The sequence below is a fragment of the Centrocercus urophasianus genome, unplaced genomic scaffold, assembly GCF_019232065.1.
Source record: "Centrocercus urophasianus isolate 14NV4802_14NV808 unplaced genomic scaffold, USGS_Curo_1.0 seq_73, whole genome shotgun sequence".
NCBI classification, from domain to species: Eukaryota; Metazoa; Chordata; class Aves; order Galliformes; family Phasianidae; genus Centrocercus; species Centrocercus urophasianus.
In genome coordinates, this window is record NW_024885344.1 from 14,415,957 (window position 1) to 14,673,869 (window position 257,913).

The 257,913-nt window shown below is 38.6% G+C and overlaps 2 protein-coding genes across 13 annotated transcripts in view; both read left to right on the forward strand.

The window, feature by feature from the left end:
- The first annotated feature begins 46,172 nt into the window (after nt 1-46,172).
- PLEKHA5 (pleckstrin homology domain containing A5) lies at nt 46,173-215,511 on the forward strand. Of its 9 annotated transcripts, XM_042837637.1 has the most exons (30): nt 46,173-46,270; nt 46,391-46,467; nt 49,127-49,184; nt 143,148-143,231; nt 144,380-144,500; nt 151,008-151,112; nt 154,420-154,492; nt 158,738-158,838; nt 159,786-159,901; nt 168,248-168,715; nt 172,673-173,141; nt 174,660-174,743; nt 177,006-177,125; nt 177,803-177,856; nt 184,202-184,282; nt 189,816-189,878; nt 190,977-191,057; nt 191,192-191,341; nt 193,688-193,789; nt 195,734-195,845; nt 196,071-196,117; nt 197,017-197,205; nt 197,706-197,823; nt 201,579-201,694; nt 202,936-203,145; nt 205,885-206,043; nt 207,375-207,502; nt 208,338-208,483; nt 209,621-209,725; nt 212,586-215,511. In XM_042837637.1, exons 1-29 carry the CDS (start codon nt 46,173-46,175, stop codon nt 209,713-209,715), a joined length of 3,825 nt encoding a protein of 1,274 aa, XP_042693571.1. In that variant the 3' UTR covers nt 209,716-209,725; nt 212,586-215,511. The 9 variants fall into 9 exon arrangements, with proteins under 9 accessions (XP_042693571.1, XP_042693568.1, XP_042693572.1 ...); XM_042837634.1 differs by lacking the exons at nt 177,803-177,856; nt 184,202-184,282; nt 197,017-197,205 and having other exon boundaries at nt 46,179-46,270; nt 209,621-209,705; XM_042837638.1 differs by lacking the exons at nt 177,006-177,125; nt 177,803-177,856; nt 184,202-184,282; nt 197,017-197,205 and having other exon boundaries at nt 46,179-46,270.
- Nucleotides 215,512-230,847: 15,336 nt separating this feature from the next.
- The window catches only part of AEBP2 (AE binding protein 2), a 54,245-nt gene continuing 27,179 nt past the window's right edge, over nt 230,848-257,913 (forward strand). For 2 of the 4 annotated variants that reach the window (XM_042837697.1, XM_042837696.1), the window contains exons 1-3: nt 230,848-231,473; nt 250,406-250,613; nt 253,418-253,525. In XM_042837697.1, coding sequence (XP_042693631.1) covers nt 230,848-231,473; nt 250,406-250,613; nt 253,418-253,525 — 942 coding nt within the window. The remainder of the gene's footprint in view (nt 231,474-250,405; nt 250,614-253,417; nt 253,526-257,913) is intronic. The other 2 variants (XM_042837699.1, XM_042837698.1) reach the window with 1 other exon arrangement.

Sequence of the window (257,913 nt, forward strand, 5' to 3'; positions counted from 1 at the left end):
ATAGAATCATAGAATCATAGAATCATAGAATCATAGAATCATAGAATGGCTTGGGTTGGAAGGGGCCTCAAGGATCATCAAGCTCCAACCCCTGTGCTGCAGGCAGGGCTGCCAACCTCCACATTTAATTCCACCTCCAGAGACAGGGCTGCCTGTTCCAGCACCTCACCACTCTCTCTGTGAAGAACTTCCCTCTGATATCCAAACTAAATCTTCCCTCCTTCAACTTAAAACCATTACCCCTCATCTTGCTATTATCTACCCATGTACAGAGTTGACTCCTCTCCTATTTGTAGGTCCCTTTAGGTACTGGAAAACTGCAATGAGGTCATCCTGCAGCCTTCTCTTCTCCAGGCTGAACAAGCCCAGCTCCTGCAGCCTGTCTTCATAGGGGAGGTTCTCCAGCCCTCTGATCATCTTTGTGGCCTTCCTCTGGACCCTCTCCAACAGCTCCCTGTCTTTGTTAAAATATATCTTCTTATTCTAAGAATTCTGTGAAAACAGAACTTTATTTTCTGTTTTGCTTGTGCTCTGACAATTTGGTAAAGAGCCTATATTTTCACTCCAGTTTTTTAGGCGTTTCCGATTTATTGTGTGCTCAGACCCTTTGAAAATCTATCCTATCACCTGCATTGCTGTGTGTAATGCCACAGGAGTGCCGTCAAACCTAAGATGGTGCCTGGACACTGCAGATGAGATCTAGAGTACTCCCTGGGCCAGGTCTGGAGAGGATCCCCTGCCACTCTTATGGGAAACCTTGACATATAGAGTACTCCAGATATCCACAGCATAGAAAACATGCATGCAGCGTGAAAGGACTATGGGCTTCAGCTGTCCCATCTACACTATGAAGTCCAGTTTTCTTTGGGAAAGTGCCCTAATGTCACCTGCCAAAGTGATATGTAGATAAAAGTAGATAAAATTCCTGAATCCTGAGAAGGGCAAGTTTCAGGATAAATATCACAATAAACTTTGGCATAACTGGTGTAGGTACAAGCACAGTGTCACAACTTTGAACAGTCCCAAAATTAACCTGTAAGTGCCACAAATTTTCTACATACACTTCATACAATACTGCATGCCTCAACTGAATGTTATTAGAGTTAATGATTGCAAAGCTTTTTGGAGCTATAGGAATTTAAAAAGCTTTTAGGAAAAAAAAAGAAAAAGAAAAAAAGAAGATACCTTTGTGCAGAATGGCAAACTTAAAATCTTCACTCCCCTTTTGAAGGGAGTGTGAATGGAGGGAGGCATCTCATGAAGGTGATGTACTGGAACTAACATTGACTGACTGACTGACATTCAACCTCTGACTCTTCAATGTTAGTTAGCTAAGATTGTGAAACCTTTCTCTGCACCTAACTCTAGGCAAAACTGCACAGATTCTATAAGCTTTTGTCATGCTTTTAACAGCTGTTGACTCTTGCAGTGTGTCCATATGTATGAGTGTTCACATTTGCAAGTTCACTCAGTATTTGCAAGTTTTCTCATCTTCTTGAAAAATTATTTTCTCCCTGCTTCCTCTACAGAAGGATTAGCCAGAACCCTATCTATCTTGACGTCTAAAACAAGGCAGACACTCTCCACCAGTTGCTGCTATCTTTTTGTACAAGAAGAAGAGAAAGGAAGTTTAGTATGGTCACGGCCCAAACTAATACAGATGCAGAACAGGCATCTGTTTGTAGATAGTAACTACAGTTATTTAGCTGCACGCTTGTTCATTTTTGTTACTGGTAATTCCACATGGTGTATTAAAGTCTCTTTCACAAAGTGAAAAATCAGGTTTAGAAATTGTGAAGACAAAAGCCATGGTTCTACTTTTGGACTAAAGTGAGTTTGGTGAGAGCTGCACTTGAATTCCAAAACTTAAGCACAGTCTTAATTTCATATCCATTTTCTGTCATTAATTTTATTCAGTGTCACAATTTAAAAGATTTTCTCACAAAATAGGCAGTAGAAATAAACTAAAAAAAAAAAAAAAAAAAAAACAGCTGCCATAGTATTTCCCTAAGAAATTACTTCTACCTAGAAACAGCTTTATTAGTTTGCATTAATTTGCGAAAATTATTTACTCTTAAACCCACACATTAGAATATAATTATCTGCTGAGAACCTTTGTGTACAATCAACATTAGTTACCAGGAGTTACTTTTTTTTTGCAATCAGTGTGCAACAAAAACTGATATTTAAGTGAAGGCTAAACTTACTAAAAAGACAAATTCTTTCATCCCCTACAAGAGGATGCCAGAGAAGGGCAATGAAGCTGGTGAGAGGTCTGGAGCACAGGTCTTGTAAGGAGCATCTGAGGCAACTGGGATTGTTCAGTCCATAGAAGAGGAGGCTCAAGGGAGATCTTGACCAACCTGGTAGCCTTCTATGATGTTGTCTCTGGCTGGGTGGATAGGGGGAAAGCAGTGGATGTAGTCTACCTTGATTTCAGCAAGGCATTTGATACCGTCCCCCACGACATCCTTATAACAAAGCTGAGGAAGTGTGGGATAGATGAGTGGACAGTGAGGTGGGTTGAGAACTGGCTGACTGGCAGAGCACAGAGGGTCGTTGTTGGTGGTGCAGAGTCCGGTTGGAGACCTGTAAGCAGTGGTGTTCCTCAGGGGTCTGTACTGGGTCCGGTCTTGTTCAACATCTTCATCAATGACCTTGATGAGGGGATAGTGGCCACCCTCAGCAAGTTTGCTGATGATACGAAGTTTGGGAGGATTGGCTGACACGCCTGAAGGCTGTGTTGCCATTCAGCAAGACCTGGATAGGCTGGAGAGCTGGGCAGAAAAAAACCGGATGAGGTTTAACAAAAGCAAGTGTAGAGTCTTGCATCTGGGGAGGAATAATTCCATGCACCAGTACAGGTTGGGGGATGACCTGCTGGAGGGGAGCTCTGCGGAGAGGGACCTGGGTGTCCTGGTGGATGACAGGTTGGCCATGAGCCAGCAGTGTGCCCTTGTGGCCAAAAAGGCCAATGGCTTACTGGGGTGCATTAAAAAGAGCGTGTCCAGCAGGTCGAAGGAGGTGATCCTCCCCCTCTACTCTGCCCTGGTAAGACCTCATCTGGAGTACTGTGTCCAGTTCTGGGCTCCCCAGTACAAAAAAGACAAGGATCTCTTGGAAAGAGTCCAGCGGAGGGCCACGAAGATGGTGAAGGGCCTGGAGCATCTCTCCTACGAGGAAAGGCTGAGTGAACTGGGTCTGTTCAGCCTTGAGAAAAGGAGACTGAGAGGGGACCTGATCCAGGTCTATAAATATCTAAGGTGTGGGGGGCAGAATGGCGAGGCCAGACTGTTTTCAGTGGTGAGTGGAGACAGGACAAGGGGAAACGGCTAGAAACTGCAGCATAGGAAGTTCCGCACAAATGTGCGCAAGAGCTTCTTTACGGTGAGGTGACGGAGCACTGGAACAGGCTGCCCAGGGAGGTGGTGGAGTCTCCTTCTCTGGAGATGTTCAAGACCTGCCTGGATGCCTACCTGTGCGACCTGCTGTAGGGAACCTGCTTTGGCAGGGGGGTTGGACTCGATGATCTCTGGAGGTCCCTTCCAACCCCTACAATTCTGTGATTCTGTGATCTTATCTCCCTCTACAACTCTCTGAAAGAAGGTTGTAGCAAGGTGAGGGCCAGTCTCATCTCCCAGGTAACAGCAATAGGATGGGAGGGAATGGCCATAGGTTGTGCCAGGGAAATTTCAGGATGGATATTAGGAAAAAATTTCTTCTCAGAAAGAGTGTTGAGGTATTGAAATATGCGTTCAAATGAAGTGTAGATGTCTCACTGAATGATGTGGTCTAGAGCAGTCATAGGCACAGGTTGATGATTGGACTAAATGATCTTAATGGTTCTTTCAACTTTAACGATTTTATGATTCTATGATCCTGTGAAGTATTTGTGAAAAGGGAACTGTTTAGTTCCTTTTGTTATCTTTTGGCAAGTTGACAATCTCATAGCATCCAGAGAAGAATAGTTAGATCTATGCAGTACTCTGTCAGTGCTACAACCAAGATAGGGCTAAAGAGATAAACTGGCAATGTGGTGTCAAACCACTGTTGTGCTGCGTGCTTATCCACTACTTACCAGCCTATGGAATATCATGGCTTTTGCTATGGCCGCTAAGCCACCGTTTCATAGCCATAGTTCCTCAGATAGGAACCTGTAACTACTGCACAGGTCATAATTTCCTTTAAAAAAAAAAAAAAGATTTTCTGTGCTCTATGTTAAAAATATAAGATATTCAGTGCTTTGTGTGGACCCCTCTACCTTTATACTCTTGGACTGTGTGTTTTCTACTCTGCACAACACTTCCGTTAAAGACCTGATCTAACAAGTATCCTTCTGATAAAGAAATAAATGCCTTTTTTTGTAACTGGAAGGAAATAAAATCATAGCAAAGAAAGAAAGCAATAAGAAGAGATAACAGAAAAATTAGGAATTTTCAGGGGACTGTAACAGTCACATACGCAAAGTAAATCATTCAGCAAGTATATCAGCAGACACCATCTGTGGCTACTGTCTTCCTAATCATTTGTAAACAAAAAGAGTTAATTATGAACAAAGAAGAGTGAAATGGACTAAGAAGTAAAAATAAAAATAAAAAAAAAGTCTGTCTTTCACCCATTCCAAAACACATTTGACTCATGACAATAGAGACCATTAAAGATATTTCTATTGAGTTGCCATGGAAGTCTCAAGAAGCAGAGAACCTGCTGTATAAAATAAGGGGATTTTTCAAGGGTGCCTCTTTTAAAAAACAAAACAAAAGAGTAACTGAAGTTACTAGTTATTAGAGAAACAAGCTACGTGTATATGTAAAAACAGGTTTCCACAAAACTTCAACACTGCTTTGTACCACACTCTGAAAAACGGAGATTCTGAATGCCTTGAAACTTGAAGTCAAAGCAAGACTGCCATTATAAAATGAGATGACAACCCTGTTTTGTGTGAGCTACAAAATTTGATTTCAAGATGTCAGTGAATTTAAATGAACATAGCCTTGATTTCGTCATTTGTAGAGAAAATTTGTATCTTTTTCTTTTGAAAAGAAGACAGCAGCAAAACAGAACACACCATGAAAACACACCAGAAATATTCTCCAGTTTTAGTAACTCAATGTCATACCATGAAATAAAGATATAACTGCTAAAATTGTTGTACAACACATCTTCAAACAAAAGTAGTGTTTCAGAGTAGTTAAAAAAAGCTATACGCTTTTTAGCTTAATCAAAACAAAAAATAAGGAAGAATAATTTTAAGTTTGCTGCCTGAAGTTACAGGAGGTACTTCCCAGTCTGTTTGGAAACAAAAGCAGATGTGAGCAAATAAATCAGCACCGCTCTCTGCATTTCCACACTTTCTTAAAAACAAAGGTGCATCACACAGAAAATAAAAGCAAAAATGTACGATAACTACAAGCAGTTCAAGTTCAAAAGTCATTGTGCCATTGGAAATGGGTTGATTGTACAATGGACTTATTTTCTTTGGTATTTTAATCGTAAAAGTAGGATCTCAAATTTTGTTAGCAACTTGCATCAGAATGCTTGAATCGTATTTACAAGATACAGTGCAAACAGTATTTAAAAACTGGAAGATAGTTGGCTTGATAAACCATAGTATGATATAATGCATTTATTTTCTTGGTATCATTACCAGTAGGATACTCCAAACAACCACCTTTTGTCCTATCATACAGGAGATTGCTATGTGGAAAGGACACCGTAGAATGTAAAACACAAGTAATCAGTTTTGTGAATATCAATAACACTTCATCTTAAGGTTCTGGTACATAATATGCTGCAATTCAGGTCAGGGAATAACTGTTTACAGGATGGTTATGTAATTAAAGCTAAATCAAGGCCAGGTGAATGGTACTTTTTCTTTTTGCTGAGCTGTGTAGGTCATAAATATTCAGACATGATAAAATACTTGAATGGAAGAGGTGATTAAGAATGTGCTACCTCTTAGATAACAAAGAGTCTCGCTGTGACATGCCTGAACATTTTGTTTCTCTGACAACCTATTGCGAAATCCAGAGAGAAAAAGAATGAATTGTATTAATACTTAAATTAAGTGAATTCTCTGTCTTAGAAAACTATTTATTGCTGATGCCAAGATGAGCAGGACAGAGCATTTATAGACTCGCTGTGTTTAAGCAGCAAAATGCGTTCTTCTTTCACACAAGAGTCTTGATTATTTTTAAGTATTTCTGTATTTTTCAGAAGGCAAGGATGTGAACCACAGTCCAGCAGTGCTCTGAGACTGCAACACCGCAGTGTTTCACAAACAAGTTTGACCTTCGTGGACTAGAAATAAAGTTCCATCAATCAGCTCAGGTTGCCAGGGCTGGTCGGGCTCCTTACATTGGCACCAGCTTTGCTTTCTGCAACAGAATACCTGCTGATGCCTAAGAGGGCTGAAACAATGCTTTAACACTTCAGGGCATCGGTCTGAAATAACACTTGTTTTCTGGTTAGAAAAACTGACAGCATCTTTAACTTGAAAGAAGAAGGAGTTTTGAACTGTTTTGTGATATAAAGGAATTTTAGCACACTTGGACAGGTGTTTAAAAAGACCTGAGAACCACCATTCCCTTTGATCAGTTCAACAGCTAACATTATTACCTCCATCTACATTTGAGGATTGGAAGGAAGATTAAAAGTCTGGCTTATGTGACTTATGTGCAGGAATATTTACTGTGATTAAATTTATTGTTTTAATACTGAATTGTCAGAATTCTGCCTACTTTTAGTATTAATGTTATACTGGATGAAGTGCCTTGATAGTCCCATAATTTAACTGCTGTATACAACTCAATTAGAGAACTGAAAAGGCCCTGCCTTGAAAGATCTACAGCCTTGTGTTCTGTGAAATGATTTGCAACAGCAGAATTAGAGTGCAGTTAGATTTCATTATGACTAGTGAACTGGATTGCTATATTGATTCTAGACGTTAACTTCAGCAGATGGTAGTAAAAGTTCTGCTAAACTCAACCAAACAAGCTCACTGGATTATTCTTTTTTTGCTCTCTTTAAGGCCTAAGACAACTGTAATACAACGAGCTTTCATAGTTGTAGCATTATAAAAGTGCACACATATCCACACATACATACACACAGACACAAAGATGAACAAAAAGATGTGGGTAACTGGTTGATTCCGGGAAAAAAGAAAAGCATGAAAGAAAAGAAAAAGAGGAAACGTTTGTTTAGACTTTATTAAAAACCATTTACACTTCTAAGTCAAGAATTTGAAAATCAATTCCCTTGTCATTCATCTTCAAATTTTGCAGATTTGTTCTTCTGCACAAGTAGATTGTACTTTTGTCCCAGAATAGTATTGGATGAAAAACAGAGACATTACAGAGTAACTTGACAGAAATGACCCCACAGTTATGCAATTACATCTGTCTGCAGATGGCAAGGTGATAAGTAAAAAAGCCTGGAGAAGCAAAACAAAATTTTTTAAAATACCTGAAAATGTCAAGGACTTTATATAATACAGGGCTTTATACCCCTAAAGCTAATACTAAGTCTGTCATAGCTATTCTTAAGGTAGCATATGTTTTCTTTGTAAACAAACTCACAGCACAGCAGCAGCCTGAACCTTTGCAGGCACTCTGTGCAAACAGCGTCTGTTTACCATGTATGTATAAATAAAGCAGACACAATGCCCCACCTAGGACTATGTTGGAAGCAGTCATAGTTTCAGCCAACTAAAAACAACTTATCCACTTTCACACTCACAGATTCATTAACAACAATTTGCACGACCTTATTCTGTCCAAATGAGGGAAAATCACCACCCAGAACTCCAGAGGGTTCATGAGCCCTCTTTAGAGAACTGTCAGGAATAGTCACATTTGCACCCAGCATTCAAACTCCAAAGATATTTCAGGGGCAAGGAGAAAGCCTTTCAGAGCTGCACAGTCTCTAGACAGTCTTAGCAGATATTCTAAATCTCCAGTTTTAAAGGCTTAAGAGCCATTTAGGCATTCCAGTTAATAGGTACCGGGCTGACACAAAGGTATTCAATTATCAAAGCTAACCTATAACTGCATTTATATTTGCTCTGTGTATTTACCTCCTTCAGTAGACTAGGTGATACCCTGGCATGAAATCTTGTCCAATAAATGCAAATGTGTATTTGGGGAAGGGTATGAAGTTATTTTAACTGCTCCCCTTGCCTAACAATTTGAGTGCAGAGTGCAGTGATGTGGAACAGACAAACCCAGGTTACTCTGCCTCCACAAAGGTACCAAATCCAAATAAAGGTGAATGTGTGGAAACTTTTGAAGTTTCCATGTTTGTAAGAGATAAGCTGGTAGTACGTCTGCCAAGATGCTTAGGGCCAACGTGAGGGCTGAGTGTTAGAGATATTTCCTCTCTGGCACACATAAACTGGAGCAAGAACCAGAAGAATTATTTATTGCTCCTGCTTTGAGCAAGTCCAAACAGAACTCCCAGTCTGTTGAACAAAGTGTGGAAAGTGAAACTGAAATGTAGGCCTATGCTTACTCTAATGAAATACTTATTGTTTTCCCTGTATTTCCTTATACAAACATCAGTTCTAGAAATTGAGCCAATGTAGAACAGAGCAGCACTTGTGTCTTAGCCTGCAGTTCTCTGGCCAACATAAAGCAGAAAGTTTTGGTAGCCTTCCAGAATATAATACACAATACAGTACTTAATATTTGTAGGCTAATACACAAAAACTGCTTAGAAACTCGCATAACCACAAGCAGCTATAACGGTTTTCCAGAGCTGTGCACTCAGGGTTGGTATGCTAGGTGTAAGCACTGAACATGAACACCTGGGTGCCACGTCCAATCTTCCTGGCGAGCAGGAACACACTAACCGCAGGGTTAGCATAGCACATTTGCAGTAACCCTCATTAAAAGGCACATAAGTGCTACATGCCACTGACAAAGCTGATGACAGCCATACGTACCTTTGTATGATCAGACTGCTGTGCTTTATTTTGTACAAAGCAAGCAACAAGATGGAAAAAAACAAGGAAGCTGTTCTCTGCTGCAGATTAAGGGGCACAGTTTGTTTTATTTCTTCACTTAGTGGCATTTTACATTTCAGCATGAGGCACATGCAGCTGAGATGCTGAGCAATGCAATTTTCGACTCACCTTCAGGTCCAACAGCAGCAATGGTAGCTGGTACTTTTCCAGTAAATATTAGTGGTAAATAAATAGATAAATAAATAAAGATGGAACCAATGAAAGTTTTCAACATACTTGTGTATGGAAAAGGGATCATGACAGTTTTAGGTGACAGTTAAAAGTGAAAAGGCAAAAATCCCCCTATGTGTACACTAGGGCCTTCAGATTCATTGCGAATATTGTCCGGTTACAAACTACAGGAGTTGGGTCCTCTGCTGTATTTATTAGTGTGTTTTCTGTATGTGCATGTGTTTTCCTTTTCAGTGTGGAGTAAGAGCCTTAAATTATGACATTAAACCACAACCTCTGAAATGGCCTTGAAAGCAAAGGGATTCAACAGTACACACAGTGCATAATGTGTCTGCCAAACTTTCTATTTTTAACTCTTTTAAGCTATTTTAACACCACTCCACTTGAGAAAGAAATCAGACTCCCTTTTATTGTTAAGAATACATTACTGTGCTTTTTTGAAACTCATGCTTTGCTTCCTAATCACCTAAATGCCATGCATGGATAAAGGGCATTGATTATACCTTTGTTTTTTGTAGTCAAACCATAGAGTCAATTAATTTGCATTGTATATTTAGGAAGATAATCAGTTATTAAAATGAAAAGGAGGCAGGCAAAATTAAACTGAAGAGTATTTCAGCCAATAAGTCCATATGTAGCATATATATGCTATTATTCACAATATTTGCTAATATTCACAAGATTTTCATATGGTTGTGTTTCAAAAAAGTAAAAACTCGAAACTATTACAGACCTTCAGGTGATGCTGATTTCATGTTTCACCTGCCTTGCAAATCAGGCAAATAATTGATTTATCAAGCTTTCTGGGTCACTGACATTTATTAAAAAAAAAAAAAAAAAAGACTACACTTGAGACTGTTGATACTAATGTATACACAATTTCCTCAAATACAATCTGAGATAGAGAGAGGGAAACATACAGGTGGTAATTCTGTTTTAGCACTGTATTTGCTGTCTAAATACCACATGACTGTGGCGATGCGTAAATGGACAGGGCAAGCCTAGCTGAGGAGCCAGTGACTGCTATTGTTACCACTTGCCCTGCTATGGTTGAGTGGCCAAGACCGAGCCTGGAGCATTGCAGCCCAAGGGGAGCACAGTGCAGGGAGGTCCCTCCTTGACCTTGGGGGACATGAGGTCTTGAAACCCTTCTGCTTGTGGGATCATGCAGAGGCTTTCCCCCACCACAGCACACTTCAGCTGGGATCCCTTCTTACAACCCCAGTCCCATGCAGGGCTGGGACACAGGCATGCGGGAGGGAATTGGCCTCCGGTGCTCCCTGAAGGGTGGAGGGCCCCAAGTGAGTTGAGTATGTGAATGCTGCCTTCGGGGAAGCTACTGCATGCCTATCAGAGAGAAGGATAGTGATGATGAACATGTTAAAGACATTCACTAACTGTAGTGCTGCTGGCTATGTAAGCCAAAGATGGCTGTATAGATGACGAACCAAAAAGCCCTTCAGCAACGATTAGTTTGTGACTGTGCTGACTGTTGCTTCTGCTGTGATCATAATCATCTCACTACTGACGGGTACCACCTGCTCATTGGTTATTTCCCAGATTATACTTAGCTACTGCCATAAAAGAGTTTCACATGAGCTATTCATTACATTATTGCATGTGCACAACAGAGCCCAGTCCCAACTGCAATCTCTGGGCACCAGCACAGCCCAAATGGAAGTACCGCTTGTGTGCTCACCTAGCACTCAATCCTCTCACTAAAGAATCTTGGCAGGCAAAGAATGTCAAGGACTTGGATTTGTCTTTGGTCTTTCTTCTCTATTTTTCTGCCACAGCAGCATTTGCTTCTTTCCCAAGGAACGTGATAATTAGTGTATCACTGCAGTTTTGTTTTGCTTTTCATTCGCATGTGTTCTGATCCCCTAAAATAATCTGAAGCAAAATAGAAGCAACCTGAAGCACAGTAGGACTGAAAAGAAAAATGTTTATATTTTCAGGCCTAATTTAAAAGTGTCGGTTGTCCGAGGCCCTTTCTTAATTCTTCCATTCTTAACTTTCAGCCTGACAGCTGGCAGAACAGATGACAAAATATTTGGCATTGTTCTCATATTTAAGACATGTAACAGTTCTGAGGCAAACCTTCTTTCTGATCCAAAGGATTTCTTAAATATTATGGGGTTCCAGAACAGGAACAGTCCTCCAAACAGTTTTAAAAACTGTAACGTTTTCTTCAGTTGAGGGACTCATATAGAATCTTTTTAAATATTAGCAAATACCACTTGCTGGAAATAGAGCAATTTCTAATTGAAAGCAAATATAAAACAGCAGTAAAGGTCATTTTTTTTTCTTACGGTTTTAGTTGAGCAAATAGGTAAGAGGGCAAGACGATCAGGAAACTGAGGTTTTTTTCAAACTTACTTTTCAGTTTCCTGACTCAAGCATAAACATACAGCCAAATTCTACTCTTATTAATATGAAATACTGTGTTGGGAATTTTATTTCCTTTAGGAGGAACTGAATCCGAATTCAGGGCACACAAAGCAGCACCAATTCCTCAGAGTAAAATCAATGAACAATTTCTGTTGGAGGGGATCTCTGGGGGTCCTCTGCTCCCACCTTTCTCTCTCAAAGTGGGCCCGACTTTGAAAATAAGTCAGGTTGCTGGAGGCCTCGTGCCGTTGAATTTTGAAGGTCTCCAAAGACAGAGTCTCCACAGGCTTTCTATGTGCCTATTTCACTCCCCCACCATTCTCGTGGTACATGCTCTGTAGACCAGACAAGTTAAAACTCTGATTATTTGGTTAGACAGCATACATTTTCTCAACTAGTTAGTACACAGGAATGTGAAATTGCTGCAAGCAACAAGGTAAGCAGATGAAGAAGAGTTTGCAGAAAATAACTACCCTCTTTTGTCATATCATTTGCGATTTTTTTTTTCTGTAAGATTCTATTTTACATTTGGACTATCTTAGACATCATTAAATTAATACAAGAAAAAAAATCATGCATACTCTTTATCATTTATTTCTGCTCTTAGTCCTTCCCAACTCACTAAAACTACTTGGTTTTAATCACCGTTGCCGTCTCATTTCCTTTGTAAATATGAATGGGAATGCTGAGAGGGCGAGAGTCATTAAGGGCTGAACGGCAGTGCCTTGGGCTAAGGCATCACAACAGCTGCATCCTATAACCTCTTCTCCTGCCTACTCTGTGAAATACCCCTAAGCTGTTTCATCTCCTTATGCTTCTCACCATGTCTTTTTTCAAGGCCTCAATTCTGAAAAAAAAAATACGTTGAAAACAGTCTTAAGGAGGTATTCACTCTCTCAATGGCTCTCTATTAACGCATCTGAATAGCACTGAATTTCTCAAGACCCTCCCCTAAAACTAATAATTAAAGATAAGATTGAAGGGTTCAGAGTAAGTACTTCAAAAGATCAGCTCCATTTCATTCGTGTTCCCTGCACCCCTCTTACTTCAATAAGGATTTGTGTCACATATTAAAGTTCATTAATTATCATACTTTAGGATCTTGGCAGGCATTTTGAAAATAATCACAGAGTATTTGGAGTTATGTTTTCAGAGAATGAGTTCATTATATTCACAGATTGTTGTATAACTGTTGCCTGTGTTGTCTAACAACAATAAAAAAAAGACAAGGGAAGCATTTAAAACAGCTTTATTCCTTCTTCTTTTTCTTTTGTTTAAACACGTTTTCATTGTCACTTTGCTGTGAAGTCAAGCAGTCAAACAACAACACTGCCAACTGTAAAATCCAGATGTCTTAGAAGCATAACTAGCCATATTAGTTGCTTCACTATATAGAAATGCAATTAAAATCAAGCTACTGATATTACTATGTTGTTCACCAAACTGATGATTATAGACACTTAGAAGAAAAAGAAATCATGCTTCCGAAATCATGCTTCCTCTATGTATAGAAATGCTGTTAAAAGTTAGAGGAAAAGAAAACAGCAAATACAACCTCAAACGCATTTTCTTCTACAGGTGAATGAACAATTAGAGAAAATTCCAGGCTGCTCTTGAAAAAAAAAAAAAAAACAAAACAAACGACTCATGAGCTGGTGCTGTGTTGAGAATTACTTCTCCCTTGACCAGTCTGACTGGGTTTCCACACTACTAATGACTATCTCTAGACTGCAGGTTGCACGTAATAAAAAAGAAACTTTAACAAAGGAAATCATGATAGTTGGGGCTATGAAAAGAAGGAAAATCTAGTGGGTGAAAGAAAAAGTGAGCTTCAAAAGTCTTTGTTGTTGTTGCTTGTTTGTTTGCGGTTTTTGCCTTGTTTTGTTTTGTTTTGTTTAAAAATGGAATATAGACACTTTGTCCAAGATCCATATGCAGAAATCCCCTGAGAACAGTTCTTGTTCTTCTACCATACCAGATAACCCTGTGATCTATGATTCATCCTTCAGGGGAGAACCAGTGAGAAGGATATACCAGTGTTTTGTATACCAGGGCAGACTACACAAGAAAAAAAGCATGATGTCAACAACTTACCCAGGAAGAAAGAGCCTTAAACTAACTCACATAGCTCTGAAGGAAGTGCATTGCGAGGAAGTGGAAAAGTACAGCAGATACTCTGCCTTCTGGCAGAGAAGGAGGGCATGGCTTTTCAGAGCTGGTGCTCAGTTTTGGCCTCAGGTTCTCCAAATAAGAACTTAAAGGCATCCTTCAGAATGGGTTTTTTTCCCCATGATTTTTATTTAAAAAAAAAAAAAAAAAAAAAGACGAAATCATTAAACCACACATTTCCTCCTGCAGGGCTGTTCTGGCATCTAAGCTGCCTTTATCTCTTTATAACCAAACAACAGTGTGATGAATGGAGATATTGTGGCATGGGAATAGAGACATTGGTGTCTCTAAGATGGAGGATGGATGAGGAATTTAGTCTTCTTTTGGAAGTACCAATACTTGTCTATCTCCCAGTGTTGACAGAATCATCTGTGGGAGACAGGGCTGCCCTATTTTGTTAAGTGAGGCTTTGCATTGCAAAACTCTGTGAAAAATAAACCAGCATGAACTCAACTATTATACTTCAGAAAAGTCAGTTTGGAAGAGCACTATGTCATAGGAACATATTTAATGCTCCCAAATCCTCATCTGGAACAAGTCTCAAGTCACCAGTAGTATGCTGAATGTCTGGCTCATTATATTACATTATATTACTTTTTTTCATTTCAAACAGTTCCAAATTACTTTACAAATTATATACACAGCTTGCCTAACCACTTAAAAGCAATTACTGGCGGGGACAAGCTCAAGCAGAGTCAAGAGCTGGCAAGGACATGTGGTTGGTGGAAAACTGAGGCAATGGCTTTCTTGAGTGACCAAGGCTCAGTTCACTGCTCTACGTAATGCTGAGAGGTTGCCTATTAATTCCCCATCTAAAAAGTGGTTATCACTGTATGCTGTGATCCAATAAACAATGTGGAGGTGGATGGAGGAAATTATGATTGCAGTTTTTTTGGAGTTTCTTTACTCAGAAACTACCACAAGGTGCATTATTTGATTTTGAAGATGTCGCAGAGAAAAGGAAACATACCAAACAAATGGCATGAAATTCAGAATCTCTATCTCAGAATAACAAGTGGCTCAGGGGTTCTTGTGAGACTGAAATCGTCTGGGTATTTTAAACACGATGCTTAGACCACTAAACTATCCCCTCCGGTAACTGAGTTAATGTTTCAATTTCAATTCAGTTAAAAAATATCTTATTGACATGTCAAGCTAGAGGAGTGATGCCAACATGTAAGTTAGGGTATTCCAAGTGTTTGTCGGGGCAGGTGATGCACTCCGGTGCTGTTATTTCATGTTTCAGCATTACAAGGAAGCGCTCACTTCTCAGCCTATTCTGACAGCCACCAGAGAACAGAGAAGTGGCTCAGATGGCTGCCTGGCTCTTGGCGCGTGACCAGGATGGCTGCTGTAAGATGGCTGTGAGATGACCCTGTGGTGAGATATACAGGGCCCCTAGAACTGAGAAAACTGAAGGGAAAGCAGCTAACAAAGACAGGAATTCAGTGAGCCCCAAACAGATTCTAGATATATAAAAGACAGCGAAAGAGAAACTGCCCTGGATAAAATCAGCTGCTCGTTTTCTGTAGGGGAGGAAACAATTGAGGGACTGAAATATTGTTGTAATAGTGGAAACTATTTCTATCCATCTGCTGTCGCTCAGGGGAGAAATCAAAATGCTGCACTCTCAGAGAGAAAATCAAGTTATTTTCTGAGCGAGGGAGGAGGGGGCTGTTTCAAAGATTCCTCCTGCATAATCCAACATGCAGTGGTCTCTGCATCTCGCCTAATCCCACTGGCTGAACGGGCTTGTTCCTGCAGGGAACTGATGCAGAACTGGGTCCTGGTGTTTCCTCTGGCAAAGCCTGCAGCTTCTACCACGTTTTATGAAAATACTAATTACAAGCCCCCAGTTAAAATTAGAGATATGCTACTCCATTCTTTAAAAAATTAGCAGCTTCATGCAAATTAAAAACAGACTTCTGCACCTTCAACCCGTGCTAGTTAGTTTACACGCTTATTCTTCACATTACCTGATTCACTGTCTTGGCACAGCAACAACCTAAAATGCAGCTCTATCACTGACCCCAGGGCTTGCAGCACGCTCTCCTCATCACCGGCTCCATAACATACTTCTCTGTACTTGGGAGCTTGGCAGAGACCATTTCTGGGTGATTTGTCATCCTTTGGAGGTGCACTTCTGTCATTTTATTATTGTTTTCTTTAGTGGGGTGACAACCTCTGATGATTTGAAGTGCTGGGCCTGGAGCCAATCTTCTAGGCTCTTGGAAATTTGCTTGTCACCACTGAAAACCTCAGGCCACTGATGTGGACAGGTGACAAATTCTCCCTACTTAAGGCTGTAACCAGCTCTCAGTGTATGTGTTGTTGGCACACAGCATGCATGTAAATCAAACTGCTAGTGCTCAGGATAAACTGTGACAGCATTTGAAAATGTTTGATGTTGTAGGGTCAGCATAGACAGAATAAACCTTGATTGAGTCACATTTTCACTGGAAATCTGCCACTCACATTTTGGTTTTAATTCTTTGTTAAAGGGCCACAGTGGTTGAGATAATGAATTTTCAATGTCTTCACAAAGATTCTTACTCATATCTTAATAGTATCTGCAGTGCTGCTTCATTATTGTCTGAAATAGTCCAGTGAATCACAGCACAAATGACAACAGAAAAATGACAACAATTCCACCTTTGTAGAATACATATTATGGCACAGGCAGAGGAATAAGCCTTGTGGAAATATAAATAATACATTCTAATAGTCAGAGGTTCATAAATAAGAAGATATACACACACCAGTAACTTCTATTGAAACCGGCACATTTCTAGAACTGACGCACTGGATGATTTTGTAGGAATCATTTTGTCACTTTCCAGCTCAGTTTCCAAATATGAAATGTGAACTGATATCATTCTTACCACACTATGTAAATAAAATGCCTTGAGAATATGAATAAAAATCAGTGCAGAAATGCTAATATATTATTTTTTAGCTACAGCTGCATTCTACACATACAAACAGGGAGCAAAGATGGATTTTTGCTTTTTTGTGTATCAGTGCCACCAGTGGAAGTTTTGCAAACCAGATTAGGTCCTTGGAGACATAAGTGCATTCCTACTGCTCCCAGTGTTTGTACAGTTGCAAAATGACTTAAACTACTAAGCAATTCTGTTTGTGAGTGTACAATAAACACCAGCCTTCATCTTACCTTGTTAGCTACACTGGCTCTTCAGTGCTAAGCGTAGGAAAAATGGGAGCTGTAATATGAGGAATTGGGAGCTATGTGACTCAGAAAATACAAGAATCTGCAGCTTTATCACGATGGGAAGAGACCAGTTCTGCCTGAACAAGCTGGCTTCTAGCAGTAAAATATTTCTCTAATTTCTCTTGTTAAAATGCTGCTCTGGAAATAGCAAGAGACTTCAGTTAATTAAATGTTAGCTGGTTCCTGCATAATTTATATTTCATTTTGGTCAAAAGTCATCTGAGGACCCCACAGTACTGTGGCAGAGCTATGTGCTAAATTCTGCCTTTGTATATATGGCTGCCCTTCTTCTGAAGTCTAAAGACTTCTGTGTGATGTCAGGTCTTGCTAAATTCATTTTGTGTAGAAGGTGAAATACTGGAAAGGTGGATAACTCGTCCAAGGTCAGTGACACAACAGGGAACCAAACTGCCAGGAAACGACAACTTCTATTTGCCTGCTGAACTCGCTCAGACGCATTGAAAATTTAATTTCTGCTCTGCTGACTCATAGGCAGCCACAGAGGTGTGGCTTCAGCGTAGGGCAGAGAAGTCTTTCTAGGGACACTGCTGAGTCACTTCTTTTTGTTTGGGCCTATTCTGGGTGCATTCAAAAGGGACTGCCAAGTCTGGTCCTAACGATAGCAGCTGTTCAAACTGTAATACCATGCTATTGCTGCTGCCAGTGGGCACTGCTGCTTCTCTATTAATCAGTGAATAGCATTCTCCTTTAAAGTACATTCTCCTTTAAAGTAAGCCACAAGAATGCCTTAACTTAAGGAGCAATACCTTTCAATACAGATAGAAAAACAAAGGTACAGGTGTATATTTGCATATATACATTCTCTTAAAGTAAATGATTTGAAGGTTTTAATACACTCTTTCATTTTGAAGCATACAGCTTTAAAAATATTTTTAGAGCCTGTGTGACTCAGGAGAATAGCAACAGCATCTATATACTTGTTTTTTTTCCTAGTGTTTCAGTCCAGCCTGGGGTTATTCTCCTGCCAAGAGTTAAACAGTGAAGGACTTGGCATTAGCTCTCTTGACAACTTTTACACGTCCTTGCCCAATGAATAGTCCTACCAAAGTTAATAGAAATACTTATATTGTAAGCATATGTTAAATCTCTTAACAGGTCACAGACTACAACAGCATTGATTAGGGCTGACTAAATATAGAATATTAGAAGTCAGAGGATGATTTAAGAATAACTTTGCAAATAAAATCAGACTATATTTTCTAGGTACTCTGACCCTAGTAAACAACTGTTCTACAAATATATAAATGAGTGAAATCTTCACAAACACAAGTTATTCGTAGCCATCCTAATAAGAGAGTGTAAGTAATTACATGGTTTTCAATCCACACATTTACAATTTTCTAGCTTTGATTTTTGGTGTTTTTTTTTTTTTTTTAATCACAACACTGAAGTTAAATGTTCAAATCAGGAAGAACAGTTTTAAGATCTTATGTTACAGTACAGTTTTGAACACATTGGGATGAATCTGTACCCTCTGGGGAGCTTCTGTCATTTTTATGTTTGGATTTATACCCCAGAGGCATAGAGCAGTCAAAATGGCTAAGACCTATGAGGAGGTTAAGTATAAAATGAGGAAGGTAATATTACAGCCCACGTAAGTAACTAGATAAGAGCCTTTTATTTGATTCCAATACTGTGCACATACTATGCATGTACTATGCATATATTATGCAATTTGTCCATTAAAAGGGACTAATTGGAGGAAACCAATAATAGTCTTTATTAAGAGTGGGTGTCCACACTTTCATCTGGGCAGGCCTGCAGAAAGCGACCACTTATCAAGCCTAGGAGGAAAGAAGAGTGCAGCTGTTTTTAGGGCTGTGGAGCAGCAGACTTTCCTGCATGAATCTCACGTCACTTGAGAGCAAAATGACATTTTCTACAAATCTGAGAACAGTGCTGGTAAAGGTCATTCTTTACAAAATAGTATAAAGATGACTGATATATGAAAAAGAAGAAAGACTGAGGGAGAGTAAATGAAATGGCGAGCATCACAAAAAAAATAAAACCCGAAAAACAAATCAAAACAAAACAAAAAGAACATATTTAAACATGTTTGATACTTTCATTTTTAAAAATTTCTGTGGTTACTCACTATTTGAAAGATTATCTTGAGAACAGAATAACCCTTTGTAAAATGTCAATTCAGAATAAACATTGCTTGTAGTTCCCACAGAGAACGGTTCATAATAGTAAAAACACTTTCAAAAATATATTTTTTTCTATAAGAACTTTTTATTTTCATATTTCATTAATCATTTCATGAATCGGTCATAAAACTAATTAAAACAAACAAACAAACAAACCTTGCAGGTATGAAGAGTAAAATGCTGGACATGAGCTATAGTAAACATCATAACTTATTAGAAGATACGGCACATCACTTGTCACAAGGATCTATTCTTAACATAACAAAGCAAGCCTGGGAGAGGTTTACTATCTGATGATACCCTCTCTTACTTGACCATTAGATGTTCACTCCTCCATTTCTTATTAGATCATTTTAAAAGCACTTTCTTGTCACTTCCATGCTAGTCTCCTGCCCTTCCCTGCTGAGCTGATCCATTTACTGAACTCGAAGAAGCAGAACTGCCTCCTCTAAGTTACTGAGTACATGTACCAGTGCCAGCAGGAGACAGGCAGGGAAGAACTGTAGGGTTTTAAAGAGGGCAAGGAGGAGATTTGAAGGTACTAAAAGATGGAGAGGAGAATGATTGACAGGCTTTTGACATCTAGTAAATTTAAGAGAAAGTTAAGAAATAGAGAATAAAAGGGGGGGAAAAAAAAGCATTTGTGGATGGAGAAGCCATTGTCAGACATTTGAACATTTTGGGGCCATGAAAAAAAAGGAACTGAAGACAATGGGTGTGAGTGGAAACCCGAGGAGAAGTACAAAGAGTAGAGTTGAAGTATTATGAGCTGTGCACTCAAGGTTAAATCCTACAGAGTGTATTAAGAGTTTGGTTCCTCTTTCTTTATAATTGCTTAACATTGAAGTAGCTCTACTGATTTATCCATGGAAGGCTTCATGATCTGATCCTGATTAAATTTATTTATTTTTTTAATAAAGCCAGTGATTCTATTTTAGACCTACTGATATTTTGAGTTGGACTTTAGCCATAAGGATACGGGACATCTGTTAATTTTGGTTGCTCTGACTAAAGAAGAACTGAGAACTTTATCTCTTCATCTACTCCTATCTTATGTTAGTCTTCTGCTGGCTTCTGAACACTAGCGTGACAGGGACAGCTGAGCATAACCATTCCTATTCCTATGTGGAATAAGCCTGTAAAGAAACACAGATTTCCTCCATAAAGATAATGTCAAAATCACGCCTTCAGAGAAACCAGAGTAAAATTTCAATACTTCTGACAGATCAAGGAGGTGATCTGATTCCAGTTATTATAAAGGCAGCAGATTGCAGCTTATCAAATAAAAAAAAAAAACAAAAAAACAACAGAACATTAACAACCTAATAAGTAACCAAGCAACAGAGGCAAGACATCATTGCTGTAAAAACTTTAGATTTAATATTCTCTGTTTTTTACCCTAAGTTTACAGAACTAAGTTGATATTATCACAGGCTTTTACTATGATAGATCCTGTGTCATTATCTTCTTCTGTGACTTTCCTGCCAGTCAGCAACTTTCTCACCACAGTTCCAGTACCAGGGCAACTTACTCCTTCTTAGCTGCCCAACAAAGTTGAACTTATTCAACATCTGTCACAGACACCACTTACACCACTTAGTGCATGGTAAGGATAACCAAGTTAGCTTCTTTACCGTGCAAATTACATTGTGCAGAACACATGTACAGAGCACACTGTGAGATGCTGTTTCTGCACCCTACCTAATCTGTTAGAAGTAACTTGACTATCTCAACTTGCTACCACATTGTGTGGTGGAGACCTAATTGATGAGAATGTCTTAGCTTCTACTTCCACACCATCTTAAAATGGGGTTATTTTGCTTCCTTACAGGAGTGCTATAGGAATAAAGCCATGAATGCTGCTGAAGTACTCAGGTAGCATGGCAAAAGCCATGGAAACCTCCCCTTGAGTCCTTTTGGGGTGGTGCAAGCTGAGCCAGTCCCTGCATGAGTACATGCCTCCTGAGTACATGGCCTCCTGTGAATTTCTTCCTTCCGTCCTACTGCAGGTCAAACAGTGGATCAAACATGCAGAAATACGAGAAAGAAGGATTTTTCACTATCCTGTTAGATTAGTAGCCATTCAAGCAAATAGTTTTAAAGGAACATGAGAAGTAAGAAACAAGGGAAATTACAAGGTTATGAAAGGGCAATAATGGAGAATAGCTTAATTAAATTAAATGAGGGAATATTTACACTTACCATTTCTGAGATTTACAATTCTGTAAAATAATCTCCCAGAGGAAGTCATGAAAACCTCATCACTGAGCCATTCTAAATGAGTTGGAATAGCTCTACAGTGAACATTATTGTGTGGGCTGTGGACTGGCTTATGGTTTCTCTCTTTCTAATCAAGCACAGTACCTTGTACCTCCGTGGCATAAACTGTGGCATAATCCATACCTACAATTTGTATTTGGATTTTAAAACCTGTCTAGATACTTATCCCAAATAAATTAATAAGATTACCAAAAGGATTAATGTGCTGTTGTTTGCCATTCTGTTTTCTGTGATCATATAATATAAATGTTAATTTAAAAATTTTGGATCACTCTCGAAAGCATTTCATTACATGGATTTCCCACACATAAACATATCTACTGAAAGTTTTCCCTGTTATTTGCATAGCATTAAATACTTCTTCTCTTGTCTAATGCTTGGTAACTTTAGGTAAAACAGTATTTTTATGAGTCAAGATCCTTTGTATTCTCTTATTGTGCATGAAGGAATATTTCAGAGGCTTTGAGTTGGCACTGCAGAGCCCTTGGGACAGATCCCATCCCCAAAAGGATTCTCTGCAGAGGATATGACAACAACAGTAACAAAGGTCACTGTTGCCAGTGCCTCATTTGACATTTCTTTGTCTTTATCAAATGTAGACTCCTACATCTCATTATTACCTGAATTGTGTATTGTCACTTTGCCTGTAATTCCCGGGGCTGCAACTGCGAAGAAGCTTTCTCACATATTGTTTCTCCCATCTATGTACCAGCTGAGATAAGTAACAAAGTCTAAATGAGCAGGCTTTGCATGCTACACAACCTTGTTCACTTCAGCATAGCTAATTCTGCTGCTAGTCTACAGAATTAATTCCATTTTAGCTTACTCTGATGATTTATTTACTTTATTCAAAACTATCTTGAGTCTTAAACTGACAAATGATTAAAACTGAAATGAGATACTTGGCTGTAAATGGTGTTACTAAGAAGAAAACAGTAGTTACTAGACCCACTGAAGCTTTTCCTACTATTTCAATTACAGCAAATATTGTGCTTCACTTTCTTTTGGAAAATTATGTTTAAAGTTTCCATGAAAAACATCTGCTGCATTCCATCCCAGCACTGGCAGCCACTCAGAGACAGATTAAATCATTCATTCCATATATACTAGTAAATTTAGGCTCCCTTCTGCTAAAGCTGTTATTGACCATGGATTATCGAAGCACTCATTTTATAAAAGCTGATTTCTAACTTTTTCCAATTTGACTACTTCAAATAAATAACTTACTTTTTCTATATTCATTGCACCTTAAATGCAACAGTTGGTTCTGGGTAACATAGCTTTTTGGAAAATCAGCCTATCAGGCTTTTCCAAAAACAACTCTTGAATCTTTTAATCTTGGCTACTGATGATGATGCAGACATTATTGTCCAGGATTCTCTATTTTAAAGAAGGTCTTATTATAACATAGACAAAGGTAATCAGAATCTCAGCTAATCATTTTCTATACTTTCTATCTTGAAGTATGAGAATAGCTCATTAGAACACGACTGATATTCAACATGTACCATTGATTCCCTGAACAATGGTGCACATGTGCTACTAACACAGCTGTAGTGTTTTAAACATTCCAACATTTTGGATTAAAGTGATGTAACAATCTTAAAACTAACTTAAAGTGGTTGTCATTATTATATTTTTACAGTAAGATAAACTGAGAACTAGAGATCTCTAGCAAAAAAATAAAATAAAAAAAAATCTAAATGCCACCAGAACAAAATGAAAAAAAAAAAAATGCTCTGAGATTTATGATTGCCTTCTTATGATCACTAACAAAAGATTTTCAAGGGGAATTAAAGCAGTTAGGCATCTAAGTCTTAACAACATTGACTAGATTGTAGGGTAGATACGCTCCATGATGTTTTACCCTCTTGGCCTGCTAATTAGCTTGAACTTCTTCAGAACACTGCAGCGCTCTCCTAGCCCATGCATCCAGTTTGTAAAGGTGCACACCCAGGTCTAATCCTGAAGACAAATCCAAACATGACTGGATGTGCACTTGAACCTGAGATATGGGGAACACTCACAGAGACTCAAAATTTATATAGCTTGTTTAATTAAACAGTAGTTAGGGTAGTTTCTTAAGCATAACTTTTTCATGACTGTATTCTCCATCCATATTTCTGTATTGTGAATTATTTCTTAGCCAGGCATAGAAAGGAGAGATTCCAAAATACTGCAGTAATTTTATTGCATTCTTGTATTCGTCTTAAATGCTCAGCTTTAAGCTGGGTCTAAATAGAGTCCAATGCTCTGAAACTCATTAAATTCTTTAACCAAAGATGAATTGATCCTATTATGTGTTTGACTGGGTTGGAATTCTGCATTAGAGATGTTAGAGCGTTGATTTTTGTGCCAATACATCTTGAGTATCTGAGAGATACAGAGGTAGCTGTTTGAAAATGGTTACATGCGTACTTAAGCCCTGTACAATATCTACCTTTGTTGCACAAAGACCTCTGTTCACTTTAGTGTAGAAAGAATTGGTTACAGAACACTGTGTGTGGATTGTAAGTGGTATTTTATCTGTATCTCTAGGCAAATTTTGCATCTGCCAATTTTTATACTGCAGAAATTACCCCTTACATGTAGCTTACAATCCTCCTTGTGGTATTTAAAGATTGTTAAGTTTGAGAAACAGAATGATTATTTCGTTCTTATGATAATTTTACAGATTTTTATGGAAAACGTATATACTAATATCGAGGGTTGTAGTTCTTCCACTGTATCCAGTGGAAGCCAAGCACTCTGAAATAAAATGGCTACTTTCTATTACAATCTCTATTGTAATAAAATCCTGTCTAAACTCGAAGAAATAGGCTGTTTATACATATCATAAAAACCAGCCTGTAAGTGAGTCCAAGCAGTATCTTCCTAATACTACGAGGATATTTCATATGTCATCCACAAATGTGTCATGTGAGTGATGTCCTGTATTAAGTGAAACTAATAAGACCTGGATTAGCAACACATATAAATGTAGCCTGACTAGAAAATACAATTCTTATGCCTACTTTTTGCCTCTAATGCAAACAATAGCTGAGTAAAGTTAAAAAACTGATTAAAATTAAACCTCAGTTCAAGGCTTACAGTCACCAAAAATGAAAGTAATGAAAACCAGGACATGAATGCTGGCTGTGTCAGATTTTGGGGAAATAATAGCTGTCTTTTAAATTAGAAGGTTTTGCAAAGCCTGTTAGAGAGTACAAAGCAGCAACCCACGTAACTCCTCTCTCATGTTAGGGAATCCAAAACACAATTCCACCCGCAGTGCTGCGTGCAAGATTCACAAATATTTGATTCTACCTCCTCTAAGAGCCTAAAAAAATCTAAATGAATATTTGGAAAATGACTAGTAGCTTAGCATAAAAATTCCAAACAACTCTTCCTACTTATTTGCATAGAGGCACTCAACCTGTTCTTTTTGTGTGTCTGTACGTCTGAATCAGTACATTTCCCTTTCTTTATTTGTTTCATAGCATGTATAGAGATCTATATGCTGGACAAACATGACTTAATGAACTTATGTACTACATAGCAATTAATTTACAGCATATGCCAATAACACACAGTGAAGTATTACACTTCAAACCATTTGTTCACCTTCAGATTTTTTTATTTTCTAGTCCCTTTACCAAAGCTAACCTGTCACCCACTTTCCTCTATCATTTCCTCAGATTTAAGCTGATGTTTCTAGTTAAGCAGATGGTAGGCAATTTCAGGCCTTAGAATGCACCAGTCTTGGGTATATCACTCTCTTCAACCCACAACAGTCGAGAGCTGAAAGATCACAAAAACAGCTTCAGTGGAAAGGGCTATGACATTTTATTAACCAGGGCCCTGAACCTGGAATCATTACTATAACAGTGCAAAGTGGAGGTAAAATATCACATCAATATGACAGTTTTACACTCATTTCATACTTATGCAAACGACTGCATATGTGAAAAGCAATAATGAATTAATGGACCAAACTACATAGTAGCATTAAGGGTATATAGACAAATTTATTTAGGATTCACTAGAGCTATAGAGCAAAATTTTAAACTGCAGACATTTCTCCTTCCTCACATTCATGTCACACTTAGTGCTCTCTCTAATACACCTGCAGATGGATGTGAATAAGTTATAATATACAAAATCTGTAATTGCTACAGGATGCATTAAGTTACTGGTTGGATAGAGCGGCATGATTCAAATGTGTTGATTATCTTTGAAATAAATGGTTAAATTTCAGCTCATTAGCCAGTAGGAAAGGTAAGGTTTTGATGAGAATCTTTCCTGAATGACTGCTAATCTTTTTGTTCTGCATGCAGACACACTGTTGCCTATTGTCATGGTAACAGTCATTTCTGCCTCTGTCTTTCCTTAGGGTATGGGCACCCATACACTTCTCTCCAGGTACAATCATAAGATTTTTCCTCTGTTATCCTGAAGGCTTATTATGCACCCCTGATAGTGTTCCCCATCCCCCAGGAAGGGACCTTGCTTTGCTCTGAGTGAGGACACGTAATGCAAAGTGATTTTTTATTTTCTGGCCACAGAAGCCACTGCCTTGTGACCACATTCCATTCAGTCTGTACAGGTGCAATTAGATCACACCACTTAGCCCCTCGAGTTCATGCTGAAATTTGAGCACGTATAACATGAAGTAGGCATACAGGTGCTGATCAACACATAAAGGACATAAAACTGTTAGAGAGCGTCCAAAGAAGGGCTATGAGGATGGGAGCAAGAGGGCAAGGTGCGTGAGGAGCAGCTGAGGGCCCTGGGTTTGCTCAGCACAGAGCAGAGGAGCTGAGGGGAGGCCTGATGGCGTCTGTAGCTCCTCACAGGGAGCGGAGGGGCAGCGCTGAGCTCTGCTGTGTGACAGCGACAGGGCCGAGGGAACGGCGTGGAGCTGTCAGGGGAGGGCAGCTGGGGGTCAGGGACAGGGGCTGCAGCACAGGGCGGTGGGCATGGAACGGGCTGCCATGGCCCCAGGCTGATGGGGTGCATCTGGAGAGCTCTCTCAGACATAGGGTTTGGATTTTGGGTGGAATCAGGAGTTGGTTTATAATAACTAATTTTTATTTGGTAGTTGGAGTAATGCTCTAGAGGAAGAAAGGTTCAAAATCAGTAGCCACATTTCAAGCCCATCCAGTCCGTCATTTGCCTGCAAACTCTGCCCATGAGGCTTTCTGTGCAGAGCACAGGGATGAACCCAAGCACGTCCCACCATAAGCCTGCTTGTGCCTGCCTGCCTGCAACTCCAGTTCCTGCATTCCTTCTGCTATTTGGTCTTAAAGACCCTCCTTGCATTTAGATAAAAGACAATTTGCTTCTGCCAAGATACATAGCTTCTGCTAAGCAGACAGACTTCTCAGAGTGAAATATTTATTGTGCTCATAATGCAAACACGCCACAGGAGTGACAGCCCTTTCCAAACTCTTACAAACCATCCAGGGTCACCCCCACACTTGTCACACATACCTAGTTGCCAAACAAAGCCTAGCATTTGCACATCTCTCGGTGAAGGGCAAGTGACTGACAAGAAGCCTGGGGGCTGCTCTAACTTACACTGACTGGCACTGCTCCCAGGGTAGTGGGCACCGGCTGCAGCAGGAAGCCCCAGCCTCCTTTCTCTGGGAGCTGAAAGGGGAGGACACAGCTTAGGAGGGTGCTGGGGCTGCTGGCACCACATACATAGATGGGGGACTGCTGCTTTGACAGAGCCACGTAGATTTTTAGCTCCTTTTGATAGCTTGAACAGCATTAAGGTCTGGAAATGACAAGGGTATCTGGCAAGAAGATTTCAGAATTTTACTAAGGACCTTTGCCCTCAGCTTTATTATCATAATTAACTTGTCATCTTTTTCATTAATCCAACAGTGTAGAAAGGAGCTGAATTTCTGGGATTAAAAACAGCAGAAAAAGAAACAGTAAAAAAAAAAATAATTTTTTTTCAGATCTTCCTTACTTTCAGTAAGGAACAAAACAGTGTGGAAGGGTGCTATTTATTTTCCTTTTGCTATGATCATACCATTACAGACAAGAAGCTTCTCTTGACTCATTCAGGTCACCGTTTTTGCTTACCCTGTGTTTCACTTAGGGCTAACCTGAATAAAACTTCACTTAAACCTGGGTGGAGACCTCAGGCTTTTGCCCAGTGTGTTTTCTGGGTGCGAAGGGAATGACTGAATGTAGGAATGTAGACTCAGTGCTACAGGCAACATTTGTTGTATTAAATATTTAATAATAACACTGTGTCCCTACCCAGCACTGTTCATTTCAGGCTCTCAGAGCAGTTAATATTTACAATAGTCATATAGTAAAGCATTGTTATTAATTATTAATATGTTTACAGATACAAGTTGGGATAAAATATAACTAAACACCTTGTCAAAGCTGTACAACAAAATCTCAATCTGTGGGTTCTCAAAAAAAGAATGGAGCTTGGCAGTGACCTGTTTTTCACCTCATCATGTTCTAGATAGTTGGCTGCTCACTTATTATGACCCATACAATTTGTCTGTAATTATTAACAGCAGTGGGAATTCAAACAAGTTAGAGAGGCTCAAAGGACTTGTTGCTCATGTACAAAAAAAAAAAAAGCAATAGAGAAGGCCACTGATACAGTCTAATGTCAAAAGAAAATAGTCTTTTTCAACCATGATAATCTTACAGAGCAATTGTAAGTGACATTGGGCTTGAGATACTGAATAGTATCTCAAAAAACATATGCATATTATGTGCAGATTTTGCTTTGCTTCTATTCTATACTGTAATTTCTCATTTCCCTCTATTTTTGCTAGCCTGTCTACCCATTTCCCTGGTGTGCATATACTCAGGGCCCTTCTTAACACACAAGGAATTTATTAAATTTTCTTTGGAGTAATTAAACATGCATAGGAAAGGGTGCTGGTATTATTTTGTGCTATCATCCATTTCTCTGCATGTAAGTACAAAATTTGAGCAGCATCGACTAGGTGTGTGTGGGGTGCACTCCAAAGCATTTGTATTCCCAGTAAAGCACAGTTTCTATGTTAGTGCAGCAATTGGTTCACACAGTATGTTATGCATACTGTAGAGGCAGCGACAACTAATGACATCAGAAGAAGATGGACGGGCAGCATAGTTGTAAGATAAATCACTAATGGGAAAAGAACTTAGGGTGGCAAGAGTGAGGACCCCATACTGCTGATGGTGTGCAGAAGGAAAAGGAAGGGACGGGTATAGGAACAGAAAACAGAAATATCAGGCTGGGAAAGAGGCAAAGCACAGTGTAGAAAAAGTTCAGCAAGCTGAATAGATAAAGGGGAATTTTCCCCCTCTTAAGTGCAGCTGAAGAGGAGAGAGCAGTGTGCCATATACCCCCTTCATTTTAACTTGTGCCTCAGAGAGCCACAAATAGGCTGCTTGTTATTTATGGGCTTTAATAATCTCACTCAAGTAAACATGGGCTCTAAAGCAGAGGATTGATTGCAACTCATTCCCAGGTATAACATGAAGTATTTGGACCAACATTCTGCAGTCATTTTCAAGACTGCAAAGGTGAAGAGAGACCAGAATATTGTTTCTCATTCCTAAATTATTACTGGCTCAAATGTCCTGAATACAGATTAGAATTACCCGATTACACTAACCTAGGGAAAGAATTGGATAAAAATCCATAATCGTATTTCAGGAAAATAGTCTTCATTAGAGAGTAAAATCCGTTTTCCTCTTCATCTTCTCTGCTCCCGAGTGCTTATATCAAGCACACAGTGCTTTTTATAACCATTTTCTGGGGTGCTTGAATTCAATTGAATATTGTCTACTCTACTGGAAAGATTATGAAGTCACCTAGGACTCATCTCCTAGGACAGCAATAAGCCAACCTTCCCGCCAGTCATAAACACATAACACGACTGCATTTAATGTTTGCTCTGTTCCCTTTGAAATGTTAATCATCTCTATGTAAATTCCAGCACACTGAAACTCAGTTCATATTAACTTCAAGTTACCTGATTTAGATACAGTAAAGGACAACAATTTATTGGGCTTTTTTTAAAGATCAAAGAAGCTTGTTCCTAAAATATATCCCCTAACATGCAAATGATTGTTAATGTCTCTAATTAGCTTATAACTTGAGGGTGCTTTCTGCTGTTGAAATGAAGTATTACCGTATCACAGGCTTAATAAACTCCATGCATCTGATTCTTTCAGGTCACAACCACAATTCCTATCCTGGTCTATGACTTCTGGTCTATGATTTCCCCAACCCTTACTGATTCTGTTAGAAAAAATCAAAATCATGGTTTCAACAGCTCTTCTCCAGCTCTATGACAGATAGCACTGCAGAAATAATTGAGACTCCATCATGACAGGTACAGAAGTGGCATACATGTATGAGTGCTGCTGTGCAATGTCCTACAGCCCTGTGCTACAAGGTCTAGAGGTTCTACCGGTCTGCCAGTAAAAAATTCCTCATAATTCACACTTTAAGCTTATTCTCCACTGCTGTAGCTTACACAGGGAGATAAATAAGCCACAGTGGCTATCTTAGTTTAAAAACCAAGTGGCAAGAAGTTTCCACTGTTAGGTAGCAAAGCGAGACCAGCCCTACACCATAGGCCTGCAAAAGACTCCACCTGATATGTTTCACAGTAAAACAAGAATTTAATGTCCCTAGTAAACTAGAAACAAGAAGACAGAGTATCACGTAGCAAAACATTTTGTTTAACTTGGAAAGCAAATATTCAGCACACATACACATATTTAAAAATAAAAAGGTGCGATTGGAGATCGGACTAGTGCAGTTCCACAGGGAATGCTGTAAATGCCCCTTGAAGTTAGTTGGTGAACTGGAGGTGAGAACATAAAATGTTCAGAGATGGCTGAACATTTGTTACAAATGCGCCCCTTCTTCATGCTCATTAATCATTTCTTAACTGATTCTGATTTCTTCAAGTACACTTGTTGATATGCTGCAGGATATATCTTTGAAGCAACATTGCTAAGAAGAAAATTACAAGTTATGTGCACAGGAAATAGGAAATCAGATTGATCTTTCTCTGCTGCCTTTTTATATCACAATATTACAGGGTAAGGCTGCTGTATTTTTTCTTCTTTTTAAAAAATTTTCTTGTCTCTCTAACTATTCCTCAGTAATTTTTTTTATGGTTTTATTTGAGCATCACTAGGTTAGTACTAGTGTCTATCTAAACGTTTTTCCATTCATTCATAGGAACATGATCACTGACTGCATTTTCTGGAAACTAACACTGAATATGCATAAGATCACTTTTTTTTTCATTCTTCTTTTTTTCTCATAGAAATGTGGATAGCAATTAATGGAGCTGCAAAAATGGCATAATAAATTGGTGTTTCTTATTTTCGAGGATTTATAAAACTCATCTGTCCATGAAAAGAAAACAAGCAGTAAAACCAGGATCAGGCTTTACACTCACATGGATTGTTTCACTGTGTATCTTTCCAAGTATACTTAGCCTGCAAGTTCAGTCAGATTTCTAAGAAGAACGTTCAGAACAGATATGAGAACTTTCACTGGCAGCTTGCAAGTTGCATGCTGAAATCTCTGTTGTGCAAATGCTAATATGCTTGAGTGCTCAGATAAGCACCTGAGCATTAACAAAACGCAGGCATTTGGTGTCAGATTTGATCATAGATTTTCTTTTTTGTTTTGATTTGCTAATTTTTTGTTTGTTTGTAATTTACAATATTACCATTCACACTGCAACTGCTAACACAAGTAGAAGAATGAAGTTTGAATCTGCTGATATGTTCAAAACCTATCAGCTGGAATGTTTTTGCTCTCTGCCTGTAACAGGATAGCCACATCTTTCAGCAAGCACAACTCTACTCTCTTTGACCTCTGCTTAATAGCAAGGTATTTTTAAGGGAACACATCCAAATCCCTGTTGGACAAGATGAGAATGTTTATTAGATGATTCATTTGAACGTGACAAACCCAAGGCAAAGAGAGGGGTCTTCAATGGTGCTCTGATACATGCTGTGACTTGGGCTCGGACAACAACTTGGGCATTACAGAGGTTTAAGAACTCTAGCTGCACTCTGAAGAAGCTAATGAAAGAGAGTGACTGCAGAATCCCTTAACAAAATAAAGGTTGTGAGTCTAGGAATTAAAGAGAGAGGTAGAGGGCTGTGGCTGAGACTTCCTAGAGAAGCTATGATGCTAGTTTCCTTCAAGAGAGGTAGTTGGTAGAAAATTAGAGAGCTGAAGTCTTTGAAAAAGGTGTTCTAACATTTGAGCTGGAATGGTCAGAGCAAACTGGCTTGTACAAGACCTAACAAAGTGGAGTTTTTTACCATGTGACTCATGTTTTTGCAAGAGCTGGGAACCTTATATTGTCACAAATGTGCATAGTATATGAGGGCAGACCAGTGAGGCTATGCCTGAACTCTTCATACAGATATGCACATTTAAAGAGAACAACCCCCAAAACTGTATGGCAAAACATTGTGGTAAACAAAGAAATAGATTTACATGCAGAAATTCTAGGTCATTCTTTGACAAAGTAAATCTCTCGCTGACGGGGCCTTACGTGCTCCCTCACCACTAATTTAAACCAAAAATATAGTTGAGTCTACAGATCTAACCCTTTTTCCTGTAATATGAGTTGAATAGCATTTACCCTGTATGGTGCAAGTCAGTTAGTGTAGGTCCATTCGACATGGAGAATTTTAACTTTTTGTCTTCCTAAGATCAGTCACATTTGTGCCAATATAAATATAAATATATATATTAGGAGAGCTAAGCTTTATACATAGATAACAAATTCAGGGTACAGTGAGCAGAATGTTTTACTCTTCTAACCAAAGCATGACTCACTATATATTTTTCCTATGAATAGCCTTCCATGACAGTGTTTGACTATCACATGGTATTCTGTAAAATGCTACATACACACTTCTAACACTACTTTAAAGCAGTGTTGGACTGGATGTGGTTGAAAAATGTAACTATTTTTAATTTTTTTTCTAGTAGATCAGAAACACTGGGTTTCTTACTCTCCAGTTAAAATGCCTTTTGCTTCCAGTGTGATAAACATTACTAAGATCGTTTTTATTCTGTTTGCATAGCTTCTAATGAGCTGGTCCTCACTGTTTCTCCAATCTGGGCCCATTTGTGTCACTTCTGATATGTGATGAAATCTTTGGGTTCTGTTGTCTAGACTTTCACTCGGTCATTTCAGTTGGACTACTATGAATATTCATAAAATCACAGAATGGCCTGGGTTGAAAAGGACCTTAAAAATCATTCAGTTTCAACCCCCCTGCTATGTGCAGGGTCTCCAACCACCAGACCAGGCCGCCCAGAGCCACATCCAGCCTGGCCTTGAATGCTTCCGGGGATGGGGCATCCACAACCTCCTTGGGCAACCTGTTCCACCGCATCACCACCCTCTACGTGAAAACCTTCCACTAATATCTAACCTAAACCCGCCCTGTATTAGTTTAAAACCATTCCCCCCTTGTCCTGTCACCATCTACCCTTGTAAATAGCCATTTCTCATCCTGTTTATACGCTCCCTTCAAGTACTGGAAGGCCACAATGAGATCTCCCTGGAGCCTTCTCTTCTCCAAGCTAAACAATCCCAGTTCCTTCAACCTTTCCTCACAGGACAGGTGCTCCAGCCCTCTGATCATCTTAGTGGCCCTCCTCTGGACTCACTCCAAGAGCTCCACATCCTTCCTGTACTGGAGACCCCAGGCCTGGATGCAGTACTGCAGATGGGGCCTCACAAGAGCTGAGTAGAGGGGGACAATCACCTCCCTCTCCCTGCTGGCCACCCCTTTTTTAATGCAGCCCAGTACACAGTTGGCCTCCATCACACACTGCTGGCTCATGTCCAGCTTCTCATCCAACAGAACCCCCAAGTCCTTCTCAGCAGGGCTGCTCTCAAGGGGTTCTTCACCCAGAATATTATTAGAATTATTCTGTAACAAGCAGGCCTGGCTATGCTAGCCACTATTTTTTCCATTTACTTCTTAGTGAAACATGAAACATCTTTAGTCCACAGGAACTTCAAGCTTTATTTGCAAATAAATTATTTGTAACATCTTGATTTACTGGGGTGTTTGGGGGCCACTTTCATTTACCTGAGTGATACCAAATATCAGCAGCATCTGCTCAATGCTGTCTGTGCTCCTAGCCATCTGGAGCTGTAGGAAGTAAAATGGAGATTTGGCAGTATTCAGCACTTTCTGAAGAAGACTCTTCATTGCATGCTTGCATCAAGCAGGACACATTGAAGGTAATGCATGGATGTAAAATTATGCTGTCTTCCAGAGGAGGTTGATCTAAATGAGTTTAAGATCTCATAAATCATTCTGTGTTAGATAACTGGAGATAGTGATTTAAAATTCATTACATTATCATGGATTAGAAGGTATTCAGAGGTATAAATGATGTGGTGCAGCACTGGAAATGTGTCCTAACAGGTCAGGTGAATTGGTTTCCAGTTCTTTCTATTTGGTCACCATCTTACAATTCTGCAGTTAGTGGTTTTGTTCGTGGGTTGCTAACTGGAGAACTGGAACTGAAAAGTGAAAAGAAACAAAATATATTCTACTTGACACTATAGACTTCATTTATTCCCATGTAATTTAGTGGACTGTGGCTGATTTGCCTTTGCTTTGATCTGCTATGTAATTGTTCCTTCTCTATCATACATGTTCTCCCAGAAGCTTTTGGTTCTTGGCAAGCTTGAAAATCAGGCAATTTATTTGGTAACTAAGTATGGACATAGGAGCCTTACTTCAGTTATCTATTTTCTTTGCCAATAAATCATTGCTGGGCAGATTTCTGACAGCAGCAAAAATGCCATGAAGGGCTAGGCTGGAAATTAAGAGCTTTTAGCCAAATCAAGTCTTCATGAGTATCATATATTGCAGTATTGATTTCTACTTCTTTATGGATGACATTCTCTGAGCATTTTTGCCTGCTCTGTATATTTAGAGAAGGAAAAAACTACATTTCCATACCAGCAAAACAACCTTGTGGCCTACTCACTGCTGAAATCCATTAAATGACTCTGCAAGGTGGGAAACGAGCCTGGTTTTCCTCTTCAGGTTATATATTTTACAGCTGTCTCATAGAGTACACATCTGTCTGTGTGGTCAAGGCCATCCACCTGACTGCTGTATTTTTGTCCTGCATTTGTTTATATCAGCATCCCGTGTGAATGTCAGAAAGCACTTACTTTCAAAGCACTGCTGTTGTACAAATACGCTCTCGGTGCAGAAGCGCTCTGTCAGTGACAAGCAGCTCCTTGCCAAGATGAGAGCAAACCTGGCAGAGGCTTCTTCCTCCTGCTCCACCCGGTTTTGCGCAAGTTTCTGACGGGCTTTTAGCACTGAGTCTCTAACTAGAGTCAGCTGGCTGATGCTGAAATTGCTGTTGTTTAAGGTCAGAAAAGGCCTCGGTTTTAATTCAGGTTTTTTCTTTTTTTTTCCTTCTTGATTCTAAGCCTTTTTCTGTTGGGTTACTGCATAACTGAGGGCCCTGACAAAGCACACATCCCTAAGACTGCTTTCTCTGGGCTGAGCTCAGTTTGAAAAGAAAGTTGCCAAGTTGCAGCAACAGCATCTGTATTCTGTGTTAAAAAAATGATTTTGGGTTCAACTGTGTCACTGAAGGCTTAAAGAAGCATTTCTACAACAAAAAACAGACGATACCAAACTCAGTAAGTTGTTCAAATGTCTGTGTTATTAATAAGACTTTCATTTCCACTGGGACATAAAGCTGGGTTGAACTTGTACGTACATTTGAAACGTTTGAAATACATGACAAGCTTCTTGTTTTCCACTGCATTTATTCTTTCTTTTGAAACACAGTTAAATGTTACTGCTTTCTACAGCTGCTGAAGCATGTGGACCTTTTCAGTGAACAAGTTAGATTGCATAGATTGCATACCTTACCTTAATTTCAGATTTACCACAAATTTTATTTGATAGACAATCTGTTAAAAATAACTTAAAAGAAGAAAGGGGGAAAGGGGAAGGGGAGGGGAGGGGAAGGGAAGGAGAAGGGAAAGGGGAAGAGATCTTGGAATTTTCATGATCCTGTTTAAAAGCTGTATATGTTAGGGTTTGAAACACTTCCCATTACCTCCACAGATATTCTAATGCTTCATGTTTCTTTGTATCCAAGAAAAGGTTGTCTTGTTTGACCTACACAGGGCTTTGCAATTTGCTCAGCTTTGTGCTCTCTGTCAAGTTTACCGGTCAGATACTTTGTTGGTAATCTCATCTCCATAGAGCACGTTCTTTCTGAGGACTAACAGAAGCCTGGAGAAATGTTTAAAGGGTGAGACTGTAATTACAGGGGCTGTAGTTAGCAGAAATCCTTCTGCGTGAAAATTTGCCAAAAGCTTAATGTGTCACTTATTTCTAATAGCATTTTGGCTTCAGACAACTTAGGCATCTTACATGCTGACACATGAGTATCACTCCAAAAACATATGTGTATTAAGTGTTGTGATACCTATAGATGTAATTGTGCTTCTACTAAAAAAGTACATATCTGATCCTTCCTGTTTTGGAAATAACGACAGTGCATTGATAATGAAAAGCAATGAAGAACAATGACAACAAAAGAAGTGGCAAATTATCTCAATCTTATTTTGTTCTTTTCTATTTTATTCTCTGAAAGCCTGGAAAATGCTTTTATTTATAGATTACTCTCTATCACCAGTGCATCTCCTTCTGTAGTTAACTCTTTCATTCTTAGCAATCAAAATAAAAGTAGCTGATAATTTCTCATATTAGTATTGCGACACCTTTCTTTTCTCTAGTTTCCTTAGGAATTGGCTATAAACACCTAATATACATATGTATATATATATATATATATATACAGGTGTACACTCTTTAGTAATACTGTACATGTGCAGAATTGAATCAAGTCTTTTTCAGGTCTTCAGCTGAATGGTTATATATTTTTTCCACAGCAACAACTGCTCCAAAACCAATTTTATCTTTCTTCCACTTACATTAATTCTTGTGTGTTGTGGCTCTAGTGACTCCCTAGCCAACATTTAATACAGCTTTGCTGGATGAGTGTAGAATCTATAATCTTTTCAGATACATTCCTGTAACATTTTCACACTTCTGATACAATCGTCCTTTGTGCAACAGTTCCAGAATTCATTTGAATTCTCATACTTTGTGTAAAAATACAGTGTTGTCCGTCCCATTGTGCCATCTCCTGAGGGAATGTGAAAGCACCTTCTTGCGTCAGCCACCTTGGGATGTTATCCAGTATTTTTAGCTGTTTGCATGCTGCTGCAATGTGGTCACATACTGCTGCCTTATTTCTTGTCTGGCTGTCTTTTCTTGTGCTGGCTGCAGCCTACAGCATGGCCTCTTCTACTGCTTGTTGTATTCTCCTCCATATAGGTGTTCTTGTGTGATCATTTCTATAGCTTTGAGATTATACTGGAAATGTGGCTTTCTCATTTCTCTAATTTTTCTTTTATTTGACTCACTGTGGTACTGAAAACACTATGTCTTCTGCCAGCATCATAAATAGGGCTGCTGTTTTACATGATCTTTTTCACTAATGGTCAAAAAAGTTGAAGAAAGGGTTCCCTTGGATAGCTGAACTGGTAGAAGATTTGTTTTTCACAATCATGTATACACAGCTGAGCAATTCCTGATGAAAAAGCACATTTTTTCTCTGCTTCTGTTCTGTTGCAATAGGCAATCTTTATATGTGGTACTTAAAACAAAATCTGGCTATCAAGCAGGAACAAAGTGTCTCCTTTCCTCAGTAAACTTTCTCCTTTCCCTTCAAAGTTACTAAAAGGACATATGCATATGATAACAAATGTGCTGTCCCATCTATTACCACAAATATTGGGACATTCATTTGATACTCTTGTGACTTCTTTGAACACCATGTAATGCTCCCACTAGGGCTTACATCGCTCCTCTAGCATGGTGGTCATGTTACAGGGAGCTCCACTGCTGCAGCTTGCTGTGAAACACCATCAGTCTTCAGGGCCTTTGGCATACTGCTGCTCACTCCTGTTTCCTATTGAGCAGGGTTGCTTCATTCTTCTGTGCTTTTGCAATCCCCTCTGCAGTTGTCTTTGTTACAGGATCTGTTTAAATGCCCTCCCTTAGTAATTTTTTATTTTCTTTTTCTATCATTTCCTGAGATTCTGGATTACTTAATTTATTTCAGATTCTCAAGAGTTCTCTTTGTCTTCCAAGCTTTTTGCAACAGCCTGATGTGAGTTTTCTTGTGTTCTTTCTAGTTTGAGACTAGTATAAGGCTTTTGCACATGATGCTTCAAGTACAATAAAGCATGGACAGAGCTTTAAGAAGAGCAAATCTTCAATTTGCAAGTCTGCCATATGCTTTCCTGTTCTTTCTAAAATCTGATATATTAAAAAGTTACAGTAAGGCTTAGTGTTCTCACTAGCTTCACTGACGGAAAGAGCATGGTGAAACAATACAAGGAAAGTAAAACAGAGTACTACTCATTTGGAGAAACAGAGCAGCTGAACTGGACTTGCAAGAAGCACAGGTCACATTGTAGGAAATGAAGTCATCAGCTACCAAAAGAGCAAAATGGAAAGCCAGATATCATTTGTAAAGGAGGGCTCAGTACAGGAGTGGGAGAAGGATGGTGTCACATTAAAAATGGAAAACAAGTGGGCAGGTAGAATAAAGAAGTGATGGTCATATCAGACAGGAGGACGTGGACATTATTCACATCACCATCCAGACTCCTCTGGGGATCATCTGGAAATGCAGAGTTTTGCAGAAATTACCACAAGTGAGGGCAGGTGCACAGTGAACACGGCAGAGAAAATGCAGCCTTTGGGGAAAATGAATAGCAGAGAGGTCATCCTGTCACAGTTTTCACCTGCTTCTGTGCAATGCTGGTCCTTGTCAGAAGCTGAAATGCAATGGAGGGAGAGTGCTAGGGGAGGCAAAGATAAGGAAGTAGGGTTCAAGGCAGAAACAGCATCAGCTATCCTTAGTGCTAGAAATAGGAGGCTGAGAAAGGAAGGAAAAATGAGAAAGTAAAACTAGTGCAATCAATGGAGCAGCAAGACAGAAAGGAAATCGAAAGAAAATGGATGTGCTAGTGAGAAGCAGTATTTAAAATACTGAACCTTAGAAGACTGTTACTTTCCCTGAGATTGTTATGGTAGTAATGGACTGACTGGCAAGGTAACTGAATTACAAAATTTAGGGAACTTGGTGCAGGAAACAAAAGCAATTCTTCTTAAGAAAAAAAAGAAAGCGTATCTTTTAGGTATTTAATATGGAATAACAAAAGGAAGGAGGAGGTACCACAGGGGTGCTAAGTTAAAATTTCAAACATTTTAAATATTTAGAAATCTGGAAAAAAAAAAGCGATTAATATAGCTGAATAAAGAAAATTTAATTTTGGAAAACATAAAGTGTGATGATAAAAGCAAACTTCTAAAAATCAAGCTAGATTAACCTTTGCTACAAGTAGGGAGAGATGGAAACAACTGGTGAAAAAAAAAAAAAAAAAAGCAGAGATGCATTAACAGCAACACTTAACCAGGGAGCTACAGACTGTGTGATCTGTGAACTGCTTCCAGGTGTTTAATGAAAGCTAACCATGCTGTTAGCGAACACAAGCCTGCCACACAGGGCTTGTGCCTCCCCTGGAAAAGAGAGGCCTACAGATCAAAAGATTTTGAAAACCATCTGAATGACAAAACCACACAAGAATAAACCAAATATGACAGAACTAGACAAGCATAAGGCTGCTCCAGAGTACCAACTACCAATTAAGATTATGCAAGCACTAAAAAGACAAATGATGGTGGATCACTGGGTGTAACCAAGTGACAGGTGGCCTTAAAGGATGGAGTGCTCTGCACTAGACTGTACTGATTGCATTGACCAGCTCACTGCTGCTGTAAAAGTGGCCTGGAAACTATTTCATTTTTTCTGAAGAACCCTATCTCAGTAACTGAAATATCAAAAAATATCATTTGGACGAAATTATGCAAGTAAGGTTTCAGAAATACTTTTTCTGTTATATTTCCATCCAGCACAAGTGGGTAAAACTCATGTCATGCAGTGGACAAACCATTCTTACTGTGGCTGGAACAGTACAGGAGTAAAAGTACCAAACCTGAAAGGATGAAACTCTGTCCTACCCACCACTGAAAAAGCTTATACTATTGAAGAACAGGGGACCCTAAAGACAAAATTTTAAAAAGTGAGTACATAGGAATGCTGAAGTAAATGAAAATATATGAAACTGGCATAGGATTTCTGGCAAATGGACCAGTTCAGAAAGCGCTAGGATGACAAGAGGTGAATGCTGTTAATAACAAGTGTTGGAACAGATACCAGCTTGTATCTAAAAATATGCAAGCAAACTTTCAAACAAGTTAAGAGCTGTCCTGGATTTGTCTGTAATGTTGGAAAAATTACAGACTAAAAATATGTTACTTTTCTCATTATTCTGCTGTAGCATTATTAAAGAATATAACCACTACACTGGTAATCATACGTCTAGTCTGTAAAGACTGGCATACATATTTTTCCAGCTGTGGTAATTACAGAAAATGGACTGTGATTTGATTATGAGGTAAAATATCTTGTAAAAATAGTATCACTTAAAGCTCTTCAAGGTATACACAGCACAACATTTTGTGGAAAATGGCATCAAGATTGTAACAAGAACGTCTACAAAAATCTCAAGGATCAAACCCACGCTTTTATTTTGCATTACTCTGAAAGCACGCTACCAGCTGCTGAAATGTTAGAGATAGCTTAAAATTCTATTCCTTTGCTATGTGGTTGCTAACAGGATGAAAAATGGAAAGATACTGCAAATTCTTACTGGCTCCGTTAAACAAATACAGGAAAGAACGCACAAGAGAACAGATCACACAGTGAAGGACTTACAGGACTTTGCACCCTTGAGGATGTATATGTACAGTGGCAAACTTCTGGATGTTTCTCATGAAGTTTCTCCTTATTTGCTTGAAACAGAACATGTTTTTGAGAAGTAGGGCAACAGTAATGAAAAGGACTTAATATAAAAAAGCAGACGCTGAAGTCTACCAGAACTGAAGAGACCTGCGAGACCTGTGGTCCAGCTTAGAGGCAGAGAATTTATGTGTTGTACAGTGTATGATTTTATTCTAGATTTTCAAATCACAGTATTATTTAGAAGGTGAAATTTCTTGGCTTAAAACAATTGTGGCTAACCACTATCAGTGAGAGGACCAGGCAGGATGCTGAGTTCATTATTTCTCTCACAAATTATTTCCTTCTTTATATTAATTTAACCTAATTTGATCAATAAAATACAATAAAAAATGTGCTTCAACTGCAATGCAATAGTTCCAGGCGACTACATGCCTTGTGGTTGTTTGAAGGCTCCCTAAACTAGTGGTCTGTGAAGCAGCGAAAAAAAATAGAAGAAGGTTTTAGCAAAGCAGCTCTTGATCTTCAGGCCTCATTTTTTTCTGAGACGGTTGAATATATTATGCTCAGTAAACAAAACATGAAGACCTGACTGTGGCATCTATCATCTCAAGCTGGAGGACTTGGCCAGAAACTCATTGTGGTATATGTGACATGGACATAAAGGTAAACAAGTCTCTAAAGTTAGAAGACAAACAATAGGAAGGAACTGTTCTCTGTTCAAAATTGCTCTGAATGGTCAATATTTTTCTGACAAGATGATGCTGGTCAGAAGAATAATGAACCCATTTGCTTTTCTGATGTTTCCTTGCCAAGGAAAAGTAAATCTCACTCTCTTGCTTTGGAGTTTGCTTTGTATTAGTTTGACAGGATCTTTAAGGAAATTAAATGGAAAATAATTGAATCCTCATGTAAGGATGTACTGTCTCAAGGGAAAGAAAAGTTTTGCATAACACAACCTTACCTGAAAATCATTAATTGCAGCTTAGAAAATTTTTGAAATGAACAAAACTTTTTTTTTTTTTTTTTTTTAGCACAGACTATTAAACCAATTAAACTGTAAAATAAATTTCTATTGCCTGAGTAAGCGTGGGCTTTAACTTTTATCTTACAAACTGTGAAATCAGTCTGTGAGGTTAATGATCCACAGCTTGTTGAGTCAGATCAATGTTCCACACTAACCCCGAAGAAGACTACTGTGCCACTTGGACTAATGACCCCTAGGAAAACTTGCAGCCTTCAAAGCTACTGGACAAGAGCCCTGCAGTGTTATCAGGCTCTTTATAGCAAAAAGAGGCTCCATTCTACCAATAAAGCAGTCTGCAGAGGCTGTCTCAGACAACTTTTCTTTCTTGTTTGCTCTGACCTTGTCAAATTGCCTCTTGTATCTACACAAAGATATTCTAACTTCTGAGAATGTTGATTTTTTCCCCTTCTGTCATGAGTGGATCTTCTCTCCCCACTCTATGTGTTGGATCAGGACAAGCTGGATCAATTCATTGATCTAATGGGAAAGGAATCATTTGAGAGGATTGATGTCATATTTTATACCAGATTAGCAAACCAATCTGATTCACCATGCACTGCAAGATCACTATGGAGGCAAAAAAAAAAACAACCCCACAACAAACTAGTTTACAGATGGGGGAAAAAGAGAGCGTCCAAAGGAAGGACTCAGTGTTCCTTGTGAGGTCTCTTCCAATTCAGGATATTCTAAGATTCTATGATTAAAAAGGGACCCACCATTCAGAAGTCGCTTCCTTATTAGAATGTGAAATAGTGCACCCCCAGCAATGGTCTTTTCTTGTCATGTTAAATTTTATATTGTCTTGCTGGCTAAACAGCATAAAAATGTACAGTCACAGACAAGTCTGTATTACTGCCTCATCCAATTTCATTCGTATTGACAGAATACATAGAATCAGCCTTGACGAACACAAGACTGTGAATAAGTTCTAGGTGGAGTGTCAAAACTGCCATTCTCTGCCTGCTTCAGAGGTTGCTGGCTTAGAAACCTAACCCTCTTTTTCTTGGCTCACCATTTGTTGTCACCTCATACCTGTTGGGAGAGGTGTGGGTGGATTTCTCTGAGTCTTAGTCAATGAATGCTCTCCCAGTGCTGGTTTTTAATTAATCCCATTTAAAGGGATTATTGTTTTTGTGGACAGGGTTCTATTGCCTTAGGAATTTTAAATGTTTTGATTATGACTACTTTACTGAGCTGAAATGATTAAAAAAAATAATAAATCAGTAAACTTAGTGCTCTGATGTCTTCCCTGACCCTAAGGGAGCTGCTAGTAAAGCTACTGTCTTGGAGAGGTGAACGAGGAAGGAAAAAAGTGAGCTCAAATTGGAGAACCATGGAAAAAAGTTCAGGGAAGCCAGATTTTCAGTTTATCCCAAGCTCTCAGGAATGAAAGGCCATTATACTGCTGGGAGGGCTCTGTTCCTCATCCTGCCTCACACATACAGCAACAACTTGCTCCACATCCTCCATCTGCTTCCCATCAGTGACAGGAGCAACAGGCATATCAGTCCATGGAGGCAGAAGGCAGAGAGCAGTTGTTCACTAGTAGTCACTACTTCAGCAGTTCCTCTTCATCTATTCAGGGAAGAGGATCTGTTGGCCAGATGAGAGCATCCTGATGGATTTATGAGAGTCTTGTAAATCAGACTGACCATTTCACATTTGGAATTATTGGCTCGTTTTTATAGTAAAAAAAAAAAAAAAAAAAGAATTATGAGAAAGGTAAAATATGCATGGAGTTGTTATGGTGATATAAACTGCTTTTAAAAGACAATTTTAATCCTTTTAGGTGGCATGGCTTTTTAAAAAATATATTATTCTAAAGTCTTTTTAAAAAGCACTTAAGAACTTGTCTGACTGTAAAAGGGACACACTCCTAATGAGCTTTATCAAATCTCAGTGTACGATTTGCTTTTAGCAAACCTTCACACTAAGTTTGAAGCAAAAACTTTGACTAAACAGCAATTTTCAGAATGAAAGACTGTTAACCCAAGTGGTACCAGCCTGTACAAATGGTGCAAGTGTGGCTTCACTCACACTGTTCAAGGGCTCCATTCCACAAAATGATAAAGCACTGACCTCTGAGAAACCATAAAACCACAGAATGACTTAGATTGGAAGGCATCTTGAAAATCATCCGGTTCAAACACCCTTGCCATTGGAGGGTTGCCACTTGCTAAATCAGGTTGACCAGGGCCCCATGCAACCTGGCCTTGAACAACTCCAAGGAAAGGTCATCCACAACTTCTCTGGGCAGCCTGCTCCAATGCCTCACCACATCCTCCATGAAAAATGTCCACCTAGTATCCAATCTAATTCTCCCCTCTTTTAGTTCAAAACCATTTCCCCTTGTCCTGTCACCATCAGGCTGTATAAAAAGTTCCCTCCTGATTATAAGCTCCCTTTAAGTCAAAGCAACATGAATTCATGGTGCATGCCATCTTGCAGGATTAATTCCTGAAAGTAGAGTCCAAATGTGCCTTCCATATGTTTCAGAACTACAAATACCGGATTTTACTTGATGACTGTTTAACATAAAATGACTAAGAGTCCCTGAACAATGGTGTTGAACCAGGATTTTCCATCACGCCCTGGATGAGCTCCCTATTCATGAGACCAGCAAGTCACGCTACCACCATATAGCCCAATAATTTGCAAAATAATGTGACTTCAAAGGGGGAGGTGGAGCACCTTCAGTGTACTCACAAAACAGTCTCAGCTTCCGAATAGCCGAGAGGATGGAGCAAAAGCATTTTCCTGGGAAGAGAATGACATGGCTCTAAAAACCCTTCTTCCTCCTGCAGGATGAAGCGATTTTCTTGGTGGTGACGCTGTCACCAACCTGTTTGCTGTGAATTATAAAGAAACTAATCCTGTAAGTCCTCCCTACACATGGTCTGACTGCAGCCAATTTATCAGGCCTTCATGGCAAACTTTTATCCAAGAATTCAGGCAGGCTCTGAAATACTTTATGCACTGCTGTCCTTAGTTTCACCAAGAAGGCAGCTAGTCCAAACACAAGCAAAACATAAAGAAGGCTGCAACTTGCAAAACTTCTTTTCCTAGCGAAGGTGTGTTCAACAAAGCACATGCTGAGTTTTGGAAGGATTTATGTACCTGAATTCTATCATCATCTAGCTTATTTCATGGATCTGGGCCAGTACACATCCTGCTGTATGGTACCTTCTGCTAGTGAAGAAAGCTGATTCGGCATGATGGAAGGTTTGCAGTGCTCTCAAGACTGAGAGCACTTGCTCTTTGCGTTGGTTAGGCTGCATGAGGGAAGTCAGTTGTGATCACTGCCTCACAAGCCCAAAATGTATGTGATTTCCCCCATGCTGTTGCCAGGCAGCCTTCCACAGCTCCTCAGTGGAAGGGTCATTATTCACTTTTACTCGTCACCCGAGGGCTCTTGCTCTGAGGAGAGAAGGAACTGTTTAGAGAATAACTTGTGTTCTCCCCAGCGAATCTTTGTCTGGTAGTCCATAAATCTCAGGTGCTGTCAGCGGTGAGTGGAAACGAAGGGTAATGTTGGGCAGAGAGGGATTCTTATCTCACATTCAGTTACTTAAAGATAACAGTGTCTGCTGACACGTTCACTGTGCTTTGGGTCTGGAGTACCTTGTACAGGACAACTGGGTTTTAAGGTTTTAGCCACAAGGTGTGGTGGGGAACGAGCCACGTGGCAAGTTGCTTTGTCAGATTTCATCAGAATGGGAACACAAGGAGGGCAAAGCTGTTCCTCACAACGCAGCAAGCCCAGAGTTTCAATGCTTCTGTGGATGCAGGAACACCCCAGGCTTCCCAGTTCTGGTCTAGAACATGGTTTTGTAAGGCAAGATTCTCTCAGAAAGATCACAGCCACCACACAGCTTTAGTAATCTGTGATTTTTATTTGTAACTTCAATCAAAGCTGAGCATACCCACTCAGATTGCTCATCACAAGAACATGCACAGATCCACCTCCGCGCGTGGATTTCACCTCGGTCACCACCACCTCCTGGAGCACAGAACGCTCCTGGCCGTGCCCCTGGTCTGCGGCTGGGCACAGCCGTTGGGTCCCCAGAGAAAAGCGTGGTGTTGCTCACTGCTGAAGGCCACACGTGAGAAATAAAAGGAAAGTCAGAAGTTGAGAGCAGAGGAGCACACGCGCTCCTGGAAGAAATTCGATAAAAGTTTAATTTCCTGTAGGAAAGCGTGCCGTAAAGACCCGAGGAGCAGAGCTGCTGCTGGCAGCCGGGGGCTGTGACACACATCAGGATCCCGCCGCGGGACAGGCGCTGGCTCTGAGCTTAGCCCCAGGCCTGCGTTTCGCTTTCTCCAGGCGGGCCACGGCAGCGAAAGGACCTTTCTTTCCCTTCGGCATCACTGTTGCCGACCAGCAACTCGTCGCCCACCGGGCGACCCCCGGCTCCTTTCAGAGACCGCGCCGCCCGCATTGTCCGCTCCCGCCCTTCCCCCCCGCCGGAACTCGCCCCGCAGCCCCGCCTCAACGGCCGCGGCGGGGGAGAAGGCGCGCCCCCGCGGGCGGGCGTGCCGCCAAGCGGGGAGCCGCGCGCGCCCCCGCAGTGGGCGGGGCGTGGCAGGGCGGGCGGGGCGGGGCGTGCCGCCGTGCTCCTCCCCAGCGCGCGGCGCCCGCCCTCTCCCCAAGGTGTCGGCGGCGCCGGCGGGGACGCGCTCGCTCGTACCCGCGCCGCTCTCCCCCCTCACCCCCCCGCTCCGCTCCCCTCGGCTCTCCCCGGCTGCGCTGGTAGCTGCGCTCGGCCATGGCGGCCCCGGCGGAGCTGAGCGCGGAGCGGCTGCGGGCGCTGCCCGGCAGCTGGAGTTACGGGATCAGCCAGGGCGGCCGCGTCTTCTTCATCAAGTGAGCGGGGCATTGCTGGGGGGAGGGAAGGGGTCGCGGGGCGGGGGCTGGGCGCGTTGGTGGGGGGGGGAGACCGCTGCCCGACTGCTCGCTGACCGGTCCTTGTGTGCGTCCCCGCAGCGAGGAGGCGAAGAGCACGACCTGGCTGCACCCGCTGACCGGAGAGGCCGTGATCACCGGGCACCGTCGCAGCGCAGGTAGGAACCTTCCCTGCGGTAGGGCAGCGACCCCCGGCCCTGCCCCGCCATGGCCGCCCGGCCCCGCGTTGCCGCCCCGCCCGCCGCCGGCCGAGCCCGGGCCGTCCCGGCCCCTCCCGCTGCCCCCGGCCCCGCTGCGCTCTCCGCACGCCGCCTTTACACCCGCCTTTAACCTCCGAGCCGTTCCCTCGCGTTCTTCCTGCCGCCTTGTGTCGCCGCTGTGATACCGTGAGAGCTCTCGGCCGTCTGCAGGTTGTTCACCTGCCCCGCATCCTCTCGTTGCCACCCGTGCCCCCCGTGTCACCTCGCTGGGCTCTGCCGGCGGCAACCGGTCACCTGGAAACCCTGCTGTTCTTCACGCTTTCCCATCCGGGCTGAACGCGTGGGTGGTTTCCAAGTGACTGCGAGAGGGGCAGAGGGGGGAGAGGAAGGGGACCCGAGCGCTGGGATAACTCGCTGGGAGGAAGGCGGTGTCAGCTCCGGAGCGGGAGCAGCGGGAGGCGCTGGGGGTGCAGCCCCGACGCCCATCTCCGCATCGCGGGGTGCGTTTGCCGCCGGGAGGTGCTGGAGCGCGGCTCCCAGCGCTTCTCCTTTTGCGTGTAACCGCAGGAGAGCTGCCCGCAGATCGGACCACACCGATCTGGTTGATGTTTGTGTTTGTTTCGTGCTTGTTACGTGTTCCCGTTCTTTAAGAATCGGAAATGGGCTTTTAGAAAGCTGTGGACGGTCTTCTGCGAGTTGGGAGGAGTTCACAGAGCGTGGGTTCTGGCTATCAGAACTCTGTGGCTTAATCTGCAGTGAAGGGCTGATGCTGAAGGAGTCATTTAATGCCGGGAAACAGAATTGCTGATTGATATCAGGCTCCTCTTTTCCCCACTCTCAGTACTCGGATTAATTGAGAAAGCAGCTTTCATCCACAGCAGCGTGCATGAGGGCAGATGTATGTGAAGTGCTCTGCTACTTGGACATTAATATTAGCTGAGCATTAATTCCTTTTTTTTTTTTTTTTTTTTTTTTTTTGAGCTGTCAGCGGCAACTGTTGACTGATGGTGATTCACCAGCAATTCTCTCAGTGTCTCATTTATTTCTGCCATTAAGCCCCTTCTAAGGGAAGCGCAGCTTGCTTTAGAGCATCTGTAGTGCTGGATACAGTGTTAGGGGAGTTATTATCAGGTAAATAACTTTTGGCAAACCTGCCCACAGCAGGAGGTTGGAGCTTGATGATCTTTACAGTCCCTTCTAACCTAAGCAATTCTATGATTCTGTGAAATGAAATTTATTTCCAAACGCTCAGTGAGGTATGACCTTGACTACCATAGCCATGATCTGTAGATCAGAAGTAGAGTAGAAGTACCTGCAGAGAAAATCATCTTCTGTATGTACATGTGTTTGTTAATTCATCTCTGAACATACTCAAAAGAAGTTTAAAATATGTCAGAAGAGACCATTTCTGAGTGAATGAATTTCTCTTGGAATTTTGTATTGTGAAGCTTGTTAGTAAATAATACTGTGAAACATTTACTAGTCGACGAAGAGAAACTTATCCTGTGCTGTAAACTGAAGAGCTTTTTATTCCTGGAGAAATACCCCGGAAGGGTATTCTTTTTGCCAAGTTCTTATAGCATGCATAAATACTTCTGCTGGAGAGTCTTCCTGTTTGATGGACTTTGCCCTCTGACAGTATCAGAATGCTTTGATTCTGTTTTGGTGTTTTGTTTTTTTTTTTTTTTTTCCCCCAGATATTTCACAGCAGTGAAATAAAAGCCATCCAGAGCAAATAAGCAAATAGGAAAAATCACATCCTCCAGACTGAGTGTTTTCTGCTTTTAACGGAAAATATGTTGTTGCTTCTCTAATTCAGTCAGCAAATCCTGCCTATCAATTAGTGCTTTTATCAACTGGAGTAAACGTAATGGCAGTGATGAATTAGAGTTGCGTAGTGGTGCCCAATGCCTTCAGATCTTCCATTACATCAGGAAACCGTTACTTGAAAGTAGCTGACCATTAGTAGTGGTTTGGATTTTTTTTCCAGAGAGATTTTTTTTCTTTTTTATGTGGGCTCCTGATTCCCAAGAGTGATAACAGAGAGGGAAAAGATGTACCCAATTCCTCCACCAGATTTGCATTGAAAATTATTTTTATCTGAAACTGGGTAGAGTTGTAAACACTGCAGGAGTGCTTGTTAGTCACATCAGTGGTGGAATTATGCTAATGTGAAATAGCTGTGTGGTGTAGTTGATACCATGCCTGTTACGATGCCAGTGACTTGTGCAAGCTCCTTGCATTGATTTTTTTTTGCTTAGATCTCTCCCTGTCAGGTGATTTGATGCTACTGAAGTTGAAGGCAGAAAGGACTGGAGATGATTGTGAGTTCCAGTGACTTGACAAAGAAGAAAACATTGCTAAACAAGACAGGCTTGAACTGTTACTATTTGGGAATGACAAATCCAAATCAGATCCCTGTGTGAGCTGTTTGTCTTAGATTACAGAACTAATGAGACAGTGTTTTGAGTCAATTTAAAAATCTCATTTGTAGGACTAGAGCTTTCAGCATCCAGAGTGAGGAACGAATGTTAAGTGCGTTAGTGTTAGGGAGTAGACTAGTGCAACTAGCAGTGCTTCAAAAGTTAATTACTGTGCTTTGCTACTTGTTTTCCAGACTTACCCACAGGTTGGGAGGAAGCTTACACTTTCGAAGGTGCAAGATACTATGTAAAGTAAGTTGAGAGTTTATCTGTCACAGTGCTGTAATTCTAATTACTTTGTCTGATTGCCGCTGTAGTCTTGAACTCTTTCCAAACTAAGAATGGATGTTGTTGGAAAGAATTGTTCAAGCTGGTCCTATGAAATCCTACGTTAAAGACATCCTCTGTAGATGAAACCATTTCTTGAGTTTTTGTACTAATGCTTTTTAAGTTGCTTAAGGATTTGAATTCAAATGAAATTTCTGCTATGAGTTGACCAACTGGCAGCAAATATCTGTGCAAGTCAAGAAGATGTTGAGTTTCTGTGGTTCTGACACTTGTATGTATGCACTGTCATGCCATATTCTCAGAAAGGCAAGATCTTACTTGGTTGTTGGGAGCAGAGTCTTGATCCAAGCCCTGTTCTGTAATCTGAAAGTTTCATGTGACTGCCTTGCAGATTACTTGTTTTTGTTTCCAGTACTGTTTTTTTTTGTTTTTTTTTTTTTAATTTTAATTTCAGTAATTTTTCTTCAGATTTCAGTATGCTTGAAGGGGTATGTCCATCATGGTATAATTGCTATATGCTCTTTTTGAAAGAGGAGCATGGAATTAGAGCTCCAGTGTAGAATTCCAGAGGTTGTGTTGATTGGATCATCTTAGAAAGTTTGCCTCTCTAGATAGTCAGCCTGTCCTCAACTGAAAAATTCTCAAATGGCAGCCATGGGTATTGGTCCAGCTAAAATGATGTTTTTCTAATATTTGACAAGTTGCAGGCTTTACTCAGTACATTCAAAAATTTTTGTTCACTGTGCTGTGTGTTTTCCATTATTAAACCATCATTGGGGTGAGTTCTGCAAGAGAAGATTACCAGTGAGGGTACCCAGAGAGCTGTAGGCTGTAGGTAGGTTTTGCTCTTGTCTTAGTGTTGAGCAGAAGGTAGCTGCTCTGTGTAAGATGTGTTGTAAACATTGTGAGATGGGTTTTAGGCAAGTGTTGCATGGTTTATTCTACATACTTGTAGGAAAAACATTAAGTTAACACTGAAAAAAATTCCAAAGAATATACTGAGAAGTAAGTCTTCAAAAATGTGACCAGAACTTGTGCCAGGCTCTCTAAAAGGGGTTTTTGTTACTAGACAACGTGTTTGTTTCACTGTTCTGTTCTGCTTTCTTGTAGCTTACGTTACACTGGTGTTGTATAACAAATGACAAGAACTGCACAGGTCTGAGGACAAGAATGTGCTAAGGATTTCACCCTCTGCTGTTCTGTTTGCATAGTTAAAAATAGAAGAGTGAAAATTAAACCTGTGTATAGAATATAGAACAGTATTTTTCTATACCTTTGCATTCAGCAATTTATCATAGAATAAGCCTACAAAGAGTGTATTAGCTATAGTAAGTGGAAAATATCAGCTTGTTTTCTTTGGATTAAAAAAAAATGTGTAAGGACAGCTATTGTAGAGCGGTTCCTGTGCTTATGCATGAATAAACCAAGTGGTAGCTTGTTTGTGTACTCCTCCTGAGATCTTGTGTTCACGGTTTTATCGTAACAGTTAAGAGAGACATTAAGTTGATTGTTTTGCTGATAGCCAACACTAAATAGCTCTGCTTATATTTAAATTTGTGCCACATCTTTGAAAACATGTTGCACAAACAACACTTCTCTGTGATTTGATCGATGTAGGAGGATAGCAGGGGTAGTGCTGTCAAGTCTGCTGAAAGGTTCAGATGGTAGGACCAGTTTGTCATCCTTAGTTAAATATGTTTGTTGTTTCACAGGTGTAGCTACTCAGGCTGGGTTGAGGCTTGTGCTTGATGATAGCTTCTCCTTTTAAAGTTCTCTAGCACCAGTGGAGCTGAATGCTAGGCGAGATGCGAGAGCTAACGCAGACAGGGTGACAACATTGTAATCACTATCCTGTGCGGCGTAACTCTGGATGATGTGTTGATTATAATCATTCTAGTTGTCTGAGTCTTAGCTACCTCCCTGTGCCCGCATGACTGGAAAGCAGCACAGGCTGTTACGACCTTGTCTATGCAGGCATCCCCACATATGCATTTTCAACCTGCTTGCTTGAATGTATGTATTTGCTAAATGTCAATACTTATTATGTAGATCAAAGCAAAATAAAATTTTGCTAAAACTAAAAATGCTAAAAAAAAAAAAAAAAAAAAAAGCTAAAAAAAATGCTCAGGGTATGGCCTGAAAGAAATGTATTGTTTTGAGTTCTGATATGAGTGGTGGAGTTCCAGGGGAATGAATGTTAATGGCACTTTATTGATGTGTTCAACCATGTGAAACTTGGCTGCTGAATTTCTGTAATGTGTCCAGCAGGAGAGTTATATAAGAAGGATAGTCGAGTTTCCTGATCACATAAATAATTTCACCTAGCTTCTGAGCCACAGCTTCAAATATGTGGGTTGAATGAAAATATTTAACAGCCTTGCTTTATGGTAAGATCTTATGCTAGACTGTGTTTGAAAATAAAAACCTTTTGAAAATGATTCTTATGGTTCTTTAATAATAGGTCTTCAGTGTTCCAAGTGGGTGTGTCACTGAATCTATTACTGTGCTTTTTCTGGCTTTGATGTAGTAAACACTGTGTAATCAAATTGGGATAATGTCGAGGAGATAATCGTCATCCAAATCAGCATTCCTGGGACTGGCATTTCAAACAAATGACTCAGGAAGCAGACTGCATTGAAATGGGATTATTTTTAAAGGACACCTTATTTTTCCTCATGATGCATGCATTCATTTTCGGAATAAGTAGATACCGAATGGTGACACTTTTTTTTTTTTTTTTTTTCCATAACATTGAGTTTTTGTCTTTAAAAAGGAAATGTATTCTGAAACAAGGATAGGTACAGAGTTATTTCCGTTGCTCAAGGAGGTTTTAGTTTTGGTATAGAGTTATGCTGATGAGTTGATGTTAGCTAGGCCTTTGACTTCCCGTGTTTTGGATTAGTAGAAGAATTGTAATACTTGATGTCAGTGTCTTTCTACAACATCTGTCCTCATCCCCACTAAATGCAGATGATAAAAGGTATTTTTTATTAGGTGGAATAAAAAAAAAGTCATAATGTTGCACATTTTCGTATTAGATCTGGTTATGTTAATATTTTTTGTCTCCTCCAGTGTGAGGAAATCTTGTTTCCTTAATATTAGAAGTGTGCACGAATAGCCCTTTACTTAATGCAAACTGTCGTTAAACTTTTCTGGAGTAATATTTGGTTCATAAAATAGCTGAAGTTTCTACCTGCAATGGAGAGCTGTATGATTGTAGTATGGAAAAATTCAAGTACTGTCTTTACTTATTACTTTATTGTTAGTTCAATATGAAATCCTGTGTATTATCAGGTGAAGAATAATAATATGGAATAAAACTCCTTAGTTTGAAAGTGATGGCATACCGTGTTGAAAAACTTGGAGCTCTCTTTTGTTCATAGAATATTTTGGTGGACTGTTGAATTATATGTAGTGTATTGAGCTCCTTGTGAGCTTTAGAAAACTGAGGGCTTGTCTTCAAAACAGATAAACAGTACTGTGGGATGCTTAAGTTACTTAGATTATTTATGAGTGTATGAGGAAATAGCCCCATGTGACAATCCGAGTATGGTATACTTGATAGAAAAGACATACTTGGTCACTGGCTTCAGCTTCTTCTTCTCTTAAGATTAATGAGAATTTTAGACATGATGTTTTTAATTACTGCATCGTAGTTAGGTACCAATATACTTGATTAGAGTGCTAAAAAATTGCATAAGTATGTCTTTCTCTGCATTTATATCTGTTTGTTTATATGTTTCGGAAACTCTTTTCCCTGGTTTAAAAACACCCACCTCTTTAAGTTAGGGCATTTCCTTCCTTGCTTTTCCTGCTATTTTTTAATTAATTTCTCATTCTGGTAGTACTAAACATGTGGTAGTACTTTTGGAATGACTTTTACACCAGATTTATGTTGTTTAGATTATTAACTTACAAAATAAAGTTATTCAAAAATCAATCCAGTAATATTTGAGGAGTTTTGCATCAGTCTAACTCATGGGACTTCTATGGAAGTATTCTTAGGTAAGCTGTTAAGGTGTTTAGAATTTGATATTTCTTAGCCCTGCGTAGCGCTGATAATTTTGGGGGAATCTGAAAGCTGACTGAAGTCAATAGGTGAATACCCTTAAAAACACAAAGAATTAGGAAGGCTAAATCTGGATTTTAGAGCTTTGTGTTGAAGGCTGTGTACTTACCAGAAGAGTTTCTGCCTGTTTCTTGCTGAAGCAAAGTATTTGTAAGCCCAGGTTGAAGCTGAGGTGAGTTCACTGTTGAATCAAGTAGGTGTTTCAAATGCTTTTGTGGAGACTTTCATCAATAGAATTGGCTTTCAAACATGTAGTTTGAGAATTGGGTAGGTAAGAAAAATCTATTAGACGATTAAATGAGATGAGATCTTTTCAGCCTTCAGTTTCTGTTGTTTACTAAAATAAACTCCTGCTCATTACGAATTCAGCTTTTGTTTGAACCTTTGTCTTTTATGTGCATTCTAAAGATCCTCTCCCACTCAGCTGAGAAATTCTCTGGAAAAATCGAACATCAACTGGTTGTGTTTGCAGAAAAGCCCTTTTGAGAGGGAAAAATGGGAATTGATGGGGAAAAAAAAGTGAGAACAGATTATTTTTCTTCAGTAAGAATCGTAGTATTCCTCCAAGAAATTTAGTCCTGCTCTGGTCACCTCTGTCACTTATTTTGCTAAGAATTAGGAAAGACTAAAGTTTATTCCTGCCCTACTTTATTTTTCTTTTTTTTTTTCATGAGACCTCTGGATCAAGTAATGGTCTAGGTAAATGGGAGACCTGCCACATAAAATTACAGCAAACTGATCTGTGCCTTCTTCCTTTGGGCAGTTCAGGAAATGAGAACTTGTTAGGATTGCATGCAAACTTGCTATGTATTTTAAGATTTACATCTTTATTTCACTGCAGTATTTTCAAGAACCAAAATTAATGCAGGGAGCATCCTGCTTGGGAAGTGCTCAGGCACTTCACAGTGCTGCTGCTCAGTAAAACACCTCACTACATTAAAGCTTCTGCTGCAGTTCTCCCTGTGGAAAGGATGAAGCTGTCTTTCTTGGGAACCCTGGGGAAAGCACACACTCTTGCTCTGTAGGGAAAAGTGGGAAGAAAAAAAAAAATCTGTGGAGGCAGATAGGAACAGAAAGGGAATCTTGTTGTGGGGGAGCTGAGGGATGGGCTAGCTGCCAGGGGGCTACAGCAGCATGAGCGAAAGGCAGCAGTGGAGTGGGTGCAGTGCTGAAACAGAGTGGGGGTGGAGGCACTGGAAAAAAAGAGTGTGGGTCAGAGGAGGGGAGGGAGGGCTGTGCCCTAAAATCAGCTTAGAGAGGAATGCACAAGAAGAGGATGGAAAAGGAAATATGGCCTGCTGCAGGAAAAGGCTGGGAGGGTGGGACTAGGTGCAGGAAAAGGAGTGGAGACTGAACCAGGTAGAAAGGGCAGTTGGCACTGAAAAGTAAAAGGAACAGGGGTGGGAGTTAATTTCCTTGCAGCAAACATTGGGATTTCTCCCATGTGGTAAGGTGACGGAGATGCATCCTACAAAAATGAGCTCTGTGCCCAACAGGGACTGCTACTCTTTGCTTATGAACCTGTTTCAAAGTTAGTTTGGCGAGTAGAACATCAAACATGAAAGCTAAGGATTCTTGTGCCAAACGTGCACACATTTTGGTGTGTGACGTTTTGTGGTTGATGTTTTGAGCTGTCTTGTTCTTAAAGTGTATTTCTGTATTCAGTAATACCTTGTATGCTTTAGTTTTACTAAAATAGACATGAAGCCATGGGAGAAGTTAATGTTGCACTTTTGTTGTTGTTGCTTTTAAATATTTGTAAGAGTTAATGGGTAATTACTTAAAAAAAAAATACAAAAAAAAAAAAAAAGGACATAGAATTTGTAACATGAAACATGGAAATCCATTAAAAAGAAAAGAAAAACACTGAGGAAAGAAAAATCCAATAAAAAGAAAAGAAAGACACTGGAATCACTCAAGGTTTTTGATAACTCATACATTACTAAGCCAACTTCAGCAATTTTAGGGTTTGGAAGTTGTAATACTACTTTTCTCATTTTGGTGTTCACTGGTTATGGAGTTAATAATAGCAGATAAAGATAATGCAAACTTTGTTATTATTGTGAAGAGAACTGTTCTGTGGGCTTTTGTTTTTGGTATCCACGCTGTGTGAAGTCTCACCTTCCCTTTACCTCCTTCCCTCCCTCCCCACCCCCCAAGACCCCAAGTATTTTGAGACCTTCCTTACTCTATCAGTTCCATACAGATGCTTTTTCTCTTCTCATCTCAGTCCCTGCTCCCTTCAGTGCCTTGAGCTGAGAGCCACTGCCAGTGTTAGCTGAGCTGGCAGGCAGGTACTTCCTGAGCTTTGCCAACAGAGGTGTGCAATTGGTGCAGTCACTATTCAGAAGAACTTCTACAGGTCCAAATTTGACCCAGAGCACATTGTTTTGCTTTTACTTAATGGAATTGTTCTTGCTGCTTTTTTTCTTGTGGTCTGTGAGTGTTTTGTTTTACCAGATCAAAACTAGCATCTGTTGTGGTGCTGCGCTAAGCCTGTTTTTCCTGAGTATGTTTATGTTATGCTGGCTCTTATTCTAATTCTAATGAATTGCACTTTCATTAAACCTGAGATACACTTTGGCTTGGCAGTTCAGACTGATCTTCAGTATGCTTCTTTGTGCGTGCGAGAGAGGGAGAAAGCTCTTGTGAAGCTTGAGGTAGACACTGGAAGTAAAGCTCCTCAGCTCTGGCTGCTGAGGCTTCTCTCAACGTGGAGCCTGTGTGTTTTTTCTGTGTTTCAGTAAGTAACTAAATTTAAACGTCTCTCCTCTCTCCTTCCTTTACCTTCTTTCTTTGAATGTGGGAGGTGGCTGCTTTCCTCCGTTCTTGCCTTTGACTGAAAGGAATGTGTTCTCTGACAGTGATGTTGGGAAGAAGTTACAACAGCAGATGCCTTCAGAAGAAGTTTCAGAGCAGGGACTTGTTCATAGGCACCTCAGTAAACTATTTGGGAAAGGCTGCAACTTCTCAGCATTGAATAGGTCAGGCACTGTTCAAATGGTTGTTTGTGGTGTTGCATCTGTCTGCTTTGGACATAAAAAACTTAAATTGAACACTTGTTTGTGAAGTGGAAAAAAGGCTTTTAGACAGTGTTTTGAATGCTTGTGTGGCCTGCAATGCTAGTAGAGCTTTATATAAACAATTAAAAAAAAAAAAGTTTGCATGTTCAGGACGCTTCGGCATCTTGGTTCTTTGTGGCTTTCTCCACGGTGACTTAGTAAAAGCAGTAACTTGTAAGAAGAAGTAGAGTAACAAGCAACCTGTTCTTTAAAATCTGTGTTTTCTCTTCCAAAGTCGTCTACAACTTGTATTTTGTGGAAATTGTAGTTAAAGAACTAATTTGTGTTTTATTGCCTGAAAGCATTTCAGTGTGTCAGACAGGTAAGAGGAATCCTTGTACACAAAGCTGTTTCAGAAGGAAATATTCAGTTAACCCTTTGGTTTTAGGTGTCTCCTTTGCTAGCTTTCAATTCCAGCATTTCAGAGAAAGTCAGGTTCTTTACTGCTCACTTAGTAAGTAGGACTAATGAAATTGTATAAGTTTTCAAAAAAATGCAAATTCTGTTACTTTCATCCAAATTGTAGTATTAGGAAAAAAAATCTGCTATTTTGGTGGTTTTTTTTTTTTTTTTACTTGTGTTGAAATCCTACAGACTAAGCAGCTGCTGACCAATGTTAAGACATTTACCATTGTTGTAAATGATTTTGGGGACCTTTAAAAACAGATGATATAACATCTTATGTCCTTCACTGCACCTGGTCTTTAAGAAGGGAAGAAAGCTGTGTTTGAAATAAAATGCTGTGTGCAATAAGAACAAACAAGTGGTGCTCTTAAATCCCAGTGGAGGGGAAAAATACCTTTAATCTGGTTGAATGTCAAAATGGTATCTTGATGGAGAGAGGAAAGCTGGCTAACACTTGTGTTTCTGTGCGTGGGAAGGAGGTGTGTGTGTGTGTATACATGAGTGTATTGGCTGCACCATTTTGTAAGGTTACTTTATCGTTTTCCATATACGCAATAATCTACTTATTTTATCAAAGGCTTCAATTTAGAAGTTCTGAAGTTTGATACAAAAGATTGAAAATGGAAATTATAACCAGGAGCGTGTTTTTAAGCAGTGTCATAACATCAAATGTTTATTGTAACCATTCATTTTCATCTGAATCAAGATGTAAGTTAAACGCCATTAGAAATTCATATGATCTTCTCTGATCTTAGAATCTCTTTTATGGTAGTTTCTGTCTTTAGTGCTTGGTGTGGGTCTCCCTTGCTTATCTCTGATCTGAGACAGTGAAATACTTTCTGTTGATAAAGCACACAAATGTTACTTTTTTGTGTGTGCAATTAATAGATCAACTAGTAAAAGCTGAAGTTTTCTTTTTATTGTATCTAAGTGCTTAAAGCATTTGACATTTGAGCCAATATTTTAAGGTGGTTAAATTGAGCCCATAGTGCTCTCGGATACAGTGAATTTTATGAGTTTGTCACTAAAACAGTCCTTGTTCCGGTAGGTAGTCATTATTAAAATTGTTTTAGAATGAATTGGAGGAACTTCAGAGCTTGAGAAGTTATACTCAGCACAGAGGGTCTTGGAGCAGCTGTCTGTAGTGTTTTGATTTTTTTAAGCTGACAAATGGATTTAGGGTTTCTTATGTATTTATGGAAGCACACCTAGCGACTACAGCTGACTGGTGAACTCTGAGATACTAATATTTTCTGATCTTTGCCATCTTTTCTGTCTTACGCTTCTGTCCCTCCTTTTGCTCAACTTCGGATAAACATAAGCTGACAGGATTTTCATGGCAGCTTTTAGTTTGCCTTGAAGTAGTGTGAGATTGAGATGCCAAGACTAGGAAGAAGCAGAGAAATATGATTGCAGCGCTGGAAAAGGCGGTTTAACATTTTGTTTTGAGCCATGTATTTCTTTTTCTGCAGCTCTCATCTGGTGCTTCAGTTATTAAATGAAAAGTACTCTGGGTAGCAGAACTAAAAACTTCCCTAGATTAAAACTTTCCCTGCTGTGATTTCCACAAATAGTGTTTAAGAAATGTTTTGCTTTTAAAGAAAATCTGCTTAGCTATCCAGATTAATACAATGCATGGTGTGTTTTAAGCAGCATAAAAGGTGAAGTCTTAGAATTATTTATGAGTGATACCTAGTATTATGGGTAAAGTGACTTCTGTTTAATTATAAATGGAATGAAACAGTCTGCTTCAGGCCCTGTCATTACGGCTAATGGCTACAGACTTAACAACAAACAGGACATGTTGCTTTTTATGCCTCCTTGCAAGTCCCCCACCTGAAGTTTCTTACATGGAACACTTTAGTTTTCAGTTTTACTCTATAAAGAGATTTATAGACATCAAGACACATCTGAATCTTTTTCCCAAAGCACTCTTTATTCCTGTATCCTGAGCAAAAACACAAAATAGATTTTGTAATAGGCTCCGTAATAGAACTGGCTCTGTTGTGGATTTTGTTAAACTTCTGGTGAGAGTGCCAAACCTGTCTGACAAGAAAGTCAGGATCTCTGCTGCCTCAGATTGCTTACTTTGTGGTTTCAAACAACAGAAAGTGCTATCAAATTCAGCAGTCGATTGAAATTCCACTGCTTTATCCTCTTCATTATTTTCTTCTGTGTGGATGCATTCTGCTTCAGAACATTTTGCAGCTCAAATATGTAAGTTATGTGAAATCTTGCAGTTTTACATGCGGGGGAAAAAAGAAATGTAAGTAGTGAGACAAGTAGTAAAACTGATTTAATCAGTGATGTCCTATTATTGTAGGTGGGGTTTGTTGTTTCACAGTGCTGCATGATTTAAGCTTGGGCTGAAAGACTGCAGCAGCTGAGGAGTTGGAATTACAAGTGTCTAGCTTTCATTTAAGTTTCTGTAGTCTTTGTTCAATATTTGAGTTGTTTTTTTTTCTTCTCGCCTTTCAGTATGATGATATTTGTAAGTCATTAGAGGAATCACGGGAGCACTCAAATCTTCCCAAATTTTTGATGAATGTTGAAGGTACTGTTCATTTTTAGACAGGCAGCTTAACCAATGTCAACTTTTACTGCAACCCCTGTTTGTTATTTTATTACTTTGTGCAACATTTGCCTTGTGCAATTGGAAATAGGGCTTTCAAAGAAATTACAGAAGTTCAAAAGTTTTTATTGAATTTTTCAAGAAAATCAAGAAAATAATCTGGAGTTGCTTCAGAAACCTGCATTGCTCGTGTAATTTTACAATACCTTCTATATAGCTAATATAGATGGCAGAGTGAATATATAAAGAACACGTACAGCTTTTCACTTGTTTCAAGGTGGAGTAAGTACTTCTAAGAAAAACATGAGTATAATTTGCTGACAGTCTCTTATATTTGTATCTTGATTTCTTTTGCAGCAATAGGGACCTAAAACAAGACTTGTAATGACTGGGGAGTTGATGCACGTGGGTTTGACTCAGTTGCTGGGTGCAACAGGTGTCTCTTTCACAGCTGTAATGGAAATGTCCGAAGGAGAGTACACAGAGAAATTTGTGTGCATGTGTTTTTTTGTTTTTTTTTTTTTTTCTTTTTTCCCTGTCCAAATTTGACATGGATATGGCATCCACAATAGGCAACCGAATGCAGTGCATGCAAAGCTGTAGCTGGCAGATGTTAGTTGGTTTTGGACAAACAAATATTTCATGTGTTCCGATTTGTTTGCTGACTTTGACCTGAAATACTTTTCTTTTCACTAGTTGAGAGTCTGCACTGCTAGTTTGACAAAAAAATTTCTGAATTTCCAAGGACGTTTCCAAATCAGAAAAGCAAATGTCCCCAGCTCATCTTTTCAGCTCTGCTGCTGTTTGACTTTGTCTTGTAACTTTGTCTTATGTATGTGTCCTTATCATTCACCCTACTGCTTTTCAGTGCTTCCCTGCTTGCTTCTAGCACTAGCAGCTCAAGTAGTGTTAGACGTGATCTTCCCCAGTTGGGCTGCATCTCAGACTTTCCTAAGGGGAATGTAAATACTGTGAGGTCAGTTCAGTATCAAGTGCCTGCAGCCTGAAACAAACCCTGCACGATCTTCTGCTATTCAGGCAAAATTAGGATCTGCTTTGGATACAGAGTTAAATATTAAGAAGTCAAGACCTTAATTGTTTATGTTATGATTTTCATAATTTTTGTTACTTCAATTAACCTTACTGTTTTTCTTCTAAACTGAAAGCAAAAGAGTGAGTAGTGGGCACAATTCACTGTGGTGTTGACAGGTTTTAAAACCATATGTCTTTGTGAGGTCGTAATGCAGAGAGATGGTGTACCTGTGTGCACACTCACCTGCAGTATTCCTAAGCCAGTGTTGAGTGTTGTACTAATGTATTTCTGCTAGGGCTGAAGATTTTTTTCACATTTGTTTCATTCCTTTTTTCCTCTCACCTCCTTCCCTCCCTCCCAGAACAGAATGGTGGGGAGAGAGGATTGTGCTAAGCCCACTTAGTGATGCAAAGCCAAATAGCCCTTGATGCCTTTCTCTTGTACTTGATTCAGACCTTGTTTCAATCCCCTAGTCATGCTTTCTCTGGAGAAGTGCTCTCTCTGTTTCATTTTAAATTGGTGATGGTTTTTAATTGGCTATACGGTAGTTAGAATTGCTTGCTCATACATGCTAAGGACTGGATACTGCCCTTCTGGTTTCACAAGCAGTGAAGGTATAGATTAACAACTGAGTGGGAATGTCTCTGCTTTGTAGTGCTGTCAGTAGCTTGGTTCAGGCGTTCTTGTCTTCTCAGCTGTTGTCTCTGAAGGACTGGCTCCTATTAGCATTAGCAAAGGAATCCATCTAATAGATGAAACTAGAACAAAATAAGTTCCGTCTGTTCCATGGATGCCAACAAACAAGTTAGGGATTGAATTGCTCTTTGATATGTTCTTTTGGCCAGACTGGGACAAGACAGACTCATTCTCCATTTCATCTCCAGGTCTCTAAGTTATCATGATAATGTTGCTGTGAAACAACAACAGAAAGTTATGAGTTACAGTTGGGGAATTTTTGCTTTCTTTATACTGAAGCTGTTTTGCTTTTGTGAGAAGCTAAATACTTTTGTGGTCATTAGATAAGTCCAAACTGCTTTACGGTGCTTTTTTAATGTTCCTGGTGAAGTTTTACCAACACATCTGTGGTTTTGTGTGGGAGGCTTTCATGATACTCAGATGAAGGAATATTTGATTATTGAATGATGCACTTTGATTTTCTTGGTGGATTAAAGTGTGTATTGAAACTGATTGTTAGAGGTATTGGTGGAAAAGTGCAGCACTGAACCAAGAATAAAACACTTCAAAATGGAAAGCATTTCCATCTGAATTGGAAGTAAAATAATGCTGAGTTCAAGCTAGTATTACTAAATGACCCATTCATGAGCAAGGATAAATACATTTTTACGCTATGGAATGTAAAGCCCTCTAAACAATGGAACTCAAATACATAATGGTTTCATTAATACTTAGTTTTGTGCCACTGAACAGCAATTTTTAATTTGCTGGAAATTATTTGTTTGGAGATCTACTATAAGAGCTCTCTCTCTTTAAAAAATAATAATAATAAAAAAAACCCAACAACAAAAAACCCAGCATAAATACCCATGTGCTGTTACAACAACCATTCAAAATGTTCAAGTGAAAATCCAGGCTGAGAAGTAGTAGGAGCAGCTAATCTGCCAGTTCTGTGCTTTTTCTCTTTTTTAAGGTATCAAACTACTTTTGATAGGCAAATAAAAATAATGTTTTTGTTGTTGTTTATGAAATGATCTAATAGCATTTCTCATTTCCATTTGATGGGAATTTAATTGCAGCATTAGAAGAAGTCCACTATGCGTGGGATTTGTGAAGTTGGTTTGGTTTTGTGTTTGTAGTGTTTTGCAACAGCAGTTGAATGTCTGGAGCCTTAAAGCTGGGGAATAAGGATGATGTAAATTCTGATACATGTTAACTTAGCGTTAGCTGCTAGAACTGTCTGAGTGAATGACACTTTGGTCGTTTGTCCATCCAACTCAGTGTGTTTTTTTTTTTTTTTTGGTCTAATTTTGTAACCCCAAGATTTATTTTGGTAAAGATCCAATGCCGTTGGCTACGAAGTCTACAAGGGAATGCAGGGTTTTTGTTTTTGTTTTCTATTTAATACAGTGTTGGCTTTTTTTTTTTTTTTTTAAGCTTTTGAAGTGTTTAATGAATCTTTCTCATGAGGTGTGATGATTAAGCAGATAAAGTTTTAATGATGCACAGGAAATTTTTTTTTTTTATATGTGCTGGTACTGATTAATTTTTCATTTCAATGAGAAATGAGGCAGTAGTACTCTCTCAAATTGGTTTGAGTTTCTTCTTATCTGCCATCCAGCTGCACTTCTGGTTTTTAAACACTTTTCTTCAGAAACAGTAAGAAACAGAACAGTTCCGGGGGTCTAAGGACAATGTGGTTCCCTCCCCCATTTGAGCTCTGGGGCCCTTAAACATACCCTGGGACTATCACAAGATGCTGGAGCATAGCCTCTGTATTGATGCCTCTCTGTAACTACTGTCAGTTCTGCTCTCTGCATTTCAGCAATTCAGCTATGCCCCTTAGTATTTGTAGTGCTACCCTTCTGAGTAGGGGATGAATTCTTGGAGCTCTGAAGATGTGCTACTTCAGAACCAAGAGAGGAATGGCTGCAAGTCACTGTGTGCACTTCAGGTGCTGTTACAAGTTGAGTCTGTCTGGCTTTCCCGTTTTGATAACTGAACTGCTTCCTATGACTTTGGATTAGGATCCTCAGAGATAAAGGGGATCCTGTTGAAGATTTTATTTTTTCCCTTCATGTACTTTTTTGTTTTAAGGCCAGTGGAGAAAATTTAAAAATTTTTAATTGGGGGGGGGGGGGAGGGAAGGAGAGGGGAACACTGAACTGAAAGCAACTCATAGTTTCAAATCCTGATCACAGTGTAGATAGTAAAACGTTGTATCTGAGCAACTAGTGAAATATTGTGTAAAAATTAAAGGCACAGGAAATTATATTGCTGTGGAAAAATTAGTTTGCTTTATTCCCACAGGCACTAATTATCATTGTTCTAAACTGAAACATGTACTTTTCTGTGAGGGATCCTTGTAAGGCAAACATAATCAGGAGGCAGTAAACTCTCTGGTCTTATTTTTAGAGATAAATGGTTCTATTTCTCTGGTTGCATTCCAAGTTATGTGTTGAAATGGTAAAAACAACAAAAAAAGATTGCTTGACTTAATTTCATATAATGGTACTTAGCACTCATATAAGAAATGAAAGAGGAGAGGAATCCAGCTTTATAATACATTTCCGTAACATAGCAACTTGGCTTTCAGCTATGTGTTTAAATGCTTTAGTTTTTTTAATTTGCATCCAAAACCACTGTTCTTGTTTCTTCACTTTTCAAAGAAGCTTAGCTCTGACCGTGTTTGTGCTGCACAGAATATCATGTCAGTTTTTGTTCTAGATTTTTTTTTGGTACTGCTTTGAGCTATTTCTCTGTGTTCAGATTTCTCTTCTTAGTATCCTTTTGTGCCCCTGGCAATTGCACTAGGCCATTATTAGTCTATAAGCTAAGCTTAGGTAATTTATAAATTAAGTATATATTTATTTGATCAAGCTGTAACAAATACTGTGTGGAACTGTGGGACGACCTTTGAAGCTGTGATTTTATTTTCAGCAATTAGCTGTACTCATCTTCCAGTGTTACTACTTCAAGCTATTATGACTCACCTAGCAACGTAGTAATGGTGAATAGTGGGCAGACAGAAAGACATGGACTTTCCAAAAAGGAAGAGTTTGAGTATTTCCTGGTGTCCGTCAGTAACAGTAAACAGCCTATTGAGCAATACAAATGTTTTGTGAATTATGCCAGCAAATAACCAGGGAGCTGCAAGGGGAGAGGCAGCGTGCTGCTGAGTGGGCACTTCTCTTCAAAGTAAATGCTGTTCATTAAAAAATAATAATAAATAAATAAACACAAGAAAGATTGCTTTGTGCTTCTGCAGTCAGATATTGGATTAGCTTATAGTTCCAGGAGCAGTGAGGGGAATGATTAATATACTATATAAAGTTACATGGGAATTTACATACAATTACTGTTTTATTGAGCTTAAAGGAAACAGATGTTTTCAAGATATGACCTGTCTGAGCAGTAAATGGAACCGAGTAGTATGAATTCTTCAAAAGCTTTTGCATCTTTATTACCAGTTTTGAGGCAGCTGATGTGGTTCACGTTAAATATTTCACATTCTTCCTTTTGAATAATTTTCTTATCTAACCAAATTTAAGCTTCTGCATGTAGGAAATCATCTTGCTACAAACATAGATTAAAGGGTTTCATTTTGGTACAAAATTGATAGAATACGAAGTTAGTGAGCACAAAAATATGTTAAGTAATCTCTATGAAGAAGTAAGTCACTAAGATGATCAGAGGGCTGTAGCACCTCTCCCATGAAGAAAGGTTGAAACTGGGCTTGGTTGGCTTGGAGAAGGCTCGAGGGAGACATCATTGTGGTCTTCCAGTACTTGAAGGGAGTGTATCAACAGGAGAGGGAATGACTGTTTACGTGGACTGATAGTGATAGGACAAAAGGGAATGGTTTTAAACTAACACAGGGTGGGTTTAGGTTAGATATTAGTAGGAAGGTTTTCACGGAGAGGGTGGTGATGCGGTGGAACAGGTTGCCCAAGGAGGTTGTGGATGCCCCATCCCTGGAGGCATTCAAGGCCAGGCTGGATGTGGCTCTGGGCAGCCTGGTCTGCTGGTTGATGACCCTGCACATAGCAGGGGGGTTGAAACTCGATGATCTTTAGAATCCTTTTCAACCCAGGCCATTCTGTGATTCTATGAAGTACTTCAGCATTTAAAAAATAAACTAAAATATTCTGTAGAAAACTCATTTTAATGAGTGTTTTTTTCCACTTCGTATGATTGTTATTAATTACGATTATTTCACTGACTTTGTATTTGCCTGGAGAAGGGGACTTTCTGAAAGTAAAATAAGAAAGAAACAAAAAAGCCTGGTTTCAGTGTTTCAGCTGACTTGTAGCATTCATTCTTTAGGAAGTGATTTGAAAATCGAAATAAGTCCCCTTTAAAAAGTATAAAAGAAACCAGAGGTAAAACCTTCAAAGTGCAATCTGCTTCTTATTAAAGGTAACTGTGATGAAAATGGCCCTCTCACTTTCAACGCACTGTGCTGAATATTGAATTGAGCAGGAGCATTCAGGCTGGAGGAGAAAATATTCTTTCGGATTGGCTTTCAAAGATCCCAGTTTGTGTGAATAGCAGAACAGGTTTTGTGAAGTGGGCACTGAAGTTGGGCTGAGCCTTTTTTCCCCAGGAGAAGCTCAGTAATAGGAAGGCTTTGTTCCCTGGTGTGATTTGGATGCCTGCACTGGCAATCTACAGATGATAGATGTTTTACCACTTCAATCCATGGTATTGGTGTTGCTCTACCAGTGGACAGCTGCTGGAACTTAACAGGAGGCTCTCAACATTCACAATGCAGTGGCAGGGCCATGGAACAGAACATCTGTGCCTACCAGTCAGCCTTCTGCGACCAGTGCTGCCTGGTCCTTTGCAGCTAGAGTTCAAGAAGCCAGGCTACTCCTGCTTACTGCTACTCGCCACGATTTTCTGGCAGCCTAGAATTTTAGGAAAGCACTGGTTGAAATAATTTTATCTGGAACGTAAGAAAGGAATGTTCTTCTTGCTGCTTAGGCATGTGGCTTGCTTGTTTGTTAATGTGGTGGTGGTTGTGTGTTTGTTTTTGTTATCGTGCCACTGCTTCTGACTGGCTTTTGTCATCCAAGAGTTTTGAGCTCCACTTTAACAGGATTTATTATTTGAAAAGCAGTAGTACTATCCAAAATTTGACATCTATATGATGTTAGGCTTATGAATTGCCAGAATATATTGCCCTCAGGATGTAAGAAAATCTTTTATTGATGCTTAGCGTAAGTCTTATCACTTTCATTTAGGAAAAAAATGGAAGCTGTGGCCTTGACCCACAGTGTAGGGAAAACACTTTAAAATCAGACACCACTTGAAAATGACTGCAAAGACCTACTGTCTAAAATAACATTGTTCCTGTTAAATGCAACTTGAAGCATGAGCACGGCTTTATGCTGTAGTAGTATTCCTGTTAGAATTAACAGGAAAATGCTAAAATAGAAGGTACAGAGAAGATTCACAAGAGTGATCAAAGATGGAGGAATGTCTGTAATAACTCAGCGAGGAGTATCGGATGAAGTCTATCAAAGCGTAGATAGCAGAAAGAAGGGGAATAGAGAATGTTTGTTCACTGCATGTAGCAATGAAAGAGCTAGCAGTAGGAATTCAGAATCCAGAAGAGTTGGCACTTGTGGCTCATTTTGTATTCATAGGGTCTGAAAAACGCATGCGCTTAACAAAGGAAGGTGACTGAAAACATCTCATAGCAGCTCAGGATTTCATGGACTGTGATCTGCCTTCCGTGACTGGAAGAAAGTAGGTGATCACATCTTTCATTTCATATCCCACCTCTGGGTGTTACAGTTGCCAAAGCAGGAGATACCACCATACATCTCTTCTGTCCCTGTGGTCTTTGCGAGCTGTTTGTTTCTCATCTCTGCTGGAATAGGGCACTGTGTTACCTGTGCTTGTGATCCTTGTGCAGCTACTCTGAAGTAATTCACAACAGCAGTAATCTCTAGGTCATAAATATTCATTTACTGGTAATAAATCACAAGAATGTTGTGTTAGTTATGGTTATGTAAATTATTAGGGATAGTCTTGCAGAGTATCTGTGGCTGTTATCACCAAAGCTTTGATACTGTGTGCGCACAAAATGTTGTATGGAAAGGCTTAATAGTCTACGTACTGTCTTGATTTGAAAATAAGCTGTTTAAACATGAAAGCTTACTGATATTCATCCTTATGCTTTACTACATGCAGAAGTTTACCAAGTTGAACGTAAAATTCATGGGACTGTTAGATGCTGTCTGCCAGTTGGGTATTGATTTAGTTTGATGTAATGAATGTTTTGCAAGAAGAGGTTTGAGCAAGCGAGATGTTCTTAGCAAGGAGATTTTAAAGCAAAAAATTGTTTTTCAGATGGTAAATGGAGTTGAAGTGTTAAAATTGTACCTGTTTTTGGGAATCTTATGAAATAGGTGTAGAGAGCTGGAGATCAGCCTGGATGGTACAAGCATGGGGAGGGGAGAGTGAGGCATATTCAACAGTCTAATTGATGAATGATTACTTACTGGCAAAAATAAAGCATTGTATTCTCGTATTTTATTCCTTTCTTTGCAAAAGAGTGGTGGTTCCACTAAAGTACATTAACATTTGAAGGTTGAATTTCTTCAGCTTTAAATCAGTGCCCAATTTGCAAAGAAAATCCTATCCTTTCTATTTGTAAAGACAATCTATCTTTACTATTCTGCTTTCTGAAGGAGTAAATTCTTTGGAAAATTTAACAAGTGGGATATGGATATAGTAGAGCTTTAATCATTGTGCTTGTCTAAAGTTAAATTTGATTACAAAATCAAATGTTTTTATAGTGAAATTATAGAAATTAATTTGAGCAATGAAGCTGAAAGTTTTGTTATAGAAAGAACTCAGTGTTGGTCAACTCAAACTAAAATTCTATTTCCCTACTTGTAGCCCTTAACTGGTATCAGGATGTAGTATTACAAAGTGATGGGTGTTCATAAGATCTGAAAGACAGTGACTCATCTCACTACTTCTAATACTAAATCATTGTAAACTGTATACACCCAACTCCAAAGAGAGTACAAGAACTCTCTAATGGAAGATTCCCATGAAGGATTTGGCTTTTGGGAATTGGTGTTACCTTCTGGCGTTCTTAAAGGAAAGAAAAAAAACAATAGTCATTCCTTTTTAAATACTTTGAAGAGTGAAAATGCAGACTTCCTAGCTGGTACAAGTTAAGGTTTTTGCTGTAAAGCTAGTATTTGTGGGAATAGACATGTAAACTATCTCAATAAACAGTAATGAATTCCAAAACTAGCTAGACATACCTTTGGAATATCTTTTAAGTGTAAAGAGAAAGCTGTCTAGTGTGACACTGCCTGGCTTCCTAATCTAAGATTTATTTGCATCTAATTATTTCCTGTTCTGGATGGGAAGGAAGAATACAAGGGCTACTCTGAAAGTAATGTCTCCTTTTATGTAATGTTGTCTCACGACTTTGGAGGTAGACGTTGGTGGTAGGGCAGTAGAGGTTGAACCTTCCCCCTAATATTCCTTTACATTTTGTTGCTGTGTGACAGATGGCAGAAGAAGGGCAGTCTGACAAAATGGCATCTGACATGAAAGCCTGTATGAAGCAAAGGTGTGTCACTGAATTCCTCCATGTGGAAAAAAAAATGGCACCCGTTGACATTCATCAACACTTGCTGAATGTTTATGGAGACCAGAGAGTGGATGTGAGCACAGTGAGGCTGTGGGTGTTTCAACAGTGGCAACAGAGACAGCAGTTCACATGTTACATTACAATTATAGAAACCCAACTTCTTATTTTATCTAGGAAACTAACATATAAAAAAGTACCAAGTCATAAAAATATTGCAAATTGATAATTTATAAATCAGAATTTTTTTTGTTCAAGCAGGACCAAGATATTAGAACATTCTACCAATGCTGCCTAAATTTAACAGTGACAGGAAAGCAACCAAGCATTAAAAGGCATTTAGTGATTTTTCTTTTTCTTTTTTTTTTTTTTTTTTCCTACATTGTTTATCCACTTCTGAGCAGAGAATAAGAAAACAAGCTGAAGAATAACCAAGTGAATCTTCAGATGTTGGTAAAGATCTTTCCATGCCTTTCCAATTTTCATGCTCTTCAATTTGGACTGCTTAGTGACTGCTGCTTTGCCCCCAGAAACGTCTGTTTAAATCCTGAAAAACAATAGAAGAATTGTTTGGCAGAGAAGTCAGCAAGTAGTGTCTTGGCACTGGCTTCAGCTGTTTAAGCCAGCTTGTTGACAGCAAAAGCATGAGCAGAACATAGGGGGGAAAAAAAAGAAAAAAAATCCAGTCTTCCAAAACTAAGTCTAATAGAAAATGCATTCCACTTTGGAGAGTGCAAAATAACAACACTTGAAAATATTTTTACATGAAAATAGGTTCTGTTTTCTTTATAGGTTAATTATCTCTTGTAGTTATTTACGCCTACGCCTTAATCCGTGTGATGGCACTTCTGTATCAAAAATGGTAAATTACTGGCTTGGAGCTACATTTGCTTTGAACTTCTGTTCCCTGCTAAAAAAATAAAATAAAAAATTAGGACCTGATCTTTGCAAAAAGTTTCAAAAAGATACAAGATTTAGAATACAGGAAATAACATGAGAAGTGCTTAGAAATTATGTGAGAGGCTTCCAAGTCGCGCTTTCTCTGCTGGTTTAGTCCATACTTTCTGAAGCAATGATGAATTGGGACTTTTTCAAGTGCTGAAAATATAGGGTTTTATACAAAAAATCCCAGACAAGTGAATCATGTAACACAAAAACTGATTACGTCTGTACCTGATGTACCCATAAAATCAGTTACTTTTTCATAACTGTGGTCAAACAATGTATAGCATGGGTGTAGGATTACCAAAACCGAAGGTAATGACACACTCCAAGGAGAAAGTGCTTAGTGGCCCTTTGGAACACTTTTATAGTATAGGTATGTATTAAAGAGTTTAACTTGATTTGAAGCTAGCTAGAAATGATCATTTCCTCAGTTCCATCCCAGACAGGTCCTCATCCATTAGTCGTATATGTAACCCTTTTCTCTCTAACATCTTTAACAATCTTGCGGTCATATGGCAAGTCAAATCAAACTGAAATTTCATCTATTGTAGGAGTATTTTTCAATTAGATATGTGAGCTGGTAGGACATGTATCATTTTCAAGAAGAGCTTCTACAAGTAGCAGTTTATCAGGCAGTGCAAGCTGTTGAGAGAGAAGCCTTTAATTTTGGCATAGTTCCATCTTAGGAGGGTTTGTTAGTTCTGAAATATTGCTTGGTGAACAGCATGCTGCATGGTTTTCCTGTACAGGAAAAAAATTTCTTACCTAGATTGGCTTGTAGTTTTTATACAATGTTTTTATGTGTGTACTCAAGTAATGTAAGTTTGGTATTTCCCTGTAACTCATTCCTACTTCTGTTTATATCTACTGTTTCCTTTGATTAGCTAAAACACTAAGTAGGTGCTGCTTCCAGGAATAAAGATATAAAATAACAAAATAAAATATTCTTTGGAGTCTGCTTTTATGGCTGACTCTAAAATTGGCGGAAGTTTTAGGTTGCAGTAGAATTAATAATAGTGACTTAAACAGCTTCCTAAATGTTCACAGGAATCTGAAGAAGATTGCTGTATAAAGCAGCTGAACGTATAGATGAGAAGCTGAAATGTAGTTTTACTAACAGAAGTTGATTCAAACAGGAGAATTGACTGTTCTGACCTATCAGGGTGTTGATCTTTAGTAACTAAGTATAATCAAAGTTTTTAAACTCATCTGTGCAAGTCTAAGTTTTTTAAGAATTTATTTTAAAAGTGATTTTTGGGGATGTTTATTCATGACTATCATGTATCAGTAGATGTGTGTCCATGTGTTTAAAAACATGAAACAATCTGTGATTTCTTTGGTTTTGTACTTTTTTATGTTAAAAAAAAAAAGTAAGATCCTCTCTTAAACTTCTAGATAGCAGCTTAGATTACTGACAATTTCATAAGCAAATGAGTGCCAAACTCTTTGAGCTGGTAAAGATTTTTCTATCTCCAGGTTAATTATTTTGTACACCAGTTCCTAATGAATAACTATAAGAAAAGATGAGAGGTCTATTTGAATAAAATGATTCGTGTTTGAGGTCTCAAACATTCCAGCAAAACCGGGAGAGAATTGACTTAGCACTGAAACGACAGCAAACATTAAAACAAGCAATAAAGGTACAATTGGGTGGTGGGAGTGAAGCCCTACTTATAAAGTAAGTGCAGAAGGAATGTTTACCTTGGCTACAAAGGAATTTATACCCCAGGTGATTGTTGCACTCATTACTAAAATTAATTTAAAACAGCAAAAAACTGTTCACGTGAGGAGTGCAACTAATTTGTCGCATTGATGAATGAATGACCATTTCCTTTATTTTGTCTGACTTGCTTGTAAACAGATTTTTTTCTTTGTATGTGTTTTGATGTCTTCATTGGTTTTAAAGGAAGAGAATGTATGCCGTATTTACCCCCACCTCTTACAGTAGTGCAGCATCAACACCACAGAAACGTGTGTCTGGCAAGGGTGTCTCACTGAATACTAGACATCTTGTCAATTTTGGTAAAATAGCTTCAGGAAATGGTTCTGCTGAGAAAAATATTGTCAGAAATAAACGTTCTGTGCGAAACTCTATTATATGAAATAGATTGTTGTTGCCTTTTTCAGTGATATTTGACAGAGTGCTATCATTTTGTCGGAAATGGTATGGGCTTTTGCCGGCTTTTGTTGATAAGAAAATGTAAATATACTTGAGAAGCACATCGTCTGCGAGTCACCTCATCTCAGTTCCCACCCAAAGCTGCCGTGGGGTCTGTCTGGGGAGATTTTCAAACCTTGACTGCACAGCTAGATTGCCATGGATCCCAGTGCCAAGGAGAGGTCAGTTCTCAGTTTCCTTTCTCCTGAACTAAAAACCAAAAACTTTGAAGGTAGAAGTTAGTTTTCTCTTGGTGCACCTGGGAGGGAACTGAAGTTTAAATGATTGGTTCATGCTTGCTTCAAAGCATACTGAGGTGATGAGTCTGGAGCAGGGGAAGACTGAGAGCAAGTCCCATCTACAGGCTAAAAAGCTGCAGTTTGATACGGAGTACTGGATTTTGGTGTGGCGGTAAGAGAGCACTTGAAATTTGTTGTAAAGGAGAAAACTCTTTCATATCTGAGTGGATATGATAAAAAGTAAATGCATAATAATTGAAATGTTGATTAAAAGTTAATGAGGTGACTTAAAGCATCAACTTGCCTTGAATGTGGCTTTTTTGTTTGTGTGGGGTGTTTAGTGCTTATAGTATGTTCATGTTAGTGGTATGGTTGTGTCAGTGATCTTTTCCAACCTTAATGATAAGATGAATCAAGATCACTTCATTTTATTTTTTTTTTTTTTCATGACCCAGGCCTGTCTAGGACAAAGTGTTTTTTTTCTGGTATTGTACTGTAATACTGATAGAACAACTAGAGCACATTGATACTGTCAGCAGCTCTAAATGCATCTTAAAAAATACCAAACAACAAAACAAACAAACAAACAAAAACCAACAAGCAAAAACAAGCAAAAAGACTCCAATACTTTACTCTTCTTCCTGAGATAGCTTTGTGATATGCTTCAAAATAGACCCCTACAGTGAAGATGCAGAGCACTATATGGAATTGTCTCATTTCAGGCTAGGTGCTGTAAACAGGGGTACATGGGAAGGAAAATGTTTCTTCTTAAAATTGTTTTACAGTACAGTGGATGTTAATAATCTAATATGTCTTAGTTTGGTTAATATGGTAGAGGTGTTCTTCATATGAATGAATAGGAAACTTGAGATTTTATACAAAACAGTTTTAATTTTTATCTGTTTTCATGTTTTTTATGTGTATTCATGAAGCATTTTGCTATCAAACCATTTTAAAAGGAACTGGAGGAGGGTTTAGGATGACAGCTTTTCAGATGTTATGAAAAAACATTGGTGTTACCATGAACACATGGGCATTTAATATTTTTTCATTTAATGATGATGATTTGCTTGCAATTACAAGTATGAACCTTCTTTGGCATGCTGCATGCTGTGTGTTTTCAAAAATATTGTTTCCCTATTATATAAACACAGAAGGCAGAGTTGAGGAATGGTAAATTGTGATTTTTTTTTCAGCTGGGTAGCTAATAATACAGCTGGGTTAATGGGATTGCTTCTCATGTAGAGTCTCAACAGTACAATATACACAAAGAAAGTTGTGTTAAACAATGTTGAACAAGGGCGGTGTTCCAAGGATTCGGTAATGATGCAAATATATGCTACCATTATGCATTTATCATTTATGTTGATTATTTGTTGATACAATCCATTCGGACCAACTGTAGGTTGTGAAGTCTCAGACATATGTAGGCTTTTAGCTACTAAACATCTTTCTGTAACATTACTATGTTGTATATGTTTATTAATGTGATACAGAAGTGCTTTCTTGTTTGTTTTGTTTTGTTTGTTTGTTTGCTTTTCTGAAGCCTTTTTTCCCCCAAAATGTTTGTAGAGGCTTGTGTTAGAAAACAGTGCAATCTTGTTTTCTGTTTCCTCCAGCTATAGTGTAGCTTGCAACTATTATCTGTTGACATGGTAGAGTCAGAACTTGCATAGATTTGGAGATCCTATTGTTATGACCTATATTCTGTGAATTCCTTTGTGATCCGAGTCTGTTGTGGTGTTCATTACCAGTAAATGTAGTTTATTTTATATTTTTGTATCGTATTTTTTTTGTATCATTTTAAACATAAACAATTCCTTTTGTTACAGCAGTGGGGTCTAAATTGGAAAGAGAAACGTGGATTCCTATTACAAAAAAAAGAAGTACTGATGGATTTTATTTTTTTTTCCCCCCCAGAGGATCTTTTATAGAAGTTACCTCACTTACATACTAACTAAATTGAGGCAGAAAGTCTGGGATCACAACTGTGGTCCCAATGATATGCATGCAGGCTGTCCTTTGGCTTCTTCAGTAACTTTTCTCTCACAGACTTCCTGCCTGCACATCTCTCCCTTCCCTGTATTTTGTCTTACAACTGTTGTCACCCAGATAAGGCCACTTGTGTTACTGGAGTGCTCCTTGAGACTTAACAGAGGACTATTGACTTAGTTTTATTGCATTCTCTCTTCATTATCAACCAAAGGAAAGCAAAGAGGAAAAAAATATGTATATTAATATGGGGCAAATGTGACTATGGAGAGATGCATTGATATGCATCTCTAGTTCTCGCTTAATGAGACTTGAATAAGAAATTAATTTCAGGCAGGCAGACCTGTTGTTGAGCACACAGGTGATTAGTTCCTACAGAGTTCTGTGAAAATAGGTACCTAAGTAGAGGAATCCATTCTGTATGGGGAAAATATCATGGAAAGCTCAAAATCAATTCCTGAGTGAGATGTTAGAGAATTCACTACTTAATCAAAAAGTCTTTCCTGAGTGTGCCTGTGGGGAATATGTTTATCTGCTTGGTGTTTTAGTTTTTTTTTTTCTGTAATCTCTGATGTGCTACTGTACCAGTTCCAGATCAAAACTGGAATACTGCACCAGCTCTGTGCTGCACGCTAGTATTTTCAGTTTGATTGCTATTAAAGATTTCCACTGTGCTTTTGCATCTTTAACATGACCTAAAGGGCCTACCATGCACTAGTAGAGCAGAGTGAGAGCTGTCTTCTAAAGTGTGGTGTTCACCAGCAACCAGAATAAAAAGCAAGGGATAAACTTTTGAGCACCTTCTCGTTTACTAAGATCATCACTGCAATTGGGTTTAGTTCAGGCTTCTGAAGGAACTTTTGAAACAAAAGTAGAAAAAGTGTTGCAAAGTTGAGTAGGCAGGAAGCCTTAATTCATTTCTAGGGATATGTAAGCTGAAGTTGGGCATTTTGGGGCAAGCAGCCCTGGCTGCCTATATGGTGATAGCAGCAGTTGCTCTGAATTCCACAATGGCAAATAAGCGGGCTTCTTTCCTCTCCTTTGCCCCCCCAGCCTCCAAAGAAGAAGAAATTGGGATGATTCCTTTTGAATGTCACTGTTTCATACGGAGATTGTATTATTTGTAAGAATATCAAAAACAGTAGAGGCAGCTCATTTATGGAACTGAATATTGAGAACCCTTTCTTTACCTTTTGAGCCTGGAGCTTTTTCACTTGATCAAAACTCTTTCAGAAGCTGAATGAAGTGTGAATTTACCTGCAGTACTGTCACTTTCTGTGAAAGGCTTTCATCTTTTATCTAATTTGTAATAATTTGACTGTGTTGTTGTTTTTTTTTTTTTTTTTTTTAAAGTAAATTCAATGTGCATGTATTTTGATGTTTGTTTTGTTTTACCATTAAAATAACGCTCTTCTATTAGAAATGTTCTTGTTTAGGTAAAACTGCAGCTTAGCAGAGGGCTAGGAAGTTCAAGTACTGTGTGTTGAGGCTTACATGACATGCAGCTGCTGAGGAGGCTTGGCCCTTTCTCTGAGCACAAAGCTTCTGAGATGGAGTTGTGTGACCTGTGCTGGTAGGAGTCCTGGTCCTTTTGAATCTGTGGTTTGGTTTCATTTCCTTAACATTTAAACTGAACATTGTAACTTGATTGCTTAAGAGGATAGTGATTATCAAGGCAGTGGTTCAAAACTGAGGGAAACTAATTTGAAAATTTAAGGTATCTATCATCCTTTTTGGGAGGCTGGATTTTGACTGGTGGAAGCAGAAAAGAATGCAAGCTTCCTCTTGAAATAATCTAAAAATGAAACCATAGTCCTCTCCTTCTTTCACGTAATGTAAGTTAGGGAAAAGAAATGACGTTATGAAATAGCAAGTGATTGTGAAACTTTTTCCATAGGTGCTCAGTTTCCCTTTTGATGCCTATTCAGTCAAATACAAAAAGCTTGTCTTTAGGAGCAAGAGAAATGGTTGGTTCCTTTTTTGTGACTCGCTTTACTTTAAATTCAGTCTGTCCACGGGAAGTGTTCTTCAGCAGTTAAATTTATTGCTTCAAGATCAACAATACTGTAGCTATTGTGAATTGTGCAATGACACTGTGCTTAACATAAAGTTCAGTGAGATCTGTTTTAAGATTAGTGGTGTGTTGCACAACTCCTTATTCATGTGTTCTGAACGTGGGTGGTGGTGCAGGTGATGAACTTCGGAGTTTACAGCAGTTTACAACAACCAGTTTAGGACCTTGTCTTTCAAGTGTATCATAACCACGTGTAGTTACATAGGTGGTAGTAACAGTAAAATGCCAGCGTTGCTTTTTGCCTTGCTTTGATTTAAATAGTGCATCTCTTAAGTATCCTGTTGTTTTGTTCCACTTCTCACTTACAGCACATGAGTAACGCTGGGGTGGAGGGCTCCTGGCAATGTATTATCTTACCTCAATCTATAAATGGGCAAGGTCTAGTGCAGAAGGTAAAAGTAAACATCCTTTTTGTACACCACTACTTAATTGGAGTGCGTTCTTCCTTGCTAAACTATGAACTTCATGGTTGGTGTGGTCAACAGGAAAAACTTGTTTCAGGCCTCTGGGCAAGTACCTAATGGCCTCTGTGAAGCTCTTGCGTAGTTTTTTTTCTCCATAAAAATAATTTGGGATTATGCAAATGTCAGTGGTAAAACTTTCTGCTTTCTTAAGAAATAATGCTAGTATGAAAGAAGGAATACATGAAAACTGTTTTGTAAGCACAGCTTTACAGAACTTGGATTTATAACTTTTCAAATTAAGATATTTTAGTCAATTCTTGTTTGGTGAGATTGAAGTTCAATCTTTTTTAGAAGAAGATACAACCGGGAAAGATCTGTCAAGGCAGGAAGTAGTTTCATAAACCTAAGTGTCTCATGGTAAGTCGGTGGTGTCCACCAGAAATACAGGGATATGAGTAACGTGAGAATTTCTATATTTAAATAAAACCACACACGTAGACACACACAAAAATAAAAGTGCAGAAGGAAGATTTGACTCAATGTAGTGCTTATAAAAGTTGTTCAGCTTTAAAGATTTTGGGATTTGGGATTCTCTGTGTGGAGAAAGATGAAAGGTCAAGCATCTTTCACACCGGGAAACACCTCTTGGAAGACACGTGTTTTGCATTTGACAGAAAAGTGTGTGTCTTGCACTTTGTACCTGGATACTTAGGTTAGTAATGACCTTAGTGATGCAACACTTTCTCTTCCAGCACAAACCACAAAGGACAGTTTGAATGTGTCAGTCTGCTTTAGCTCTCTGGAAGTCTAGGTTTATACATATTAATGAGACACTTGCTAAAATAATAATAATAAAAAAAAGTAATTAAGAATCCTAGTCTGTGTTTTATTTTAATAGTTATTTATTAGGGGTTTGGGTGGGGAGAGATGAAGGTAAAGATTTGGGAATGAGGAGTCTTTGAAATTCTACTGTTCCTTAACAACCCAGAATACTACAAAACTGATGTACAATAAGACTCTGTACAGTGTGATATGGTATTTGTGAAGCTAGTACAACTTTTCAGCATTTTTTAATATTTGGGCTGGTGTCAGAGAGGCTTTTCTGCACGTAGTTACTGTCCTCATTTAAGTATGCTCATAAAGTGGTTTCAGGTTTTACTTGAAGTGGTTAGAAATCAGCAGAGTCAATGAAATAACTTTGGAAGCTCAAATGTTAAGCTAAATTCTATCTCTGGAGAGTGTAGAGCCCAGCACTGCCCCATGTCAGACTACAGCCAGCTCCAGTTGCTCCAGCAGAGACCTGCTGCTACCACAGCTGAGCAATGAGCCACGCGGGGTGTGCTCTGGGAGAGCAGAGTTAAGGAAGGGAATAACTGCAACAGCAGCAGGGAGAGAGGAGTGAGAAACAGAGAAGCAGCCCTTCAGGCACCAAGGAGGGCAGGAGGTGCACAAGGCGCTGAGCAGTAGCTCCTTGCAGCCCAGGAGAGGCCCCCAGAGGAGCAGGGTGTCTCTGCAGCCAGTGGAAACCACACGGAGCAGATCTCCTCGTGCAGCCAAGGAGGAGACTGCGGTGCAGCAGAGGATGGGGCCTGAAGGAGCTGCAGCTCATGGGTACCCCAGCAGGAACAGCCCTGGGCAGGAGCTGGTGCCTGTGGGGATTAGCCTGTGGGAAGCCCACACAGGATCTGTTGGGAAAGGGTGGCATCCCGTAGGAGGGGACCCCAATGGGGCAGGAGCAGAGAGCGGCCATGAAGGAGCAGCAGAGGTGGAGTGTGGACTGGCTGTAGCCCCTGTTTGCCTGTGCTGCTGGGGGGCAGGGAGGAAGTGGGAAGAGGGTGGATGGTGGGGGAGATGGCTTCAGTTTGCTTTAACTTCTCAGTGCTCTAGTCTGTTATTAGCAAGCAATAAATTATATTGATCTCCTTTAGGCTGAGTCTGTTTTGCTTGTGTAGTAATTGGTGAGTGATCTTCCTGTCCTTATCTCAACCCAAAAGCTTTTTTCATCTTATTCCCTCCCCCTTGTTCTGATGAGTTTGGGGGAGTGAGAGAGCAGCCAGGTGGTGTTCAGCTGCCCAGCAGTTGTTAAATCACTATACCATCAAAAGTGTTAGATAGTTCTGAACTGCTTTTAAGTCTGTCTTCTGGGTGAGAAGGCACTTAAAGGGGCAGATACAAACTGCAATGCGAAGTTTTCTGAAGGAATTATCTATTCTGGATGTGTCTGAAAAAGAGATACATTAATATGCTACAGAAATCTAAAGGGATGAAGATTAAAAACTTGCGAGATAAAGGAAATTGAGTTGATCACTTAATGAGTACCTTCAGCACAACATGAAACAACTCCATGGCTTACAGTTTACAAATCACCTGTTTATTGGTTGCTGAGTTGATGGTAAATGTAGCTGTCTCGGAGATGCAGACTGGGACATATTTCCCTGCCAGACTGTTGAATCTCCATCCAGGACTTGACAGGACAAGACCCTGAGCAGATCGATCCAAGCTGACCCTATGCAGTGTCAAAGTGGTCTAAATGATTTCCAGAGGTCTATTCCAGTTAAAATTATTCTTTGACCTAGGATTCTGCCTCCTGTGCAGCAGGAATGGAAACTCTCTATGACAGAGGTGGGGCAGGCAGCTATGTTTTAACCTGATTTAGGTCTTGAATTGGCAGAACACATCTCTGTGCCGTCAGCTTGTAAATTTCTAGATAGTCTTTAGGGGAATGAGCGTGTGTATAGAAGTGTAGGAATGTTGGAAGTCTTCCCATAACCTCAAATAACCTAAAGGAACTAATATTTTCATTTTTTCCAAAGTACTACATTAAAAAAAAAAAAAAAAGACAGCCTTTGGTTGAATATATAATATGCAAACTGATTTTGCTCATTTGTATTTTGTCTTTAATAGATATCAGCTGGCATCTTAACTAATTAGTTATAGATACTTATCAGCTCCTAATGGTAGCACATATGAAAATACTGAAGTATCAAACACTTTCCTCTGGGGAATATTAAGAATGTGATTTTGCTTATGTAGTAATTTCAAGTACTTAAAATGTATTTAAAATTCTACTAGTTCTAAGACAGGTAGCTGCCGTATGCACACTGTATGTTATGGATATCACTGCCAACATCTTCCCATTTGTATTAAAGAGAATGTCTTAGTCTTCTGTTGGTCACAGTAAGTTTATAAATGAGGCCGAGACACTGAAGCTGGCATCTGAGTTGTGCCACGCATTGGGAAAGAAGAGGACGAGCCCTTTAAATTGAGAAGTCTGAGTGGTCGATCACTGCTTGACATTCTTGGTCATGCCAGTGAATAATTATTATCAATTTTTTAAATGGAGAATACGGAAAAATATAAAGTAGTCATCCTTATTCTGATCTTTTGTGGTTTTTATAGCAATGATGAAATTTTTTTTTTGAATTTTTTTGTGTGTCAGGCAATCTTGATCTCTCCTTATGAATTGTTTTTAGTAAAAACTAGATTATTGGGAACATGCTTTTAATTTGTAGCATGCTTTCCTTGTCCACTGGATGGTAAAACTCTTCCCTGTCAGATGGTTCTTTTTGGCCTGTGAGCAGACCTGCTGATTACAGAACTATAGCTTAGTTGTAGCTGCTTTAAACTTTCCACCTGCTGAGGTACCATTTGTTTGCTGGAACAAATCCTTTGCTGGAACATCCTTTGGTTTGCAGGCAGAAACAGGACAAGAGGAGATGTAGGCAAAGCGGAACTCCTTTCAAGTGTAATCATCACATTCAACTAAAATATCGAAAAAGAAATATCCTGCCACTGGCTTATCTTCAAATCTTCAAAATTACTTTTTATAAAGTAACATGATGTTTTCCTATGTATAAAAATAGTCTGCTGACTTGTTTAGATTCAGCTTCCTACAAAAGTGTGAATAGATTCTTCTGTATGGTTGGTTTAACTAATTTTGTTCTGAGTGAAGCTACCGCACAAATTTGGCCAGCTCCCTCTGTTGGAAGCTTAAAAGATTGCTGTGAAGTGGCAGGCTGAGTCTCTGTAACTGAAGCACTCTTCTGCAAAGTGTTTCCTTCGCAGACTGTTACACCTAGGAAATGCACACTTTCAGCTCTTCAGCTGTATGATTTGCCCGCCAGTATGGACAATTGAGAGAAGTAGTCAGTAGTGTAAATTTTCCTTTTCTTGCTGTTCTGTATCAGGTGTTCAATCTATGGAACTAATCTGTACATAGTCTAAAGCGTAACCAAACTGAAATGTGTCATGTTTACATCAGCTTGTTGGAACTGAAGGTTTGGCTTTAGAGCTCTGCTCCTATTCGTCTCCTCTACTTGCTAATGTGGTTAGTCAGTGTTAAACATGCATGTTATGCTTTGTATATTTTCCACAAAATTTTACAATATCCCTGTTTCTTGTATATCAGCAGGAAATATTCAGTGGCCAAAATAAAATGAGTTCCTGATGTTTTTCCCTGCTTAATTTCCTTTGCTATTAGAAAGTTTCCTCGGTTTGAGTCTGCTCAGGATCCATGTTTTATAAAGGTATGTGCTTTTCTGACTAGTGACTCAAATTCAGCATACCTTTCAGCTAATTTGGACTTCTATCCTTTTACAGAAATCAGATAGTCTTACTTCCTGTAAGACTTTGATACCCATCATTTATGCCCTTTTCTGATCCCTTGCTGCTGCTTTCTGATCAGAAATTTCCTATTTCTGAAATATCACTTTAGTAAGGCAGCAAAATAATATTTATAACTTTGTTAAACATTTTAGTTTGTTGACTGGTAAAAAAAATTTCATTGAGGCCTACGTGTTTCTCTTCCCTTCTTCTGGTTGGTGAGTAGAGTCAGTGAATGTGATTACAAAGGAAATAGTAGAGTTACCCAAAAGTTAGACACACACCTGCTATCTGGAGTCAGTAAATTCTACACAGCTTGTAACTGGGATACATTTGTTTGAGTACTTGCAGTAGCAGTGAAGAATAATCCATTATCTTAATCAAATGCATGAAGATTGCCAACAGTAGTTATAGCTTTTTTTTTTAATTAAAAGTAATTGTTGTAGCACACTCAGCTCTAAAAAACACAGAACAAAAATATGAAATATGCAGTATTTTTCTTTGTGCTATTATAAATAGCTGAAATATGTTTTAAATATGAACTGTTCTCACAAAACAAATTAACTTTTAAAGCAAAGATGCAAACACAAACTCTGGCAGCTGAGTTCCTTAGAAGATTATAATCTGAGCTCCAAAGTGCAATGTACTAGCAGGAGGGGATAGCTGAAAAAGCAGTGTATTCAAGTATGAAATGGATTCTTGGCTAAGTTACAGCTATCACACAGGTGGTAGTTGATATAAGTTTCAGTATTTTGGTTAGAGTTCTTTTAGGCCTAGAGGAAGTAGATTCACTGAAGTGGAATACATTTTGGACCCTTGACACAGACTTCTTGGCTGGTTATATATTGCTGAGAGCCCATTGTACGCAAGAGCAATACCCAATTGCACCCTGCAGCAAATATACAGAATGTCAGTTTTGGAGTTGATCAGTACACATACTTATTTACTTGAACCTTTCACTTTAGTAAACGAGCAAGGAGTCCTGTTTTTAACTTTCTCAACACGCAAGTTGGACTGAAATAAATTGAAACAATGAGCTTCTACGTTATTGCACAAACAAACAGTGCCTTTCTGCCTAACTTACTCTTCTGCTGTGTGCTTTCCAATTATTTTGTGTTTGTTCCCCCTCGAAAATTCAGTAACTGTTCAGATACAAGGATAGTGAAGTATTTCATGTTCATCAGGACTCTAAAATGTAAATGAAAGCAGAAAAATAAGCAGAAGTATTTTTAAAAAGTGTTTTGCTAAGTATTTATTTAGAGACTTAATCACCACAAATGAATTTAAGCTCCACTGTTAACTGGAGTATTTGTCTGAAGCTTGTTTTTTGTTTGTTTTTCCCTGTAATTAGAACAAGTATTAAAAAAACTGAAATATAAAGAATTTGATAGAATAAGTACTTTGATTCATGCAGATGTCTTAAATAACTTTTTGTTACCACACAGCATGCAAATTACTCTGAAAATCCATCACTATGGATTCGATAAATTCTCTGAATTTGAATTTTTCCTGAAAAATATTGCTTAAAGAAATTCTGCTTGTCCTCTTGCTGTAATTTTAGCACGTGTTATACTTGTACAGTTTTTAACATTTTGTACTTGTATCGTTATTTGTAAATGGAGTTGTAAAGAGCTTTGGCAACCACTTGTACAATACTTTTTTTTTTCCTGCATATTCCTACTAGGCGTTTCTCTCTACTGGGTATGATCACTTAGCACACCTCAGTGTCCTATTCATGTTCTAAGCCTTTCTGACATTTCCTTCATTACTTTGAGTGCACAAGCTGCTCCGTGACCCCCTATTTTTACACATGGGAGAGCTGGTAAGAATGTTAATAGGTGTTATGGCAATAAGCAATTCACGTGGGACTTCTCATGAGAATTTCAATATTTATTCTTGTCAGGAAAACACAAATGTCAACGTTGTTAACTTCTTTCTTGTTTTGACTCTTGGCTGAAAGGAATCCATTTGCAAATGTCATTTAAGGGCTGGGCTACTGATGTGTTAGGTGTTACAGAAGCAACTGTGGTTTGTTATAAATGGAAATTCATATAAATGGAAATTCAGACGAAAGGATGAACTTAAAACTGCATAGCAACTTCTAGTTGCCATGGTACTTCAACTTGAAGTAATTTTCTTCAATGCTAAAAAGCTTCTTGGGTGTCGCCTTTGCTTTTAAGTAGTCTCTGTTAAGAAGTAAATGGCTCTGGGGAGAAGTAATGAGGAACTATTTTAGAACATCTGATGTGACAACTGATGAAGGAGTATCAAGAAAAAAGAAAATCTTAGCATTCAAAAATCTGCTTGGGGATTGCTTATTTTAGAAATATAGAAACCTGCTTTTACGATACAGCTTTAAAATGCTAAGGAATGGCAAGTCTGTGCAGCCTCCCCAGCCCTGTGTAAAAGGTCAGCTTTTCAAGAAGCAAATACTAAGCTGAGTTTGTCAAGACTTGGAGTTTGTAGGCTGAATTGATCTCCCATTTATTCTTTTCCTACGTGCCAGCTACTTTTTAGTTTGTGTGCTTCTCCTCCCTGTTTCTGAATAGAGCATCCTCTAATCAGTTCAGTTAGTGTACCTGTAATTCTTACTCATGTGATAATCAAAAAGATGCTTTGTCTGACTGGATAAAGCCCTTTGGAAAGACGTTGAACTTCTTCCAGAACTCTATCTATCCTCAATAATTTTTCTGTGCCAGAGCTGTTAAGCATTGTGCTTGGATCCCCCATGTGGAATTGAGCTGCACTACGGCTTTCTACTTTACAACTGAACTACTGTTGCTGGGGTTTGGTACTGTTTTATTTATTCTTTTTGTTTCAAATCAGTTGCTTTAATATGTTCTCCTTGAATAAAACATTTGATATTTTTAAAAATAATGAAGATTGTCAGCTACCATTACATCTTATTCTTGAAAATAGCAAGGGCTTGGAAAAGCCTCTTGAGTGTTGCAATGCTTTGATACATAAGGAGTAATAATCGAGAAATGGCCAGTTTATATTGAATGTCATTTAGAGTTTTTAATATTGAGCATTTCAGTGTGACACATGAATGGCATATTAAAATTGTCAGAAAAGAGTCTCAGTAAACTTCTTGAAGCTGTTTTTTCTCAGAAGATACTTTCAATCTAAAAATATTTAATTTTGAAAACCATGAGTCAAAGTGTGCTACTTTATTGTAGTCACACATGGATTGCAGCTAGTGAAGTCAGTCTGTGCAGTGCAATGGCTAATTAACACATGTTGCATAATATAAGCCTCAAATTGCAACATGTCTTCTTTAACGAGCTTGCATCATGCTTATTGGAATGATCAATACTCAGTGAACTGAAGGTGGCAATTGACTTAAAATGACCAAGTTTGTGATTGGTTTGTACCTCCATGTTTTGGCTGCTCCCAAGTAGCTGCTGGGATTCAGAATTATCTTTGCAGAAAAAATGCAACAACTTGCAGGACTGAAGTACTGTGTGTACTGTGTTATTCCTTTTTTTAATTCAGGATTAGTTAATTCACTCAGCTCTGCTTGTTAGTGAAGCATCATTAAAGAAGGGAAATTTCTAATATTTTTAGAAGGAAAAAACATTGCCTCAGGCATTTTTTAGTTTGGGAAGCAATGATCATCTTTCATTTCTGCTTAGTCACTGAAAACATAACAATCTTCAGCTACTAAATATAGCATCTAGATGTTTTGAATGCCACTATTTCAAGCTAAGGCATGACAGGAGGATGGTATTCCTACTTAAAACATGTTCCCACCACAACAGTGTCCTATAACTGTTCAAGATTACCTAATAGGCAGCACTGAGATAAAGCTGCAGCTTTATCCCTGCTTCCAAATACAGTAGAGGAATGGGTGGTTATTTAATCGTCATAGAAATGTCAGTGCATTCCAGCAAGGTTTCCACCCAGCTTCCTCTCAAACTCTGGAATACCGCTTGAATAGCTTGAGTGCTCTGGGCTGTGTACCACTGTATTTTATTAGGTGAGAACATGGCAATAAACGTTTGCATGTTTCATCTCCATCTACAGCTATCTAGCTGGAAGATGATTCAGGAAACAGCAATAACTACACTTCTCAAGAATGCTATTTTGACCTTGTTGTGTTGCTGCTATCCATTATGAACAGAAGCAGAACGTTTACATTCTGGTTCTCAACCTATTACTCCATCTGCTCCACAGCTCTGTCCTGATTTCAGAGCCAAGAATAAATAACATCACTTCAGACAGCAAGTGAGTTTTTGAAAAGCGCCTACAGATTAGTCTTTGTGTCTGTCAGCAGTCAGTACAGCTTAAGTTGTTTTATACTCAATTAAAGTGACCAAAGTGAGCAGTGTGGTAGATGAGCTAAACTGTAAGTTGAGCTTTAGGTTAGCCTGCCAAAAAAAATCTTCTTGAACCTCCATGTCAACAACACTCATGTTATTATTGCAGATAGGCTGGGATTTTGAGTTAGAATTCCTAAGGAAATTAATTTTTTAGGTACCTGAAGCTATGAGGTTATTTCAAAAGTGATACCTGTGCTGACACACTGTACAGTAGAAACCTGGACTGGCTTTTAAAGTTAGCTTACATGCAGAAACCAGCTTAACCATAGCACAAGATGGAACTTGACGTGTTTGAAGCTTTCTTCGTGATGCCTCAGCTCTGCTTGCACCTTAAAAATCTTTCTGAAAATCCTCGCTAGGGATTCCTGTGTTATTTCAAGTGCCTTCTATTGTGACAGCTTTCAGAAAGGACATGCTTGGTTTTTCTCTGCAGCTGCTTTTAAAGTGAAGCTCATCATTTCAAGCACGTTTGACAGCTTCTTCACTCTTTTGTTAACAATCTGTAATTGCGTATTGCTTCCTACTGTTTTTTTTTTTTTTTAATGCTTTTGTATTTTTTAACAAGATTGCCTGTGTTTTGCAAAATAGAAATGCAAATGAAATCATTCATATAGCTTCTGTAACTTACTACGAAATATTTCCAAAAGGAGCTTCTTGTCATGAGAATGTCTCTATTTGTCTGTTGTTCCTGCTCACCAGCCAGGTACTAATAATGAGACACATAATCTAAATCTGTAGGACTTTCAGCTGCTGCCAGTGGCACCACCTTAGGCAGTAGAGCTACTTAAAGAAATGTCATGTAGCATGCTAAGTCCCTTGAGTTCACCATAGCAGCTGTCCAGATATGGTTGATCCTAATGCTGAAAATGTAATAACCTCATTAGATTGCCTCTTCTTTACTAAACATATTTTCAGGGTTAAATGCACTGTGAGATTGTGATGCTGCTTAAAAATACACTGAATCCTTCAGTTCAGGAGGTGAAGAATCTCTTCTCATCTGCATCAGAATCACCATCATCTTCAGGCTGCTGTTTCGATCTGCTTTTTGGATCCCTGGGGTCCTCTCACAGAACCAAACAAACAAAAATCTGTTCCCACATTGCTAACTGTGTTCAAACTTGCTTTTGAAAGAAAAATGATGCCTTGAGGAAGTTGCTACCAGTGCCTTAGGCTGTCACCCTGGATTCATTGCATGTGAAGAAGGATCTTCTAACTGGCTTAAGATTTCATGTTAGATTTTGCTGCTTTGTTATTGTTGTAGTTTTGTTTGCTTATTAGTTTTTGAGGTCCCACTAAAAAAAAAATAGAATACAGATAATGATTACTATTCGCTATGGAATAAATACTAAACTAATGCGTGAGGAATAATAATCTGTGTTGAATGTGAGGCAATTTAGGATGTGCTCTTAGGGAAGTTATTTGAAAATGCAGTATTTCATTCTAATCTTTGTTTTTCCTATCAGGAAACTTGTAGAAATCGTTAGATTTGTTGTTTTTTTAATATTTGGGCAGTACCAGGGGGGCTGAATCTGCTATAAAAAGAAGTAAAATAAGAAGAGACAAATTGATGGAAGAAGTGAGTTTAACACGGGAGATTTCCTGACTTGAAGAAGTTAAGATGGTTGAAGATGCATGAAATGGAAAGCAATGTAGAGGAAGAAAGATTGGAACAAAACTGAAGGGAAATAGCAATACACCTTCTGTTGTGATGGCTCCTAGAAGATATAATATCTTAAACATAATATTGGCAGAGAAAACCTGGGAAGAGCAGTCTGTAGGTTTGGGAAAGGTCTTTGAAGAATAAAATAATTGTTTAGTTGTGCTAGAGTAGCCCTAAAGTGTTTCAACAATCCTCTGTAGGCTGAACTAATTGTTAGTTTATGAGCTTGATTTCTGCTCTAGACTTTGTCTAGCTTTTTAACCTTAAGCTAGATGATGAAGTACAGTGATTTGAGAGGAAGGACAAGGACTGGCCATGTTTTCTTTTGCACCCAGATGGTTTGTTGGGGTTTCGCTAGGTTATGTCCAAATTATTGCTTTATAAATACTGGATCATTTCTTATATGACTTCATACTTGATGATTTCCTTTTTTGATCAATGTGTAATCTTTTTAATGACAGTTGATCATTAATCTCTGAAATTAATAGCAAGGCCAACTATGTCACTGGTGCAATCTTGCATTCAGTCCTTTCTTCCCGATTCATCTTATTGTGTATTTTCTCACTGTACCACATCTCATGCAAGAAAGGGACAACAAATATGCCATGTCTTGCTTAGATTTTAGTAAGGCCATGTTGCTATCCTTTGGGGAGATTTTTGAATCTGCTTCCTTGCTGTAGCCTCTCACTCCTCTCTCAGGAACATCCTGAGATTAGAGAGGGAAGATTTAGGTTGGATGTCATGGGGAAGTTCTTTCAGAGAGAGTGGTGAGGGGCTGGAACAGGCTGCCCAGAGAGGTTGTGGATGCCCCATCCCTAGAGGTGTTCAAGGCCAGGTTGGATGGGGCCCTGGGCAGCCTGGTCTGGTGTTAAATGGGGGAGGTTGGCAGCCCTGCATGTGGCAGGGGGTTGGAGATTCATGATCCTTGAGGTCCCTTCCAACCCTGGCGATTCTGTGATCCTGGAGACTGAGCTCTTTGGTCAACCTCAGTTACTGTAGACATTGATATGTAGTCAAGTGATGTTCAAGTTCTATTAAAACTAATCTACTCTTGGAGATTTGTTGGCCCTTTTGGGAGAAGAAGTACTTAGAATGCTTGAGGAGTTAATGTTGTCTTTGGGATTTTCATGTCTACATTTGCACTGTTTTCTAGAATGAGGGAATGCTTGCATAAAAATGCAACTATATGCAAGTAACTTCTAAAATATTGTATTGGATAATAGAGAATTATCTTCCTTTAAGGAAGTGGCAGTGTTTTCTTAATAATCATTTGTATATTGTTGTGTAAATCTATCCTAGGTCAGTTCTCTGTTCTGTTTCATAGGTTATTTTTTTGTTGGTGTTGTTTTGTTGGTTTGTTTCCTTATGACTAGTGATATATTGGTAAAATTAACAGGTTGCATTGATGCCACGATTGCTCATTTAAACAACTGTTGTACCTAAAATTTAAATCTTTAACTTAATGTAGTACTCATTACAATTGCTAAGCAAGTTCTTATTAAAAAAATAATAATAATATAATAAATATATATATATGCACACACACAGGATGAGTAAAGAGATTTACATTGTTAGATAATGGATCCAGTGATATTTTGTGATGCTTACAGTTATGAAACAATACTTCTAGAAGTCAAAAGTGTATTTGTCAGTGTTTGGATTATTCCCAAACCACCATGCCCATTGGCTTCACAAGGTTGTTTTTTTTGTTTTGTTTTGGGATTTGGTTTTGTCTGTGGGCTGTGTGTGTGTATGTGTGTGTTTGGGGTTTTTTTTGAGTCCTGTTGCTGCTGTTTTTTTCGTTCTCAGAAGGCAACAAACAAGGAAACTCAAAAACTACCTTTTTCAAGGAAAAAATGGAGTGTTTAGGATGTTCACACATTTATTGATACATTCCTGTATTTTAGTGACGTATTTGCTTCATTTGAAACAAAGTGTGGGTATTATTCTACACCAGTAAGTGATTACCCTGCTGCGTACTCTCCACTAAGCTTCTGACATTATAAGAGCTTATCTGTAATTCATTGGCTTTCAAAAGCATCTTGATTTCCTTGTCAGCAGCATAGTGATTTTATTAAATGACTCAATAATAATTTGCTAATTCTTATGTCCTTGCTCGAGGACAATCCTGTTAGTTTTCTTTCTTGCCACGAATTGATCATGCTGGAAAGGACTGGAAACTGAATCTCAGCAGTTGCTGTGCAATTGATTTGTCTCATTGTGAAAGTAGCACACAGATGCGTCCTCAGCTGTAGGACCTTTTGTTAGAGGTGCTCTAAAAATAGAGCAGAATTCCTTTACATTTAGTAATGTGTGGTGGAAGTTTCCACTGTAAAGTTGTTGGCAGAAGTATAGAGCAGGCCCTGTGGTATGTAGCTGAGCCCGAGGTCTAGTCAACATCTTTTCCCATAAATTATATTAGATATCTGTGTGTTTATAAGTGTATCCGTGGTTGGGTATGGGATCTTTACTGTCTGAAGAATGTGACTGTTTCAATCTTGTCTAGGTTATAAAATTCTTTAAGATTTGTTTTCCAAGTATGGAAAATGACTACATCTAGAAACCTGGAGTCTGCCTGTTGAAAATGAAATGTTCGTGATTTTTGCGGTGCTGGGAATTTTAGATTGTGAAAATTAGTTGTCTCCAATCCACTTTAGCAGAACAGGAGTCTGAACAATGCGGAGTAAATTCAACCCTTGTTAAAGGCAATAAGAGGATTTTGGAATATACAAGTTACTGCTTTTTCACAAATCACTTCAAATACATTGTATAAAATACTCAAAAGGTTTTAAGTTCATGTGTGTACTCCATTTTTAGAATAATCAAGTGCATGTATGAAATTATATCCGGTGAGTGCAAACCACCTGAAATATCAAAATATACTACAAGCCACGTGGAGGAGAGGATAGGAAAGCAGCCTTTGAGGAGAGATCATATTGCTTACAGAGGAGATAGCTGAAAGGGAATGTAACTCCAGAAATATACTAACAACTGCAGCAGAGTGGAGAGGAGTTGTTTTTCTGTGTCTCTGGTAGTTAAGGCAAGAAATAGTGATCTTAAGTTGGAGCAAGGGAAAAACAGATTAAAAGAAATAATGTCTCTGATAGTTCAGTAAGCCTCGATATGTGCTGATCTGTATTTGTATATAGTCACGATACTAAGGTAGCTGCAAAGCATTGATTTTTATTTTTTAATGGGATGAAACCTCTAAAAATATTTAGCTCTAGTTTGATTTTATTGGCTAATACACTGCACATGAAGGTCATTGCTGCCACTGTCAAATTAACATGTCACTTTACACGTGTTAAACTTCCTAAATCATTGCTTGTGAACTATTTTCTTTAACACTGCCCTTTCCCTTTCAATTGATTGCATAAACACATGTAACTTTCAGGTTGTTTTTTTTTCTCGATTTATTTTCTCATTTTTAATCCTTTTTTTCTTTTCTTGGAGTGAACTCATCAGCTTGCTGATGCTTTGATCTTACTATTGCATATGATCTGCTTCTTTGGTCTGTCTGTCCCTCATTCTGAATCTAAATGTAATCTATTTGAAGTAGTTTTTTTTTTTTTTATTCTGTGCTCCTTTGTCTTCCCATATCATGTTATGAGCAAATCAAAATGCCACTTGGTTTTTGGAATGAGAGAGAAGTCCTAAGTAGAAGCTATGATAGAGTTGGTTGCTTGCATACAGTTATACTGCTGTCAGTGCATCAAAGCAGCTAGGCTATGCAGTGTTTATGCAGGGCTTCATTAAAGGCTGGAAGTAGTGCACTGTAACTCACTGTCTACCATACTTAGGAATCAGCATCACAATGCATGCTGAAGCAAGTGTTTTCAGCACTCTTTGGGGAGCTGAATGTCTGATTTTCCTTTGTTCATCTGGTTACGCAGTTTTTATATGTAAATGTTCTTCCTGCAGGGAAATTAATTTTTGTGTTTTGGGAATTAAAGCTTTTTCCCCTTATATACACAAGAAGCAAGGGCTGAGTAGACTGCCTGTGAAACAAAGTCTTTTAGTTCTCTTCCCAAATGTTGCTTTCAGTGTTGTTGGAAAGCTTCTTGTTGGAAAGACCAGTGAATTCACTTGACTTACAATATTAACCTTGCTGTGATGTAATGTAGGATGTAAGTCCATGTAGTTTTAAAGTGTATTTCAGAGGATGTACAATAACTTGGCTTTTATTGGGAGTTTGGTTTGGTCTGAAGTGCCGTTAGTAATTAAAATTTACTCTGGGGTATGGAAATACTCCTGTTGGGAATAATAAATGGCTTTTTTGTTTGTTGCTGAACTAGTGAATGAGAAGTGTAGGTTCTGTGCTATGACATGAATGTTGATTTAACATATTTTTTAATAGGTGGAGGGGCAAAAAGCTTCAAAAAATATCACTTTGTTTTCATTTAAAAAATATATTCTTTTCAAAACAATTATCATATGTTCTCAGATTCAAGGATAAGATTTTTACTGTAATGTTAAATGTCCTATTACTGCACTTACATTCACACTCCTGTGATGGAAATAACAGTAAGGCTGCTCTGAGGATATCTGGTCCAAGTCATGGTGTTAATTTATAACTCAACCTTAATTGCACAGTAAATGGAGATTTTAAAATTATTTTTATTTTTAATCTTAGAATCATTGAAGATAATCCTCATTGAAACCCTTTAAGATCATCCAGTCCAACAGTCAGCCTTTCTCCTCATGCCCACTAAACCATGTCCTTCACCGCCACATCTCCATGTTTCTCAAATGCCTTCAGGGATGGTGACTCCACCACCTCCCTGGGCAGCCTGTGCCAACACATCACCACTCATTTTGAGAAGAAATTTGTCCTAGGACACAACCTGAACCTCCCCTGGTGCAACTTAAGGCCATTACATCTTGCCCTATCCCTAGTTATGTGGGAGAAGAGATCGACTCCCACCTTACAATCAGTGATCTTCTAGAGTATACCTTCAATACAGCTGTCTTAGGCAGACCAAAGAGATGTGAAGACCTTCAGGAAAAGCATAATCAAATGGATTAACTATGAAGAGTAGGATGTTCTGTCCCTTTTCCTCTTCCTTTTCTGGAGTTCTGAGCTAAAAAATAAATCTCAACCGGTCATGGTATATATTAGCACTTTGTTCTTCAGATATGAATGTTTGGGGTTTTTTTGCTGTCCTTTGTGGTAAGGAGATTCAGATTTTTTTTTAAAGCTGCATTTCTTTCTTTTGTTGAACAAAATTTGCATTTCAGTAAAGTTGCTATTAATTTCTTACATCTTGAGAAGTGATGACTACAGAAATACTATTCAGCATCATTTTCAGTATTGCTTGTTAACTCAGCTTTCTCGTTTATCTGCACCAGTTTTCATGCAGTGTCGTCCCCCCACTCTTTAAACTCAAGTCTTACTCATTCTAGCTTCTGGTTTTACAGATGGTTCCATGTTTTGGTTGTCCTTTGCAGACAGGCCTTAGCTTTTTAGGGCTCATTTTGAGCTGGGAGAGGAAAACTGGCTTTCCAGACCATGCAGAGTTCAACAGTGATGCCTTTTTGGGTGCCACTGAGCCGACACCTCTTGAAATCAATGGAGAGATCTCCAGCCTCTTCTTGAGAGGCAGCACTTCATTAAAGCCTGATCCTTGTCTCTAGCTATCTTTCCTGCAAGAATCACATTGCGATTAATGTGCTGGATTTCAATTGCTGTCTTGTATCTCAGACAGGCTATTAGGGGCTTTCTAAGCAATCTACTTTAATCTAATTTTGCCCGTCCTGAATAATTTTGTATCAATTGCAAATTATCCCAGTGTTATTCACTTTCTTTTTCAGATAGCTGATGTATATGTGATTATGAATATATAATCTGTTCTTATACTCTACATCTTCCTACCCATTAACAGAACATCGAGAGGACTCTGTTTTGCCTCAAGACAATTGGGCTTCTTTAAAAGGACTTTAAGTATGGGATTTCTTTTTCAAGACTATGAATCTTGTTGGTATTACTTGATTGCAGTAAATTTGCGAGATTTTCCTTTCTTTACAGAGGTGATGCTAACACTTTCGCCATATATCTTATATATTCCTATACATGCTAATTTTGTTCTTCATTATCACACCTGATGACTCCCAATACAGAAGCTAAACTTCATGCTCTGTTCTTACAACAAATGCAGAGCACTCTTAACAGCTAGGGTCACCACTTATCAGATATCGTTCCTGTAGTACAAAAGACAGTTTATGAGATGTATGCAGTCGTGTCTTACTACTGATTTTTTACTTATTTCCTCAGAGTTATTGAATAAATTCTAATATGACTGGTGATTTTATTGCAGTTTACTCCTACCAGCCCAGCCAAATAAATCCCTTGTACTGCTGTTGCTTTGAGACAGTTTATACAACTCTCTTGGCTATAAAGAACAACTCTGGCACTTTTATGGGGAGCTTAGTTTCTCCTGTGTGAAAAATGTAACTAATTCTTTTACTTCAGTTTTGTCTGCCTTAAGTGTACCTTTCTTGTCTTATCACTTCTTCACATTCTGGAAGATTCTTCTCTGATTATTTGAAGGAAGTTTCTTGTTTGTGCCTCATGCCAGAGGCAGTTTTCTTGGCCTTCCGAATCACGCCTTCTTTGTTTTCTGTACTTGGCTGTAGGTTTCACTTTTTTTTCCCTTGCGGGTTTTATTTAGTAGTTTTTGTTTTTGAAATTACAGCTGGGTGACAGGATGCTGTGTTTCTACAGAATCCTCTCCACCTTCTCCCCACCTTCCCATTCGTTCCCTGCTTTGAAATGGAAAATTCTTGACTTTCTGATAGATGGCAGCATATACTGAGTATTTTCCTGTTCCAGAGCTGTGCTGGAAGAAGCAATGACTAGTTATTACGTGGTTTATATAGAAATAGCACGTTAAAACAAGAGTGGGAAAATTTTTGTCATCTTCTCCTGAGCTTAGAGTGAGCACAGCCAAGGCAGTGATCTGAGTACTAGGATGCGCTGTTCTCTTTTCTGCAGAATTGGCTTGGCTTGCTGTAAGCCCCTCAAGTGAGGAGTGATTTTCCTTTTTCATATTCAACTTTTTATGATAGCTCTCAGAGGAGCCTGCCTAACTCTGCTCCTAAGTAGGAGGGAATGTTAGTCTGTTGCACAACGCTAAATGCTGTGTAGAGCCTACCTATGCTAAATACAGTGTGTACAGACAATGTATGTTTAAGACTAGTTTAATTTGGGTGAGGTTCTGTATCTTAATAATCAAAAAGCCTAGGATTCTTTTTTCTAGTAAAAAAATTTGCCTTTCTTTAATAGGAGAGGTTATCCAGCCTGTTGAGAGCAGTTCAGTCTTCATTTCAATCTCTCAGTATTGTTTTTCCATTTTGTAAACCTGCTGGAACAACTGTGTCCAGTCTAATATTTTTATTTTGGAATTTGCTTAAAAGTAGGTTATGAGAACAAAGATTAATGTGAGAGTACGATGTGGAGAAAAATTAATGAGACACAAATGAGGATGTATGGGAAAAATCAATATGTCAGAACTGAGGAGAATTGCTAAATCTAGCACTTCAGTCTTTCCTGTAAAAACTGATGTACTTCACTACGTTGAGCAACTATGCTTTTAAACAGGTTAGCGTATAAGGGGGGAGATATGGTAAAAATGAGAATTATTGTTGCTTTGCATATGAAATGATTGAGTGCTAGGAGGGAAGGGGGAACACCAGGCAAAATTAGCTCATTATGGCACAGAAGTGCTGATTTCTGTCTCCATATCAATTCTTGGAACATAATGAAAAATTAAACTAGTTCATAGATTTATCTATGAATCTATGGCTTTGGTTAGAAGGGACCTTAAAAGTCACCAAGTTCCAACACCATCCCAAAGGTAGGGCTGCCAGCCCCCAGCTCAGGTTGCCCAGGGCCCCAACATTCTGGCCTTGAATACCTCCAGGGATGGGGCACCCACAGCTTCTCTGGATAACCTGTTCCAGTGCCTCATCAGCTTTGTTCAAGTATGTTCTTCCTGTTACCGAAAATGTTGAATGTCTCCTGCCAACCATATAAAAAATATTTTAAAACTATCAGAAAGTGTGTAAGAAATTGGATGTGAAGTTGGCTCCTTTAAATTACTGTTGTAATTAGTAGTGATCTTCAGATGATGTAAACTCGTTTTGATGGCTATCATTCAGTCTGATGATTGCTTATTGCCAGCAAGTCATCTCTTTGTGTGGTATTATCTCTGTAATATTATCTCTAGATAAATCATTAAGAGTTGATTTTTTCGCTCTGGCAAAGTGCATGATGATTGTGTTACTCCTCCTTAATGTCTTTGAAATTGATCTCAACAGAATGGTCTGTAAATAGAGTATTTCCCCTTATTGCACATCTGAAAATTGCTAAAGAGAAGGAACAGAATACAGCAGAGGGAAGAAGAAAAGTGGTGTGTTGTCTTATTTGAGCTGTCACCTGACAGACCTGGATAGATTACTGTGGTTCTAGACATCACTCCCTAGACACAGAGGAAAACATTCAGAGGTAATTCTTAATAGTTTCTCTTTAAGAAGGTAGGATAGGAAGATCAGCAGGAAGCACACAGGCAAATTGCTTAAATCTCATGTTAGTCTGGACAAATTGTGATACACTCCTTGGATGTGAAGTATCATAATCTCATTCCTGTTGTGAAGTAGAATTTGTGAATAAGAAACCCGGAGTCTATTTTACAATTAGTGGCTAATGATGGAACTTATTTCATATTGGTAGTAACTGCAACTGTATTTCTTATATAACTTATAAATGACATATGGAAAGCATTTCCAGCTTTTAACTCATTTTCTAAAGCAATTGAGCTCAATTAACTAAAATGAGTATTTTTTTTCATAAACGTGACGTGATTAGACAGCACTGCTAAATATTTGAATTAAATACGATTTTGGCAAAAGTGTTTTATTTCCTGACATTCACATTCTCCTGATTTGTTGCGCTTTTTAGAAAGCTGCTTTTATTTGTTACAACACTGTTTGACTATTCATAGCAGCGGATCCGTATGTTGTGATTTGAAGAACTCAGAAATGAGAAATCACTTAATGCACAGTGACTGGCTTTTGGGTTTTGTTTTCTTTTGGTGGCAATACTTAATTTCCTAATTTGCAAAATTATTCTCACTGGCATCATATTAACCATTTTCTATTGCATGTGAAATTTCATTAACATGTGTGGGTATATTTGTGAATTTTGTAATTAACTAGAAATGTGTACTGCAGTCTTACTATTTAACACAATTTTTCATGTTCTTATTTTCCTTACCTAAAAGATTGGGTCTAACGACTGCTTGAACAGAGACAGAAGTAATGAGGGGCAAGGTAATGAGGGGCAAGGTACGGGAGGTAGCAACAGGGGTAGCTTAAGCCTTCTAGCTTCTCCCTGAAATCTGAAGAATTTGTAATTCTCTTACTGGTAGAAAGCTTCGTAATAACTGTGCCACAAATGTTAAGTCATGTGTCACTTTCCAAACAAATCTTACACATAGCATGTTCTTTGGGCCATAAACTACTGAAACTGAACAAATCCTTCTGTGTCTTCAAGGCAAAGGTAGCTGATGGCTTAAGAGTATCATAGAGTGAATAAATTAGAAAATTCAGTAGGATGAGAAAAGAGACTTGTAGTGATGAATACTGGATATGTAGAGCAATTGTTATTGCTAAGAATAGAATTTTGCAATACAGTTTAATTAATTCTTGCCCTGGTCTTCCTTCTCCTTTGCCTTTTCATCTGTCCCACCCTTGAATATATAGCTAAGAAAAGAAAAAAATCTTTTTTTTCCACACTCCAAAAGTAAATTCTGTTATTTGTATAAAAATGTGTGTAGGTTCTTTTTCAGTGTCTTTGAAACCTTAGGTGAAGCCACAAAAAAACAAACATGAGGAGGATTGGGGTGATGGGGGGTGGTATTCATTTATGGGTTGATTTTGTTGTTGCTGTTATTATTTTAAATAAATTTACCCTGTTTGTTTTACTACTTGAGGTGCATGTGTTTGCACTAAGCTGTCTCTGTAAAAGCATTGCTGCTCTTACTATTCAAACCAAGAACAGAACTACATATGAAGCTTACCTTAAAAATGTAGACTTTGTATTACAAGTTTTTTTTATTATTATTATTATTATTATTATTATTTTATTTTCAGTAGAAGCTGAGTATTCAGATAGGATTTTTTTTTATTATTTTTTTTTTTTTCTTGTATTTTTAAGTTTCATTTGTATATTGACCTTTGAGGTCAAGTTAGTTCTTTTCAGATACTTCAGTGAATAAGTTATGTATGTTCCACATTAAAGCATTAATGAAGAAGATCCTTGACACCTTGGCACAGGAATGGGTTTTTCCAGGTGAAGTGACTTCAGGTTGCAAAAACCATGCCAACTACTGTGATGCCAAAGAAAAGGAGTAGCATATGTGTAATTGCTTCCAGATGTACCCCCTACAATTAATTATTGCATCGCGGTTGCCATCATGAATAAGCTTGTTAATTGTCTGTTTTTCCAGCTCTTTAGGTTATCTTATATTAATTAAATATGAACTATCTTAGGATACTAATAAGGATTCTGGAAAAGGCAGTACAATTTCTTGATGTTTTCAAAGAGATTGGAAGAGATGATTTTAAAAGGTTATGGAGACCTGTTGCCAAGCGTCTTGTGCATTTGTACAGGAAGATGCACAAATCGTGCAGATTTTTCAAAAGCAGAAGGTTGGCTGGAAAAGTCAGTTGGAGTGTAGTAGTCAATTTGGCTATGTTTGCTTCTGAAAGCTTGAAAACTTCAGTAGAATATTAGAGGATTAATGTTACTTCTTGTGTTTAATGCAATTGAGAGCTTTGGATTAATGAACATTGCAGACAAACATTAAATGCTGACATTTTACTTCTGAGTAGCTCTTAAAGTAGCAGAAATGCTAAGTCTTTAAAATAAACTTATGTTTTAATATTCTTATCCGAAAGGAATGAATTAGATAATCACAAAAGATAACAGGAAATTCAAATGACTGTCAGTCAACTTAAGTCAGTCAAACAAATGTCTTGAATCTATTATCAAAGCAAACAAAAGTAAAATACGGTATGTCACAGGGCAATGGTGAAGAATCAAAATGCCCATACGTATAAGAAAGTCATGTTTTGCTTGATGTACTTGAAATATGAAGTGGTGATATTAATTTAGAATGGCAATGCAATAATGGCACGAAAATACTGTATGCAGGTAACTTAGATATTTGTAGTTGAAATAAATTTTTGGATAACAGCATTGAATGATTTCTTCGATACAAGGGAAGGATGATTCTGAATTTTATTTTGACACCACCTTTCAATCCTGTGTATCCTGGCACTTCCTTCCTCTTGGATTATGTTGTAACTGTAAGAGAAACTGAAACTCAGACTATTAATACTTGATTAATAACCCCCAGTGAATATTTCATTTTATTTTGCACCGCTGTCTTGTTAGTCCCAGTCTACCTGTAATACACACTTCTGTAGCAATGTACCTAAGTCCTATTTTTCTCTGGTGACATAATTCTTAGGACCTATTCCAGTGCAACTCGTGTTCCTGTGTAACTTAAGAATGCAGTACTGCATTTTGTGATGCTGTTGTATCTGTGAAGTATAGTTGCAGCAGCTAAGGATTTACTAATAAAGAATATTAATCCATAATTAATATTGTTTCGTAGTTACTGAAACAACAGTCCACTTGTTTGCTAGAGCTCACCCTCAGTAAATGGCTGATAGCACAAAACTGGGGGTAGTGGCTGACCCGCCAGAGAGCCACGCAGCCATTCAGAGGGACCTTGGAAGAATCTCATGTTCAACAAGGAGAAGCGCAGAGATGTTCACCTGGGAAGAAACAACCTCAGTCATACTGGGGGCAATCCATCTGCAAAGCAGCTCTGCAGAAAAGAACCTGGAAGTCCTGGTAGACACCAAGTTGTTCATTATCAATATGCCCTTACTATTAAAAGACTAATAATGTCCTGGGCAACATTAAGCAAAATTTAACCAGGAGTTCAAGAGATGTTATCTTTCTTCTCCACTCAGCATTGGTGTGACTTGCAGTCTTGTATCCATTTCTGGGCTCTCCAGTACAAGAGAGAAGTGGAAGGAATCTAGTGGAAGGCCAACAGGTTGTCAAGCACCTCTCCTATGAAGAGAAGCTGAGAGAGTTGGGTCTGTTCAGCCTAGAGGAGGCTTAGTGAGGAGCTCATCAGCGTATATAAATACCTGAAGGGAGGGCACAAAGAGGATAGAACCAAGCTCTTAGTGATGCCTCTAGTGCCAAAGTGAGAGGATGTTCTGCTTGAACACCAGGCTGCACTTCTGTGCTGTGTGGGTGATGGAGAGCTGGCACGGGTTGTACAGAGAGGCGGTAGGGCATCCTCCTTGGAGATCTCAGGAGCTGCCTGGAAAGGGGCCTGAGCAATCTGCTTTGGATGTCCCTGACTGAACAAGGGTTGGAGCAGATGGACTTAGAGGTCCTTCCCCACCTCAACCAATCTTTGCATCCATGAACTTCTTGTTTGTGTTGAAACCAGATATTGGCTGTCTTGCTCATTAATTTGTCTTCTCTTTCCTTTTTGGGTGTATGGAGTTTGGTTTCAGATTGTAATACCACACACTTATTTTTCATGAGGAACTTAATTCCTTGTGATGAATGGCTTTGGATGAGAAGAAATCTTTATGTATTTACAGGATGTCAGATCTACATTCTTTACCTTTTTATTCTTCAAGATATCATAATGTATACATTAATTCAATGTCAGTGTGAGCATGCATCTTTAAAATGAAGGTGAATATTTCAATATCTTGCAAAATATCCTTGGAGCTTGCTCACCTAACTAAAAATGACTGTAGGATTCAAAATTAGGGATGTGTACTGGTTATGTAAGACATAGTTAATGTGGATTTTGTTCTTGTATTGGGTTGTTGTCGTGGGTTGTTTCTTTTTAAGCTTATCTCCTGATTTGAATGGTACCAACAGTATAAATCATATATCTTTTGAAGGATGTGAAGCACTGGAGTAATAATAAGATTTTATCCCTGGGTGGCTGGCCTGAAAACAAAAGTCAATTACAAAATGCACTTAATGTGTTGTTCCCTCTAGTTTTTATTGAAGCATATAGGCTTTTTCATATTGAGGAATATAAAATTCATTCAATCAGTAAAATTGACTTCAACAAAAAGGAAAGCTATAATATGAAGATTTTCATCTGTGCTGGCTTTATTCTGTCATTCTGATGAGATTTACTTTCAGCAGATTGAGGTAGCTGGCAGTGGAAGTTCTTGTTAAAGATGGCTCAGCTGAATTGGCGGCAGCTTGCACTGAAGGAAACCCGTGGTATTAGCAGCTAATCCAGCACTACACTGGATCTAGACATTTGACATTTGAGAATCAAATTGAACAGTGATGCTAGCTTGTGAATTTTTTGTTCAAGTATATTATGCAGTTATGCTATTTTAGGCATCTTTCACTGGGAACCCAATAACAAGGATTGTTCTATCAAACATATGATTGAAAATTATCCTTACGTACTGATTAGTTGATTAGTAAAGTTGAACTGTGAGTTAGCTGCAGGTCATTGTGAGGTTTGATTACCCTATTAATATTAACTGGGTTGGTAACCTTTCAGTATCTGTAGCTTGCGAATTACTGGCCTTTCCTTTCCACGACTGAAATGCTACCTTTATATCAATTTTCATGAAAACAGGAAGCAGTCTGTAAGTTCTGACCTGCTGGAGGAAGATACTCTTATTTGGCAAGCTAGCGGAATTGGAAGTGAAAATCAACTCCTTACCACTGGCTTGGTGCATCATTACCTTTCTTATTGGAAAGGATCTAGGGGAAACAGGGGGAATATTAAAAACTGTTTATAGATGTTTGTAAGTTTGAAAGAACTCTGCTTTTGTAATAAACTGGTATAAATACCAGTGCTACTGAGCTCTACAAGAGGTGAGGAAAGAGGCATGACTTCTAGTAGCTGGATTTGTCCCGTCTTTGAGGTTTCTATCAAAATATATTTGCAGTTTTCACAGCAATTGCCAGAAACTGAGATAGCAGAAAATCATTATTTATGATTTGTTTTTCAAATTCCAAGCAATGGTGTGTGGTTCAGTGTGTGGTTCACCTCAGGAGGTGGTGGTGCCACCTTGCATTTAGCTGCATACAATGGATTTCAACATCTATTCCTGAGCGTACAAAAAATTTCCACAAGTTGTTTTGAAGTCTTAACACAGTTGCATGTGGCAGCTGCATGTATAAAGCACAACTGCCTTTTTTTGTTTTAAATCATTATCATCTCATGTCCTACTTATAGTATGCAAGATTGAGAGTGCGTTGCTTAAAGCCCAGAGTGACAGATCTTTGTCATATCTCCCATTAGGAATTGCACTCATGTTGTAAGCTTCAGGCAGTGAGGTGCTGCAGGAGTGGCCTCTATGAGCATATTTTTGTGTGCTGACATCTGTGAACTATGAGATGATTAATTTATGAATAATTATTTGTTATAATATTAAGGTTTTATTCCCCAGTAGAAATAATTCTCTGAGAGCCCGTTAATAAAAATGTAAAACATGGGAGATATTTTCATTTACATCATTTTACATTACTGTTAGTAAATACCACTTTGTTTTACTGCTTACATCCTCTAGGTGGACCTATCTAGTAGCTCTGTAAAACTTAAGGCACTTAGCATTTCCGTGGAACTGAGGAAATTTGAATACCTTGGGCAGCAGTTAAGCTCCTTATAACAGTGAACGCTGGCTGCTTAACCCTTTTCAGCTTGAATGCAGTAGAACATCTGTTTTGAGTCAACTAGCTGCAAGAGAGTCCCTTTTAAAGATTTTTCCAGCTGTGAAAACAAATGCAGAAACTCAGCTGAGCTTCTCCAGTGACTGTATTTTCTGTGCATCTTCTGTCATCCCTCTTAATTTTAGTATTTATTTTTTTAATTTCTGTTTTGGTTGAAGGCTTCCAAATGTCTCTAGTTGAAAGAGAAGCTATCTTAGGCTTGAGATAGAGGGTCTGCCTCTCCTTTTACCCTCTGCACGTTTACACAAATGGCTCTTCAGAGCCTGCAGCCTATTTATTTTTTCACTTGCCTGTTTGACTTTTCGTTTTCTTTTTCCCATTTGAACACTTTCAGAATTTTTCTTTCTTCTGGTAAACTTCTCCATTTGGTGATTCTGTGGGTTTTTGTTTTGTTTTTAATACTCTTTGCAATGTTATACTTACTGTAACGCAGAACAGTTTGCCTTCCTCTCTTTCACTGCAGTTATTTTGTCAGTTTACATCAGTAGTTCTGTATCAGGTACGCAGTGAATTGTCAGCACGTTTTTGGAGTTTTAAATATAAATACTAAGTTATAAATCTATAAATGAACGTTTCTACATTAGAATTACATCCATTAATATAAAGAATAAGCTTAATGGTCGCTTGTATAACTGATAGTCTGGGTAAGTTTAAGAGCTTTGCAGAGAAGCTTTAGCTAGAGCTATTAACTTAAAGGAGAATTTGGTTACTTTCCTAATGGGATCTCAGCCATTTTGACTGGAGCGTTTTTAGTTAATAAAAGGGATTTTTGCCATGTGGTGGTTATTAGAAAAAGAACGGGGAAATAACTTGCAGCAGGAAAGTGCTTTTGATTTTTAGTGTTTCTTGCATTTGATTGTTTTTGCTTGTGTTGTGTTGCATCCAAAACTGAAAATGTTTTTTTTGGTTTTTTTTGTTGTTGTTGTTTTTGCTTTTCTTCATGGTGAGTAGAATTGGAACAGACTAGATCTGTACTAAAGTTGCCCTCAAAAAACACTGATATTGTATCTTTTTTTTTTTCAGTGTAGGAAACAAGGAGAAAAATTAATTGCTTTGGAAATCAAGAATAGCTATTCAAATTGGATTCCTGAGATTCTGTTTAAAATAAAGATATTCACATGTGAAATCACTTGCTTCGTTTTCAAGGGCATAAAATGAAAAGGAATGGCTCAAATGAGTTGAATTTTAGAAGCAGTTAAGAACTTATCTTACCAAGAAGAGATCCTTTGTCAGGTTGTTCTTTCGCCCCTCTGGAGTGTTTTTCCAAAGCTAATGGCTAATATAAAAGAAAAACAAATCTATTAAGAGGATAATGAGTGAGGGGGGATCCTATCAAAACTGAGGATTGGTAGAGGGTTGTCTGTGGCTAGAAAGTCTGAGAAGCATAGGCAGGTATGTAGGTATGTCCTTTGGAAATGTGGTTGGTTCAGGGCTGATCTCAGAGAACTGGAATATAAATACTTAAAACATTTGGAAAACAGCACTGTCAGAGCAGCAGTGCTAATTTTATATGTTCAGAGACTGGTATAATGTTCAGATTAATCATGTGTGGTAACATATTGGAGACCAACACAGAGTGCTTTTCTAAGCTGTGAACAGCACAGATAAACCTTGGTTTTTTGCACTGTACTGAGGCAAGAGCAGAAACTATTTTATGTGTAACATTTAGTATACCCATATTTAGAAAGGGAATGACAATGTAAGCGATAATGTGTGAATTTGCAGCTGGCATACAAAGAGTGAAAAACCATAAAAAGATGTCAAAGATGCTTGCAATAACATAACAAAGAATAGGATGCATGCCAAATTGGGTAATTATTAAGTTAGGAGGCATTCAAATGAAAAGATGAGGTGAGAAGACCATCCTCTGGAGAAGGTTTTTGGGTCAGAAATTGTAATGTTGGCTTGGCAAGTCGTGCAAGCTCTGTAAGACAGCTGAAGACTGTCAGTTAATTTTAAGTTTGTTGTAGCTGCTAAACTTCTGAATGTCTGATAATGAATATCTGGAGTTAACCACACTGGTAAGCTGTGAAAATGTTGATAATGACAGAGGAAAAACAAACAACGCAGAGATAAATGCTGCCTTTCTATTATGTTTGTATGTCTTCGACCAGATTTTCATGTTTACCAGCTCCTGGTGTAGTTAGCCATGTGATTTGTGCATCAATAAAAGTGGAGCAGATGTGCGTTCCTTTTTCTGAACTGTTCTTGTTCTTGACTGTTTGAAGTTACTCTCCTAAACTCACATTCCATATTCCAGCTATTTAATTTGCTTTCAGTACTGAGGAAGGACATTTGGAGTTTTGCTAAAAGTGTGGGGGGAAGAAATAGTTGAGAGATGAGGCAGTATTTTCAACTGAGCTGTGAAATAATCACAAAAGAAAGACCAAGAGAATTGTACTTGTCAGTGTAGGAAGACTGAAGTGTTACAGGATCGGCGCACTTGGAAATACGTAGCACAAGCCAAAACCATGAATAGGTATAAAAATGTAAATAATACATAAATAAAATGACTCATCTTTGAACTTTGCATGATAAATGTCCTCTGTATTTCTCCAGACCCAGTTACTGCTCTTTGTTTGAAAAATCTTTCCTCTTGAGTAGGTGACCCATCATAGAAGTCAGCTGATAGTTACAATGTCAAAACGTAGTAGAAAGCAAGATTTTAAATGGGTGCACATTACTGGAGAATGCAGCTTTTAACAGGAAAAGGAAGACACTTGAAATTTGTGAGGTTGTATTTGAGGAGGCTTTTTGAGATATTGGTTATAGCAGACCAAAGTCAAGAAAGCTGCCTGTATGATCCTGCCAAAACCAAGAAGAGAGCTGAAAGAGCTTGTATGTAAGAGACGTGTATAAAAGATATGATTGTAGAATTCTTTTTTGGATGCCAAAGTACATTTAAAACTCTTGGTGAAACTCAGCTGTATATAGTTTAGCGAATAACTTATTTTTAGTTAAAAATATCAGTTGCGTAAGTCGAAGATTTAATAAAATCCATGTAAAGCCTGGTTATAAGCTCAAAAGTGAATCGTATTTCATTCTGCAATAGTGGTGAGTTTGATATTGAGTCTTAAAACAGACCCACACATAATGCAGAACACCAATCTTATTAAAATGAGCTGCTCTGCCATCACACCAGATGATCAAAGGTGTTTGAGTGTGATGCTAAGAAGCTTTTAGAAAAGAGCAAAGGTGTTTTAAGTATTCATCACCTGATTTCTTGGTAAATATATTAAAAGGGGGGAGGAAAAACTTCAGTCATTAAATGTTTTTTATCACATCTTTTAATTGTATGCTGACTTCAGTGAAATGAAACTTACAGTACTCTTCAGGGAGTGATTGAATTCAATCTCATAGTGGCACAGAGAGATCTGGCATTATATCTCTGCGATAACAAGGCTTTCTTTTGGACATAAATACAGAAACTTTAGAAAATTATTTCAGCTTCCAGTTCTGATTTTAATCTAATACCAGCTTTGTCAGGGGAAAGCCAAAATACGTACCAGAATAATATTTTTATTCTGAAAATGCTATTTGTAGGATATATTTCTCCATTTATGTAGTGTCCTCTTTTTCTTCCAAGAAGTGTTTATTAAATTGGTGAATTTCTACTTATTTACTGTAAAACTTTCTTATCAAATGTTCAAATGTCAAAACTCTAATGTTTGTTAAAGGGAAGAAACACTTCCAAATTTAATCAGACATTCTCATCTACAGGTAGCATTTTGCATTAATTATGGAACCAAAAGTGTTGTGCTCTTATGTGCTATTTGTAGCTATTAGAATTTCATCACTGTAGCTACGTTTGGTAGGTCATAAAGAGAATAAAATACAGATGCATGGAGGAAAAAAATAGAGAACAGCAGAAGTGTTCTGAAGGTTTCTTGAACTCCTCTAAGAAGCTGACAAGCTGTCTGTTGGATTGTTTTGGTTGTTTGTTTTTTTTCATTAAAAAATAAAAAAAGTCATTTATGGGAGTTTACATCCACATAAATTTATAGTTTCAGAGCAGACCTTTTAAATTAGAATCACAGAATGGCCTGGGTTGAAATGGGACCCTGGGTTGAAAGGACCACAATGATCATTTAGTTTCAACCCCCCTGCTGTGTTCAGGGTCTCCAACCAGCAGACCAGGCTGCCCAGAGCCGCATCCAGCCTGGCCTTGAATGCCTCCAGGGATGGGGCATCCACAGCCTCCTTGGGCAGCCTGTTCCAGTGCTTCACCACCCTCTGTGTGAAAAACTTCCTCCTAATATCTAACCTAAACCTCCTTCGTCTCATTTTAAGACCATTCCCTTTTGTCCTATCAGTATCCACCGTTCCCCCTTCTGTTTATATGGTCCCTTCAACTACTGGAAGGCCACAATGAGAAAATTTTTGTAATTATTGCTCAGTGTAATGGAATTTTGGGAGGCAAAGGGGAATATACCTGGAAGAAGAGTTTTCTTCAATTCCAGTGAATTTTATTAGCTGCTCTTTTTCTTCCTTCATCAGCCAAATGTGGCAGTTACAAATCTCTATCTATTCATTAGTTTGTAGAATTAATCTTTCTTCAGTGGCAATCTTTTTCTTTCTTTCTTTTTTTTTTTTTTTTTTTGAGGAAGGGGAGAAATTAAATCTATGTGGATGAAAACATTTCTCATTAAAGGCAGCTTTTACAATGGTGACATCTCGTTTTGTGTTCTATTGCATTAATCTGAATCTCTGAGAAAGTTCAGAGAGCAGCAACAGAACAAATGATTGAAAGTCAGGAAAAAAGGGAAGATAAGCTTAGATAAAAATGTGAAGTATAATTTAGCACTCCTTTTTCTTTAAAGAGTTAGCTAGCAAGGATATACGGAAATTCTTATCATGGCGCATACTCTCTAGCAGTAGACTGTAGAATGCATCTGAATTTTGCAGTTTGGACAGCCCTTGGACCAAAGGTTGAGGTTTGTATGTATTGGTATAAGAAAATGAAGGTATTAGGAGATAAAAATCAAATTATTGCAGTTAGAGTAACATGTTTGTGATTGTTTTGGTTATTTTAATAGCAATGTAATGGTATCTCTGGAATGCAAAATTGGATATTTGTGTGTTCATGCAAACCAGGCTTAACGATGGCTTAGCTCCGTTGTGCATCCTGAGATCTGGGTTGATGCTTGGAAGGAATTGTGGAAGTGAAAGTACTTTTGTTCATTTTGTGCAAATTCATAGTCAAAGGGCAAGGGTGAATTTTAAGTTAATTTCTATAATAAATGTTTGGTTTTCATACCAAGAGGGTTCTCAAAGTGTGAGAGTGCGGTGTGTGAGCCTTACACCTCAGAACACCATGTATGAAGTACAGATTCTTGTGACCACTAAATGCAGCCACTCTTTTGCACTGATGTGAAAGCCTCATTTTTACGTTAGTTCTGGATATTAGTGAAGATTAAGAATAATGTCTAGCTTTTCAGCCTGCCATTCTATTAACCTCTGTCTGTTCCACTCAAAGAGCCTCCCCTTGATACCTGCCCTGCAAGAGTAGCCTTTATTCTAAATTTGGCTAAATGTTTCTATGCCCAACTGTGATAGAGACCAGGAAGTGGACTGTGTTGTGCCTATAAAGCAGCTTTTACAATACAGCATTTACAGAGTAGCTTGCTTGGCTTTGCTCTGAGCTTGAATGGTAAACAGGAAAGCATTTGAGGAGGAAAAAATAAAGAGTACCTAGTGCCTGGGGCACAGCTTTCTCTTTGCACAAAAGAGGGAAAGATGTAATGCATTCATTTGAAAGAATGAATATACAATGAACAGCGAGAGAGGCCTGTGAGATAGCGGAAGAAAAAGCAAAGCACAGAAGATCTCTGTACTGCTTGTATCTGAGTTTAAGTGAAATAAAAGATGTTACTCATTGAAGGGAAGGTTTTAAGTATCTGTTTTCCTTGGCATGGAATTTTTACTTGTGAATAAGCTTGGCCTTTGATATCAACATGAACAGTTACATTAGGAAACTAGATAGTTTCTGTATTCATAAAGAGATTTAAAGTGGAGATAACCTGCTTCTAAACATAAACCTCTTGTTAGGCTCTTGTCTAGTCTCTCCCTTCTTGCCTTTTCCACTCCCTGAAAATGCTGCCCAGAAATCATTGGGTAGGATAACCCTCAAATCAACTGGGATATATTTAGGAGATCTGTTGTTTCTGTCTGATTTATGAGTTCTGCTGCTTAGTGTTCAGATCATACGCTATCCAGAAAAGGGTTTCAATTTATTACAGTGGCATCATGTAATTACACTGAAGTACATGATGATAGTATTTAAGCCTTAAGATGTTTTGCAAATAATGCAAACAATTATCTGTGCATCAGTTCAGATTTGAAAAAGAAAAAGAAGGCGGGTCCAGAATAGGTCAGGATTCATACTACTTGTTGGCTGAGTTTTATGTATTCCAATTAATGAGTAGAGGTTGGACTCGAAGTTCTACAATTATTTGGAAGTAGGCCATCTCATGCTGAGCTGAAGCATCAGGCCATTTTAAATGAGATACGGAGCATGCTCATATCAAGTACCCACTCTTTCAGATATTGCAGCGTGTGTCCCTGTTCCCTGTTAGTAGAGCTGTCATTCAGTTGAAGTAGAGGACAGCACAGCATGCCCTTTTGTCATCCTTCTGTCGGTACGCATATGATTTCTCTGGGAGCTGGAAATTTGAGATGTGAGCCCAGGCTTGCTGTTAGAACGTCAGTGGTGTCGGTGAGTTGATATTAATCTCTTCCTTTCTAATGCCTTTAGGTGCATCGAATAAAGCTCAGCTTCGTACTTGTCTCTATTCTCTGATAATGGCATCTATCTGAAATGTCTCTGCTACTGGCTTCAGTAAAATAATTCTGGCGTGTATGTATTAATTTCTTTAGTGAAAAAGAATTGCTTTTTTTTTAACAGGAATGCTAGGCTGCTTAGCTCAGAAGTTCAACAAATGGGCATGTGTCTTTTCTTCTGACTTCAAATTAGCCAACTGTTCCAAATGTAACAGCAGTTCTTGTTAAAGAACTGTCACATTTTTCATGCTCTTTATGTCCTTAGTAAATTGGTTTAAATCTAGGTTATTTTGTCTATCTGACATTTAGAGGGAGTTTGAATACTCTTGTAAAAGAACTGCATTAATGTAAGACAGTGTTGAAAGATAGTTATGGTGTTTCATTTCAACACAAATTGCTAACCAGCTCAAGTTAGCTACTGTCGTCTGTTAATTTTGCTAATAGATGTGCGTGCATTTCTTCTTTTTAATCAGTTAAGAAATAAAAAATTGCTCAGCTCTGTGTTATGACTGAGATTTTGCACTTTGGTGGGCTATCACAGGAATTTCTCAACTCATTTTTAATCTTGATCATAGCTAATGTATATGTTTGATACAGCTCAACGTTTAATTTGTTTTCAGTGAACTGTAAGGTAGAATTTATAATTTGAAGCAGTGTCAAAGCTTAATTCTTGCAACTGAGTTGAAGACTTTGCTCCAAGAGTGCCTACAATTTGACTTTTAAATTTCTCAATGCAAGGCTTTTAACCTGTAGCAAAAAGCCAGTTGATAATGTATTTTTAAAATGTAAACTTGGCTGTAACAGTGATGGCATTAATAGCCTGCCCCTCTACCAGTCAGTCCCTAATTGCATTTCCCCCCCAGTGAATAAAAATGATTTAAGATCAGCCTTTTAATTAAACTTCATGTGCATTGTGAGGTTTCAGTTCTGACATACTGGAATAATTGCTTAAAACATACCTTATTACTGCATTGAGATTAGAGGTCTTAATTATTTTTTTTTAAATGACATTTTTGGGTTGGGGGATTTACGCCTTATAGTGATGCGTATATCCTTAAAATATTGCACTGGATAGAAAAGTTGAAGGATAGTGGCCAAAACTGCCCACGCTTGAATTCCCTGAGGTTGCAGAAGAGCTCACTGCTATACGTTTCCCCCACTGTGGTTGGAGCTACCTGGGCTCACCACAGGGTGATCACAGCCCACAGGCTGCATTTTGGCCTTGGGCTCCCAGCTGGGAGGGGGACAAACATGTTGGTGTGCGTGGCTTTGGAGTTTTGGAGGCCAGTTTGCATGACCCTCTGGTTTCTTAGGGAAACAGTTGAAACAGGTAGGTGAGTCTGGATTTCTGTTGAAGCCTGAGGACAACACATTTAATTGAGGCCTTGCTCTGGCAGAGGGTTGTCAGAACCCATCAGCAAACCTGCTCATCGGCTGCCGAAACAGGGTGCCAGAGAACAGCTGTCTGACAGATGAGAGACAGGCACTAAGGGCTACCTGTGAGCCTGTGTTGTGCAAGATTGTATTCTTGTGCTGACTTACTTTCAAAGCACATCATTTATTCCCAACGCTGCATTTTTACCCTTGTAACTAGAATACATAATTTGCTAATGCTGGTGCCTTCAGGTGCTGTTAGCTGTGAGTCTTAAAGATCTGGAAAATGTGAAGAAGTCAGATTTGCCATTAGGAGAGTTGAGTTTCCAGATGGAAAGCCAACCCAGAAAATTTGAGACCTTGGTTTCTTAAGGAGATTAAGAGATGAGAAAGCTGGAGATCTGTACTAGATTCTGAAGAACAGGCGCAAGAGGTAAGTGCATGCAGAGGAAAGTGTTTTTGACTGTTCAAGCAGTGTTCACTTGTCACCAATTACATGGAGAACTGCTTTGGGTCACTCCTTTGGATCACTGAAGGAGTTTGGTCTTAGTATGTTTCTCCTGAGCTGTCCCTTTGAAATAACAGCTAATATTAAAGGATACAAGGTGGTATTTCATGGTTTGTAAGGAAATAGTGTTAGTCTCAAGGAAAGCAGAAACTTGCAAGTGGTAAACATCTCAGGTTATCCTTATAAACTTTATCTTGTCTATTTTATTCCTCAGAATATTGTTTCTCCTTTTGAAGAGAAGGCTGACTCTGGCTAGTTAAAAAAAAAAAAAAAAAGCATGAAATTCTTGTATTACAGTTGTAGCAGTTAACTGAAATTTTGACAGGTGAGGTATTGTGTACCCTGCATTGCTGCTCTTGTCTATACCCATTTTATTTAGTATGCCAGTTCACTCTTGGTTATAGGTAGCATGCAGGAAAACAACCGTATTTGTGATCTTAACTGATGGCAATTGTGCAAAAATAGGTGAATTTGAGATCAGAAGACCTGATGTCTGAATGCTGCCTTTTGCTTTACTGTAATTTTACTGTGTTAGTTTTGTTCATTTCTGTGTGTCTGTGTATATGAGTGTGTAAATATATGGGGAATGTGTATGTATATAAAAACATGCTGAGTGAATCCGTGCAAGAGCTGCTGGCTGTATGTTTATTACAACGCAACCAAATTCTGAATTGTAAGCTGAAGTGAGAGTTGTCAGTTTTTGTTGTCATTTTACCAGTCATCAGTGGGATTTTTATTTCACTGTGGTTTGTTATATTGTAACTTCCAGTAAAGTTCCAGAGTAAAAGTTTAAGTTCTCATGACTCCACTGTGTAGAAGTGCCCTTCAGATTTTCAGAATCCATAGTTTTTCTGGAAGCATTTTCAAGGTGCCCATTCATGTGACTGGCAGTGTAAGACATGTCAATCACCTTGTTCTGTTTTTGGATTTTTTTGTTGGGTGGTGGGTTTTGGTTTTGGTTTTTTTTTTTTTTTGGATGAGAATTTAAAAAAATGATTTAGTTGTCCAAAAGGTGCTGATTTATTTGGCACTTTTTGTTAAGATAGCTGAATAGCCTTATAGCTTTGAGAATGTAGCAGAGACTTCAGCCACCTTGCAGAATTTTAGAGGCATTACCACTGCTGAAATAATATTTAAATAAACTTTGTATGACTTCAGGTCTTTTTAGCATAAATGTTGGCCTGCAACTAAGAAAAAAACATTAGCAAAGGATATGGAAGGTAGGGACATGAGGTAAGTGGGGGGAACCTCTTGTTAGTATCACAGTCAGTCTGCCTGCCAGCTATTTTTTGAATGATTAAAATCTGGATAGTGAAGGCTATCAGATTGTCTTATAAATGAAAGATTTTACTACTGCTGACATTTGTTCATGTGCCAGATGGAGAGCTGGGACAATTTTAGACTGAAGGTTGTGTCTAAAATCCTTGTCAGCATTCTGTGCCAAGTCTTGACCCATTTTAGACAGTATTCTACAGGCTGATAATGTGAAGAGGAAAATGACTTTTTTTTTTGGATACTTTTTTTTTTTTTTAAATAGAGTGTAGGAAGGAATGGAGCTATGTTTCACAATCATGATCTAAATTTACATTTCAAAATGAGAAAAGAAACTGCACACCAGTATTCATTTACATTAATTGGCTATAATATCTGCATTGAGCCTGAGATTTTTATAGAAAAATAACAAAGGCATGATTACATCTTTCTGTATGTATGTAGTTCAGAAACCAAATGCTAATCTAAAAAGTTTCAGATCCCCTGCAAGTTGCTTATTCATTTTGGGTTTTTGTTGGTTGGTTTTTTTTTTTCATTTTTTAAATCTTCAGCTGGCTTGTGTCAAGAGAAAACAAGAAAGAAGTTGGCTGAATCTTGGCTGAATGAGCTGAGAATTGTCCCTACCTTTTCCAAGCATTGCAATTTAAAGTGGGTGTTAGGTACAGTCCTGTGAATTTTGGCAGCTTTTAGCCGTGTAAATGTTAGATCACCGCAGTTCTGTAATGAAGGAGTATTTGATGGGAATTTCCATCACTAAAAGTTTAGAAAATTATTACATACAAGAGCTTTATATTACCTGAAAGAGAACCAAGAGTAAAAAAATCCTTTTTGTAGGTCGAAAGCTCCTCATACATTAGTTAATAACTAACAAAATGGTAGAGAAAAGGAGGGGGAGAAAGGGGGGAAAAAAAAAGAAAAGCATGGTGCTGTTTCTCAAAATAGCATATGAATTTTAATTTTTTCCATGTATTTTCAGAGGAGTGCCATAAAAGTAGTTGAGACATCTTTCACCATATTTATATACATGTATCTATATTTTTAAGAGGATTTGGAATGGTAGTTTATGCTCCAGAGAACATCAGCAATTGAAATATTTTTAGTGTTTTCAATGGAAGGCACATTTCTTTACTGTGGTAGTGAGAGAATGACTTAGTATTTAAACATCTGAGTGCCTTTAAGAAAACTAGGATTGCATTTTGTTCATGAAACTGATCAGAATTTCATGAAAACGTGCCATGTTTCTAAGCCTGTCACAAATTTGTGTTTTTTCAAAGCACTGGGATCTAGGAGGAGTGGAGAGCTGATTTTGGCATGTGATTTGGACAAGGGTTGAAGATAAATTATGTTTTGTGTGTATATTCATACCTTAATCCAGAGAGGCTTCCATGTTCTCCTATTTATATGGAAATTATTAATGTAGCTATTATTTCGGTATTTAAATATTATTCACCAGGCTCCCTTTGCTCGTGTGCCATTATTTATAATAGCGTGCAGATTTTTTTTTCCAGGGAATTAACAGGCACTGTAACATAACCATGGTGGTTCAGAATCCCTTATTTGCATGGAAGTTAACATATGGGCACTTTGTTAGAGAATCAGAATCAGAGAAAACCCAGTGTTTTCGCTGTAACTAGTGGAACGACCCTCAAGCTTAACTTTTAATAGAACAGTGTTTGCTTTGTAGTCTTTAGAGGTCTCTTTTCTTGGCCAAATTAAATGTGACCCATGATTAAATTAACGAAGAAACAAAATAGTTGTATTGAACTCCTTAAAATCCTGCCTTGGCTTTCTGACAAGCTGAGGTACGTGAAGATGTATTCAGTGTATGATGAAGGATTTTGAGAAGAAAAGAGTGCTTCTAGAACAAAAGAATATGACAAGGTTTTCAGTGTTGTCATTAAAATTGGGTTAGATATTAGGAGGAAGTTTTTCACACAGAGGGTGGTGACGCACTGGAACAGGTTGCCCAAGGAGGCTGTGGATGCCCCATCCCTGGAGGCATTCAAGGCCAGGCTGGATGTGGCTCTGGGCAGCCTGGTCTGGTGGTTGGCGACCCTGCACATAGCAGGGGGGTTGAAACTGAATGATCATTGTGGTCCTTTTCAACCCAGGCCATTCTATGATTCTGTGATTAAAATAAGGCTTTGTTTCTTAACTGGGAATTTAGAATAGATTATTTCATTTTGTTTTTCAGTTTTTTGAGATATACTGTGAACCTTTTTTTTTTTTTTTTTTTTTTTCCTGCTGGAGAATCTAGCCTAAATCAGCGTGTTTCTCTCACTACTTAAACACTGGCATTATCTGTTGTAATGCTGTTTTATCCCACACTGCCCAGTGCATTTGTTTTCTGTACAAGGAAAGAAAAGGCAAGTATGTTTTAGAAGCTTTCAGGTGAAGACTCTCAAAATAAGTATCTGAGGGCTGCTTTTGGAAGTACCTCAAAGAGCTGTTGTTATCTTTCTGGTGAAGTCTGGCTGCCGCTCAGCAGATGACAGCAATGCCAGTGTTCTAGAGGGATTTGCCCAGAGGGAAAGAAGAGGCGGTGTGAATTGCAGAAAATAGTCGTGAGTGATGGAATTTTGCTGGATCCTTAAAATTATATCCTAAAATGCATCTCATGGAAACATCTGTAAGCTGTTCATTGATCAAAATGAAAAGGAAAGTCAGCTACCGGATGGCTTACCTGAGCCATTTGGAGTTTTCCATACTAAGCAGTTGAGACTTTTATTGACTTCATTGATTTTGGCTGAGTTGGATTTTTAACTCCTTTAACGATCAGAATACTTCAGTGTTGTTCCATTACAGAATTATTATCCTGCAGCTTCTGTTGCGTTTAGTTGCTTTAATGTTGGGCAGTATTCTGTGTCATAGTATTACAGGTTGGAAATGGAAACAAGGATTTACTTAGCCAAGGTCATGTAGAAGGTCTAGTGAAGCAGAAAGCAAAGCTGGAGGGCACATAACCCTGATGTAATAAGCCTGATGTTGTGATCCCTGAGCTCCTGTCTGTGGAATATCTCAGGTACTGAAAGGCACGTCAGTGCAAAGCTGCACCTGGCCCAATGGGAAAAAAAGCCATATAGCTCTAGGGAAACTGCAGGCTGCACTGTTTGTGAGACTTTAGCTACTGGCTTTGAGTTATACCATCTGGAAATACCAGATCACTTGCAGCTGGTTCTGATATCTTAACACTCATGGTAACGTGGTATTATGTTTAAGGTTCTTGCTTTGTCAGTTTGGGATTCTGATCTCTAAGGAATTCTTCTCCTTATTTTGTTCTGTAGCAATTCTCTTTTTGCAGCATATATTCAGATTGATAACTTGGTCCATTGGGTGCTATCTTTAGTTTCATTAACATTTTTTAGTGTTTAAATCAAGTAAATATTGTTAAGGTTTTTGTTGTTGGCTCTATTTATTTATTCATATTCAACTGAGATATTACATATATTAATTGGTTAACAGTAAGAGCTATTCAGTTTCTTGGTTTTTGTCTTACAGTGACACAGCTATTAGAGTAGCAGTGTGTCATCTTCTGACAGCTGTGTTGATGTTGAGATATTCTGTCTGCGCTCCCCTTCATTTTCAAATAAAAATAAAAATTACTGAAAAGTTTCGCACCTATGTAAAGCTGGGAAAAGTTTAGAGAACATTATTAACTCTTTTATAGAGTAGTAACACAGAAATTAAGCAATAGAGACTAATAAATGGGGGAGTGACTGCAGTGAGCGTATAGGGGTGTGCATCTCTGTTTATACATGTAGCCAGTCCTTAACATTATTCACCATCTTGATGTAGCTTTTGTAACATTTAGATTCTCTACTTTCTGGTCTAGAAAGCACTTTGGCTTTTCAAGCTAATTTTTTTCATTAGTTTTCAAACTAATATTTTTCATATTTAAAAGGCTGAACAAAAGTGGAAGAGCCTTTTCCTTGAAAGATATTGGGAAAATAATATTTTTCGTAGGTTTAAAATGCTTCCAGTTAGTACGCTGCAAAGCTTTGATATCTCTGTGTCATTAAGAGAAAAACTTACAGTTTAGAAGATTGAGCCCTTTTTCAGAGAAAAATATTTCAGTCTATCTGCAAATATAAGAATGAAATTCAGACACCTATCAGATCTTGCAAATCATTAACTTAGTGGTTTCACACTACTTAATTTTCCTGCCCACTTCAGCTCATCCTCTCATTTTCTCACCTGTTTATGGGAGAGGGGAACAGGATAATGGGTAAATCTAACCCTGGATGTTACCCTCCTTTTCTTCTCAGATGGTCTGATAAACATACTTAGTTTCATTTCTGGATGGTGGTTTTCAGCTTGCATGAATTGGTGAGCACTGCTGCTTTTATTTCTAGTTTAAACAATGGCTTTTGCTTTGTAAACTTGCAGCTCCTTTCCAGCTCTATCACTGGTGTGATAAAAGATGCTGACCCTTGTGTAAACCTTGCCTCTGCCTCCAGTCCTACTCCTGGCAGCGCTCACATCAATACTGATGTGATTGCCCCGTTCGGATTTCATTCATTTCACTGACAGAACATACTGTACATAGTTTCTTTTTAGCAGTTCAGTGTTTTGTTTTGCCAAAGGGTTGCCAAAGCAGAGTATCCACAGTGTTGCTTACTATTAACTGCCAACTTACAAGAACTGCTCAGCTAGTAAATAGAACTTGACACTTTTCACCAAGCTTTTTGATAATGCTAAAATATGCCTGCCAGAAGCTTTGGAATGGTAGTATTAATGTTACTGGGGGCTGATGTGTTCCTCTGTTTTGTTACTGAATTTTGTGGTGACATTGGCATTACTACACACTGGAACAGGTTGCCCAAGGAGGCTGTGGATGCCCCATCCCTGGAGGCATTCAAGGCCAGGCTGGATGTGGCTCTGGGCAGCCTGGTCTGGTGGTTGGCAACCCTGCACACAGCAGGGGGTTGAAACTGGATGATCATTGTGGTCCTTTTCAACCAGGCCATTCATGATTCTACGATTCCATGGTACTACACACTTCACAACAATCATGCTTTTCAGTGATTCTTATCTTCATCATATTGAATTCAGATTTCAAAGGCTCTGTGATCAGAATTCATTTCTCATAAGTGTTGTAAAAATTTGGGTAGTTGTCAGACAAGTCTAAACTATGTATTAGATGCCACTGTTTGAAATGATGTAATTTTGCAGTCAAACTGGGCTAAAGGAAAGCTGCTACTGACGTAAATGTTTCCTGTATATAAAGTATTCCCACAAAATTGGACTAAATTTTGGAGTGCTTTTTTTAAATTTTCATTTGTGGTGTCTGTGTGGCAGCTGCTTTCTGTGCGTAGTTGTTTACGAGATTTTTCTGAAGCAGAAGATTGCTTCTAAGGATTGTATCATAAGTGTGGTTCTCCAAAAGGTGGCCTTTTTTCCTTATCGTACCCTGAGGAAATTTGTCAAGTTTGTATCAGTTTAAAATCTGTTCTCATTATCAATTATGGCTATAAATTGTATTTATAAGTTTCTAAAACTTTTTTTTTTTTTGTGGCATTAATTCAAGTTTGAGGTGTTTATTTAGATTTCTCTGTTTTAATTTTTGTAGACCAAAATCTTTTTTTTTCTTGTAAATACCAGAACTATGAAGTTTAAAGAACCTTTAAGAACTCTTGGTTTTGTTTTGTTTGCCAGTGCAGAGAGCAGAAAATTCTCACAAGTGAAGTGGAATAAGATTGAGGTCTTAGTGCTGATCTGTGGGCCATTCATGTTGTACACATTCTTGAAAATCTATTTTACAGTAAATAAAAGTTCTAGATAATAAGAATTCTAGACTGCTTCTCCCCGCCCAGATAATTGCATTCCAAATTTGAAGCAGGGCTTAGAAAAGGAAGGGAAAAAATGAGCCTGGATGTTACTGATCTGAAGAGTAGATTGTGGCTGGTACAAGCTTCAGCAGAATCCTAAACTTCCCTGAAACGTTGTGTTTTAGCTGTGCCTAACGTGACTATACTGCTTGATTATTCTTTTTTAATTATTATGTACATCACTGCGTCAGTTGCTTTAACAATTTGCTCTCGTCCTGGTCCTCCAGGAGTGAACCTCAAAATACTTCGCCCTTACCCTAAAAGCATTGGAAAGGAGGATACAATTTCATCTGCATTGGTTTTGGGTTTTTTTTTTTAATTGCTTAGAGTTGAAAGCTGTGTACTTGTAGGTTACTGTAACCATCTCCCTCTAGATAGACTAGTAACTCTAAATGCTGGTTCTCTTAATTCCCAAACACTTATTTAAGGTTCTCTGTCACTGTTTGTATGTCAATATAATTGAGAAAACGCATCCCACAGGATTTGGGGATCTTGCCTTCTCTCTCCGGTACGTTTGCTGAACTATTAATGTTCGTGCTGCATGGAGATCCTCCTGCATATCTTCAGCCTATTGGATGTTTAGGGCAGAACTAGACCTGCCACTTGCAAGCCCAGACTGGGCTTTGCTGTTGGAAATACTTGTTCTGTCTGTTCCGCCAACAGTCAAAATTCCTACTTCAAAATTCATTTATTTTGTTGTTCCTGGCATATAGAACTTGAATAAGCCAAGCAGGACAAGGTTTAAATGCTAGAGCAACAACACATCAGTGCTTTCAGTCATAGATATACAGCAGGTTAGTAAAAATAGCAAAAGCAGCAGAAGCCAGCCAGTAGGTCTTAGAGTCATTCTTGCTAGCTGGGCTTGATTGCAACTCTGACCAGTGATATTTTTTGCATGCACTGTTTGTTGTTCTACCTCTTCTTTTTAGTTTTGATGAGTGTAAGCTGCCTCAAAGGCCCTCTCCCTAGCTGGTTTTTTGTTATTGTTTTTGTTTCTGTTTTTAATTTAGCGTTCTGTTACAAATTATTTTCTGAATTGTGAGTGAAACAGCTATGAATTCTTATTTTAGGGATGTAAGCATTAAAAACCAACCAAACAAACAATATCAATTCAGCAGCATTTTATTCTGAGAGTGCTGTAATCTAAGCAATATTTTTCTGCTTATTTGACACACATGTAATGACAAAACAAATACTGCACTTTATTAAAGCCCAGCATTTAAATAGAGACTGTGTTGCTATGATCAACCAGACATTTGGAGCCTCTTATTCAGCAGAGCTTAACTGTCATCTAAAAATAATTAATAGTTCTCATGCATGTTGTCTACACTTGATTAGCATCCTCACAATGTAATCTATGTTGTCTGTTACTCAGAAATTATAAAAGTTGTCTTCCAGTCTTCCAGTCAATAGGAGAGACTTCTGTTTTATTTTAAAGGGGCATCATGACAATCTCTCCTTTTTGAAAGAATTTTGTGGTCTGATGAACAGGAACAGCCTGTGGTTTACAGGGAAATGGATACCTCACTGCTCCTCTGGTGAGTTACGCATGCAAGTGCCTGGAACCAGACAGCATGCATTCGAGGTGCTCGGTGAGCTGGCAGTTGTTCTTGTGAGACTGGGTTTTATCCGCTATTAAAGGTCTTGGGATTTGGTGGATAAATCTGATGACTGGAAAAAGGCAATCATTATAGTTCTTTTCAAAGGAGAAGCATGAATAGGATGTAGGGAACTAAAGGCTGATCAGCTTCAACTCCGATCCTGGAAATACTACGCAACTTCTCATAGAAGCTATTTCTACTTTTCTGAATAATTGAAAAGGAAACAGAAACAGCTAGCATGGATTTGTCAAGGGACAACTCATGCTTGGCCAACCTGCTTTATCAGATGACTCTTCAAGTGAAGGAAACCAGTGTATTTCATTCACCTTTGGGTGTAGGCTCATATGATGCTATACTTACAGCCAAATGAGGGATTATGGATTAGACAAATGGACATAATTAGTTGAAAAACTAATTATATCTCTGGGCTTACGGAGTAGCACTGGAGTTTTAAACAGGTGACTGTTACAGGAATTGTTCCTTGGGGTTGATATTGGGACTTAAATTGTGCCTCTTCAGTGAGTTCCTGGATAACACCAGCCTTAGGAGGAGTGTGTAGTGTGCCAGAGGGCAGTGTGGCCACAGAGGGACCTCCGCAACTGGAGGGAATGAGCAATTGGGAACGTACTGGAGTTCAGCCTAGGCAAATGTGCAGAAGAAGGGCAGCATACCAGAAAATGGCCTGGCGTCCTCATGGTGAGTAGAGGCTGTGAGTCAGTATTACGCTGTTGTGATGAAGGATAATCACATGTTGATAACAATCACCATTCTGGCTAAAGCAGCTCAAGTCATCATTTTTGAGGATGTCTCTGAAAAAGTGTCCGGTTTTGGTTCCATCATGAGTGCAGCAGAAGCAAAGCTGGTTTTGGGGCCAGAACATGATGTGCTAGAAGAAGCAAGCTATATGTTTATTTAGCCTGAAGAAGAGAAGGCAGGGACATAATTCCAGTCCTTCTCCACCTAAAGGAGCAGAAGCAAAGAACGGATGAGTGGCAGTGATCATGAATTGCAATGATGTACATTCTGAACAGTTAAAACACAGTTGTTAAGCACAGAGAGGCTATGGAGTCATCAGTCATACTTTTGAAACTCAGCTGGACACGGGCTTCTGCAGCCTGGTTTGATTTGAATTTAGTTCTAAGTATGAAATTGAAGTTGGGATTTTGCAGGACGAGGGGAAATGGTTTTTAATTGAGGGAGGGGAGATTTAGGTTGGACGTCAGGGGAAATTCTTTACAGAGAGAGTGGTGAGATGCTGGAACAGGCTGCCCAGAGAGGTTGTGGATGCCCCATCCCTGGAGGTGTTCAAGGCCAGGTTGGATGGGGCCCTGGGCAGCCTGGTCTGGTGTTAAATGGGGAGGTTGGTGGCCCTGCATGTGGCAGGGGGTTGGAGATTCATGATCCTTGAGGTCCCTTCCAACCCTGGCCGTTCTGTGATTCTGTGATTGTCCAAGTTGGGTTTTTTTGAGTTTTTTGTTTGTTTTTCTTTTGTTTTTAAAATCTTATTCATATGAAATATATTTTTCACTTAAGGGTTTTATATAATATAGCCCTTGTCTTATGGACAGTCTCAGGATAGCTCATTACATTCATCCGAAGTACATTCCCTAAATCCTGTGGAAAAAACAGGTAAAGTTGCCATGATGTCATTTGTATGTATGTGTCCAGAGCAGCTTTACTTTTCTTCTTCTCTTTGAACCTGTTTTTGTTATTTTGTCTTTGTACTGGTCTGACAGGAGAATAAAATATTTTTTCTCTTTACTTGAATATGTCAAGACGGTTTACTGCAACTGTTCAGAACTGCAGAAGACTGGAAAATAGTAGAAAGCTGTTATAATTCAATACTAAGTTTTTATCAAATTGAAAACCAGCACTTGGTGGTAAGGTACCATTTATCAGTAGGACTAACCTAGTAGTTCTCTCTTTCAGCTGCTGTGGACCTGCTTGTCTTCATCTCCAAACATCATGTGCTGTTACTTAATCAAATCTTGCTCTGAAATCAAGGCTGGGGGCTATTAATGAAACTTAGATTCTTCTGGAAATAGCACAGTTATTACAAAGGAAAGCATTAATGTCTTGAAACTAACAAGGGATTAATTGTTTCTATGAAGCTTATCATATTCTAGCAAAAAGGAGGAAGAGTTGCCAAGTTAATTTCAAGCAGAGGATCAGGTTTTTTTAAAGGAAACATACAAGTGAAAGAGGGAAACATAATCTGCAGTACTGACCATTTAATATGTGACTGATGGTCAGTAGATTTCTGGAATTTAGTTTTGTCTTCAAATCTCATATTCTGCACGTTTCTGGAAATACTTAGGGTTTTGAACTAGTGAATTTTGTGTGATGGGAAATTTTTTCAAAATAGATCACTTGCTTTAAAGGTAAGCACTTGCAGATTTTGAAGCTAATCTTTCTGTCATAGAAAAGTTATACGATATCATTATTGAGAACAACTGAGTTGTAAAAGTTTTTATTTACAACTTATATGTCTTGGACAAGTTGTATCTATTTGCTCTGGCTTCAAGCATTATTTAATTTTCCCAGTGTTTGTTTGTTCAGCTTTGAATGCTCTTTATATAGGGTAGTCTTGGCTTACCTTATGATGCTAGGTCAGATGAGGCATATCCCTGTAATCCTCTCTCTAGAGTGTATACTCATACTGTGTATGAGTTTTTTGGCTTTTTTTTTTTTTTTTTTTTTTTTTTGTTCCAGTTTAAAGTAACAGATATAATTAATTATCACAGATGCATTCCTTTATCATACTTCGATTCTTTTGTCTTTCAGCCATTTTTATGTGGATCCATTAGAAAAGGGGAAAAAGAAAAGTTAGTGGAAGTGCAGACTTTCACATGTTATATCACAGAAGTAAACACAAGTCACAAGAATACAGAGATGTTGGGTTAGAAACAGCTACAAGCACACTGGATGCTGTTCTCAGTAATTGTCTCCTCTTGTCTGTTTTGCAGTGTACTTTGTCAGTTCAGGATATCACCTTACCTTTCTGCCCCTGAATTTTGGTCACTGTAATTGCTCCTTGGTTTTGGTTATTCATTTTTCCTTGCACATCCACTTCTCATATTTGATCAGATGTCACTCAGTGTGTCTGATGATGCTCCTGGCTTTGTCACCAGCAGACTTCATGTGCCTTTTTGAAGTTACTAATGAAAATGCTAATTTTAAGTTAGTTCCCTGAGCATGACTGCGTTCAGACAGTAATCTTCTGTGCATCAGTCGGTTCCTGGTTTTGCACATGGCTTCCACTCTTCACCAACTTCATCCCTGCCTCGGTGGCAGTCTGCTTACATGCATTATTTCCTTTAGTTTGTCTTCCTCCCTGCTCCCATGTTTGACAGTGTTCACAGTGAAAAAATAGGGCAGAATATCAGTCAGTTTTTTGATTCCATCTTGGCTAACTCTTCTTTGAACCCCTAATTGCATACCAGTTCCATTTATTTTTTTATTTTTTATTCTTTCCTCTGTACAAGGAGGGGTTTTATTGTCTGATTCAAGTTCTTCATTTTCATTTTGTCTGATTCAAACTTCTCCATTTTAGAGGCCTGCATTTTCTTTTCGGTCTGTTTTTCCATGCTTTCCTTAGAACTCCTCATCTTACTCATATCGCGTTATTTTCTTTTGTTTTGTTTTGAATTGGTTATTTGTCTTACTGAATTTGGAATCTTTTGTAATAGAGGGTTCACATCTTCATAGGTCACAGATAATTATACTTATTACAATGTCAAATAATTTCAGGCCTCTTTTGTACTTTTTTGTTTGCCTGTGCTGCCCTCAGTCTGGCTGGCTAAAGGCAGTACTTAGCTGCACAACACCCCTGCTGATTCCTAGCCAAGCATAAATTAGATATTGCTACTTCAGGGCTGCTTAAAATCTAAGGGCTGCCATATTTAAAAATGTGACATTAATTTGAAGCTATTCAGGAAGATAGTCTTTGTTAATTTTTATTTTTGTATGAGGGATTTCTGTCCGTATCCTTATCTACCTTTGTGTCAGTTGGTCTTTTCCTTTCCATGATGTTCCTCACAGCGTATATGGCATCACAGTCTCAATAGTTTGGAAGCATCCATTCTGGTATCCAAGTTCCTAACCCTAGCATACAAGATTGCTTTCTGTTGATCTTTCAGCTGGTTTCATAGCCTTCGTTTCCCAGTGGAATTGGGCAAGTGCTTTCTGAGGATCATGGGACTACCTTGTGCTCCCAGGTGCTCCATTTGACTGGGGTGAAGCCCCAGTGGAAGTGGAAAAAGTGCAAGTGGAAAAGATGGAGGAGCAGGAGCTGGGGCAGGAGGAGGTCAGGAGAGTGGGACAAGTGGCCTTGCTGAGGGCTGCAAAGCGGAGTTGGGGTGTTCTTAGCTATCTTAGCTGGAGCCCTGCAGAGGGTTGTGCCACGTTGTGGTGCCTTGTGCTAGTCTTCCCTCCAGATCATTCCTCTGGTTTATGAATATGACTGCAACAAATCAAGGCTTTGCGAGTTGAAGGTAAATTAGAAGAATGTGTTTATATAATGCTGCCAACATCTGTTCTTTTTCACTTCCTCTCTCTGTAACATTTTGTATAACTCGTGACATGCTCTTAAAAATCTTTACTGTTAGCTCCTGTTGAAATTTAATCCTCTTGTTAAATATGTTTTGTCTTCCATCATTTCGAAGCAGAGATTTTATTGGCAAAAGGGAGTTGATAACTTGGAGCTGCAGCAACACATCAGAAGTATGTGACATCACCGCAGTATCAGCTTTCTCTGGAGGCTAGCAGTCCTGACAGCTGAGTTGCTTTTTCTCTAGGTCGGGGTTGTGCAGTGCTCATTGGGGAGCAGCTTTAGAGAGGAAAGGGCTGTACCTCACGTCTTGGTGTGTATTTTGTTGTTTGTGTGTCAGGCTTTTGGTAAGGAATGAATTTCCCCGGAGACTGGTGAGTAATTCTTATTTTTCGACATACGTTTTAACTGTTTTTCAGACATAAAGCGTTTCCTTCTTATTTGGAAAAAAAAAAAGTTCAAATCCAGCATTTAATAATTCACATCATAGTCAAAGTGATAAGCAGCATTTTTAGCATTCAAAGTTAAGATTTTAAATGCAAGCCTAATATTAAGTAGTAATTGACTGCTCGTTGATTTATTACTTTCTGTGTGTAACTTCTGAGATTTGTATTCAACTCTGCTTATCTATTGGATCATGTTTAAGAGGTTGAATGTAGCAGGAATTTAAGCTTTCTTAATCAGCAAGCAACACTAAGTGGAAGTACAATCAAAACAGGCGCTTTTAAGTTACCTTATTTTAGCCTATAGCTTATAAGGCAATGATAGTAGTTGACCATCTTACAGATGTTATTTTGGGGATTGTGTATGTGTGTGTGGAGGACAACAAGTGGAAAAACAGATGCGCTTCCAGTGAATGTATGTGTCTGTATGCATATCGTCTGCCAGGGTGAATGTTTATTTCTGTATGAATATCATATACTGAGCTGCAAAACCTGTCAGTCTATAAATTCAGGGGGGAAAAAAAAACAAACCACCAAAAGAAAAAGCCCTCAGAACTGTGTCCATTTGCAGCTTAAGTTTTAAATAACTGAAATACACTCTGGTTCCCACTTCTTGGTAAATGTTTTAGCACTGCCCAAGAAATATAAAATCTTTTCTTCTCCCTGGCTCTTAAAAGTCTCATTATAAAAGTGCAGCAGTGTTTAATTTAGAATTCTTGGCAGATTCCAGTTTTTGAAAGGGTTTCTCCTTTAACGTGTTAAAGCTAGAAAATGACAGCACCTCTGTCTACACAAAATGAGAGCTAAGGTTTTGCTGTGTCACTTTGGTTTCAGTGGATGAATAAATGCAAAAAAATGTTTTATTCATTTGTTTGGAGATTTTGGAAGTAGTGGAACTCATCTTGGTAAAAGTTAGGTATTGATTTCTAGCAGGAAATCATTTCCAGATTGGATTTAGATCATCTGAATCAGAGCCTTAGGTAGCTCCACGGATGTATATGCTAGCTATCAGAAGCTCAGGATAATTTCTTTAATGCATCAACTGACATAATTTATGTGATATTATAGGGTGATAGTATAATATTTCAGATACAGAATTAATATATTTATGATTTACGTTAATGATGATCAGCCAAATCACATAGAAGTTTCCTTGTAGCTTCTTGTACAGATGGTTTTCAAGGCAGAACTTAAAGCAATGAGTAGTGGAAAATGGTTTCTGAAGTATATTGACACAAATACACCTTTGTTACAATCTTCAAAATAATTTCAGTGCTTATTTTAATGATGTGTTTATGGTACCTACTTAGGTTTTTTAAAGCTGAGTGAATTTTTATTACCAACTTTATAGCTGTTTGTTTAGTGTAATTTGGGGTTAGTTGAAATAGGTCTTTATAGACAGTTATGTTGGAGCTTCTGACTTCAAAACGTTTTAAGTATGCTGTGCTTTTTGATACTTGTAAACTCTATTGAATGTTCTATAATAAAAAGGAAAAGGGTACAGATGTTGTACCTAAAAATTAGTTTGTAGATTTCTAGATTAGCAGCCATGTGAGTGAATGACATGCATGACTATTTTCCCATTCTATTGGCTAGAATTTCAGATTGAATATAAACTTCTAATTTTCCACTTTTCTTTACCGAAGGTATGCAGCTGTACTCTTAAATGATTAAGGATAACTTGAATTCTTTCCAGGGGGAAGGAAAAAGGGAGTGGAAGAAAGAGGCATTTCTTAAATATAGGTCTAAAGATGCTTATTATATCAGTTAGAGTTATCACAGTATACTTTATATAAAACTCCATGGTTTTGTTGGTTAACTGAACAGTGCCACAGTTAGAGTGAGTTGCTGTGGTGATCTCTGGAATTTTCCAGTTACTTCTTCCTACCTATACGAGTAACAATTTTGCTCACAACTTTTTCATTTTCTTGAAGAATTCGTTTTGTTGTTATTTGTTAAAGGAGAGAATAAAGTTTAAATATGAGCAAGTTTATCTTGCTAAAATGTGTGGCTACCTAAAGCTAAAAGAGGAATGTATTTGTGTGTTTTATGGCACGCATCACTTACTGTAGTGATGGAAAGACGCTTTTGGCTTTGCTTCTGAATTGAGCTGGTTCTATCTGTCTTTGTAGGCTTCTGCTGTTGGTTTGTTTTTTAGTTTTGGTGTTTTGTGGGTGTGTGGTTTTGTTTCTTTGTGTGCGTGGAGGTAATTAAATATGTTTCTTCTACCATTGAAACAGCTGTTTTATCTAAATGTTAGGATCTCTAAAAGAGCATGAGCTGTGAACGTTGTGTAATCTGTTTTTTCCTTACCTGGATTAAGAAACAAATTTCATTCAGGAAAAAAGTGAAAGCTATCATACTGCCGAAAATTTACAAGAACTTTTGAGTTTAATGCTCATGAGCAGTAAAATAGTTTGGAGCAGTGATCAGTGAACACGTTCATTACCTCAAAATACCTCCTGCCTAATGAGAAGAAGTAGGAACATTTATGGCAAACATTACTACTTGTTTGCACTTGTTCTTGGCAAAGCTGATGATTTTATATCATAGTCTTAATGTCTTTCTTGATTTTCCTCATATGTTGATCTTCAGGCATTCTTTTTCTGTACTGTAATGTTCTTCTTTTTTTTTCCCAAGTACTGAGAACACTCATTTTATGATGACTATATGTGCTTATGTAAAATACATATTAAGGCATCTGACATCTAACTGAGCATTAAATAATTAAAAACTTAGTTATGTGACAGTACCAATCATTGACATGGTTGGAAGTGTCCAACTGAAGGAGAAAATAAGTTTTATCTAAAGTAGATCTGCCAATGTACATTTTGGCTTGTGCGTTTCCTGCTCTTTTAAAATGCATAAAGTACATTGGATTTTCTAATTGGGATATTTTTACTTCAGTTGTCCCCACTGTCATGGCTAATATTCTGCTTTTAGCAGAAAGCTTGGCGGTGGCCTAGGAAATACAAGGTTTAAACTCATTTTGAAAGTTTGACAGCGTCGACTCCATTAACCTTTTGTAAAGTAGCATGTTTGTATTATAAGATAATAAAAATAAAGCCATATTGAATGGTCTGAAAGTTCCTTTCTTAAGATTTTTGTTTCTGTTATTTTGGAGTTACTAATGTTTTACGAGTCCTGCCGCCATCCTGGTGCCTACAAAGGTCTGTTTATAAGAAAGTTAGGAACACAACTGTCTTAAATACTCAGACAGCTCTATAAGCTGCCCATATGGTTTTAAAGAAATAAAATGAAAGCACTCCATTTCACGTGCTACAGTTCTAGCACAAAATTACACTTCAATGCGTAGTACTAAAAGGGAGGAATTTTTCGTTTCCATTGCTTATGCAGGGCTGTTTGGGTAGTAGAGGCCACAGGGCACATGTAGCCCTCAGGTCCTACTGAGGGGAAAGGAATATGAAGAGAGATGACCACAACAAGCTTTTTTGCTGACTCTTGGTAGCCTGACATCATTTTCAAACTCCTTTCACTGGGTTGGCAGGGAACATAAGCAAATTGGGTGCTATCACACACTGCAGACAGCAGATATCTGGAAACTTTCCAGCTGTAGTCAATAGTACAGCCAAGCTCTCCACATTCATCCTCTCTTGGAAGAGTTAGTCAAGTCCTGTTTTGTTTTCATTATGATGACTTACTCTTATGCCCATTTTTTCACACAAAACAAGAAATGCTGTTAAATCCCACACTCTTCACCTCTTCCACTGTTAACGATCTTCACCTTTGCTTTATGAGATTCAAATGAAATAGAATTAATAGTATTCATAAATAGTAGATGCTGTCTTTTAATACTGGTGTCATTTTGTGATCTCTCAATTCTTACTGAACGCTCAGTTCTAAACATTATACAGAAGGATTGTTGAAGGCCATGACTTCATAGGATTTTTTTAATTATTATTTTTCAGTCCACCATTAAGTTGTAACTGTAATGCACATACAGCTCCAGACAGAAGCCTTTTTCAGTCATTCATCAGGTTGAGCAGAACAGACACACACAACAAAATGATGAGGAGTTAGAGCTGTTCTGCAGTTCCTTTCTGAGATCTGCTCTGTGCCTGAGTCTTTGTTGGACTCAGCAGGAATCTGAATTGGAAACAAACAAACAAGTGAACAATGCTCTTCTCTGCATCCAAGAGGTCTTTTCAGTTCAACGTTTAGGCTTTCTTCTCTAAGTGATAACATTGTGTGACTGTAAACTCAAAGGCTATAAATACATTTTAAGCAGAAACAGAAAACATTTGATATCAAGGACAGAAGGCAATGCCCTCCAGAGCTGGATTTCCATAAAGAATGCTAAGACTTTTTATACTAGATGAAAAGCATTCTGAAACAATTTTATGTCAGAAGGCACATAACATGTAGAAATGTGTTGAGTAGCTGGAGAACTGTAAAAACTCCACATAGCATAAATTATAGATCTGAAATATCTCTGAAGTCGCTGATTCTGGAAACATTGTATAAGGTGAGAGATACTGTAAAAACATTATTCTTTACAAATACTCTGTTTTACAGTCTTGAAGTGTAGCCTAAAATCTGCTTTTTCTGACGTGTAATCTGGAAAGAAAAAATTGTGGCAAAGAGTTTTCACTTCTGGTTTTCTCATGAAAAATCACTGCCTCGCAAATCTCTTCCTTATGTTCATGTTTTCTAGTGGTAAAAGGAGAAATGAGTAATACTCCATATGGTAAATTGCAGTTAATTTATTTTCTTGAGTATGGTATACACAGTCTTTTAAAATTCATTCTAAAGCCAGCTTCAGCATAGAAAAAACTAGAACAAGTTCTGAAGTTAATAGAAGAAAAGTGTTCTCATCAGTATGGAGGATGATAATGGACTTTGTCATTTTAAAATTCCCTTATTTTGCCACTGAGTGTAATCTATGCCAGCCATTGTCCATTTGTCCCCGACATCAGTCGTGCCACGTTGAAATGAACTGATTTGCCTTGTTAGGTAGAGTTTCTTCTTGAAAGGAGAGTCTTTGCTAGAATGTTTTTCATTGTGATTGTTACAAGGTCAGAACCGCAACAGATGAATTGCTCTAATGTTAAAACATCACTGTTGCCAGCTTGATGCTTGGTATATAGCTAAGCTAATGCATGTGTCAGCTGTTGTCAGAAGCACAATTCCATCTTCCTTGCTGCACCCCATGCTGGGTGCCCTCTGGAAAGTTAGCACAGTGAAAAATGATTCATTTTCAGTGGTGTGACTTTTTGAGCACTGATGATAGCAGAAGAGCTGCAGGTGTAGCTTTTAGTCCAGCTTTTGTTAGCCCAACCAGATGGAAGTCAAAAGGCACTATAGAATAGTCCATGGAATGGACTATATGGTGGGTGTGGTAGAACAATCCCACTAAAATTGGCAATGTGCTCCACGTTCTTCAAGCTGGCATGGAGTCTGATTTAGTAATGTTACAAGAGAAAGTTGTCTTATTTTCTGACCTGACTCTGGAAGTTTGAGCCTTCTGCTTAATCAGTGCCTTGACATTGCAGTCAGAGTTTATGGTTTGTCCAGGCTTCAGGAAATCCAGAGGGATTGCCCTTTTCCTGTAATAAAAGCAGTCCTTTTGCCTGGCAGACACTTTACCTGCTGACGGCCACATCTTGAACTTTTTATTCAATGAGGAATGCACGTCACCACTCCATGAATTTTTGACCCTGGCTTGTACTGATGACACCACATCTTGTCACCAGTAGTGACACGCTCTAGGAAACTGTCACCTTCAGCCTTGTATTGGTTCAATACGTCCTGACAAACTTGCATACAGTGTTCTTTATGTCCCTGTGTGAGCATTCATGGATCTCACCAGGTGCAAACTCTGTGATCTTCCAACATTGCCTCGGTCGTTTTCAGTGCACTGAAGCTGATATTCATCTCTACAGACAGTTTCCTGGTTGTATTCTGCCAATTCATGCAGTTGAGCTAATGGAGACGCTCTTCATTTTGTGCTGTAACAATTGTGCATAACCATCTAGAACGTGGCTTGCCTTAAGCATTCCTGCCATCACTACCGAAACACACCATCCACTGCCACACTGCGCTCACACGTGCAGTTTGGTCTCCAGAAACATTCAGCAAGCATCAGTGAATGTCAGTGGGCGCCATTTTCTGCACAGAGGAATTCAGCGACACACCTTTGCTTCATATACATTTCCATGTCAATGTTAGTTTGTCACAGTGCCTCTCTGCTGACATCTGTAACACAACAACAAAATGTAATGGAATATTGGTGGAAAGGTTCATCCTCTACCACAGTTCAACTACATCCCCTTCTGGTGTTCTGGGCCAACGTAACAAAATAGGAAGCATTACTTTTGTAGGAGTCCTCATTAATTTCCATGGTCTGTGGCAGCTGTGTGCACTTCACATCAGAAAGTTTTAGCTCATGGGATTATGACTTGAGAAGTCATCACTGATGCTATTCAGCGTTTTACTACTCAGTATGTGGGAGTGCAGCCTACTGGAGCTGGCTGAAGATGACTTGTGTATAGACTTTGAACAGCATGCCACAATTCCAGAAGCTTAGAGTCCCTCAACAGTTTAAATTGAACCATCTGTGAAAAAAAATGACTTCCAGCTTCTAGTTCCTGACGAAGTATGAACTTACTGTAAGAAAGTGATGGCAGAGTCATCAGTGGCATCGTATCTGTTCAAAAGGTAACATTTATCCTACAGTTTTTTTCTATTGCTGCAGTTAACCAACAATTAGAATAGAGATATCTCAGTATGTCATTCTTTGAAGGACTGTGTTTCTGGGTCACTAATAGTTATTAATAAAAAATGTGTTATTTCAATTGTGTGGTGAGATAAAAACATAATTGTGAAGGTTGGAAATTAAGACACCGAATCGTAATATCTTTTTACTATGTGTGTTTTCTGCATGGCAATCAAAGCAAATGAGATGTAGTAATTCCCTTGCATTTATGAAGGAAATGAATAGTGCAGAACAGTCTGTGTCAGTACTGAAACTGAAGATGTGAAAATACAAGGGGAGACAGCCAAGAAAAACTTTCCTCAAGTGGAATTTTCTAAGTTTTTAGAGCCAGTAGTTTGATTATATAAGGCATACAGGTATCAAAGTGATTAACAGCCTGTGTTTAAGCACTGGGAAGTGGATGCAGACTCTTTTCGTAGTACATGACCAGATGTGTTGAAACACATAAGAAATTCTAAGCAGTAAATCATTTGTTCCATGTAATGAAGCCATTTCCTGAAAGAACATAATAATTCATTTCCTTTTTGTCCTTACTGAGCATTTTTCCTTTTTTTTTTAATGCTATTTTTTTCATCTACAGCAGTATGTATATAGTCACCCTTTTTCTATCCCATTTCCTTATCTAGCAATAAATAATAGTGCTGCTGAAGTTGTCACAAATTGTTGCTGCTTCAGAAATTGTGTAAGTGATGATGTTTATTTATCTTACAAGAATCTCAGCAGCAAGGTGGAGAAAAGCATCTAAAACACTACATAAAAACAACAGTACTTAATCTTGTGTTCAGGTTGGCTTGCTTTTTTTTTTTTCTTTGTAGTAATCTGGTTCTAAAATAACTGGATTGTACCATAGTAATTTTTAATATGAAAAATCTTATTTGGGAGTATCTTTGTTTTTTCTTTCTTAGTGTCTTTTTTTTTTAAAACCAGTTTTGCATTTCTGAGATTGAGTATGGGAAGATGCGTGAATGACATTAAAAACTGTAGACTTCTTAAATACTGCAGGAAGAACTTTTCCTGTATTCTGGACTAGTAGGAAAATATTCACTTATCTGGATTTCTTCTTGTGCTGATACATAGAGTAACTCATCAAGAAAAAGCAAACTAGAAGTAGTTTTGATGGAAGACTTGGTGCATTTTGAAAATGAAGGTAATTAATTTCCTCCTTCTTGGCTTTGTACAATTTCTGTTAGACCACCATTTCTACACACTCCCACTTCTCCGTTTCTTCCTGGTTGTTGAGGGAGGTGCTGATCTCCAGCTCCCAGCCATATTTTGGCTTTGCCCGTTTCCGTGGAATGTTTCTCAAGTCATTTTTCTTGTTACTTAAATCTATGGACTTTATTGCTTTTTGATCACAGGCAAGGAATTAATGCTGTAGAATAGTATCATTAAACAGCATGGAGACATTCAGTGCTGCAAAGGATTCTTTTCACTAATTGCAAATGGGTTGAGCAAAGAGGCTAGATGATCTACAGAGGTCCCTCTCAACCTGAACCATTCTGTTATTCTGTATTCTTAACACCAACAATTAGACCTATCTGTCTGATCATCAAAGTTAAATGTGTTATAGAAGCACAGACACTGTCCCCATAGGACATTCTGCCCCTGATAATGAGCTGTGCTGATCTGTGGGAGGAATTAAAACTTTTAGGAACCCTTCAGTATTATTGTGGTTAATATTATAATGGCTTTTTTTTTCTGTGAAGTAATATTTGCTAAACTGCTGAGGCTTGCCTAATTTTTAGAAGTATTTTAAAGTAGTAAGATGAAGAATAATAGGGAATGATAGACTTGAAAGCAGAGAAATAGAGGAATTGTGACCTCTCAGCAGCTTGGTCCATTCTTTACAGATCACCTCTGATTTAAATCATGGTTTTCCACCAGCGTGATCAGTGTTGTTCGTATCTTGGAAACAGAAAATGCTGCACCTTTTTCAGGATCTTTCATCTGAAAGATGAGCAGGCAGACTTATGAACATTACGTGTGACAGTTTCAAGAAGGCAGTGTAGTCTTTTGAAGTATGTGCATGTACAGAGAAAATCTAAATTTCTGTTTATGCTGTGATTTCAAGCAAATGCATCTTGTCTTATTTCTGTCCTTTGAAGCTTTCTGAAACAACTTGCTACTATTTGTCTAAGGAAATAATATAGATTTTTTGGTGTTCCTTGTCTTTCTGTTTTGTTTTTTTTTTTAATGATCAGCTCCTGAAACCAAATCTTTATAGAATGAAAGCAGTACCAGAGCTGTGTGAGCCTGATCTGTGCCCTCAGACCTCGCAGATGAAAACCACTGCAGTCAGGGTTCCACTTTGGTTCCACATATGGTCTGTCTATGGACTTAAACTCTGCATCATAGGCAATGAATGTTTTTAGTAGGCTTTATACTCTCTTGTCTGAGATGATTGCAGGCCCACTCATACTGCAAGCTTTAATTATCTTCTGGGGTCTGGTGCACGCGTTTGCATATACTGTGTCAGTGGACCACCAAGATTAAATACTCCTAAAAACTTGCAGTGGCTTTAAGGAGACCTGTTGTAGAAGTGTTAAATGATGGCTGTTTGTTTCTAAAAGAACTATTTTTATAAAGTTTCAGCATCTGTCTTCTTGCAAAATAGAATCTGTTGTGAGGGAAAGTCCAAAATATGGGATGCCTTGAGTGCAGTACCACAATTAAAATGGGTGTCTACACCAACACTTCAGCTGCTTTCCTTTATCAGACTCTTAAATATTTCTAAGTGCTTCCCAGCTGATAATGCATTTACTTTATGGAAGCTTGCCAAGCCCTTTTTCTCTCATTAGGTCACAACTAGGTATTTTCCCAATATATTCTGATATAAGGGCTTGATAAGCATGGTTTCCTTTTAAGTTTTACTGAGTAATTAACAGAAGTGTGTGATATTTAATAAAAATTGGTGTTTACTAGAGATCTGACTGTGGAAGTGTGTCGATTCGTAAGGCATTGGGAAGATGATCAAGATATCATGGAATTGGTGTAGCTGAAAACAGTGCTATGCTGTTACATGCCTACATAGCCATGCCGGCTAAAATAAAAATGGAATTTGCTTCATCGAAAATTGACACTGGGATTCAGATAATCTTTAAAATAAATAAATCATTAATAATAGTAGATGGGGTAAGGGGAAGATATCCCTATAAACTTGACTGAAAGGGATAACTTTGAAGAGAAATAAGATGTTTAAGTACTACTGCTAGCACATATCAGATTTTCATCACTGATGTACTTACTCAGATTTGCAAGGAAAAGCAAAGCAATTTCACCAAGCCTCTTTGGAAAGTCTGCCATTGATCCTAAAGTACTAATTTACTAAAATAAAAGTGTACGTATGTATGTGTTGCATTTACAACTCAATAAAATTAAGCAGCTTTGATTCTTTGTAGTTGTACAGCAGGAGTTTAATGGAACGATTGAATAGTGCTGTAACTTCAAATAGTGCTTTTTAAAGGATATCTTTCTGTAAGTAGTTTGAGACTAAGCAGGATTTGGGGTTATATGATACAGGCATAAAAAATACTAAGCGAGTAGTGTCTTTTGAGAAGCAGTATTGAATGAAGATAATCAACAGCTGAGGAGACCAGTAGTGGAAGCAAAGTGATATCTGAGTTGTGAGAGAATGCGAATCCAATAAAATCCAATAAATAGGGTTATTTCAGTAATCAGCAACTTCTTATTCAAGAGTAGTAACTGCAAAGAGGAAGTAGACGTGACAGTGAAAGCATGGAATAGTTGCACAGAAAGTGGAAAGCTGGGGAAGGAGTTACATGCATAGTTAAGAGATCATCTGGAAGAAAACTAAGGAGAGGAAGGAGAAAGAGAGCAAGAAGGTTGGGCTTAGATGCTAAATATTGAAAATAGCAGTCAAGCAGAAGATCATAAACTGTAAATTCACAGTGTACTCTTTTGTTCCTTACTATAAGAAAACAACCCCACAATAAGGTGAAAACTAAGATGAGCAGAATTCTGACGCGTAGTATATCGAGGGGGGAGTATCATTATAGAACTATATCAAGAATATCAAGAGAACTTAAATAGAAGGAGATTACAAGAATTTACTAAATAACTAGGTTTTGCAAGAAGGGATTGTCACCTGTCCAGAGAGTGCTCCAAACGCATTGAAAACTTAGAAGTGGGTAAATGAATGTGGGATTTATCAGTTTTGTTAGTAGATTTATTGCTTCTGTTATTAAATGCACAGCTATCTCTCAGTGAAACACAGAGTTTTCTATATTTTTTCTGCATCTTTGAACTTCAATGAACTCCCATTTAAACTAAAAGTGGGAAGGAGGCTGGACAGGATAGTCAAGGTTGTCAGTGCTTGAGAGGTGAAGACATTCTGGGGCAACTTTGACCTTTTTTCAATGTACATCCATTGGAGACATCTTGAATTCTTGAAAGCATGAGAGCCAAGTAAGATTTCAGTTGGAAATACTTTTGACAGCAAGATTGTTTTTTGCATAAACAAGATAGTGTTTGCTTATATAAAAACTGCTTAATTTATTTGCATGCGGTTTTTTTGTGTAATATTTAAGGAGATTTTTTTTTCAGTGTTTAATTATTATAAAACATGAACTATTATTAAAAGAGGCTTCTCCTGCAAAGTATCTCTGGAATTCATAATAAAATAAAAAGGAACCATAAATCAAAGCTAATTTTTGAGTTCATACTTCTCTGTCTAACAACCTTTCTGAAGTAGTGCATTTCACTTGTATTTCTTACAACATAATAAGTCATGAAAGCCAAGGCTTGCAGAACTGAGCTCAGTGATAGGCATTAGAGATCATTCCCTTGCCTAGTGATCTTTGATGAAAACATTTGATGTCTTGATAACTGTATAAAATCATTTGCGAAGAATTGTTACTTAAAATTGTGCGTAGATTTGTGGATGGTGGCTGAGAATCCTGGCTTTTCTCCAGTCTCCAAATGACAGTACTTGGGGTGCTGAATTGCTCCAAGTGTTGTGATATAGTTGTGATCATGCAGTTACACAACCTGTATGTCTCTTGTAAGTTCAGGTCATTTCCAGTTCCATAAACCTTTAACATTTATGTGTCTGTAAGTAAATACCTATTAATAGTTCCTAATCTACTCTTCTTAATGAGAATAGGTAACTTCACACAGTCTAATATGACCAGTCTATCTTTAGCAGCAAAGAGAACTAGCTCGTTGTATTAGGACAGCTGTTATCTGTGACTTCTTGTTGCTCTCTCCAAAAGTTAGCTTTTATTTCTTTTACCTTCACAGCCTCTTCAGGAGAGGTTGTAGCATCCTTGGTGCAGGGGACAAGTGGGCTTTTGGGGGCAGCATTAGTTGCTGGGATGTCTGTGGTCAGTCCTCAACAGGATGGGAATATCCAGTACTACTTCTTGTCTGCAAGCCACCTATTGACCCATGCTATTCCAAATTTTATTTGAATTTAGAAAACAGCATGTAGGCTTTCACTCCAAGGGTCTTATGTTACACTAGTTCTTGGAAGCTTCCCAACTAGTTATCCTTTAAGGAGCACTAAGATTTCAAATATCAAATCTGAGACTTACAGATAGTTGTGCCTTCTAACTGCCTCCTTTTTTTCTCAAGCTGTCTCAAACAGCAAATAATGTTTTGGTCATTATATTTTATACTAATACACAGTTGAGGATTTTCTTTGACTGCAGTGCTGTTACCAAGATAGTATATTTTACACTGTGCTCAGGGCTTAAAATGTAAAAATCTTAAGTGCATTAATGACACACAGCAAGTTGCTTCACAGTTTCCTCCACTTTTTGTGGCCTTTATTGAATTTCAGTATCTTGCAAATTCTCAAATATGTTACATGTGAGAGAAATCCTCCTACAAAGTTTTGGAAAAACAATTTTATCAGCTTGGGCAAGAAAAGGCTTTATTTTCACTGAAATATAAATCTAGTTTTACAATGGTCCAATTGAAAGAAAGGGTTACGCTTTCAGGGCAGTAATGCTTAATATTTAGACATAAATATCTATAATGATTGAAAAGCTGAGTACAGTCAGTTGTATAGAGATGTTCAGGTGCTTTTTCATTACAGCACTAGCAGGGAGACCAAAACTCCTGTGATTGCTTCATGCTAAGGAGGGCTTAAAGGGAAAATCCAGAGAGAAAAGAGCTTTTGCCTGAAAAAATGAAACTCATGGCAGATCAAGAAATTGGTGGCAGCAGCAACTGCAGACTAGGTGTTGTGTTGTTTGCCAAGAAGATCAGTGGAGTTTTGCGTGCACCTTCCCAAATGTGTGTGCACCAAAGTATTCTACATACTTCACTTTCACAGTCACAGTGTATGTGATGCAGGTCAGCACTCTGTGCACTTGGAAACTTCCTGTCTCTTTACACTCCCTTTTATACAGTGGCCCTGATGTTAAATTACTGTACTCGTATGTCTGCTAGTGAAGCCTACGGTTCAGTTTATACAGTTGCCAGAGTTGTTTAAAAAACTTAATTAAAAAAAAAGCTTTATAATTACAGGGTATGACAGTATTGACAAAAAAAAAAAAAAAAAGAAAAAGCTTGTGCTTTTGGTACAATGTGGCATTACAGATTTAGTAAAATAAGAGTTTGTACAACCACAGACCACGTTCTTGCTAACATTTGTGTAGGGACTGCATTTACTTAAATTTTTTTCAAAATCCAGACAATTTCTTGTTAGATAATTGTAAGTTACTGCATTTATTTCAGTTTTGAGGCACTCTTATCTTAGAAAGCAAGCACACAACATAAAAATTGCTGATGTGATTTTTTTGTCACTGTTTTTCCGTAATTTAATAATGAAATGCTTCACATAAGTTGAATAAAGCTGGACTGGACTCATCCTCCATATGTTTCCAGTTTAATCTTGCCTTCAAACGTCAGTGAAAATAATTAATTTAGAGAGGAGCACTTAATGGCTTTTGTGATTTTTTGCTTTATTCATAGCTTTAAAGTATTTTGTTATGAAACATGAAAAATGTATACATTTGCCTCTCTTATGAAATATCTCTATGTACTCTGAGTAAATTTGTGATATAAAGAGATTGCATTAGATCATCAGACTGAAAATCTTACTTAAGGCTTAGAAAACATATTAGGAGGCAGATATGCGGTATGCCAATCTTCTGAAATGTGTTCTTCAGTTTTACCAAAAGGAACAGTCTTTCTGAATTAAAGATGAAGAGGTTTGTTGGAAGTTATGTCCCGGTTTATGGTTTTGTTTGTATCCTTTCAGTGAAGTAAAAGTCAGCCTTTGCTTTGATGGTCACATTGAGAATGACTAAATGAGAAGGCCTTAGACTTTAGGACCACATAAATAAAGTATACAGAGAAAGGGCATGAGCGAAGCTTTGAAGTGGTATCTAGCTTTAATTTCAGTGGGAGAAAACCAGATGTGTTTTTAAGAGTTCTGGCCCCTGCTCCATTTTCATGAGAGGATAGGGAGCTCAACCAAATCATACAATGGAGAGACCCCAATCTGAGTGTCCTCACCTCTGTACTTGGCTCTTCCTTGCCACTTCAGAGTGAATTGCTCTGTTCCAATCTAATTCTGTCTAACTCTTCAATTTAATTGCATAGACCTTTCTGTACCAGCTGGATTATATATATTTTTTTCTATTTCTACTGCTATCAACTGAGTTGATTGCCTATCCAAAAAAAAAAAAAAATCGGACAAAAAGCCCCAATACATTTAAAGATTACAACAACTTCAAAATGACAAAACTGGATCAAATTTTCTGTTTGCTGATTTCGCAGTGCCATTGGTACACAGCATTTCTGTGTCAGCAATTCTGTAAAACAAGGCAAAACTAAAACAAACAGTTGGAAAGTGCTGTCCCTGGAGTTGTACATTATTTTTCTATCTACGGATAGGATAATGTATTTAAATAATCTACTTGAGGACATTTTCAGTCATCCTTGTATCACTTTTGGCCATCAAAAAGATTGCTGTTAACTGTACATGAGTAGATTAAGCAAGATTTCTTAAACACGTTTAGCACTGGTGAAAATAAGTAAAATAGTCTTGTGTCTGTCTTCTATCTTCTTGAAGAGAGTGTCTTGAGTAATGGAAAGGAGAAAGAAGGAGTAGAGTAAGAAAGCAAATAGTATGAGTCAAATTCAAGGTTGTGGTCATCTTCTAACCTGGACAAGATAAATTCTTTTTCTTTGAGGGTTTGTCCATGTGTCAAAGCTGAGATACCTGCTAAAGCCTGCAGTTGTTCAGAGAAATGGTTTTGGAAGAAGAATATAATAAATTCCAGAGAAAAGGAGGTCAGATTTTCCTGTTTGGTTGTCTTGCACTGAGATAGCTTGTTCAGAGACATGTTCCATTTTCAGCTATTTCATTACAGTTGGGATTTTTTTTTCTTTTTTCTTTTTTCTTTTTTTTTTTTGGTTGGTTGGTTGCTTTATTTCAAATGCTTTTACAACTGGCCGCTGTCAGGGCCACCACTGGAATCAAGAACAGAGCATTATTTTGATGCGTGCCAGACCTGTGATGTACCTTGCTTCTCTGTCACATCACCTTCATTCAATGAAGAAATATATCTGCTCCGGGGAGTGCTGCAGTGTTTCAGCATGGGGCACACTTCCTCAAAGTCCCAGCATAACCCAGACACCAAACCACTGTTTCTTTTCTGAGGAAGTAAACATTTTTTTGTTCAGAGAGTGGTGAGGCACTGGCACAGCTGCCCATAGAAGCTGTGGATGCCCCATCCCTGGAGACGTTCAAGGCCAGGTTGGATGGGTCCCTGGGCAGCCTGAGTTGCTGGGTGGCAGCCCTGCCTGTAGCATGGGGTTGGAACTAGATAAGCTTTCAGGTCCCTTCCAAGCCAAACCATTCTGTGATCTTAGTCAGCAGTGTTCATTTCTGGAGTTTAATGCTTCTCAGTGGCAAACTTTAATGGTTAATATTGAATCTATGCTCATGAATACTAATAAAATATACAGGGAATTTATAGTGTGTAGCAGGCCATTAATACAAACTGACTGCGGTTGCTGAAATAGTAAAGGTCAGTCAAATCCTTTGGTATAGGCACAGCTGTTTGTGTATATAGTTACCCCGCTTTCTCAACACATGTTGTTACCAGAAATTGATTGGAGATCTGTGGAATTACCCTCCTTGGAGATCTTCAGAAGCCTCCTGGAGTTCATCCTGAGCAGCCTGCTTCGTGTGCCTTTTCTTGAGCAGGTCGACCAAAAGGTCTCTTCCACCCTTACCTGTTCTGAGAAAGAAAGAAGAAAAGAATGTTATATCCATATACAACTTGAAGGTTGTATCCCTGCATCAGCAGAAAATTAACATGCAGTCTTCTGGCTGCCGTTATCCAAGTAAATCACTCTTGGTCACATCATAAAGGCATAGACACAGAAATATACGGAGTTAAAATTCTGAATTGCAGAGTGGAGTTTGCATAAAATGGAAAATAGAATTTGCAGTAAAAGAAAATATTTTTGCTTTATTTCCCCTGTGACCCATTGACAAGATAATGCAGCTTGGGTGTAGGCCCAGCATGAAATTTCTTGGACAATTGTCCAAGCTGAATGTGGTAAAGATTGTGAATACTGAATGGTGGCTTTTAATGAAATTTTCTGTAGTCTGCAAGATTTAGTTTAAAACAAACGCCTAAAACTACTGTTAGGTAGGAGGGTTATGACAACAATTACCAAGATACTCTATGTTTTACACCAGTAACTTGAGAAGTCTTGTCAAAATATCTGCAAAGTGAATGCCAAAAATGCAACATTTCTGATGAGTAATGAACAAGTTTTAAATTGAAGTGTTTAAAGTCTGTTCATCCAGTGAGACATATTAAAGTAATCACACTTCTTTTCAAGCTTACGAAATTTCACTTCCATCTCAGCAGAAGACAAAGAAAAGATTGTTCTGTCTTTGTCTCACCTGCAGAGAAGTGACTATAGGGATCTTTAAAATGCTTTAAGGAATGTTATACCTCACTGGATATTGTTTTGTGTTTTATGATTTTTCTTGCCTTTTGTTCGTATGCAATGTCAGCTTCATTTCTGTATGTCCAAAGTCAGTTTGAGCAGTACAGAAAACCATATTTTGTCCAAAAACAAACTACTGTGTTACTACTGAAGTACTGACTCATTATATGATTCGAGAGTAGAAAAAAAAAACCATTGCTAAATAGATTTCTGTTTTTGCATCCTCTCTTCTGTTTATCCTTCTCCTTCTCTTATCTGTTTTCCCTCCTGGCTTTGTATGACCTGCCCATGGGGTTGTTGAATCCTGCCTGTTCCTGTGCAGGCATGTGCCAGGTGCACTCCCACAGCACCTGGGATATGACACCTCTGAGTCACCTGAGTGAATGAAAATTAAGTTTTTGGAAGTCAAAAGAAAAGAATTTAAGAAAATCCGGTTCATTTCTTGGGAATATTTTTGAGTTCTCTTCAATATGGGCCATTTTCATTTTAAAGTTGTGGGATCATGGCAATAAGGAATGGTACAAACATACTCCTGTTGTCTCCTTCTGTTCCTCTTACTGTAATACATGAGCTTCTGTTATAGCAGCTTCTTTGGAAGCTGAACTGAGAATTCTGCTGAATTTACTGAAAAAATAAAGATTACTTACCAGAATTTGTTAGTTCATTAGCTGTGCTCCATAGCGTGTCTACCCAGCTAGGTGTTTGTAGGTTTATAAAATTCCACTTAATTTCAGCAGAGAGTTTAAAGAATGGGGTTATGTTTCTAATCTTGCACCTTAGGTTTATGCACATTTATCCAAATGTCTGCTGTTCATGGAACAAGTGTGAATATTTTATGGGTTTATTGAATGGAGATAACTTGTAATTAAGTTATGCACCAAAGCTGTAAAATGATTATGAACAAAAGGCATGTTCAAGAGCTTGGGGAACGTTAAGATAGCCTTGTGAAGTCTCCGTTGTTTTAAGAAGCAGGAAGAGCAGAGTGCATAACATTTGCAAGATGAGTTGTGCTTCATAGTTGTGAAAGCTGAAAAGGTTAGGCAAACAGGCAGTAAAAGAGGGAGCTGCTGGGGAAAATGTGGCATTTAGAGCTCCTGTCCTTTTGTGCCTCTTCAGCTATCTTGCAACTAAAGCACACTTTTTTTGTGCAGGTTTGTTCCCTGTCCACAAATATTTTTAAGGCTGAGCTTGGGGTAAAAAAGGCGTAGTAATATATAAGGTCCTACAGACTGTATCCTGTGTTCTTTGCAAAAGTAAATATTTTAAAAGGAATTATTGTTTTTTCATTATTTACAGTGCTGCTTTCAGTTACTGTTGTAGTACTGTTGTACTGAAGTACTGTTGTACTTCACTCTTTGTAGTAAGTACTTTTTTGATCATATAAAGTGTTAAAAATACAAGTGAGCTGAGTTTGTTTTCAAATAACTTGAATATACCTGATTAATACACCTTCATTCTGTGCTCATTGTCCTTTCCTAGTCTGATTTCAGCTTCTTTGCTTTTTGATCACTGAAGATTTCATGAGCACACCTGCCCTGCTCCACCCCTACATCTGAGGAATGCTGTTCCCAGGGGTTGTTGCAGTTCAGGCCTCGACTTCTCACAGTGTCCTAAGCTGTTACTCTGCCAGCTGGCAGCTCTGCACTTTCATTCATGCTTGCTCGTGACGTGGCTGGGACTTGTGAGGCCTTGAAACTTGCAGGAAAGCCCCGTTCTGCAGCAGGACCAGCATATAAGAGTCACCCGACAGGCATGTCTTGCAGGCAGTTACAACAGGACTGCTTCTCCCCTTTGCTCCTGTCCCCACTTGGGCTGGATGGCTCAAGTCAAAACATTTCCTTTGTGAGTGGCAGCAGCTGAGAGCCATTGAATTTCGGCAATTTCTTTCATGTTCTTGGAGCTGCTCCAAGATCTAGTGATCCAGTGATCTAGCAAAAGCTGCAGCTTAGGAGAACCAGATACCGTGCCAGTTTTGGTGTGTACTGGTGAGAGCAAAGGCCTATGCTGACAGGCTCCCTGGTGCTGGGAGGTGCAGTGGAGCAGTGTGCTGGGTTAGTCATCGACTAAAGCAGACCTTGAGCGTGACATAGCGCTGTTCCAATCACTGAATATTAATCTGCATCATCTGAAGATTTTAAATGACTGACTTCATTTTTACTGGTTTGATATACTTGATGTAGTGGCTATATATGGCTGAGTTGGAAAACTAAAAAATTTATGCCTAAGAGTTGTTCCTTATCTCCCCTCTACAGTCATAATGAACGAAAAGTAACCTGCAAACATCCGGTAACGGGACAGCCATCGCAGGACAACTGTATTTTTGTTGTGAATGAACAGTAAGTGGCTACAAAATACGTGTTTTAAAAGTGTCTAACATTTAAATAAGTTTCCATGATTGCTAATTGTGATGTTTATTTTTTTTCCAAGTCGAATTACCATGTATATAATTTCATTTGTTTAAATTTGTTGAAAATAATATTAAATACTTGATACTGTTTTTTTTAATAGAAAAATAGCAATAAGAATAATGCAACGTGGTTATGTAGTAGAAATGTACTCTGTCTAACTGTGTGGATTTCCATTTGTCGCTTCAGATATTCTACAGTATTAGCAAACAATATATTTATTATGTTGTAATCCAGTAAACTTCCAACAAAGAATCCATTTTTGATTCCTATAGGCACAATCAAGCATGTTTAATTTACTTTGTTTTATCTGATAGTTTTTCTTCTGTTGGTTATTTTGTCGGCCTGTTGAGTCCTTTCCCCAGTAATTGCTATCTTTGCATTAATTTTGTGATATGCATGGTAGTCATACCTGACTTTAAGATGCTATATGTAGCTGGGTGTTAGGTGTCCTATTTACCACCACTGCTGCAACACCTGTTACACTGTGACAACTGTCACAGTGTCAACTGTCAGAACTACAGTATGTGGAATTGCATAAATGTGTGTATTCTGAAAGAGAAGAGATTTAGTCTGGGTCATTAACTCAGAGGGTGGTGAGGCACTGCAACGGCTGCCCAAAAAGCTTGTGGGTACCCCATCTGTGGAGGTGTTCAAGGCCAAGTTAGATGGGGCCCTGGGCAACTTGATCTGGTGAATCGCAGCCCTGCCCATGGCAGAGGTTTTGGAACTGGATGGGTTTTAAGGTCTCTTCCAACCCAAACCATTCTATGATTCTCTGAAGTGAGGCAAAGCCATATGTGGCTTTGGAGAGCATTTCGTCCTATTTCTATATCAAAGAGTTTTTCCTTCCCACTAACAGCATAAGCTAATAAAGAAATCCTATTTTAAACATCTTAAATTCATCTGTGACAGATTTAAGATTAAAACACAGTGCAGGTAACTTTACAATGAAGTGTGAACTGCTTTTAAATTGAAAAAGTAGGACGCAGCTTGTATTAGGCTACGTCTGGGGGTGCTTTTTAATAGCAGTGTGCATACACAGCATGTTCTAGTGCTATTACATATTCTATTTTCAGGACTGCTGCAGCAATGACGTCTGAAGAAAAGAAGGAGAGACCTGTAAGCGTGATATGTGAAGCAACTAACTATAATCTGACATCAGATTATGCTGCTCATCCTATGAGCCCTGTGGGCAGAGTAAGTCTCTATGTCCAAATTAAGTTAAAATTAAAATGATTCAGTTATATCACAAAGTACTAGGCAGTGTTATGTTAGTATTCCATTTAAAAAGAGAAATGAAGCATATTACCTTTTTTAGGGCACTCAGTTCCTATTACGTTTAATTTGGTAACTGAGGTGTTTGAAACAGATTATCACAGAAGTTGCAAATTTCATCAGATATCTCAGATCATATGACTTGCACACACATTGTTTACAGAATTCAACCTTTCTAATCAAGTAAGTGCAAATGAGCAATCTGGAGTAACTGCTCAGATATCTGGTTGTAAGCATTGTTCTGGAAATTGCTGGATACACAAACAATTGACTAGATTTCTTTTGGTAAAATGCAAAGATTCTAATTGTAAATGATGCGGTTACTAACAAGATGGAAGGTGATACTGTGGTAAAATAAAAGGGCAGATGTCATGATTTGCTGACATTGAACCAGAAATCCTGGTATCCTGAGAAAATTTCAAGGAGAAATCCTGGAGATTCCTAAACTACTTAAATTTGCTTCCCACCTTCCCTATTTAACCAGCTACTCAAAAGGTTAAGGTCAATGTCCAAATGTTTATCCAGAGTATGGGTTCAATTAAATTTATTTTAACCTCAATTATATTTATTTTAAAGCTGGTTTTATCCAACAAAGTTATTGTGTGCATTTTTTCCACTTTTTTTTTTTTTCCTGAGCTTTCATGTAAGGAAAATGCACTTGCTACAGAATTAATCATTTCATTATGTTTTGTCACCAAGATCACAGCTGTGATCAGTGATGACAGGCACAAGCGCCATAACATCTTCTACTAAGCAATCATTTAAAACAAGGGGAAAAATAACATATATTATGGAAAACCCTAATGATGAGAAATGCTTTTTGGCAGATTTATCCATCCTATAAGAGAAAATAATGGAATGTGTTTTTAACTGAACAGATTTCTTAATTTGAAAGAATTGAAATAAGTTGTTTTCCATTTGGTGGAAAAGGAACATTCAAGATTTCTTGAAGTGCATTTTTGAAACACCTTTTTTGCTGTTGTTGTTTTAAATGTAAGTCAAGGATTCTGCATGTCTATAAGACATTAGAAAACTGTTATTTAATGAGAAGAAGCCTCTAGCTTTCAAACTATGCTTTAATCTGTTGTTGCTGGGGGAAAAAAGGAGCTGCAGATAAGTTATAACCAGAAACCAAACTCATAATCTCAGATTCTGTACAGTCATATTTCTGTCCATGCAGGAAAGCCATCTTAAAAAGCTGTTAGAATAGTAATAGTGTTATAGATTGTAGTAATAGTTACTCAAAGAATGAATTACAACAGAGCCAGCTAGGAAACGCGTTTAGTGTATTTTACAAATGTATTTTCATAGTCCCCTTTCAAAAGGATAGTTTAAAATGCTCTCTGGCCTGGTTTGTTTCACTGTGTTCAAGAAATTGAGATTGCTATAGGCCAATTATTGTAGCTTCTTTACATTCTTTCATTAATGACACTTCAACTTCCTTTGAAAACTCCTATTTTTGAAGACTTCTGTGCTACTCTTCATTCCTCTTGTCTATCTGTTCTACTTTTTAAATGCATTTAAAATATTAATGATTCATGTGCCTCTATGTGCAATTACTGTACATCAGTTTTCACATGTAATGTTATCTGAATTACTGTAGCACCATTTTAAAAGCTTTGCTTTCAGAATATAAATAATTTGTAACTGTTCCAGAGCTAACATTTAGTCAACCTTTTCTGGTTCTTTAAGGCTAATGGTTTAAATTGCGTTTAAAGACGACTAAATAGAAATTTCCTACTGTTGGAATCTAGACACAACAACTGATTTTCTTCTATGTTTTTATTTTTCATGTCTCTCTCAATACGGAGTAAAATCCTTAGCTGTCTTATCAACATTTGAATATAATGGAGGAGGAGTAAAATATTAGTGAGGAATTAAGTCACAGAACAGCCCATGCCTCCTTTTTTTAGCTGTTCTTATTTTCAAAGATAACTCACGATTGTACTGAATATTGGAAGATAATGAGGAATGGAGGTCAAGTTTATACTACAACTAAAAGTTCAGGTAGTTGAGTGGTACAGAAGTAAGTACTGCCTTTCATGAATGTTTATTGATCCAGAATAGGCATGACGCTTGGATAAGTTTCTTTATTATAGCAGAAAGACTTCTGAAGTCTTTTGCTTATCAGAGGTTTGAATGGGGTGAGACAAAAATCAGTCTCAGATAAAAGTCTTACTGCTCTTTCTTTCCCACTAGATAAAGCATGGTAGTCAAAGATTACACTACAATCCTGGGCAGAGTAGTCTTTTAAGTGCTACTTCTTCCTTGCTGACTTGAACTGTATCTCTAAATTTGAAACCAGCAGACCCGTGACTGTGGAAAAGATCTACACAGGCCTGTGGCTGCTAGAGACATACATATTTCTATCTTTCCTTTTAAAGTGAAGTCTTCCTTTTTTAAGTGCTAAAATTGCTACCTAGACCAATATGGTTACATGCTCTGAAATGAATTTTGGGGCTCAGTTTTTTCATATGTAAATAAAGTAAGGCTTGTTACTGGCCCCTCTCCACATTTCATCTCCCTTGCCATGATTATCTGCAGAACCATGCTAACAATTTTCTCACCATAAGTGGAATGAAGTCTCTATTACAGCGAGGATGTGTCAAATTGTTTATATGTGTATCAGTTTATATGTATTTCATAGAGTCCTCAAGGCACTCCAGCTTTAAATAAGTAGTTTCAGTACATCAGTGCATGTCTGATCGGGATTCAGTTTAATCAGAAATAGTCATGAGATGCATCCACATTAGCAAATAGCACAGTAAACAGGAGCGACGTGCAGGGCAGTACTGGAGCTTAGGACCAAACATCTGTACTGTGCTTTTGTGGTTTATCTTCAGGCTAGTCCTTATGCATTTACATTTTAGTCTTATCCAAAATAAACAGAGTTTGCTCCAGTAAGCAAACTAAAACACAGTAAGGGGGAATGGTTGGGAGATTATTTTCAAGAGCAACCTCCTAATCCAAGCTAAAGTGCTGAGGCAGAAAACCACTCAGTTCATGGAAGACTGCAATATTGAAAGGCACTGAAATTGCCTGCAAAATACAGAAGGCAGAGCTATGTTGGCTTGTGGTCTGGAGGATAATTTAAGCCTTAAACATAGAAATATATTTTTAGGCAGAAGGAAGAAGAAGATTTAGTATCTCTTTCCTTTGAATTTACATTCAGAAGTTTCTTGAACCTTGTTTTTAAATAAGTTTAGCATTGATCATTTTTTATGTTAGTTGAAGAGCATTTTTTAGGTATAGTTAGCACTTCTGAAACTGGGGAAGAAGACTCACGTAAATTTGGTGTCCATCAGCAGCTGTGTTCAGAGAAGAGCAGCTGAAACAGTCATTAGGTATGCAGCCCCAGCTACTGAATGAGCTATTGCCCAAAGTTCAAGACTTTTGTTTTCTTCACAGTGGGGAAAGAGTAAATATCACTGATTGGATTTCTCAGCTTCTTTCTCAGTACTGGCACTGTGCAGAGCCCTGTAGGTTCTGATTTTAGAGACATCACGGTTTCTGGGATCGTTCCTCAGAATTGATCTAATTCTACAAAATGTGACTAAGTTTGTTATTTCTGTTGCCTTCCACATCTTCCACCAAGTGGTCAGTAGCTAGACATGTCATTCATTATTCTTCTTTCTTTTTGCTTTCTTCAGAACTGGAGCTATGCAATATGTCCTCTACTTACAGTGTTGTGGGGTGAAAAGTATTTTAATCCTTCTAATTCTTGATTATTTCTTTTGTTCCTGTTTTTCTTTTTATGTCAGGTTTGTGTGTGAAGGGAATGTGGGATGGACAGGGATGCCAGATGTAAAAGGAGGAGGAGATGGCCTAAGAAGCTTGAAAACTGATAATTAGTTTATATGAACACCTACAATATTTAAATACCCTAAAATAATAATTGTCTTTGAGGCCTAGAAATTATGAGCAGATATTCTCATTATGAAATTAATGGTAAAATAATCACAAATCACCAAAAGTGTTCTCCGTATTTGCTAAAATTAGAAATCAATTGTGATGCTCTATTTAATTAATGGACATTTGTATTCACAGTTGGTAAGATGTGTAATCAACCTACTAAATCTTTGCTCAGAGCTTAGTGAAATTGAAGTCAATTTGTTTTTTGTGGTTTTTTTTAATCAGACTTACCTAAGAGAAATCTATTTAAATTATCTGAATTTGCTAGTAGACTTGAAAGACTTATGTTGTTTTCAGAAGCATCTTTAATGTGTTGGCCATGTAACAAAGCATAGGAAGTTTCAAACTCTTAAGAGCTTCTGAACGTTCGAGATGCATGAGCATTACAAATTGCTTCTGATCAAAATCTTGGCACTGCTTTTGTGTAATATGGCAATATAGTATCCATACAAGTTAACTTAGATGTCTGTATGGATGTATGAATGGACTGAGAGATGAGAGGCAGGAAAGCACCCTGCAGAAAGGGATCTGGGGGTTCTTTCTGATGACAAATTGGACATGAGTCAGCAGAGTGCCCTGTCAGCCAAAAGGGCCAGCTGGTACCCTGGGGTGCATCATATCCAGCATCAGCACCAGGCAGGGGAGGCTGTTGTCCCGCTCCGCTCTGCACTGTGCGGCCTCGTCTCAAGCACCGAGTGCAGGTTTGGGCACCACAACATAAGGAGGATGTAAAAGGGACAGGTTCTGCATCAGTGGGCATGGAACAGGCTGCCCAGGACAGCAGGCACAGCTCCAAACCTGGGAGCCAGGAGTTGGACTCACTGATCCTTGTGCATCCCCTCTGATTCAGGATATGCTGTGATTCTATGATGTAGACTTACTTTATATGATGTGCTCTGAAATGTTAGGGCTTCCCTGTGTTTTCCTTTTTTATACCTGCATGTTGTACTTCTCTTGTGTTCTTAAAAACTTTTCTCCATTTTGCATTGGTAGAATTTTCCAGATGAAAATATGAAAGATTTTACTTTCATTTTGAATTAGGACTACAATTACTTACTCTGTCTTGCTTTCCAAACAGAGCTGAGTCAAATTTCTCTGTCTCTAAGGGAAATTAAAAGTACTTTGATTGTTCTTATATTCCCTCCTGATTCTTCAAAAAAAGAAAAGAAAAACACAAAATGACCTTGTTTCATTGTGTTGTAGACTTCAGACAAATACGCATAGTTTTTGTAATGTCATTCTTTTTAGACTAAGCTATATTGTATCCTTCAGTAAGTGGCATTGTTGACAAAAGCTGCACATTGTACTTAATTGCAGCTTTCAGTTTGATTTTTAACTCTGGAATTCTCTCCAACATATGTATAATAACAACCATGCAAATCGTTGAGGCATGTTGAATTTTCATAGAGAAACCTCATGCTCTAATTTTCAACAAAAAATGAGTCTGTGTTTAGTTTTTCCATTTGAGCATCTCATTTAGGAACTTTGCATAACCTAGATCAGTCTCAGCAGTAGAGATGGGGAAGCTGAAGCACAGGATTATACTGTCTTAATTAAAATAGTGGGATTCGAGCAGAGCCAAGCACACAACATAGAAAACTTAGCTGGGCTTTCCTTCTGCAAAATGGTGTGCTTTGCTGTATCTCATTGCAGGGTCTGTAAGACACCAATCTTATGGAAATTGAAAAATAAACATTCAGTTTATTTAGTTGCAGAGCAAAATTTCTAAATGTAGACTGAAAGGAATTAAATCTGAATTGGCCAAGCATTGCATATTTCTTTTTGCCTTTTTGAATTTTTGTTTTGTCAAGTAAAAGAAGGAAGAAATCATCTATGATCACTGCATAGCTGTAAGGATATAGAAGGTGTGAGCAGCTATAGAAATGAGCACTGGAGATTCGGGACAAAAGACTCAAAGTAGGCCTTAGTGCAAGCAGGTGAAATACGGCATATTCAAACCGTCCAAAAGATTTATAGGGAGAAGGATCTTCAAGGAGAAAAGGGATTTTTAGAAAGTTGATACATGCAAAAGTGGGAGTCTCAAGAAAAGCCTTTGAAAATTATGTCCTGTTGAAATCTGATTATGTTTCATTCATTAAGTCCCTGTTAGAAGCAGGAAAGATTAGAGTTTTCTTGTCCAGGTGACGTAATTTTTTGTAATTGCAGTAGTTCTGTTAGAAAGAACTAAAACTACACCGTGGTAGATTTGCTATCTGCCTGATCAGATAGGTAGATCAGATAGGTATTTGTTTTTTTTCTTCTTTAAATAAATAAAATCTGTAAGTATTTGTCTTGGATTTTGTCTTTGAATTTTCTGCAAAGGAAAAAAAACAAATTGCTGAAGCAAGCAGAACCATTGTGATTATGTATCTATAAAAGGAATACAGTTTATGTTCTGCAGTCCTCCAGAGAGATGTGTAAGGAAAAGATTTAGGAAAAAAAAAACATGAAAATGCGTTATGATTTTTCAACAGATATTGATATGACGTTTCCTTTAACCTGTTCAATTTAATTTAGACATCACGATCATCAAAGAAGGTTCATAATTTTGGAAAGAGATCAAACTCAATAAAGAGAAATCCTAATGCACCAGTTGTCAGACGTGGCTGGCTCTACAAACAGGTATTCTTCCTCTTCTTATCTTTGGAGTGGGTTTTTTTGTTGATTGTTTTTTGGTTTTGTTTTTTTTTTTTTTTTTAATGAGATGTATGATGTACAAAAGCCAATCATTTGGAAGTAAACTAATCTGATGCATTTGATCTTTTCTATTTAGTGGCAGCATACTCAACCTACTGTAGATTCTCCAGTCAGCAGTATCAGACTATTTTGCATTCTTCTTGCCCTGCAAGAGACAACAAAACCAACTCAGTCATATTTGGTATATGTTTTTAAAATCCACTAAGGATCCGTTTAGAATTTGGCATTTAAACTCTGCCGAGGCACTCTGTATACATATTTTTGAATGTGTTTTTATAATTTACTGACACTTATAGAATAGAATGACCCAGCTAGCTTCCTGGATGCTGTTGATGAGTTTTAATAATCTACTAGTAAACAGATAGAAACTTCTTTAGTAGCAGAATTTTTTAGTAGTAAGTATACATTAGGTGTAGATTTTTCCCTTGTTTAGATACTCTTGTGGCCTCTGTGCTCTGTGTTACTATTATAGAGTCAATTTCAGTGTAGTATTTTCCTAATGAAGAAAGAGTAGCTTTCACAGAGTTCTTAAGGTTGAAGTGACCTCTTGACCATCTGCTGCAACTTCCCCTGCTCAAGAAGAGTCAGTTATTGCCAGTTTCCAAGAGCTGTGTCCAGTTAGGTTTTTAATCTCCATAGATGGAGACTAAGCAGAACCTATCTGGGCAGTCTGTACCAGCATTTGGTCATTCTCACAGTAAGTTAAATAATTAAATAAGCTTTGCTCAGATGTAATTTCACTGCTTTAAATTTGTGCCCATTGTCTCTTGTCCTGTCACTGGGCACCACTGAGAAGAGTTTGGCTCCATCTTCTCTTACCCATCAGGTACTGATAAAATTCCCTCTGAACTGCCTTTTCTCTAGACTTAACAGGCTCTGGTTTCTCAGCCTCACTTCACACAGAGAATGGAGAATGCTTAAATCCCATAATGATCTTTGAGGCCCTTTGCTGTATGCCACTATGTCCACGTCTCTAGACCCAGTGCTGCAGATAAACCTTAGGACTGCTGAGTAGAGAGAGTATCCTCCCTGTACGTCCTGGCACCACTTCTAATGCTGTCCAGGATGCTGTTGTCCTCGTTTGCCACGAGGTTGCCTTGCTGGCTCATGATCATCTTATTGTCCACCAGGACCCCACCAGCTATCTCTTCAGGGCTCATTTGCAGCTGATCAGTCCCAGTGTGTGATGTTGCCTAGTGTTATTCCTCAGCAGATGCAGGGCTTTGCATTTTCCAGTGTTGAACTTCATGAGATTCTTCTCTGCCCAATTTTCCTGCCTGCTGAGGTCCCACTGAATGGCAGTAAAACCATCTGGTATATCAGCCACTCCGCACAGTTTTACCATCTGCAAACTTGCTGCATGTGCAATTTGTGCCAGTGTCTGGGTCGTTAATGAAGAAGTTAAAAAGTGTTGGCTGTGGTGTAAATTCCTGGTATGCTTCAATAGTAACTGGCCTCATCACCTGCTGATGACTGCCAACTGGGCCCAGCGTTTCAGCCAACATTCTGTCCACTTCATTGTCTAGCTGCATGTCATTGGACAGGATTTGTATGTAGGATGGTTTAAATGCTGAAATGTTTGACTGTGTTTTGTAAGAAATGGTTGCTATATGTTTCTGTGTTGTTAATTGAAAAATAATTTACTCGTGAGTTTCAGTAATAGATATTGTCTTCAAAAAATCTACAGACAAAAATCTACAGTAAAAATCTCTGCTGACTTCTGTTGGTAATATAATAACTTTCTTAGCATATCCGTATACTCACAGAGAACAGTAAGTTTTGTTTGATTCAGGGTGTGTGCTATCTCATTGAATATAATGCCAATTTTGTGTAATTCTTCCAGTAATTATGACATAATCATAATAATGAGGGGAAAAATAATTTGTAAATTACTGATACAGAAGGGATTTGGTCTTAAGTAGGAAAAAAAAATCAAAATATGGGAGCCACATACTCATTTTGTATATTCTTCTGCTATGAGTAAGGAAGGTAGAAAGATCATTCCTGGAATGGGTCATTTTTGGGAGAATTATGCATGTGTCCATGTAGAGACCTGTTGGTGTTTTTGACTGATGGAAGTAGTCTGATTTTTAGCAAGTCCATCTGAGGTCTTGAGGTAATCCTTTACACTGAAGAAGTTTGGGAATTTTCAAATCATAGGCTTGATTTTTATGGCTGGTGTCCTTAGGGCCAGAGTTCCTGTGTTCTAATCCACTGCCGAGTTAGTGACCTTGTCAGTGAGGGGAGGAAGCCAGTCTGCCCCCTTTGTGTCTGCCTTTCCAGCTGTGAAATAGGAGCTGACTGCTATGGACAGTGCTTCCAGAGTTCATTAGTGTTTGTTAAATCACTGTGAACTCCTTAGAAGAAATAGGCTATAAAACGTTTAGTTATTCTATCTATGAAAATGTTTGTAGCAAAGGATTATTTTTTAACTTTTTCTGTATAATGTTGCATAGCTAATGCTTGCTTTAACCTTTCTTTTCCATCCTTCATCTTCTTCTCCCACCCCAAAAACAGGGCAGAGTTTGAAATAAGAGGCTAAAAATAATGCTAACAATTTCTTGAGTATAGGCAAAGTTCTGGATTTCATTATTGAATCCGTCTTGGTTGTCATAAAACCTATTCACTAAAAGAATATTGATAATTCACATGTACCTTTCTTCTTTGGTGAAAATTAGCATATTTATTAAATCTAATTCTGCTAGGATATGTGTGCATGCTGCAGAGCTTTAGCTTATTTACACTGCACTAGTGACAATCTTTCATTCTGAGTTGTGTGGTTTAAATGGATTATAAACATAAATGAAAATGAAATTGCTTTAAGAAGAAACTTGGTTGGAAAGAAATTTGCTCTAGATAGTGAATGAATAGTAGTCGAAGATGAAGCTTAGTAGATGGTTTCAGAAAACAAATGGTGTCTTTTTAAGTACTATAATTACTCATGCACTTAAAAATAAAATAAAAAAAAAGTTTAGATCTACTCCTTAGTGTAGATTTTGGGCTCTAGCATTATGAGATAATGGGCTCTCGTTTCATCCGTTCTCTTATGTTAAGATCAGGCTCCCTGGCGTTATCGTCATGATTTGCAGTGTCAGTTCTGCAGTGAAAAATCAAAGATACTTAAAATAAGACAGCTAAGAAAATGAACAACGCACCACTCCAGTTTTGTGGTACCCAGTTTACTTTGTGAACCGTTTACCATTTACTTATGTGATTGCTTTTATTAATACAGGACAGCACTGGAATGAAGTTGTGGAAGAAGCGGTGGTTTGTGCTCTCAGATCTGTGCCTCTTCTATTACAGGGGTAAGTTCCATTCAGGAAAGGCTTGCCTGCCAGTTCTACTGCAAGCAGATAGATTTTGACATATTACTCAAATATAGGAAAAAAGAAGCTGCTACTTGACTTAATGGATCAAATACTTGTATAGCTGCCAATATCCAGGCCTGTTACTTTTATCTTTTCCTTTCTTAATTAGCAATTTCACGTAATTGCTTCCTGCCTGTCAGGAATGCTCAAAGGGCAAACCCATTCGCAGCCACCTTTTTAATATGTTCACATGATGAGTTTTAGTTGTCTCACTACTTCTGTTGTTAAGAAGTAAATATGCCAAGTTAAATCTGATTTATCATGCAAATTAATTAACTGAAATGGGGATATGAAAGGAATAGTGGAGAGCGGCCAAAACTTTGCCTTTGGAATAATATAGAGGATATATTTGCCTTTTGGGAATCTAATCAGTGCTCATGAATACTTACAAAGTGAAATTTTGTCAAGTTCCACATGAGTAGAAGTTTCTGCTGTATTTGGAACAAAGTAGAAATAATTAGTACCTTTAAGTAGCTACATCAGTGTATTTTACAGGGAAAAGTTAGCTGGTTACAATTTGAGTCTTAGCATATGTGTATGTTAGAAAATTGGTTTCTTCATCATTACAGATTATTAACTGTAGTGCTCCTGAGAGGATAAATAAATAGGACTTGTGCTTATGGAAATGCATTCAGTTCTGAAATAAGGTGTACATTGATAATAGTTTAAAGGAGACTGAGAGCAAAGAGGAGTGTAAAGCTTGGCAAAATGGAGGAAAATGAACAATGAAGGCCATCTGCAGTCTTGTGGAGGATGAGAGAGATTTTCAGCTTATGAGGAGACTTTTGAATTAGTAGTAAGTAGTGTTGATGCTAATAACCCTGAAAGCAGTGACTGGTGAAATTAAGATGCTGTTCCATTCAGAGCAGCATATGCCTGTGCTAAACAAGACTAATAGGTCATGAAATATAAAAGCTTGTTCTTTGTGACCATTTTAGTTAACAAATTCTGAATTACTGAAATATAATCATTAGGCTTTGTTTCTTTATCCAAAACATATATGTTGGTAGATAAACAGTTGTGGAGTGAAAATTAAGCTGTAATTTCAATCATAGAGGCATCAATTGTGCTTCAATTATGCTGCATTTAAGCAAGTGGTCATTAAGTACTCTGTGCTTTCTTATGGAGCTTTCTGATTTTAAACAAGTCCCCAAGCTTTCTCTTCCAAAGGTTCTAAAGAAAGAGCTGCTTTGCCATTTGGTGTTGAACAGATTAAATTGGCTTAAAGTATTGCAAATCAAAGATTGAAAAAATCTCAACAATAAATAAAGTAAATCCAAGCAGCTCTATAATCTGTTTCCTTTTCTACATTGTAATGTACCACATAAGCTGAAATACAAGCAGTCTAAATTGTTTACAAGATAAACTTAATTATCACACTTACTAGAAAGCAGTTAAAGCTTACAAACTCGCTGAACTGATGCACAGTGAGTCTTAAAAGTATTCAAAATAGCTAGAATATTAAAGCAAAAGAATAGACACTTAGACCCGGTGCTTGTAAGTTCTTAAAAGTATTAATTGCCTCTCAGGTATTGACAAAATAGAAAGGGGGTGAGTGCTCCTAGACTCCAAACAGGATTTCTGGTTGCCTGATTGTAGTTACTGGTTTGTTGTTGTTTTGGTTTGTTTGTTTTTGTTTTTTATGTTAGTAAATCTTACTGAAGATTTATGGTTGTGTTACAGTGTTAGCAGCTAATGATTAGATTTAATTTGTAGATGAAAAATGATTTCACTGTTCCAGAGCTTAGAGAATGTTGTTTTTTTGTTTCACTGGTGGATAAAAGACTGCTTGCTCTCAGATCAGAAGGTTATTGTTGCAACAAATAAAAGACCTTTGAACTGAACAGAAGATCTGCTGTTTTTGCCTTGAATTATTCACGCACAGCAGACAAGTAAAGATGGGTTTGGGGCAGTATAACGTGTAGATAAAAGCTGTTCTGATGGGAAACAGATTTTAAAAATCCAGAAATGGAATGTAGCACTATGTTTTAGCAAAGACCAGAGTCCTGCAGATACATAGCTGTTAAGTGCAACAAAAATGCTTAATGCTTTTATGTGACACTATTGTGTGTGACATGGTAATAAACAAGTTCAAGTGTAGTCTAGCAGCAGAAGAAAATATTTCTCCCCCAAAAGTGGTCCAAATAAAGTAGAAAGCCCCAACTTTGCCACACATTCTGGAATAGGGAAAAAAAACAGCAAAATTCCTTTGTGTGCGTCTAGAAAATGTTTGGAGGGAGGAGCCTGGTTTCAGGCATGAATATGAGTAGACAGTTGAGTACACCTGAAAGTAAGTCTTCTTGCATTTCATCCTTATCTCTTAATCAAAATGTTTTTATACTAAGTTCTTCAGTTAAAAAGCTATCTAAGACAGCATAATTTTTACATCTGACATCTCATGTAATGCTAGAATATCTGGATAGAACTTCTCCTTTATCAATAACTTCAGTGAAAGATGCAGCTTTTCAGAATTTAGTGAGTAGATGAGGACCAAGAGAAGATTCTCAAATCCACATTTGAATCCACAGTTCTTCTGTGCTGTTATATTTTTCTATAAATCTTCTAATTGTAACGGCATTAATTTTCTTTGCTTGAAACAACTTGAAGTATCAGTTTTTCATCTTAATTTCATAGATACGTAACATTTGTATTGGACAGTGTCTTCAACTGAGAGAAGTTTTATCAGAAGATCTTCTAAGATACAGGATGTGAATTGCAGTTCTTTGTCTGAAATACAATTAAGATTGACTTTGTGAATTGCATCCAATTATTCCTTTATCAAGGCATAATTAGATTTGAGAGCTGGTTGTGGCTTCCAATTAAAATGTCAATTTATTATTTACAAGTCATTTTCTTTAAATTGTATATAGAACAAGGTTCAGTGAAAAGGGTGTTTCTGTTTGTTTTGCAAATGATCTGACATGTATTTATTCATACAAGTAGAATGTAATTGAGTGTAAAGTGTTCAGGGAAATTATAACAGTTTCCTAGCTTCATACGCCCAGTATCAGTGAATGGTTAGAAGAATGTGCAGATCTACTGAGTAGACAGTAGATTTCAGGTATTGCTCCTGCCACCAAATTAGAGGCTAAATTTCCTTCTCCTTTTCAGTTTTGAAGTCTTACACAGTTAAGCACTGATCCACAGGAAAAACCTCCAGGTGAAGCTATTCATGGTGTTTTCTATGAGACAGATCATGTCTTTAAACTTCTACAGAATTGGCACTTTCAAGAGTTTTCTTACACTTGTCCATCTTGGAGGAAGATGTCAAAAGTGGCCATATTCAGATGGCTTAGATTGATTTCATTGTGCGGAGCAGTTTTTTTTGGGCCACACACAAGATCATACAAACCTGTATAGGTAGCTGCGTAACAAATGGATCTGGTTTTGGGATTCTCCAATGTGTTTTCTTCCAAAATCAGAGAATCACCCAGGTTGGAAAAGACCTCCAAGATCATCTAGTCCAACCATTCACTTACCACCAATATTTCCCCACAAAATCATGTTCCTTAGTACCACATCCAAATGTTTCTTGAACACCTGCAGGGATGGTGACTCAACATCCTCCCTGGGCAGTACGGTGCCTGACCACTCTTTTGGAAAATATATTTTTCCTTGTATCCAACCTGAATCTCCCCTGGCTCAAGTTGAGGCCATTCCATCTAGTCCTACTGCTAGTTGCATGGGAGAAGAGGCCAATTCCCACCTCACAACAGTGTCCTTTTAGGTAGTTACAGAGAGCAATAACGTCTCCCCTGAGCCTCCTCTTCTCCAGACTGAACAATCCCAGTTCCCCCAGCCATTCCCACTAAGACCTGTGCTCCAGACCATTCACCAACTTCGTTGCCCTTCTCTGGACACACTCCAGGGCCTCAATATCATTCTTGTAGTGAGAGGCTCAAAACTGAACGTAGTACTTGAGGTATGGCCTCAGCAAGACTGAGTACAGAGGTACAGTTATCCCCCTGCTCCTGCTGGCTGGCTACATCCTGCCTTCTGATACAAGCCAGGATGCTGTTGTCCTTGTTCGTGGGCACACTGCTGGCTCATGTTCAGCTGAGCTAGTAAGTTTCTTGTTACTGGCCATGTGTTGTTAAATAGAGATTTTCATTTAAGTGTTTGAGTTGGAGTATTATGCATCAAAATACTTTGTTTCTCTAATCAAAGAGTATTTATTCACAGATGAGAAAGAAGAAGGAATACTAGGTAGTATACTTCTACCCAGTTTTCAGATATCTGTGCTTTCTCCTGAGGACCATATTAACCGGAAATATGCCTTTAAAGTAAGAAAATCAATTTTTTGTTTTATTTTATGTCTGAAAACACAATAACCTAGTGATCAGAACTCATTTTACTGAGTTGCTGTGCAAAAAAAAAAAAAAAAAAAAAAAAGAGTATTTACAAACAGCTTCTGAGATTGTATTTTACATAATATGGTAGCAGAGGATTCACATTTTTAGTCTGATTTAAATACAGACATGGTTACTAGAGTATGAAAATGGATAAATATCACGTGTTACTAGTCATTTATTTTTAGTTCATTGCTCTTAAATGCTGTGGGGTGTTTTAGAAATGTAAACTGCATCCACAGCTAACCTTACCCACAAATGAAAAGTTTTGTAGTTATTTAGATACAATGTATCTTTATATATAAATAAAAATAATGTTTTATTATTAATTAAATCACAAATATGAATCACTTTTAGGAGCGTTTCACAGCTAATCTTTAATTATTATATAAATCACTTACTAAGTATTCTCTCTTGGCTTTTTTTGTGTTTTATGAGCTCCTTTTGGTTCTTCATTTGGCCTGCTAAGCAACACATCTTTTATTTAATGTGGTGAGTATAAACTAAAATTTACTGTATCATCAAGATGGCAAAAAAATCTATGCCAAAGTCTTATTTACATTAATTGACTATATTAATTTACATTAATGAATAATTGAGATTGTTTTTAATAGAACAAATAATTGTAAGGGTCTTTTATCAGATGTGTTAATGAAGAAACAGCTATGACTGAATATTGTAGACCATTATTTGGAAAATACAAATACAATGAAGCAGAAACATAACACTGAAATATTTCTTCAGATATTTTTCCTGACAATATAATTTTCAGAAATTTTATTATAAAAGAAATTACAGTATTTATATAGTAAAATAATTTGCCTCTTTTCTTTTACAGAATCTTATATTTTTATTGCAATGACCATGTCATTTCCAATCAGGCAGCTCATCCAAACATGAGGACATATTATTTCTGCACAGATACAGGAAAGGAAATGGAGTTGTGGATGAAAGCCATGACAGATGCAGCACTTGTGCAGACAGAGCCGGTGAAAAGGTAATGTAGGTTCATAAAACAGAGGAATTGTATACCTTTTTCTCCTGTTTAATTTGACTTATTTAAATGAAGAGACCGCCTTAAAATAGAACTTAAAATATAACATAAATCATCTGAGGTGATTACTCTTTCTGTCAAAGAATTCCTACTAATTTAACAATATTGGATAAAATTTTGCAGATTTGTTATGAATACAGATGCCTTGAGTGTAAGAGGCCAGAGGAGGAAAAAACTGACAAGTTCTTTTAGCCTATGGCATCAGAGAAAGCACCATTAATGGCAAGTGCTGTGTGCAGGCATCTTTGATTTACTGTGCCCTTCTCACTGAAGAACAATAGAGTCATCATAGAATGCTTGGCTTGAGAAGGCCTTCAAAGATCATCTAGTTTCACCCCCCCTGCTGTGTGCAGGGTCGCCAACCACCAGACCGGGCTGCCCAGAGCCACATCCAGCCTGGCCTTGAATGCCTCCAGGGATGGGGCATCCACAGCCTCCTTGGGCAACCTGTTCCAGTATGTCACCACCTTCTGTGTGAAAAACTTCCTGCTAATATCTAACCTAAACCTCCCTGTCTCATTTTAAAACCATTCCCCCTTGTCTTATCACAATCCACCCATGTAAACAGTCATACCCCCTCTTGTTTATTTATACACTCCCTTCAAGTACTGGAAGGCCACAATGAGGTTTCCCCAGAGTCTTCCCCTATATTCAGCACTGGTGAGGCCGCACCTCGAGTACTGTGTCCAGTTTTGGGCCCCTCACTGCAAGAAAGACATTGAGGCCCTGGAACGTGTTCAAAGGAGGGCAACAAAGCTGGTGAGGGGTCTGGAACACAGGCCCTGTGAGGAGAGGCTGAAGGAGCTGGGAATGTTCAGCCTGGAGAAGAGGAGGCTCAGGGGAGACCTCATTGCTCTCTATAACTTCCTGAAGGGAGGTTGTAGTGAGCTGGGGGTCGGCCTCTTCTCTCGTGTCATTAGTGATAGGACCAGGGGGAATGGCTTCAAGCTACGGCAGGGGAGATTCAGGCTGGACATGAGGAAGTATTACTTTTCAGAAAGGGTGGTCAGGCACTGGAATGGACTGCCCAGGGAGGTGGTGGAGTCACTGAGCCTGGGGGTGTTCAAGGAAAGGCTGGATGTTGTGTTGAGGAACATGGTTTAGTGGGAGCTATTGGGAATAGGTGAACGGTTGGAGTGGATGATCTTTTAGGTCTTTTCCAACCTTGGTGATTCTATGATTCTATGATTCTCTTCTATAATATCTTAACTGGTGGTAGTCTTTGTCTTATATGTGTCTTAAGTACGAAATTCACAGTTGTAGCTTCTGTCAAATGAAACAGTTCCACTGATGGGTCTGCATGTTCCAGTTCATCATGCTTTTATTAAAATTATACTTACCTGTTCAGGAGACTTATCTTTTATATGTCCATGTGTTGATAACAAAAAGTGAGTCATCTCTGGAAGCCAGGCATTCTCAGAAACTGAATATTGCCTGCTGCTATCTGCCCAGTAAAAATTGTTTTCTTTCTCATTGTGATCCCTTGGGCCAGCTTCGTGACATCTGTAATGGAAACCTCATCAGTAGAAAATTTAAAAGCTCCTTGTTATTGATGGCACAGAAATTGTTGCTGATGGCTGCTCTCACATGATTTACTTCTGCACTCCCTTAGGTCCCTCTATGCTGGAGCTAAATGAGTGACAGCAGTCCTGAGAAATCTTAAGTATAAAAATAAATAAAAACCCATAGACATAGGTACCAAATAAAGAGAAGGTTACAATTTCTATCTGAGCACATTACATCTGTCAAAATAGATGCAGTCTTTCTAAATTTTGCCTCAATTTTGTAAGTTGTTGCCGTTAACTTGTCGTGCCATTTCTGCATTCTGTATTCTGATATGGTACTGGTAGAAGCATGAAATGGAAAACAGAATGATTAGACACTTGTAATCTTAGATGTTATAGTGTTTTGTGAGCTTCTCAGTCAAATGTACTGGAACTTTTACTCAAATCAATCTGTGGGACATTCAGGCAGTAAAAATAAACAGGGAACACTTCCAAAGTGGCACCTATGAAGTGTTTTAGTGACAAATCTTAATCATCAGTCTGAAATCTTAGCTGTCTAATATCTTTTAAGTAAATAAATAGTACATGAAGTATTTCATTCTTAGCATTGGACAGCATAGTGTAATAGATTAACAGAAAAAACATTGTTCTCCACACTTTGGAAAAAGTAGCACACCAGTCTGTCAGCTATAATGTCTATTTTCCATAAAATACAGAAGATAAAACATTTCAGCTTGTAGAAATGAGGAGTGGTAAGGTTCAATTACAATAATGACATCTATCTTATTATGTAAGATTTCATACTGTACATAAACATGTTTTGTGCCCTGTAACCCACCATTTGTTTGGATGATGTGGCAGAAAAGATAAGCAGAGAGGCATAAGAGTATAAACAGGTTGATGCTTTTTTTGATGGTAACATTTTTACCTTTTAAGTTCCTGATTGAGAATTTTTTGAAAGCCATTGCACTTAAAATAATGAACATATCGTATGACAAAATATCTCATTTAACTTAGTCAATAATAAATTAAATTTAAAACTCAATGTTGCCTTGCATATTATAAGTGTATTGCAGATAGCTGGTGATAGCTTACAGAAAAATGGTTAAACCAAATTAGACCCACTTCACTTCAAACAAAAATCTTATCCTGAATATGTAAACACTGTAGGAAGAGTAATATTGATATATGCCATTCTGAAACTTTCTGAACTAATGAAAGGACCTTCATTTGGTTGGTGCAGTACTACAAGACTGAATATTTGAATGCATATCTTTACAGTAAAAGAAAAAAAAGAATTGGAAAAAATATTCTGACAGAACCTCCTTAATAAGTGTCTTCATAGTCTCTCATGCGATAGCCAATGCTGTACAAAGCATATTTAGCAAATTAAAACGTACTAACAAGGGCTATACAGTATGATTTGTGATATTTGTTTTAACATGAGGAACAAATGAAATTAAAATGTTGCTGTAAACATTCACTCTTTTATCCGATTTATTGCTGTAGCTGTACCGTCACGCTTGCTGCCTCAAAGCCTATCAAGACACTCAGTAAGCTTGCCCTCAACAGTTGGTCCAGCTTCACGAGATAGTCATTCTTTCTAGGTTGTGGTTCCGTGATTGCTTTAGTATGACTGATGTGCAGCCCATGGCGGTTAAGGACATTTCAGCTTCCCTAAATGTTTGGTCATGCTCCTATCCCCTTCTTACAGCTGCAGTGCCTATTCCAACACTGATGTCTACTCGTTTCAAATGTCTGCCCGTTTCAAATGCTTGACAGTGTACAGGCAAACAGTGGGGATTCCCAGTATAGCTAAGCTTATCTATTGCTTTTCATCCGGCTACATGCTCCTGCTATCTGCCTTGTGTTGCTTCAGTTGCTTATCTTAGTCCTTGGTGAATCACAGTGGCACACGCTGAAATAGTAGAAAAACACTTGACAGCAAAATCAGTAGTTTCCTGCCTGGTTATCTAGATGAATGGGCTTACAGACAGACGAAACAAGTGTTAGAAACAGGAAAAGCAAGTCTGTAACACTACCCTGTTGTTTTAACTCAGGCAAAACAAAACAAAAGAAAACAAAACAAAAACCAAGAAATTTGATCTCTTTGAAAGGTTTGTTATACTTCAAGACCATTGAAGTCCCTAAAATTTTCATGTCTATTAACTATAAAAAGGACAAAAATCTCCCAGACATCTGTTTTCTAAAGAGTCCACCTTTTAGCTATCAGGCCAGTTCTTAAAATGGACCATCTAGCAGGATGTGATCTTATACCCAGAAGAAATACTTCCCTGTAAGAATCTGTTAAGAATTAGTGTGGTATTACCTCATTCTTAAGTAACCTAGAGTTTGGCATGCACATGGATTTAAGAATGAATTATTTGAGTTGAATCAAAAATTCAGCCAATGCCTTTGGCTCTCCATTCTGTCTTTTCTAGAAGTTCTAGTGTGAGACTGAGCACAGTTTTCCAACAGACTAAGTTGCTTATGATACCATGTCTGGAGAAACTTACTCTGTAACCCAACTGAGCCACTTTTCTGTTCTTGTTAATATAGATTGCCCAGTAATAAATCAAAGTTTTAACAGTATAGTTCTTTTAATCTAGAAATTAAGGGACTTCCTTATTTACAGTACTCTTGTAGTACCATCCCAATAGTCAGGTTTAAATAACTAGAGAGCTGGAGTATGCCTTGATTTTTTTATTTATTCATTTATTTATATTGAGCATGAGTGTTCCTTAGAGAGAAAAAAAGATAAAACAGATCTTTGAAACATTTGTTTGGGTTATTTTTGTCAGATTTTCCATCAGATACTCTCTTACTTTCCAAATATAATGAACCATATGATACAGAAATGGGAGGTGAGAAAAATAGAATCATTTCTTTTAGAACTGATCAGCAGCTTGAAGTAGAAGAGCTCCCTTCTGATGTATAATTGCAGGAAAGGACAAATAGTAATTACTCCTATTGACTTAATTATAATTACTCCTTTCTGAATGTTTTTGTTTTTATTTTACCTACATAGTAAATTCAGATTTTATAACATACTGAGGAACTCATCAAAATCATAACAAGAAATACTGTAATGAGCAAGGAACTGCCTAAGCTTATCACTCCAAATATGATCTCAAATAACCTGTCTGGATTAGCAAAACATTGTACTCATTCTTTGTCATATCACTGCAGACCGCAGTCAAGTTGTGTCTGTAGTACTGATTGCTTGCTTGTGTTTGTGGATGTTAATATCCATGCATATATCCACTAGCCCACTCTATCCCAAATGCTTATTTCTCTATGCTCCATCATTTGAGCATGATTTTCCTCCACTCTCACTGTTAAGTGTGTGCTAGAGCCATTGTATCTTCCTCTTGAGCTCTGCGCCGTGTACTGAGAGAAGATTTTTCTCTTCTCCTGTAGTTACTCTCCCTGAACAGCATAAGCTAAGCTGCCAAAAAACCACTTGTTAGCATAACAACATCCACAGCAGGGGCTTACTGACAGTGCTGGGTTTGAAAAACATGACTCTCTTTTCAAATGCCTCTAGCTGGCTTTGGGCCATCCTCATGTTTGTCTGATAATTGACTACATAACCCCGTCATCTGTTTTAGAATTTTGCATTTGTTTATAGTATTTGCTTATAAAAGCTGAAAATAGTATTTTTCTTCATAGAACCGTTCCCTACATATTATTTGTTTTATAGTAGAAATCGATAAATTGTATACAGTACGAAACTGTATTTGATATGTATTTGATGCTCATTCTCTTTTGCCTTCTTCCTCTTCCATCCTCAAAACATATCCCATAAGCCTTGCTGAAAACCTTTGAGAGCTGCATACAAACATGGAGACAAATAAATATGGATTTCTATTTCTGACATTTGCATAAATATGAATTTCTATTTCTTTGCATACTAGTTTCTGATGTTTCTTTTTTGGTTGCAACAACTGCTATTGAAAGAGATCTCTTGCTCACACTATGTTGTCTGATCTGATGCACAGAGTTAAAGGCAAGCCCCAAAGTCTATTTTTATCAATTTGAATGTCACACCATGAGAAGGATCATCAGAAGGAATGTCAAAATTGAAATACTTACCTCTGCTGCATATAACCATAGCAACAAGTGATAGGAAAAAAATGTTGTGATTTTTTTCTTTTTTTCCCATTAGCATCTCCAGCATTATAATGTGAATAGAACACCACGCTAAGGCTTGGTTTTTCTGTCCACCTGATGAATATCCTTAGAGATGCCACTCTGTTTGCAGCACAGTTTTTCCATCTGTAAAAGGGCAACTACCTCCTTACTGCAAAGCACCCTGAAGGAGACTGATGTAACATGTTGCATAAGAGGATACCTGGTGGCATTATAACAAACAGTACTAAGGCATGCTAGCCTGTGTTTAGGACTAGTTCCAAAGGAGTACTTCACTTGCAAACTCTTGAGCTGGCTGAAAGATGAAATGTTAATGCCTTTTTTGACTTGATAATAGTGAGAAATGACATTTTTAATTCTTGGGAAATTCCTTTAGCTTGTGGTAAAACATTAGGTCATAGAGTTTTGAGGTGAAGGGAGGAGGTGATGCACTTCTTCGTGTAACCTAAAGGAGAAACCCAGACAGAAATGTTGGGTCTTGGAATACTCTAAAGTCTTGGGGGGGAAAAAAAACAACACCAAAACCTAACCCTCACTTTTAAAGTGAGATAAGCATACTATTTCTTTGCTGATAGTTGGAAATTATAAAAAATGTGATGTAGATGTAGCAGTTCTAACACGTGTCATCCCCTTCTACGTAGAAACTGGTTGTACATTAAGATTTCTTTTCTCTACAGTCTATCACTGGCAGAAATTTTAGCATTTACTTTCTGCTATCAGAAAGCATCAGGTGAATCTAACATTTATATTTAATAGTGATGTGCAAGAAAAAATTATGTTTAAAAATAATGATGATGTAAATAGCTGGAGATGCACATTTTGGATTTATTGATACAAATATTTTCATTTGCAGTAAATTTGATGTTTCTGCACTTTAATGTCAGCAGCTCAGGTGTAATTGTGGGAAGAAAGAAAAAGGACTATTTAGAGCTCCTTTCAAAATTTTTTTTACTTTAATAGTGAAAGACCCTGGGATCATCACCTCAGAAAAAGGGGTGGTGAAATATCATGCCTCTTATGCACTCATGAAGTATCACGGTATGAAACACACAGAATACATGTGTATTTCACACAAACTCGAATACAAGGTGCAGCAGACATTGATGTCCTGCTGTTGTTTGAAGTGGTGTACTTATAAATTAAATTCTTGATCCAGTTGCCCAGAACAGGGGGGTTGAAACTAGGTGATCTTTAAAAGCCTCTCCAACCCAAGCCATTCTGCGATGATTATATCATAGTCTGATAATGGAAGGTGCTTATAAAGTTAAACAGTCAGCTTTATTAATTGTGGATAATGTTTTATAAGGACATTACAGTCTTCCATCCTTTATATATTTACTGCAGTTGGGAATTGGGAATTCATGGCTTAAACAACATGCAAAGGAAGTGTAGACTTGTTATACATTTTGGCCTCATGTTCAAGTCTGGTTAAGCAAAAATGCTTACTGTTGTGAGTGTAGTTACTTAGAAGCAGATCACTTTTCATAGTGGTCTTGTGCTCTTGGGCATTTGTATACATGATGGTCTTTCTACACACAGATCAGGTGCTTGAACAGGACCCAACTGAAAAGATGAATAATATTTTCTGCCCAAAAGGATGCAAAAAGTTTGGAAAAATTAACATCATAAAATGAAATGTTATTCTTTGAATGTTTGGTTTTATAAAGAGATGTAATCTTAAAACAAATACTTCCTTCCATTCCCAAAAATGTTGACCAAAAAGTTTCAGCTTTTTTTGTTCTTTTTTTTTTCTAGTACATCACACTAAAAAATGTCACTGTCTGAGCTGGATGTTCAGATAATGTCCAGGGATGAAGAAGATACAGCTTATTGACATTCTGAAATTTTAAAAGGAAAATGGTTAATTGAACCATACACATTCTTTACTTGTATAAGTACTCCAAAGCAGTAAAAATATCATTATTTTTGTGGTATGGTTTCCTTAGTCAGCAGCTATCTTCCCTTCTAAACTTAGGGAAGCCACAGTTATTTCATAAAATGTATGATGTCTGAAGAGATGGCATACCAGAGAAACCTAATTCATGCCAGGGACCATGAACAATTGTTTTCTTAAATGGATCTTGTTATATGTTAAATCCAGCAGTATCATGAATTATAAGCTATTCAGCAGTGTAGTCTGCTACCATTTTTAAAGATAGCTTTAAAAATAGTGTGAATTTCAGGCTGTTGATTTCTGGAAGCCTGGGCTTTTGGAAAACTACTGATTACTTTCACTGTTTAAATGTCCAGCCCTCTGGGAACCAAACATCTGCGTTTTCAGAGTCTGGCTTTTTGCTCTTGTTCAGTGCACATTTTATCAGGGGGATTAATTTGAAGCTGTCTTTTAAAAAAAATTGCCCTAACTTACAAATATTTGTTTTCAAAATAGTAAAGAAAGAGAAGCATCGAGGGTGAGAGGGGAAAAAAGAGAGAGAGAAAAAGAAAGAAGCTGTCATTGATAATTGAGAAAATACATCCTGGATTTTTTTCTCAAATGCAGTAGTTTAAAATATCTGGACAGTGATCACTGAAATTACCCTGATAAACAGGAAGGAGATTCACTTTTTTTTCTTATTATTATTAAAAATGAATGTTTTCTTGATGTTACAGCTTGTTGTATATTCCTTTCTAGAGTTGAGAGGTTCACCACTGAAAATACACCACCTCGAGAGGCCAATAATATTTCAAACCATCGGGTGCTAATTAAGCCAGAGGCACAAAATAACCAGAAAAACAGAGAAGTGAACAAAAATGAAGAGAAGAAGGCTTTGGAAGCTGAAAAATACGGATTCCAGAAAGTCGGGCAAGATAAACCATTAACAAAAATTAACAGTGTGAAGCTAAATCCTTTGGGATCAGAATACAGGACACTACCCATAACCGCAGTTCAGGCTGGACACTTCAGACCAGTTCATTTAAATGGAGCTGAGAATAAAGCTGTTGGTGTTGTCCTGGCAGATACTGGAGATGGAGGTCAGCACAATGCAATTCAGTCACATATGGAGTCTGAACGAGTTATGCAGAGAACTAATTCAATGCTGCAGTTGGAACAGTGGATTAAAATACAGAGAGGAAAAGGGCAAGAGGAGGAAGCAAGAGGGTAAGTGCTATGTAGTTTTTTTTTTTTTTTTTAACTAGACTTGCTACCAAATAGTCCTGTATCCAGGCTACTTGCTTTATTCTTCCATCCATATTATTTAAATATTCTTATAGAGAACAATATTACATATTATGTATTGTTCACTACAAAAAAATGCCTGGGTTCCTGCTCAGAACAGATTTAAAGTTCACCTTTTATTAACACTGAATGATTATTAATAAGCTATCAATAAATGGTCAGAAAACCCTTTGGGGTGTGAGAAATAGCTCTGTCCTAGCAGAATGATATCAATCATAAGAATTATTTTTCCTTCTTAGAATCTATTGATGTAAGTGCCCTGTTCCTTTGTGTTTTTTATGTTCAAATTCTTCTAGTGATATTTATCTAAAATGCTTCCAAAATATTCCAGTCAGTTTTCAAACTTAAACAAACTATAATAAAGAGAGAGATAGAAGTTTTACCTAAGAGTAAGTCAGAGTAATCTAACTAACTTGATGCTCATAGCTTCTTTTTCTTGTGAAAATAAACATCTCCCAGTTCTAATATTGAGCTCCTGTGCATATTCTCAAAGCTTTGAAATTGCATGTAAATGATTGACAATATTAAATCTTGTGCTGATAGCTATTTCTCTTTCTGGCACTGCTTCCAGGCTGCCCTACAGACAAGCTGTTCTAGCAGTAAAATATTTGAAAAATAGTAATGAATATTACATAAGATTAGAAATAATGGGGTGATATTTGGGGAGATGTTTTGAAGAGCTGAAAGTTAGGAACTTCACCTGTAGATACATAGCAGAGCTTATGATAAAACCAAATTCAGAAGATCTGTTCTCCCAAAATGTGAAATTATAGTTGGAGACTTCTTAAGTTTTTGCAAAACAGCAAAAATTTGCACTAGTTTGTCTTACACATGCCAAAACTGGTTAAAAACTTCCTCACTGCCTTTACTTTTTCATTAAATATAATTAGGAATAGTTAATGTGTTTTTTCATGAAGTACTCATTGTAAGTAGTTTGCTCAAGTTTGAATCTGCACTACAGAGAGTGAGTTGCACAACCTGACATTTATTTTATTGTGTATGCTTGCATAATGAGAACTGAGAAAATTCCTTGTTGCAATTAAATTTTTTAAATTGCACGGTAAAACTTGCATCCAAATGGTAGAAATTTGAAGAACTGTGCCCTTTTTTTGATTGTGAGCAAGCACGGAACCCTAAAACTGATTTATTGTAGTGGGAAGAACCACTAAGAATATTCTCTAATTAACAGTATTTTGTTCTTGATAATAGAGACACTTGTTGCTTTAAGAGGGGCACTGATGACACAAGCGGGCTTTGAATTGCAACTCGGCAGAAAGCTGACAAGCTTTAACAAGTCAGCTCCTTGAAAGGGTGGATAATAGCAGGACAAGGGGAAATGGTTTTAAGTTGAAGGAGGGAAGATTTAGGTTGGATGTCAGGAGGAAGTTCTTTACAGAGAGAGTGGTGAGGTGCTGGAACAGGCTGCCCAGAGAGGCTGTGGATGCCCCATCCCTGGAGGTGTTCAAGGCCAGGTTGGATGGAGCCCTGGGCAGCCTGGTCTACCATTAAATGTAGAGGTTGGCAGGCCTGCCTGCAGCATGGAGGCTAGAGCTAATGATCCTTGAGGTCCCTTCCTACCCAAGCCATTCTGTTTTCTGTGAAGCAGAAAAAGAATATTTTGCTGTCCCTTTTGCTTCTGCGTGGAAGCAGTCTTAAGTAACCACCAGAATTTCTAATGTGTAGTGATGTCTCTAAAATGTGTGGGGTTTTTTGGTTTGTTTGTTCAGATTGCCAGAGAGCCTAAGTAGAACTGAAGTTCATGGCTGAGAGTAGAGAGAAGCTCCAGTTTATGTTAAAGTTCAGGATGAGGGTCTGGTTAGCTGCGGTAAGACCTTTCTCAAATGTTTAAAACACAGAGGAACGGTCGCCTGGTACCAAGTGCATTGCTGAGATGCTGCTTGCCCAGGGTGGGTCCTCTGTCTCCCCACTGTGCCCTAAGCAGTAAGTGCCTGCTGCTCAGCGCCAGCTGTTCATTGTTGCTTTGTCATCCTTTGCTTGGTTCCCACATAAAGGTTGAATATTCTAGGCCAGTTGGTATTTTCATTCCTTAGGATAAAGGAATGTTTTGAGGTTTTGATCAGAAGGTATTGATAAGTGTGAATACTGAGCCTCCAAAACTGCAGCAGCAGTCTCTTTCCCACATGGCCCAGCTCGCACACCAGAGCAAGTAGTGCTGCCCAGCATCTCTGAGGGTTCTTACTGAATCTGTGAACCCATATGGAAAACTTTTCTTCTAATGGGAACACTAGTAGGAAGCTGTTTATGACAGCAGGAATTTGCAACCTTGCAGGCTGTATGACTGCTTAATTGCCTGTGGCAGTCCTTTTGCATGCAAAGCATTACCAGGCTGAAGCACTGTCCAGAGTTGTTTTTTGGGTTTGACTGGAAGGGCATTTATATGTAAGTATCAACAGGACATCGGTGGATCAATTCTATAAATGATGGATGCATTATCTTCCTAAATGTTCTAAAACATAAGTAGTATGCAGACTTCAGATTTCTGTCTTTTCATATTAAGATCTTCACGCAGCTCTTGTTCACACTGAGATATTTAAAAGAGCCAGCAGGATTATAGCATCCATTCAATTAATAAAATAGAGGGGGAGCTTTAGTGAAAGAGGTTTATGTAGCTACTGGCTGCCTTCGTGACAATATCAGACTTTACCATACATATTTGTGAATAACTAAAACAATATTGTGAAAGTTAGAAGAGGGACCCAAAAATGTCTCAGTTGTTGTTTTTCTAATATGGAGATGGAGAAAAGCCCTTGCCATTGATTATATATTGTATAAAGAAATGTAGAGTCACGTAGGCAGATTTTGCAGCAAGAGAACAAGATTAACAGTCATTTTCTGTGAGAATAAAAAGCTATCCAATCTATGAAATGGGGATAGTAGTTTCTTAACTCTTAGAAAGATTCAGAATCTGCCATAGACTTTGTACTGTAAACCTGTTTACCACAGTTTTCATCTCCAAAATGATACAAGCGATTATAAATATTCAGCTATATTCAGTGAAAAGTGGGTTTTTTTTTACCATCGTCAATTTCCTTAATCATTATTTCATAAGCATCTAATACCCACAGTGCTTCACCATTTATTATACATCATTTCTTTAATGTGTTTGTGGCACCAAAGCTGCTCTGAGCTGACTTCAGGCTCTGGTGCTTTCAGGTTCCAAGGTTTCTATTTGAGTTGGGCTTGCTGAGGCGTAGCTGGAAACTGCTGCCCTCCGATGGCTGCATCGTGTTCAGCTTGAGACAGATTTTGTCTTTGGGTCAGCATCACTCACAGATGTGTTCAGAAGCAAATGACTTTAAGTGGTGCACATCAGAATTTTAGATAAAGGCTGAATGAACTGATATTTACGACCTCAGTTTTGACCTCTGTCAATAATTGCTATTTTTCCTTAACCTGCTATTACAAATTCACGCTGTTTTTTCATAACTGCTTAATTCTTTCTCAGAGATGTAACAGGAGACTTCTTCACTTTTCAAAAAGAGAGCATTTAAGAAGAACTCATGTTTGGAACAGTACAGAAATTCTAAGCTTAAAAAACTTGGTCGTGTCTAGCATGTAGACCAGATTTGATCTACAGTCAACATTACTAGATGGTTAAACTGGTGAAAAGATGAAATTGGGATTAAATTGTCAGGCAGTTAATCTGAGATAAGATTTCAGCTGCTACGGTTCTGAAAAATGTTGATATCATCTGCAATATCATCTTGATATTTTGCATTTTTTTCAAATGACAGTTCTCAAAAATGATAAGAGCTGGCAGGATAAACCTAATCAGTATTGAGTAACTTTTTATTGCCATGATTTTAACATAAACTAATATAATGTACTAATATACTAACTAATATATTTGTGTTTCAGTATAATCTCATATCAGACACTACCGAGAAACATGCCAAGCCATCGACCTCAAGCTTTACCCCGGTACCCAGAAGGCTACAGAACTCTGCCCCGAAACAGCAAAGCAAGGCCAGAGAGCCTCTGCAGCATGACGCCATCAGCTTACGACAGAGCCATAGGACCCGTGACAGCTGAAGAAAAACGAAGGTCAATGCGTGATGACACCATGTGGCAGCTCTACGAGTGGCAGCAACGTCAGTTTTACAATAAGCAAACAACTCTTACTAGGCACAGTACTTTAAGTAGCCCAAAAACGATGATCAATATTTCTGATCAGACGATGCATTCAATTCCCACCTCGCCTTCTCATGGTTCAATAGCAGGTTTCCAAGGGTATTCCCCACAGCGGACCTACAGATCAGAAGTGTCTTCACCAGTGCAAAGAGGAGATGTAACTATTGATCGGAGACACAGAGCACATCATACTAAGGTACAGTACATGCTCTTACAGTTAAAGAACTTATTTGCAGGGGTTTTTTTATAAAGTATGCCATTACTGTTGTCTCTCTCTTTTTTCTCGACTGTCCTAACTTTTATTGAAATGGGGATTAAATGGCACTGCTGCCTTCATGGAGAAAGTCTTGATTTCAAAAAGCATTTAAAATCTATAGGTTGTAAAAGATATTGTAATATGTTGCAGAAAAACATGTGGTCCTAATATTGCTGTTCATGAGATTACATTTCTCTAAAATAGAATAGTTTGCTCTGTGAGTAGAAAACATTCTCCCTTCTAGCTTTTCTAGCTGAACTCCAAGAGAACTGAAAGTCCTGCATTTCTTTCCACGTATTACTGTCTGTTTTTCAACCACAATTTTGGCTGCCTTGGGTTCCGGCAGAAAACTGAGGGTAGACATTTCTTTGGATGCTTGGAGTTATTAGGGTGATCAATAAAGAAAACTGGAGTCTGCACAAAACCTTTGTATGTGACTAGCATAAAGTCAAACATCATCATCAGTGAAAGAGAGGCTAAAAATTGTAAACCCGAGTGCCAAGGAAGTATGTAAAATTAGTATATAGTTTCCTAGAGTTGACTGTGTAAAATACTCCTGAAGCCTTTTGCTAAATCATTAGCTCAGATGTCCTTATGATTTAGGTCCCTATCAACAAAGAAGTATTTTTGTTTTGGCAAAAATTTTCAATTGCACTGAAAATCTAATAATTCTTCACCCAAATCTCAGAAGTATTACTAAGATCGGTGCTGCAGAGCGTGTGCTTCTATAATATTTCAGCCATGTTTTGCTTTCAGGTATTTTTCCATCTGTAATACTTTGTGCTACTAATTAGTTTCATGTTCAGTGTCTTCTATACAAGACTCCCATTTCCCTTCAGTTTTTCATGCCATTCAGTTTGTACTTAGAATCATAGAATCACAGAATGGCCTGGGTTGAAAAGGTCCATAATGATGATCTAATTTCAACCCCCCTGCTATGTGCTGGTTCTCCAACCACTATACCAGGCTGCCCAGAGCCACATCCAGCCTACTTTAGTTACATAGCTAACCATTCCTATGAACTTAAAAACACAAACGTGTGTTTTAAGTGATAGATGGTTAGGAGACTGGCTGTTTAAAATCAATAGAGTAAACCTGAGCCTTAAATCATCTGATCTACATAAAGATCTTAGAAATTTTGAACAACTTTCAAAATAGTTGATAGTTGATAGATAGGTGAGAACTAAAATTGTTCTTTACTTAATATCAGTATGGCAACAACTATAAGAAAGAACTATTAATGATAAGAACAATGAAATCTGGGATATTTCTGAAATTTAGAGGTAGCCTACTCAAGTGTCAGAAATGGTAGTCAGGAGAGAACATGACTGGCCAAAGCTTCCCAAAAATGCAGCAGATTTGTTGTGACAATTAAGTTGGCTGGACTTTTTTTAGCACATAATAGCTGTTGAGATTTTAGGTAACTATGGATCACGCTGCAATTTTGTTTTTGTACAGCATGTCTATATGCCTGACAGAAGGTCAATGCCAGCAGTTCTAAGTTTACAGCCTGTTTCTCCTCAGAGTCTCCAAGGCAAAACAGTGAGTTGTATTTTTTATTTGGTACATCTTATTTATTTATTTATAAGAATAATACTTTAAGTATAAAGAGGCAACGCTGAAGTCTTTGTGTGTTCAAAGCTTGCATTAAATATAACCTTTATTTTAATTAGTAGTTTTTTAAAGCTATTAAAAAGGTGGTTAAATTGAATTCTGAGAATATTCTACTCAGTGAGCCCAGATTTTCTTTCTGAAAGAAGGATTTTTTTTTAATTGTCTGTGATACATTCCATCTCTTCCCAGAGATTTCTGTTTCATAGAATATTTCTTCCTCCAATACCTACTAAGAAAATCCTAGAAATAAAGCTTTCCTTTTTTGAACATCTTAAGGATGCCGAGACTGCTGTTTCTTGCACTTCCCAGCATGAATCCCTGGCATCTTCAACAGCATAGGGCAGCTGGTGCCTTACCTCCATGCCTTATTTCTCACAGACACTTCTTTGGGTTCCTGGCCCCATCAGCTCTCCTGGGCTTGCTGGAGCTTGGCTGATGAGCAGGGTAGGGGGCAAGGAGGTCCAAGCTTCTGCCTGTACAAACCAGAAGTGCTGCCCACAGCACATGCATAGCAGGGGCCAGAATTAGGAAACCTGCAGGTAGCTCTTTAAACAAATGCTTGAGTTTTGTTTGTTTCAAGAGTGCCAAGCATTATACCAAAGGCACAGCTCTGGCATCAATGACAAAATTGTTTGCAATGCTATACAAGTCTAGCACTCCTCTACAGAAAATGTTTGCAAACGTAGTTAAATACTGTCAGTAAGTTTATTGTTAATGCACTAAAACTGAGCTTTTGCAAGCCGTATCAAGAAAAGGTTTGATCTGAAAATAAATTGGTTTGTTATTCCTTTTCTTCAAAGATGCTACTTCCCATTCTGTTGTTTCTAAAAATAAAATTTCTTGTGCTTCTCAAAGATGACAGTTTTCAAAGAGCTGAAAGCATTGTTGCATATTCTTGGAGAGAATGTGAAAGCATCTTGTGTAGCAGTCTAGATTCTTACGCTTAGTTTCTGAAATCAAACATCTTAAATCCAGATATTAAAAAAGTGGTAGAAGGATAAGATTGACCATTGGACACCTTGACTTTGGTTCTGGTTTTCCTTCAAAACAAGTGGTTTTGACAGCGGAAGCGGTGTGGAAATACCTTGCTCCCCCTTGTGGGTACTGCGGTACAGGCTCGTAACAGTGCCGTGCTTATCCTCAGATATTTTTCTTCTACATTCTAAGAACCCGGTATTTGGTTTTCAGTAACTTAACACTTTGATCTTTGGAGCCTAGTTCTGTACTTCCTTGCTTTGGGAAAATTCTGAGACTGGGGAAGAGAGCAAGCAGGTTTCTAGGGTTGTGGTTTGGATTTTTTTTTAAGCTCCCGGAACATGTAAGTAAATCGAAATGTCGGATGGATGTCTAACTTCTTCTAAGACTTAGTTCTGGAGAAGTGTAAGAAACAGAAGCAAACTGGAACATAACATCTACTTGTGATGTCAAGAGTTTTATTTTCTTTGAAGTGTTGCTAATAGAAGTGGCTCTCAGGAATGGCTCAGGTAGCTTTTTCCAAATTGACCTTCACCATTCTGTGTAGAATTACCTGAAAAGTACCCATTTGAGTGTAACTTTCTATTCATGCAACCTTTTAAATACTGTCCTTTATCCCTTTCTGAGGCTATATTGTACATCTTAGTTACAAAAGTCAGTGCCTCGGACCTGTGGAAGGAAAGAAAACTATTTTTGTCCTGCTTGTGCAGTTTTATTTAGCTATCTCATGGGAATAGTTTTGTTTGTTTTTACTTTTAATCTTAACATAGAAATTTGAAGAATTAAAGTTTGTCGGGGGCACTTTTTGTTCTTCTACCAAGCTCGAATGGTTGTCCATACAGATAATGATATCCTAAGGGTTGGAATTATATCCCCCTTCACTGAAGTCAATATCATCAGTTTGATATGCATGCCAAAAAGTTGGAGGGCCACACAGACTTTCTTCTGTAAAATCCCCACTTTTTTGTCCTGCACTCAGAAAGTTGAAATTTTTATGGGATATGCAGTATCAGTTGCTACTCAAGTAGTTAGAACTTTACCCTTTGATATATATTTGAAAAGGGTCAATTTGGGAAAAATGGTATGTCTTTTGTGGTATCTCTATAAAAAGTTATTTTGAGAAAGATATAAGAAGCTTTATTTTATTTAAGTGTTGTTTAGGATACCAATTAACCTTTTTTCTACTCTTTGGCTTCTCACACTGCACTCCCTCAGCCAGAGGAGCTCACGCTGCTGCTAATAAAGCTGAGACGGCAGCAAGCTGAACTGAGTAGTATCCGGGAACACACACTAGCACAGCTCATGCAACTAAAACTTGAGGCCAACAGCCCAAAGGTCAGCTATAAAGCAATGTGTGTCATGTACCATTCTCACTAACTTTTAGTTATTCATTAATCAGTTTGCATTTTACCCATAGTACAAGATTCTCTGTCTGCTGTGGGTGTAGAATAGAATGTGACTGTGTATATGATGTTCTGTTATTAACCCTTTGAGGTCTTAGCAGATAGCTGTCTGATATTAGCTGAATTTAAACGATGTAGGAATATTTTAAAATATATTCTTGTTTACTTTAAAGTTGCAGGCTTTTAACCAATTGTTATAAGCAAAAATAGCAGTAAAAGATCATGAGATTAATCTATTGTTTATATTGCATCATATCAAATATGATCTTACTGCATTCTGTCGAAAGTATTAGGGCATTTAAAACATATTTACCAAAGGATTTATAGTTGCTTGTTTAATCAAATATAGTAGACGTTTCATGTGAGCATTCTGTATTTTATGTGTAGAGCCAAAATGTAATGTAGTATTTCGTAGGCCAATTCATGACAAAATTTCATCACTTCTGTTAAGAGATCAAAACTTGTTAATATGTCACAAAAAGGCAGGCAAAGTAACATTATATTTCTGTCTTAAACAGTTCACTGTCTAGTTTACATATTTAAAAACTCTTTTCATGCATTCTGCACCCTTCTGTCCCTTTCCTTTTTCCCTCTAACTGCTGCCTCTAGAATGAGATTCTTTCGCATCATCTTCAAAGGAATGCCATATATTTGGACCATCAGGTGGGATTTGCAGTTTTCTTGTGTGCTTACTTTTCTTAATGCCTTTTGCCTGCTCCTATCAAGCTGGAAATACTTGGGAAGTAGGATTTTCAGTGATTTTCATAAAGTTGCATATTTAATACATGACCATTTTAGGTTGCACAAATTAGTTTAGTTTATTACAAGCTTGACAGAGAATGAAAAAAGTAAACTGAAATTCTACTGAATACAACAGCCATTTTCCAGTTATTTTTTCTATTCTTCATATCCTTCCTTTAATAACACTAACTGTAGCATTTTACCAGCATTAACCAAGGTGAAACTGTATTTCCAAGGTCATATGATACACGAGCAGTTTATAAAATCAGAATTCTGATTATTTTACTTTCCAAATTAAGAAGAATTTGATGTTTCTGCAAGACGTAAAATGAAAGGGAGATCAAACATAGAATCATAGAATCATAAAATGGCCTAGGATGAAAAGGACCACAAAGATCATCCAGTTTCAACCCGTGCTATGTGCAGGGTCTCCAGCCAGCAGCCCAGGCTGCCCAGAGCCACATCCAGCCTGGCCTTGAATGCCTCCAGGGATGGGGCATCCACAACCTCCTTGGGCAACCTGTTCCAGTGTGTCACCACCCTCTGTGTGAAAACCTTCCTACTAATATCTAACCTAAACCTCCCCTGTCTCAGTTTAAAACCATTCCCCCATGTCACATGTAAGAAGGTTTTAAATCATAGCTTAGCAAATAACTTTTTTTTTCGATTACTCGGTTGCTTCTTAAAGATTTACATGAGAATAAGATTTGTATAACTTCTGTTAATGTTTGGAAAAGGAATATAATTCAGTCTTCAACAGTGTACTTTATTGTCAAGGGAATAATTGTGATACCAAATTTCTCTTATTATGGCTTTGTTGCATGGTTAAATGGGATTCGTTTGCAAGTTGTATTTGAGAAGTTTTTAAATGTTAAATTTTGAACAGAACATAGAAAGTCACAAGAACTTAAAAGAAATATAAGCAACTAGATGTCTGCTAGTTAAAAGCATGGAAATCTCTAGAGCTTTTTCCAGTATTCTTTCTCCTAATTAAGTTTTTTGCCGTTACACTTCAAGTGACTTCATCTTCCTCTGATCTCTTGGAATCAATGTCTAGATAGTGACCAATCCCATTAGATCTGCATTTCTAAACATTTTAACCCTGTTTAAGGAGCTGCAGGAGGTCTAAAAGTAGGGGAAAACTGTTCTTTCTAATTGCTAAATTTGGCAAATCCAACTCAAATATTCAACTCATTCCAATTCATCCAACTCAAATATTTCCAGCTCATGGTATTTTGGAACAGGAAAATAATTCTGTCTTCAAAAATATAATTCATTGCTGAGGAAGAACAACTCGCTGTGAAAGCTGAAACTATGTACCACACTGCTACCTGATCAGCCAAGCTTGTCAATATAATACACAGGGTAAAGAGAATGGCCTTTGTATAATATGCAAAGCAGTACAAAGGATTTTCTCTTTACTTGTCTCAGATGAAATTTGTGAATGTAATGTGATAAAATGTTATTAATTCAGGGAAGTGCCAAAATCTTATAAACATGTCATCATTGCCTTTACCAAGGATGCAAGAAATTACAGTAAGAAATCAGTATCAAGTCAAAAATATACTAATCATAAAATCACGGAAGAGCAGATTGGAATATTTGTCCTAGTTTCTCATTGGTTTTTATTCTTTTCCCAGTATTAGTATTACACTCCCATCCACTTGCATTAAATAAATCCTCCCAAGAGTGTTTTTGCTTTGGGGCTAGTGTCTCATTTATGTCTTTTTATTGTTTTGTCCATTATCATTTCCCCTTTATGTTGAAAAGAAAAGACCCATGTTTCTCTTAGTCTGGGGCCCATCCTCCTCATAATTTGCATCTATAACCAACTTGCATAGTCACTCATTTTGAATTTTAAATGCCCAGTGTACTTAAACGAAACATTTCCACTCTTGATTTATATTTAATCTCTGAAAATAGAATTAAAACCCTCTCTTCCTAGAGCATTTGGTGGAATTCCAGTCCTATTATCTTCAGCTTTCACACTGTAGTCACAAAGAATGCAATACTTGCAGTGCTGTACGCAGCATTAATTAGCAAGTTCCTTCTCAGGTCACACAGAGGAATTTTCAGAAAGGCAGAAGTTCATGTGTAGAGACACTGACTTTTATATCATTGCAGTAAGTTGTTGTCTGCTGGTTCAGTGGCATTCTTATCAAAACTCAAGAACATCCCATAGCATTTTATAAGTCTTGCTTCTTTTTAGTATAGCTGTTTCCCTTTGAGATCCTTGGAAATTCTTATGTTACATTTTTTGGTGTTTTTCTATTATGCTTTCAGAATTTTTGTTGTTGTTGTTGGAGTTCAGGGCTGGGGGGGAAGTGTGGAGGACTGAAGAGGCTGGTGCACACATACCCATCCATGTTGTTTCTTTGATGTTTTACAGCCAAAAGAATTATTGTAGCCTTTTCTTTGAGTGTGGTTTCGAACCACTCTGCTGCCTTAAGCTTCCTGGAGAGGCAGAAGACAGTTTGATTTGTCTTTTAGGAAGCAGTTATTTGGATGTAGGTAGCACCCCAGGCAATGCTGATTTGGTTGTCAGTGTGGGACATGTTAAGAGGACAAATATAATCTCTGCCTTGTGCATTACAAAATCTTAAGGGATTGTTTTTGTGTATTACTAAATCCAAGCCAGCAGTCTCCTTAGAGTATTTATTGAATGAATTTGTACCCAGTAATTACAATAACGGTAACGGAAAGTAGGAACATATTTTTTAGATGAAAGCTAGACATGCTGCTTTTTCTCCTTTGTAAATACAGCTGTGGCAGAAGGTCCAACTTGAATCTCTCTGTTAGTACAGAAGATTCCAGCAAACTGCTCTTTGAACACATATTTTGATTTTACATTGCTAGTAAAACTTTTCTTTGGCTCAAAAACCCCTTTCTTCTGAGCTGAAGTTATCTCTGAAATTCTGTGTGTGTGTGTTATTGCAATCTCAGCATATCCCAGGCTGGTTTGTCACAGTGTAAGCTCTATACATTCTTTTTATTCTTTATGTTGAGGAGACTCTTTACGTGGACAGCTTAGGTATTTGTTCATATCTTTATTTCTCTTTTGCTGAGATTTTTTTTTTTTTTTTTTTTTTTTATTTTTTTTTTTTTTAAGCTTTTAGTTCTTAAGGGTTACATAAACAGAACTTGAACAAGAAGTTGTCAAATAAATGAGTGAAGGTTCAGTAGCCAGCATGCATGCTGTCTTAATGTTTTGCTCCTGTTTTCTCCTCTTCATCACCCTCTTTCTGATATGATGAAGGTGATTCTGGAAAAAGTAAATTCTGGAAGTAAATTAGAGGAGGATGGAATAGCACAATGGCTGTTTGGATAGGACTGACATAGAATCATAGGACTTCAAAGATCACCTGTTTCAACACTCTGCTATGCGCAGGTCGCCAACCACCAGACCAGGCTGCCCAGAGCCACATCCAGCCTGGCCTTGAATGCCTCCAGGGATGGGGCATCCACAGCCTCCTTGGGCAACCTGTTCCAGTGCTTCACCATCCTCTGCGTGAAAAACTTCCTCCTGATATCTAACCTAAACCTCCCCTGTCTCAGTTTAAAACCACTCCCTCTTGTCCTGTCACTGTCCACCCATGTAAAGAGTTGTACTCCCTCCTGTTGATACGCTCCCTTCAAGTACTGGAAGGCCACAATGAGGTCTCCCTAGAGCCTTTTCTTCTCCAAGTTAAACAAGCCCAGTTCCCTGAACGTTTCCTCATAGGACAGGTGCTCCAGCGCCCTGATCATCTTAGTGCCCCTCCTCTGGACCTGCTTCAAGAGCTGCATATCCTTCCTGTACTGGAGGCCCCATGACTGGACGCTGTACTCCAGATGGGGCCTCACAGGAGCCAAATAGAGGGAGACAATCACCTCCATCACCTCCCTCTCCTTGCTGGCCTCCCCTTTTTTAGTGCAGCCCAGCACATAGTCGGCCTTCCAGGCTGCACATATCCTTTATTAATTTTTTTTTTTTTTTTCCCCAGCCTAAAATTCTGTGTCCTATATTAACAACGTTTATGATGCAACTCTTAATTGTACTTTTCAAGTTTTTTGGAAAAGGTAGCGAGCTGACAAAGCCACCATTTTTGTTCTTTCTGCTGCATCTTCCCTTTTATTTTTTTGAGAGCAGTGATCTGGGTGGGGTAAAAACAAGACTGTGTTGGATTACTGTTGGAAAAGAAAGCAAGAAGGAAAAATGCTTTTTCCTTCTTTGTTTTGGATGGAGGAGCAGAGGAAAGGCAGGAGAAACGCTTAGTCTAGTCCTGTTCCCACTGCTTTTGTTTTAGGAAGCTTGAGAGGAAACAGATAAAAATGCCAATCTGAACCCAGACTTATGCCACCCATAGCACACCGTCTTATCTCATTAGCGAGGTCATCTGTCATGGTGGGGAGCTGCTATTCCAGCCAATGGCTGTCACCAGAACAGCTCAGGCTGCAATGTCATCTGTGCTGGCTGTTATCATAGTGTGGGAGAGAATTTTAGAAGAGGAAGGAAAAAAAAAGTAGTAGCTTGGCATTACAGTTTAAAACATAAAATACCTGCTCAAATGCTATCTTGTAAGTCATATGAGTGTTCATATGTGTCATGTGTCAAGGAGGTGTTTTTACATCATTTCCAAATGATGAGAAAGCCTGCATATAATACATCAGTAAAGAGAAAAGGGAAGATGAAGTGTCTGGGGAGAAACAGTGAGTGAGAAAACTAAGACTTCTGGATGTGTTGCTGTGTGTCATCAGGCAGCTCATGCTTCAGTTTGCTTACATGTAAGGAAAATCTTAATTCCAATTTTTAGAGATTTTTGTGATATCTTTAACTGGAGAGAAAACAAGATATGACAGGATTTAAAACATACCCTTTACTGTTCAGAAATTTGAGAAGCAAATTTTATTTGAATGTGAGAAAAATAGGGCATGTTTCTGTTATGAGCATGCAAACTTGACCAATTAGAAATTTCTTCAGTGTGAATAGTGTCCAGTTTCTGTTTGACAGTGGCCTCATGATAATACTTTAAAAGCACAAAACAGGCATTCTCTTTGCCTTTGAGCATGGGACTCACCGTTGTGGCCAGTGGCTCTCTGTTTTACTCTGCCAGTTCTTCGATACAGATTTCCCCTCCTGTGCTCACTTCAGTTAACAGAAGAGTTGATACATAGACTCTCATGAATATTAAACAGTCTGTCAGTTGGATTTAAAGTAAAGGAAGAACAACTTCTTGTGTCAGTTCTAATTTTCTATTTATGTAATGCTGCAGAATACGGAGTAAATAGGAGGAGTTCTTTGCTTGCTTTTTTTTCCTGCCTTACACAAACAGCATCATCAGCTTGCTTATTGAGATAAGGTATTCTGTTGGGTGATTAACGTAGCAGCTGAACAGACTATTAACTATGTTTAATGAAACAACAACAACAACAAAAAGAAGTCTCGTATCTATGACTACAAAAAAATCTTTCCTATAAAGAGAAAAAAAAAATAGTTTAAGTGACTTTTCAGTTTCTTTAGGAGATGAAAATTAAGTTTTTGTAATTTTTCACTTAATGTTAGGAAGGTCTATTTTTAAAATAAAAAAATCCCTATTGTGTTTTGTATACTTTTCTGAAGTCCTCAGTGTGTACAGTTTTTACTGTAATGATCCTGATCTGTTTTTTACTTTTGCATACATGACAGTAAATATAAATCAGTACAGAAGGTGTTTGACCAGCTCAGAAATGTAAAACTCAAAGTAGTTTCACATTCATAGATGAGGATGGATAAACGAAATGACCAGTGATTCAAAGTTCCAGAGTCTATCAAACAGTTCAGTATATAAAGGCATTTTGTGATCTGCGAACAAAAATCTACACCTTGCTTTTGTATTCTGAAGGAATGTGTTTATCTATTTGACATACACTGAGTTACTAAAACTGTAATTTCAAAGGTTTTCTGATTTCCTATTGCATAATCTGATACGCATCATTTCTATATCTTGCAAAGCCAGACCTATTTTAAGAATGTTAAGGATTTTTTAAAAGGGAGAGGTTTGTTCAAATAATATTTCACTGGTTTGGGGCGGTTTTATGTGGTTTTGCTATATTTGTATGATATCATTAAACTTTTCAGATGTTTGATATTACTGAATGATGGAATATATAAAAAGCATGGGGTAAAATGTAACCTACTGTATTATTAGAAAAAAATTAAAGTAGAGGCTATATTTTACAGTGTCGTCTTTCAAATCTAGCCATGCTGTAAACTGATGTTTGCTGTATGCTCCTCCTGATTTGAAATAGATGAAAGAGAATGAACCTTTAATCACCATGGTTCACACTATGATTGAGAACTCGGCGCTAAGACCGCAACTGTACCAGCAAGTAAGGTCTCGGATAGTGAATGAAATTGCTTTATCATCTGCGAAAACTTTTCTTAGCGACAGTTTTGGTTGTTCCTCGGATTTCTTCATAACATTGGTGTTTCTCTTATTTGCTTTGGAAAACCACGAGTCATCCATGCTTTACAAAATGCTGCAATATCGTTAGCATGGCTTTCGCTGCGTTTTTTGTTGTTAAGTATTAAATGTACCCCTTCGAATAACTCTGTCTGGACTACTTAAGTAGTTGGTGTCTTACGCAGCTGTCCAGTAAATTCATAAAACTTCCAATAAGCTTCCAACATCTGTCCTAGCATGATCCTATGCTATTAGTGTTCAAAGGTGCTTCTTTCTTTTGACCACTACAAAAGCATGTGAGTGGTGTTTACCTGGTCATTTCTGGCAATTATGTTTCATTCTAGGAAGTGGATTTACAGGTTTTTGGTTGCACCTTCCAAGCCTTTAGCCGCTGAAGAAAGGAAGGATCAAAATCACTTTGATCCGGGGACTGTAAATCCAAAAGGCAGTGTCTGTTAATAAAGTCACAGCAGCCTTAACAGTGCGCACTTACAGAGTGTCTAGTGACAGATGTAAACGGTAAGAGGGAAGACGAATCCAAAATGTGAATGGAAATATTGCCTGAGCATTGAGACCTGCATTAACTTATGAGCATGGCCAATACGTATCTGTTGGCATTGCAGCGTCTTAGGCATGCTGGAGCTTAGTTCAATAGCTCCTGCCACATCAGAGAATGTTTCAGAAGCTTTTATCCACAACTGCAACAAAGATGTTGTTCTTACTTAAATGAGGGTGGTATTTTACTGTAGTTGAAGCATGCAGTTCTGGCTGCCAGTTGGAAGTGAGCGTCTGAGGGGCTCTCTTATGAGCTAAAATAAAGGTGCAGAGTTCACAGAAAAAGAGAGGTTCTATGACATAAGTCATTTACTGGTATTTAGTGTTTTGTCATGTTTCTAAAGAAACCTGCTGAAGCTTAGTTTCGTGGTTGTTTTGGTTTTGGAAGTTAACTCCATCTTGTAGATTTGCTTGTGATTCAGGAAAGATCCATCTCAGGATCTTCAGGACTAGCGATAGTCCAATTTGTGCTCCCAGGTGCAAAATAGGAGTTCTAACATGGAACCTGAAGGGACCATTTGGAGAGGAATGAGAAAAGTATGGTGCCTTCAAGTCCAAAATGAAGGTGATTTTGCTGTTTTTTATTTTCTTTTAGAGAAGCCGGGCCATTACAAACTTTTTTTCAAGAAAATCACTTTTCTGTTTTAGACTATGTAAGATGAATAAGTTAATGTACATAGATTGAGCAGGGGTGCTTTGGATCTGTCAGAGTGAACTAACTCAGCTTCTACTGTTGATCAAGACATGATGGAGGTGTAGCTGTGCCTGGCTGGTCTGCCTGGCTACTTAGGAACACCACTAAAGTCAGAGTGTATTTGAAAGCTTAAACAGCATTCAGTTTTTAATTTGAATAACACAAATTGTTTTCACCAATCATCTTTGGCAGTGCAGTTTAAAAGAAATAAAAACAACTGGGAGAAGCCTTGGATAAGTGTCTTAAACCTGTTTTGTTGTCAAGTTGAACTAGTCTTTGACGAGTACAGCCATTCAGGCAGTACAGAAAGGATCTTTCTTTCTTAAGTTTATTCAGATCAAGTTTATGACTTAACTTATTCAGGTAGGCAAAGGAAAGCAAGAAATGCTTGTGTTTAGTTAGGAATTAACCTTTTGCTTCTCCTTTTTTGTACTGATTAGTGGCTCTTGAGTAAAATAGATTAAAATTATACTATTCCAAATGTCTTATTTGAAAGACATTTTAATTGTGATTGTTCATCTGTCACTGTTTTTAAAATTAATTATTTAAATCACTTTGATTTACATTAGTCCGCTCTACACACTGTACCATAAATATGCAGGTGTAAGCCAGGGCACTGATTCTGAATGTACAAGCAAGAAAAACAGAGGCCATTTGCAGCCTGGACCCATTCCTAACTTAATTTTTTTATTATTGTTTTTTTTTGCTTCTTTCTAATGGTAGATGTGGAGTGTTAATTTTCTTTTTTAAAATGGAATCTGCTAAATTTAAAAAAAAAAAAAAGAAGGAAAAAAAAAAAGAAGGAATTATCCTCAATTCCTTTTCATGTGTGCGAGTTTACTAATGGGAGAAAAATAAAAATGTCAGAGCAGCAAGCTGACATGTGCCTTTACTTGAATATTTGTTCTCAATACATGAAAAACATGAATAAAACTAGACCTGAATTTTATGAAGGAGATCTTGTTTCTGGCATGGCAATTCTTTTTATCACTATTATTTAACCAGCTGCATAAAATTAAGCCATCTTTGCACATCACGTTTTGAGATTTGTAGACAGAAGTATTTCTCAGGTTTTGTTGTGAATGCACAGGTTGACTGTATCTTAGTTGAAAACCAAGTATTTCCAATTTGTATTTCTAATATGAAATCTGCTGCATAATACCAGGGGAATCTTACTTGTGGGTTAAGTGCCTGTTTGTGTAACTTCCCAATTGGAAGGAGTTGCGGAGAGGGAAAACAAACAGACAAGCAAACAAAATAAAACAGCCTCTTGGAAGCCTGACTTTAACATCATGCTCCCCACACACAGCATGCCCTCAATTTTGTCCTGTTTCAATCTTTTAAGTTCCATAATTTTTCAGAGACGTTGGCGTCTGTTCAGTTGTGAAATTTCCTGCTATAGTTACTGAGCCAAAATCATTAGCAGAGTCTGACAATAATACCTTCACTTAAATGTTTCAAATATTGGGTGCTTAAATAGGTCTTACACCTCATGTCTCAAGAGGGAGATTTGCCTAATCTACATTTATTTGAAAAGAAGGTTCCCACTAAAGACATTTTGTAGCGTCCATCACGGTGGTCTTGTCCCTTTCTGTGACTCATCTGATCTCAGTTTTTGACAGCAATGATGCCTTACAAAGTATATGACAGCTAGTTGACTAGTAGTTTCACAGTATGAAATAATTAAATTCTGCTGCATATGCACATTCACAGTGAAGATCATAGAACATGAACAGAGCATTTAAATCAACGGGACTGGCTTATTAACAGAAGTTATTTCCAGTTAAGATTGCTTTTCTTTTTCACATGCAAGACACAAATTTGGCTGAGCCGTGTGCAGTTTGCCCTACAGAAATGCTAAGTTCCGTTTGGAGGTGTTCAGAGTGCTGCTACTCAGCATCAGCATGCGAAGTGTTTAAGTGCAGTTGGTAACAGGCAAGGTCTTCTTCGGATATGGGCAGAGAACTGTGGAGGAAAACTGAAGAAGCCTGCAGCAAGCCGTGTCAGTCTTTCAGTAGGTGGCAGTCTTTCCCTGGAATGTCCATGCTGGATAAGTGTAGGAGCAGTTCGATAAAGGAGGCTTTTGTTGAGCGTGACATAAAATACATTTCAATAACTTGGTCTTTGGAGTTCTTATAATGTGTTTTCCAGGGTTATGGGATTGTTAACCTTGCTTGCAATGTGTAATTGTGCTTTGTCTACTGCAATTCCTCTTACATTTCCAGTAGTGTGATAGCATTCTATCTGTAGATTTTTGCCTTTAATTGATTTACAGACAGGCTGATCGAAGAGAAGCCGCTGTTTTGTCAGAGATGGATTGAGTGTTTCATATCATTTCTAGAGTTTTTGGTATTAAGTCTATGTAAGCTGTTGCAGCAGCAGCATGGAAGTGGCTGTTCAGAATTGTCTGTTGTGGTGAGCTAGAAGTGCAGACAAAAACAAGAAGTTGGCAGCAATTTTAAAGATGTGGTAGGATATTAATAAGAGGAATTAGCACATGCACACTATTCTTTGAAAATGCGTTTTTACTTTCAGAATGTTTAGGATATATTCCATCCAGGAGATAGACAGGGGCAGGGATGCTGAACTGAAAAGCTTTTCTCAACTTTGCTCTGATTAAGGTTGAACTGCTGAATAAAGAAATGACTCCTTAAAGAAAAAGAATAATAAAAAAAAAGATAATAGCTTTAAAAAGATTCCTTTTCCAGGCAACTCATATGAACTGTTGAGCAGTGTCTTGCAAACACGTGTTTAGCTAATACTGGATCATCTTTTTCTTGTAAAATCTTTCTGTTGTGAAGTATACCTAGATTTTCACTGTAAGTTGAAGACATTTGGCCTTAAATTTATATTGACCATGTTTATGAGTTTTGTTTAAATATTTCCATTCCTCATTTTTCTCTCATTAAGGCAAAATCTACATTCAAAAAACACAACTGTACAACAGTATGGGATTGAACAGATATCTTAAAATGCTAATATTTGTGGCATTCATGAGGTGCAAAAGTGCTGTGGCTTTTTTCATATTCCATCACTCATTTTCATAAAATGTCCATTTCAAAGAAAGTTACTGTGTGGTTTTAATACACTATCCATACTTTTAAATTGTCACCAGGTGCATTTGCATGAGGTATGTGGACATAACATCTTGAAATGAAACACTTAAGTGTGTTGAAGATTTATTGTATGTTTGGAATGCTTGTCTGATTAACCCTTCCCTAGTCCTTTTATTTATAAGTGTCCTTTAACATGGACGTGTGTTTTTATAGTTTTCTTGCACTATTAAGCCATGATGACCTAATTATATCATGCACATGAAAGGAAAGCATATATGTTGGGACTCAATGTACACATGTTTTTAATTAAATGGAATATTAAGGTTGATAGTGTTATGCAAGTGCTTACTATATAGGACAGTAAGCAAATTCTGTGTATGGTAGTCCATTCTAAAATAGGAAGCTGCCTTTTCTTCCCCGTGTATAGTTTTAAATCTTGTTACAGATTAGTTTAGGGACTGAAAGAAGTAAGGACTTAATGTGAGGAGCTGCATTGAAGTAGTTGAAGGATACTGGTTTGCCTAGGTCCAAATTGAAAACAGAAGGATTTCTGTTTGTGGCATTTGTGTTTATGCTCTGAATGCTGTTGTTGGGGTGGGGGGTTTTCATAGGAGAAAGTAGGAGGGAAGATATTTGGCAACACTTACTGGGCATGTGTACGTGATGATATATTTTACAGATATTTTGTATGCTTACGCCATTCTGTTCTGACTTCAGATTCACTAAGAATATCTTCCTTGAGAATATACTTGATCTTAGTGGACCTAGAAGGGTTAATTCCAAGTAGAATGAGTCCCTGTATTTAGAATGCAGATATTTAAACATGCATAATTATGCGTAAACTCTGTTTAGGTGTACTCTGGTAGTTTCATCTTTCAAGAATCCATGTTTGATTGAGTTACACCTCTTAAAATCCAGTTTGCATTAGAAACATAGCCTATTTTGTTTATATAACTTTTTACCAACAGTGTTTGACATTCTACTTAGTTACCTTCAGTTACTAGATATTTTGGCTAACTATATATTGCTCAATGTGTTATGTTTGACGTTCAAGCAAAAGCTGATATGCTGTATTAAAACTCTTGAGCTGAACACTGGCTTTGTTTTCATAGTCAAATTAAGTTGTTTTATGGCAATATTATTCTTCCTTATAGTTAACACAAGAAGAATGTAGGGGTACACTATACAAATATAGAACTGAAGAGCTGGATATTGATGTAAGTAATTTGTATTTTTTCTTCACTGGAAATGTTGGTATTTGTTTTCTTCTTCTCATAATAATCTTTCCCTTGCCATTTGGGTTTGGAATGCACTTCGTATAGGTGACTGCCAACAGAGATTGATCTGTGAATGTGAACGTGAACTTTTTTTTTTTTTTTTAAGAATTTCTAAGTTGCAAGAAATATTCCATTTAAGGATGAAATTTCGAGTACTGTATGTGTTTAAATATGAAATGTTTCTAGGAAGAAATTACTTAAGAGAGGAAAAAGTCTGTGGATGTAGTTCAGTTAGAAGCATTAGAGCAGTAATTTCTTAGGAAATATGACTGATACTGCAGAACTGAAATTGGCATGGTTGTTTGCCATTCAGAGTGTTGGTGTGCTAATTACTAAAGAAATGGGCCCTCGTGTTTAAGGTCAGTTTTGGTGGCAAAAAGATATGCACATACAGTCATACTTTGTATGCACAAGTGTACATATCTAACCATACGTAAAAGTAGACATGCTGATTTAAGGGATGTTACTTTAAAGGTACAATTAGAGTTAGAAAGTCAAAGCAGCAGCGCAAACTGAACCAAAAAGCTGTTCAAAAAGAAAACTGTTTCAGATTGATTAAAGTCCACTGAACAGTTATTCCAGAGCTGAAGGGGAACAGATTTATTTCTAGCCAAGCCTGGATTGGAGCCAAAACAGCAGAGCGTGGGTACTGTTAATAACTATCAAAAACTAACACCTGAAAGAAACCATGGGAAGAACTAGTAATGTGTACAATGTTATGTATAATAATGAAGAATATGTTGCTCAAAGGTGTTTTTTGCTACCTGTCTTTAAGTTATAATGATGTAGTTGTAGAATCAGAAATTATACATTTTGAGCAATGTTTTGTCAAGTTGCAATAACACTTATTTCGTAGTGCCTTATGGTTTCTTGAGGTTAATTTGAAAATGCAACACTGATGCCTTCAGAACTTTAGAATTCATATTTAGTGGTAACGAAATTTATCTAGTCTCTTGTAATGATTTGAAGAAGTTATGCTTTGGTTATTTAAGATATTAAAAACAATTCTAATTGCAGTCATTTTCTGTTATATATTAGGCTAAGCTTAGCCGTTTATGTGAACAAGATAAAGTTGTACAAGCGCTGGAAGAGAAGCTTCAACAACTACACAAGGAGAAAGTAGGACAATTGTATTTATTACCTAAAGTGGATGTTATTTTACATGCTTATTATCAGAACATTGATAACTGAAATATAATGAAAATCAACCCAATGATGCAGAACATTAAAAATAATTCTCTTTATTATAATAGTACACGCTTGAGCAAGCTTTGCTATCAGCAAGTCAGGAGATAGAAATGAATGCAGATAATCCAGCAGCCATACAAAATGTAGTGTTACAGAGAGATGACTTACAGAATGGACTACTTGGCACTTGTCGAGAAGTATCGCGAGCTACTGCGGTAAGTAATACATTCTTGCTAGTAAAACTCAGTGACCTGTTAAATGGTTATCTTCATATTCTTAATTGGTTTCAGTTTTTGTTATTTTTCATTACATTCCAGCAAATCTCAGTTGTCTTGTACTTGCATGTATTTTTGTAAAAACTAGAACTTTCACTATATTCACCAAGTAGTCTTTAATTTTTCTTTTGCCGGGAATTGAGTGCATATTGGCCTCAGTTGTTGTGGTAATTTTCATTTTTATAATGTATGAATTTAATTACAGCAGAAGTAAGTCAAGTATAATAATAGAAAACTTTATCAGACATTCCATCACATATGTAATTTGTTTTAAGCAAAAATATCTACAGAGTGAAAAGAAGAAAAGGTATTGCTTTCATGCTCTCTCTTAATAGTGGTCCATCATATTTCAAAGATATTCTAGCTCATGCACTTTTGAAAACCTTAGACAAAAGTAGGGGAGCTTCTATTTAATCTCCTTTTTCACTTCACGAAACACAGGGCAACAAAGGAAACAGTCATTTTTATTTGCTTATGTAAGCCTTTGACATGGTTCTACACCACATCCTTATCTATAAGTTGGAGAAGTATGGATGTGAAGACTGGACTATTTGTTAAATGTGAAATTGGTTGACCAGAGGGTTGTTGTTAATGGCTCAATGTACAGTGGAGTCCGATTGTCAGTAGTGTCCCCCAGGAGGTTATCTTGGGACTGGTACTCATTTTGTCAGTGACATAGATGACAGGGTTGAGTGTACCCTCAGCAAATTTGCAAATGACACCAAGCTGAGCGGTGCAGTTGACTCAATAGAAGAAGATGCCATCCACAGGGACCTGGACAGGCTTAAAATGTGGGTCCATGAGAACTTAATGAGGTTCAACAAGGCTGAGTGCATGGTCTTGCATTTGGGTCAGAGCAATCCCAGCTATATATACAGACTGGGAAAAGAACTTGGTGAGAGAAACCCTGCAGAGAAGGACTGGATCCTGGTGGACAAGAAGCTGGACTAAAGCCAGCAGCATGCATTTGCAACCCAGAAGGCCAACTGCATTCTGACCTGCATAAGGACAGTCATAGTCAGGTGGCCAGCAGGGAGAAAGAGGTAATGGTTCCCCTCTACTCTGCCCTTGAAAGGCTCCATCTGAAGTACTGTGCCCAGGCTTGGGGGCCCCCAGCACAAGAACGATGCAGAGCTGTTGGAGAGAGACTCACAAAGATGATCAGAGGGCTGAAGCACCTCTACTATGGAGAAAAGTTGAGGGAATTGGGCTTGTTCAGCTTGGAGAAAAGAAGGCTCCAGAGAGACCTCACTGTGTCCTTCCAGTATTTGAAGGGAGCTTATAAGCAGGACGCAGACCAACTTTTTAGATGGTCTGATTCTGATAGGACAAGGGAGAAGGGCTTTAAACTAAAAGATGGGAAATTTAAGTTATATGTTAGGAAGAAATTGTTCACTCACAAGTGATGAGGTGCTGGCACCTCTGAGAAGCTGTTGATGTCCCATCCTTGGAAGTGTTCAAGGCCAGGTGGATGGGGCCCTGGGCAGCCTGAGCTGGTGGGGTCAACCCTGCCCTCAGCAGGGGAGTTGGAGCTAGATGATCTTTAAGGTCCCTTCCAATTGTTGTAAAAGAGATTGGCTGGATGAGGAAAATGGAAGCATGGTAAACTAAAGGAAATCTTAGAACACCTCTCATCAACTTTTTAATTTATGCTAAATCAAATCAAGGGCTTGACTTGACCCAGGTTTAGCAAGGGAGAATGACTGACCTCAAAGATTCTTTTTGTGCCGCCTTCTGGTGTTTGCAGTTTCATATATGTAAAAACAGGTGTATTAGCAAGCCTGGGGTATTCCTGGCTTCCCAGTATACCTGTAACATTACAGGCAAGGTTGGATGACTTAGTTGTATTGCATAATAAATTTCATATACATGCACATGCTTTGCACTCATACCTATGTATTCTGTGTAATAAAGGAGACAAATTTACATCCATTTTGTGTTTTTTCTGCACCTGTGGAAGGGCATCTTAAGATCCACATGCCTGCTAATTATAACAATGTAGTCTTAAGAATTCATCCTGGACTGTCTTGTAGTTTGTGAAAAGACAAAATGCCATTAGTTTGTATGTCATTCAGTATCATCAGAAGATGCTAAAGCTGTTTAATTGTGGCATTCTCTACGACTGTATGTACACTTACTGCCAATCTCTATGAATTAATCCCTGATCTTTCATGCTATTGTATGAATAAAATTGCCTACTTTTTTAATTTTTTTTTTTTTAACTTGAATGTGCAAATGCAATTCTTTTTTTTTTTTTTTTTTTTTGTGTGTGTGTCATATACCTAGGAACTGGAAAGAGCTTGGAGAGAATATGATAAACTAGAATATGATGTAACAGCAACAAGGAACCATATGCAGGAGCAACTTGATCGGCTTGGAGAAATTCAGGTCTGGCATAGGTCATAAGGATACATTTAAGTCTTTTTCATTTTCTATGTTTTTGGTTAAAAATTCTACACAAATGGAAAAAAAAAAAAAAAGGAGGGGGAGAATGGAGAATGTGCGGTCTGGTAACTTACAAGATATAAAAAGAAATTAAAAGTTCATCAGTTCTGAGGAGGTTTTTAGCTTTTCCTGTATTTTGAAGCTACTGTGTAAGTTTTTCAGTGTCCATCTCTTTCCATTTCAGTGATCGTGTCTGTCTCGCTCCAATTTATAGGAGGGAGAGGAGGTTCTTTTATTATCGATATACCCGGCGTGAGATTAAGAAGCAACGGTTCAAATGTTGGTCCAACCAGTTTATTACAAATGTTAATTAGGGAAAATGGGGAAGGGGAGAACGGACACTATTATGAATTAGGGTAATGGGGGAAGGGAAGGAGGACGATAGAAAAGATAGAAAAGAGGAAGCAAGGAGTCTTTATAGGAAGCAAGAGGGAGATAGTCACCACCATGGATCCAGCGAGGTTCGTAGTTCAGTCTTTGATCTTCAGTAGCGGTGGGTCGTCAGGCAGAGTTGTCCTGTTGCCAACGACGACGACACACAACGGTGATGATGGCCCCTTTTCAATGGTTTCAAAGTGGTGAAGTCAGCTATCTTTGGAGTGACAGCTCAAATCCAAAGTGGTCGAGTCAGCTCTCCTTTGAGTGGCAGCTTCTGGCTCTGGGATCTCAGCAAAAACTCCTTTGTTCCCATCTTCCGGGCCTTGCCAGCAGATAAGAGGGAGCAGGGGTGCCCATCTGCATCCTGTTTCTCACAGAACACGATGGTATCGTTCCCCAATTTTCCCACACCTAGCTGGAGCTGTTTTGTCACAGGCCAGATCTTCCGCCAGTAAACACTCCTGAGCATTCTCATCCGCTCTTCTACAGAGCAAGCAGCTCTGGGGGAAGGGGCTTTCAAATGTTCCCAAAGCGGTATCCATTGTCACACGGTTAGCACCTATTAGTTGCCTCCTCAACAAATCATTCAGAGTCTTATCACAAGAAATACCTCAGGAAGCAAGCTTTGAGCCAAAAAAACAGAGAAGGATTCTCACAGTGTCCCAGATGGAGAAGTTTTCTCAGACCTTAATTGCTATGATGGTCATATTAAGTGTCCACATAAATCCCTTCTTTTACCTCATTATTTTAAAATGTAATTAAATAATTGTATCAAAATAAATGAAATATTTAAAGTATTTATTCAGATGTTAAACATCAGAACTCTTCCTGCTTATCTTCTTACTTTATTATTTGTTCTCTTCTCTGGAGAATTGGTTAGTAAGTACACGTTCTGAATTTCTGAGGTAATCTTTCTGTGACACACAAACGTGTGCTTATCTATCTGCAATAGACAGGTCGGTGTGGTCAATACTGTGAGGTGTTAATGGATGTTTTTGCTTGAGGGACTGATTTTCTATGCTGCTATGAAAGAGAGATTACAAGGAAACTCAAGAGCTGAGAAATTTGTGCTATGCAGCCCAAAGCATGCATAACCATGAACGCAAATAGGCCTACATTTTATATGCTCGTATGCAAACATCACGTTCATCTGCAACTATTTTGGATTGGAACTGCTGATTCCTTTCCTTTTGTTGTGTGTAGGTCTTCCATGCAAGCTTGGTTTTGCTTTTCTTTTTAAAGAGAACATGTAATTCCATTAAGTGGAATTTCAGCTTGCAAATTGCTATCAAAATAACTGGTGTGTGTTTCTGAAATGACTTAATCTGTCCGCTCCTTTGCTGACAACTTATTAATTTGTTACCTTTTAATGGGAGAGTATCTGTCGTTTTTGCATTTTGTTTTATTCATTGGGAAAGAATATGCAATACTGTCTAGAGGAAGAGGTTTTATTTTTTGCCCCTCCTGCAATATATTCTTATTTATCACTTTCTGTTTCTTTACTGGCAGACTGAGTCAGCTGGGATACAGCGTGCTCAGATTCAGAAGGAACTGTGGAGAATTCAAGATGTCATGGAAGGTTTAAGTAAACATAAACAGCAAAGAAGCTCTTCAGATGCAGGTAAACTGGACGTTTTTCTCTCTTAGGGAGTGAGATTGGATCGCATGCATTTTTATAAGTTAAATATCACATTTGCTTTTGTATGTTTGGAGGAGTCAGATATTTTAAATTGATGATTTGTGTATTTGCCTGGTAATAACAGCTTATATTTTGCGTCCATAAAACTACTTACTGAAAACAATTCTTCTCTTTCCTCCTACCCTTTCTCCCCCACCCCCCAAACAGGCATCATGGGATCAAGGACATTTTCTGCTATTAAATATAAAAATGAGGTATGTTTTTGGCATATTTACCATTTTAGCATCACTGAATATCAAATATACATGATAAAAAAGAAACATTATTTGAATCGTTTTAAGAATTTCTAAAGTATGTATTCTGTGAAAATACTTCATTGTGATTAGTTTTAAAAGACTGATAACTAGTAATTCTAACACTTTCATTTGTTCTTTGTCTTCATATTCTCACCAGTATGTTTCTCTTTTCCATTTCTCACCTTTTCCTCTCCCCAGGCTCTTATCCTAGAAATATAAACCCTGATTTTTGGATTTGCATTTTTCCCCAAAACACTTTTCATGGGAAGAAATATGTTGCTTTGTATGGCTATTCACCTACTGAGCCTGGTTCTCAGATGGCCGAGCACCCACAAGAGCATCTGAAACTGTGGGAGCTCCCAGATGTTCAATTGCTCTGAAAATCTGGCTAGCATTTACAGTTTTAAAGGGACATGTCATGACTGTCTAAAGCGTTTGGAAATATACATGTGGTTTACAGAACTTTTTGAAAATGTATTGTATATCAAAATCTTAAAAAAGATACAGAGTTTAATATTTAAAAGGACAATTCAGAGAATTCATAGATATCTAATTAAAAGTTGCAGATGATAGAACTGAAAACTTTCGTAAGTTGATTACTAAAGCTGTTGAAGTATTTCATTGTACATGGTGGTAATTAATTAAAATGCATATTTTGGCCTTTTTTCATTTTTCTTTCTTTTTTTTCCTTTTCCCCCCCTTTTTTTTTAAATTATTTTGTAGTGTGACATCGTCCCTTTCATACAAAAGTCTATAGCTGGTGTAGCTATGGTAATATATTTTTATTTATTTATAAGTTATAAATAATTGTAACAGGTGTGCACATCTAAATAAGGTGACTATTCTACAATCTTTAGGAAGAGGAAGTAGTCCCACCTCGTCCTCCACTCCCTCGGTCCTATGACTTTACAGAGCATCCTCCCATAATCCCCCCTCTGCCCAGTGATAGCAGCTCCTTGCTCTGTTATAGCAGGGGCCCAGTACATCTGCCAGAAGAAAAGAAGATTCACCAAGTTCAAGGATATCAGAGAAATGGATCTCACTGTGTAAGTGGCTTAAACTGCCACATCGTTCTTGAAGCATTCCCCCTTCCTTTGCACAGTCACAGTTTTTATTTTGCCATCTGGCTACTTTTATATTTGTTTTTACTTTTGGCTTTTGGTTTTATTTACAGCTCCATCATTTGCTTTTCACATTTTCCTGTCATATATTCTGTGTATATATAAAATGTCTTAAGACTTAAATGGGTGCGTTTTGGATCTAAGTCAATTTCAAAAACCAAACTCTTCTCCTCACAAGTATTTATAAAACTTCAGGCTCAGAAGCAGTTCTTGCTGAAGCCTATGGCAATTTTTCTGTGATTTCTGAAAATCTGCAAACATTTCTCAAACTAATTATGAAGGAATACTGCTGCCAGAGCAATTGAACAGTGAGCTGTTGCCCTGAAGTGAGCAGTCTCATCAGAAAATAGCTGTTTTGAGTCTTAAGACATAAATGCTTATACAGAAATGCCAGTTTATTTACCTCATAACTTGTCATTCTTCAGGGTCCTGATTATAGGCTTTATAAGAGTGAACCAGAGTTAACTACAGTAGCAGAAGTGGATGAATCTAATGGTGAAGAAAAAACAGAACAAATGTTAGAATCAGAATCTGCAGCTAAAGGTTTGTCCCCAGGAGTGCCGTTTATGACCTTTCAGCATTTTTTCAGAAGAAATACAGAGCTTTAACTGTTACAGAAGCTATTTCATCCTTCATATTTTTGTAGCCTGTCCATTTCTTAGTACGATGAAACAACTTGCACAATAAAATAATCATTTAATTATATGACAAGAAAGATTTCAGTCAATTACACCACAGAAAAATCAAACATTACACTCACCAACAACCCTGAAATCCTTATTGACACCATGTCTAATCACATCACTCACGTTCCCCACACACCATTCCCTTGAACAATTACCCATTTTCTGTTCATGCCCCTGAACAATTATTCAGTTTTTGAATCAAGCTCCCAATGTTATGTCACTGGAACGTCCAAAAAGGCAGCACCACAGAATTTTCAGACTCTCATAAGGCAGAGAAACAATGTCTTTTTCTTTTTTTAATCTTGTAATTGTTGAATTGCCTTCTGTCCTCTGATATAATAGGAATAATGATCATGACCTTGGAGTGTACAGACAATAAAGGTCTTTGCAATTGCTAAATGCTTTAGATTCTTCTCTTCATCCAGCTTCCATAAAAGCTACTAATTGCTTGCTAGAGTCTTTTACCAGGAAGTGCTCCTCAATTCTGTTTGTTAAAACACACAGAATAGTTTGTTAAAGGTGACTCCAGGAAAAGCAGTCTGAGCACTACCAAAAAACCCCTTTAAGAGCTTTCAGAATAACTGAACTTTTTTCTCTAACGATTGATGTTTACAGTGCCAGCAAGATAACAGCTTGTATTAGTTTGACTAAACAAGTATGTAGAGGTCTGGTGTAATACTGGAATTGACCCAAGAGCTATCATCATGTAAGGATATTACTTTCACCAAAACAGCCATATAGGCTTTTAAAACAAAAGACAGCATACAGTTTGGGTGCCCAACAATGTGAGTGACCCCATGATGGATGATATATTTAAGCTTGCACTTACTTACAGGCAATTACTTAATTCAGATTGAATATATTTGCTGAGGTGTAACAGCCACTTTAGGTATTAAATTACTTAGTGGTAAAAATACTCAGTTTAGCCCAAGATTTGCTAATCACCAACCACCTGAAGTTGCCTTTTTTGCTATAGATCTACGTTTTTTGGCCCGTGGTGTTTCACACTATTTACAGGCATTTATGACACGAGGGAGACTAATTAAGACAACATAAGAAGCCTATACTAACTATATAAAGCTAGCTGATACTTCTTGAGCGCCCTAGTCTGCTTTCTATTTTCTGTAAAGATGGAAGTTAACTTTATTATGTCCACTTCCAAAAAGCAACCTTCAGTAAAGAACAGCAATAATAGAAATTATTCTACTATAAATAGTATTTGGAGTTCAGGGTAGTGAGTGCAGGGAGGGCTATTTGTCTTCATTCAAAATAGAGTGAAGTGAGTTTATCATAGCTGTGCTTTATCATTTGGTCCATTCTTTTTGGATTTCCTGACAGCTATTTTCTTGTTTTGTGTGCTTATAACAACAATCCCATGCAGCAGGAAAAATACAACCCTTCCTGGTTTTGGTTGTTGTTTGTTTGTTCTTTGTAGTGCATATGACATTATAACCATATGCTGTTCCAACAAACATTTTTATGCCATTCTGTCATAAGAGTTTATAAACTCTAAGGGGAACAAACTCAAAGGCAGCTCATGTCTGAAACCTCCAATCTGTTTTAAGAAGTCATCCTTAAATGACTTTTTTCAGAATGCTTCTGAAAAATAAGTAGATTTCAGAGGAAACTTTTTAATGTTTTTCTCACTCTCTGTGCGTGTTACTGTACTGAACATTTCTGATGTTTTTTTCTGTCAGCCCTTCCCCTCCCGTTTCAAGTGACAGCAGAGAAACGTTTTAACAGGACTATGTAAAGCAACCCATACAGCTCTCTGCAAGCAATGGAATATTTATGACCTGAGTGGCACATAAAAGTGACACTAAAGGAAAATGGACTTAAGCTGTGTTTTATCCTTTTCATGTGTAAAGGAGACCCAAACTGTTGTTTTGTAGTTTTTGTTCTGAATGATGTATTTGGCATTCAAATAACTCCAGGCTATTTTGTCAGCCTATCAAACAATTTGGAGAAATAGTTGAGCCTTCGGCTGAGTCAGTATGTCCTCTGAAATCAGTGTGACTTCAGGAAAAACAAGGGGAGGTAATTTGACCATCGGAGAATATAAGTCCATTTTTATAGGCAAAAACTGCAAAAAAAACAGTATTTTTAATACTTTGATTTCCTGCATGTATGAAGAATGAAAGATGAAACATATTACTAGTTATATATGTATATTTTTGTGACTTTTACGTTCAGTTTTCTACTAGCTTAATTACATTTTGGCAGAAGTTCTCTAAGCAGAAAAACTCCAGTGGTGAGTTATTGTTACAAAAGGTAGAATGCATGGTGGGCAGCAGGACACAGAATATCCTCAGCTGCCAGCCAGACAGACCCTGGCTGCTACTCTTCTCTGTCCATGAGCTGCAAGGCTGAGCATACAGGCACTGTGCACAGGCACACATGCTCTGAACAGACCCAGCTAACCACAACTGTAAAACAGTTTTGAGACCAGTGCCATTGCAAGCACTGCATAAGTAAAAACAGCACTCACATAAAAGTGGAACAACACAGATAACCGTGATCCTCTTCTCACTTGCCAGCTGACCAGACTGAAAGCTTGTTGGCTGGTCTCATACCTACACATGAGTGGGCCACTCCAAAGGCTGCCTGCACCTATGGTATTTCCAGCAGCCAGCTCTTGAGTTTCTCCAACCTCTCCAGTAGTGAGATCTCGAGATTAAAAATCTCTTGGACACTTGGCTCCCAAACCTCATGCTCTGCTTGCTGCCTTAAGTTCATTTAGCATCTAGCATAGACAGAAGAGTCCTCCTGGGTAGCAGATCCATACCTATGGCCAATGTGGTAGCCAGCCTGTGCACGTGCAGGATCTGCCATCTCTCTGGCCCCAGCCCTATGATCTGTCTCCCCCTCTCTCACATGCTACTACATGGAAAGGAAAACCTACATGAAAAATATGTGTGAATAAAGTTTAGTAAGAAGAATGGACAGGCTGCAACTGTCAGGCTCAGGACTTGATGAGACAAGCATACTGAAAAACAATTTGCTTACACAAAGCTGAGCCTTTTTATTCCCCCTCTGTTTTATGCCATGCTTGTTTTTTCCTATCTGCCTTGCCTCTTCTTTTTCTCAACCTTTGTTTCTACCCAAATAAGCAATCCACCTGTGATTACTTTTCCTGCGTCAGTCCAACCTTTTAAAAATTATTTCCAGTACTATCACCTAGGTAATGTTGGCCTTAAATAGCTGTACTGGTATGGTCACCTGCTGGCCTTGCAAGCTCTCTTCCACAGAAAGTCCCAGATTCTGCCTTCCCGTTATCTGTGAAGCCTATGAATCTATGAAAGCCTAATTATCTTTCACACAATTCCCCCTTAACCATATGTGAAGTCTAGCCATTGCACACAGCACTGTCTAACTTTTGTCCATTTCTCACTGTTATTTTTATGTCCAGCAATTTCTCATGCCATATGCAGTATTTAGCCATGCTCTTCTCTGCCTAACCTGCTGGTCATCTGCCTGCATATCTTAATGGATGTCACAGTTACGCAGAGTTTGAGTATTTTCCGAGGCTGACAACGTGCATGTAGTAGAAAACAATGTGCTGTTTGACTATGCTTTGCATAGGACTTAGCATGTTGCTTTACTGTTTCACAGGCTCACATTTCCCAGTGGGAGTTGTACCACCCAGAACCAAATCACCAACCCCAGAATCCTCAACAATAGCATCCTATGTCACTTTAAGGAAGAATAAGAAGATAGATCTAAGAACGGTAATTTAAAGTAGCTTTCAAGCATTGATGGATAATGAGGTGTTAATTTCTAAGTTTAATTTCTGCAGTTACTTGAAAAGTTGCAGCTATCTTTTTAATTTCCTTTACATAAAAATCACTGTGATATAAAGTGAAATATGATCTATTCAGTTAGCTGAGACAGCTGTAGAGAAAATAACAAAATTATAAGGGTCATGTATGTTAAAGAGATTTCATTACACTAAAGCTGGCTAAGAACTACATGGTAATGTTAAATCTACTAAGCAGCTGGAAACTGAAGTTTGGGCTTAAGCTGAAAAGACATGAAGCATCTTTCGTTAAAAGCTTTCAAGAGTATATTTGGATTCTGAAGCATTTTAACAGCCTCTGTAAAATACGTAGGGGATTTTATTTTAATACTAAATTGATCCGGGAAAAGCTAAAGCAGCCAGGAAGCGAAAATGTCAATCAGTATGTGGGTAGTAAACCTGGAATGTCAGGTTAGAGGCAGATGTTTACATGTAGCTTAGGCAAAAGTGGGGAAAATTTCTGCCTTCGTTGTAGGATGAATAGGTGAGGATAAGCTGTGGAAAGAATAGGAGAGCAGAGAGATGCTGAACGGAAAAAGAGTACCACTTGCAGAAGTGAAGCCAGTTGCTATGAATCTGCTGAAAGCAACCATTTGCCCAAAGTAAATAGTTCTGTATTTTTTATGACAGAAAAATCTGAAAATTGGTGAATTTCAGGATTAGAGTGGGTAAAGCCATTGTTTTTTCAGGAATGATATAATGCTTAGAACTACACATTTTTAAGCAATGCTAAATTCAGTTTGTTTCAGCCTGAGCTTGCCATTAGGTGATCCCCAGCTGGGAATGGAATAAAAAGGCAGAAGTGAATATTAGATCAATTGGTATAAATGTCCTCAGTCGTTAAATTTCTCCAAAGTTTTGGTCTTAGGGGAGTCAGCTCTCTGGTAATATCTGGTAAATTATTTCAACTTCACACAAAAGGTCTGAAAAAGTTTGTACCCATTGTCTTGATATTAAGCATTAATGATAACAATACCACTGTTTAAAAAAAAAACAATGTATTTTTAATTTTGGTGTTTATTTGTTAATCTTGTGTTTTGTTTGTATACACGAGAGGTCTTTTCTTGCCCGCAATTTCTCTGCTTTTTAATAGTCGTTAGGTGATCTTTCTGATAAGCTAAATAGCTAAGAATCTTGCTGCTTTTAAAGAATGTGTATGTTTTTCCTTTAAAGGAAAGACCAAGAAGTGCAGTGGAGCAGTTGTGTCTTGCAGAAAGCACACGGCCTCGAATGACTGTGGAGGAACAGATGGAAAGAATAAAAAGACACCAACAAGCTTGCCTGAGAGAGAAGAGGAAAGGACTAAATATTATTGGTGTTTCAGACCAGTCAACATCACAGAATCTATCTTTTGTCAGAGATAATCCATTCAAATCGGCACAGGTTGGTCCAAGTTCTTAAAAACAATTTAAAAAATAATAACAAAAGTAATAATCTTGAAAAGTCATGTGACAGTACAGGTGTCTAATAACTGACATTGTTCATATAGAGAAGCTGTTGCAATTCTCTGCCAGACACAAGAGAAAGGGCAATGACAACCTTCATGTTTATACCTAATGACAGTAGAAGTCACTTATTTAGGGAAATAAGTAATTCAATTCTACATATGATCTTTGATTATCCATTGTGATGTTTGTTAACAGTTAATGCTTGTTGTCAGATGTAGCAAGCAGCATGAATGCACACTTTGTGACTAAAAGCAGTATCGGAGAGAACCACGATTCATTTGATGTATAAATTATGAAGATTTTCTGTCATGCAACATATTCAAACATCTATAACATGAGTTACAAAACATTTCTAGATAGGAATGTATATTTATGATGATTGTGTTAACTGGTGCTCTCTAGTTGTGCTGAGTCCATAAATACAGAAAAATAAATCACTTTCATTGTCATGCATTCTTAAGCAATTAAGGCAAAGCAGAGTGTGTTTTGAACATGCAAGAGTGGGGAGAGAAGATGAGGATGTAATTGCTTGACGCTGACCAGGAAATATGTCTTAAATAAATAAATAAATTCTGAACTACAATAAACCTCTGAACAAACAAATTCCACGTAACAGTTGTAAGTCTACTACTTTTTTGACTGCTGAGTCAGGAAATTAGTTCTCTTTTTTCAATAGAAGTTGTGTTTTCCATCTTCTGCTATACTTTTTTTTTTTTCTTCAGATCATGCTGACTTTTTTTTTACAGTAACATGCACATATCTCCTTTTATGTTTTGTATCTGCTTATCCAAGACCAGATTAAATGCATCACACTGTTTAGAAGGTGCCTATTTTCACATGTATGTTAGCTTTTTTTTTTTTTTCCTCTGAGCACACTAAATTGTCTTCAGAGCTATGGGGAAGTTCCTTCAACAGCACTGGATCGCCAAAAGGCACTGAGTTCATATTTTCCTTTTGCATTAGATAATCTATTTGGGACCACATCATGAGTGATGTAGTTGAATGTAGTGGCTCCTCCAAACTTTTTTGTGATTAACTTGGCATTTCCCAAGAAGTTCAAAGCAAAGCTCTGCAGATGTTTCTTGTAGTAGAATTTACGCATTTGAGCATCACGATTGTTTAGAAGGTGGGATAGTGAAAGAGTGATAGGACAAGGGGAAATGGTTTTAAACTGAGACGGGAGGTTTAGGTTAGATATTAGGAGGAAGTTTTTCACACAGGATGGTGACGCAGTGGAACAGGTTGCCCAGGAGGCATTCAGGGTGAGGCTGAATGTGGCTCTGGGCAGCCTGGTCTGGTGGTTGGTGACCCTGCACATAGCAGGGGGTTGAAACTAGATAATCATTGTGGCCCTTTTCAACCCAGGCCATCCTATGATTCTATGATTCTCACCAATTCCTTAAGTTAATTCATAACTCAGAGTGAGGAAACTGCAGTCGTGTGTGTCATACCTGGCTTGCCAGCACGTAGGGAAACAGGATGGGGAAGCGGTCAGACCCTCAGCAGCAGCAGTAACTGCTGCTGCACAGAGTTCTGAAGGATGCTGGTCCTGTCAGCATGTTCTCCAGTCCTCTGAGCTACATGGGTAAGAAATTTTTCCATGCCTGTTGATTTCATACAGAAAAGTGACACAGTGACATTTAACTGCTGGAAATCTTTTCAGTTGGTTTTTTTGTTGTTGGTTTTTTTTTTTGTTTTTTTTTTGTTTTTGTTTTTTTTTTTTTTTGCGTGTGAAGAAAGGAAAGATAAAAGGATTTTATGAACAGCCCACTATGTAATTTTTAAGTGATTACCAAAATAGTAAAGGAAGTTGTCTAATAAGTGTTGTTGTTTGGGGCAAGTGTAAGATATGGGTGCATACTTTGTTTAAGAAAGCAGAGAGATTGATTTGTAGACTGACTTTAATAGAATTTCCCCTTTTCAACATGCATGTGCTAAATCAGACAGGAATTCAGCCAGAAGATTTACTACTTTCCTGGATCCTATTTTTCTCCACCCTAGTACTTAGTGTGTTGCAACACATAGGAACTTCAGTTCTGTTGGATTCACTCTTATGCCAACATAATGTTCAGAGTTCAGAATCTTAAGTCACTTCTACCACCCTTCCTCAAAATGTTTATATCAAACATATTCTATGTACAGTAGACATTTTTAAGGAATAACTGATATGGAGTTCTTAGTGTCTTTTGCTTATACTCTGCCATTATCAGATATTATGCTGACCTCTGTTAAATCAGTTACCAGCAAAGACTTGGAAGATACCTGAGATACTTGGCAGAGTGCACATAGGTGTGCAGCTGATTTTGCATTGGCAGCAGATTTTTATATGAATGGAATTTCAGAGGATAGAAATGCTAGAGATTTTTGCAGGTAGAAAAGGAGATTAATCTTGAAAAGTAAAAAAGCAGCTAGGTTCAACTGTTTTGAAAGGCATAATAATGAGAAAATTCCAGGTTTTTTCTTAAAAAGAAAAAGAAAAAAGCCAACATTATCCTTATTGAACTGTGATGTTCAATGCTTCAATGCTCAGCAATGGAATGTCACGTAAAAAACTGTTTTGAGTTAAGATGCTTTAGTTTTTCAGACAGCTTTCTTAGCACAACACAAGACTTGGACCTGACGCTGTAATAACTGTTTTTAGAACAAATGTCTCTATATCAATTTTGTTCTGCAGAATCGCAAAAAGGATGAAAGTGTATCTAGTCACATAAAGGAATTAGAGAGCACCACTAAAGATAATAATTTGAAACAAAAAAATGAAAGTCCTGAAGAAGAAATAGTGCAAGTAAAACATGATGGAGAACAAGAACATAATTCAGGTTTTACAAAAGAGGTACTGAACTCTCCTTAACTGCACTGCTCATCAGCCTATCTTGCAGTAGAAAAGTATTTTTAACCACAGCAGGGTATGGGAAGCCAAGCAAAATTCCTTTTTCTTGGAAGATTAACATATATTTTTGTTTGTAAAAATGTAGTAGTAGTGCAAAATGGAATCAGATCTGTCGATTGCCTAGAGATTGAATTTGCTTATATGTATATACAGTCTTCTTAAATTTTGTTCTAATTTCCTCTTAACTTTACTTCATTTCACATTAATTTTCTTTTATTGTCTTGATTGACCAGAAAATTAAAAACATATCTGATCTTTATTTCTTTGGGTTTGGAAACAAACTCAGTGCTGATGCATCTTTAATAATCATTGATCTGTGTGGTTTTTGATGGTCATTTTATACTTTTTTCCATGATTGGCTTTTTTCCATGGTTGGCTTTAGTGCATCAAACACTGTGCAGGACAGAGAATAAGGCTGATGCAGCAACTCATACGTAGAAGTAGGCACAACTGTAGTCTGTGCTGTTTGGCCATCAGATTGATTTCTGTCTCGATATCATCTCAGGCTCCATTAGCAGTGAGTTACCTCTGTATTTCTGGTAGCAAAGTGCCCTAAGGACTCAGCAAAAGCAGACTGACTGTGGAGAACAGATTACTAGAATTGTTTCCACGTAATCATATCCTCCTTGGAGTGTCATATTTTTAAAATCTTGTGTGTACTTTTTTTTATCTTTTTCACTATGTATTCTTTCATTAATCTCCTGTTGCTTTTATTTTCCCACTCCTTTTTCCTTTCTCTTTCCTATTTTATATTTGGTTTGTTTGCTTGTTTTTGTTTGTTTGTTTTTTAAAATGTTATAAAATCAAATAGCTAGCATTTGTTATTCTTCTAGAACACTTTCTGTTGAGAGTTGCTTTGTGTTAAGTATGCAAACCCCTTAAAGGAGTATTTCATAATATGCTAATATTGGTCCTAGCTAATCAAACCTTTAAGCGCAATATTCAAGCTCGTTGCTCAAGTACTGCAGTTGCTGGAATCTTTGGCATTGTGCAGAGAGGGATAGCATACAAAACCTAGGCAGGCTGCAGTCCAAAGAGTTCTGGAAGTAATTAAGACGAGCCCTACCCATTGGCTCTGGTCTGAGTTTCAGGATAACTCTATTAACCTGAATGGCATTGATAAAAATTTCTTAAGTTATGTAATTCTAAGTTACTAAGTATACATGATGGCAAAATTTGTCTGTTAATAAAACTGTTTCCTGATACTTTATTTCTTATCTACCACTTAGTGGGTGTTACTGCTTTTTTGTTTCATGATTTCAATTTTTTTATAGCTGACAAAAACTGATGATTTTTTATCAGATACACATGTTGTATCTGACTCAAAAGAAGTGAATAATGAAGAGAAAGCAGAAAAGGAAAAGAATAATAAAGTGGAAGAAACACATGATGGTGATATAAGGTAAAAATAAAACAAGATGTTCAAAGACTATTTTAAACTTGCATGTTGTATTTATTAGTTGAACGTACCAAGCAACTAATGAAATACTGTCATAATACTTCTGAGGTATACTTGGATGTTTTGAAGTGGTTTACATACAGAGAAATACAGTGAGAAACTTGCAGGAGTTCTGTAAGAGGTAATGAGTTGGTACGAGGGGTGATGTTTATTCCCAGGTACTGCCCAAGTTACAGATATGTTCATGATTCTGGCTTTGTGTTACAAAATGTGCTTAGTAGTGTCAGTCCAAGCTCTGTATCAGTTTAATATGAAACCTTCAGCCAGGGCTTCTATCGCAAGCTCTTTAACACTGGCGTTTATGAAAGCATTGCATTTGCAGACAGATTCAGCAGTTTACTTTATACCTTTTGACCTTTATTTGACAGTTTGGGAGTATTGCAGAATTAGACAAAGACTGTATATCAGATATTTCTCTTTAATAATTCCTAACTTTATTGTAAGCTGTGCAGATTCTACAGTTTCACAGTCGATCCTGAGTTCTTATATTAGACCCTAACTTTCTCACAGCATACTTCATCAAAATAGGTATCACACTGCAGGAACCTGTATGAATATGCTAAGGAAAAGAACTCAGTTTCTAGCATATGTTTTTTTTAGGTCTAACTTTATGTGGTAGAAGGGTTTGAAAATACGTATTTAACTTCTATTACACAAACTCACCAGTTGCAACTTTGTCTATTAACAAAAGAAAATTAAATTGTGACTCCTATACTTAGTGGCTAGCACTTGAAATTAAGTTAGTGAGTTCTAAAAGCCGTGGTTTTTTTTCCGTCAGCTTGCAGAGTGTGACCACAGTTTCAAACCACAAACCCAAAACCGGTTCAGAAGAAAGTGAAGCAGCTAGTGTTCAAGAGCAAAAAGGAATTATTGCTTCATTTGAATTAGCAGCACAGTCTTCAAAAGGAAATCAGGCAACAGCAGGTATGGAAAAGAGTTTGACTAAAACAAAAGTTACACGGGACATATAAAAACTTCATTTCATTGTGATGATGTCTTTTGATGCTCAAAAACCCTTGTGATTTGAGAAGCGCTGAGCTGGTCTGAATATTAAGTATAGGTTTTTACAACATAGAGAAAAGTAGTTTCCTGCTGGGTAGCTACAGAAATTCCATTTTTCTGAGGTTTTAATGTAGATTTTGTGGTAGCATTTATTTCAGGGAATTATTTGACTTTAGCCAAAAATTAAGTCATCTTGTAGTTATTGGTTGGAGCAAATCCTTCCCTCTTTATCTTATAGAACAGTATCTCAATCCCAGGTATGTATGAACTATTTGATCTCCTGGCTGATGGACAGCCTCGAGTTTTGAACTGTGAACCACAATTTGGTCGTGATTTCAGATGCAGGAACAGCTGAAGACATTAGCTGATTGGTACAAAGACCCACGGTGTACTTTGCAAGAACAAAAAGGTGGAAAAAAGCAAAACTTTGTGCAAAAAGGAAAAGAAGAGGGGAGCAAATGGGCGAGGAGGGAGTTGATCATAGAATTTAAGATATAATTAGAATATTCAGTAATGGGAGCGGTTATGTAAGCCAGATACTTCGATCTATGGATATAAAAGGTGACCTGAACCTTGCAACGCAGTCAGCAGTTTTTTCCTGTGACTTGGTAATCAAAACTGGAACTTGTAAATGCGCTCTGTAGCACCAAGCAGAATAACAAATAGTTAACCTGAGCTGGGATATAAAGATGGTTCTGAAAGTATTCCAGCTAGTTAAATTGTACGTATTTTTTCCTCTGACATAACATGTTAGTATTCGTGTGTCTGTTCTTTGTTCCTGAGATGATCTACTAGTTGTGTATAGGCTTGAGTCTTTTCTGAGATGTTTTGTTTCTTGAAAGAAATGACCCTTGCTGACAACAGCTACGCTGTCCCCTGAAGTTGTGCTCACTGTGCTGATCAGATTTTAAGTCTTAACTTGTGTAACTTTCATTTGGTTCTGCTTATATTGATTGTGGCTTGAAATGGTGATTTTCAAGCTTATGTTTACTATGTAAGCCAGCTAGCTTTTGCCTTGTGTAACTTGTTTTCTTGTTTATCTTGCTGTATGACTCGCAGTGAAAAGTTTGCCTTCTTCACCAGAATCGTCATTGTCACCAGCTTCATCTACACAACCACAGCTCACAGAAGGATCACATTTCATGTGTGTATAGTTACAGAGAAGTACGTCTTTTTTCCCACCCCTCCTGTCATTTTTCTAATACCGTTCTGAGTGTATGTACTGCAGGTATCTTTGAGAAACATCTGTGGACAGTACTTGGCAAGACAAAGATATCTACTACGTTGAGTATAAACTAACTGGAAAACAAAACAAGTACACATACTGACTTGTTTGCAAGTCATGTGTTCCATACTCAAATACAAAGGACTAATTGGCTTGTTTTGCCACAGGTGGCAGGATAACAGCCCTTTGAATTACATGAGAACCTAGGCTGTTACAGAGCAGATAGACATTTAAGCTACCAGCATTAGTGCTCAGGTGCAAATGAATCTTGCTGCTTCCATGTGGGCAGCTGAAGTGAGATTTCTTAGTGATGCACTGAAGGGAATGGTTTAATACTCCAAAGAGTTTATGGCTTAAGATATGGATGAGTGAGGCATGACAAACAGAAAAGAAAAAAAATGAGGGTGAATGAAATGTAACAGTTCCGTTGTGGGTTTTATTTCTATAGGGATAATCCTACTCAGTATTCTTCCCTGTCTTAGCTGATTTCAAGGAAGTTAGAAAGCATGAGTTTGGCTAGATTTACATGTTCTTACCTGCAGTGTTACTGACTCAATAAATGGAGTTGGACATACAAGAAAGCATAATTGTTTGTACAGGTGTTTAAGGAAACTAGAATGATACCTACCTGAGTGCTACTGCACTTTGCCAGCATTTAAAATGATCAACATCTCTTTGTTGTCAGGAAGTATCTATTTAAGTAGTCTTTCTGCTAAAGGAATGAGTTTGACTTCAATGATCATGTCGAAAGCCATAGTTAATGCCATAAATTAAATGTAAGGAAGTCTTATATTTGAGACTTTTCAGTCTTTCAGCATTGAGAGATCTGAAGATGCATTTTCTTATTTATTGCCCTGTATCGCCAAGCTTTCATCTTAGTAAAATTAGACATTAATCAACATAAACACTTTATGCTGCATGAATTAAGTGCAGGAATCGGCATAAAAAGATTGCATTCAGTACCAACACCAGTGTTGCTCACTTTCTCCTGTATGCAGCCCATCGTTACGAAATTTAGTTTGGACTCTTGTACTTTCACTTAAAATGTTGTTATGAAATCATTTAAAAATAAGTGGCACTATTAATTTTTTTTTCTGGAAACCTGTGTTAAAGATTTTAATTTCACTGTATACATGCTGATGCATTCATGATGTTTGAACATTTATGTGTTTTGAAATAGGGCAAACTTTCAGGGCAGTGATGTGATTGAAACCACACTGCTGAATTCCTTCTGTAGCCACACCACAGATGCCTTGACAGGGGAGGCAACCTGCAGTTTCACCAGAGTTTTTTTGTTTTGCTTTTTTTTTTTTTAATCAGTTGCATTAAGTTACTTTTACCCCTTGTCATCAGCCCCAGCGATCAGTTCAGCAAAGTCATTTTAATTATTAATGCTGAACACGAGAGTAGCCAAAGTGAAGTGCTCACATAGTGACCTGCTTTGTAGTGGAACAACTAACCCCTGACACCCCACAGCGTGTTGTAACCTCGCAGGTAGTAAGTATGCAGCTACAACACTTCCATCTTAAGAATGATGCTGCAACACTTAGAATTGTATTGTTATGCTTATGGCAAAACAGCGCATCTGGGCTGCTGGTTGTAAAGCTATTGCTCTGCTCATATATGCACCACCATAACAAAGTAAAATAAATTTTACCCCTTTGGGCTGTTTAATGTTTGAATTGAGTTGAAAAAACTATTCGACTGTGTGCATATACACTCTGCCTTTCTTTGGTGCACTTGTTACCTCTGCTAGTCAAGTGTTCCAGAGCCAGTTTGTGCCTTGAGCTGGGCCTTGTGTACATAGATGTAAGGAGAGTGGTCTGCCTGCCTGCAGTAGTTTCTGCCCCTTCCTCTCTGTGTTGCCATTCTGGTGTTTTGGAATGGTAAAAGATACATGCAGGAGCTGGGTGTCTCTCAAATGCAAGAAATCCTGGATACTAGAGGGCTGCAGCATCAGTCCTGTTCTTATGTGGCATCTGGAAAATGTATGGTAGATCTCCGAGTATCGTGAGGTAATACCTATATTTGGCTTGCTTGGTCAATTAGTAAAACGATACTCTGGGCACAGGGCCAGGAGAATTTGGCGTAGGAAATTGGTGGCATAGGATATTCTGGGACTAAGGAAAACCCATTAGCACAAAGCTACTTTCTTTGTTACGGCCCTATTTTGCAGAGGCACATTCTGGATGCGTAGCTCTGACATTGTTACATTTTAAGCATTGCATTCAAGCAGAGTAGTGGAGGGATAATGAAATTTTAGCAGCACCAGGATCTGAAGCTCCGAAACACTTTTACCAACGAACTGCTAACAGCTATTTATAGAAATCCTTTCAGCAATAACCAAAAGGCAGCAAGCTCGGGGCTGAGCACAGCAACTTCAGCACGCTCATAGTGATGCTGCAGCACGGCCTCATGCAGGGACAGCGCTGTGTCCTGCTGCAAACAGCACCTGGCATTTGTCAAAGCAGGGAGGGCCTTTGCCACTGTCCTTGGTTCTATATGGAAAACATTTGGAGCTGGCCACGTCAACAAGATAAAAATCTCAGGACAAAGACATTTTCCTAGTTGTGTAAAGTTGAAAAAAGTTTACTTTTGCTTCTTGCTGACAGTGAACTTTCTGAAAAGCTGATTTTGGAAACCACTTATTTCTGAGATACTCTATTATGTTCTACATCAGTGATAACTGCTGCTAGGAGGAGGTCAGACATTCCGTGCCGTGTTTTGTCCCAGGAGTTGTGTTATACAATATTCTGTTGTTGCTAAAATACGGTAACCTAACCTGTGTCTGTCTTCCAGCTCTAATGGCTTCTGTTGAAACAATTCATGCCTGAGATGTATGGACCCGACCTACGGAAATGTGAGAAGATATTGTACAGTATATTTTAAATCTATGAAATTCATAGTTCTGATGCTTTTGGCCACAGAGCATCATTTTATCACTTCCTGGAAAATGTTTATTCCAAGAGAGCTTTAAATGGCCCATATGTACACTCAACAACCTTCAGATCGTTCTCCTGATACCAGCTTGCTGCTATGATTTCTGTGCACATAAAATAAAGGCTCTTCTCAGTGTGCAGTCTATAGTCAGGACTTTATTTTCCAGAATTTAATGTTCTTTTACGTATGGATCACATAAGTTTACTTTTTGGCTTCTTTTAGACGCATAACTCAGTTAATTTTACATATCACCACTAAAACCGTTTTACACTTTTTAAACACTACAATTTATTGTTTTGACATTTTATTTGTAAAAATTTTTATATATATATATACATATAGATATATTTAAAATGTGCCATTTTTATTATTGCTTAGTAAAAGATGTCCTGTTTCTGCTGTAATTATTTCTTGGTCAGGTTGCAATGTCAGCAGTTACTGCCACACTTCTGTCAACATATACTTTAATGTCAGTGCTTACTTTTACTTAAATAAAATGGAGTGTAGGTATTTTGAGGTACTGGGCTTTTCCTTTGTTGGGTTAGAGTGTGTACAGCAATAAGCAGGTTCTCAATCCAGTACTTAGTTTGTGTACAGATGTAATTATGTTCATTGTATATATATTATACAATGAGCACATGCGATGTAAGTAAAGAAGCCACTTATTGTTCAGATAAGAATGTTCATATCCCATTTCTTTTATATCATAATAAATAAATGTTGATGTTCTTAAGGACTGGTATGGTTAGTGTTTCTTCCAGCAAGCAGATGTCATACAGCATATTCCACCTTTTGATGTGGGGAGTGCAACAATCTTATCTCATTGGCGACACCACCTGTCAACCAGAGTAGCATGACAGACTCTTAAGATTCCAGTCTTCCTCTCCAGGAAAGAATAAGGCTGCAACACACAACAAAAAGACAACGTGAGATCGAGATGCAAGAAATACAGGTTCAGCTCCTGACTCTCCGGGCTTGTATCGTGATGTTGGAATAATCACTTAGTCATTCTGTGTGCCTCCATTTCCTGCCTGTTTATTTGAGACGGAATGGCCTGCCATGCTGTGGTGTGGCAAGTAGTAACTCAGTGTTTGGAAACGTCGAATGCCACATTCAGTGGGGTTAAGGAGAGATGTATGATGATTCCTTGAGGCTTTGACATCTGCAAAGCATCTTCCAGAAACCAAAAGAAAACCCAAGGCCATTTGTCAAGTGTCATCATCCTACAGATGTTGCTGGCTTCACTTCTCCTTCTTACGCAGCTGTCTGAATTTGCCTGAGACGAGAGGTTTAGAAAAGAATGATGAAAAATGAAATGATTTAAAGGGCAAGCTTTTGAATCTAAGATGTAAAGCTAAGAAACCTTTTAAAGATTCAGGCAACCACTGTGTGCTTTGGTGCATGTGCGTGCCATAAGTAGGAAGGAAAGTTTCTTAAGAAGGCGACTGCCAGCTCTCATTGTGCTCTTTTTATCACACAAATCATAGCCCATTCAAGTTAATCTTAAGGTACCAGAGAATATATAATTCGGTGTGCTTTTCCAAAGAGGAGTGCCTGAGATTGACACGTGGTTTGAAATTAACTCCTTATCATTACCACCTTGAGAAGGAGATTGTGTTCACTGTGCATTTCTGCCTCTCCCAGCTCTGCTCTCAGTTCTTTCTGTCACAGAGACACAGAGCACACTTTCTACCTGTTGCTCTGCCTTTTTCTTTGAAAAGCAGAGAACTGGGAGGCAGAAATTAGCAGTGGAGCTTGGAGGGTCATAGTGAAAGAGGTGGCAGAGGGAAAAGAGATGAATCATGATGCAGGCAGACAGCACGCAGCTTAAAGTCTGACCAAGTAGCCCTTCCTCTTTTTTTGGAACGAGAGCCCCAGATTAGCACATCCTTCCATCCAAAATGCAGAGCAAACAGGAGGAATGTGATTTTTATAGCTCAGCCAGCTGAGATTTAAGTTCAGCGGCATCACTGGAACACCTGGGGCAAAACAAATACAACACACCCTGGTCCCTCCCTAACTCTTACACAGAGAGCTGTTCAGCTGTCAAGCTTTGCAATCTCTTTCTGTCCTTGCTGCCAAAAAAAAGATTTGCAACCAATAAAGGAAAGAATGACTAAGTGGTTTTTGGACATTTGTAGATCTTGTCTGTGTTTGAAGCAGCTGTCAGTTTGGTGTGTCTGCACAGTATGTGCAGTTTATGCTGAACTTGGGGGGGCATGGGAGAATCTGCAAGTTTTGCTGGTGTGACTGTTGACAAAGATGGCAAAATCTGAATGGTGCAGGAATGCAGTCATGCTCACAGACTGTAACTTCACCTCCTGTGGGCACTTGCAGCGAAGACTTGCTATTTCATTGGGTGCTCTATCTTTTTGTCTTATGGAAAAGAACTAATGGCTCTGTGTTCTCACAGAGCATTTACTGTCTTTTACCTCATCAGAATAACTCATCCCGGTGGTCATACTCTGAGATACAGAAATATCAGAAAACTGGTACTGTCAGCTTTCAAGCGTCTATTTTGAGTTTGTATCTAGGATATTTTTATATTTCTGATCGATTGCTTTATTGGCTATTGCACTGACACTTGTATATACAGAACATGTACTTTTTTTCAAAAGCAAGAGTCCTTAGGAATAATGCAACACATTCTCTACAGATGTTCATGCTTTTCAGAACCAATTACATCTATTTTTGTCTTCTGTTCACCATTTGCACTGTTCCAAGACTACTAGAGAATGTGATTCTTTTCGCTCCCTCAATAAAGTGACATGACTCAAAAAAGTTATGATTGGTGTCTTGGCAGTTTTTGTATGTCGTGGACTGTCTCACAGAACAAGGCTCCAGCAGGCAGCTGAAGCCCTAAGTTTGTATGTACTGTTACTGAGAGGGGAGAAGTAATCTTCAGTTCATACTTCTGTCTGTCGTAAAATGAATACAATATCCAATTTTCATGAAATCAGGAAAAAAAAAAAGAAAGAAAAGTAGTTTGTTTTTATCTAAATCACTTTAATTGGGCAGTCTGGGAAGGAATCATTGCCAACCCTGTTGGATCCATGAGGTGTAGAAACCAGGAGTGTGTACACGAAGAATTTTTGTGCGTTACACTGCTAGCTATAGATGTATTAAATTCTCCAGTATTTGGAGGGATGGGTCGGGTTATATGCTGGGAGAGCAGAGCAGCAGAGTGGAAGGTTTTTATTCATGGCGGCTTTGATAGCTTTGACATCGAACTTCACATTGTACTTTAAAAATAAGGTCAATTCTTTGTAATAAAAGCATTAATAGTGCTCATTCAGATCTCAGAAATGGGCCGCCATGTCTTTTCTGCACAATATATTTTTGTCTCTGTGATCCTGGGTTCTGCTGTATTTATTTCCTGAAGTTATTCTAGGGTGTGAATTCTCAGTTAAAATGTTATTTTCCATCTTTTGGAAGTTGACTTTTAAACGGCCTACGAGCAAATTGCCTATACCTGGCATTAATTGTATATCTGAAACAACTTCATTTAACTTTTTTAAAGATGCATGTGAAGATGACAAAGCAACATCTGGCCTTCATTTCTACTAAAGAACGGCATACATATACTTGCAGTTGTAATCCTTGGAGCTGCTCAGCTTGTCCATATGGGAACGCTGAAGAAGCTGCTACAAAATAAAATAGAATATACTCTGGTGTTGGAAAGCAAATGTCTGGCCCAAAGCGAAGGCTAAAAGCAGCTGTTTTCTGAACTTGACACGCACAACTTTTTACCCAGCTGTTCCAGATGCGTCGATATTCAAATGTTACTTAGAGAATGAAGCTCTTGGTAGTTTTTGGAGATGTTTCTCCACTGCGTCCTATGCCAAAGAAAATGTTTTTAAAGTTTGCCTAAGTCCATTAGCTGGCTGTTGTTGTGAAACTGCAGGCAACTCGTAATTGTAGCTACGGGTAAATGGCATCACCACGGCGGCTGGTGATCAATGGATTCATGTCGTGGTCTTGCTATGGATGTGTTAGAAGACACTATTTAGTCTGGGTTAGTCTGTTTGGTATAAAAGAAAAAGCTGTGGGCAAGTGGTGCCGTTTTCAGTGGACTGCTGTAGAGAATAACAGGACAAAAACAGATGTGATCTCATTAACTTCTTTATTGCTGAATCCAAACCTAAAATAAGGAATTGATTTTTTTGTCAAATTCTATCCAGATCCCCTATTCAATGGAACAGGAATACTTCAAAGAATTTCAGACTAAAAATGGAAACACTCTCTTCCTCTTTTGAAGGTGAAATCAGTGGGGTTTAAAAGAAAAAAAGTATTAAAAAAAAAAAAAAGCAGGCCCTGCAGATTCAACTTTATACATTGAAGAAGCAAAATTTACTCCTGACTTAGAGATTAGCTGGTGAAAACTTCCAAAAAATACCACCTTTCATCTATTGGTTTTCATGAATCAGTCAAGTGACTGCAGAACCCTGTTTGGCAGTTTTAGATGTACTCCTTCAGCCTAATGCGTAAAATGCTTTCTTGTATGGAAAAAAAATGCCTTATCCATACAGCAGCTGTCCCTACGGAAGCACAGGGACAACTAAATTCAGGTCACCAGTTTCCTTTGTGAAATTGCCCAAAAGTTTCAGTGGTTTGTACACTGAAGGCTCAAAACGTATCGTGTGTGTCTCCTCACATTTCTAAGGAACTTGCATAAGAGTATCTCTTCTAGGAAATAGATTCTGTTTAGGAGAAAAAAAATATGTTTTTTAAAGTGCCAGTCACACTGCTAACAATCAAATAATGAGTAGGTGTAATTAGTAGGTACAAACAACTAGAAATTTCAGAAAACTACCGTTGATTGACAAGAGAACATTTCAAAGTGATTGCAAAAGAAAAAGCTGCGAAATTCAGCAACGCTCAACGATGTTGCAATTAAATAGGAATTTCTGCTCAGGCTTTACACTGACTGCACACGCAGCGGACCACTCTGTGTTGTGCAGCTTTCTTCTTGGTAAAATCCCAAGAACGAGCGAGGAAGCTGTTTCAGATGTTTTAGCTCTTAAGATAAATTATTTTTTTAATATTTTCATGCTTACCCAGCAGTTCTGGAAAGAGTCATTAGTGGCTATTTCTCTTTTTAAGCACTGTAAAGATCTTATCTAGACAGGGGGAAAAAAGGAAAAACAGCTGAACTTTCTGATGAATGTCCTCTAATGTTTCTGACTGATGATTTTTATGTTTCATTTCTTGCCTGAGGGCTGTCTCAGAGACTTTGCTCATGCAGGGGCTGGTGCGGCACTAAACGCAAACTTGTGTGTGAGTGAGGACTGCCTGAATGGTCTTTCTTGAGCTAGGAGATGGCTTGGAAAGCTGCAAGTGTTTGATCTGAAGCTCCTTTAAAAAAATATTTGGCTGTTTTTTTTTTATCAATACAGTTTTCAAACTCCTGGTGCTATCATGCCTACAAAAAATAAGTACTGTAACAAATGGAAAATGCCAGGATAGCAAATGGGATTCTGATTGGTGTTTGCAAGGTGGCAGTTACTGAAGAATTGGCCTCAACTGTTGAGCAAATTGTGTCAGTGAAAGAACTCCAATTGCTTAGATACTCCTTGCTTATATAATCTGATTCTTTTGGTGTACAGGGGGAAAATTACTCTGAGCTCACAGAATTTTATTTAAACCTTTTCTTTCATGATCTTAAAGCTGTTCCACTCTGTGTAATCAGCAAAACACAACGTAGCTGAGCTTCATTTCATTAACTATCGAGAATTTAGGACAAGGAAGACCAGAGGTCGTGACATTTTGGTCATTTTTACCTCATTAAAATCTTACGGCGCCTGAGAAATGCAGTAAGGTCATGTTTGTAAAAGTGGGAGTCCAAAGCCTCGCTTTGAGCCATGCCTGTTTCAGAGGAGTGCTCTGCATGAATTATCATACATCTTTCCCAGTTGAGTCTGGTTCCAGGCTAAAGCACTTCAGTTATTTCACGTTCGAGCAGAACCCCCCACCTTCTTCATTTTCAGGCAACTAATTACAGGCAGTCAGAGAAGTCTGAGATCTCTGTACAGCTGATAGCAACAAACTATTGGGAGGGTGACTGTATACACGTGCAAATCCGAGATAAATCCTGAGCGCTCTGCACTTGACAGACGGTTCCCAAACCCTCCAGTGCTGTAACTGCATCTTTGTCTGAACGCAGCTATCAGGCTTCCAGACAACCTCCTTCAACAGCAGTAGGGGTGCATCCTGCTGGTTTTAAAAGTGCCCAGCTAGCTGGGTTCTTGTTTTGAAGAATGCTGCAAGCAATCAATATTACTGCAGCACAAGGCTGTCCCTCACACAGCCCTCCCTTTTTCCTGCAGCTTTCAGTAGGCACAGACTTGTGGCACAAAAGCAGCGCTGCTACCTGTTGGCTTTCACACAGAAGCAGTCCGTGCTTATTTCTATCACCAGAGAGCTACGTTGTGCTAATGAGGGAAACAGAAGACGAAAGGCACATCCACTGCAGTCCAAGTTCAAGTACACGCTGAAGGACCCCAAAGAACAGAGCAGCTGCTGCTGCAGCTTTCCCGCTCTGGCTTTCCTCCTTTTTTTTCCTCCTTTTTCCTCACTGCCTCCGCTTTTGTCCCAGTGGCGTGGCTACCATTGTGTACGAGTTTTAGGGGATGAAAGCGAATGATTGCTGATGGGTGACATGATAGTGTTAAAATGCAAAAGCAGATTGGTTCTAATAGTGAGTGACATAGTAGCCCTGAAAAAGCAAGCGGAGGTGGCACAATAGGCTTAGAGCCACCGCCACAAGCAGAAGTGACTGACAAAAGAAACTGCAACACACAAATACCAATATGTGTCTAAAGAGCCCAGTGTGCTAAAATGCCCAGAACTGTCCGATGTCTCACGCTCTGGGAAAGTGTGCAGCTCGCAGGCCCAGATGCAGGCCAGGCCACTGGGCTGCCATCTCAGCAACACGGGGTGTCCTGCGCCTCGGCCTCTCTGGGAATCTGGGTGCTGAGCACGCGCAGGAAATCTGGGATTACAAACTTGTCTGAACTTTTCACAGCCAGGCATTAACATGCGTGTGCAGCAGCCTATATGTAAATGATGTTATCTGAGCTGTTTTATGCATGCGTTTCCAGGATAAGAAAGGAGATTTCTTTGTGTGAACTAATTACCTGCTAAGAAAAAAATTAGAGCCTTTTTAATGTTAATGCCAGGCTGTATTTTTATTAACCTCTCTACTCAATGATCCCTGTTGTATGTTTATTGTGTATTTTCAAATATTAAGGGCTTGATACTTGAAACTACATGAAAGAGGTTCCCAGTGTGACTTTGCATAAGCAGGTTTCTTTGTGGGGTTGTAGCCACATCTCAGAGCTTTTTTTTTTTTGCCCATAAAACAGGGTCGCTTTACCAATCATAGAGACAAAGTGACTTTTAAATGTTTATTGCTGTTAAATCTTGCACTGCAGCAGTTAAAGGCAAGTGGGCAATCATATTAAACTGGAACTACAGAGATATTGCAAAACAGAATCATAGGATCATAGAATTATTTGAGTTGGAAAAGACCCTTAAAGGTCATCTAGTCCAACTCCCCTGCAGTGAACAGGGACAGCCACAGCTCCATCAGGGCCCTGTCCACCCTGACCTTGAGTGTCTCCAGAGCTGGGGCATCCACTGCATCTCTGGGCTACCTGTTCCAGTGCCTCACGACCCTTACTGTAAAAATACATTCCTTGCCTGATCTGGAGTCTCTCACAATCAAAGAAAGAGGGTTCATATTCACATAGCAGAGCTGAGCCCAAAGGAGATCAGTCCTTTAGGCTTCAGGTGGACAGCCTGTATGATTAAAAGTGAAACATACTCGTGCTGCAAGAGTTATGTCGGGAGATCATCTGTGCAAGAGTCCAATCTCTTGTGGCCACCACATCTCAGCCAAAATTCAGCATGTTACTCATTAATACTATAATTAGATAAGGGATGAGGGGAGTAGCTCTCAAATATTTCATATTTTGATACACATACAACTTTTAAACCAGTATTTATTTTAGCATACTTTTTTAAGCACGGTAGAAACTGGGTTAAGTTTATACATATTTTGTTTTTACCATATAGCATAAGTTGTTAATAATAGAATCATAGAGTCATAGAATCATAGAACGGCCTGGGTTGAAATGATCATCTTGTTTCAACCCTCTGTTGTGGGCCGGGTTGCCAACAAAAGCATGTTACAGCAGTCCAGCACAGGTGGTGGACTGAGGTCACCCTGAGCAATCACAGAAAGTCCCAAGATCTCACGGTATCAGCATGGAAAAGATCTCCAAGACATGTGCTAATGCAAGGAAACTGAAAGACAAGTGGTTCGTGTTTGCTGATCCAGTGCTCATGCCATGTCAAAATAAATCAGCGGGGTGAGAGGAAGAACAGGTTTTCGTTGGTTGGTTGGTTGTTTTTTTCTATCAAGTTCCACTTTAAGCTGGCTTCTTTGCTGCCTCTTTACTTGGAACTCATGTTGGTGACACTAGAAAGGGATCCCCCCCGAGAAATGTTTCTGTAAGATCAGGAAGTGGGGCTCAAAGTAGCAGGGAGATGAGAAACTGTGACCTCAAGTGGGGCCAAACAGATTTTCCTTGGAAGAAATGAGACTAAGGAGGTCATTGCTCTGCAAAGCTGATACCTTGACACCTCTCAGTGCCTGAATTACATTTGTTTTGGAATGTGTGCCTCTCACACTAGCACAACCTAAATCAAATAGCTTTCTCACCTTGTCATCCACAGTTTGGTCTGAAAGACTTGTCTGTGCACTTGAATTGTTGTAAGACGTGCCACCTTGAAAATCAGACCTTTTTCACCTTGTTCCAAACTGTGTCATAATAAAAATGTTTCATATATTTTCCAGGCTTTAAATAACTGAATTCACTTTTCACCAAGACGAAACAAACACTTGGCCCTGCCAAACTCATTCAGAAATTCAGCTCTGAAGATAATGGTTCTGAGAAACTGTTAAGCTAAATGTAACACAACGCAAAAACTCTGCCTTTTGTTCTAATGCAGCAAGTAGAATATTCTAAGCAGCATCTGTAACAACAGCTTTCAGTGAAGGGTTCAAAGACAGAGTGCCAGACCTCGGAGCAATCATGTGAAAGAGATTCTGCTTTGCCCACCCAAACAATGGTTAAATTGCTGTATGACAAAATGATACAATGGTTTGTGGACTCTCATATAATCAGCTGCTTTGGTGAGTCTGCAAGCAGCTGAGCTGAGAATAGTTCAGGAGATGGAATGTCTGCTTTACCTATTAGCACATCTGCAGGGCAGGTCATTGGGGCATTAAGCTAATTTAGGCTTTAGGTCTCCCAGTTCCACTATGCGTTCCAAGCTTCCTGTGAGAGGGACCCTCTGAACTATTTAAATTCTGAATTACAGAAGGGTCACAGTGCAACTTAGGATCTTCCCTGTGAGGTGTATTGAGTCCCACCTGCTCGCAGTCATTTTCCATAGGCCAACTACATCAGGATTTGCTATGGGTCTCTCCTCAGTTCCTCAGCTCTCGGGCTGTTTGACATTTTGGTCCCACTGAGGTCAAGGGGAGTTTTGCAATCAATCCCAGTGAGGCCAAAACTTGTGACAGGGTTTATAGGGTTCATCCGAGAGCACGCATCTCTGAAATTTAAATTTGCTATAAAGGTGATTGTTCTGAGACTGGATATAAAGCATCAGAGCTCAACTTATGTTCCATTGGTGATAACCAGCATGACCATAGAACAGGTTTCCAAATGTGCATAGATCCTAGAGCTTTAGACAAACAGTTTGGGAACTCAATTAACCTGTATCTGGTCAAAAGTGCCTTATTTACATCACAAAGATCTCAGCCATGCAGCAGCTATTTTCTGTTACTTTGGTAAAATAAAATTTGCAACGTGAATGGGATAGACTCAGAGGTGCCCCAGAACTGATGCTTGGGGTGATCACCCAGCAGATGCAAACTGTGGCATGAAAGACAATGCATTTATGTGGAACAGAATGACCAGAATTGGGCAGATAAGATCCCAGCGTTGTCAGTCTGACCCTAAGCAGTTCAGAGTGCCACAGAAATCCTCTCCAGCTCTTGCCCCAAAGCTGCCATGCAAGCATCTCAGCATAGATACACATAGAGAGAGATAACAGGAGTGACACTTGTTACACTGATGGCCTTGGACTGCAGAATGTGCTGCTGTTTGCACAGGTTTTTTGCAGATTACTGCTGCCTACTACAAGGCATTTTTGTTGACAGGGAGGGTTATATGGGCATGTTAGGTGCTGCCCCACCTAACGAGATAGGTGAATTCAAGAGAAGGTCAATTAAGCACTGAAGGGGGAAGAGAAGTGCAGAAGAGTTCCCTTTTTTTTTGCTAGATTACAAGCATTTTCCAGTTTCAAAAGGCAAGACTGGGGAAGTTTGCAAAGTCATACTGGGGTGATTTGACAATCAAGCATTCCCCTGGCTCTGTTGTCAGCACACTGACCAGCAATGCAGCTCATCTGGCACAGAATCGCTGCAGTGAGCTGATGAAGATCTTTTCAGTCCCTCGGCTTCCCAGTGCTGTCATGACAACAGCTACTTTCTTGGGCCTGCTGAAACCCCTTTTCACATTCAGTGAATGCCATGCACAGAAAAGTAGGTTGTTCTCATCAATCTCCCTCTCTCTCTCTGAGATTTGTTTGATTGAGAATAGGGAGGGATGCTGTACTACTGTGGACTTGGCTTATTTTCCAAGAACATGGCACACGTTGATCTTACAGCAAAGGTTTGAAGAGTTATGACTTGGAAGCATATTTCTGATAGCTGAGTATATAAATACGATATCTGTAATAAAGACTTTCCCTTAGTGGCAAATGACAATAAAGTTATATTGCAATTACATCAGTCTCAATTACTTTGAGCATGACTTCTGCTGCTCAGTGAATGCTGTAGTAATAGAAAGGTGAGTTTCTGGAAGCAAGTCTGAATTTTCCTTCAATTCAGATGTTTCATTGTTCATGCTCAAGCCAACTAAATAATAATTTCTATTTTTATACACTAAAGCTGTGTATCTCCAACTGTTTGACAAATATTCCACAACTTGAATTTTTCTTGTGACATTAGCAGAGTGGGGAGGGGGAAAAGGGAGTGGTGACAAAGAGGAATAATTCAGCTGTTAAGGCTTTGGGGAGTCTAAATTTGTCATACATGCTATCATGGGAATTCTGAATTCAGTTACTGGTATCTCAGGCTGCATCTAAACCTACCTGCAGGGATTCACTACTTGATTCCCGTCATGAGGTTCAGCTTCTGTAGCTGTGAGTGATGACTGCTGGGAACATGGTTTTCTCCCCCACGTGGACATGGGACAAAGCCAGGCTGTATGGCTACAGCTCTAAGCACAGAAAAATATTTATTGTTTTTGCCTATCTTTGTAACATGGAAATAATATATCAGCTTTCCAGAATCACAGAAGAGTTGAGGTGGAAAGGCATTTCTGGAGATCATCTAGTCCAAAGCCCCTGCTCAAAACAGGCAGCTACAGCAGGTTCTTCAGGACCACATCCAGATGTGTTGTGACTGTTCTCAGGAATGGAGATTCCCAAATCTCTTTTCTGTGCTTAACAACCCTCATGTTGAAAAAAAGTTATTTCTTACGTTTGAATAGAGTTTTCTGTATTTTACTTTCTTCCCATTTCCTTTTGCTCCTTACCACTAAGAAGAATCTGGCTCTAACTTTTACCTTTCCCAGCAGGTATAAATTACCCAGCAGGTAATTTATGCAACCCTGTCATCCCCCCACCTCAGCCTTCACTCCATGGGCTGAGCAGTCCCAGCTCCCTCAGCCTCTCACCATCTGGCAGAGGCTCCAGTCCCTTCAGGGCCCCTGGCTGGGCCCGCTGGAGCCACAGCTGTTGGTGGAAGGACACATGTTCACGTGAGCTCGATCTTGGAAAGCCATAAGATTCTTCTGAGAGAAAAAAAAAAAAAAAAAAAAAAAAAAAAAGCACAAACCCCATAACTAAATTTCTACAGGAGATTTAAATCTATTTTTTAAATACTAATGTAAAAAAAAATAAATTAATTGTTCTATCAAGAGCGTGTATTCTAGATAAGGCCATACACTAAAGAAAGGGATTTTCAAAGTGATCTTAGAAGAACATGGAAAAGCTTCTGTATGTTTGTACTGCTTCCAAACTGTGATTTGTATTTAATTAGCATTCAATTCATTATTCATTTCTCCTTGGTTGTAATGGTTACGCACCGGTTTTGCAACAAGCAAGATCTTGATTATTTTTCTGGTTTGAAAAGAATCTCCATGAGTGCAAAGAGAGGCTCTGCTCTTGATTTCACATCTGCATTCTCAGAAAAAAAAAAACCCTGCTGTTATTTACTGACTGGTGTGCTTGGGCAGAATTCCACTCCTCTGGAATTGCCCTCTCTGCCTTTATTGTAATGGTCTGCAGTAGCTGACCTGCAGAAAGTAAATGGACACAGTGGTGGCAGCCCTGTATTTGTGGTTGGGGGCACACCTTCATTTAAAACTGGAATCCAGCTCTGCTTTGCATAAGAATGTAGAAAACACACATTCCCCAAATTAACAGCATGTAAAGAGTCTTTAATCTGGAAGCAAATATGTTAATTATCTCTGGGTAAAACCAATCTAAATGGCACCCTTTAAGGATGTTGATTCTTCTGAAACACAAGAATTTTTGCTGCCTTTTTTTGAAAAAGAAGAAACTACACCAGTAAAAAATGCACACGAGGAGGTATGAGAACAAGAAAAAAGTCCCTGGTAATTTATGTAAATACGCTGTTTGAATCAAAACGTAAAAATACTGATGATAGTTACAACAAAATGATTCTCTGTGCTATTCTACAGTGTTGTGTACCTCATTTTTTGATACTGCCATGATGTATTTTATCAGCTGTGTACATTTTCCAGTGTGAACACCTTTCTGAATAATGTCAAAGAAAAACACTTTTTAAAATATATACTTACAAGTCCGTGGAACTCATGATGACTTGGAGACAGGGTGACTGGAGTAACATTCAGGGGGATGTACCAAGGCAGAAGCACTGTGGTTATTTCTGCTTGTACAGCAAGTTCTGAGCTGGTTCTCAGCTGTGTCTGTAATAACTGCTAGCTTACCTTACCTAAACAGTGTCTATTTGAAATTCTGTGCTTCAGTTTCAGTTTTTGCAACAAGCAGTAACCTACATAAATGAACCATATTATGAGGCCTTCCAATTCCTCGTGCTCAAAAGCACATCTTCATGCTTTTTTTCTTTTGTTTTTCTTTTGTATTTTCTTTTGGTATCATGTGGCAGCAAATTTGACATCAATTAGAATGTATTTTAAAGAAGATGCGTTTGTAAAATATCTGGTTCCTTCCACTTGTGTCAGAGTATCTACATGCAGCATGGGCTTCCTCCTACTGTTTGTGTGCATACACGGCTCAGCACATGGGTGCTCTGATCTTGCAAGTTGTTACAATAGCTCAAATGCAAACAGAGTGAACATTAGGATATACTTTTGGATAAGTTCCAGAACTACAGAATGGGGTTTTCCACTCCCGAACTAACTGCTGGCATTTTAATACCTACATTTTTCCCCATCCCTGTAGTGTGCATTGTTACATTTAATAGAGCTGTCTGAAGCTTTCTGAATTTTCCTGACTCAACATCAACAGAACGGCATTATATTATATATTTTTTTATCCTAGCTACCACTAAAATCAGTTCCTTGTTGTAGCTCATGGCATGAGTTTCCCAGCCAGCTGTGCTGCACAACAGAAGGGGCAGTGTGTCCCCACGAGGGCTGTAACAAGATCTGGGAGGGGAGAAGGGGCAGACAGACCCAAGCAATATCTGGAATCCACATTGCCAAAGTGTTTTTCAACACCAGAGACAGCTCACAGGCCAGCGGGGACAGAAGAGGGACTTCAGCTAATACACGTTTCTGGCAGCCTTCCTTTGACTGAACCAACCTAAACAGTGCTTGAATTTTCCTATGGTCATGGGCCTGCTTTCAAGCAAACAACACAGGGGAAGATTAAAGCTTTAAAAAGAAAACACCGTGGAAGGGAGTTTAAAGGGAGAATTAACTGGGTGCTGTAGGAGAGGGTGGGGTTGGGATTGCAGAATAAGGCGGTTTCAGTCTGGTCTGAAGGGAAGGGTGAGAAATGAGCGCTGGATGCTTACTTGAAGCAATGGGCGATTGCAGCTTCTTCCTCAAGACCTGGAATTTGGATGAGGACGGGTGGGGCAGAGAGAAGGGGAGGGTGCAGTCTCCAGAGACTGCTGAGTGGGCAGAATGTTGTGAGCAAGGTGAGTCATGAGGTGCAGGCAGCAGGAATTTCCTGCAGTGTTTAAGACATGCATGTGGAGGCAGGAGCAGGACAGTGCAGTGATCAAGCGTGTCGTTTCACAGAACTTCCCATGCCATCCTAACAAGTGCAGGGTGGCATTTTTTCCTGTATCTTAGGCCAGTGGTACATATTTTTCTTTCTTTGTAGGCCTTTCTTACTGCTTCTTTCTGTTTTGCTTGTGTACTATGCCTCATAGTGTTATGATGCTGATCAACACTGGGAAGAAAAGCTCAAACAGACTGCACTGCATGTACCAAACCTTCTGACGATCTCATCCAACTGTTCTTTAAAAAAGCAAAACAAAACACAAAGTTGTTGTGTCTCAAGAAAAAGAAGAAACTGCTTTGGAGTCTGCTCACTATTGATTCTGCTGTCAGTGTGAATTCCCTGCACCCCTGTGGTTCGGAGGTAAGACAAAGAAAACTACACTCTTCATTTCTTCCCCATGCTCTGCTATGTCTGTGTCTGCAAAGGAATTCAAATCTCCTCCAGATTGCCTGGGCTGTTTGTTCTCTTACTACTAGAGAACAGCACTACTTCAGCTCTTTGCCTGTGAACAAGCTTTCACTAACCTGCTGTTTGTTTGTTTGTTTGTCTGTTTTTTCTCTTTTCCTCTGTACCTTGTTGAGAAAGTCTTCCAAGTACCACGGATTATTAAGTTTCAGCATAACTACATCAGCTCTAAAGTACTGTCCCTGTTGTAATGATCATCTCAAATTAGACTGAGCATACCAGAGCCCTTTGTGTGAAGGACAAAGTAACATCCTCCCTTGAAGTGTAACTGAATGTGTAAGTTATTTTTTTTCTAATGGATTTCCTAGCAGAGTGTCTCTTGTTTTGGGCTTTTATCAGACCGTTCAAATGCAATTGATTTTGACACTACCAAGTTTAAGACTTACCTGTTCTCAGACAGATCTCATCTTTTGACTGGAACCAGGGTATGAAAAAGTCAAAAACCTGCGAGAAAGAAAAAGGAGAATTACCTTTTCTGAGCTGATTGAACTGTGACCTAGGAATGTCAGTAACAAGAGAGCTAAGTCATCACTGCTGCTTCTGCTTGATTCGGACTTTATCTTAGCACTTTAGGGAGCTCACGGACCAAGCCTTCATGCAGGATTTCGCGGTTTCAAAGAACTGAAAGTAGGGCACTAAAGATCGTCAGGGTATTTATTTGATGACTGCTGCACCGCTGCGGCACTGATCTCCTGCTTTAAACGCTAAGTGATTGCCATTAGGCGGGTTCGTACCCTCCTTCCTATGCATCCTATCCTAAGGTTTCACTCCCTCTCTCCAAATACACAAATTACCCAACGAGCCGGCGTCCCTACTGCAGTACTTAAGGAAGTGAGAAGTGTTAGGTCTGCATCCCCCGTCACCTCCCGGCGCACAGACACTGGGAACCCGGTGAGCGCACATGACCTCGAAGAACCCGAGAGTTCTGAAAAAAGCACACAGCTACGGGCTCGTGAACACGGTCGGATGAATTCGGATAACACACACGAGGGTGCACGGAGTTCTTTGAGATACATGTTTCCTACTTCCTTTCTTTGCTCGTTCTCAGTTGCGAAAGGTGCCTTTCACTTCACTCCATTTAGATCTTTTCTCGTGATTCGGTCCCTCCCATCGCCACGGCTGATTTCAGTGAACTCCAGAGGGAAATCAGTTGTAGAAGAAGCACAGCAATTGCTTCAGCCACTGCTGCCTTCTGACTGAATCGAAAGGTTGTTGTTGTTTTTTTTTTCCAGACCTCGCTCTTCGTGTCTGATGAGATTAGTGACAATAACACCCGCGGGAGTGCCACACCTCTGTAGGCTGAGAGGGAAGTACAGAGCACGCTGTTACTCGGGGGGAGGTGGGGTGTCGAGAGGCTCTGGGTTCGAAGATCGTTTCGATGGAGTCAGTGGAGCAGCGACTCTTACACTATGCAGGTGAAGCAGCGTTACACACGTCCTCATTTGTTTTAAAATATTCTTGCCATTTCCAATGTCTAGCTGAGGCTTGTTTTGAGAAAATCTGGAAAACTATCACGCATTCCTACTGCTGTTAGTCTCACAGATTTGCTTACGCTCCTCTGCAGGTTAAAGATGTCATTTCTTTGCTCTCAAAGACGAATGCAATGTCACATCCCTTTGCTCCAAGGCTGCGGTGCTCCCGCAGCACTGTGGCATTCTGTGTTGGCATTGCGCAGAGGGCTGCTGGTGTTGCTGCGGACAGATATGCATGCAGATGGATGGGCGGGCAGCCAGCCCTGCTTGTGCTGATGTAGGGCTCATGAGCACCCTCCCCTGATTTTAATCCTCTGTGGCTAACTTTTCCTGTTTCTCTGTGGCAATGCCAGATATGCCTGCTACGACTTGAGGAGGTGGTACTCTTCCTGTTGCACAGAGAACAAAGTCTTTCTGGCCTGAGCTGTGGTTCAGTTTTGTCATCTGTTCTTAAGCTAAACCGTCTCCGCTTCACGATTTCTTATTTTTATTTTTTAAAGTGTCAAGTTCACTAAGAATTGGATAAAACATGAATAATCTATATACCCCATTTAAAATCCATATGAAATAGTAGTACTCTTCCCACCGCCAAAAATTAGCCAGATTACCCAATTTCATCTGTGTCTGAATGCTACTGAAAATCCCCATCCCATACGGATTCTTGATCATTTCCATGTGACAATTCACTAAATGTATACATACAGACATCTATACAGATAAGGAAAACAAAACAAAACAAAACAAAACAAAACAAAACAAAAAGAAGTGATGTCTGGCATGATCTGCCTTGAGCAAACTTCATCCCTCCCTTTTACTTTTTTTTAATATTAAAATGACTTTAATTGACAAAGTCTGTTCTGAAGTCTTGTATGTGATTGGTGATCATTCCTCTCATCCTTCTCGCTTCTCCATCTATTTTACTTCACATGGCAACATTCCCAACTCAGCGAATTTACCAGCCCTCACTCTTCCAACCCTCGGCCTGACTTTGTGTGGAAAATATTAACCAATTGCCTTAGTTTTAGCACATTTAACTCTCTGTTTTTATTTCCACTTTGGGCAGTGACGTGCATTTTGCATTCAGCCTCGGCCACGCCGCAGCCTGGAAGCTTCTTATGGCAAACGGAGGTGTGAGGCCGCACTACAGGCGGCCATCTCCTGATGGACGGCAGGACAATTCTTTTGCTTCTTTCTGCCAGTGCCACTGAAAACCTCTTTCCGTCCCCTTTGTGTCCCAGCCCAGCTCTCTCTTTTAGCGATTCTCACAGGGCAGAGTCACACACACTCCTTGTTGAAGGGCCTTTTTCCCTTCCCTTGAGAAGGCACGCCGTTCCTTATCCAGCCAACTCCGAAGCCTTCCTTCCCCACACTTCGCTCAGTTTTTCTCTTCGCCCCCGAGCCCGACGCCGTCCTGTGACTGCGAGTCTCGCCTCAGAGGCGGGGCGGCGAATGACGGCCGCCTGGCATCAACCCCCCCACCCCGCGCCCGGTGCCCGCCGGTGACGCTCAGCACACGAGACTCGCGCGCTCCGCCTTCCCGCAGGTTTTTGTCCCCGGGCGCCTTCCGTAGCGCGTGCGGCGGTGGAGGCTCGGGCCCCTCCTCTTTGCGGCTCGCGCCGCCGCGCGATTGTGCGGGTGAGAAGGGCGAGGGCGGGGGGAGCGCGGCCGCGCGCACACACAAACCGGGGCACGCGCGCACCGGCCGCGCGCACGCCACTGCGCGCGCCCGGCTCGGCTCGGCCCCGTTCGGCTCGGCTCGGCCCCGTTCGGCTCGGCTCGGCTCGCAGAGACTCGCAGGCGCCATGGCGGCCGCTCGCAGCGACATGGCGGAGCCGGAGGGGCTTCTTCCCGGCGAGGCGGCGGCCGCCGCGGCTGAGGAAGAGGAGGAGGCGGCGGCTACCCCCGCCCCCGCCGCCGGGGTCGGCTCCTCGTCGTCGCCTCCGTCCTCAGCGGCGGAGACGGAGTCGCTGCTGCTGCTGAACGGCGAGGCGGAGAGCATGTCGGAGCCCAGCCCGGAGAGCGCCAGCCAGGCCGGGGACGGGGAGGACGAAGACGAGGAGGAGGAGGAAGAGGAGGAGGAGGAGGGCGGCGAGGAGGAGGAGAGCAGCCTGGTGGGCAGCAGCAGCACGAGCAGCGGCTGCTGCAGCGACGAGACCCGCTCGCTCAGCCCCGGCGGCAGCAGCGAGGCCGACGCCAAGGAGGAGCCCAAGGGCCCGCGGGGCGGCCAGGAGGGCGGGCTGGGCCGCGGCGGCGGCGGCGGGAGCAGCTCCAGCAGCGTGTCCAGCGGCGGCGACGAGGGCTACGGCACCGGCGGCGGCGGCGGCAGCAGCGGCAGCAGCAGCTGCAGCGCCGCGTCGGGGGGGCGGCGGGGCAGCCTGGAGATGTCCTCGGACGGGGAACCGCTGAGCCGCATGGACTCGGAGGACAGGTCAGTGCCCGGTGCGAGAGGCCCGCGGGCGCCATGTCCCGGAGCCTCGCCCCGCCCGAGGGCCGCGGGGCTGTCAGGCCGGCGGAGGGGCGGCCGCGGGCCGCTCGCTGCCCGCCTGGCGCGCCGCGTGCTCCGGGCGGGGGCGTTCGGTCGCGCCGCGCCCCAGGGCCGCTCCGGTTCCGGAGGGATGCCGGCCGGGTTCTTTCGCCTCGTATCGTGCCTGCGGCTCGGGGCCGGGCGCTGTTACGCGGGCGCGCCGTACCTGCGGCCCCGCGGGTGTACGTGCTGCGGGCGGCGAGCTGAGGTTACCGCCGAACACACAAGGGAAGATCCCACCTTGCTGAAAGGAGCGAGGGAACGGCCCTTCGCCGGGGCTGAGCGTGTGCTGGATGAAGCCGGGCCCGGCCGTGTGAGACTTAGTCATTTTTGGATGAATGGTTTAATGCCAAACGCAGGTGGTTTCCGTAGGTTCTCTGCGTCTCGTTTTGCCGAGGCTCTAGCTTGAGGCTCGAGGGAAGGCACAGCCCGGTTCCCAGCTATCGTTCAGCCCGGAGGCTGGGCACTTCTAGGAGCACGGCTTGCTTGCTGGCTTTTTTGGGCGCGTGTAGTACAGACTAACGGAAAATAAGATGGAAAAAAGGGATGTAAGAGTGGAATACATCGGCTCCTTTACTAATAAGCGCTCCAGAATAGTTTTAGAAACTTCTTTTATTCTTTTCCTTTTCAATTTGGCTTTAAGGAAGCTTTGGGCTATGCTGTAGTTAGTACAAAAAATAGTAATCGTTACTTTTCTTAAGATAGTTTCCTTATTAAGTGTGAAGAGTTATCTGTTTTGGTACAGGTACGTGCTTTGTTTATATATTAGGTTAAATTTCAGTAGATGGGGAAACGCCCGTGTTGCAGGAGTGTGGCATCTCTGGGTCCAGCCTCATGTGTTGAATAAAAGCCCTGTGAGTCAGTTCCCCAAATCATGCAGAGCATCTGAAAGCCTTAGGAAAATTTTTTTTAAAAAGTCTGTTCTTTTGGTTTCTGCCTGACTTCTGAGACTTCAGGACTTGGGGGAGTTTTTCGTTCCAGGCTTGCTGTGAGGTAGGAAGGTGGCGGGGCTTTTCTTATTTTCTTTTTTTCTTTTTTCTCCTCTCTGTTTTCATGTGGATTTTTACATGAAATCACTCAAGTATGGGAGTAGTTTTCTGGAAGAACAGCAGGTTTGTTGTTGAGGTTTAGGGTCGTCATTTTTTGTTTTCTACAAAATCAAACTCTGAATCTCAATTTGTAGGTTAAGGAAATAACAGGAATCAGTTGCAGGGGTTTTTTGGCAGTGCAGCCCCATTACATCTTATACACTTCAGAGCTGGTGTACTAGTTTCTTTCTCTGTCATTGTTTTTGGGCTACTCTTTTTATAGTGGCACAATCAAATCTGCATGCGTGCTTTTCGTTGCTTCTTTCCTGTACCTTTGGAGCAGACGTAGTTGCGGGAGTGGGGGCCCTTTGTGTTCATTAGTTTTAAATCAGCACTGTGTTTTTGGTTTTAATCGTGCAAAGTTTCGTCTTCAGTGTCCACGCTGAACATACAGGGATGCTGAGAGGGAGTTTTGTATGGTAATTTCATAGCCTGCTGCTTCAGTTGGGTAGGAAGGGAGCCACACCACTCAGAGTGCCATTTCTTATTTCTGGTGATAGGAAGAAATCATTTTGATGACATTTCTTGCTGCAGTGGAGTAGACAGCAAAAACAATGACACCACATGTAGTCCAACAGGTCCCTCAGCCTATCGATCGAAATTATTGCTGCCCCTTAGAAACCAGCTGAGACATGATGTACATCCTTAAGCTGACCAGCTAGGCAGGCAGTTGCCTATGGTAGGGGAGGCACAGAAAAGCCTGAAGAGTGTGCGCTATGGGATGGTGGAGTATCTGGAAGGAGCTGGGTGCAGGTCAGATTTACAGGTAGTAACTGTGACAGAATGATATCTGTTCAGTGATATTCTCTATAAAACAGTACGCTGTACAGCACTCTGAGCTCTATTTTCTGCCTGTGTCCTGAACGGAGACTCCAGTTTTGTCACTGAAGACCTAGGGAAGTTGGCATCATCTTGTCTTGTAGACTGTTGTGTTGTAAAATTTCCTGTGAGAGAAGAAAGGATCTGAGGGACTTGAGTTCTTAGTCTTTGGTTAAACAAGAGGAAGGTGTGTTCAGTAGTGATTCTCCTGTTGTAGGTAGGTTTGCTAACATTTCATTCGGGTTATGCCCTGAGGCTTGGGATTTTTTTTTCTTGTTTCCTCTTTAGCAAATTTGAATAAATAAGAGGGTGTGGTGAGGGCCTGAAATTCCTTAAGTGATCAAATTCCTCTTTCAGTACGATCTTTATCGTTGTCTAATTTCAATGTATTGTCTGTCTTGTTTTGATTTGGTGTTATGAACTATGAAGTAAACTGCAGATGTGACGTTTGAGCAGGAGAATCTTGCATGCTATCAAGACATGACTGCTGTTCAGCTACTTCTAATACTAGTACTTTGAATCTATTTTGAGAGATCTGCCGAGAAAAGAGAATAAATAATTTGGAGTATTACTGTAGGAAATCTGTAGGTATTTGGAACGAAATAAAAACCAAATCTGATGTTGAATAATGATGCCTGAAACTTGAGTTGAATTTTGGTCAGCTTTTTTGAAATGCAGGTTCACTTGGTACTGCATTTCAAACCAGTTGCACCCCTGCCAACTCCCCTCTCCTCCCCGCTCCCCCCATAAAAACAAAAAAAGAAACCAAAAGATGACCCAAGAACAGAAACCAAAAAAGCAAACCGCACGCTGATATTTAGAATAACCAGGTGGCATTTTCTGCTCAGTGGTATTAGTAATGAGAGTGCAGTGCAAAGTCTGGAATGACTGCAGATATACTCATTGCATTTTATTCCTGGGATTCGAGCTGTGTTTCTACTGCTGTGCGAAAGTTTGCCCGCTGATTTTGAGTGAGCTCATATCTGCTGTCTCATTGATAAGAATCTGCTTAGTTCAGGTTGAGTTATCCTTCAGATAAAGATTAATATCAGCATGTGAATGTTGGTAATTTTTCCTGTGCCTTTCCTTAGCTTCAGACAAGCGTTGAAAGGATGGATGCCTTTCTGCTCAGTTCTCTGGAGCAGGACAGCTTCATACAATGCTGAGAAACATTTGATATGTCTTAAAAATCCAGAGGAATGATTCAGTTAATTACAGAAAAAGCTGAGTTTATCACTGGGGTGCAAAACTAGGCGTACGCGTATGCATGGATTTGGGTATGCATCAGCTGATGAATGCAGTGAAGGTGTGCCTGCAGCTCAGTGATGCATTATTGCTGAACTGTGAGATTTACTTAGAAATACTTAATGTTAGATTACTGAACTCAGTTAAATATTTTGTTTAGCAGAAAGTTTGTTATAGAAGTGCTATTAAATCTGAAATTTCACTGAAATTTTGTCTGATTTTATTTGATTACAATTCTAACAAAATGTGTAGCAAAAATTACTTCAGTAATGAAACTGCATGAAGTGTTGGTTTTTTTTTTTTTTTTTTTTACCTTGGTGAATTTCTCCTCCGTTTCCTCTGGTCTTTTGTTCTTAAATGATCTTCAGACTTTTTTAGAAGTTTATCCTTCGCTCCATGCTCTTACTGACCAAGCAAGAAGCGCTGGAAGAATACGTTCAGCCAGAGGTATTGCATGTGCTGTTTTGCTGACTGGTGCCCAAGTGCTTACTGACCAGCTGGTAGGACAGACTTAACAAGTTGTTGCTGGACCCATCTTTTCCTCAAGCACAGCCCTTCCTATTGTCCATCTTTTTCGCAGAGCAGCCAATTTTAGGTTTTATCACCTCTGTTGTTATTCACCAATAAAGTCAATTACTGGGAGGAACTGTCAGTATGACAGCTGAAACCTCAATTTTCTAAGAAACCTTACTAAAATACTATTCAAGGAAACCTAACTGAGCGTTAGACTTGTAGAATGCTTCTAGAAATGCTATTGTTCTGTCCCCATTTAGTAAGTGAGCAGCTCTTGATCTTGAAAATAGCCTTTTCAAGGAAGGTGGGTTTTTTTAGTAATAAAACTTGAGATTTTCCTTGGGTTTGTTCATTGTATGGAATGGAATGAGGCAGAGTGAAACTAACGTGCTGACTGGTGAGAGGCTGAGACTTGAAAAATCCAGATTCTAACCTTGGTGTTTTTTTTGTTTTTTTCCAACCTTATTTAAAATGAAAGCTTCTTCATGCTTTTAATATATAGATTGATCTTAAAATACCAGTACTTTAAGGATCTAAATACAATTCTTATGTAATGCTGTCTGTAGACCTTCAAAAGTGAATAATTTTCATGGCTGGGCAGGCAGCTACATGTGAATGGTAAGAGTGATGTTTATGAAGGCAGAACAGTAAAACTGAAATATCTTCAGGAAGGCATATGGTACTAATAAGTATGCTTCATGTATCTGTATGACCAGATTAGAAGATGCTTCAGTCCTCTCTGCTGCATAGTCTCACATGTTCCTATCCAGGAAGTGAAGAATCATTCATTAACGTGGCAAGGTGTTTAAGTCATTAATTTTTTTTAAGTGTATGTAATGCTGATGTGATACAGTGGGCTATAAAGACCTGAGATTCCAAAATTCTGCTGGATGTGTTGTGTCTGTATTTGTTGAGGTTATTTGCTTTCAAACGGTAAAGTAAAACTCCCGTTTCTGTAATTGTTCTGTTCAGGCACTGCAGAAAATAGCTTTTGACAGGAAGATAAACCAGCTTAGATATATTAAACAGGTAGTATCTTTATTACTAGAGACATTGCTTGATATAACTGAGTGGTTAACGTGAGGTCTTCTTGTGGACTAGATGGAAGAGGATGGAGTAATGAACTGTTGGAATATCATTTAAATACCCTTCACAGAATTTAAGAAAAATGTTGTCCTATTTAGTGTATAAGATAGGTGGTATTTGTGTGGATGTTCAAATCGAGCACGAGCCTGAGTGTTTTTTGTTTAAGTTTGTGACACCATAAAGTCTGGTAACTTTTCGATGTGGGTTTTGGTTGGGGAGCAACTTCAGGGAATTTCCCAGCAGTAGTGGAAGGAACTGCAGTGCTTTATTTGTTCTCTCTCCACTGCCCATTTAAGCTGTGCCTTGCGTGCAGCCTGAGCGTCCATTTGGCAGTGATGTGACATAATTCATTTCTGGAGTTACTCATCCATTGGTGAAGCTGACTTTCTGGGTGATGAAGTAAAAAATATTCCATTGTAGCCAGTGTTACTCAGATCTATGTGTCTTTCCAATAGCTTTAATATATTTACACCCTTTTTTTAATAACAAAACCAAAATGCCATTCACTTAGAGAACAGCGGTGGGGGAAGGAGCAATATACAAAGCTGACGTGGAAGAGAGCAGTATGGGAATAAGTATAAGCACAGTTGAGATATGGCAACGGTAGAGAAATTTGTTGCAGCGTGTAAAGTGTGGATGGGACTTGGAAGGGAGCAGATGCAGCATTGGAGGGATTTCCTGCAAGGCGAGAAAAGTGAGATGTGCTTTTTGTTATGTTTGGAGACAAATTGCGTGTAATAACTTGAGGAAAATGTGAGGTCTAAGCCTGCAGGAAGTGAGAAATCGGTATCTGCCATAAAGGAAGCAAATAACTGTGGGGAATCCTTGAAATAGATGAGAATGTAAACTCTGTTAACTCGTGCAGCAGTGGAAAACAGAGGAGAGCAAGGAACTTACTTGTGCAAATAGCAAGGCTTCCATTTTCTGTTTTTTTTTTTTTTTTTTTTTTTTTTTTTTTTTTTTTTTTTACAAGACTGGTTCATTTTCATCACTTTATGTGCCTGGTGCCCAAAGTTGTTCATGCTTAGAAAATGGATGTGTTTAGATATTTTTGTCTTAGAAAATGAAGTATTAACATTCCATATTATGCCTGCTATCTATCATTTGTTTTGCGGTGCATTAAAGCGGAGTTTGCCTTTCTCAGGTCATGATTTTGCAAAACTAAGAAATAAATCATCGAGGAAAGAAATGTGCAGCCTCTCAGTCAAAATGGTGTTGCTTCCCCCCTCCTCTCCCCCTGTTTTCTTAATTCCTCAGTTCTCTGTATACTAGAATGTAAGGTCTTAAATATCTTCTCCAAAACTTCTTCAGTTGATTGGTTTTAGTGGATGCTTTCATTAGCAGACTGTTACCTAAGGCACATGCAGAGTTCTGTGATAGTGATATAAAAGCAAAAGATTTGATACCATCATGAAAGTCATGTAGTCATGGGTGCACCACGTATAGTCACGCTAGTAAGTGTACTTTAATTAAAGAGTACAGCATGAAGACTCTCTGTACTTATTATTAATGTTGTTCCTTGCAGCACCTTGTGCAAATTACCAGTTCCCCTGTAAAATTGCAGTGAAGTCCTCATTTTGATTGTTACAGTTTATTTTGTTGTGTTTGTAACTCAGGCTCCAAATATGAAAGATCTTAAAGCCCAAAGAAAACAATTTAATTACCAGCAGTAAGCAGAGAATTTTAAGTGAGTTTTATTCGTTTCAAACAGAACTGCTTCTGTCACATCACAAGTAGATTTCCTGAGGCTGACTTGAATGCCAAACTGTAGCATAGATGAATTATACAAGTGGTACTTAATTCAGCGTCCAACAGAACGGAATCACACCTTCAGATCTTTCTGTTATGAACTGAGTCTGTTAGTGCAGTTCTGCTTCTCTAGTTTCTCTGCTTTCGATGCTTGATTACTACTTGACAGTTAGCAACCCTTCAGTGAAGTATGAAGTTGGTGCAGAAGGCTGCTGTGTCGGACTGTATCTTTCTCTAAGTCAAACCTGACCTGTCATAGGACGGGTAACTGAAATAGGAAGGGGAGTTTTGGCCTTTTTCTTTCTCTGTTCCTTTTGATGTATGCTTGTTTTTTGAGTTTTGTTGTTGGGGTGGGAATAGCCATCCTGAGGCTGGGAGAATGAAGCTGTTATGGTAACAACTGGTGGCATTTCTTTGACGTTGTACCTGAAGGCTTTTAACTTCTAGTACTGATTAGATGTAGTATTAAATATCATTCTCAGAAGTGGAAAGCACACATTTAAAACAAACAAACAAACAAAAAAAAAACCTCATTTAACTACTGAATGTGTTTTGGTAAAGATTTAAATTCCTAACTCTCCAAGGAGATGATCAAGTTGGAAATGAATGGTTTCCTAGAAATGAAAGTGTTACTTGTATCTTTAACATACAGCCACTTACAATTTCTAGATATATGTAATGCTTCTGCATATGTACTTGTTGCTGTCATATCACAAAACGTGTGTATTTAATCTGCTGTACTTCGTACTGCTCTTCTGACATTTTGCATTCTAGGTTTCCTCACTGTATTTGCTTTTGTTGATCTGCATGCTGCAGCTCAGGTGATAACCTGGATTTGTTCTGTAAATGCATGAGCCCAAATACTCTGTGGCTGACAATCTAAATAATCAAAGTAGGTGATCCAGGAGAGTGGAAGCAGCTCTGGAGAGGTGGTGATTCATAACACACTTTCTCAGCTGTGTTTTGTTTCCTGTACATGTTTGCTATTTTAAATTCCTTTGATTTCAGTCTTGAAGAGCTTTTCTACCTTCTCCCAGTCTAATACTGTTAAAATGAAGTGTTTGCAATACTGTTCCCTTTTCTTGGTATTTACACCTAATCTAGAAACAGTTTTACTCTAAAATTAGCAACTGCTTCAAGAAGAATTTCAAAACATGTTTTTAAATACTACCAGTTGTCATGCTGTACAGAATTCTCTCCTGACTGATGTATTTTCTCCTAGGTTGATTTCTTAGCAATATACCCATTCAGATGTTCAATAAATAGTTTTGCAGGCTTGTTTGTAGGATTGATGTATAGAATCACAGAATATCCTGGGTTGGATGGGATTCACAAGGATCACTGAATCCAAGTCCTAGCTCCGCACAGCACCATCCAAAATCCAAACGTTGTATCTGAAAACGTTGGCCAAAAGCACCTCGAACTCCATCAGCCTGGGGCAGTGCCCCTGACCCCCAGCTGCCCTCCCCTGACAGCTCCATGCCGTTCCCTCGGGCCCTGTCGCTGTCACACAGCAGAGCTCAGCGCTGCCCCTCCGCTCCCTGTGAGGAGCTGCAGCCGCCATCAGGCCTCACCTCAGCTCCTCTGCAAAACCCAGGGCCCTCAGCTGCTCCTCACACATCTTGCCTTCCAGACCCTTCTCCAACTTGAGTTGGGTCTCCTTTGGGTGCTCTCTCATAGTTTTATGTCCTTCTTATTTTGTGGCATACGAAACTGCGCACAGTGCTCAAGGTGAGCCAAAGCAGCACAGAACATTTCTTAGGTTTTTTTCCTTATGAGAAATTTGTGTCAGAATAACTTCACTTGTGTGAAGTATAGGTTGAATTGAAGAAAAGTCAAAGCATCCAAATGACTAAGGAGACAAGTGCTTCAAAGGGAGTTAGTGCTTTCTTAGCTCACGCAGGTTGGGTTATGGTCTTTCTCCTCCCTTCCATTCCCCTCCACATGTTCAGAAGTTGCCTTATGGTTTTCTTTTTACTTAAAGATAGAAAGACCCTGGAGGTGCTTTTGGAAAATGCTATGTCACTGAGTCCTACGCTTTTCTTTTACTATCTTTAGTGTTTTTAGAATGCACCTCTTACTTGCTAGGTTAATTCCCCTCGACTTTCACAAAATAATTTTGCTGACATCTACTGTTTTTTTTTCTGTGTGTGTGTGTGTGTTGATTAGGTTTTTTTTTCCTTGCCTCTGAACAGCTGTGGAGTTCTGCTGTCTGGTTATCAGTGGGCTTTGTGGTAGGAGTTGCTAAAACAGGTGTGAGTGGAAGATACTGACTTAAAGCACACTGATGGACTTATACTTCACTTAGTTCTGGGTTGTTTTCATCCATGCATTCTCATTTGTTGTTGCTCTGAGGACTGTCCTTCTCTTTTTAGCCATTTAGCATTCTGCAGTCTGTTTTGATTGTGATTTATGTGCATGCACTAGTATTTTATTACTGGTAGTAGGCTTCCTTAAATTCATAAACTGATGATTATCAGTTAAGAAATTATCTTGGATGTGTTCTATTTAAAGACAGTTAAAAACAACAACAAAAACTTGTTAGAAATGCAGGTGGCTCTATTTCCTGTCTGGTTTGAAGATTGTCTCTGGGTTACTTGCTGGATAAATGGAAGAGCAAGCAAACAAAATACAGGAGCTCCATAGCTTTATGGCATTTTTGTGCTGCAGACAAAATGTGTCCAATACAGTATGGGGAGCTGATTTGTTTATGGAACACAAATGTTCAATTTGGAGAATTAAATTGATAATTCTAGAAACTTAGTAGTAGAAGCATATGCGTTGCTTGTGTAAATCAAACTCACCAAAGACAGGAAGGAGAACAAAAAAGATCAGGTGAGTGTTCAAGTTCACGGTTCTTCTGTCTCATGGTATTCTCTCATTTTGTGAGCTGTTTCAATCTCACTTTTAACTTGGCGTAATCATTTGGAGATCATAACACAATGAAATCTAAGTCTGCTTGGACGCATGTGTATGGCTGTGCTTAGCACTGTGTTTTAGTGAATACTGATAATCCTGATTTTTGATGTTCTGATAGAATAAGCACTGTGAAGAGGTTGGCAGTGAAGTTTACTTAATATTCCTTGGAAGTCAGCAACAGTTGAATCTTAATGCAGAGCCATTTGAATTTATTCTTACTTGCTTCTGACTCAAGGGCCAATTTAGTAATTTGGGGTGTTGAGCAGTACTGAGGTCAGTTGTACCTCTAAAGTTGTCTCCTGCTTCAGGTTTTTGCACCTTTGATCTACACATCCTATTGTTGAAAACAGAAGATGAAATAAGAGTTAATCACGTGATGCTACTTGGGAATGTATCATTGCTCCTGTGTTTGGAAATGATAGGTATGTTAGGGAAAAAATCCTAAGGCAGTTGCTTGAGTTTTCTGTCAAGGTTAGGAGCTCAGGATTGATCACTTGCTCGTTTTCAAGCTTTGTGAGGATTTGTCTTCACTAATATATTGATTACATAGGAAGTCTGTAGGAAATAATGTAAATAACGTCTGAATTTGTTGGCTTTAAAAAAGCAGAGAAGCTGCTGTGCGGTCTGTTCTGTGCCCCAGACTTCTACTTGTTTTGGAAAGGTTGGGAAGCTTGTGAACCTTTTCTCTCTTGACTTTTCCTAGCAGCATGAAGGCGATGTAGAGCTCTGATGTGTCACTAAGAGCCTCAATTTTTTTTCCTTTCAGTTTTTGTTTTGTTTTGATTTGGCATTTGTAATTGAATGATCTGGATTGATGCTGTTTGTTTTGTTTTGGGATTAGTACCTAATTGTGATTTGGTCTTTCACATTGTAAAAGCTTTTCTTTTGGAATTCCAAGTTTTAACCCTTGAAGCTGTTGTAAGAAACCTCTGCTATTTGGTTTCCATTATTCTGAGTGATTTTGTTTGTTTGTTTTTCCTCTGAGTTTTCCAGTTGAATCCTCTTTAAGCTTCCTTCATGTGGATCAGGACAAAGTAGTTGAAGCTTCGTGTAGAAATGACAAGGTATTTCACAGGCTAGTGAAGCTAAATAAATTAGCGGGGTGTTTTTTATCCTTAAAATATTCACCTACTTCCAGTGAGATGTGTAGTATTTGGATTCTTGAATGCTAATTATGCTTTCATCTAGTCAGGGGCAATCTTCTGTAGATTTGATGCTTTACGACTTGATCAGCACTACGTATTTTAGAAGATTAATCGGTCACATTTAGCGTGGCTTGATGGCTGCTCTGTGGTGTTGGTTTTAGCAATGCTGTGGTGTATGTTCCCTGAAATGTGTGTTGGTTTTAAAATTACTGTGTTGCAAGATGAGATTATTTATGATAGGAACCATTAAAGTCATTTCCCTTGATGTTAGCTGCGATCATCTGGGTCCTTTTTGCTTACGTACTGAACATCTGGGGACTGGATGCTGAGCATTCTCAGTGGAGGTACTGTAACTCTGCAATGAGCTCCTGTTGATCAGACAGAACTGCTTGTTGACCCTCAAGGGCCTGGTGTAAGGCCCATCTGTTAGGTCTGAATTTTGCCTGAGGGAAGGTTACTTCAGTTAAGGTCTGTGGGGAATATGGGTAGCAGACATTAAAAATATAGTTGTAAATTGATTGGGCTTTTGTGCATGTGCTTGGTACCCGGTGGCTAATGGGGTCTCGCAGAAAGTGAAAATGCAGTTATGCTGTTCTTGCTGCTTCTGTTTTTTTTTTTTTTGTTGATACTATTTCTAAACCCCTACTGTCTGTTGTTCTGAAAGATTAACCAAAAAAAAAAAAAAAAAAGGGGGGGGGGGGGCGGGGGGAGAAATTGGGGCATTTCATTCATTAAATTCAATAGAAGGGATTACTTGCAGTTGTGAGGAAATCAATCAACTCAGAGAGCTGAGTGTGTGTCAGGAATGATGTGCAATACACCATTTTTTGTAGTGCATTAAATCACAGGCTCATTATATTTTCATTCGCATTTAACTGTACACAGCAGTTAGTGCCCAAATGTGCATGTGGTAAGTTATGTGGTTTGAAATATGTGCATTTTAAATTGGGATGAATTTGGAGATTTTTTTCTCCTCAAAAGGAAATACTTGTACTTACGCAATTCCAACAATAGCTTAATTTTGTTCAGATCCTTAAAGGAGAGTAATAATCTAAAATTGGATATCCTAGAAAAAACCTTGTGTGTTTTTAATAATTGCTGCTCTATTTATTATTGCTAATGTTTCAGTCTCAGGATTGTTTCTAAACACGGTTTGGACTGAATTAATCAGTTAGATGCATTTGATTCACATTCAGCATAGATTGTGCAGGTATGAACGTTTTAACATGAAAGTGATGCTTAAATAAATGTCTTAATACATCCTCATTATCAGCATGATTATTTTCAGCTAAAATGTAAAAATAAGACCTCCAACAGTGCCTTTGAGGTAACGATTCCTTTAGTTAAGCTTATGTTAATTGTGTTGCTTAATGAACACACTTTAAATATCAGTTTCATTTCCAAGTTGCTGGCCATAATAAAGGAAAAAGGTTCAGCTCTTCTGAGAAGATGCAGTACTTTCCGTTCTACCTTGGTACATCTGGAAGGCATTGTTTGCCAGCACTGGTGAAATTAGGTGTTGGTGTAGAGAGGCGATTTGGAACAGCATTCAGTTCTTGCCCCTAGGGCTGTGATTTTAACTTACGGTTCATTCTGGTGCTTGGATTAGGATGAAAGTAGGGAAAAACAGTCTGGAAGACTACGTTGTGCTCGCTGTAACAGTTTTAAATTTTAGTAATTAGTCAGTCTTTTGAACGATGCTTCTTAAAAACAGCTATTGTGTATGCAGGCTCTCTCCAGCAGTGACTGTTTTTGATGCTCTATTGTTAGGGATGACCCCTGAGTTGAACTCTCTGAAACTCAAATGTCTAATGTTCTTCATCAGGCTATGGTCTATAGATCCATTACAATAGAGCTGAAGCCTGCTTACAGCTCGGGAGCAAACCCAGACCTGTCTGTCACTAGCAATAGGGGAATGCCACAAGCGCTTAAGTTGAACTAGTGTCATTCTGCTTTGATAGTGGCAGTCAGGATTTAAACAGATCTCGCGGCTGAGGAGAAAGGACTTAGAGGGGAGAAAAAAAGAACTGGGAAAAAATTGTTTTCAATTTCTTAGCTACAGTTTGTTTCAATATCTTTTCTTTACCTTTAGTTTACCAGAATGTCTTCCTTCTTTACTTTGTGCTGTTCTCTCTGACGCATATTGTTACGCTCTCACACGCTCTGCGGATATTAAAGGAGAGAGCAGAAAGAAAGTGGTGCCGAAGGAGATGTACTTACCACTACTACCTTCCCTTTTGTTATGGAACTTTTTCTACACAGCGTGATCCAAGGTCAGATTGGATTGGAAAGCCCTATTCAGGGGTTGAAAGATACACAGACGCTGCTGTAGTAGTCCAGCCCTGTTTGGGCTGGGTTGATGTCAGGACTCTAGTGGGCTAGGCAGAAGTGGGCTAGGCAAAAAGATGGAATGTGTGCAGGCACACATTGCTCTCATGCCCTTTCTGAGATCCCAGTAAATAGTAGGTAAATCAGCAGGCTGAGGAAAAAATGTTGCAATTAAATCTTCATAGACTTAAGCAGCAGCCACAGTTCTGTTTACGAAACCCATCATCGTTTTTCTCCTTGATCTTGAAATAGCAATTGAAAGGCAAGTGGTCTTCCGAGTCAGTGTTTCCCTGATGTGATGTATCTACAAACTTTATTTGAAAAGCTTCTTGATATTTTCTCAATGTTTGGCCTACTAGACAAAATGTGCATGTACTTCTGCTGTACAGAGCACGCCAGAGAGGAAAGATGTTGCTGGTCTTTCATTGATTCTCTTCATTGTCTCTCCTGACTGACCCAGAACTCACTAAGTGAGATGGAATAAAAGTTTGAGTTCTTTTTTTTTTTTTTTAAATTATTGGAGTACTGTTAGGCAGCTGATAACCTAAAATTGATTGCTTTTGGAGGTACAAAATAAAAAGACTATTTGAGGGTTTTTTTACTTGGTTAATTTTAGAAAAGGCATGTCAGAGCAGTGTTTCTTGCTTTTTAGGGGAGCTTGTTGAGAGAACAACCAGAAAATGATCCCTTATTGTGTGACCCTGATGATTTTGTTTTTAAGCAATTAAGCTGTTTAGGCCCTGTTACAGCACTGTTCATCTATACTTTTAATGTCTTAGTTACGCAAGCTAGAAGAAGGGAATGACTTCCGTTAAATGAGGTACTGACCTACTATCACCAAGCTGGATTTCAGTTCCTTTTTACTTTGTCTTGCACACACTGAAGAACTGTAGTCCAATGTAACACTTGAAGATAAACTTCCAAGAAATTCTATATGCTACTTGTTTTGAAATGCTATGGGCAACCTTCTTTTTGTCCCAGTTCTTCTAATACTTAATTTTGATAGCAGCCATTGAATAATCTAGGTTGGGAAAGACCTTCAAAATCATCAAGTCCAATGGTCAACCTGATTTAGCAAGTCCCACCACTAAAATATGTCCCTTAGTGTCATGTCCACACCTGTCTTAAATACCTCCAGGGATGTAATTCTAATCTGTTAGCCTTTAGCAAGCACTTAGGCTATTAGAGCTAAACAAAGCAACATTAACTATTACAATCAGATTAGCTTTCTAAGTGTTGCTGATTTCTTGTGTCATTAACACACCTATTTATCATAGTATCTTTTGCTGGATCAGTATCACTAGTTCCAGCTCTTGCATATTTTTCTTCAGAATTAAGGATAGTTTCTACAAGTAGAACAGCATTTTGAAGATTAAAAAAAAAAAAAAAAAGAAAGAAACCCTTGAATTTGCATTTCCTGATCTGTAAAAATGAAGAGACCTGTGGTTTTGTATTGTCAAGTCCGTGTTTGTTGTGTTGCACTTAGGACATCAGTAGCTGTCTCATGCTGTAGGTTGCTCAATTAATTTTTGTATTACAGCTTAGCGAAATTCTTCAGATTGCATGCTTGTGCAACCAAACACACGTATGCAGATGGTGCGTACTTTGTCCTTCATAGAATTTGTACTGGGTTGTGTTTCTTGTTATTTTCACCTTTCAGACCAGGCTTTAGAAGCAGTGAACCTTTGAGAGAACCATGCTGAATAATCGTTGTAGGTCTGTCCTGGTTATCAGGTCCATACCCCCTCTTAGACAAGTGTTTGGCAATGCCTGTGTGTAGTGTTTTTGAGAATGGTCCTAATGCTTGCAGTGGATATAGAAAAATGGACTCGACTGTACAAATCTTGGAAGCTTTAGATCCTGTTTAAAACATGGATAAAACTCCATACTTTAGTACCTGTCAAGCATGATAAAGTTAGGGTTATTTGTCTGCTTGAAATGATCTGAAGAAGCTATTGCATTAATAGGGCACCTGTAGTGCTTTGCTGTCCTTAATTAAGCAACTCCCTGTTGGAACCACAGGTCAGTGTCACGGTGCTATATTCAGAATTGGTCAGGCTATGTGCCATCTCATATGCATTCAAAACTATTTCTGAATGCTGATTTTGAGAAAATTTTAGGATAGCTCCACAGAATCACCCGGGTTGGAAGGGACCTCAAGGATCATGTAGTTCCAACCCCCCTGCCTAGCAGGGCCACCAAACACACACATTCAGATCAGGTTGCCCAGGACCCCGTCCAACCTGGCCTTGAACACGTCCAAGGACGGGGCATCCACAACCTCCCTGGGCAGCCCGTTCCAGGGCCTAACCACTCTCCTTGTAAAGAACTTCCCCCTAACATCCAACCTAAATCTTCCCTCCTTCAACTTGGATCCATTTCCCCTAGTCCTGCTGTTGTCAGCCCTTTTGAAGAGTTTACTCCCCTCGTGGGTGTAGGTTCCCTTCAGGTATTGATAGGCTGCAATGAGGTCACCCCGCAGCCTTCTCTTCTCCAGGCTGAACAAGCCCAACTCCCTCAGCCTGTCCTCATAGGGGAGGTGCTCCAGCCCCCTGATCATCTTAGTCGCCCTCCTCTGGACCCTTTCCAAAATCTCTATGTCTTTTATCTCTATAAATCTCTAGCTCCAGAACTTGGATGTATTGGAGGAAAGGTATGTTATTAAGTAACTTTATTTTTCTTCACAGAGTCATAGGGATTGGAAGGGACCTCTGGAGATCTTCCAGTACAACACTTCTGCTAAAGCAACTTCCCTACCATAGGTTGCACAGGAAAGTGTCCAAATGGGTTTTGAGTGTATCCAGAGGAGGAGACTCCAGAACTGCTCTGGGCAGCTTGTTACAGTGCTCTTGTCACCCTCACAGTAAAGAAGTTTTTCCTCATGTTCTGATTGAACTGTCTGTGTTCCAGTTTGTGCCCCTTGCCCTTTGTTCTGTTGTTGGGCACCTTCAAAAAGAGCCTGGCCCCATGCACTGCATTCCTGCCTATCTCCAGGCTGAATATAGCCCCAGGTCTTGTAGCTTTTCCTCCTGAGGACATGCTCCGGACCCCTCGTAACCTCTGTGGTCCTCCACTGGACCCTCTCTAGAAGTTCCCTGTCTTCTTGACCTGAAGAGCCCAGAACTGAACACAGTACTCTAGATGTGGCCACACTTGAACAGAGTAAGGAGGAGGATCACCTCCCTCAACCTGCTGGACATGCTCTTTTTAATCCACCCCAGGATACCATTGGTGGTCTTAACCACAAGGGCAGACTGCGGGCTGTCAGTAGTTTTTGCTTTCATAACCTGATTTTACAGATTTTACTTTCAGGAATAACTTTTGGCATAGGTAGCAGATAAGGAAGGTGGAAATGTCAGTCTCCTGGTACATCTATTACAGACCTGGCATTGGGGGAAAAATGTGATTGCTTGCAACGTACTTTATACTTAAAGATTGGTATCTTCCTAGAGGGATGCTAACAACTGTTACTAGTATTTTGTAATAAGAGACTCTTAGCATTGTTGAGCCTGTAGGTTCAAGTCAGCTCTAGTTGAATTTTTGGAACGTTCTGGTGATTATAAATTAGACTTATGAGAAAAGACAGAAACATGGAACAGGTTCAAAACCGTATCTGTAAGCTTCTGTTGGCCACTTTTGCTTTATCACTGTGAGCCTGTGTTATGAAAGGAACCAAGGTTACTGTGTGTACAGAAGAAAGAAGATGGGGTGAGATATGGGGCATGGAAAGCTGTACTTTTTCAGGATATAGAAAAAGGAACAAAATAAATAATGGGCATGTGGAAAAATGTCATGTAGCAGAAAGAAACCAGTGTGGCTTTCATGGGGAGAAGGCACGCCTTGTAAGGGGTTAGGTCTTTTTTTTTTAAATTGAAAAATAGAAGATGGTATTTATATAATATTTAGCAAATTCATGTTTAATAGACTTCTATAAAAACGAAAACCTGTTGTCGAGGTCTCAAGAACTTTGCTTTTTTTTTTTTTTTTTTTTCCCCCTAAAGGTATTGCTCAGGATATGTTCTAACTGGAAAGCTTTCTAAAGGGAGTCTGTTATAACTAAAGCATGACATTTGATATTGACAAACGCGATGAAATGCCTATGGTTGAGGAGGGGAAAAATACAAATAAGGGAAATTAGAATTTTGAAATTGGGAAAAAGATGCTAGCTAGCAGTGACTAAAGGAAAAAAGAGGTATGATGAAATGAGTTTCCTAGGCCAGGTTGGATGGGGCCCTGGGCAGCCTGGTCTAGTATTAAATGTGGAGGTTGGTAGCCCTGCCCGTGGCAGGGGAGGTTGGAGATTCATGATCCTTGAGGTCCCTTCCAACCTGGACCATTCTGTGAAATTATTTTAAAGCAAAAGAAAAGATGTGCTGGTAATATCTTCTAATTTTGAATAATGGTGCAGTTTTTTTTGTTTCATCCATGTCAAAATATGTTATAGAATGGTAGTGAGTATGGCATCGGAAATGTGGAACAACATTTCTTTTAAAGTATTTTATTTTTTCCTTGCATTTTACTCAAGACTGAGTAAGGACTTATGTAAAGACACTGAAGTAAATATCAGTGCCATGTACTAGGCTGTACTAGAGAAGGTGCATCTATTAGGTCAACAGAAGTAGTTCTTCCTCTTTACCTGGAACATTTGAAACTGCTTCTGGATTGCTCTATTTGAGCAGATGCCTCCAAGATAGTGATGTACTGGAGTGCATCCAGTGGAGTGCCCCCAAGCTGGTTAGAAAGCTGAAGTAAATGCTGTGCATGGAGAGGCTGAGAGGTTGTGTTTCTTCAGTTTTAGAATAAGAATGGGAGGGTTATTGCTGTTTTATTACTGATAAGGAATGTATAGCAAAGGAGAAGCTGGAGTTGTCAACTGTAAAGCGAAGAAGATGGCAACAAACTGAAGTTGCAACACTAGGGAATCTAATGAGATGTTAGGAAATTATTCACTTTTTCCACAGTGGGGTTAATCAGATGTTTGGAAAAACATTTTAGAAAGGTAGCAGAAACTTCAGGCTTTGAAAATACCCATTAAAAAGTTAATTGTAGAAGGCCACGAGCAATCTTACTTGCTTGTATTTGAGCAGGAAATTTGACTAAGTAGCTCCCTGAGATCCTTTCAAAGATGAGCTGTCCTCTAATTCCGTGGCTTTATGGAAGACAAACATGAAGGGTTCTAAAAGGTAATGAGTCTGTTTACTAGGTTAAAAAAAAGGCATGTCTGTAGCTATTTAATTTTTATCCAGAAGCAACATCCGTCTACCTCTAACATGGAAAGAGCACTTCAGGTTTTTTTTTTTCTGGTCCAGTTTCATTCTCGGCTCTGTATCTGGCATGACACATAACAGACCATCCGATAAAAAGTGACCCTGCTGTCCATGTTCCTACAGTTGCTGCTAACGTGTTTGCAAACTACTTCCCCAGCCTTCCCCACATCCCCTAAAAAAAAAAAAAAAAGCTGCCAAACCAATAACCCAAAACAAGGTCAAATCATTAATTTACTCAACGCATCTGATAGACATGCAGACTACCAGACCAAATAATTAAGTGTGGGAGTCTTCAGCATCCTGTAAAACTTCAGGGTCATTTGTGGTTATAGGTGTAGATACATCTCTGGTCTGACCACACATGCTTTCCCCTCATCCACTGAGTAAAAGTAAGGAGTGAGTGATGTGGCTTAGAAGTAGCTGCAACCACACAAGATTTTCTGGCAAGTTATTGAGTGGGGAAGAACTTTCCGGCCCTCTCGTTTGTTGCTGCTGTCTATAAGTTATACAGTACAGTGATAGTGGCTATTTTCTGACTAAATGCTTTGTTCAAGATGATGAACCATAATAAATAAATGTGTAAGATATCCTTTTTGACCTAAATGAATCTGATGCAGTGCCATAAAGGTTAATGGAACAAATAAAGTTTGTAACAAACACGAACTTTCTTCTTACAGCATAAGCAGCACTATTATGGACGTAGACAGCACAATTTCCAGTGGACGTTCAACTCCGGTGATGATGAATGGACAAGGAGGTCCTGCCTCCTCTGCAAAAAGCATTGCTTATAACTGTTGCTGGGATCACTGCCACGCTTGCTTCAGCTCCAGCCCGGATTTGGCAGATCATATTCGCTCCATACATGTGGATGGTCAGCGAGGAGGGGTTTGTGTTCTTTCTTTTCTTCCTTAGTTACTGATATTGCACTTCTTAATGACAGTAGTAATTTTATGTTATAAAATATCTATTCTGTAGCTAGTGACAACTGAGGTTAGGCCCTCAGCAATGTGGCATTGGGTATTGAGCTGTTGTGTTCTACACAATTCGCTCTATTTTTCCATTCTATGGTTTTGTTTGAATGGGTAGCTTTAAGAAAATATGTTCTTAATAAAATAATTGAATCTATTGAATTTTTAATAGGTTTAGTAACTTCTCAGCAGCCTGAAATGCTGGTTTATATAGAAATACTTGGAATTAATTTTCTTGGAACTTCTAGTGTATGTGTTGCTGCATGTTAACTCAGGCTAAGTCACATCTTGATTATTTTTACAAATGGGAGTCCTGTTAGTAATAAAATATACATGGATAAATATAAGACAGAAGTAAGATGGGTTGTTTTGGGAGTACAAGTCCTAGCAAAACAGTTCTGTTTGTACTGACGGCAGGTCTTACATCTTCAATGTAACTGCATCTAGTATTTTTTTTAAATTGAAGTACGTATTTCAGTTTAATACATGGTTAAGTGATGTGGTTTTGGTAGGTCTCACAATTTTAAGGTTTTAAATAATATCCAAGTGGTGTAATATTAACTCTGTACTTCTTTAATTGGGTCACAGTGGTGGCTGTGACTCATTGGCTGCATTTAGCTAATGTTATTTGTTATGACTGAACTTTCAGCTTGATATTCAGTGACTTTTTTTCAGTCCAAACTCCAGGCAGAATCATCTGACCGATGTGCCAACTTGTTAGTCACCCATAAGATAGACTTTGTAATTCTATTTGTAGGTTTACAAAAGTGTTACGTGTGTCCTGGATGAAACAATTAAGTGGATGAGATGTATCCGTATCCTGTGGAATTTCATGTAAATGCATCTTTGGTGACCTTTGTCCCACCCGTGACCCCTTTTCATTGCTCAAGAAGAGATTGAAAATCCGGAAAAATGTTCTATGCTGTATTTGTGTGTTTATGTTCAGTGTGGTGTGATTTGTGGATATTTTTACTTAGAAAATGCCACTGTATTCATCTTTTTGAAAGAGACAGCTGTAGGTAACGCTGTGTGCCTGATTACTGTGTTCAGTTTGCACTAGTTTTATTCCCCCCGGTGGAGTTGATTTATTTGTTGTAAAGTTTCTCCACTGGATGCTCTGGCAGGAGAATGATGTTTTCTTCCAAGGATTGGTTCGCCATCTGCTGGTGAGGCGGTTAAGTGGTGCATGTTCTTGGGGGTTTCATTGGTTTTCAAAACTTAATCAGCTCAGTGACTATAAACTTGAAGAAAAGTAGTAGTAAATGCTTACTGGGAACTTTTAAGCAAACCTTCTCATGTTGCTTTTATGGATATATATATATCCATAATATATATGTATATATTTTTTTCTAAGCTAATGCTAAGATAACACTTCCACTCCATATAGAATCATGAATGCCTAGGATACACTAATAGAATAATAGTTTTACTTCCCTAAAATGTTTTGTTAGAAATATTTTGGATACAGCCTTCGGACGCATGTTCCCAAAAGGCCTTGCTGGAGTTTCTTGTGCATTGCTGTAAAACCAAGTGCATGTTTTCTGCAGAGATTGCATTTCAGCAGCCTGTTGTTTCATAGTAGTTCCTTCCTGGATGCTCTGCAGTTGATGATGGAGGTACTGGGACAATGAAGTAACTGTTTCAGTTCCAGGAATTTGAAAATTCCAGTGCCTACAGGGAGACCTTAAAGCTCAGAAGCAGCAGACACCAAAACGTGAGAAAGTTAGGCCTCATGGGTCAGTAGACCTTGATCAGTCACATAGGCATACAAGGTTTTCCAGCTTTGCATTCGTAAGCTGGGGTATCTGTATGTTACATAGCAAGCACATAGCACTCCTCTGGCTATGCTTTTGTTTTGAAAGTACAGTCTTTTGAAGGTTCAGTTTTTTAATCTCTGAAAGAGAACAAGAAACTCAAATCCAATTAGTTGCTTGCAGTTCTGAAAGGTATTCTGAAAGTATTTTGGACAATGCTATTCCTGGGGACTGTATTCTGCTGCTAAAAATTGGGGCTGTACCTCCCTTCACACACAGACTTGTTGAGGAATTTCTGATGAAAGCCAAGTTCATTGAGCTTTTTTATTCTCTAGGTTATAGATAGACACAATGAGAGGAGAGAGAGAAAAGCAGCATGAGTAAGTTCTACTCCCTTTAATGCACTATTGTGCGTGTGACTAATCTGTACATGGAAATAGCTAAACACCCATAGATTTTAAATCCTATGGAAGATTTTAATTTTATTCATCAGGAAGTGAACTTAAAACCTTAACTAGGGTTATCCAGTATTCTGTAGTATAAAACTTATATTTAAACAACTGGGTTTTAATTAAGACTTCAACTTTGCCTTCTTAAAGAATGAAGTTATTTCTTGCTTATAAGATGAAATCATTTTATCATTTATATTTTTGCTATCCAGAAAATGTAAATTTCATCATACAGAATTTTATATCTCAGTACTTGGGTGACACTGATACAAAGTGCAGATGCAAGCTGTGGCTCTTAATTGTGTCTATCTGCAGGATCGCCTGGCTTTTATGTTTTATTTTTGAATACTTGTGGTTTCAGTTGTTTTTGCCTTGGTGAGGTGAGAATTATGTTGCAGAGTAACTGGTGGATTTAAAATTCTTTGAACTAATTTGAATTGTGGAAGCAGGCTTCTTTGCTAATTCTTTTTACTGTTTTCTTTGACTTGTGTAATCTGACCACATTTTTACTTTATCAGGTGTTTGTTTGCTTGTGGAAAGGTTGCAAAGTATATAATACACCTTCAACAAGTCAAAGTTGGTTGCAGAGACATATGCTGACACACAGTGGGGACAAACCTTTCAAGGTAAGGTTCATAGCAAGGTATATTATGCTTTATTTTAAGAGCAATCCTATTCATTTTTCCTTACATAATGCGTTAATTGAAAAATGCTGTCACAGGAAGACTTGTTAAAACTTACCAAGTGAGGTAAACTTGCACTTTTAACATGATAGTGCCCAAAGATTCTGTTCTGTTATGAAGCGCAAATGAAGATATTGTTATTGCTGCTCTGTCCCTCTTCTTTTTAACCTGAAAATGGTAGGGTAATCTGAAGTAAAAATAATGCTTTCATTCAGTTTCTTGTGCTTTTCCAAGTTGAGCTGTTTACAGTGTAACAGTGAGATGCTTTGCCTTGTGCTTAACACTTTGGATGATGTCTGACGGTGCACATTCTGTGCTTGAATGAGCTGTTTTTGTTAACAATATTCAGTTGAAACAATCAGTGTCTGTGTGTGGTTAACTTCTCTGAGAATAATAAGGAAGTCAGGAATGCAGGACCGTTGAGCTGACTGTATTTCCTGCATAGTATTTTCTAACTTTCTCTTTCTTTTTCCCCCTAATCTGTACCTGCATTTCTAGGTATAGTAATGTTTATCATTCCCATATCCACCAATCCGTTATTAATGAGTTGCTTCATCCTCTTATGGATACAGTTGGGGCAGTTCATAGCTGTCAGTCCTGGATCACTTGATGGTAAGTCTCACCCACACTACTTCAGATTGAAGTTCTTCCATCTAGGATTTGAAAACTGAATGAGGGTGGTTTTTTTATTTATTAAATCTAGGTAGCATTTTATACCTCCCTTCCTTGCTCCAACCCATCAAGTTTTAGTCACTGCTTCTCCACTTCTTTTTTCTGTCTTCTCGCATAACATCATCTACTTTTTTTTAATTTTAGGGCAGTTTTATTACTAAAAAGTACTTTTCTGTTACAGTGACCTCTTTAAGAAGTTACTGCTTCTGCACAGCTTCTTATAGTAGCTATAGCAAAAAACTATACTCAAAACCTAGAGAGTAAAAATAGTTCAGTGCAAGTGAAAGCGTTTTTTTTTTTTTTTTTTTTTTAAAGAGATTATATATATATTTATTAATTTTTTCCCCTTCCAAACTGCTTAATTTAGTCTGAACATTTCTCTCAGAGTGAACGGCAGGAAGGAAATTCTGTTCTTGAGTTGATTGTTTTCTTTGTTCAAAGGAATTAAGTTAGAATCATACCGTAAGGATCATAGATCTCTGAAAGAAGATTTCGGGAATGATTGTTCTAGTAACTGATCTAATCATAATTGCAAATCCTTGAATCAACTTGAAAATGAGTAATTGGGGGAAACTTTTACCTTCTTTCTTCTCATTTTAGAACTAAGGATGTACGTTAGAGTGCAATGGCAGGTTTCTGTCTTATAGACAAGTCTTCCACTAGGTTTCAACACTTGCTTGTTACAGATCAAAGAAACTAAATTTAGAGGTATTGAGTTTAAAAGAGAAGAACATATGTCAGGAAAAAAGAGTACTTCTTGAATCTTGGGAGAGTTATCTAGCCCAGTGAGTAAAACTAACATCCCAGTGTTTGTTTGTTTTTTTTTTTTTTTTTTTTAAATATATATATATATTTTTTTTGCTAGCCTCTTTAAAGCTAAAGCCCTCCAATTTCAACAGTTGGTTCTGATAATAAACATCTTGTATTAAGTGTGGATTATTTCCCCAGCTAGTTTTGCCTGGTCACACTTGGGGAAAGAATAAAGCGTAGCCTAGGATTGCAGTAGTTTATTGTTGTGGCTCGAAGTGTGCCATTTCCTTTTTTTCCCTACCATTGTCTTCAGTGTTTCTGTTTGTATTTTATCTTTATATTTTCAAATCTGTTCCTGGGAGCTTTGGATGGAAGATAATTGTGGTGTGAATTTTAGTAAAACTCTTTGGTTGCCCAATTCATTTATGATGAGTATAGTCCTCAGAGCCCACATGATGTGATGATGATAACCTGTTAGTTATCTAGTCTCATTTCTTCCTCGATTCTTACTTTTTCAAGCTTTTGAAATCTGTCTGATAAAAAAATCACTTAAGAAATAACACTCAACAGGATCAGTTGTTGCTTTATGTCAGTCCAAGAACAAAATGTTTTTGCATTTAGCTGTTCTTGTAAATCTTAATTCCTCAGATTTCTAGCAGAAGCAGAGTTTTTCACTTTAGAGTTGTATTGAAGACCTTGTTCTTGATTATCTAAATAAAAAACCCTAAATTAATTAAAAAAAAAAATCTGTTGCTTTGTAAGGTTACACTGGAGGTATAGTTTAAAGGAAGGAATCATTATCAATTTAGAGGACTCAGTATCTTTTGTTAGTAAGTAAATGCCAGAATTTGTGAGGACTTTGCTTAGAAGGTAGTGCAAATGACAGCTTGGTGCTGTTGTCTGACGAAATGTTCAGGATGGTTTTAAGAAAGGCAAAGGATGTTATCTAGGGAGGTGATGATAAAATGCAGAGAAAATTTACTTTTGCAAAGATATGAGAAAGCTATAATTGTTTAATGAAGATTGGAGATTAATAAATATATGGCAGGTTGCTGTGTTCCTTCATCTCTAGTCAAAGAAGGGACAAAAATATTAAATTGGAAAGCAGTTGAGAATTGACTGAAGCATAAAGCTGCCTTTGGCAGGTCTATTCAGTTGAAGGGTACATCCCCTTCCTGCCTACCTTTTGCCTGCAAACGAATTCATTTTATGTAGTTGCCCATTGTGGGTTTAATTCCCTCTTTTTGTGGTGCCTGTAACACTGTCCTTTGATTTAAAAGCTGTGTTCTGCTGTGAATGAGCTGCTCTGCTTCCATTTTAAGTTCTTTGTGGGTTTACCTGCCCTGTTCATGTATGCTTATAAACTATCTGACTGTGTGGTTCATTTGTCACTGAAATGAACCCTTTTATAGATTACAGAGGCAGTTGTTTCATAAGTTCCTCCTGTGGTTTATGTTTGTGTGGTTTAGTGTGAACACCTGAATGTTGCAGTAGCCAATGTCATGGGAAAGTTCTATTTGCTTATAAATACCTATTTTTGAGATTATATTAGCTCAATTTTTTTTTTTATATGGAACAACTTCCTAGTAGCATATATACATTTACTAAGTAGGAGATATTTTACATCTTACTCATCTGCTAAACTAATGCAAAAATAATATTCTAGATCTTTAGGATAGAACTCTGGACCTCAGTTCCTCTCTAGTCCTAGAATTTCTTTGTTTTTCTGTTTCAATTCCTCTCCAGTTTTTGATACTGGATGGATTTGTATTTTTGAAGCAGTCATCACTGATTTGTTGTTTAGAAAACATTCTCTCTCAGGGTAAACATGATTCCCTCCAAGGCAAAAGTGTATCAGATAAATGAGGCATTTACCATTGTAGCTAGTTCTCAGTGTGTAATCAGATATTTCTGCAAAGCTCTATACTTCTTTAATCATATTTTTGGCAAGCACTGCTCCCAAATTTGTTACTCTTGTCAAGAGGAGCAGAAGGACTGGTTTACCAGAACTTAACTGGCTGCCTATGGCCTGTTGTTAGGCACTACTCTTCTTAGTACCTGAAATTGTTTGCTTTTGTGTTGCTGGAAGTTTTCTCTTAGCTAGAACCAGACTTCTGTAAGCAATTCCTTCAGTCTTTTTGTTGTTGTAGGCATTCGTTTAATACAAGCATGTATTTATTTCTCTGAAGACTTCTAGTATGTTCACGTTTGTGTTTTGTTTTATATCTAGAGTTGAAAGAGAAATACAAACATTCTTTAGCTCCATACTTGCGTAATTTTTGCTTCTTTATAAAATGGGTGGAACATCAGGAATATCATTGTATAGTAGAGGTCCTGTCTTAAGTTCAACAACTTAAACTTTTAGGCTTTCAGAACATACAGATGGAATTAGAGGAACAGTCTGAGTTAGAAAATTGATGCTGGTAACTTTTTGGCAAGCTAAGGAGGAATTGTCTTAAACTTGACTGTTTTAAATAAACAGTTGAATAGTTATTGTGCTATGGCACTGTACTGGTACTTAAACTTTTGAACCACTATTTGCTGCTGTAGAAGGCATTGCAATTTACTTGTAGACATACCAAAAGAACTCTTAGCATGTAACGTAGATGTATAAATAAAAAGTGTTAGGCACAGTGAAAGATCAAATGGGAAAATGAGCTCAAATGTGTGGAAGATTTTAAGCAAAATAATTGCTCAAAGCAATCCTCCATAAGTACAAGACTGTGTGGGTATGATACCAGCTGCTTTCACATACTGAATCTAGTGGGTGTGCTCTTAATGTTTAAGATCAGTCATGCAGGGTTTGCTCACAGGGTGAACGCTTCCAGCAGCAACATCAAATGACAGTACAGAAATTTATTTCAGGGTTCTGTTCTTTGCTTAAAAAGAAAATAAATAAAAAGGGGAGG

Bases quoted from the DNA above. Each gene is read 5' to 3' on its own strand.
- PLEKHA5 (XM_042837637.1), top strand. From the start codon at position 46,173: ATGGCGGCCCCGGCGGAGCTGAGCGCGGAGCGGCTGCGGGCGCTGCCC. The intron at 46,468-49,126 runs GTAGGAACCTTC...CTTGTTTTCCAG, and splicing joins CGGGCACCGTCGCAGCGCAG to ACTTACCCACAGGTTGGGAG. The intron at 168,716-172,672 runs GTAAGTGCTATG...TTTGTGTTTCAG, and splicing joins CAAGAGGAGGAAGCAAGAGG to TATAATCTCATATCAGACAC.